This window comes from Diorhabda carinulata, chromosome 11 (assembly GCF_026250575.1).
Source record: "Diorhabda carinulata isolate Delta chromosome 11, icDioCari1.1, whole genome shotgun sequence".
Taxonomy (NCBI): domain Eukaryota; kingdom Metazoa; phylum Arthropoda; class Insecta; order Coleoptera; family Chrysomelidae; genus Diorhabda; species Diorhabda carinulata.
The window spans coordinates 2758600-3046957 of NC_079470.1; the positions used below are offsets into that span (position 1 = coordinate 2758600).

The 288358-nt window shown below is 33.0% G+C and overlaps 11 protein-coding genes and 1 long non-coding RNA gene across 16 annotated transcripts; 5 read left to right on the forward strand and 7 right to left on the reverse strand.

The window, feature by feature from the left end:
• Positions 1 to 28929: 28929 nt before the first annotated feature.
• Positions 28930 to 29588, forward strand: LOC130899686 (uncharacterized; the record flags this gene model as incomplete). Its single annotated transcript, XM_057809816.1, is given in 2 exon segments — positions 28930 to 29480; positions 29522 to 29588. Coding segments are annotated over 2 exon segments (618 nt in total), but the record flags the coding sequence as incomplete, so codon positions are not given.
• Positions 29589 to 33756: 4168 nt separating this feature from the next.
• Positions 33757 to 34669, forward strand: LOC130899684 (uncharacterized). The gene has a single exon (XM_057809813.1). The coding sequence runs from the start codon at positions 33861 to 33863 to the stop codon at positions 34389 to 34391; it is 531 nt and encodes a 176-aa protein (XP_057665796.1). The 5' UTR covers positions 33757 to 33860; the 3' UTR covers positions 34392 to 34669.
• Positions 34670 to 38469: 3800 nt separating this feature from the next.
• On the reverse strand, positions 38470 to 53674 carry LOC130899681 (xylosyltransferase oxt). 2 transcript variants are annotated; one of them, XM_057809808.1, is made up of 6 exons: positions 52913 to 53668; positions 52065 to 52207; positions 50647 to 50810; positions 45741 to 47082; positions 44732 to 44850; positions 43873 to 43972 (listed from the first exon to the last, which is right to left on the reverse strand). In XM_057809808.1, the coding sequence occupies exons 1-5, from the start codon at positions 53533 to 53535 to the stop codon at positions 44750 to 44752; spliced, it is 2373 nt and encodes a 790-aa protein (XP_057665791.1). In that variant the 5' UTR covers positions 53536 to 53668; the 3' UTR covers positions 43873 to 43972; positions 44732 to 44749. The 2 variants fall into 2 exon arrangements, with proteins under 2 accessions (XP_057665790.1, XP_057665791.1); XM_057809807.1 differs by lacking the exon at positions 44732 to 44850 and having other exon boundaries at positions 38470 to 43972; positions 52913 to 53674.
• A 405-nt stretch (positions 53675 to 54079) lies between these two features.
• On the forward strand, positions 54080 to 66987 carry LOC130899683 (ras-related protein Rac1). Its single transcript, XM_057809811.1, has 4 exons — positions 54080 to 54421; positions 58147 to 58399; positions 59306 to 59440; positions 62126 to 66987. Exons 1-4 carry the CDS (start codon positions 54387 to 54389, stop codon positions 62279 to 62281), a joined length of 579 nt encoding a protein of 192 aa, XP_057665794.1. The 5' UTR covers positions 54080 to 54386; the 3' UTR covers positions 62282 to 66987.
• A 1667-nt stretch (positions 66988 to 68654) lies between these two features.
• LOC130899682 (SET domain-containing protein 4) lies at positions 68655 to 71591 on the reverse strand. 2 transcript variants are annotated; one of them, XM_057809809.1, is made up of 2 exons: positions 70710 to 71591; positions 68655 to 68879 (listed from the first exon to the last, which is right to left on the reverse strand). In XM_057809809.1, the coding sequence occupies exons 1-2, from the start codon at positions 71456 to 71458 to the stop codon at positions 68846 to 68848; spliced, it is 783 nt and encodes a 260-aa protein (XP_057665792.1). In that variant the 5' UTR covers positions 71459 to 71591; the 3' UTR covers positions 68655 to 68845. The 2 variants fall into 2 exon arrangements, with proteins under 2 accessions (XP_057665792.1, XP_057665793.1); XM_057809810.1 differs by having other exon boundaries at positions 70775 to 71572.
• A 258-nt stretch (positions 71592 to 71849) lies between these two features.
• LOC130899685 (40S ribosomal protein S24) lies at positions 71850 to 76240 on the forward strand. Of its 2 annotated transcripts, XM_057809814.1 has the most exons (5): positions 71850 to 71938; positions 72285 to 72431; positions 74249 to 74494; positions 75661 to 75700; positions 76145 to 76240. In XM_057809814.1, exons 1-4 carry the CDS (start codon positions 71936 to 71938, stop codon positions 75670 to 75672), a joined length of 408 nt encoding a protein of 135 aa, XP_057665797.1. In that variant the 5' UTR covers positions 71850 to 71935; the 3' UTR covers positions 75673 to 75700; positions 76145 to 76240. The 2 variants fall into 2 exon arrangements, with proteins under 2 accessions (XP_057665797.1, XP_057665798.1); XM_057809815.1 differs by lacking the exon at positions 75661 to 75700.
• A 4912-nt stretch (positions 76241 to 81152) lies between these two features.
• LOC130899396 (uncharacterized) lies at positions 81153 to 87946 on the reverse strand. Its single transcript, XM_057809315.1, has 7 exons — positions 87830 to 87946; positions 83953 to 84120; positions 82836 to 82874; positions 82524 to 82656; positions 82338 to 82391; positions 82130 to 82224; positions 81153 to 81311 (listed from the first exon to the last, which is right to left on the reverse strand). The coding sequence occupies exons 1-7, from the start codon at positions 87878 to 87880 to the stop codon at positions 81288 to 81290; spliced, it is 564 nt and encodes a 187-aa protein (XP_057665298.1). The 5' UTR covers positions 87881 to 87946; the 3' UTR covers positions 81153 to 81287.
• A 2207-nt stretch (positions 87947 to 90153) lies between these two features.
• LOC130899428 (polygalacturonase-like) lies at positions 90154 to 101901 on the reverse strand. The gene is made up of 4 exons (XM_057809356.1): positions 101533 to 101901; positions 96970 to 97181; positions 94007 to 94340; positions 90154 to 90482 (listed from the first exon to the last, which is right to left on the reverse strand). Exons 1-4 carry the CDS (start codon positions 101813 to 101815, stop codon positions 90217 to 90219), a joined length of 1095 nt encoding a protein of 364 aa, XP_057665339.1. The 5' UTR covers positions 101816 to 101901; the 3' UTR covers positions 90154 to 90216.
• Positions 101902 to 106377: 4476 nt separating this feature from the next.
• Positions 106378 to 161579, reverse strand: LOC130899429 (ATP-binding cassette sub-family C member 4-like). 2 transcript variants are annotated; one of them, XM_057809357.1, is made up of 15 exons: positions 161286 to 161579; positions 158019 to 158291; positions 153919 to 154155; positions 151930 to 152133; positions 151086 to 151312; positions 143314 to 143470; positions 142026 to 143255; positions 131335 to 131671; positions 127427 to 127577; positions 121549 to 121779; positions 115774 to 116035; positions 115449 to 115648; positions 112191 to 112326; positions 109623 to 109818; positions 106378 to 106554 (listed from the first exon to the last, which is right to left on the reverse strand). In XM_057809357.1, the coding sequence occupies exons 2-15, from the start codon at positions 158093 to 158095 to the stop codon at positions 106444 to 106446; spliced, it is 3756 nt and encodes a 1251-aa protein (XP_057665340.1). In that variant the 5' UTR covers positions 158096 to 158291; positions 161286 to 161579; the 3' UTR covers positions 106378 to 106443. The 2 variants fall into 2 exon arrangements, with proteins under 2 accessions (XP_057665340.1, XP_057665341.1); XM_057809358.1 differs by lacking the exon at positions 161286 to 161579 and having other exon boundaries at positions 153919 to 154269.
• A 9354-nt stretch (positions 161580 to 170933) lies between these two features.
• LOC130899473 (uncharacterized) lies at positions 170934 to 184735 on the reverse strand. The gene is made up of 4 exons (XM_057809426.1): positions 184429 to 184735; positions 177323 to 177534; positions 176027 to 176345; positions 170934 to 171255 (listed from the first exon to the last, which is right to left on the reverse strand). The coding sequence occupies exons 1-4, from the start codon at positions 184700 to 184702 to the stop codon at positions 171005 to 171007; spliced, it is 1056 nt and encodes a 351-aa protein (XP_057665409.1). The 5' UTR covers positions 184703 to 184735; the 3' UTR covers positions 170934 to 171004.
• Positions 184736 to 193471: 8736 nt separating this feature from the next.
• LOC130899405 (O-acyltransferase like protein-like) lies at positions 193472 to 282347 on the reverse strand. The gene is made up of 11 exons (XM_057809329.1): positions 282036 to 282347; positions 225682 to 225843; positions 221606 to 221826; positions 218243 to 218451; positions 217747 to 217820; positions 214492 to 214676; positions 210340 to 210669; positions 208742 to 208935; positions 206118 to 206244; positions 199011 to 199200; positions 193472 to 197912 (listed from the first exon to the last, which is right to left on the reverse strand). Exons 1-11 carry the CDS (start codon positions 282262 to 282264, stop codon positions 197602 to 197604), a joined length of 2232 nt encoding a protein of 743 aa, XP_057665312.1. The 5' UTR covers positions 282265 to 282347; the 3' UTR covers positions 193472 to 197601.
• On the forward strand, positions 272027 to 273773 carry LOC130899406 (uncharacterized). Its single transcript, XR_009060021.1, has 2 exons — positions 272027 to 272192; positions 272443 to 273773. It is a non-coding gene; the product is annotated as an uncharacterized LOC130899406 (long non-coding RNA).
• Positions 282348 to 288358: the final 6011 nt, after the last annotated feature.

Here is a 288358-nt window from a genome sequence, read left to right on the forward strand (position 1 = left end):
AGTTGTAAATTTAAGAATAAAAATGGACATGTTTAATTTTTTTTAATTGAATTTATTCCATACATATGGACCGCATTGTATATCAATGTAATAGTTACTTTTAAATTTAATTTGTTACATAGCGACGACATGAAATTATATACATTATTCCCAGCACAATTTTCGTCTCTTTTGAAGATTATTCCCAAATCGTTTGTGCTCGTTCAGTTCGTCTGGATAGTTTGCAATAAAAGACTGATTCAAATTCTGTACAGTAACCAACAACAATCTTGTTGACTTTTGTCCGCCAGATAAAGTTACCGAGTTCTCTTGAGTTTTTTTTTATTATTATTATTTTTACTTGAGACAGAAATACCCGCTATTTCAAGTATTGGGAATTTATACGAGGCAAAAAGAGTTTTCATAAAAAAGTTTTCCATATTACAAAAAGCTAGTTGTACAAAGTAGCTAGATGAGAATGGATATTTCTGTATTTTCGAAGCTGATAGCCGAAGAGCCTGTGCACTAAACTGGCGAAAAGAAGTCCGTAGAAAGAATTTTCAGATTTATGAAATGGTTGTCAGAGGTGAAACTGCCATTTTTAAAAAGTAAAAGCGATAGTAAACAATTAAATGTTACTAAAATGTATTATATTTACTTAAGTAATTCTCTTTGTCATATTTCGTTGTTGTCGAACTTTGGTAAACAGTATAAGTAGTATTTCTGTAACAGTAATAGCTACGTTATTGGCAACAGCTCCATTACTCATGTAACTTCTATCACTTCTATCAGAAGAAGTTTTAATGCTCATTTTCGATTGTACAGGGTGTTTAAAAGGTGATCCCTCTCTAAGATAGATAGAAAACTCAAAAATATTTGGGGTTTGCTTAGTAAAAAATTTTTACACGTTTTTCAACTAGTTTGCCGCAACTACTGGCAACATTGTATTGAAATTTTATACGAACATGTTTTGGGAGCTGATACATCCAATGAATTTTGTTTATATCTGACCTCATATAGGGCGCTAGTTACACGGTTTGTACTTGGTAGTGTTGAACATAACTTTTTCAATATTAGATTTATTAAGCAAAATTTCATATGAACATAAACATCATTTAATTTTACATGAAAAAGGTACTCTCGATAAAACGCGATACTGTGTACCGTTTTCGGAATATTTTGATTTGAAAATTATGAAGTAATAACCGATACCGGTATAAAGTATTGATAAAGTTATTAATTATTATTATCAATTGGTAAGCATTACGTGAATTGGAAATTTTTTTGTCGCGTAATTGAGACGCCATCGATGAAACGGAAACATTTTAAAAAATTGGGACTGAGGACTCTCGTTTCTTGTATATGATCTTTTTTTTCAAAGTTAAATAAGAATTGGAGTCCTTAGTATGAAACAAACAACAATTTGATGATCATTTATTGCGGTTCTGAGACTCAAACTATTGTTGTTTTTATTTTCGACTCTCATAGAGAGCACTCTTGTGTTTTTCCTTATAGTTTTTGAGAAACAGTCTACTTTCAGTCTTTATGAACTAGAAAGACCTAACATCAAGACGATTTACAAACATAAACATACATAAAAGATCTAGAAATTATTATTATTATTATTTTATTAATTAGTAAGCATCATGTTAATTGAAAATTTTTTGTTTCATAAATGAGACCCCATCAATGAAACGGATACATTTAAAAAAATTGGGACCTAGGGCTTTAGTTTCTTGTAAAATCCAGTCGAATAGTATGGGCACTGAGCTATTTGAGGCCTTAGTATAAAACAAACAACAATTTGATGATTATGTATTGCGGTTTTTGGACTCAAACTGTGTTAAAAAGTGTTAACTCTAAAAATTTAAGTATTGGTAATCACGTAGCTTTCAGGATTGGTAGCTCCTGGCCCACTTAAGCACATCTATTTTTGTTAGAGAAAAAAGCATTCATTTGTCATACAAGTATATTTTCATGTATAGATTGTGAAACAATATATCGTGAATTTTATATAGCTCAATGATTGTTGTAAATTCAAATTATGAGGATGAATTTCGTCTTGAAGGATGCACTATCCTTATAAGCTCTGTTCTATAAAAATCACTTCAATTTTATTCGCTCTATTATAGAGCGTTTGTAGTCCAGGAAATGAAGGATTTTGGCTAGCAATTTTTTCGTCATGTTTGAAATTTTCACAAAAGGTAGAGATTAGCCCAAGGATCATTTCCTATATCATGCAACCACTGGCTAAAACCTTGGTGGTAATTGCCACCCATTATCGTGGGTTGGAAAACTTTTATTTCACATTTTGACTACAGAGATGGATGGAAAAAGTGATTTTGAGAAAAAAAAATGTTCTTTACGTTATCTTCATGGAACTGACTTATTTGCGGTACAAGTAATAGTTTTTCTACGAAAAAATCGACATTTTTCACTTTTTTATTGCGAATAACTCGTAAAAAAATGCTTGTTATGAAAAAATAATGCAGAGGGCAAAATTGTAGCTTTTAAGAAAACAAACAAAAACCTTTCTTTATAATGTTTTTACGAGCAGCCCGAACCGAGATACGCATTGTTAATGGTTAGTTTTTTTTTTTCGTTAATTTGAAAGATTCAAAGCCAAATAACGGAAAAGGTTTCGAGGAAAATTCATAGCATCTTTTTTAAACTATATAACTAGAGCTTCAGAATAAAGAAATGTCTCTAGCATGAAAATTAAGCAACTTATGATCAAAATAAGGTCGGTTCCAGCTTTTTTCTACCCTCTAACTACCCCCCTAATAAAAATAGATCTTCACCCTTCAGTAATTCTCTTTATATATGTATTATCAATTCACTCAAGAAGTTTGACAAACTTATAATGAGTAATTTTACAAAACTTTCAGTTTAAAGAGCAAACGATTTTTTGCAATTTCGTATTTTTCACCCTATACTTCAAAATATCTCCGAAAATATTGGGAATACGAAGAAACAATGCAATAGTAAATTATAGCTTTTTTAATGACTAAAGTTTTTCTGTGTGTAGATTTTGTAAACAGTAAATATTTGGCGAGATATAGCCGTTAAATTCTCTATTTACGAACACCAACTTATCCGATCCCTTTAAATTCACCCCATTTAAAACTTGAGGGATATTAAGCAATTTAATTCACACAATCTTCTAACTTTTGAAAAGTCGTACAAAACTGCAATTGCACCAGAAATTGAAGAAGACAAAGACGATATCGACTTCGATAAAGATGAAATTAATTATCCAGATTTTTAAATACCATTGTATGTAATGCGTGACTATGTAAATGTATGTGTTAATATATTTGTTTCTATGGAATTCTCTTTTTTTTTTCTATTTAGATCAATCAACTTATATTATAAAAATGTTATCTAGTGTGGTTTTTAAGGGTTGAAATAAAACAATCCTTATTTAACTAATCCAAGCCAAATTCTACCCGTGTTAAGTTTAAAATGTTATTTCATAATTTTTCACATTTAGAGGTGGTTTTGACCCTTAAAAAACAAAAATCGTACAACGGCGCAATATAGAAAATGAACTAGAGTGTTAAATGTGTTTGCTCTAATTTTTGTACAAATCGATGCAGGACGAATAAATTGCCTTTTTTGAGATTTATTTCCTGGACTATTGAGTACACTTTCATATTTCCATAAAAACAAACAACACGAAAATAAATACTACTAACACTTTTTTGAATTTAAAACGAACAGAGGGTGCAGCTACAAAAACAAATAAAGGCAAAGAGGCTTTAAAGTAAACCCAAAAAAAATATACATTCATTTCATAGATGTTTTTATAAAATGGCAGTAATAACGTATAGTCCGGGAAATTTCGCAAGATTAAGTAGTTTTACATTTTTCAATCTCTGAAGTAGAAAAATCAGTTTAGTTGCTCACGATATTACCCATTGGGAAAATAATCATAGATCACCCATGTAAAAATGGGTTGAATAATAGAAATAGGAGGACTAATCTATTTTCTTCGCCCATGATATACTCAGAATGAAAAATTTGCATTTAGGTAATCACTTTTTTTCTGTTTATATTAGTAATTATAAAGAAAATCGATGAGAGAATATTTCATTCTAATTTTTCAAATATTACATTCTATTGAATCAATCCATCACAGAGAACAATAAAAAATATTATATTGGTTGGCGACAAAGTAATTTCGGTTTTGTAGTATAGAATAAAATTTCTGGTTCTTATCAGCAAAAAATTGAAACTGGTGCGATTGAAGGTCATCGTCATTCGTGAAAGTTTGACCATTCAAAGAATTCTGCAAACTTCGAAATAAATGGTAATTAGATGATGCCAGATCAGAGCTGTATGGGGGATGTGACATCACTTCCCAGCCAAGCTTCAATACTTTTCCACGAGTTACCGAAGATATGTGGGGTCTTGCATTATCATTTGACAATTCTGGAAGTTTTTCTTCGATTGCTTCATCCAGCTGCATTTATTATTGACAGTAAACATCAGAATTGAACGTTTAGTACCTTGGGAACAGCTCAAAAAACACTATGTTATTGTCCAGGACCCATGTTTTATCACCAGTGATGATTCTTTTCAAGAAAGAATAGGTTTCATTTCGTTTAAAGTGCATATCACAAATGTTGATTCTTTGTGTTAAATGAGTTTCTTTCAATTCGTAAGGTACCCAAATATAAAGCTTCTTAACTAATCCAAGACATTTTAGGTATTTTTCAATTGTTGTGTGCCATACATGTAGCCTCTTCGCAATTTTTCGAGCAGTTATATGATGATCCTCTTCAATTTAGATTGGTTTAGTCATCATCAACTTCAGTATGCCGACCAGAACGTTGCTCATCTTTGAATGAAAAATTCCCTAAACGGAATTTTTTATAGCAATTCTGACACGTGCGCTATCTCAAGCAATCAGTACTATAAACTTCACATATTTCTTTGTGAGCCGCAGCAGCGAAAATGAAAAAGTAAAATATATCTAAAATCTTTGTTTCTGCACTCCATCAAAAATTAACCCACAACTAATAGCTTTAATTAAAATAATGCACTACTTGCTTCTAAAGTTACGTCAATGTGAACAGTATCACATGACAAACGGGAAAGTACAGCACTAACATAATTTATTCAAAAAATAAGGCACCCTAACTATCAATAAAAAGCGAAAGAACTTAGTTGCCACCCTTTTATTTATTTCAATTTTGATAGCGTAGTTAAGAATGTTTTTAGAGGTACAAAGCGTAGCGAAAAGCTATGTTGCGAGATTTTTTTAGGTTATGATATGTTTTGTCATTTCCTCACCGTCATTTTGTTATTTTGATTAAAAGTGAGGGGATGGGGAGTTATGAGGTAGTGAATTTCAGACTAGATCGACACAATTTTCTTACATTTTTGACCATTGACACTTTTTAATTACCTAACCTAACCTAACCTAACCTAATCTAAACTAACCTAACCTAATCTAACCCAACCTAACCTAACCCAACCTAATCTAACCTAAGCTAACCCAACCTAATTTAACCTAACCTAACCTTGCTTCATTTTATAATTTGTAAATTTACATAACCTCTTCGAATTTCAAATATATTTGAAAAATAAATAATACGATTTCATGAAAAATAAATATAATCATCATTTTCTCACCTCAACTCACTCATCATAGATAATTTCGAGATTTCATGAGAGTTAACCTTAATGCTGATGCGTTTCGAAACAAAGTTTGTTTAACTTTTGCAAAGCACTGATTTCTCGTACATATAACTTCAGTAATCGTTTACCACGCAGGTATTAACTTTAAGTTTTGGGAACAGTAGATTATCGTTAAGAGTCATGTGTAGATACTTAACTAATCCGAAGTCTGTTGGAGCTATTAAGACTATTGCATTAGCGATCTCTCACCATCGACAGGTAATCTACTAATATTACGATTTAGCACCCATTTCTGCTGAATGTTGTAGATTGCTTGCTATTAATATGCACTACTTTCTATCACATTTTAACTCACGACACCACCTTTTTACTATATAATGTGATACTGAAATTTTCTCCTAATTTATCCACAAAATATTTATGATCAATTCTTTTAAACGCAAGTACTTAATCACCGCACGTAGTTTGTCACAATTTATACTTGTCAGTATGTTGTGACTATATACATAATGACATGCTACGCCAAATCTGCCTCTCCGTTGATATACGTTGCCGAAAATGCATTAATCAAGATGGGCATCAATTTGAACACTTACAATAACTATTTTTCGAATCCTTTTTGTAATTTCTTTCGATAATTTCATTTTGACGCTGCATTTTTTCTTTTAATGAAATTTTTTGCTTAACTTATGCCAACCACTGTATATAAGATCAACAATGACGTCGCAAATTGAAGCTACGTAATTAATAAAGTGATTTCTTATACCCGTACTGTAAGGTCTCGTGAAGCATAGACCGAATTTTTTTTATGAGAAGACCTTTCAACATTCAGTTTCTATTGCATATTTTTAAATTCAGTACTTATCGGCCGAAACTCGCAAGGTTTAAAAGTTTTCAAAATCTCTATGAACAAGTCTTCTAAACGCATGTGTTTAATCAACACGCGTAGCTTGTCATAATCCATTTTGATACTGAACTGCGACACTCGAATTCGGGCTTCCACTGTAGGCATAGTTCAATAGACTTATAATTGTCAGTTTGTTGTGATTTCATACATAGTAGGTAGAAATTATGATGATTGTTATAATATTAAGTAAATTTTACAGTAAATTGTAAACAGATCCCGAATATCTACCCTCGATTTAATGAAACTTTGTTTTCAAAGAGAACTGTTAATTCCTTAGTATTGCTAGAGACTGCTCATTATGATCAGTATAATTTCAGGATAATCTCTCCTTTCAGTCTACTGAGATGTAACTTTGCGAACAACGATGGGTACATACCCTTAGGTCACTTTTAAGAAGAGACGCTCAGCTTCTTAGAATCGCTTTTCATCATGTGATATATACAAGATCTCCGAATAATCCTTATACAATACTATCAAGTCTTTATTGTTTAATATCTTTTTTTTGGATATGGAAAAACTTATGGTTCTAAAATGCAAGGGTCAGATTTTAGTTTTGTAATTGTGGCATTGAGAGTAATCTCTTCATTATTTTATATATGTGACATTAAGACAGGATTCAGACGAGCGTTAGGTATTTTACCCTCTACATTTATATCTATGAGGGAGGCTAGGGCGCAACATTGCGGTTATTGGGGTTATCCTTAACAAAATATTAACTCCCAACCAATTGCCACACTTTTAAAAGCCGCATTGATTTAAGTGTAGCATTACTAGTTCAGTTAGTCTGATGGTTTCTTCGTTATATATCGGCAAAACGACAACTTCTTTACTGTGGTGTGAAACTTTGCATTCCACAAGAATGGCATAGCAAGCTTCGCATAGATATACGTCAATTGAAGCGATTTCAGAAGTTATTGCTGTAGCACTTCCATCTGGACATAATTTCTCGATAGTAACTCTTCACATGCATAGTTTCGTCTTAGAAGAGTAAAAAGAAATTACATAACATCTTTACTTCCTGTAACTTGAATCTTATTATTACTTGAAATTGCTGTTTCAGCTTACTCCAATAGACTTAGATTGCCAACCCCTAGCTGGAGATTCCAATATTGGTAATTACTTTAGCTTCCTAGTATTTCTTCAGTCATTTCAGTTTGCTCCAACGAGTTACATTTATTTCTAGAATTTTTTCAAGCTCTTTCCAGATTGTTTCATCCACTAACCCTTAAATTAATAGGAGATCTTATTTTTTTATTTTAGTATAATTGTTTTGTGCATAATTCAAATATCTACCCTGGAAATGAAGAAACTATTTTTTCCAAAAGCTTAGTAGCTGGATAACTGTTTCATTGAGTTCCATTGCTAGAAAGTGCTCTTTCCAGTTTGCTCCAATTAGATTGAATTCAGATATCTCTTCTGATATTTATGGCTTCTCGTCTTATGTTTCATTGAATCCCGATAAATTTGTTTCAGTAAGCAGACTTTGGATCAAGTCACAGTCACAAATTTAAACTGTGTATTTCATTAGATAGTAGTATTCCCTCAATCCAACTTGTTCAATTTATTCAATTTTTGAGTGGAAAATTCATTATCAAGTGAATAATTCTGTATACCAGGGTTAAGTTGACTTAAGTTTTAGATATGATAACACTGTTGTGAATATGTCAAATCTGACATCGTTATTATAAAGTTCGACATTTTTAATGATGAACTTACTCGGAACGTGTTCTCATACGAGTGCTATTTCAGCTATTTACAAATATTTCAACATTGATCTTGGTCAAAACATAGAATTAAATGGCAAACCCTCCCCAAACATTATTGCGTGTGATTTTGCATCCAATAAGAATTTTTTGTTCCCCACTATCAACATTTATGCCAATTATCAAAAAAAGGGCATTTTTTTTGGTTTAATTATTATCTATTTAATTATGTCAGAGCTTTCGACATTTTTAATGGTGAACTTGAAACATTAATCATAGTTTAAACGTGGATTTGAATCACGAACATTTTCATATGTTGATTTTCTATAAATTTCGACGTGGATTAAACCGACAGCAATGTGCCGATCAACTCGCTCCGACATTTTGTGATGAAACTCCATCTCGAGCCGCTGATTTTCCGAAATCAATGGTGATCGCACTTCGCTATTGGATGAATTCCGTGTAGGTCATCAAAAATCTGCACTTGCGCCCGTAAACATCGATGCTGTCCGAAAACTGATATTGCAATATATCATGTGACATATCGTAAGATTGAAGCATACTTGGGCATTAGTTCCACTCGCATTCCTTCAATATTGCATGAGCATGTGGTTGTGAAAAAGATTTGCTCTTGTTGAATACCGCATAATTTGGCAATCACCCAAAAAAAGCTCGTGTCCACAACAAAAGTTGTTAGCGGCCGAAGTACTTCGAAGCAAATTGTCGCCTGGGTTTTAGAAATAACTGGACATGTCGTTAACGTTCCCTTAGAGCACATATGGGCAACCACCGGTCCGCGGGCCGGATCCGGCCCCGTGTAAGATATGATCCGGCCCGCGAGACATTTTGGAAAAACCCAATTAAAAAAATATTACACTAAACTAAGTACTTATATTTAGTACTAGTACATATACTTATACTATTACATATCTTTAAAAGAAAACACATGTTTGTGCTTTTTATCTTATCCGGTACCGGATATGATATGAATAGACTATAAAAATGTGGAGTCATCAATAGACTAATGAATCCCATAGCCTACACAAGTTTCCTTGTGTTTCCTTAGCTTACTCACGGGAGTGACGGTGAGGCGGCAAACATCAAAACCTTCGATGTTTGCCGCCTCACTCTTTGATAATCACTGCCACTCGGCTTGCTCGATCAAATTCTTTGAAGTTTGCCGCCTCACGGGCTACACACCAAAAGATTTTATTTATTGCTTCTCGATTATTCTAAACTAGTTTATTCCAGATTATTCCTTCATTTTGTCTATATAAGAGGGTGGATGGCCCGAAAGTTAGTTCAGTTCTATTTGAGCTACCGAGGTGATAACTCAGACAAACGATATCCTAGCGAACGGCTAGAGCCGTCAACTTGCTTTGTGAATTTGTGTGCATCTTGAGTGGTTACTAACTATAGTTTGTTATTAAGTTTATTGAACGAAAAGTAAAAAAAAATGATGTCTGGTGGAAAGAAACGAAAAGTAGATACAGAGGGTCGCCAGTTTCAAGAAAAATGGACTGAAGAATTCTTTTTTATCTTGCACAATAATAAGCCTATTTGTTTGCTTTGTAATGAATCCATTTCAATGAAAGAATTCAATATAAAGAGGCATTACTCAACTAAGCATGCTACACAGCACTCACTGACAGGACAATTAAGAACAGACAAAATCCAGAAGCTTAGAGCAAATATTGAAAAACAGCAACAAATGTTTCATAAACAAAGAACACAACTTGATAATGTTGTGAAAGCTAGTTTTATAGTTAGCTCAAAATTGGTTCGCAAAGGCATTAAAACCATTTGCCGAAGGAGAATTTATCAAGGAGTGTATGTTAGAAGTTTGCGGTGTTTTGTGTCCTGAAAAGAAAAATGAATTTGAAAAAATTAGTTTGTCAAGACGAACTGCTGTTCGACGTATAGAAATGATGGCTAATGATATAAAAACAACATTGACTGACCGTATGGCTGGTTTTGAATCATTTTCCATAGCATTAGACGAGAGCACCGATTTGCCTGACACAGCTCAACTGGCTATATTTATTCGAGGTATTGATAAGGAGTTCACTGTTACTGAGGAATTGCTAGCTTTACAGCTGCTAATAGCAACCACTACAGGAGAGGATATTTTTAATGAAGTTCAAAAGATATTCACAAGTTTTGGCCTGCCAAATTAATTGGAGTATGCACTGATGGTGCACCTTCTATGGTCGGCTTACGAAAAGGTTTCATCGGAATTTTGAATGAAAAAGCAACAGAATTAAATGTGCAAAAAGATGATTTGATAGTCCTTCATTGCATTATCCACCAACAGAACTTATGTTCTAAGTCCATTCGACTCCACAATGTTATGAATGTGGTAGTAAAAACCATCAATTTTATTCGATCCCGAGGGCTTAACCATCGTCAGTTCAAGACGTTTTTGGATGAAATATCAGCTGAATATAACGACGTAACATATTATTGTGAAGTCAGATGGATGAGCAAAGGAAAAATGTTGAAACGGTTTTACGAGCTTAGAAATGAAATAGCAGACTTTATGAAAATAAAAGATAAGCCACTATCTGAATTGAGTGACCCAAAATGGATATGTGATGATTTAGCATTTCTGGTCGATCTTACAGGCTATTTGAATGATTTAAATTTGAAACTTCAAAAACAAGGACAGTTAGTAAATGATTTGTACAGCCATTTGAAAGCGTTTCAGATCAAACTACGCTTGTGGGAGTCACAGATACAGTCTGGTAACAGTTAACATTTCAACACGCTCTCTGCGTATGAAAATATTGCTTATGCTCAATATGCTGAAGAACTCAAGTTACTGTCGGAACAATTTTCGAACAGATTTAGCGACTTCAAAAACATGGAAGAATGTTTCAATTTATTTGCTACTCCTACAAAATGTAATATACAAAATGCTCCAATACACTTACAAATGGAGTTAATCGAGATTCAAGAAAACTCCTAAAATCCAAATTTGAAGACGTAGAGTTGTGCGATTTCTACAAAAAATACCTAGAAGAAGACAATTTTCCGCAGCTTAGAAAATTCGCAAGAAGATTGATTTCTGCGTTTGGCAGTACTTATAAATGCGAACAGTTCTTTTCATTGATGAAAGTTAATAAATCAACACATCGTACAAGACTGACTGACGTTAATTTGGAAAATTCTTTACGTCTTTGTATCAGTGAAATTCATCCAAATATAGATGGATTAGTTTCCCAAATTCAAGCTCAAGTGTCTCATTGATTTCAGTGTATTTAACTTTTATAGTTTGTAACAATTGCAAATGTAACTATTTAATTATAATGTTGTACCATTTTTTAAAATTTCATTTTGTTATTTTAATAAATACAATAATCACATTGTCAATATACACATACATGTCAATAATAAATACATAATACAATAATAACATTGTCGTATTATTTCATGTCTAATATCTATCGCAAAAAAATATTATCACTACTTTAAAATGCACTAAGTACTTTTAAACGCGGCCCGCGAACGTTTTGCACCCTAAAGTTTGGCCCTCAGCATGTCAAAGGTTGCCCATACCTGCCTTAGAGCATCGAAGAATGGTCAATTCTTAATGGTACACTAGCATTGTTTGTCAACATTGTTCGTGAAAATCAGGGAAACTAATCGCAGAAGAAGGATCAATCTCCACCATGAAAATGCGAGCACTCACACATCATTTCAAACGAAAACGTTTTTGAGTTGTCAAAACATCGAATTGGTATGTACAGTCTGTCAACTAATGATTTCTTCTTATTCGCGTAGAGGAAAAATAAAATCGATCAACGTTTCTCTACACCTGAAATTGCGGTTGAAGTGTTCAAATCACATGTTTTGAAGGTAGCTCAATCGGAATGAGAAAAATACTTCGACAATTGGCTCAGACGTATGTATTCAGCTCAAAAGAATAGATTAGAGAGTATTTTGGAAAACAATAAAGCCATATCTAATTATAAATATTTATTACTTGTTCATCTAAAAACTTAAGTAGCATCCCTCCTATTATTACTTTCCATTAGACAGAGAAATCACGAATTCGTCTTTTAATAATATCTTCAATAGGAAACGTTCAACATTTGTTATTCGGATGTCCATTTTGTGTACCCTATATAATTTAGAACGTAGGTAAACTTAGCCCGACTCAAACTTGTTTATTTTGGATCTATGTGCTATATCGCAAACATGTTTTAGGATGGTAAACTTAACCTAGTTCCACCAATATAGAAATAAAGCAAATAATACAGGCATAATTTTATATTGGTCAATAATAGTCATGATATGATGTTTTTCTTGGTGGAAATCAAACTTCGATTTGATGTATGTATAGGAAAATTATCGATAAAACTGGAACTTCATATATAGAATGACTATAGTCTAATAAATAAAAAATGAAATTAGTCAGTTATATTAACGAGAGGAAAATGCGCCAGTTGCGGAGGGGAATTTGACAATCGTATAAGTAAGTCGTTTTACAAATTTTCCTGAAAAAAGAAAAAATCGAGTATCGAGATGTTTTTAAATGTTTTATTCCAAGTAATACGTCTAATCGATCAAAAGAAGAGTTAGAAATATGAACAAAAATAATGTACCATTATGTGTAAGCAATTTTCCAAAACAAGTATGGAAAAATCATAGAGATACTCAAAGAAACAGCAATTAATACTGAGAATCTAGTAATAATTGGGAAGGTCTACTGGAACCAATTCGCAACCCTAAGAATTAAAAAAGAACACAGAAAAAAGTGAAAATAATGAGAGGAATACATCAAGGCAGCATATTATCTCCACTCATATTCAACTTGTACTCAGAGAGAATATCATATGCAGCGAAGAGATATGAGACAGAAAAAGTTATGCTGCTAAATGGATACAGGTTAAATATTATAATATTTAGATGATATCGATATATTTGCTGATAATTCAGAAGAGTTACAATATTCAAGCAACACGCCTTGAATATTAATGTCAAAAAGACAAGACTAATGATTGTAAGTATGATTGGCGATCCAAATAGCTATTATGGCACGAGAAACCGCAGCTATGAAAATTTCTGTAGACGTCTGTTCGAGCCATCTGCGCAAGTCTTTCAGCCATGAATTTTGTCTACGGCCGACCGACCGTTTTCCTCCAATCTTCCCTTCTATTATCAGGTAGAGAATCTCATATCGCTCGCTTCTCATTATATGTCCTAGGTACTACAACTTTCTCTCCTTGATTATCGTGAGAAGTTACCCATTTGCTGTAGGACCTCTATGTTTGTCTTATGTTCCGTCCAAGATATCCGCAGCATTCGCGTGTACGCGTACATTTGGAACGCATCAATTTTCTTTCTGTGGCCGCATCCATGGTCCAACTCTCAGCACAGAAGAACAGGAAGATGTAACAGCGAAGCATTCTAGTCCGGACTTCCAGGCTGAGGTTGCGGTGTGCCAGAAGTGCTTGCTCAATTCTTGATCTGTTGACGAGCGTACCTAAGTATCTTGGAGATGACAATTGTTCAATAATCTCTCCATGGAGAATACCAAAATTTTGCTTTTTATAGTCAATAAATAATGCAAATACATAAGCGTTTATGTCTCCACATTTCTAAATCAGCATATTCAAGGAAAAAAGAGCTTCCGGAGTTCCGATTCCTCTTCTAAGCATTATAAATACCTTGGTACTATTATTAACGAATATTGGACCAATAGTCAGTGAAGAAGTTCCTGTAAATGCATTTACAGTGATAATGGAAGTAGTTCCCTAGAGTTGATGAAGATATTTAATAGTTATATCGATCAGTTAGTAAAATTGTCAATGAACGGGAGATAATTGATTGGTATTTAAGTGATAATATGGAATGGAAATTAAATCCCCCAAATTCTCGTCTTTGGGACGGTTTGTGGGAAGCTGTTTTCAGACAGGCAGCTTTTGATCTAAAAAGACTTATTGGTAGGTGTATATTAACGTTTGAAGATTTATAAACAATACTTATCCATATTAAGGCAATTATGATCCCTATCTCGTTTTCAACGACACATTTGACTTTTTCGTACTCACCCTATGTCACTTTCTCCTTGGACAATCATTATTTATCTCATTTTAAGCAGATTTCAGCAATTTACCTGACAGCCGCCTTAAGCAGCTTCAGGTCTTGGAAAAGACAATGCAGTTATTCTGGAAACAATGATCCAGATACTACCTCAACAGCTTGGGGTCCAGATGGCCAGACCAATTCCTTCGAAACCATCCAACAAAATGACGTGATTATACTTATTGATGGAAATTGCCCTCCATTTTACATTATACAGTGATGATATAGTTCGAACTGTGACATTACGTACGCAATTAGGACCCTTTAGATCCTTTTTCGTTACCTAATGGTAGGCGATCTATCATTTCAATTCCATTGAAGAAGCTCAGGAGACATCCGTGATATGGTAACGGAAGAGAGTCAACAACAAGCAGAAGTGTGTTAAGGCAAACATTTTCATTATGATTGTTAAACTGAATATAGTCTTTTTTCTAAACATTACCAACGTCAAATTACTACAAACAACAGACCGTAATTGCAGTGTCTTCTTTAAAAGTCACAATCTCTCTTTCTTGAAATAAAAATAAGAATACTGAGATGCTACATTATCTATGTCCTCTGTCCTGGACCTTGACTCAAGATCCTTTTGACCACCCAGGTAACAATGAAGAATTTCTCGTAAAAAGGAAAAAACAAAAAGTAATGATAAGCATAAAAACCTTTGCTATATAATTCGAAAAGGAATTTAGGTATGCGTTCATTTAGAATAACCCTGTAGTATTAAAAAAAATTTAATCTATAAATTTGTTGCATTAAAATTTTATTTCGACATGGGAAGTATAAACTTACCTTGATATGAGAAGTAAGCACTAGAGACTGGAGGAGAAACAGAAGGAAAATTGAACTATAAAAGGAGGTTATCCTATAACTTGTAAAAAACGCCATCTGTAACAAAACAAAAAATAAAATATTATAAGAGCATAACATAACATTCAGCAACTAAATTTATGTTTCCAGTATAATACTGCAGTATTCGCTCTATTTAATAGCATGGTGCATTGGCCTTATAAAATGTTCATGCTTTCATGTGAGTGAAAAATAAATTCCTTCATTCTACCACCATCATTATCGTTTCCATATACAAAGTGATACATAATTGATCAGCCAAATGTTGTATCAGACACTCAAGGAATAACAGAAAAAAATTGAACAGAAATTTCATTTCTTTCCAATAACTTTCAACGAAAAGGGTATAATCGAGACAGAAAACAAAGAGGCCACAGGATAAGTAGGATTAACAGAAACCCGAACAACAAAAGATGAAATGAGTGCAAAAGAAATACAACGAACAATACAGAAACTGGAACTATGGAAGGTACCAGGAATAGACCAGAGACACTTCATCAAACTGAACAAAAATATATGATAGAAGTGCCAAAATATTGGCAAATGGGTATAATTACACCAATTTTATAAGACACAAGAAACTGTAACAATGGAGAACAGATTAAGTAGAAAGATCCATAGAAGACTCACAACAAAAGACAAATTGAATAGAATATCGTGGGACATTGGAAAATGAAATATATGGTAACAACGACAGAAGATGAAAAAACCTTCAACTCAAATTCAAAAATATAAAATGACAGTCTACAATTAATAAATATGAAAATAAGCAAATAAAAAACTCGATGATAATGAGCCAAAAGGAGAAGTCACATAAGTTAAAATCAAATATAGAGCTGGTCGAAAGGTTCAAATACCTTGGCACGACCCTAACAGAAGATGGAAGAATGGAACAAAAGATAAACGAGAGAACTGATTATTCAATGTAATCAAAACACAATTTCTACCCAAAGAAAAAATACTAAAACCAAAAAAAAACAGAAATATTTGAAAAAGTAGCCACACCTATAATAACATTTGGATCCGACACATGGACCCTGACACCGAAGCAAAAAAGTAAAATACAAAGTACAGAAATGAGGTTTCTGATAATAATAGATAAAAAATCAAGATGCGACACAAAAAGAGATAACACTATAAGTAAAAATTTGGATTTAAAACCAATTAAAAAAAAATAGAAGGATAACCGAGATTGTTTTACCATGTTATTAGAATGGGTGAAAAACAAAAATTAAGGAGAATATATAAAGCACGAAGCTACAAAAAAAGAAAGGAAGACCGAGGAGGAGCTACACAGAAGAAATTAAGATAGCAGGTGAAAATCTAAGAATACGATGACATGCAATTGAATGAAAGCCACAAGATAAGAGAGTATAGAAACTGCTGTGGATAAGGGAGCCCAAGTAATGATTCAACTCCAGCATACCTTACATCTGAAATAGTAGAAAGGCTTCAGGATTAAGTCATTAAGTATGTAACTTTCAACCTTCAACATCAAAATAAACCGGACACTCAGATTTGGTCCTATTATTTCAACTAAATTGGAATTTCTGAACCCGTTGGTGATATCCACTGTTTACACTACCACTACACCAACACTCACATTCACACTGTCTAACGCGCGTTTCGATAACCGAGTTATCTTTTTCAGAGAAAAGAAATCTTCAAAAGAAACCTTCTCCAGCAAAAACTGATTCGAGCGGGAAAACCTGCTTGGCGGGAATCTTCACATTTATACCTTGATTTCTCGCTGGAATTAATATCCGTGGGAGAAGGTTCATTGGTGGGAAAACAGATAAGCCAAGTCTTTAGGTTTTAGTTTACCCTCACTCTCTGAAGAAGATATCTCGGTTATCGAAATGCGCGTCACACCTACACTGTCTGTAATGTATAGAGTTACTGTGAGTGTTGGTGAAGTGGTAGTGTAAACAGTTCTTTCAGTAGAATCAGACAGTGTAATTGTGAGTGTTGGTGTAGTGGTAGTATAAACAATGCATTCAGTAGAATCAGGCACGATTTGAATGAAACTCGCCAAGAAGCAGGCAATGATTAGCTGCAGTCATTGTGTAAAACGAACCGCCAAATTAACCTCAGAGAACCTGAAGTAATAGAATATCTGTTTCCAATGAAGAATCAAATGAAACTTTTTTTTGGAAATTTCTCATATTTGTTATTTGAGCGCTTAATTTTCATCATCTAAGAGGTTGATGTTGTCAGGCTTTTTATTTTGGATGCAGAAACCATCATATTTAGAGATTTTGCTGTACAATTAAAGCGATACAGCAGTTTTGGAGGTCGTCTTCGTTTTCTGCAACCAGCACAGCATCGTCAGCATAGCAAAGGATTGTAATATTGCGGTCAACCATTTTGTATCCGTTCAACCTGCGTACTTGCTTTATTATTTCATCCAAATTTATGTTGAAAAGGAGTGGACTCAGTGAATCGCCCTATCGTATTCCTATTTTTACAGGGATTGATTCGGTGAGCTCTCCGTCGATTTTGGCCTGGATTTTGTTCGCGCTGTATAGACTCTTTATGACTTTGATTAAGGTATGGGGTACTTGTCTGTCGTAGTACGTAAATGTACAACATCCTCTAAGTAAACCCGGTCAAATACTTTTTGCAGATCTATGAAACAAATGTAGGCTGGTTTGTTGTATTCGATCGACTTCTCTGCCATGTCTTATAACAAACACTGCATCAGTGCATGATCTTCCCGTTCTTAATTCTTGTTGTTCATCCGACAGGGATATAATACTATTTATTTTGTTTGTTATTATTTTTGTTGTTAGTTTTATTTTGTACTCAGTAGGCTTATGCCTCTGTAATTCTGCGGCTGTTCTTCTTGAAGCCAATTTTTGCACAGGTTTTATATCTAATGATTTGAACTCTGCGAGTCAGTTTAATTCCTGTTCTTCAACTTCAATCAATTATAACTAAATCCTAGAAGAAAGTGCTTCAACAAAAAACAAGGTAATCCTTGCAGCACTTTCACCAATGCGTCATACTCTATTAAAGGAATATCTGGAAAAGGTACCAAGAGAAAACAGAAATATCAACACTAATGAAATTCATTTTCGAGAAGAAGAAATGAAAAAAGCATAACATAGTTTTACAGGGTAAAAATATTGTAGCGAAAGTTCTATTACATAAAAAAAACTGAAAATAAAAGAAAAATCTCGTTTACATGACACACGAGAAAGATTGATGCTTTTTGTGTGAGACAGTTGGAAGAGATAGGGATGGAAAATTTCCAATGTAGTATTTTCAATAAACACGATTATTTGCGTATTATTGCTCGACAAAATGCGTATCATCAACCACCATTAGGTTAATGGAACGCAAATCACAAATCTCGGGTTTACCTACTTTATGCCAATCTTTTTTATTAAATGTGAAATTTGAAATAGCTTCGGTAAATCTGAGTTATAACAAATATTGCTTAGGTGCATATCATTACCGTTCTTTTCCCTACTTTGACCCTTATTCAGTCTTCATCTAATGATATCGATGTCCATGATTCGGACCATCTCTTTGAAGGTCTGCCTACTAATCTTCTGGTGGTTGGTTTCTTCTTGAATTCTTGTTTCAATAGCCGATCCTCCCCCATTCTCTCGACGTATGTCTTCCACTCTCATCTTCTTATTCATCTGACTTAACCTATTATCTAGTCGTAGTCCTGTCGTTCCTGCGTTTTGCATTATGCTTCAGTAGAACATGAATTTATCAATAACGCGCACAAACTTCTGGAAATTCTTGCGGGCTTGTTGGATAATTAAAGCTCATAACTTTACTTATAGTTATAAACTTTGTCTTGGCGATAGATATCTTTATATTGAACTGTTCTGCCATTTGCTTGAATCTGAAAAGCATCCGTCGAAGATTGTCTTCGTCTTCTGTAAGGAGGACAATATCATCTGCGTAGCAAACCATTCCGAACTCGTTGCTTTCCATCGTGTATACCTTTCCTGCAGTTTTGACTTTTATTATGCGGTATAGGACAAGGTTGGAACGCAATTAACTTAGAATGTCACCTTGTCTAATTCCTGTTGCTATTGGAATTTCATCAGTGAGTTGTCGTTCTGTATTCTTGTAGAGTTTAGTGAGTTAATTGAATGTGAACAAGGAAAACCATGTTTTAACCTTTCAAAAAGGTTTGACTAACACCCAATCAAATAAATTGGTGAAATGCGCAAAAGACAAATAAAGATTATTATCTGAGGGTTAGCTCACCAATTTCGAGTTTCTTACATGACCATCAGTCGGAAACTGAAGAGAAAGGGAGTTAAACATCGGAAAAGGAAGAAATGTCTAAAATATAGTTAAGAACAGTTGCAAGAATTGCAATATTCTGCCGTGCTTTAAGAAGACATCACTTCATAAAGAACAGAGTTGTGATTATGGATGGTTGAAGTATTTCACCTTATCACAATTAGAAATTGAAGGCAATGATTTATTCTACAAGTATTACATAAGAAATTCTCCTAATAAACTGGAATATAAATCATATAAATCAAAAAAGGAATTGGAAGATAATGTTTTGGTCTGGTATGCCATATCAGAAGCAGGCGTTTCATGCCTTATGTCGTACATGTGAAGGATGAGGCGTTGAAGGTATATATTTATACAAAGGGAATTGTTTGATTTTATTAATACACATTATTCCAATGACGAAATAGTATTTTGGTCCTATCTAGTCTCTTATCCCCACGCCAGGACAACCAGAGATTGGTTAGAAGCTCACGACGCACCATTTGTATTGAAAGAAGATAATACCCAAAATGTTCCTCAGGCTCGCACTATTGAAGAGTTTTGGGCCATATCGAGTAGAAAAGTGTATGATAAATGTTGGGAAGCCGAAAATGAGCAACAGTTTCAACGTAGAATATTTGAGAAAAATCACGAAATTGACAATCACACAGTCAAACATATGATGCGATGAGTTAAATAAAAATCACACGCAACTGAAGAAATTGACCCTTTGAGCACTCGTTTGATTAAACTTGTGTTTCTTGTTAACTATATGTTAAGAATAAAGTGTCGAATAAATGAATTGTTAACATTATTTTGTTGTTTCAAAATTTCCGAAAACTTGTCTTTTAGTTTTACCCTGTCAACAGCCTGGGATAGGTCAACAAAGCATAGGCTTATTAAACTTTATAAGTTTTTCTTCAATTTATCATAGTCTCAATCAATTGTTTAGTAGTTTATCATCAAATAACAATAATTTAACACACCAGAGAAATTAGTTAGACGGAATTTCATTAAAATTCAATTTTCTTAGTCATGTTTCAAAAATATTTTATGTAGTTTTACTATTTTTCGTGAAAGGATATTTTTAAATGAATGAAGACATCATCATCAATACATTAGATTGATTTTATATTCAATAAATAATTTTTTAGTGAATTAATCATAATATCAACGTACAACCTTGTATTTCCGTTCGATGTAGAGTCTAATCTTCCCTATAAATAACTTATACTTAACAAGAAATTGTTTTTATAACACGCAATAAAACCAATATTCAAACGTCAACATTAGCTTCCACTAACTTCGAGTCATAATTTTTTATCAAAATAATACACAGCTCTGGAAAACCCATTATAATTTATAGAGCTAAAATTAAATTAGGAAGCTTTGAACGATTTCAAATAATTTAGTAGAAATATTACAGTCGAATAAATCAGTTTATTAAATTTATTGCGTGTGTTAAAAGTTAAAAGCACATGCACTAACAAATTTGTGTGCCAGTAATAAGCATGAAACTCCATCAACTCAACAATATGAAAGCAAAAAATAAAAATCGACTCACTTCTTTTAGATATTCAGAGTATAAATGCAGTTCAAGAAAACATGATAGGACCCGAAGAAATAGATCGCTAAAACGGCGCTCCTATAGCTTGACGTCGCGGCGACCAACTATTTTCCGAACATTTTAGGGGTTTGCGCCATGCTTAATTTCCAGAATTGCAGCCGTGGAGAGGGATGGTGCGCGAGCGCATGCTTAAAGTGGACGTCAATAATTTGATTGTCACTTCAATGTAACCACTGACCTATTATTTTTAGATTATACGCCTTGTATAAATATTCATGAATGATAACTTTTATTATTATAGTCTTTCAAGTCTTGTTGAAGAGTTTTTTCCCCTTAGATGTCGGTTGAAAGTTTGGGGACGAACGTAATACAATTTGAAAACAGTTTGAAAAACTCTGACAAACTAATAAATCAAATCAACCAAATATAACCGTAAACGTTGACTTAATACACCATGACCCTGGGCGTGTCAGATACCTTTCTGAGTGAAGATAATAATAAAAATAATAATATTGATAATTTTTTAAAAATAATAAGAATACAGGAACAATACAAAAAAGAATAAAATCACCTATGAAATCCGAACTAAATACAGGCAACTTAGTCTTAGGCCAGGGCACTTACGAAAAAAAAAGGTTTTTGGTGACAAAATTGATAGTAGAAAAAAACCTAACCAAAAAATCGGTACAAATTTTGTACCGCTGAACTTATTCAATACTCGTCTTTGTTACTATGAGCAATATTGTAGAGAATTGAAAAATCTTCAAAATTAGCTTTTATACATTAAATTTCGATAATTGGTTGCTTAAATAATTTAACCGAAAGGAGAAACTTTTCAATTTTTTAAATTGTTTATAATTTTATATATAAAAGTTTCTTATTCTAAAGATGGGACCTGTGACCCCAATAGTTTTTGCAAAATGGCAATTAAACCAAAGGAGACCCTTTTTTTCAAAGGGCTATTCTTGCTCACCGAATGGTCCTATCATTATTTGGATAGTCGCGTCGGAAAGAAGAAGAGTTGAACTAAAAATCCCCCATCTCAGTTTTTAGAATTTTTTTTGACATTAAAAAAGTGTTCAATTTATTGTTTTTTGAACATTTTATATAAATATCGTATTATCAATGTCATATTCGGAAAGCTGGCGGTTTCAGTTACATTAAGAAAAAAAATATTTTGGTCAATTTGAGGCGAAGCTAGAAATTTTTGTTAAATTCACTGCGGCTTTGTTTTTCAATATTAAGGAATGTTTTTTGCGTCATTTTGTAGGGGAAGCTTGAAATTTTTATCAATCAAAGTTTCAATAATCTATTATGGAAAATGTTCATTTCGTAGCAGTATAAGTGACACTGTTTTTCTCCGCTGCTCCGCGAGGCCGCGACAGCGGAGAAGTGGGGATAACGAAAAGAAGCAAAGACGGCGCGCTCAAAAATGTTCCGACATACTTCACATCTGCGGAGTGAATTTTGAAAAAAAAAGTTTAACTTCGCCCCAAATTAAACTGCCAGCTTTATAAATTTTTTTACCCCTTATTTGAACACTAAAAAAATTCCAAGAGCTGAGATGAGAGATTTTTAGTTCAACTATTCTTCTTTCCAGCGCAACTTTCCAAATGATGATAGGACCATCCAGTGAGCAAGTATGGCCCTTTGAAAAAGAAGGTCTCCTATGGTTTAATTACCATTCACAAAAACTATTAGGGCCATAGTGCCCATCTTTCGGCATTGATCAAGAACATCGAGATCTCGGTTTTCAGTGAATGAGAAACCTTTATATTTAAAATTAAACAAATTATAAACAATTTGAAAAATTAAAAATTTTCTCCTTCCGGTCAAATTATCTAAGCGACAAATTATCGATTTGTTAGTGTTCTTATTGTTTAAAAAAATAACGCATAGACAGAAAATACTGAATTTTATGCATATAACTTTTATTTAACCCCTAGAACACGATGGCGTTGTTTTTTTTTTTTTCTAATATTAATTTTGTCACGTAATTTCGTAAATGACCTGGCTTATATAGACATACAGTACCTGCTCTAACGTACTCTTTTGGTATCCTGAAATGGACGAAAACAGAGCTGGAAGGTATTCAGAGGTTAACACGAAAAATGATGACGAAGTCATCCACTATTACCCCATAAAGAAGGTGGAAGGAACTTGATGGACCTTCACTCCCGACAAGTGATAAAACTACGTGAATTATCTTACAGAAAATCTGTAACCTCAAACCTACATCGCATTATATACAGGGAGCATGAAGATCACTCACTAATCAACCTCGCATTGCTAGTCTATCTTTATTTAGTTATTTTTATTTTCCCTTTTTATGTTTTTATAAGATTTTGTACACAAATTATAAATATTTTTTGACAATAAAGCTTTTCTCTCTCTCTCAATAAGCTTCAAACAGATAGTGGTACTCTCTTCCCAGAGACTGAAGGCTTCTTGATGGCTAACCAGGATCAAGTTAAAGATCCGAAAACTCACTCCTTGTAGTGTACTAGCTTATACTAACTGTCTACACCGGCATAAATAAATTTGAAACATCATCCAACTGAAACTGTCCAACAAGTTCGATGTTCTGAATACTTTTACACCGTATTACAAGTGCCAGCCGTAGAAGGTGCTTGAAAATGATAGTTTCAGACTTTACTACTATAGATTCAGTCCTTCTCGTCGAATACTGAATACCCATAACGTTCTCAATCATATCTTCTCTTGTCATGGGCCTCTTGGTATAAAAGAGATATTTCATTTGGCCCCCAATATCTGAGCATTTTTTTATAGCCAGGTTTTCTTTACTTTAATAGATAGACTAAATTTTTCTCTGAAGCTGTAATATAATCCGTTACTGACATATGGCCGATGGTCGTTCTTAATTGCCCATTCGGTACAATGCAGAATTGAAAACGGGCTGTTTCTCATTTCTATGGAAAGCATAAATCATACCAATCACTAAACCGGGGAAAACTACTGAAGAGGCTACAACTTACATAAATTACTGATAATTGACTAATACACAATTATAAATTTGGATTTAAAACGCAACATGCCCCCCTAGAACGAGTCCATCAAGTCAAGAATATAAAGAATATTGTTCGGCTGTCTTCTTAGATATCGCCCAGGCTCTCGACAAAGTCTGGTATGACGGAATAATATACAAAATGAAAAAAAGCCTTCCGTATAACCTTTTCTTAATGCTAAGATCATCCCAACGTATTGGCTCAACCTCTAATGAGACCTCTCACCCAGCCAATGCTGAAGAGGCATCTTCCGTGTGATCCGCCTGGAAGATTCATTGTCATAGTGTTTGTATGTTATGCCTCAATCAAACTATATTTTTTTATTAAAAAGAAATTATTACTAGGCAATTTTCCTAATTTATATATTGCTATTAACCATTTGCCTATTGGGAATTTTACATATGACAAATAAAAAGAAATGAAAAAACGTATTCTAAGTAAAAGTAATCCCTCGCAACGATCACAGGCTTCAGGTCACAAATTCATTTTATAGATTTCAAATGGTTACCTAGAACAAATAACATTATCGAAAATCAAATAAATATAATTGATCTGTGATTAAAGCTTGATATATGCTACAACGCGCGTGATTATAGTCCAAGAGATGGTTGCAAAAAACTTGGCTTATCGAGTCATCAGGATCATCATTACCACTATCATCATGATCATCGTCATTTTCATAATGATTATCAATATTATTTTAACCAGCGAATACTTGTTGAAATTATGGATTTTATAATAATTCTTTGAAAAATTTAACTTACTTACCTTTATGAGAAAGTCGTCTAATTAAATAACTCAATTCTCAACTATGTAAAAACTATTTATCAATCAAAACAAATTAATAAAACTTGATTTCAATAATCCAGCTAGCGTATCCGTGTACAAGCTGACTATCGTATACAAAAAGCTATAATTAATTATAGAAATGAATATTTATGGTCACTTAGAGTCACTCTAATATAAAATAAAAGTAAGTAATTTCATACGTTAATGGAATTTCAAGTGTCCAAGGTACACTTGGAATCACTTAACTATGAGGTTGGTTCCCATTAGGAGTGATCAGTGTACAACCTGGCTTAAGAACTAAATCTTATCGTATATAATAAAAACTATAAATTCTGTCTTTCACTTTCATTATATCAATTAAGAGTTTAATGAGTTGGTATTTTTGTTGAATGACACTTGTAGATAGTACCTCTTAATAAAGGAAGGGTGGCTAACCCGAGATAAAACGACAAGCTATCAGCAGTGGCTGGAGAGACGGGGTTTAGGATTGACCGGTCATAAACTTATAATTCATAATTCAATTGAACATAGTATAAATAAAACTAAAGCAAAACTGAGACGTTGGATTCATTAATTGAGTAACCAACAAACGTACAGATCGACCAACATAACTTTGCCTCTGAGAATTGCATGCGCAATAGACTAGTCGGCGGAGTGGGACGAGAGCTCATTAATGTCGAGGATCTCGTGCAGTCAACATCGGTTAGAACAGTCAGTGTCGAAATTATTTATTGAACTGTTGTGAGAATTTTGTGTTCGTTACTTTGAAAATGCCTTTGAACAGTAAAGTGAAAAACAAGGTTGTGAGTGGACAAAGCAGAGAAATTGTCAACAATGTTTTAAGATTTATGCAGGCAGATGGAATAAGGATTCCTCTTGCGAAGATAAGAAGTAATGGTAGAAAGAAGTCAAAATGTACTGATAATTATCTCAAGAACGAGTAGAAGAGGCTACAGGTGTATGCGTAAGAACTGTAAGGAAAATTAAATCAGAGATGAAAAAATAGAAGAAGGTCAAAGGGAAACGTTTTCAGCTCCAAATAAAAAGAGAGTGAAACATTCAAACCTCTCAATGGATGATGCAGACTTGGCTATTTTACGAAGGTGCATAGTTAATTTCCATATCACAGAAAAAAGAATTCCTACGCTCAGGGTAATTCATAGAAATATCATTCGCGAAATGGCATATCAGGGTTGCAAGAGACTTTGATTTCGATGGGGGAAAGTGAAAACGAATAGAAAAATATTAATAGAGCGCCAGCCCATTCGATTACTGAGAAAAGATTTCTTAAAAAAATGCGGACCTACAGAAGAGGGTCGACCTATTATTTACATGGATGAAACTAATATTCATGCTACACACACGCACCAAAAAGGCTGGAGTTATAATACCGAGGATGGTCTTAAAAAAACTGTTAGTAAAGGGCAACGTTTAATCATAATACATACAGGTGGAGAAAATGGATTTGTGCCTAATGCTTATACAAGATGGAAATCGAATTGCAATACAGATGATTATCATAATGAGATGGATTTTGATAATTATAAGAAATGGGTGTCTAAACAGTTGATTCCGAATTTGCCGCCAAAGAGCGTTGTGTTTATCTATAATGCACTTCATCATAATAAACAAATCGACAAAATGCCAACGACATTGACCAAAAAGCCGAGATGCAATTATGGTTCTCAGAGAGAAATATTCCATTTAATAAAACGATGCTGAAACCTGAATTATGTGCCCTAATAAAGAACTATAAGCCAAGATATAAGCGGTATGAAATAGATCAGCTTTTTCTAGCAGCAAATCATAACCTTGTGCAACTACCACCATATCTTCCGGATTTAAATCTAATCGAATCGGATGTATCTTTTAAGTTCAACGATGTTATGCAACATTGCGACGATTTTTTCAAAGAATTTTCTTCAGAGCAGAGGAAATCTCTTAGCAAAAGAGCAAAGAAATTTGAGGACGATTTCATGACGAATGAACCCATAATAGGCATTATCGTAGATGCTTTGGTTATTGATTTAAATGATGAGGATAGCGAAACTGAATTAGAACAGGAATATGAAGATTGTAATCTAACCGTAAACGAAGAACTACCTGCCGAAATCCAATCTGAGAATGTGTCAACAGTGGGTGAAAAGTCATATTATAATCTATAGGCAGTAGTATTCAAAAAATTCTTAAAAATTGTTAAATAATTTAAAGGTTATCCATTTTTCCCAATTACTTGCTCAAAATCGGATATGTTTTAATACTCAACTTTTATTTAAATGAATTTTGACTGGGATTACAATATAGAACATTCAAATTTGTTTCGACGTTGATTCAGGTACTGCATTCAATCAACGGTTTGGACTAAAATTCTTCTCTCGGTAGTACTTCCCGGTGAAAGGGTGAAGTCGGTCTTTGTCGCACACAAACTTTATCGTTTGCGCATCTCAGAGGCAAAGCTATGCTAGTCAATCTGTAACAGGGTACTTAAGGAAATTACAGAATTTTCAGCACTTTGTGATCAAGTTAATTCAGACCAATTTCAAGCGCATCATCCAGCTTCAGGCAAAAAAGGAGGCATTTTCACATTAACCCAAGCAGTTAGCACTAGATGGATCTCGTTATTAGATTTACTGAATCGGTTTGTTAAATTGTCGGGAACTGTATAGCCACCAAAAGCCAAACTAACGAAAATATGCCTGTTTTGGTGGGAGCGTAGAGTAATTCGAGACCTGACTACTCTTCTTTTAAAGGAAATAATTAAGAGATCTCTAGAGAATATTATGTTACGTCAAGCATAACAATTCCTGTTTTTACTTTACTTTATCAGCTTATTGATCAATTAACGCCATTGAAAGAGCCCATTGAAAATAATTTTAGTATTCCAACGGCATAATGGAGGATTAGATAGATCTATGAAATGCCGTGTTGTAAAATCTATTCGCGTTATTATGAAAGGAGTCAAACAAATTTGAAAGAAAGTGCATTAAAACCTTTAACTACGCTCTAACACAAGGTCACCTAATGATGCAATTTTTTACATTGTATTCCAAGTGTAGCTCTAATCTTCTCCCATAATAAACTTTTGTACGATACAAATTTCGTACTTTGTGTATTGTAAACACATTAATAATTACGCGAAAATTCAAATTTTTCTTTATTATCGCTATTAATTACAAAAACAAACAAAAACATCACTACGCTACGTGACATTTTGTGTAAAAACTGACTGTAGTTTAGCAAAGCGCACATTGAGACATATGCGACGCGATTCACCTTAAAGAGACATGCTGAAGAAAATTATCATAAATTGTAGTTATTTATAAAACTTACAGGATGTATTAAAAAACAAACAAACATTTCTTAATAAATAAACGGTTCTATTACCTAAACCATAAAATTTATCGAATTGAACAATAGTATTTTTTTGTTAAAATAGTTATTCTGCTATCTTTAGAGTGTACAGGTTGTCCCTATAAAAGTTACGGATTGTTAAGCATTGGACATGTACCGCCCCTGGCCATCAGATAGTAGTGTAGAATTATTTATTCCGTCAGAACAATACATAGACATACGTAATCCTTTTAAAATTCCTAATGTTCGAGTATACAGGGTGATTCATTAAGAATGTCCAATCTATGAACTGTAGATTCTAGACCTCAAAATATGATGATTCTCCTCAACATGCCTTATGCAAATATTGCTAGTTTCCGAGATACGGGGTGTTCAAAGTTTAAATTTAAATTTTGATTTTCACAATAATTTTTTATATTTTCCCAATTTATCTTTGAAAATTGGCAATTTTACGTTTTTTGGCATGAGGAATCATAATTTGCACTCTAATTTAACATTGCTAATAGAGGGCGCTAGTTACACTTGTTTGTGTAAATTAAATCAAAGTAAACTTTTTTTGAGCTAAACTTACAACTAAAATAATAAAAAAATATTAAAAAGTGTTAAATTCTACAAAAAAAAAGTTACTCTTCTTTGATTCGTGTAACTCAATCGGTTATCGAGTTAATTGCTTCTAAAAAGTTCAATAAATTTTAATTTTTTTAAAAAAAATTTTATTATTCTTTACTTCAATACACTTCATGATCCGCTTTCGTAAAGATCTCTTAATACCCAAATCGAAGGCAACCCAATTACAAACTGTACCGAAATCTTTACAACCGCTTAGGTGAAACGAGGTCTTTACGCTCTAAAACTGAGCACAGTACTACAAAAAAAATCACTGCCGATGAATAAGATGAAATTTGAATTTGTGTTACGGAGAATCCAGATATCAGTACTTGCCGATTAAGTCTGCAAACAGGTATAAGCCAATCAGCTATTTTTAGAATACTGAAGAAGAAAAAATTGCATCCATATCATTACACTCCTGTTCAGAATTTATTACCTCAAGATTTACCTAAGCGTCTACAATTTGCCCATTTTTTGCAAGATAAACAAAATGTTAACCCAGATTTTCTGGATACAATTCTTTTTACTGATGAGGCAACATTTACCAGACGAGGAATATTTAATTATAAAAATAATCATTTGTGGTATACTGAAAATCCACATGCTATGAGGGAAACACATGTTCAGCACGAGTTTAAGGTTAACATTTGGTGTGGTGTAATATGTGGGTATTTAATAGGTCCTTTTGAACTGCCAACCAATTTAAATGGACCTCTTTATTTAGATTTTCTTCAAGAACATTTACACGAATTACTAGAGGATATACCTCTCGCTTTAAGACAAAATATGTGGTTTTTGCACGACGGAGCACCACCACATTATTCTTTACAAGTTCGTCAATACTTAAACGACAGTTTCCGCATCGATGGTTTGGTCGTGGAAGTGAGTTTACTTGGCCACCAAGAGGCCCTGATTTAAATCCTTTGAATTTTTCAATTTGGTCGCAAATGAGGGCATTAGTTTACAAAGAAAAAATTACTTCTCTTCCATAACTGCGACGGAAAATAGAAGAAGCCGCGTATGTAATTAAAAATAATAGACAAGGATTATTTGATATTAAGAGATCTTTACGAAAGCGGATCATAAAGTGTATTGAAGTAAATGGTGAGCATTTTGAGCATTTGCTTTGAAATTTGTTATTGTTACATATTTAAGAAATAATAAAATTTTTTATGAATAAACGCAAAATTGCCAATTTTCAGAGAGAAATTGTGAAAACATAAAAAATTATTGTGAAAATCAAAATTTAATTTTAAACTTTGAACACCCCGTATCTCGGAAACTAGCAATATTTGCATAAGGCATGTTGAGGAGAATCATCATATTTTGAGGTCTAGAATCTACAGTTCATAGATTAGACATTCTTAATGAATCGCCCGTATAATTTAGAAAATATACTCGAATATAAGTTATGATTTCGCAGCTTAAATGCCTATAACTCATAAACTAGGGGTCGTATAAGGAATTTTTTTATATCATAGCATTATTTTAACGTCATCGACTCTCTCCAGAAATTTTTGGCATTAATTCTCAAAATACCCTGTATATGATACAAATAATCCCTGTATGTGAAATTCAAACCGAAAGATGACATTTGAAATACGATTGCCAAGCTTGTTAAGTTAAAAAACGGTCCAGGAGGGAATAACTAATAAACCTTATTCCTCCTTGAAAAATAAATTAAAAGAGAATTGTTAAAATATTCTAGTAAATAATGGAAAAAATCAGCTAGCTGTAAGTCAAGGGAAAAGTCGTCAACTGATAAGATTTAGTAGGTGATAGATGTTGTTGTGTTACACCCTTCAAGGTACCAGCTACCAAAATTTCCACTAACATCAATTTTCATTTACAGTAGTATATGAACGATCACCACGTAAATTTTTAGATGAGAGGATATCACTAAAAATATAAATTTTTTTCCATGATCAAGCGCTAGCTGACGTATAATCCACTGTGTTATGGTCAGCTGACTTTGTTTTTCTTTCAAAATACTAGATAAAATATTGACAAATTTGAAATTACTGAAAAAACTTTTTTTCCTCCATGCGAGGGAGGCTGCCACTGTCCGCACCACACTCGGAGTCACAGCTGACGGTCGCGAGTGATCATAGAATAAATCCCTGATGCATTTTACGAAGTTTCGATTGGGATTGAAAATCTGTCACTGGCTCCTGGACTATTAGCTTCTATGTACCATAAAATTTTTCTAATTTAAAAATAGAACATCGTAAACTCGTCTGACTTGTTTTTATTTGTATATTGTATTTATGTATTCACCGTTTTTTAACTTTACATGCTTGCCAATCGTTTTTCAAATGTCACCTTTCAGTTTGGATTTCATATATAAGCGATCATTTGTATCATATACAGGATATTTCGAGACTTAATGCGTAAAAATTCTGGAATGAGTAGATGACACTAAAATAATGCTGTAGTATAAAAAAATTTCCTCATACAAACCCAACTTTCTGAGTCATAAGCATTTAAGTTGCGAAATCAGAACTTATATTGGAGAATATTTTCTAAATTTTCAAAGGATGATTACGTATGTCCATGAGGTCTTGAATAAGAACACATATGCGGAAAAACTCGCCAAGGTGCCGCACTGGATGTGCTGCTGAATCTGAAACCACTGAATCTGCACATAAAACTATGGGCATACCAGGATATTAAGGGAGATAGAGAATATGGCGGATACAGTAGACAAAGGTATGTTGAAACAACGCACCGACTACACTACCGCCAGACTGACTTTTGACATAGACTTGAACATCCTCCTACCAACGAGAGAGGACTGGGAAGAGAACCCAGGAACAGTAAGTAACCCGATCTTCACGAACTGGTCCGTAAAGGATGAACGGAGGGGAGCGGGATTATACTCTGAAGTTCTGGGAATAAGGGAATCTTTGAAGCTTAGAAATGGCTGCAACATACTGCAGGCCGAGCTGCGGGCAATAGAACAAGCCGCGGAACTAATCCGATGCAGAGATGAAACGTGTCATCACAATCTACACGGATAGCCGAGCGGCTCTGAGATCACTATCGTCTACGTCAGTGAGATCTTGGTCAGTGGTGAGCTGTCGCGAAGCCCTATCATGGATTCGTGACCATAAGGTAAGACTCTACTGGATACCTGGACACAGCAATGTAGAAGGGAATCAAATGGCAGACAAACTAGCCAAATTGGGAACGACCAGGAGCGGGGAAGAAGCAGTGGGCTTGCCACTACCACCGATCAAATTGCTGAGAGACACGATAGATAGAACATTAGAGAGAGAGCAAGGCAAGAAATAGAGTAATAGAGATGACTGTGTCATCTCACGCTTCTTGTGGCTGGTGCAACAGAAGAGGGAGACAACAGAACTGCTAGTCTGTGGGAAGGGTCGTAGCAGTGGTTACCGGTTACTGCACAGTACCCTCTAGAGTCAGGAAAATGGGTATCAGAACCGACGATCTCTGTGCAGAATGCAATGAAGAGGAAGAGACAATAGAACACCTAATGTGTCACTGCACAGCATTGGCGTCGAAACTACTACAATGCATGGGGAGTGAAACATTGGAACGTCTGGAAGAAGCAGCGGAGTTGGGTGTTAATGACCTGAATCACTTCATTGCAATCTGGAAAAGATGGGAAGGGAGCAAGGACCTGGCAACGGAAGAGATAGGGAAGGGGAGTGAAACGGTGCTGACTGAAAGGTCAGCAAGGGCATCACAATAGGCCTAAGGCCTCCGAGAGGATCTCGGCTGAAAAGTGGAGATCACCCTGTTAACCTAACCTAGTCTACGTATGTCCATGTATTGTTTTTGACGGAATAGATACACTAGTATCTGATGGCCAGGGGCGGTTCATGCCGTAGGTTAACAATCCGTAGCTTCAACAGGGACAACCGGTACAAACTAAAGATAGTAAAATAACTTAAAATATATATATATATGTATATATATATATATATATATATATATATATATATATATAGCTAAAAAACCCCTCTGAAGAAGCAGTAAAGCCTCAACGTGGTTATGTACTTCAAAATTTTTTTTGGCCCTCTATGAAATAGCAAAAGAAATGCCTGCTTTATACCAACATGTCATAAGATATAGAGTATATCAAGCAGAAGTAGAAGCTGCATATATACAGATAGTCCCTTCTTCAAGACGAAATTTTTCACAAAGTGGTCCCCAGACTCCAATTTTGCACCAACAGCAACCAATACCTTAAAGAGCTTACATCCCTTCAGGATCATACTCCCATGCTTCCTACTTATCCTCTACTATCACACCCCTACAGTCTCCTGGTACAGAGGCACCAGAGACAGTCAGTGCGCAGTCCGAAGACACCGCATAATTTATTCATAACTCTTCAGTTGGACGAAAATGCGTTCTAGTGTTGTTGTTTTTTAATAAAGAAATTCGGTGCACTCGTCATTTGCCTTGCCCTGCGTATATTGCGTCACATATGTCTCAATGTGCTCCTTGTCTTAGGCGCGTAGGGTCACGCACAACAAAGGTACGTGCGTGTTAGATCTTAATCGCTGTGACGTCCAATACACCATTGAATACAATTTCATCAAAGTCACGTTGCCGTTCAGCCGTACGTAAGGTACGGCGTAGTCACGCAGTCTGTTTGTATCTTGTGACTACATTGCGTAGCGCTATGCATTACGTCGACACGCACGTCTACATCACGCAAGCGGTATATCCTTTCTACGCTTACGTCTACGTATACGCATCAAGTCTGCGCTAGGCTTTAGTTGGAACAATACAAAGGGTTTTATAATCGTGGTGGGCGTGAAGTGGAACGTACCCATAGAATATCTGGAAGCACAAATTGTTCATTTGTTGTTACCTCAAAAATATAGAAAAATGAATCAAATATTCTCAGAATTATTAGACGCACTAGTTTAATTCGATTAATGCAGTCATTTTTCAAAAAACGTTTCGTACAGGCTAATTTATCATTCAATTTAAGTGACAAATGACTACATAAGGCCACACAATATGATATTACTGAAAAAGAAGATATAGGTTAATAGTGTTTATTAATTTATCAAAGTTTGTTTCGAGTTAAGTGTTAAATATTTACTAGAAATTGAAACATGATGCCTGTACAAACTATTAATAACCAATCAGGAATTCCTGATAAAATGTGGCAACCTCCTTTCGTTCAATTTGAAACGACAATGGGGGAATTCGTTGTTGAATTATATTGGAAACATGCGCCGAATACCTGTAGAAATTTTGCAGAATTAGCTCGAAGAGGTTACTACAACAATGTTATTTTCCATAGAATAATACGCGACTTTATGATACAAGGAGGAGACCCCACCGGAACTGGAAAAGGAGGTACATCTATATATGGACAAACTTTTAGAGATGAAATCCATCCAGAATTAAAACATAGTGGTGCTGGGATTCTCTCTATGGCTAATTCTGGGCCTGATACTAATGGTTCGCAATTTTTTATTACACTGGCCCCAACCCAGTGGTTAGATGGAAAACATGCCATTTTTGGGAGAATATATTCAGGGATGAATATTATTAATAGAATAGGACTTGTAGCTACTGATAGAAACGATAGACCTGTAGAAGAAATTAAGATAATAAAAGGAAAAGTACTGAAAAGCTGAATATTGTGAGAATTGAAATGTTTAATCTATTGAACGTGTCTTACTAAAAACTGAAATAATGTACCTAATTGTAAGCTTTTTAAGTTTAATCTGTTTTTCAATTTGGTAAGTCAATGATTTATTTTTTACTTTTATATGTAATTTGAACATCCTAGACTTTCCTAGGTGCGCTGAATTTAGCTAACTATAAATGTAGTGTGACAATGAATTTATGAAGCATTTTTTCCAAATAAAAATGACTGTAACAACTGTACTGTATTCTGTAAGTTTGGTATGAATTTAAAGGGAAAAATTAATAACAAAACATCTCTTTAGCTTCCGTTTTATGTCCTTATTCCTAGCATAAATATATTTATGTTCATTGCCTATTTTGTACTATAATATCTATGATTTGTTTTTTATTTTTGTTTGAAATTTGTAGAGTGACAATGAATTTATCAAGTATTTTATATGTGTGTGGAATTTGAAGGGAAAAATTAAAGTTAGTATATATTAATAATTAAAATACATACATATATATATATATATATATATATATATATATATATATATATATATAAAACATATATATTTCTATTTTGATTTTATTTTAATTTTGATATCAAAATTTAGGTAATATAAATATGCAAATTGTCAGTGTGAAATCATATTTTAATAAAGACTGAAAGTAGTTGAAACGTTAATATTATATGCTTTTAAACAAAATTTATCAAAAAATTATATATATATATATATATATATATATATATATATATATATATATATATATAAAATTAATTTTTCCTTATTTTTTCACATCTCAAAAATATGTAGCAGGCATCTATCACATTACTCGTAGTTGTATTTGAATTTATAAAATAGAACTATAGAATTATTTAGGTCTTTTTTATCATTTATAGCGTTTTCATTCTTATGAATGTAAACTGTTTCTAAAAATTCTCTTTTTTGTTTGTATTTCATTCTGTTCCAATCTTTATAATTAAATTTATGGTTTTTTGATATTTTGTGGTTTTATTTTTTTTATCATAATTACCTTTTAGTCTATTTTCTAAATACTGAGATATCTGCCCTAAATAGACAGTGTCACAGTTAATGCAAGGCACTTGATATACAATATTACTTCTTTTGTTTTTGGGTTCTTTTTACTTTTGTCTGTATTTGAACATCCTAGACTCTCCTAGGTATACTGAACTTAGGTAACTGTAAATGTAGTGTTTTTTTTTCAAACAAAAATTACTGTAATAACTGTACCGTTTTTTGTAAGTTTACTATAAATTTAAAGGTGAAAATTAAAGATAAAACATCTGTTTAGCTTTCGTTTCATGTCCTTACCCCTTATCTACATATTGTTATTATATTCATTTCCTATTTTTCACTATAATAAATGGCCATATTGCTTAATTGTTCCAGTTAATTAGTGCTCTAAATGGAGAATTTAATTATGTATCTGCATCTTAGGTCTTAAGTTCAAATTGAAGCTGGAACTGTTATTTTGTCTCTTCCCTCCATAACAGAATCAAATTTCACCTTTCAAATAGTGGGATTGGTAAAATATTGAAAAAATTTTAAAATTAGACTGAATTTATAAATTTTTTTAATCGTTATAACTGATTAAGGGCAGGATAATAGCACAAGATATTGAAAAATGACCTTTTTTGGGAAACATTAAAAATGAAAATTCTCTCAATACAATGGTAGAAATTATATGTTATTTGAGAAGAAAGCCTCTAAAAAATCTTGAATAAGTATATGGGAAAGCATGTCTTAACCCTCCAGTACCCGCATCCGGTCTGTGGGACCGTCGTGGCATTATGTGCATTTGCTTTAAGCTATCAAATGTCGGTTTCGGCCTTCCACCAGGGTACCTTCCTAGGTCGACCCGTTCGACGTTAGTTCAGTGGGATAGCTAGATCTGTATAATCGTTTGGCATATAGAGGCGATTTCGGTCTGCGAGACCGAAACGGGTATCGGAGTTGGATTTTTTCGTGCATTCGCTTGTAAAAATTCTGAAAGGTATGTATTTTATTTGGTAAATTCTGGCACTATTTGGTACTTTATGATAGCTTTTGTGTTATTTTTTGATATATTGTTCAAATAATCCTTCTGTCACAATTCGACGTAGAAAATTTCTAAGAAGTCTATCTATGGAGAAGGTTCGTCCACATTTACTTATCCGATCGACGGTGCAGCAAGTTTCTCGGCCACTAAAGCTTCGCATCAGAGAAATTTTTGGTATTGAAGATAGCCAAGAAGGAACGAGTGCAAAACCACTACCTGAAAGAGGAAGGTGGCACTTTTGCGATAGTAAAAGAAATAGAAAAACCCGCTTTCATTGTGTAAAATGTAAAAAATTTATGTGCCTCGAACATGTTACCATCGTATGTGAAACATGTTTCGAGAAGTTTTCGGAATGAAAATGTAAAATTAGTTGCTGTGTTTTTTCGATCATATATTTTGCACATTGTGATTCAGTTTATATTTATTTAGAATAAGTTTTCAGCTTATTCGTTACCTCTTCTATCTGTATCTGTGTTTTATTTAATAAAGAACAAACATATTTTAGTATAACATTATTTTGTTTTAATACCTCTATATAAAATAAATAGAAAAAGCTAACAAAACGGTCTAAGAGACAGAAACGGATAACCGTTTCCAGATTTTCAAGCGGGTACCGGAGGGTTAACAAAGAAGAAACGACTGGGTTTTAATTTAGAGAAATGAACTGACTAATTGGCAGAAGCTTACAACTAAACATTCAAAATAAGTTGCTACCCTATAAGATACTCTTAAAATCCATTTGGACCTATGAGATTCAACTCTGGGGTACTCTAACATTGAAATCCTCCAAAAGTTTCAGAACATATCCCTTAGAACTATTCTACCCTCCTTAGTTAAAACGTCCTAACTATATAAAAAGCATCAGTTTGGTCCTTCTAGCCCTCCATATATCATCCATATCCAGCTCGAAGAACCAGGCAATGTTATTGTAATAAACAGCATTCGATACCATCTGTTGAGACTTTATTATATTTTAGGTTATCTTTCTTTAACCTTAAAACCAGCATCCAATTAAAACCAACAGCACTTGTATGCAGAAACTACTACTTTTAATAAATAAATCCGTAGGTAGCAACAGATAACCATCAATATTGATTTTGAAAACATTCTTGTCTGGGGTAGAATTAATTTGAATGATGAAGCAGCAACACCCAGGCTACTGTTTTTACAAAGAATGCTGGCACCTCGGCTCAAGATTTGATCCTGTCCTGGACATAAATTATCACCATATCCGCAAATTCGCTTGCTGGGTGTTGAGGTTGGGAGCAATGTGTTCTGGCATAGTCTCCGAATTAGTTAAGGCAGCTTCACAAAGAACTTTGAGTCCTCTTAAAAACATGTTGGGATTACGGATAAGGAACGGTGTATTTATGAAAAATAATTGGAAGATTATTTTATTTCTATTACAGTTTCGGCAGTATGTCTTTATAATGTTAAGGATCAAAGAGAACTACTTACAATAATTATTGTACTATGGTTGCCCCTTAACTTAATATATTATGGGTTTTTATCATCGATTTTATATTTAAACTTATGTTTTACGAAATGCTGATCGAAAACCTTTATATCTATTTTTAGGAAATACTAAAATATTAACGGTTTAAAATATGTTTGTCGGATATTATTAAAATAGAAAAATTCACTTCCAAAATTAAATTAAGCTCGAAAATGTAAAAGTATATCTTAAAAGAGAAGAATTTTTGCACTCAATATTCCCACAAGACCAAAAAGCTATATACTCCGCAACAGCTTCTAATCTTCTACTTGACCCAGATTCCGTCCATCTTTGGAGTATTGTTTGCACATTTGGAGCTCGGTTTCAAATCATACCCTGAGGATACTGAGGAGTTCGCCTGCAGACGCCCAGAACGGGATTCCTTTCTTTGGAGAAGGAAAAAATTCCTAAGAAGTAATTTCCGGCAAGAGACATCAGATTAGAAAACTTTTTTAAAATTTCATCTAACTACAAGAATATTTTCTGGAAACTTGGAGTGAGAAGAAATAAAAAAAGTGATATGGTTGTTTTTATTGGTCAAATTTTTATTATCATACTGTATATACAACAATTTTTGCTATAAAAATTCTATCATTTTCACTTTTATCACTTTTTCCGTGTTTTAAAAAAATATTTCCAAAGGGTGTATCATTAAGAATGATAGTAAACAAAAAACACACATTAGGGTTGTTATCAAGTGTACTTTTTGTACATTCCTTGGAAACTTATCCACATGATGTTTTGCCAAACCTAGCGAATGAAAAGTAGAAGTAAGAAAGGGTTCTAATCGTAATTTTTAAAAAATTATTTTTACTGTAAAATATGACACTTACAGCTAAAGAAAGGTCATAGGTGCCAAATATTAAGTTGTAATGGGGTTCAATAGATGGAGACATCATTTTCTCACAAAAGTCCCAACTGTTATACTGGCGAACCTAGTGTTTATAGCTGATCTGTTGATGTCACTTCTTTTAGAAAGGTCAGAATGTGGGATGGATGTAGCTGCCGGAGATCTTCGTCTTCTATTTCATACGCTTCCAGGTGTAGTACTTTAAAGGTCTGAAGTAAGAGAGAATGTGGTTTGAGGTTTCATCCTCTGTTAAACAGACACTGCACGCCGTAGTATCTGCTAAGTCTAGTGTTTTCAGGTGTCTGTGTCTGTAGATCTACTCTGGTAATAGATTCCCAGGACAGTCTTTGTCTGTATCGACCCCTGTAGGTTGTCCCAATAATTGGTTTTGCTCCTATCTACCTTCTTTTACAATGCTGTTGCTATTGTTCTGTAGCTGATACCACAGAAGGGTTTAGGTCCTATGAAGATCTTGTCTGCCCCTGCTTTAGCGAGCAGGTTAGCTTTCATTTCCCTTCACTCCAATGTGTCCCATAATCCATTGTAGGGTAATTTTTTTGCCTGGCTCGTTTAATTTTTCTAGGCAATACCAAACGAGCTTGGATTTTATGATATTGGAGCTTAAAGCTCTAATGGCTGCATGGCTATTGCGGTAGGCTTTCAGAATGTTTGGTACACTCCTATTGCAGTTCTGTTTGCTGCTTTAGATCCCTCCGTATACTATTTAATGGCATTTCTGTTTATTTCTTATATGGTGTTTTAATTCCACTTATAAAGCTTAGAGCTCAAGTAATTCTTTTTTTCAAGCTAAATTTTTTTGATGTATCTTGAGTTATGTCCCAGGTTTGGTAATTATATAGGTACGATTATTCTTTGGTGATTACTTCTCTTAACCTTCTAAGTGATGTTTTTTCTGCTACGCTTTCCAGTACTATATGGAGAGGTGGAAGATGTAGAATCACCTTTAGTGCAGCTGTTGGGAACGATTTCATGACCCCGGTTGCACACATGCAAGATAGTATTTGTACCTTAGAGAGATTGTTCCTAATTCTAATAATCCAGATGATTCAAATGTTGACGAGATACTTTACGAAACACACAATGATGCCAAAAATAAGCAACAAGAAAGCAAAGGACTGAGTAAACCATCGTGAGCTTTTAGTGAAACCAAAATCTTGTCAACAGAAAGGAACTTTTGATTCATTTTCACAGCAATGGGGACCACTAAGTGAAAAACAAATGTGATTTCCCATTTCCTGACGTAGTAAAGATGAATTCATCTAATAATAAGCAAGCACCTATTACGACTTAGAAAGGTACGAGGTTCAGGAATGCAATCCTAGAAGAAAACATGAAAAGTCCGGTGCACAAAGAATGTCTCAAAGCTTACATGCAATCAAAATTAAAAAGTTTTGATATATTAGAAAAGACTCCCATCGGTCGTTGCATACCTGAAGCTAATTCTTTATAAGCTAAAAAAAATTGGAAATGTACATATTAAATCATTTCACTAACTATAAATACATTGAAAAAAACGTTGATACTTTTTAGATCTGAATTATCCTGGGGCTTAACAACTAAAACTGTACTTGAGATAGGAAAGATGATCAAATAATCATCGTGGATCGCTTCTTTCTTTCACGTAAGTGTCTTACGCACGAAAGAATTGAGAGATATGGCAAAGGCAAATGGTCTCTAGTTGGTAAGTCTACCTGAGTATCATGATATTCGTTGGACTAAATTCACCAATCTATTAGTGGTAGCTATTTTACAGTCATAGAATGTTTTAACTATGTAATGGCGAAGAAAAGGAAGCTCAAGGATATTTTATTATCATATTCAGCTGACATATTAGAAGTATACTCAAGATATCAGCAAAATCTTTAAAGAGATACGACCTCGTTATTAGATATAACGAAGTACACGAATAAATTGTGTAAGAAGTTGAAAGAATTGGAAACGAAACCTCTTACCGGTGGTTGGGTAGCAGCTTTGAATGAGCAAAATATAAACACTAACGAAGTTTTTACTGTAAAAGAAGTGCAGTTAACAGAGATGAAATGTCGTTCAGTTAAACATAATTTGTACGTGTTTGAGAGAAAAAATATTGTAGCTATATGTTTTAAAGCTTTAGAATCGTTGATAAACTATACATAGCAAAGGTTCGTTCGTTTTGTAAATAGTTTGGAATGTGTTAAACGGTAACTCGAATAGTAAAGAAATAAATCAATAAAAATAACGATTGTTAACAAACAACCTATGATAATAAAATTTGTAAATGGATCTCCTATAAAAAGAAGAAATTCCGAAGGACTCAAGAGTTCGTTTAGAGACCTAGAGAAGAGTCGTTTTGGAATCAGTTCTCACGATTGCAAGTAAATTAATCCGGGGTCCAGAGCGTTTTAGTGTATTTTTGGACCTTTCTTATTCCTACTCTTATAATTTTTTGAAAAAGCTCAACTTGGTCACTCATTTTTTATAAAATTCCCTCAAATTATTTTTGGCCACAACAATTCAATTAATTCAGTACTGACAGATCCACCAGACCAAATCTTATTTCACTCCAGTCCAGCTCTGACATTTTCGATAAATTTTGAGATGCAATGTGAATACCTGAGCTGGAGAAATGTCACATTTTTATTTTTTATTAATTACATAAGTTTATATGAAAAAGTTTCACCCTTTTAATGGAAAAAGTGACAAATGTGGAAAATTTTTTGTAATCAGTCGATATCGAATTAAAAAATAATTGAGCACCAAATGTTATCACATTCATATAAGGCGAAAAGTTAGATCAATATGCACAAATCAAAAACAAAACCTGTCTCTACAATTTTTTTTGACACATTATATTGAATACAAATTATTCCCTTATAACATGGCCATTGTTATTGCAGAATCGGGACAGTTTGATCAAAGACCAAACCACGAGAAAGAACAGTTCAAAAATAAAAAAAGAACGGCCATTCTGTAGAATACTAACAGGGGTCTAGGATGGGAACCACAAAAATGTTGGGCGTTAAAAAGGAGGATGTTAGGGGTTTGTACAAGTATAGTTCAGCCCCACGTATGACCACTGATGATGTGTATGCGCACTTTACGGATAAAGGGAAAAACTTTGCCCATTGCCTTTATAATTATTTTTTATATATTAATTTATATTTAGCGTTTGTCTAAATAGTTTTCAAAGTTTCTGAAGTGTTTTGGAATTACTTGTAACGAGACTCAATGGGTTAATCTTTTTTTCTCTATAACTGGGTCGTTGTCCTTATGGTTATGTAGTTATAGAATATTCTGGAGTGTTCCTGACTGTTCTAAAACTTCACAAAGCAAAGTCCGATAGGTTATTCGTTGTTTCTCTATAAGTTGCCCTTTTCTCATATTACTAAGCAGTGTTTACATATTCTGAAGTGTTCTAGACTGTTCTGGAATTACTTGTAACGAGGGTCAATAGGTTAATTTTCTTTTTCATGTAACTAGCAGAGGATGTTTATATTGACCACAGTCAATATGTTATTTCTTCTTACCGCCATAAGGCAATGACACATAAAGTAATTTAGTTTTCATATAATTTTTTAAAAACAGTTTTTTGTGTCAGTTTGCTCCCAAAATAACGGCGACGGTTTCTCCATCGTTAGTGCTCACAGAAATTTACCCGAAATTTTTGGAGATTTAAATGCAAAACCTATTGGCAAATTAGGAGAAACTTAGTCCAATATTCTGACTATGTCTTATTTTAAAAAGAAAACTCTAAAAAGAATCAGGAATCCCTCGAAATGGTAAAAGAATGCATCCAAATTGTTAAGAAATAGTTGGAAAAGTCAATAAAGGAAACTAGAAAAGTCGATGGAACGGTCAAAAAAGAATTGGTTACAAGAAGCCAACGAAAATTGTTACCTCTCTGTGGTGAAAAGTGTAGATTGAAGTGTTTTGAAAAATTTTCAAGACTTGCAAGATAAATTTGACTCATTTTGGAGCATGGCAGACTTTATTGGTGAAAATACCGAGACTGTTAGACCGAAATGTCGATATGAAACAAAAATTTATTTCCTTCGTGGTACCGAAAGAACTAGGTTCTGCAAATAACTCTTTGTGGCTACACTAGGTATCAGTGACAGGAAGAACAAAGAAATAATGATGGACATGATTTTATTTTTGGCGACATAAGAGGAAAGCACGATAATCACTCAGACGTCTCGCAAGCGATTAAAGAAAAAATCCGAAAGCATATTGCATAGCACGAACCTTGAAAGAAAGATGGAGATAAAAATCTAATGAACCTCTACAAAGAAGAAACCATTGAATATAGTAAATATAAAAAAGATCAATGAGATGCATCAAGTTTAAAAATTCAAGTGACAAGGAAAAGGAAAACCTCAGTATGAGAGCCACATGAATGAAAAAGTGGTATCCAGGATTGAGATGGATAATAAAACTAATAACATGGTTGCTGTATTCGACCTGCAGGTGGTTTTGCCGTGTCCTAGAGGCTACGTCTCGACATTTTATTACATTTAATTCAACAATCTCGAATGTGAAAGAAAGCATGCTGACTGCTATGTGTGGCATGATGGCCAAACCAACCGTGGCTCTAATGAAATAGCCTCATGAGATTGGAAATATTTGGAGCATTTACATGAAACTAATGTCAGAATGATGTTTTGGAATGATTAGGTATGATCTTAGAGAATCGGTTTTGCTATTTCATATTTATGCGTACTGAATAAACATTTACCAAATATCAAAAGCTCTGGTGGTCAAATTTATTGTTCCTATGGCACTCTTAGGATCAAGAGCAAAAGAACTCCAATTACTCTTATGGCAACTATCTACTAGTATACTGCACGTTTTTTCGTATTCCGTCAAATTCGCACTCTCGCACATTTTCTTAATTCTATAAAATTCGAAAAACAGTTCGTCTACCCATTTGGTAAGTTCCGATCCGGTCTTTTTCGAATTCGTCACACTTTTAGCTTCGAAATTTTGTTTTTGTTGAGCAACCGGTAGAAACTTTTCGAAAGAATTTTTAAATTCCTTCTTCTCTTTGGAACCACCATGCAGATATGTGATTTGATTGGTTTTAATTGGTGATCCATTGAAATATTCTAAAGGAAACACTGGAAATTTTGTTTCCGCAAGCTGGGTATTTTTGTAGAGAATTTTCACAGTCCAAATTCCTATATAAAAATAAATATTAGTCTCTAATATAAATTTATATGAAAATAAATAGTTTCATTGCTAGATTCTAATGATAATTTTTAATTTTTTTGTATCGAGTCACTGACAACACTGCAATTAATTTTCCCCCAACCCTTTCCTCAGACAAACATAGGTCAGTATCAATTAGAAACTCATTATATTCATTATCGAAATTAAGCCTTCAGAAATACAAGGTAGGTGAAATTGTTGAAAGTTAAAATTATTTTTCTCATTAAGTGAAATATTGATCGCGTACTCGAACATGGAAAGGGGCAGGAATATATGTTTCAAGAACCAAGCTCGCTATCCTAATGGGCTCAGATCCGTCCATTTTTCAATTACACTATTTGTACATCTGCAGCTCATTGCGCATAACGCAACTACCGCAATGCAAATATAGGCAAGCAGCTTAGGAAATTGAGTCGAAGCTATCATAGGAAAGTAGACAATTTATGAACTCATTGGAAACAGGTCACACTAGAGTGCACAGCAATGGTCAAGCAGATCACCTAGAGGAGAAAGACTGGACAACTCCTTTCATAGGGACACAACCTTTTAAAGGTTTTCATAAAGCCATGGTAGTCAAAAATGGAAAAACAAAAAGAAAGCAGAATTATGTCGTAAGACCCCAGGTCGTAAACAATCGAAGAGATTTCTTCCTTATTCTAACAACTGGTCCAAAAAAGTTCCCTGCATAACACAAAGATGAGCTAAAAAGAGTAAAAGGTAAAACTCACTGGGCACTGTCCGGTGAATTACCATCTGGACAGCTCTTGTCGTTTGTGTACGGAGCCAAAAGAAACCGCCGAAAACTTCCTTATCGAGTGAGGCTGACCACAGACATAGGCTACAGTACCTAATACATCACTCAATAAATCGTGTGACAGATTAAACTAACAAATAACTAAGAAAAATGGTGGAAAGATTTAACGAAGGAATTGTTACAATAAATGTATATGTTAAAACCACGATGAACTCATAAGACGTATGAACTACTCGGTATATTTAGATGCAAAATTACTATAGATACTCTAGATAGAAGAAATTTGGTAGATCATTTGAACTCTGCTGCATATTGTAATAGAAAGGCAACCACAAATGATAAAGATTTAAAGGAAACTCTCTCCAAGTAGAGAACCAAGAAGAATAGTGCAAATATTTGAGGAAGGCATTATTACAATAAATTGATGCGACAAAACAACGATGAACCATGAGACGTATGAACTACTCGGTATATTTGGATGCAAAATCACTATAGATACTCTAGGTAGAAGAAACTTGGTAGGTCATTTAAGCTCTGCTGCATATTGTAACAGAAATGCAACCACAAATGATAGAGATTTAAAGGAAACTCTCTCCAAGTGGAGGACCAAAAAGAATGGTGGACAGATTTGAGGAAAGCATTATAACAATAAATTGATGCGATAAAACAACGATGAACCATGAGACGTATGAACTACTCCGTATGTTTATACAAAAAAATGACTGTTCCTAAAATATTGAGCCTATTTTTTATAAATGGCATACTTTAACAACAAAAATTATTACTCTAGATGAAAAGAAACACGTAGTTCATCAGATTAATTACAACATTTGACTCATTCAATGTTATAAACAAACAAAATCATTTTAACTTGTTTTCAAAACTTTGGTACACCAATTATTATCAACACCAGACTTTTAGAAATTGAGATAACCGTCCCCGGTCCCACTATATTTATTAATTTGAAAATTTTTCGAACTCACCGGGTAAAATGGGTTGTTTAATACCAGACTTGACAAAATTTGTTAAAGAAGAACCATCGACGGAGAATTCGACAACTCCATAGAGATTCCCGTCCGGTGCTATCCATATTGATGTGAGATTATAAAATTTGGATCCAGGTGTTTTGAAGAAACTATAGATCAGTACAGGTTCGGATAGCGGTGTAATTATCCTGAGGAAATTTCTAGAAAGTTGTTCTTTTTGATCGTAATCCGTAGATACCATTAGAACTTCTAAATATGTCATTAACGTAGAATTTTTAGATAAAACATTTTTATCGACGGGTTTAACGGCTATTTCCAAATTAAGTGAATTAGAACTATCGTATTTGAATAGAGTATACCGATAACTATCATTATAATGATACGAAGTTATTTCTATTAGAGCTTCTAAATCGCAAGAATTATTGAGCGTCTTCGAAACTAGTCTTCTGATCGTATTGCTCAAAGTTAATAAACCGTCATCGTGTGGCATCCCCAAATCTTTGGAATGGTAGATATTTTGCCAATAGGCATGTAAATTCGGTACGTTCTTGGTGGGTACTTCCACACCGTGTAGCCACAATTCCAATTGTAAAATAACGGCTTGGTTTACTATAGGCTCGAATTTTCTGGCAAAGTATAACTGTTTCGGGAAGGTGCTTGTTATTCTAGACCAATCATCCGGTCTAAAATTATTAGGACTACATCCGCACCAATCCACTATGTGTTTATATTGACATTTGCATCCTAATTTTCTCTTCCAGTTGGTTACGTGTAAATTATTATCGATGTAAGTGTCGCAGAATTTCGAATTTCTTAAAGATGTGTGGAAAAATGATTCAGCGGGGAGTAATGTATAATTGAATATCTTCAACAGACCGTCGATGAGTTCGTCCGTTTCGGGATCTGCAACGTACTGTACGAAATTTCTCGATAAAGCTATCCAGTCACTACCCCCGTCTAATTGCACCCCCGATGGTAGTACTCTATCTCCTATCCGCCACATTCTGTATTCGCACTCGACGAATGTTTTATCTAATCCTTGTTTTTGTATAAAACGTTGTACTTCTCTACCGTGCGACTTGACGAAATTTTTATTTTTGTTTAAACTTAGAAATTCCGTGAGTTTTTGTACTGGTTTCACCGGGAAATCGCTTTCGCTCAAATTTATCACGAAATCCCATTTCCAATCTTCTATATTTAATAATTCCCACATACAGGATCTTAGCATTTTCAATAGAGAAGCACCACCCCATATTGTTGCAAATCTTTTTCTGGTCAGGCGAACGTTTGGCAAAATTTTTTCCAATGGCAACAGTTGACGGTAAAGATAATCTTGTCTCTAAAAATAATAATTAGTCTAGTCAACGAGTTCAAAAACGAGAAAAATAGAGATAAAGGTACATAAAAATATCTGCGATAACTCATTCCATTCGGAATCACCTCATAAAAAATGTTTTTGCAGAATTTATAGAAGTGAAAGCTTAACCGGAGATCAAATATTTAATTTCGATGAAACGGGCCTTAATTATAAAATGTTACCATGTAAGAGCCTCGCAGCTAAAACTGAAGCAGCAGCCCCAGGTTACAAACGTATCAAAGAAAGAGTCACGATTTTGGCCTGCAGTAATCATCAAACCACAAAATGAAACTGGTAATGATTGGAAAGACGAAAAATCCTAGGGCGTTTAAGGGAATTGCAAAACATGCTCTGCTGGTAAAATATTTTAACCAAAAAAGTGCGTGGATGAGCAGTGACATTTGTACAGACTGGTTTTTCAAAGAATTTGTACCATCGACTAAGAAGTATTTAAAAGATAATAATCTTCCTCAAAAAGCAGTTTTACTGATAGATAATGCCCCAACTCATCCTGATGCAGGAGAGCTTACAGATGAGAATATAAGAGCCATGTTTCTCTAAGTGTTCCTAAAGTGTCTGCGATTTGTCAACCAACGGACCAAGGTGTTTTGGAAACACTCGAAAAGAAAGTATCGGAGAATGCTTCTCTCGACCCTCATACAAGAATTGAGGATGGCCAAGACTTAATCAAGAAGTTGAAAACCATAAATCTGAAAGATATTCTATTGAAAGTGCATGGGACACAAACTTTTGCGAGGTCTTGGAATAAGCTGTTGGGCGAGGACGAAAAAACAGATGAAAGCATACCAGATGAAATACAAGAAAATATTTTGCCCTTAATGCAACGTATCCCTGGATGTGAGGAAGCATCTTTGGTTAGAAGTAAGAGAGTGGCTTTTTGGAGATGACCAGTATGAAATTGTCACACTTGTTAACAGTGATGATGCTGAAGATGTTGAAGAACCTGGACTGTTGAGCCCCAAAAAGTAGCACATAAAGGGGTAAAAATGTTTGAAGCAGCCATTAGATACGCTAAACAGCCAGAAGAAGTCAGAGTTGTGGACATTATGATGCTCCACATAAGGCGAAACTTGGCAACAAAGAAGCGGGATACATCAGGACGGCAGAAAAAAATCAATAGTTTTTTCCACTCATCCTGAACTCTCCCTTCCTAATTGTCTCTACAGTACATAAATCAATAAAATTAAATTGGTTCGAAAGGTTATTTTAGTATTTTATATTCCATAATTGATATTTACATTACTGTATGTAATTTCTAAATCTGTAGAATTAGCGTATACGGTAATGTATACTTTCTTTTTTTAAAATTGCTTCAGGAACAGTACCTTTTATGTACAACTGTATATTTTCCTTGTACTTTATTTGTTATTTTTCTTTTCTATTGTATTGTATTGCTGCATATCATGTTTACTCAATAAATGTACAAGAAAAATATTACAGTAACAGTGCAATACATTAAATCTATTTTTTATTGAACCCTCCCTATTATTCGCCATTTTAGCTTATCCGCCCTTCCGCCGACCCGTTTATGGCGGATAATCGAGACTCTACTATATGATAAACAATTTGCAGTGAAACATATTTATTGAACTTTTTTCCACACTGAGCTACTGACAAATATCACGGCAGTGCGTCGAACGATGAATGAACGTTGCTGGGTACCCAGTCTCACCCGCTACCCTACTCCACTATTTATTAAAATATTAATAATTTAGGCAACACTCAATGTTATTCGAAATTAAATCTGTTGTGCATTTTATTGATAGCGCCTCAAAATTAACAGAAAAATCTCAGTTTCTGTCATTCACGTCTAAAACCGTTTCAATAGTTTTTTTTTTAACCAAATTGTCACTTTTTCGTTTAATTAAATGTATTATGTATTAATGTATTATCAATTATCATCAATTATTTTGGACGGAGTCTTGCAAGTTGGAATTTCTGGAACCGTTGGTGATATTCATACTGACCACTCTGTTTACACTACCACTACACCAACACTCACAATTACATTGTCTGACGCGCGTTTCGATAACCAAGTTATCGTCTTCAGAGACTGAAGGTTAATTAAAATTTTAGTTTACCTTCCGTCTCTGAAGACGATCACTTGGTTATCGAAACGAGCGTTAGACAGTGTAATTGTGAGTGTTGGTGTAGAGGTAGTGTAAACAGTGTATTCGGTGCAAAGTCTTGTGTTCAGAAACGTCTTGATTCTTTGTTAGGTCCGAAAGTTTTCAAATAACCCTCGTAAAAAGAAATGCGAAGAAGAATGAATTCAAATCAAATGAAATAACAATATTTTTCTGAATCTGAAGACGTTCAGACTTGTTATTCCACTGGGGTGATTATTGAAGAAAATGATTGCAAATATTGGGATAGAATAAAGAACAAAAAGTGAATAAACAAGAAATAGACGGATTGATGTGGGGAAGATGAGAATAAAGACAGGTATATTATTAACGAGCAAAATAATGAATGATAGAAAACGCTATGAGAAAAAGAAAAAAGGAAAAAATTGATATACACAATTAAAGAACTTTGAATAAAAAGAAAGGAATCTTAGACGAATTGGGAACAGTAGAAGAAAAAGTACAGAGGAGAAAATAGGTACAAGTGGGACATCAAATAATTGGGTTTAAAAAAAATAGTTGAGAAAGAAATAAGAAGAAAGAATACAAGTCAAATAAAATCACAGCCTTGTGCCTAATAAAACTAAGTGGGTACCAAAAAAGTGATGAAAATTAACCATTCAAGAAGAACGATAGGCAAAACTAAGTGAGGCAGAATAAAGAACAGAAACATTAGAGAAGTAAGAAAACAAAAACTTATAATTGATAAAAAATGACAGCCCAATTAGTATAACAGATCATCAAATTATGCCAGATAGATTAATTAGAAAACTAATGGAAACAGAAAACATAATTAAAAATGAAGGACAACCAATGAAGAAACAAATAGACCAAATAAAGGAGCAAAAAAGAAAATAATTTTGGAGGAATTTGAAATATGGTAAAAGATAGAATATAGTGGTAGAAATGGGTACAAGTAGGATTAGACCTTCATAGGATACTTGACAAGACAAAAAGAAAAAATTACATAAAGAGAAATTCAAGTCAATCGAAACTATTCTGATTGTGAAGACTTTCTGTACTTGGACTTGTTGTTCCATTGATTTGTTGACAATAACAAAATGAGTGTCAAGTCTAAAAAAATAGGGAGATTTTAAGCTCATTCGAACACTATCAACAAGGCACAACCAAAAATACGTATAATTTCAACTTTATTAACAAAGTTGATTTTTTTATAATATAAAAACTATATAAGGATATTAAAGACAGAAAAGTTTTATAAAAATTGTTCTCCTCTGCTTATTTCCCGAAAAAATTAACAGGTTAGCATACAAGACAAAAAAGTGTCTTTCTGCAGATATAAAAGAAATAATATCATCTCAATAATATAATTTTTTTCCAATAAAAATTTACAATAACATTAAATTGATTTAAGAAAGTACAAATAAAGTAAACTTACCACATCTACATGTATGTAATAGTAATGGTCAGTACTGTACAATATTTTCAACAATCTTTTTACTTGCCTTAATGCTCTACCATTCAGAGTTAAAAGAAAAACTATTTTTACCATTTTCATTTGTCTGTTGGTAGATTCCGTATTAGCAGTTTGGGCAATAAATCCTGAAAATTACAAATATCTCGTATTTTTTTGAAGAGATAAATAAAATGTGAATCATACACATAAATTCCAGTGAACTGTCATTAGATCATTCCCTAAGTACAGCTATAGAGGAAACTTTGGAAAGGTATCTAGATAGAGGAAAATCAGTTAATGCAGATTCTATTAAGTAGAAGAGGAAACCTCTATTTCAAACTACTGAACTCCAGAGCATCATACCTAGGAGCGTATGTAATAGAAGACGAAGATCTCTGACAGCTAGAACCTTCTCACATTCTGAACTTCCTAAGAGAAGTGGGATTGAGACATCAGCTGTAAGCAGTGAGTATCTCCATTTCTGCTGAACACGCTATTTACACTACCATTACATCAAGATTCGAAATTTCACTATCAGGATCTATTGAACACAATGTTTACACTACCACCAAATTAACATTCACAATTACACTCTGGTTCTAGTGAACACAAGGTTCACAATACCACTACATCAACACTCAAAATAACAGTCTGATGTATGTTTCGATAACCAAGTTATCGTCTTTAGAGACTAAAGGTGAACAATGCACGGTCAAAGCAACTTTAAACTACTGGAATAAAAAGCTTCAAGACCTTGATAAGAAACTGTTGACCAGACCATAACCGAATTCGCCAGTCAGTCAAAAAACTAAATGGATCAAGCCATTTGAGTTAGTTAACTAATTTAAATGTTGGTGTTAATTGTGCGAATATTGCATAACACAGTAGTATTAAAAAAATTATGAGACAAAAAAGTATACTAATGAGTAGGACATTAGAATCTAAAAATTTCCACATTAGTTAAATTAGGTTAGAAAAAATTGCCCATTGATCTCCATGATCAGATTGTAACAATAATAAAATACTCTAAGTGTGTGTTTTCTTCATAAAAAATTGTATCTTTGTTTGTTCAACTTTGCTCCTTAGAGCATTGAATATAAGTAATATCTTTTAAGCATTTTTTCTCCTTTTATAATAAAAATAAGCTCAAATGCTCAAGAAGTCTCTAAAGACAATTAAAACAGCGCTAAATTAGAATAAAGACTTTCCAATTATTTTTAGAATGAAGTGAGACCATGAAAGATACATTGATCCATGAGTGGAAGTTATTTAGTTAGAAAATGAGGCATGTTTTTGAACATTTTGGTTCAATTAATTTTGCACACAGAAAACATAAAAATTCACTCATGAAAACCATAATTCATCCTAAAATAAACTTTTATATAATAAGATAAACTCACTTTTAATACCGGTGTGATATATATTGGTGGTATAATATCCACCACATGTTGCATGTGGATCTCCTGGACATTTCAAGTTGCAAGATGAATCTGGAATTTTTGATGTTAGAGGTGGTTCATCTATTCCGCAAAAACATTCATTCCTACAAAAATCAAGAGTAAAATTGCTACCAGGTATAAGTACTGACAAACATATAAAAGCTAAGATGTTTTTAACCCTTCAAATTGAACATCAATCTGTCTGGCAGATATAGTTTACAGATTTGGTACAAAATCACACTAGAGAGTAAGTGAAGGGGTAGTCTAACCCTATTCTTCACTGATACCAAATGTTCACTGCCTTCACCTGGCTACCTCAGAGAATATATCCAATGAAGATTATTCATTCAACATTCATATGAGTGTGGGAGATCTGTTGTATCTACAGTTATTGTAGCAGCCCTGATTCTAACCAGGCTTATAAATCTTCATTCATTCTGTCATATTATTATTTGATCTATTTTCACAAATACAAGCTGTTCACATAACCAGCATCTTTTCCAATCAATTTGTTATTACAACATTCTATTTATAGAATAATTAATTTTATAATTTATAAGGTTCGGTTATTGATACATTAATTACCTATTAACTGCCTAATATGGTAATTAAAAAAAATAAGATGAGATAAATAAATGCCTTGAAATATTGAGTGAGTTCACAAAAAAGAGGCTAAATTCCCATATTCGTCTGTGAGATTGATGCTTCTCATATTGCAAAAAAAACAGAAATCATGTTCTATCTGAAGAGTTAAAAAAAATAAAAAACCATTGATTAGATGATTAGATACTATGTAGACTTATACTTACGAGTACTGTACTCCAGCATAGGGAAATCCAGATTGTAAGCACAATTTCATACAATACTTGGGAGAATTTTCATTTTTACTAACTCCATAGTAACCAGTCAATAATCTAAAATTCTTTTCGTCTTTAAAACAGCCTAACTCTTTACCAGCCACAAATTTTCCAGTAGGACACGATCCTTTAAGTTCTTTGGGGTAGAAATCGTTTTTAATGATTTGGCAAGTAATGTTTGATATGAGTTGTTTACATAACTGAGTTTTAGCTCTGTTTATTGCAGAAACTGCTTCTTTTGATGATATTTGACAAACAGGCACAAAATTTAAATCTTCGGATTTTAATGAATAAGTATGATTGGTTTTATTTTTAAGTTTTTGTTTTTTAATAACTGAGCTGGCTTCATAATCTTGGTTTGCTTTCAATCTATTTGCAGAGTTAATTTGAATTTCAGATTCATCATCAAAGTTTATAGATAGCCATTTGTTATCAATAGGTTCAACTATAGTTTTATTAAGGGCTAAAAATTTAAGGGCCAGGAATATCTGGAAGGCTAGAATCACTGTTCCAATGATGAAAAATGTTCTGTACCTTCTAATACACTTAGTATTTTTTGAGTTACCTTTGATCATGACAAAACCTTTCAACAATTGACTCCGACAGTTTTAATAGTTACATTTTTGTGTATTTTTCACTTACATATTATAAACAAACATTATTTACATAGTTTTTTGATAGCTCATATTCTGTGATTAATCTCAGATCACCTAACCTATAAACAAATAAATTGTTCTATGTCACAATCAAAAGTTGACCTATAGTTGATATGTGGTCATTGTTTCATGTTAATGGAAAAACATATTTTTTGACTATTCATTAATATCAAAAATATAATTTTTAGGTTTATTCTGTGAGTCCTCTTACTAAAATTTTTCATTCAATAATGTTACTCAAAAAGTCTTCTGTCTCAAATAATTTATTTTCTTTCACATTATCGTATTTGGTATATTTCTATAAATCCAATCTGGTATTTGTTTGATTCTTAATATCTCAAAATATTATGAAATTTTACAAAATTGAGATGTGACAGCAATAATCGTAATGATAGAGAAATATAATCGAAAGAAGAAAACCGAAACGACGTTTTCGATGGTTTGGAAGAATAAATTTTTCCTTGACATATGATGTTTGTTTGACAGTAGGCGCAGTTTTTACCATAGGTTTGTGTGTGGTCGTGTTTAGGAATTCGATAGAAAAAATAATTATAGTTTCTTATAACTATCCAAATAAAGAGTAACATGAGATTGTGATGTGTGGAAATTAAGAGGAAGATTCATTTTTTTATGATCCCAGATATATCAAGTAACGAAGTTACAAGGTGGCCTAATATTTGACACATCACACACCCAGATACAGTATAATATTGCTTTAATTAATATATCCTTAATTGATAGAAACATTCGTTATCAATAAAGATAACGAAATGCAGGCCATCAAGTGTGTGGTGGTTGGAGACGGGTAAGCAGTATTTATTTTTTTAATTTGTATTCTACCTGTTGTAGTAACCTTGTTTATATTGAACATCCTTGATATTTATTCCATAAAATATTAAGTATTTCAGCAAAACTGTTCAGTCAATTTTAGAATGTTAATTAATTGAACGCGTCTATCTTTTCAAATCACTTATTTAGATATATTTATGTTCTTCACATTCAGTAACTTATTTGATTCGAAATCGGAAATATACATATTCAAATAAAGTTTAATCAGTATTGACTCATAGTTCATGGGTATGATAAGGAAGGCTGATAACTTACTGGGAATTACATATATGCAATGTTCACATCAGTAGATAACTTATAAGTGGAAGTTTTCTCAACTCACATCTCATCTTCAGCCTTGTAATTTAATAGCATAATAAATTTTTAGAAACATAAAGGAAATTTATGTCTATTTTCAAGGTATCTTATGATTATTTTTCAGTTACATAAAAGGTAATAGTACTTATTAGTTATAAGTATATAAAACAAATACTTGCCCTTGATTAGGTTGAATTTATTTTTTAATTTTAAGAATCACAGAAATGGTTGACTCATTTCTACTCAATCACATTACTTCTAACAAAATCTTAAATAAATTGAAAAAAATTCTCTTTCAAAAGCAACTAAAATGAAATAAACTTTTTGATGTTTCACACATAACAATGAATATAAAACTGGTCATTTGGACGTAGACTTAAATTCAATAATTGTACAACAAATTACCGACCTACCTACATTCACATGACAATTTGTCATGTGAATTTTTTATATATTTATTTATAAATTTAAAATAAATTATACATAATGTGTTGAATCATCATATTAAAAAAAAATCAAGAAAATTGAAATTGAATTTTTTTTTAAATTTCGCTTTAAGAGTGCACAACTTATTTTCAATTCCCTAATTTTCAATATACTCTCAGATCTATATTTGCCAGGTAGAGCTGGTTTTCCTCTTTTTCGGGGGGTTCTTATTTTAATATATTTTTTTGTCGTCTCTAATAGGCATACTTTGAGCTGACTATACAATTTTAAAGTCCCGTTATCTACTGTATTTTTCTAGAGTATTCAACTTACATTCTCTGCTATATTTCTTCTGTTCTAATTCTGTTTTTTGTAAGTAGTGAACATCTTAAGTAGTCTAGCTCAATAGTTCTTATTTCAAATTACATTTTGAAAGATTCTTTTTTTATTTTTCCTTGGTAATTGTATTATTATATCAAAGTATAGACTTATTTAAACAAATTTTTTTGCAACAGATAACAGTGAAACAATAGATGAGTTACCAACAAAATTATACATTTGTTTGGGAAAGATTCTATCTTTACTTTCATAAAATTTTGGAGTATAATAATTTTTTTTAATTTTTTTAAAACAGCATCATTTAAAACATTTTGACAAGAATATTGTAAATAGTTCTGCTAATGTAAATGGAGTTTACTAACAATGTCATATACGGTTTTTAATTTATGCCAATTAAAATTTATTATTCTCAAGTTTTCTTTCCAGATTGAAAAGCTGCTAACTAGAGCATAACGTTTATAACACTATAGTAATAATATTAATTTATGGCACTTAATTAAATATTGTATTTTAATTTAGTTTATTTTATAAAAGTAGCGAATACTGCTTACATAATTTCCAAATTATATTTCGTCCTCCATAGTCCATTTTTATGAATGAGAGAGTAATAAAATAAGGAAATAACATTTGTACAAATGTAATAAATCTTATTTTGGGTGTATTCTTATATTTTCACCTAATTAACCTGCTTCTAACTTCTATATAGCTGAAGATAAAAAAGTGTTTTATTTTTTTATATATATTCATTGTGTCATACTGCTTTATAGGTAAAAGGTCTTAAACTTTGATTTTTAAACAATCTCTCTTTCATAAAGGATGATTTTAATATAAAAACTCACCTGTTTAAGTAGAGCTACTTCTAACAAATCCAAATTAAAATGAGAATCAGATGAACTGTCGCAATATTCACAATGAGTGGCTCAATCATTTCATCTGTAATACTGTCCTACTTCCACATTTTCTCTTCTTCGTAATTGTATGATTAACTGCCTTTTCCCAGTTTTTAGGCTTCACATCATCTACAAACTCCAAAAACAACTGTTTAATATCACTTATCTTGAAAGAATTATTTTCCCTTGAAACTTCTCTTTTTATCTGTACTCACTAACCAGTTCTATCTGGTTTAGTTCGCAATGATATGGTGGAGATCTAACCACCGTCATTTGCCGATTTTCTGCAATTTCATACTTTTTGAATTTTTATTTATGAAAGGAAGATAGAACTAGTATGGGACTTAATAAATCCAATCATTTGGTTGTGGGCATCTCCACATTTGATATCGATTAAAACCTTTAATGTCTACTACGCGAAAGTAACAATCAACCAAATTATTCGTAGGCTCTATCCAAATCATAGGAATACCAAAGTCTAATCCAGAACATTCTACCGTTTTTCATTAGCTTAATGAGTCATAACAGGAACCCATGGTTTACCTATTTTGTCCATTTTGAAAACGGAATACTCAACATTAGTCTCTCTGACAAAGTCTGTGATATTTCTTTTTTGTTTTTTTTGGTATATAAACACCGCAAATATAAATGAACAGATCTTGAAACTTCTGGAAACTCCGTACACAAAGCAGTAATGGTGAATCTGCGGTTTTCTTTAACCATTCTGTCAATTCGTTGAACCAGGTCATCTGAAACGATAGATTTACATCCTTGACCCGTTCATCATGCACATCATTATATCAATCACTTCACTCCGGAATCAAAACGATCATCATCTGAGTGGACTGCAGCTGGTGAAACACGTCCAAAGCGTCCAAAAGCACAACAGTCAACTGGGAACGTTATGGCGCCATTATGTTGGGATGCGCATGGAATATTGTTCATCGACTATCTTCAAAAAGGAGAGACAATCAATAGCGAATGCTACATAAAGTTGTTGGATCATTTGAATGCAAAAATAGACGAAAAACGACCTCATATGTCGAAGAAAAAACCACTGTTTTACCAAGACAATGCATCGGTTCAAAATTATATGGCAATGATGGTTGAATTGAACGAATTACACTTCGAATAGCTTTCTCATCCACCATGTAGTACAGATCTGGCTCCCAGTGACAACTGGCTGTTTGCCGATCTCAAAAAAATGTTCACCGGTGAAAAATTCAGCTCAAATGAAGAAGCAATTGTCGAAACTGAAGCCTACTTTGAAGCAAAAGACAAATTCTTTTACAAGCACGGCATCTAGAAGTTAGAGAAGCGTTGGAATAATTGTATTGCTCTTGAAGGAGATTATATTGATGAATTAAATCTATTTTTGTTGTTATTTCTGCGGCAGTCCTTCTGGTGTAAATTTCCTTAAAAGAAAATCCATAACTCATACTTGAACGTATATTTTAAGTGTATGTAGTTTATACAGAAGACTTCTGTGTCTGAAAAATTCATGTTAAGGAATACTACAGTTCTATCTTCCATCAACTTTATTGGTTTCTGAATTTGACTTGATACTTATGCATTTGGTTTTCAGTGAAATATGCTTAGAAAACTTGAATAAAATCTAGAAAATTACAAATCTAATTATGTATGGATCCAGTCTTGACATTTGTTGTTGACCTTATCCTTCCAATTCATAGAATAACATTTCAAGTATCATATTTAAGATTTGTTTCAGAGCTGTTGGTAAGACATGTCTGCTGATCAGTTATACTACCAATGCGTTTCCCGGTGAATATATTCCCACAGTTTTTGATAACTACTCTGCTAATGTAATGGTAGATGGAAAACCCATTAATCTAGGTCTATGGGATACAGCAGGACAAGAAGATTACGACAGATTGAGACCTTTATCGTATCCTCAAACAGATGTATTTTTAATTTGCTTCTCTCTTGTTAATCCAGCTTCATTTGAGAATGTAAGAGCTAAGGTATGTATACCTCTAAAAATTTTTGACTACTGGTTACATATCTCTATGAATTTAGTTACATATTGTTCTCGGGCAAAAATTACTTTCGATTTGTCTTTCTATTACTGAACGCACATTATCAACGTTACTTTGTGTAAGACGATTAAATATTTATGAGATACAGTGAAACCTGATTAAGTGGGACCTGGATAAGTGAGAAACCTCTATTATTCAGAGTTGCAATGAGGTCCCGGTTCTTTTTCATTAAATTACCTCTGTTAATGGGACTTTTTGAACCTTGTTCAATGATATTTGAATTATGAGACATCAATTTTTTATGGAAAAATATTTATTGACATACCATAATGTGGAGATGTTAGTTTTACTGCAAACTAAAAATATACAGCATAACGAAATATTGAAGAAACAATTAACGATTTGTTGGAATAAACAATATATTTGAATGAATATAATAAATCAAATGTCATTTTTTTTTCTTACATGATTTTTTGGGCAATAGCTATGTAAAAGTTCTAGACTGATAAAGAAATTTCTTATTTCTGTCTTTCACCTGTTCCTTGAATTTGAGGAGTTGATAAAATTCTCAATATTGCTTTGTTATGGATGAAAGAAATGTCTCATTAAAGATAAAAATCTTTTTGTCTCTAACTGATTTCATGCACATAACTTCAACTTCTCAAACATATCTTGAACTTAATACAAAACCAAAATTACTTTGTCGCCAACCCAATAATGTTACACTTGTTGAACAGTATCACTCTTTTTATAACTAGTTACGTAAATAATTATTGTGTCCCTAGGTATTTGTGTGATCAGAATTGCTCTGACATTGAGTCAACATCAAGCTCAAATCTATAAGATTTCTAATGTCGCTTTATAATAATTATATTTTTTAAATGATTTCAGTGGTATCCAGAGGTACGACATCATTGTCCAAATACGCCTATCATATTAGTAGGCACAAAACTGGATCTTCGGGATGACAGGAATACAATTGAAAAATTAAAGGATAAAAAACTTTCACCTATAACATATCCACAAGTGAGTATAATCTATATAAATGAATTGTGGGTAATTTGGACTTTATATCATATAAAAATGAAATTTTTGGAAATAGCAGTGGATCTTGTTCAAGTGCATGCTTAATAAAACGTACCTCAATATAACGACTCAACCCAAAACCTTTACATGAAGAACGACAGAAAACACTTTTGAAGTATTGAATTTCGAAATTATTTCAGAGGTGAATAGTAGAAATCTTTTATTTTTATACATTTTACACCCCTCACTTATCATCGGAATCTATTTTATCGGCGACTACGGTAGATTTCTACCTGACCGGCGGTTCGTAGTTGGAAAGGAGGATGGTGCCACTCAGCGTTCGCAGGGGAATGTTTAATTACATGTACGGCATTAGCAGGAAAGTAGTTGCTTTCTCCCTTGAAGAATGACAGGAAACATATCTTCCAATTTCTAACCAGCGTCTATACCTATCCTGCCATAGGTCTTCTCTCCAACTTATTCGTGGTCTTCCTCTTCTTTTCTCTTGGGTTTCCACTTTAGGATCTGTTTTGGTATTTTTTGTAAATTAATTTCGCTACTATATGTTATAATGCTTTTGAGGATCGTGTTATATATTCGTTGTTTGTTAACTTTAGATATTGTGTGGTCCCATCATATTTCATTCATCATAGATATAGCTTCTCGGTCCTGTATATTTCTCTTTTTGATAACTTTGTCGAGTGTTCAGTTTTGTGTTATTTTCCTAAATACTTGTATTCCTCTCAGTATTTTATTTGTGATCCATCCTCCAGGTGGATGCACTTACATTTAGTTTTTTACGTATAATTCGAGACCTCCATTTTATTTCCGCATCCTGAGTGCCTACTCCAAATAGATCTTAAATAGTAATGGTGAGATGCAACACCCTTGTTTTAGACCTTTCTTGACAGTAAAACCGGTTTGCTTAAATTTTTGTTATGTTTTTTAGGCTGCTTTTATTAACCCATTTATGTTTGTTCCAGCGTTGACTACAGCTTGCTAAGTGGTACACTGTCATATGTCATTTTTTGTCACATCACATTATAGATGGTCTACTGTGGATTTGCTGGCTCTGAATCCAACCAGCTCTTCCGCTTCAAGGTCTTTAAATATTCTTTCAATTTTGGGTTTCAATATTTTGCTGTTAATTGTACTAGTCACTGCAATACCTCTATAGTTTTGGCATTGGTATCTGGGGCCTTGCTTGTGGATTGTCGACATTAAAGAGAATCTCATTCCCTTGCTCTGCGCCTTCATATGTTTCTGGAACATTATTTTTATATGTTCTTATAATGTGTCTGTTCCTGCTTTAATAAGCTTAGTGGAAATATTGCCTGATCCTGGAGATTTTCCGTTTTTCAGGGACCTACATACATGCTCGATTTCTATTTGACTGCTCCTTCGTTGAGACAAAATTATATTTATTCAAGTATTCTCTTCTATTTCAAATTCTGGTCTGTTCTCAGTTATTTTGCATTGTTTTATCTCAATCTTTCTAAAAAATTTTTCCTCCCAAATAGTTGTTTAGATTTTGACAGTTTTTCTCTCTAGCTCATTTTTCTTTTGGGTTATTCTTTATCTTACCATCACTTGTACTTTGTTTTATCACTCTTAGTATTTGTTCTTAAATATCTATGATATCTACTTTTATATTCTATGATTTCCTCTTCAATTTCATTACCCCACCGGTGCGGTTTCTGTTTTACCTATTTCAATTGAATCTTTCCAATGCTGCTTCCGCAGTTCCAAGTATGCATTTTTTAGATATTCATAATGATCTATGTTTTAAAAGTTATATATTTCTTAGTTTTTCGTCTAGGTGTTCTTTGTATAGTTTTTTCACGCTGTCATGTTCCAAACTGTTTAAATTGTAGCATATTTGTTTAATGTTTTGTTTCTTTTTGTTTTTGGAAAATAGTGAATACAAATTATTATATAAACAATTTAAAACCAAACAGTTGAGTACTATAATCGAGAAATATGCCTGGTTATAATTACCTTCTGCAGGCATCTTTCAGCTGTTAAAAAAATTTATAGTCATCCCTTAGATTTTAAGTTGTTTTATTCGTAACTGGCAAGTATGGTTGTCAATTAGTTACAGATAAGTGGATACATAATTCTACTTATTTGATATAGTTTGTTTAACCTATTCTTGATTGCTTGATAATTTACATCAGTCTCAGAAAGATACATGGCAATGAAATTAGAAAGAAACTATCAAAAATGTGACGGCAATTAATTCTGATAGTCAAACAGCTACACATGAACCCTCATGTCAACAAATCTAAGCTGAGATGAGAGTGCCGAAGAAAACTTTATGGAATAGGCAAGAATAAAATAACTATTGAATATAGTTTCTAGAGGCTGAAAATCCAAAAAGTATTTGGATCTACTTTCTCATTGGATCCCTTACAGAAACGTCTCAGCAATCACCAGATGAGACTAGATCTGGCCCAAACTAACATGTGGAGACTTTGTGAAAAGGAGGAGCCAACCCAGATACTGAAGCTCTTCAAAATTCTGGATTTTTCCATGTCAAAAATAGTTCATGTTGAAGTGTCCTGTAACTTCTAGTTAAATCTATTTATCTATAGATTTGTACCCTTAATTTTTTCAAGTCAGTTCAATCTGATTTAGTTACTTCACTGTATGTATAGAAAAATTAAAATTAAATTACGATTTTAGGGCTTGGCGATGGCGAAAGAAATCAGTGCAGTAAAATACCTCGAATGTTCTGCTTTAACGCAAAAAGGATTAAAGACAGTATTCGACGAAGCCATTCGAGCTGTCCTTTGTCCAGTAATGCAAGTAAAACCAAAACGCAAATGTGTCATCTTGTAATTATATTAATATTAAACAAAAAAAAAAGAAATAAATTTGTTGTGTTAATTTTGAACCAGATCGCATTGTAATATTTGATAGAAAAAATAACGATTTTTCGAGAAATGTTTTTGTACTTACATTTCAAAAAACCAGATGCGAATGGGTTCAAAATTATTGGGAAATGTCCAAGTGCCACAAATCTTTTTGGTACTACTTTCTGTGGAATTTTATTTTGATATTAAACAATCCTTATTGCTTCAGTTCAGTGTATATAAAATTATCTGAGACTAGTTTGTATCAGTAACTTCTTCATTATCTTTATTTTATGCACCTATTTTGAGTACAGGCCTCTCTTAATTCGTCTAAATATTTCTATATTGCGTCTCTACCACTAATTGTTCCACCAACCATGGTTTCCATTTTTGTTCTTCATTTTTGGAAGTCTAGGTGACAAGTAGTTCTAATGTCCCAAGTAATCTGATAAAATTCGTGTTTATATGAATCTGCAGTAGCTAATTTTCACCATGCAATTTTTATAAAAAATGAGACCTAGATTTTAAAAATAATGAATTTCTGCAGCATAGTTCAGATGACCTACAAGTATATTTAAAGTGTCTATGTAAGTCTGGTGTTGATAATAATTGGCGCACCAAGGTTTTAACATCCAGTTAAAATGATTTTGTTTGTTTATAAACTTGATTGAGTGAAATGTTGGAAATAATCTGATAAACTACGTGTTTCTATTCCTCAAGGGTAATAAATATTCTTGTTAAAGCCTATCATTTATAAAAAATAGTCACCTTGTTTTAGAAACAGTTATTTTTTATATAAATATACCGGGTAGTTCATATGTCTTATGAGTTCATTGTTGTTTTATCTTATCCATTTATTGTAACAATGCTTTCCTCAAATATTTCCCCTATTTTTGTTGGAACTTTACTTGGAGAGAGTTTTCTTCAAATCTTTCATTTGTGGTTGCATTTTTATTACAATATACAGCAGAGTTCAAATGACCTACCAAGTTTCTTCTACCTAGAGTGTCTAAAGTAATTTTGTATATAAACATACCAAGTAGTTCACATGTCTTATGAATTCATCATTGTTTTATCCAATATTATTTATTGTAACCATACCTCCCGCAAGTTTTCCACCATACTTCTTGGTCCTTCACATGTACAGAGTTTCCTTTAAATCTCTCCATCACCTTGTGGGAAGTCTGCTTCTGAGAGCATCTGAACTTTAACGCCATTCCATTATTCCTTTGGTTCATTTATGATCCATGCTTTTAGCAACATCTCGAGACCAATTCAGTCAATTTGCTGTGAGGCCTGTCTTAAACCGTTTTATAATGTCAAATTATTATTTTACGATCTCTTTTTATTAGAAATAGAATTGTTAAAATATGTATTTGACCAAATAGCTTTAACGGAAATGTAGATACATTTATTAAAAACTCAATATTTTTAATGGAACTATTGTGTTATATATTTCCATTTCACAAACTTAGTTCTCAATAATTGTTCTAGTTGCTTCAATAGGGGATATTATTTTTTGGCTGCTATTTTTTAATTTCAACAAACGTGAACATATTTATCTACTATCAATATTTAATGTCCAGGTTACAATGACCTATTTTACACCAAGAGAAGTGTCAAGAAGCCTAGGAAAAAAAATACAGTAATCCCCGTATTTCCCTTTTAACTTGGGTTTTGTTTCCTTTTCACTTGTCATGGCTTAAAACTAGAAATGTCGATGTACCATGTCCTGAATCATTTGTTTAACTGTTAAGCTGCTCAAAACCATAGTAATTGTTGCTACATTACCAATAAAATTGGAAGATGGTCAGTTAATGGGTATGGGGCAATTATTGGTGTGTTTACCTTACAAGGAAAACGATCCTTTTTTAGGCCAACGCAATTTTTGTTACATCCATAAACATCTTTATCAAATTGTTGATTATCTTATTGATAAATCTTGATAGTAGATAAAATTTTATACAATATTTGTATCGTAAATTCATATTACGATAGGTGAGAGGTATCATAATAAGATTTTACGACATTTACTTATATTGTAAATAAAAGTTGTGATTAATTATTATTATTAATAATGGAAAATATTACAAAAAGGTTTGTGTCGTATCTGAGAAGCACAAAATAACATTAAAAACCTGTGCATAAATGTGATTGTTTTTGAATGGTTTTTAAGTATATAGCAATTATGCAGAAAGTTGTTTATAATTCTTTCTTATATTGATACATTTGAACTACTTTTCGTATTTCCTCTTCTAGACACATAATAAATATTTTTTTTAATGAAATTATCTTATATTTATGGCATTATTATATGGATTTTACTATGAAATTGAAAAATTATAGCCAATGATTAAATTGTAATATTTTTTTTTTGTTCCTGATAGAGGAGATATGAGAAGTTATTAGAGTGTATAGAGTATTGTATATCTAATTCTTAAGTGGATATTGATATCGACGTCAATATAAAATACTAAGATTGTTAACTTGCCTGGCTAAAATTTAGGTAAAAAAAATGTGTTCAGTAAAATTAACGAGCAAACAGGTGTATACAGTTGGATCAAACATAAAAATATTGAGAAAAAAAAATTATTTTTTCGTTTAAGCTGTATATTTCGTTGATTTCTTTATTTGTATGTACAAAAAGTAGTCATATTTCAGTATAACATACACCAATAATGTTATTCTCATGATAAAAACAACAAAATGAATGAATTTATGTTGGACATTGCATTAAAAATTTTTAGTTTCTTGCTCTTTATTAGTTAGTTTTTATCTCTTATCATTTTTAATCATAAACATTTTTCGTTCTCTGCTTCTTGTGAAAACTTTGTTCAAGATTTTTCTGTTTTAAAAATTCTGTCTTTTTAGGTTTTTTTGAATAAAAGCGATCAGGTCAATTAATTTGTCAACTTTCCTTAAGATGTTTGGTAGCTTTCCAAAGAATTGTGTAACTTTATTGGAAAGTGGACAGCCTCATCTATTAATTTATACGCAATATCTTCACTGAGCAGCTTCAGTCAAATTTGCTGACATTTTGCTAAAGAAGTTCGACTTCGTGAATGGACCGAATGTGCCTAATAGATTGTTTAAGTAGTCTAAAATCATCTATAACTATCTCAATCGAGTGTACTTGACAGCTTCACAGAAAGTGAAAAAAATTGAAATCAACTGAATATGTTTATTACATTGTTTCAGGAGTCTAAAAGTATCTTCCTAGAATTGCATTTCTCATAAAACCACTTTAGATCACATTGGTTGGTTATTGACAACTTGTTTAGCAGAAGAGTAAAGAAAAGTCGAAAATCGACTTCATGAATTGAGTGAATGTACCTGATGCAATGTTTTAGTAGTCTAAAACCATCTTTGGGACACATTGGTTATTGTTGTCCACAGGTTCCTCGTCTATAACTGTGTTGATTGATGTGTACTTACAGCTTCACAGAAAAGTGAAAAAAATTGTAATCGACTTCATGAATGGATCGAATATATTCAATACATTGTTTTAGGTGTGTAAAATCATCTTCCCAGTAGTGCATTTCTAATAAAACCACTTTAGGTCATATTGGTTAGTTATTGACAAATTGTTTGGCAGAAAGAATAAAAAAAAAATGGAAAATCGACTTCGTGAATGGTCTGAATGTACCTAATGTATTGTTTAAGTAGTCTAAAACTATCTTTAGGTCATATTGGTCAGTTGTTAACAGCTTGTTGGCCAGAAGAAATAAAAAAGGCGAAAATCGACTTCCTGAATGGGCTGATTGTACCTAATGCAATGTTTAAGTTCAAGTGGTCTAAAAGGAAAGTGAAAAGAAAATGAAATCGACTCCATGAATAATAAAACCGGTTTTGAACACATTGATTGGTTGTTACCTGCTCGTTCCTCATCTACAAGCGATGCCAATATAATTTGTACAATATGGAAAATGACATTTTTTATTATGTATCTAATTGCTTACGTTGGAAAAGTTGTTAGTTATACGGTTTTATTGAAACCATATTTGTTTTTTGAATTGCCTCTTGATTAGGGTAAAAATTTCATTGTCCTGGTATAAATGGATATTACAGTCCTTAAAATTACAGCTTAAACTGGAAATTACTCAGTTATTTTAGAAACAATTTGGATCTGACGCGATAAAAACTTTAGATCGTCACTACAACAAATTTAGAGGTTCCCTTAATTTGTGAACTTTGGTTATTGTTATTAAAAATATTTGATTTTGGAGGAAATGGAGAACATTATTTTGTAAAATGGCTTTTTTATATACATAATCATGTAAACTCTTGTGATTTCTAATTTTAGATGAAAATATATAAAACAAAGATTTTCCGGGAAAAAAACATTTAAGGTAATTATGACAGACAGAGAAATTTGATAATTTTTAATACTCTGTGGAAATAGAATGGTATGTTCGATGACGTTTCAGTATTATCAGACTTTCAGTAGTTCATAAGGATTTACTCTGTCAAAGTTTCATAGTCCTTAAATTATTTTATATATTATAAATTATAGGATATGTATACAATTGACGTTCTCCATTTTTTGTAGCCAAACTACTTTTAAACTTAAACTTTAAGGTTATAAATTATGTTACGTTTTTTAGTGGTGAATTTGGATTCTACAGAAAAAGTATTTTTTATAGAACACTGAAATATGTTAAATTTTAATTAACAATAACATTATTAATTGTACTTTTCGTTTTATTTCAAATGTAACCACTGGTGGATTTACATACTTTGGGGCCCGACCTTCTCTTTTTCCCATTGTTAATCAAATCTTGATGACATAAAAAAAGCAGTTTTAACAAAGGCTTTTGTACCTCCAGGGCGAAGTATTGTCTCCAACTCTGCGGTGTCTGGTCGTAAACGACTTGATCACTGATATAAATGAGGTAGGGTTGTATACACAAACTTACACTGATGGCTTGGCTATCCTTTAACTTGTTAAAGACGCCGTCACTTCGCGGAGCTCCATCTCAAGAACCCCGCGACTGGTGGACAGCTACTGCCAGTCCGAAAGGCTAAGGATTAACCCAAGGAAAACCGAGCTCTTCAAATTATGTATTTGCTCCCTTAGGGTTTACCACCATATTTTATAACTTCTATTAGAATCCCATTCCTACCGTCATATTTGCCATTCGTCTTTTCACTGGGAAGCGCAACAATGGCACGTTCCCAAATATAACTTGGGAGACGTGCCTTACGTACTTTGAAGCCATAAAATATTTGGGGTTAACTCTGAATACAAAACTGCTCTGGTACGAACACGTACACAAAAAAATAAAAAAGGCTACCTGCGACCTCTGGTCCTGCAGAAGGGATTGCGGCTGTAATTGGGGTCTTTCATGTATGATTCTTCATTGGATTTATACCTCTGTGGTCAAACATCTTCTCACATAAGGGGCCCTGTAGGGAAAAAGTGAAAAAAAGAGTGTGACTGGACAGAGTCCAGCGCCTGGCGTCTCTGTATAACACAGGGTCCATGCGTATGGTCCCAACTAGGTCCCTTGTTGTATCGGGCTTCCCACGCTTGGATCTAGCGATACAATTCGACGCCATGAGGACAGCATGCAGGCTGAGCATCCAAAAAGAACTGCAGGTTGGATCAACTAGCCATCCAAAAATTTGGACGCAGGTTATATGTGAATGTCCAAAATTTCGATGAACACCGACTAAATGACGCCTACGACCGTTAATAATAAGGGTTTGGAGGCACACATCACTGAGCGGGAGCAGTGGATCAACGACTTCAAGCCCGCTATATTGAATAATGACACACACCAAGAGTTTGGTTGGAGCCGACTGTTGCGTAGACTACCCTAAAATAAGCGAATCTTGTTCGCTTTCCACTGCCAGTGACACTTTTCTCATCTCCTAGATTACCATTAGACAGTAACTTTCGTCTAAACCAAAGAAGAAACGTAACTCCATTTCAGCTGCTAGCGACAGCTCATGAAGAATTCCTTACCTCAGCTACCTGAAAATTTCTAGTTACCAGGTGAAGCATGATCCTGAATCCCGTCTCATAGATCATAGGGTTTTGCCGTTTTCCTTTAACCTGGTGTATCCGTTCATCAGCCAAATGGCGATAGAGAATACAGCCGCAGCTGTAACCGCCCCCGCTCCTACTTAGCAACGAACATTCATCTAATTAACTCACCTATTAACTGCAAACGTCGTTTGGTTCTTTATCCCATTTTCAGTTTTCACTTAGTGGTAGGCGTACACACAATGAGTTGATACCACACTAAACAAACCCCTCCTAAAAACTACCACAACCCCAGACCTACAGAAAATGAGTTTTTCTCTAGACGCTGTTTTTAAGTGCCAGAAAGGGTGTTTTGAGAAAAATAACACACTCAACTACTCACTAATATTTATGTACAAACTTAACATCTAATTTATTCAAATACATTTCTTAGTTCACTTGTCACTGTCCGTAGTATGACGCTTTATATATCAAAATGCTTTCTAGATCCTTCGGATTCTTGAGATCTTTGGAATGCCGTTAACAAACACAGTGGCTAGGCGTCGAGGGCGATCGCGCGGATCAATACGCATCACCATACTGTTTCTGATGTCTGCTATAAATACATACATTTGATATAAATGTGTAAATAAAAATAAACACGAAACACCAGTGTCCCATTTGAAGTTTGTAAGATTAGTCGATACACTCATAGATGAGTTTCGCGAAGATCGATGATGACATGAAATAAGGCTGTACAAAAGACTGCACATATTGTGGAATGGCAAGAAAAGAGATTATCTTGTGTGTTCTAATACATTGAAAAAAGGATAAGACGCGAAATTTCGGTATATTGTGATACTTGCCCCGGTAAACCGCGAAAGATATGACATTTAAAAAAAAAAATGATTATTTTTTCATAATATAAGTTAGGATATGTTTCTTGATAAAATAGCTGATAAATGTTTTGTTTTATTGCAACGGCACAACATTTTTCTTCCCATCACAGCTATGTATTTGTAACTAATATAGTGCTGGGATCTTCCATGTGTTAAAAGGCTGAAGTGCAAAGATTTAAACCATAAAAATCTGAAGGAGCTAGATGAGGAGTGGGTAAATCTAAGCGCGGACCATAATGAGATTTTGAAGATGTCTCCTGGGTCGGAGACTGTATGCTATGGACACACCAATGTTTTGGGTGAGTTTTTTCCTTGTCTAAGAAATTGTTTTGATAAAAACATTACAAGTGTCATTTTGAAACATTAGGACAAAGAAATTTGACAATTAATAATTTTGGTAATTTTATACTTTCGCCGTCCCCTCGTTTTTTGGCTCTAGGAAATCGAAAAATCATCATTCGTTTTTACGGCGGATTTACGAAAAAAAATTATAGGAATAAAAAAATGAAAACTTACATCATCAGTTGTACATCATTTTTTTTGTAAATATTTTGTATTTTGTAAATATTCATTTTGTGTAGACCAAAGAAACAAGTATAATTTGACTATGTACATAAATTTTATGTACGTATTAAATTGATTTTGTAAAAAATTAATAAACACTATTATATCATTTTTAGTTTTCAAAATATTCGTTTCTTTTTTGTAGATTAACAAAAAAAACTTATGAACTTCGTTTGATGCTTTGTAAAAAAGTTATGAACGATTATATCTCATGAAGCACATTTATTACCACATTTAAAGTCATAAAACCATGTAAAATCTTTAAGTGAGGTATTTCCTAATTTTTTTCCCATAAATTCGCCGTAAAAACGAAGATTTTTAAGAAAATTCATCGAAATCGGATGAATCTTCGATTTTCTAGAGCGTTTATGACAACACTTAAAGCCATAAATCCATATGAAATCTCCAGGTGAGGTATTTCCCATATTTTTTTTATAAATCCGCCGTAAAAACGAAGATTTTGAAAAAAATTCAAAAAGAATATACATAAATGTCACCTATATTCCAAAATAACTTCACTAATAAAATCAATCCTAAATTTGACAAATTCCAAAACCATTTGAGCACTCTCAGTAACTATTCTTCCACTCATAATTTGTCTTAAATCATTAGTAAACTCATTTTTCTTAATTACTAATAGCCCCTTGATTAAATCTGGTAATTTTTTTTCCAAAAATAAACTAGGATAGTTACTACTGAATATAATAGAATCTAAACGATTTATAACCCCACACCATCCTATAAAAAGCACAGCTTTAAGGTTGTAAGAAACACCATCATACCCAATATATAAATTGTTATGTAAATCATGTTCTTTAATAAACTTATATTTGTTATTATCCAAATTAAACTTTAATATTTTTAAGACTTCATCAAGTGTGAATTTTATATTATCGTAGCAATTGTCATGTAAGAAAAATCCATATTCTGTTAGCAGTTTAACATTATCATGATTCCCATATGAAATAAAAATTTGTTCGTACTTTTTACATGAACTTAAGGTCCTCAATTCATAAAATAAACATCCCCCTTCATTGATAATACTAACTTCTGTATTGGCCAAATAATTATGGTTAAACATATCTAAAAAGGGACATAGTCCCATAGAAGGTTCATCCTTTAACAAATTTAGAGAGGACTCTTCACAAATTATGTGTGGATCAACATATACTGCTCTGGTATTAACCATTACATAAGCCCATTTTAACAAACTGTCAGCCAAAGTGGAGTTATTTGGTATAAAATCTCTAGTTTTATTGAGAAAGTTTTTGAAATTTGTGGTTGTATATTCAACGTTCAACTTTATATCTGATGGAAATAACTCAATTTCCTCTTCATTAGCCAGCCATGTTAAGGGAGGAAGTTTTTCTGGTAAGCTGTTAATATAATCTGTCCAGTACGAATTAATTCCTTTTTCTTTTTCATTTATTAAAAATAAGGCAAGACTTTCGTGAATCGTGAATATGTTTTTAACAGGTATGTCTAACTTCACAGTAGTGTAAGTAATCATAATGTTCATGGGTATTGAAAGTAAAACTTCATTTGCACCCACTGTTATTTTTGAACTAATTCCTCTTCCTGTTTCTGGAAATAGTTTTAGAGACAGTTTCTTGTGATTTTTCCATCCTTTATTTGACATCCATTTCTGCAAACTCACCAAATGTTCTTCATGACATAAATTTACAGAATTTTGTTCATATTTCTTTAAACGTTTTCGTTTAGTCCTTCCCATATATATAGAATGTGCAAGATGCTTGTATAAAGATTATTGTTAATCTTAAAAATAAAATTTTCTGATATAAACGGAATAATTTAGTATAACAGTAAATTTTAAACACGTAGGTTATATTTACAATTCAAAAATCACTAGACAGATTGTCTGATCGGATGTCTATTGATAATGTTGATCGTTGACAGGAGTGTGTTCCAGTTTCATTCACAGTAATATTTAAGAATTTCGTCCTTAGAATTCAAATTGTCCACTATGTAGACTTAAATTACCTTCAAAAATATATACTTCTAATATTATGAGCTTTGTTTTTATGATTTTCAAGCTATCACAATAAAAAATTGTTTTTCTTTACAAAGTTAAATGTCATTTTTGGAACTCGGCTTTTACAGCATAAAGCGCACGTGTTTGTGTTTATAGTTCCACTAATTCTCACCTAGGTTGAAGCGCTCTTTTCGGAAAGTGAATTCTGTATCCAAAATGGTAGGTACAAATAAATCCGTAAAAAATGCAATCATCTTAAAGTGTAAAATGAATATTGAGGCATTAATGTATCTCAAAAATTCCGTAGATGTCGGTTGTACTAAAATTTTACCGTGTTTTAACGAATTTTATTATTATTTTTTAATAGTTGTTAGTGTCACTAAGTGCAGTTTAATTTTATGTGAATGAGTGTATTTATACTATGGATTGTTAAAGTTTTGCTTATTTCGATTGTTAAATGAAGCTATGGGTTAACAAAATGGAATGCGAACAATTTTTTTAATATTTTTAAGTTACTTCTTAATTCTAACCTCAAACGTGTTTAAGAGTATATTTTTTATTTTAGACGGAAGGTACTGCTACCATTAGGACCAGAAAATTCATGACCAACAGGTTGTTGGCCAGAAAACAAATGGTTGTTGATGTTTTACATCCAGGTCAACCCTCAGTAAAAAAAACTGAAATCAGGGAAAAGTTAGCAAAAATGTACAAAGTAAGTACAATACTTTTATTATTTTCATAGTTAATTACAATTATTATCTTCTGAATTTCACATATTATTTCACTGGAGAAGACTGCTTGACATAAAATAGTGTAAACCATTCCTTAGCTATAAAAAATTAGGTAAAGTAATTGCTGCCATATAAAAGTTATCCGTTATTTTTTCTTATCACCAATTGCTTTGTGTTACATGTTATATCTACCTTTCTTACTCTTGTAGTCAAGGATACTCAAGTTAGAAGTTCCAAGGCTTCTTTTATGAAAAGCCTAACTACAAGACAGACTAGGTGATGGCAAACATTGTGGAACGTCAAATGTTACCATTAATAAAGAATTATCTATGTCAGTCAGTTGATTATCTGCATCCTTTGAATCATAAGCTCTTTTTGCTGCTTCCTGGTGCTCCGTTAGTATTTTTCCTCATTCATTTTCTTCTGAAGATTGTTTTGTGGGGTTTTGGGGTTTAAACAAAAGATTTGAGCATTGAAAAATTTTTGTGTATTTCTTTATTCATTACTACAAAGCTGAAAATAAATACAATTGTTTCGTTATGTACTTGCAATGTTATTAAGGTATAAAGGGTCAATCTATTTGAAGTGATCCAATGAGGGTTGCTTGACCAATTTTTATTCTGACAAAGTTTTTGTTATTGCCCATATAATTAGGACTACAAAATAATTTTTTTATTCAGCTTAATAATACTAATGATTTTCACGTACATTTTTATTATTTGGCTGGCCCTTGTACATCTTTTTATCAATCTGCTAATGACAATGTTTGGGCTCCAATATAAAAAATTTAAAAAAAAAATATCAGTGCTTGAACTAAGTCCAGTAACAGGAGGATTTCATGGTATCTCAGAAAAACTTTCAGAGGAGATAAGTATGATTTTGAATGGACACTTTTGACACATTAAGAATAACCAGAGATATTGAGCTTCAAACTTTGGAAAAATGAAAAAAATTTGATTTGCAAAAATTTATAAAAAATTAAGAAGACCTCATATTCTGACATATATGAGTATATTACTATATTTAGTAGTATAAAAATCATTATCTATGGTATTTGATTCATTCATTGTAAAACCAGACCTTAAAAGGGCACTTTGCTCAATTTTTTTTTAAATAAAATGACAATTTTAAGGCATTAGTGCTTGTTTTAGAAATAATTTTGTAGGGAATTTATAGAAAATAACGGTATAAGTTTTATTGTGTAAGCTCTGGTCTGTACAAAGGTATCCAATTTACAAATGATGCCTGCAAAGGAGCTACTTAAAAAACATTTAAAAAATTGTTTTTGGGTCCTAATTATAAGTGTAATACTACTCGAAAAAATTATCACTATAAAAAATGGTCAAGCAACTAAAAAATTTTTCATTGGATCACTTCAGACTTAAGTGAAATTAGTGCTTTTCACATCATATAGAACATCATCCCTAGTAACACAATTGAGCTATTTTATGAGTATAGTTATGACTCTAAGGTATCTAAAAAGTCTAATTTACCGCATTTTATGCCTTTGTGCACAACTCATTTCTAGATAAATAATATTTAGGACTTGAGTTATGCCCTTAATGTTTTTGGAAAATACTATTTAGGGGTAAATAGTTATAACTTTTTGCTAGGGTATAGAGCTGGACCTGTCAGTGGTAAAAAATTAATAAAATCATGACATGACTCAACCTGTTCTTGTTTTCACTAGAGGCAGTGATTCCCAAGTCTGTTTTTGACTTACAACATATATTCAATATATTCTTATTTACTTTTTTTACACTATTGAATAGTTGTTTCAAAAATTGTGGGCTTATAGGTTCTCCCGGATGTAGTATTTGTCTTTGGATTTAGGACAAACTTTGGAGGTGGGAAATCCACTGGTTTTGCTTTAATCTATGATACATTAGATTTTGCCAAGAAATTTGAACCTAAACATAGGTTAGCAAGGCATGGTTTATACGAAAAGAAACAACAGACTCGTAAACAACGTAAAGAAAGGAAGAACAGAATGAAAAAAGTCAGAGGTACCAAAAAGAGCAAAGTTGGAGCAGCTGCCAAAAAGGTAAATAAATAATAATTGTATGATGAATGAGCATGTTGCGACATGATTATTTTAAAATCTGATTTTTGATACTATTTTTTAGTTTGAAACTATGTAATTATGTGAGAATCTTTAATGATTTATTCATATCTTCTCCACAGTTTTGAATTATGCAAAACATTTTATTTATTGGGTATCCCATTAAGTATGTGCAATTTAAAAATAAAACACTTTATAAAGTAGACATTTTTAAATTATGTACAAAACAAAATATACAGCATCTGGTCTTCATTGTTCCCTCATAAAGCATTAGTCTTTTCTTCTGTGTTTTATAAGATCATTTTACTACAAGACGGAAAGGCTCAGTGCCAATAAAAGGTGTTTGTCCTCCTTGTTCAGGGAGAATATTGTCCTCTGTTAATCTCATCAACTCAGAAGACTTCTTTAAATATTGACACAAAGCTATCAGACAACTCCATATGGAAACTAATTGAATCAGCAAAGAACCCAGTCGATCAAAGCTCCCCAATATGTAATTAGGTAAATCCAAATGATGTATGGGATCAAAGAGACCAAGAAAAATCGAAGTTGGTTGCAAAATATCTTGCTGTTTTGATTCACATCTAGATGATGACACAGGAAGAGAAATCTCTTCTATTCCAAGAAACATTGTAATAATGAAGGTTTTTACTTTATAAGAAGTCTTAAAAGAACTTAAATTATTGCACATTAACAAACATCCAGATATAGATGAGATGTCACTCCAAAATTCTCCGAGTGCTGTCAAGAAAAAGTGTAGTGTTACTTATGTACAAGTATCATCTTATCACCCAATCAATGTATTACCCATAATATCAAAAACCTTCGAAAGACTGACTCAAGTCATCATATCAACTCATAGAAAATTGCAATTCTAATTGAACTAAATAAAGAAAAAAAAAATAAATTTTGGTTTGTTACCTATTCAACGAATCGCCATTGGTCTTAGCTCATAACCGATCTAAATCTTCTATTATGAAAGTCTTTTGTCAAACCTTGCTATGTGAAATTTATTGTTGTGAATAATGCTCAAAGTTTTCAATAGCTATGTCGTTTTCAAATTTTTGATATAATGATTTATACCGTATTTTTTTATTTCATAATAAAATAGTCAGCGAAAGTATATATACAATATATTGAATTTACAGGGGAAAAAATAAAATGTACTATGGAATTGAAAGGTTCAATGTATGTAAGATTTTTCCCCTTGATATTTGAAATTATCCTTTGTGTCTATTTTAACTTTTTGTTTACTAATAGTAGTTTGAGACTCTACTTTATAAAAAATAGCTTTGTGTGATGTTGAAACATGTGCCATGTGTAATTTGCTTTTGGCATTTAAAATATCTAAGAATTTCTGGAACTGTTGGTGATATTCATACTAAACACACTGTTTACACCAACACTCGCTATTACACTATCTGACATGCGTTTTGATAACCTAGGGATCGTCTTCAGAGACAGAAGGTAAACAGTAAAACTTTTACACACTGTGTATATGTGTACATGTTTATTTTGTTGATTTGTTTTGAGTCTGAGTATTTTACGTCCTTAAAAATGTATACAGTGGTAGTAGTGTGAAGACTCAATGTATGGAAAAAATGTGATAATTATATTTTTATTTTGTTTCAGTAACCTTGACACTTGGGTGGAGTTTATTGTATGGCACTTATCTATCATCTTTATGGGTTTTATATATGTGTAATACAAGTAAACAGTTGATGCGCAGGTGCGTTTTTAATGTTAAAACTCCCTTTCCATAAATATATGTTTATATGATAAAAAATATTCTTTTATTTTAATCTCCCTGCCTCTATGTTATTAGTTAATTTTTACCTTAATTGAAGTCGAACTTTTTTTTAAATTGAAAAGTGAATTCACAAATGCACCTAGATGTTTTTTATCGTGAACCCTTTTTGAAATGAAAAAATTAGTAGCAGGCAACGGTCGGTTGGAATATATAGTTAAGGTCATAAATAATGAAAAAAAATGAAGGCAAGTAGTTAAAAGGGGTGCTATTTAAGGGATGAAAACTGTTTTTGTTTCGTTTTTTGTAGCGAAACGAGACCTAAAGAAAAGTGTTCCATTCAAAAGTTGTACATAATGAAGACATTTAAAACTTTCAAAACTACAAAGTTTGCGAGAAAAAGACGAAAAACCGATTTTTTTTGTTTTTAATTTTTTTTCTGTGTGAAAATTATTAAAATCCAATGGAACTTTGTGAAAGTACGTAAATACTTCCATGTTGATGTACTGGTGCTAATTTTTTTCGTCAAAATGTCTACTTTCAAATGGTGATTGAGAAAAACTGAAAAAACATTTTTTAAACTAACCCTAAGTATTCTAAACTATTCACTTGGACTTAATACTACACTGATCTAAGACAACATTAATTTATTCGAGTACGTTTGTCTATCCCGATATATTCGGAATGACATTAGATTATTTACTGATTTCTCATTCTTAAACAAGAACGTATTTGTACCGAAAAGAATTTCTCCAATGTTTCTAGAAAGTAAACAAAAAGCCTTTCCTAGAAATTGGTGTTAAAAACAACAAACAAATCGCCGCTGTATATATAAAAACGTGTGAAAAACAGTATTAAATGGTTTCTGCGAACCGCGCACTTGCCAAAATTTACACTCTTTCATCATAACAGGATAAGACCGGCTTCACATTGTGGACGAGTTCGTTATGAAAATTAGGGCACGTAAGAGTCACATTTGAACAGCGTTACCAGAAGTTTTAAATGGTAAGGTATCTGAGAAAATGTAACCTGGAGTTATGTTGATAATTTAATATAACAGATTCTGCTATTGCAACAAATTTATATGTACCGGGTGAGCAATTAACAATTGCTGTTGGTCATATCGGATTATATTACAGCTTCAAGAAAAAAAATTATTAGAAAAGTTGCCACGAGAAACCGTAGAAATTTTTTAATTTTTTAAAAATGAAAAAACAACATTAATTGAAATTTACCTAATTAAGAGGCATTTGAGAGAGAGAGAGAGAGAGAGAGAGAGAGAGAGAAAATACAAAATTAAAAAAGTGAAATTTTTTAAAATTCACCCAATTAAGAGGCATGTGAGAGAGAGAGAGAGAAAATACGAAATTAAAAAAGTGAAATTTTTTAAAATTCACCCAATTAAGAGGCATTTGAGAGAGAGAGAAAATACGAAATTAAAAAAGTGAAATTTTTTAAAATTCACCCAATTAAGAGGCATTTGAGAGAGAGAGAGAGAATACAAAATGAAAAAAACAACATTAATTGAAATTTACCTAATTGAGAGGCATTTGAGAGAGAGAGAGAAAATACAAAATTAAAAAAGTGAAACTTTTTAAAATTCACCCAATTAAGAGGCATTTGAGAGAGAGAGAGAATACAAAATGAAAAAACAACATTAATTGAAATTTACCTAATTAAGAGGCATTTGAGAGAGAGAGAGAAAATACAAAATTAAAAAAGTGAAATTTTTTAAAATTCACCCAATTAAGAGGCATTTGAGAGAGAGAGAGAGAGAGAGAGAGAGAGAGAGAGAGAGAGAAAGAGAAAATACGAAATTATAAAAGTGAAATTTTTTAAAATTCACCCAATTAAGAGGCATTTGAGAGAGAGAGAGAATACAAAATGAAAAAACAACATTAATTGAAATTTACCTAATTAAGAGGCATTTGAGAGAGAGAGAGAATACAAAATGAAAAAACAACATTAATTGAAATTTACCTAATTGAGAGACATTTGAGAGAGAGAGAGAAAATACAAAATTAAAAAAGTGAAACTTTTTAAAATTCACCTAATTAAGAGGCATTTGAGAGAGAGAGAGAATACAAAATGAAAAAACAACATTAATTGAAATTTACCTAATTGAGAGACATTTGAGAGAGAGAGAAAATACAAAATTAAAAAAGTGAAACTTTTTAAAATTCACCCAATTAAGAGGCATTTGAGAGAGAGAGAGAATACAAAATGAAAAAACAACATTAATTGAAATTTACCTAATTAAGAGGCATTTGAGAGAGAGAGAGAAAATACAAAATTAAAAAAGTGAAATTTTTTAAAATTCACCCAATTAAGAGGCATTTGAGAGAGAGAGAGAGAGAGAGAGAGAGAGAGAGAGAGAGAGAGAGAGAAAGAGAAAATACGAAATTATAAAAGTGAAATTTTTTAAAATTCACCCAATTAAGAGGCATTTGAGAGAGAGAGAGAATACAAAATGAAAAAACAACATTATTTGAAATTTACCTAATTAAGAGGCATTAGAGAGAGAGAGAAAATACAAAATTAAAAAAGTGAAATTTTTTTAAAATTCACCCAATTAACAGACATTTGAGAGAGAGAGAGAAAATACGAAATTAAAAAAGTGAAATTTTTTAAAATTCACCCAATTAAGAGGCATTTGAGAGAGAGAGAGAGAGAATACAAAATTAAAAAAGTGAAATTTTCTAAAATTCACCCAATTAAGAGGAACTTTAGATAGAGAGGGGTGTTTCTGAGAATACGAAATTGAAAATCCACATTTCTTAAGATTGAGCAGACATTTGACAGAGAGAAAAAGAAAAAATATGAAATTAAAAAAGTGAAATTTTTTAAAATCCACCCAATTAAGACGCATTTGAGAGAGAGAGAGAAACTACGAAATAAAAAAAGTAAGAGAGAGAAGGGGCCGTTTTTGAAAATATGAAATTGAAAAATCAAATATGATCCATATCATCTCCATCTTGTAAAACGTGATAGATGGTAGAATATGGAAAAAATGTTGATATTTAAAATAACCTTTTGATATTGGACTTGAAATCTTTATGTCCAAACGTTCGATTGACTAGCGTACTAACACTTTTTTCACTATTCGATATTGTGTTGTTTATATCAAAAGATCTTGAAAATGAATGTAAAAAGTTAGTAACAATAAGAAAGACATAAAAGTTATATAATTAACTATAACTTGCCTGACCAGTCTAAATTAGTGAAAAATTCATAATACAACAATGAAAAACGCCACTGCCTACAGTCGAAACAAAAGAAAACATTTCATTTAATGCAAATAACTGGAAAATTTCTCACCGGGTTTGTTGGTTAGTGGACTATTTTTGTCTTTATAAGCTCGGTATATTAATTTTGCGGTCGGAATTCTTTGATACTTCTTATAGTTTATAAGTAATAGCCGGTATACAACTGCGCAAATGAACTGTGCAGTTCATTTGCGCAGTTTTATCGAATGTATGTACAAAAATCAGCGCAGATTTTTTGGTTGGTATAAGCCATCCGAGCAAGGTTCAAAATCTATTCTATAAATCGTCGATCGCGCTTGCGGTTGGCAATTCATTCAGTTCGTTCGCAAGGATTGATGTATGCGGACGCGTCCGCGTACGTTAAACATGTCGATGCTGCTTGTGGAATAAGAAAAGTAAAGATTATCACGACCTCAACTAGAAAAACGCTGCGCGCAATAAGCTAATTATTAGGTATAAACCCATTGATCCTAATGTTAATAGGGTGACAGAGATTTCTATATTATTTGTAATATTTTTATATACAGGGTGTTCCACGACGAGTTACAACTATCTTTATATGGCAAAATACTTATAGTAGAATCATGAAAATTTCTACGTTTGGGTTTTCGGATACGATTTTTTTAAATAAAATATTTTCAAAGATGGCCGACTTCCGGTTCTACTGGTTCATCTTAAAAAAAATAATTTATAAAGGTTTGCAACAGTCGAATTTTTTACATCTTTGAAAATATTTTAGTTAAAAAGATCGTATCCGAAAACCCAAACGTAGAAATTTTTATGATTTTACTATAAGTATTTTGCCATATACAGATAGTTTAAACTCGTCTTGTGACACCCTGTATTATGCAAAACTTACTTTTAAGTAATCTTTCTGTAGAACTTTGTACAAAGCCTCACAAGTTTCAGTAATAATTTGAATGAGAGCCTGTTTTAATATCAACGTAGAAAACTTCATACATTCGTACGAGCGACCTGTAGCTAAAAAACTCGAGAGTTGCAGACAATCTTTCATGACTTATTGCTTCTCTCATCACGGTATTGCTTTTTTGTGTTAGCGATATAACTGAAAACTGGAGATGTAAGTCTCTTCATTAATCTTCAAATAATTGGCCAGTCTTTCGGGAAAAATTTCAACTCGTTTAATAAATTTATGTGAGAGTATGACTTTCTTTTAAGAAGCTAATATTTACACCACACACTACGTGATTTTCTTTTCGTTTTGCATAAAACAAGCCAGGATAGCGCAAGCGCTTCATCGTCTTCCATCACTATTGACGTGTTTTTATTCAAAGTTTCTGCCGAGAAGTGACGATCTTCGCATATATCGTGGATATATCGACGCACTACCAACACTCGATAAACTGCGCAAATGAACTGTGCAGTTTGTTTGCGCAGTTTTATTTTTGCCATGTATACTGGCCATAAGACTAGACAAAGTCGTATTTTTGATAATGAAAGTTAGAGGAAGCTAGGTGGGTAACGCGAAGCATAATTTGAATAGTTTCAGAAAGTACTAATAATAGCGTCGAGAGTTGATTGGTCCTAAAGATGTGAAAGATTTCAAAACCAATACGTTCGGTAACCCGAATACACTGATCGTTATGAATTCGGATTTAACCTACTCCAGAGATAAAATCATTTTATTTGCCATTTCACACTTTATTATCTTATCTTACATGTTAATTAATGACTAATAACAGTGATTCCAATCTAATTCCTCTATACTTTCTATTAATACTATGCCATGCTTACTTGATTATCAAGGATATATAAAAATAGGACACTGAAACAAAGAAAAAAATTAAATCTTTATAGGTACTAATTTATTTTTTAATAATAATTATTATCTAAATTTGAATTGTTCACACCCTGTATAGAATTTTTTTTGAACATTTGGTATACGCCTGGTTATCTTATCTGCATTTATCTAAGGGGAGAAACCATAGACGTATTAAAGATTATGGACCCGCCTTACCTATTCACAAGTAGTTCCGTGATGCCAACATTAGAAAGTGAAGATCGAGATAGAGATAGAGCTAAAGAGGGCAAAAAATCCAAGCTTAGTAACCCATCAATAATGCTGCTCATGTTAATTAATCAGCAAACTAACGAATTATCAAAACAGTTAATACGGTCAAGCTTCAATTCAGCTGTCATGATGATGGGGCAGAGTGTCTAGCTCCTCACCAATTTACGTAGTTCTATTGTAATTTAAAAATACTTATACGATTGTCAAATAGTCAAACAGAATCTTCAAGATTTCTAATATTCACCTCTGAAATAATTTCGGAGTTTAATAATTCGAAAATGTATTCTGCCAATCTTCAAAGGGGAAAACAACTACTTTCCTGGCTAATGCTTCGATGAATATTGAATTACAGCTCCTCTGAAGAGGATCATGGCAATCGACCGATATTAACACCCCCAATGGCTCGCAATTGCAAGAAGTTTATAACCACTAACTAGTTTCGACGTTATTAAATCTAATCAGAGTGGTATAACAACTCTCGTTCGGGCTTAAGACCATATATATATATATATATATATATATATATATATATATATATATATATATATATTGCAAACTAATTTGATACTCACATCATGATCTTTCTCAGCCGCTGCTAAACATTTCATGTATTCCTTAGATATGTCACATTTCGATTGTTCTTCTCCAGTATTTTCTAATATTTTATCTACAATTTAATTTCTATTAAAGTCGAGTAGTTCCTATTTAATAATAGTTTCTACATTATTTATGAACAATATTTTTTTAAAACTTTTATTTTGTTTTAACAAACCTACTAACCGGCTTGTGGTTTATCGACATTGTCGGCATAGAAATAGAAACCATTTCCGGACACTGAAATTCATTAAATCAAATTATAGATTAATAGCTTTTCTACAGGAGATCTTTGTACTCTTTGACTATAATGATGAGTACGATATTTCAATCTCGGTATAAAAAGTCACACCTCTTTATCTTTATACTTACTTGTAACATTCGCTAACTCCCCCGTACACATTTTTATTCTTTCCAATAACTCAAGGGCTTCATTATAAACCACATTCTTCTTTACCCAAGTTGATGTTCTATCTATGCAAGGAACATCATACTGAGGATTCAACTAAAAATTAGAGAGAGGTTCTTGTTGAGTTTGATGTTTTTTATTTGGTTAACAATGTTTAATGCTGAGTTGATTTTATATAATTATGATTTATTCACTCTGTTGTGCTTTTAAGTGTAGTTGTTTCACGTTGGGTCCTACGAGTATAGTATAAATGAGTGATCTTTATACAAACTTACCAGCTTAAGTTCTTGGAACACACAATAGTAATAGTCACACTAAAAAATAAATAATTAATGAATTTGCTTATAAAACTTAGGGTGCGATACAACTAGTGACGACTTTTAATCCATTAAGATAAGGATACACCAACTCAAGACAGGGATATTTCAGGTAAACGAAAAGGTAGTCCGAGTAGATAATACAACTCGTCACAGATTCATTAGAGTATTACCTGGAATTTAGTATCTAATCTACTTTGTTAATTTATAGTTGGTTAAGGAAAATAGAAACATTGAGATTAGTTTTTAACTATAAAAAGTCGGATCTCTTTTCGTTTTCTCTTCCCTGAAAAAGTCAGTTAATGCTTTGCGGATAATTTCATGGCAGATAGGCCCCCTATTCAAAAATGGTCGATTATTTGGTAGAAAATCACATAGCCGGGAATGCAGTTTTACCAACCTCGTGCAAATATTGTGAATTATATAAAACTATTATTAGAGTAAGAAACTGCTTCATATATAAAAATAAAAACAATAAAATAACAGAATATGAATTTGTGAGACAGGTCTGCCATAGATACAAAATATAATATTTTTTATTGTTTCTTTATATATTTTGTTATGTGTTTTAAATAATTTTTAATGAAATGCACTGTAAATAGTCATATTTTATTTTTGTTTTTCATTTCATAATTGAAGCCCAAGCAGCATAATTTTCCGTCACGAGTTGTCTAATCTTCATGACAACCACTATCACGCGTTGGCACATTGTATCATAGTTGAGGTTTTATGGCGAATATTAAAATTACATGTTGACGCAAGTCCAATACTTGGAATTTAAAGATGAAGATTTCCACCTGCACTTCTGGCATTATATTACAAGTTTATTATTAGTAATTAGAAGAAGCTCTCATCTTTGCAGCGAAATATGTTAAATGGATCTTCTGAATATAACTTCTCGTATGATGATTTATCAGATGGTTTTAATGTTGGCGAATTAACATAAACTGATATAAGTTAAAACTGGAAAAAATCTTTTTCCACTAATATCTTAATTGTCTTATCAATGTAACGAATTCAGTTATTTTTATATATAACATATCGGTGAGGTTGATATATTTCATCAAAAACTTACTTTTTGTGGAACTTTGGGTTCGTTAACGTCCATCCCTAACTTTTTACGAGCGAAATTAGCTGCTTTCACTTCTATTTCATGAATTTTCTCGCGCATTTCCACTTTAGTAGACCAACAGTAATCTTCTACTCCTCTTATTTCTAGAGGTGTTTCGCAGTTTGCTGTAACCTATTTTGAAAACATTAGATATAAAATTTGCAATAATTTGAGTATCATAAGAGAATTTGATAACACCAAAGAGGTTATTGAGCCTTGCCCAACCTACAAGAAAAAAAACAGAGAAGGCAACGATACATCAGGGGTACTACTATCATATTATAGAAAATATACAGTCTGTTGAAGGCTGTTCTTCATGTTTAAAAGTACAAAATTCCCGACTTATTTAAAGAACAATAGATTTTCTAGAAGTATGATGCTCCTTATCATCCTGCCATGAATGATCTCACCGAGGAAAAAATTTAATTTGAGGAAATGCGTCTCAATCATGATTCTGATAATACGATCCGTCTGTCAACTGAGCTGCAGGAAAAAATGATCTATTGTCGTAGTTATGCAACTAGCCTGGAGTCAATCTTCTGAAAAATTATGCCTGAAAGCAAGGAAAATTCGTTTGGTTGCTCGATTGTCCATTTGCAAATACCATGTTTCATCAAGTGATAGATTAGGGTCATCGTTTCGAGCACCATACTAACCAGTAGATCACTGCGTTAGAGCTCATATGAATTTTATGCCACAGCAAGTGTCCCGTGGTATTCCACTAGATGCTGACCATTATCAGCTGCAGTCGATGTCCCCCACTGCCTTCTATGTACGCCAGGATTTCGTAGTTATATGAAGACAGTAAGGTCAGTGGACTCCAAATGACAAATCTGCTTCGACAAAAGGCAAAGACAGTTTCAAAAATGAAGGTGATTGTCTTTTGGAATAAAATAATATTACATATTATGTATAACTGCTTGATAAGATAAAGGAATAATTTACAAAAAACCATCGCTTTGGAAGGAACAGAAAGTATCTTTCCATGAGGACAACGGAGCTTCTCACACTTCGGTAATCACTTTAGTTGAAATTTGAGAATTGCATTTGTTGTCGTGAATCTGGTGAATTGTTGGTTGTCAACAATTCACCAGATCTGCTCTAGAGAGTTTTATCTGTTTCCAAACCATAAAGTTTCACTTGTAGGAGAGATATTTTCATCAAACGAGGACGTTATCATATACGAAAAGGCCTATTTTGAGGCAAATATTATTAGAAAAGATTTAAAAAGCTGGAGCAGCGTTGGACTGAGTGTATAAATTCAAAAGGAGACGGTATTGAAAAATGATTATGGAAAAAATTGTCTTTTTTCTTTGTTAGTTTGAAAAAGTTTTCGACAACCCTCTTACTTTAAGTAATATGACGAAGATGTTTCTCTACAAACATTTCAATTAAAAAATTCAAACCCAATTATCAGCACAGAGAAATTATACATATTCCAAAGAAGATCAACACAGAGAAGAATATATAAAACAAAGAAGGTGAAGAAAAAAGTAAGAGAAACGGAATAGAAAAGTTGGGAAAAGAACTGAACAAAGAATATGATAATAACAGTAAATTCTGTCATAGCCAAAAAGCGTTGGAAGGAAAGGAAAAGATATGATAAGAATTTAAGGTATATAAAACAAACCTAGCGAAATATTAGATAAATAACTCCTTTTATCTAAAGAAATTCAAGGAAGGCGCAGACTAAACATACATCATAGCAGGAGACGAAGGAAGTGAAGAAACCAATGTGGAAGAAATCAGCTATAAAGAAGTCATAGAGAAAATACGGAAAATCAAAAACAATAAAGGAAGCGGAATAGATAAGAAATTGTTAAATATCTTGAAGAAGGCAAGACATGGAGATGATGAACCATGGAGGTCAGAAATAATATCACAAATATAGGAGGAAAATATTCAAATTCCATTCCGCAAGAAAGGGGAACAAACAATGTGCAAAACAACAGATCAATACGCGATTTTATTGAAAAATTTGTCTTGTTTTTTTGATATTCTGAAAACGTTCCAGACAACCTGGTAGTTTATAGACTTTGACGAAGATGCTCTTTTACAGACATTCCATCTAAAAAATTCAAACTCAATTATTAGCATGAAGAAATTATATAAAATCCAACAAAGTGAGAAGGTGATTAAATGTGTGGGAGAAGAGGGCAAAAAAAACACGTTACAGGAAATGTTTAAGGAAGCATGGAGGTTAAAAACAATAGCTCAAGTATTGGAGAGGAATATGCTATTTTCAATCCACAAGAAAGAAGAACAAACAAATTTCGAAAACAACAGATCAATATACCTAGCTCCAGTGTTCTATAATATATATATATATATATATATATATATATATATATATATATATATATATATATATATATATATATACATATATATATACTAGGATAACAGAAGGAAAACTAAGAGAAGAAGTAGTCAAGAAATTAGAAGAAAAACAAGCATCATTGAGAAAAGGAAAATAAGCAGTGGTTAATATTTTTATACTAAAAAATATAATAGAAAAACGTTTCGAAAAAGGAGAAACACTGTATTTAAATTTCATAGATCCGAGAGCATAATACGACTCAAGATTTCAAAGAAATAACGCGTGGAAAATATTAAACAAACTAGAAATACCAAAAAAGTATACATAATTATTATAAGAAGCGAATATAAGAGAGGTCTGTCTAGCAAACTATTGTGGAAGATATAAGAACTAACAAAAATCTGGATAAAACAAATAGAAAAACATTCTAACGGAAATTTACACAGAAAAGCGCAAAACAATGATAATACACGAGAGAAAACTTTAGAGAAACCATTAGTGAAAGGAAAAGCAATGAAACCGCGATGTTTCAATGGAGTGAAATCGTTTCCTACTGATTATCGTGCTCACAAAAAATCTTGGATAACGACAGAACTTTTTAACAATTGACTTTTAACAGTTAATCGAGACATGAAACGACAAAAGCGAAGATTTTCCTCTTTTTAGATAATTGCACTGTCCACAATAGTCCTCATTGTGCAACGTAGAAATTCTTTCCATTGAAACGACTTCCAAATTGCAACCATTGGACCAAGGGATCATCCACAATTTTAAGACGTTCTATCGTGAAGAAATTACTAAGAAAGTTTTAGAATATCTCGACTGCGAAGGTCACTGTTCTAACGGCTATTTTACCGATTGACAAGGCATGGACAAACTGTAACACTCCAAACAATTTTCAAATGCTTCAAAAAATCTCGTTTCATAAAAGATAATCGGGTTCACTAACCGATGGGGAAATTTTATTTGCTTCTGTCTACAAAACGAGAGTGATGAAAAAGCATTCCATACACTTTTTCTCTTGGAAAAAGTTATTGAGCAGACTGAGCAGCACTGTGCTTTGGAGCAAAAAATAAAAATATGAGAAAGAACAGATAAATAATAAACTGGTTTGGATATGAAAAGCAAGAACTATGGGAAGAAGGAAAAGGGGCAGACCAAGAAAAACATGGAAAGTACAAATAGCAGATATCGAGAAACAAATAGACAATAAAGAAAATGATGATACTGGTACAGGATGGGACAAAACAGGTGAATAGATAATAAATACCTTTCCGATGCCCTAGGGAGAGCAAAAGGAAAAATAAGGAGGAAAAATTCCGTCCTGTACTATGGCGTGAAATTGTGGAAAATATTAAAGAACGGCAGCAAGTGATTTCCATTAATTACCTCCATTATAGAAAACTATAGCGATTCCATTAATCGGGGTAGTTTAACCATCAATTATATCTTTGAAAAAACGTTAATTTTAAATGAAAAATCATACTGAAATGGTACAATTTTTTTTATATTCATACGTACCTGAACAATAACTGAACATAACACTAAAATATACAATCTTAATTTATTCATGATTTCGATCTGATTTTTACGCACTCACAGAACTATTCCCAATAAATAGCATTATAATTAATTGCCCCTACTTCACGGTACAACGGGACACTATCATTAATCTTCATCCGGCAAGGTAATAGCTGTATAATTATAAATAGTTTATCGTTAATAGAATGTCGCATGCACAAATCATTAACCAATACTTTTCAATATGAGATTCAATTCTGTAGCTATTTGAGGACGTATAACAACCATAATTCCACGTAACTACAGATATCCTGTCAACAAACAAATCTAGGTCGAATAATTTTTGAAGGATGCCTATTCCAGAATTGATTATTATTGTCTGTTAGTTGATCACCTTAAACGATATTAACAAGACTAGCAGCTTTTCGTACTCATCTTTGTACCATAAGAAGTGAAAAACCTTTAGAGTTTAGGTTGAGATTGAACAGTTGGTTGAAGCCGTTGTCTGGCAGTTGATTCAACCGTAACCTAAGTTCAGTTTGAAGTATCAAAATTTTGTTTACTTTGGCTTAGTTTCGTGAACTTAACTTATATATTGATTTAACTTGAAATTAATCGAACAATTTGAACGATCTTCTTCATCTTATCCAGAAATTTTACGAATCAGACTTCTTTGGAAAAATAGAAATGTTTATAATTCATCCGATTCCGCTTTTGAAACTCAAATATTCAAGCCAAGAGTACCTTGAAACTCCTAACCACAAGGAGATTATTTAGAATAAGATTTAGTCTCTGCAAAGAAACAGTTATGTCCCGGCGCAAGAGTTTTATTATGTTATCACTCCAAAAACTGCAAGGTATGTTATTATTTATAATTATAAGAGTACACCTATAGATATTGGGTTGTTTTTTTTAGGAACTACGCTACACGATGGTTGCTACTGAAGTTTCTAGTAGGACAAATGAAAACAAATATTCATGATACAATATGGTTTTATTGTTTTCCAAAATATTCTCTATTGAGATCAATACAATTTTGCATGCACTTGAACCAATTGTCGAAGCATGTGATTTGAACGCATCAACCGCTTCTTCGGGTGTAGTTGATCTGGCAGTTTATTCTTGATTTGCGGGAATATTTGGCACATTATGGGCCAAACAAGAACTGAATTCTCGTGTTGTAGTGGTGGAGAATGATTCGTTTTCTGCGATTGGTTTCCTTTATTTTTTCGAACACTTTTGACAAACAACTACTAGTATTTCCATTCCGAATTGACCGTTCTACGTTACTCCAATGGAGCGGTTATGTCCAGTTATTCCAAAAAAACAGGCGACCATTTGCTTGGAAGTGCTTTGTGCGCGAACAACTTCTATTGGATTTGGCTCGTCCTTGACACACCCATACAATCTATTGTTGTTAAGTTTCGGGTTCATAAGCATAGATACAGGATTCGTCGCCTGTTTTTATCTCGTAGACGTCTTTTAAAGCATCGCGATTGAATTCCTTCAGCATTTATCTGCACCAATCAATTGAGCGATTGTGAAATTATACAGTATCCACCACGAACAAATTTTTTTGACAGCCGAATGTTCATGCATTATCAAATGTATGCGAGTAGAACTAATGCCCAATTATATCTCAATCTCATGGTATGTCATATGAAGATATTGTAATATCAGTTTTCTGGCACAACAGCTGATTTTGGACGACCTTCATGACCTGTAGCGAAGTGCGAGTACGATTGAAAGTTTCAAGTATCTGTAAAGGTGATATCAGACGGTTCACTTTTCGGTTCATTCATATGAATGATCACTCAAGTGAATGTTCTCTTTTTTTTATTCCACGCGCACAAGACACACACAAAATGACAAAAAAATGAACTTTATTCGCTCATTTTCTCGAATATGTCGTATAACGAACTTCGTGTTCATACGTTTCAATTTTCGTTTATTCATAGTGCGGGAGTGCGATTGATAAATTCATTTATCACTTTTGATTCATTTAATGCCTAAACGTTTCATTCTTAATGAAAGATGCTGAATGAAAGACAGAAATGAATAAAAAGTGAACCGTCTGATATCACCTTTAACAGCACTCGCAAGACACTACGTTCTAAGTACGTTCCCCATTAAAAAATGTCAAACTTTATGACGGAATTTCGGCTTTGGCATATTCACGTCAGTGTTGCCATATCTCAGAACATAAGTAGCAACCTTCGTAACAGCAATGCAGCAATAGTTTCTTATAACTTGTATCTTTACACTATGTTATAATCCATGGTCAAAAGCTGATGAAGATGTTAACCAATAACAGTCAAGTAAAATTTAGTTGTGAAAAATTTTATTTCTCATTCTTTTTCATATAACTGATAATGCATAATCTTTTTCTAGCATTCATATCCCGCTGGAATGTAATTGCAAACGCTGGAACGAGCACCGCCAGTGATATTGACATTTGACCATTCCCAACCTTCACAACCTTTATTTCCACATAATATATATACTTTCATGGCGTTATTACTTTCTGTACTTAGAACATTTCCGTGTATATTTATCAATTTGAGATTGTGAATTGGAATGTTGTTGTTAGGAACACCACTGGCACTACCATTGATATAATCTTGTTGAACGTTTACACCGAAATTGGTTATACCTAGAAATACAAGTATATATGAGTGAAAGCTATGGCTCTTGTCCTATTGATGCTTAAAATTTTTTAAGAACATGTTTTTTAATTGATATTGTTACAAAATGGCTTTGAATGAATAAATGATCATCGCCCAAGGAACTAAAGCTGCTTCTGATCATTTAAGGAGTAATTTCTACCAAGCAATTCAGGATTTATATTAGAATAATGACATCAAATAGTTAAGAAGTTAGTTTTAGAAAGCGTCTCTCCAAACGTCAACAATTTATATTTTATAGTTAATGGTAGCCTTAAAAACATTTCGGGTGGAGTGAAACATTGAATTTCTTACATAAGTAAATTGTTAGATTCTAACTTGAAACACACATTTTATATTTAAATTCGCTTTTTAGAATTATGTGATCTAGCCAATCCAAACCAAGCTCATTTCTACCTGTACAGGCTAGGTGAGTTTAAAGACCATCATTCTTAAGAATGTACAGAACACATTCCCTCTGGAATTGCAAAAGGTTTATGTTAGAACCTAACCGCCTATGCAAAAGCAATCCTTTGATTACTTTTTTTCTACTTTATTCCAATCCTATATGTTTGTATGAATTAGTCGATCAAATCGATTCCTATATGAACTAGATCATTTGTTTTAAGATTCTTTTTGTAATGCTGATTCACGGATTTTGGAGCCCTAGAACACAATTTATCAAAAATGTAACGACATTATTGTCATTTAATCAGACCATATTTAATTTCTCATTAGAAATCATAATAAATTTTACCCATACTTCACAAGAAAATAGATGTTCATATTCTGTAAAGGTAGCTTTTTATAATTCACTCTATTTCCACATAACGATCCTATTTCTGCAGGACTTTTTATCAAGTTTTTCAGTTTTTCTGAAACTTTAGCTGTATCAAAATTTGAGCATAATATTTTCCTCAATTCAATTTTTTAAACAAAAATTACACGAATATGAAAAAAAAGCTTTGTTAGAAATAAAATAAATTCCATTTTTCCACAATAAAGTCAAGCAGGTAACTGATAAAAAAGGGCTACCCGAAATAACTCCCTTTCACTATGGGTCTCATAGTATTGTCAAGAAAACCACATGTTCATTTTTTCACCTTTACCATATCATCTCTAAAAACTGAAATTTTTTTATTCCTTGAAAATTCTGAAATGACATGACTTTAGTTGCAGTTGATCACTAAAAAGCGTTCTACACGGTCAGGATCGACCACCCAATCGAGGTGACCTTCGTCGGGTTGACGTGAAAATGTACAATGTAGAAACCGGTTGATCGACCAATATTTGGTTGGGTTGTACATGATCTTGATAGTGAGCGCATCCCTTCTGACGCGAAACTGCGTGTGCAATGGAGTTTGTTGACGGAGCGTGCGAGCGTAAAATTCTCATCAAATTTTGATCCCTGTATAAGGCTCTACCATGCTTGTGGGACAAATAAAGTGAATATATAAAAAGATTAAAATAAAAAAAATAAGTATGGTAGATCTTAAAAAGAAAATTACAAAAGTAATATGGTACAAAGCAATTCAATCCTTTAGCCACAGTTTCATCCACATCCTTTTTATTCTTTGTTTCTTTTCTTCACTCAGTCTACGAATGATGAAGAGAAATGAGTAACGGTCGACCAGATCAAGGTTACCTCAGTTGCGTGGTCGATCTCATCCGTGTAGAACGCCTTCAATGAGTTAATAACAATGTGGAATCAACCTTTTAAAACATATAAAAACTCTTTAATTTTGGGCTTCCAGTAGTTGGGTTATTGATTCATGTGATAGAAGATGTTTGACTGAATACAGCAGAGAACAATCGATTGTACCTTTGCCATGCACAAAATTTGAGTATATGGGAATGTTCTTGACGTTATGGTTACTCAAATATAGTCAAGAACTTAGTTTCTAAAAATAACCACCCTTGCTATACCAAGAAAATCAAACAACACAGAAGATGGCGATGTCCACTACCAGCATATTGATCTTCGCAAGCACTTTTTAAAATTGGCGCTTCACATTCACGCGTGATTCGTGCTTTATACGTAGAGCATTATAATCATGACTCAAAAATAAAGGAAAGGAGGAAACGAAGATGGTTGCTGACCAGTTTCATTGTAATAGAACAACCAAATTGACTTATATACGCCATAGGCATTTGCTCCCAATTTTTTTATTCCACTTTTATGATTTCTGTTGCTTGAGAAGAAATGAATTATTTTTATTTTCAATTTCGTCACAGGTATTTCCTTGATAGTACTAATAAGCATCCTTTTCTATTCCTTCAAACTCTTGCTCCACAAAATTGGTTCAATTTGAGTACATCATAAAAAAACTTTTTCTATTGTAATTATCCAATTTATGGCCATTTTGAAAACTGGGATTCCATTCTTCGACCGTTTTGCACAGTGGGATACCTTTTGATCGTTTTGCACAGTGGGATTCCTTTTGATCGTTTTGCACAGTGAGATTCCATTCTTCGACCGTTTCTATTCTACCTACATTTTTTCACGACCACAAGGGTGACGATTTCGATCCGAGAGTTGACCGGATCAATCGTTCTCTCAGCATTGATGCGATAACACTTTGACTTGATACCTAACTCATCTCTAATCATTTCGGCTTCTTAGTCACTCATCTATATCTAAAAAATATTTTGTACAAGACTCTATAAAGCAATGACAAATCAATGGACCAAATGCTAAGCATGATAGACACAGGAATCCTATTTTTAGTCTAAAGATCTTCCACCATCTCGAAATGCATATATCTACTGCAAAAGCTGGCTGAGGAATTTCAGGACCAAAAGAAAACCCTCCAAGCCACTAGGATAACTCACTATATTTCAGGTAAAGCTGCAAGTAATAAACATATTCACTCAGAAGTATTTGAAAAGTTTGATTAAACAGTACATTTATATTCTTTCCGATAGCCAAGCGGGCTTGTAGCCCACGAAGGCTCTCAAGCGAGCCTAGGAGTAGAAAAAAGTCTAAAGGCACTAGGAAACAAAAAATAGTACTGTTATAAAGCTAGCAAGCCACCGGATTATACCAGGCATTGAGGAAGCAGAGAGCTTGGTTACAAAAAAACAATAATCCCATATTTGGCCTCATGAGACGTCACATCAACAAAGATCTGAATGGATTGCTAAAAGATGAAATGGAGTCTTACTGAAGAAATACTTCGGGCCTGAGACTATTCAAAAGATTCATAAGCACATCAACTAAGAACTCTAAGGAACTGTCCAGAAACAACATTTAGTTGGTGACATAGACCTAGAGAAGATAGGCATGGTGTAAGACAAGTGCAGATTCTGCAAACAAAGCATAGAGATATCGGAGCTTGTACTCTGCGATATCAGCAAAAGGCTCAAGTACCTGGAGAGAGTAGTACTTGACTTGGGAAGTAGGACAAGATAGCCCAGAAAATTAGACTACGTAGTTTGGAGGCAGAAAAATGAGATTCTAACATATTTAAGACCTTAATTTCCACTTATAAACTCTTTCTCATTATGCACTTACCCGATAGATAAATATTTTCATACGTCACATCTTCTATGAGACCTTTATACGCATCGGCATGCGTTTTTACGTGTATACCATTTGCTGATCTAACAATGACCGAATCTCTGATTGTCACATTTTTGACTGTGTTTTCTGTGTAAGATGTATAGTTAAAACCTGCCGATAGACTGAGACCATGACCTCCAGCGCAATACATATTTCTTACTAGGATGTTGGAACCATACCTGATAGCCACACAATCGTCTTGATTTATTACTGAAGTATTTTCTATGATTAAGTTTGTAGCTGCGGAAACGTCGAAACCGTCAGTATTATGTCCAGTGAAGTTATTCTGAAATATTAACAAATGTTAACCAAAAAATATCAATGATATTAGTTCATACGAGTTTCTATTCTCACTTCATCATGGGAAACGAAATAACGCAACTAAAATTTCTTTTCTCTCGTTTAGTATTCCAAATTTGCTCTTTTCTATCTTCCATTCTATGTTATGTTTACTCAATGGCGATGCTTGAGAATATACTTTGTGGCATAGTTCGAAGAGGACATAAATTTACAAGAAGGTGATATCGATTGCTGGGACTCAATATCAACCCGAACAAGACCTACCTAATCACACACAACAACTCAATTCGAAGCCCATGAAGCTCGACGAGTATACCATTGATAAGGGAAATCTCTGGGACTCACACTAGAGAGTAAACACTTCTGTAACAAACACGATAAGGAAATAACCGCTAAAGTCACGAAAGACATGGTGATATGTAGGAATTTTGCAGGAAAGAATTAGGGTTGTAACTCAAAGATCCACCGTGGATCAACACAGCGATCGTGAGATCAATCATCGTAGGCAGTAACTTGGGGTCTGAACACTACGAGAAACAATCTATCGAAAGTACAAAGACGCTTGTATAAGACATAAAATCAATCCCAACACCTGCACTAGAGGTCTTATTTCATCTCTCCATATAGTATTGGAAACCGTGGCAGAAGAAGCTTTAGTCGAAATGTTCAGAGTAGGAGTCAATACAGATGAACCGAATTCAAAAAATGATCAAATCTGGGATATGCCTTAGAATGAAATAGATATAAAAAAAGTTAAGCCTTTACCTAGATAGCAATGAGATCAAAGCACCATACAAGAAATCCCTCCAAATGGTACAAGGTCAGCTCTAAACCAGCAGACAGAACTGAAATAGGGCCCAAAACCAAACACTCTTAAAACCTAGGCGATACACCAAGTATTTTTCAAGTAGAAATATTTGCAATTGAAAATGTATCCAAGTCAACCTAGGAAAGAATTATTGCAAACAGGAGATCATCATCTTGTTTGATAGCCATCAGAGCTCTGAGTTCCAATATCATGGAATCCACTCTGGTCACTGGATGCCTGGACAAGCTAAATCAGTTAGGTAAGAAGAAATATAAAACTCACTGTATCAATTCAAAATTAATAATAAACGAATTATATGGATAAAATGACAGTGCGGCTTTATAGGTAGTAATGAGAAGGGAGATCATGAGGCAAGCTAGAAGAGTATTTGAACTGGTTCTGACAAGCTCGCAATAACCTCAGCAAAACATCAGAAAGTCTCTATTTCCAGCCTTATCCAAATTCACCAATAACTATTCACCTTCATAAATTGGGCATTCTTCAGTCGCCATTTTGTAGCTACGACAACGTATCCCTCCTGGCATGCACAAATAGAGCTACTTTAAATACTACAATAAACATTTCATTAAGGAAGCAAGAATAGTTCTTTGAATCATGCATATCCATTAGGCACAATGTAAGAAAAGATCTGTCACCTCTATCCACACACACAAGAAGAATTAAGTCACTCTCCAATGGATTCTGGAACACATTGGAGTGTACAAAATAGCTGAGAGACTCGCTAAAATAGGGGTTAATAAACTCTTCGTAGAACCTGAACCCTTTTAAGGTATCAGATACAGAAAATAGAGAAAACACTGAAAATGAAAGTAGATGGGGGGTAACACCATATATTGGAATAATTTGCAGGGATCGAGGATAGACTAGGATACAGAGAAGAATGTATCAACTTATGCAAAAGGAACCTTCGAAGGCTAACAGGAGTCTTGTCGGGGAACTGCCACCTTAATGGATACCTAAAGATTCTGTTAGGTAAAGGACGAAACTTCTATCCACATTCTCTCAGAGCGTGAGAGAATAAGCAACTCCAGAGTGTTATACCCGGGAGCCTATGGAATAGAAGACGAGGATCTCTGATAGATAGAACCATCTGAAATTCTGAATTTTTCAAGAGAGGTAAGATTAATAGATCAATTGTAAATAATGAAGGTCCTCCATGTCACAGCAAGAAAAGGGGATACAATATATTCTTTGATAAAATTGCATGATGAAGAAGAGTTTGACTACAAAGAGTTTCAAATACGGTTGGGTATGTATTTTGAAATTGGTTCAAATGAATCGCTTTTTTCTAATATTCCATCACAGTCAGTCATCGTTATTAACAACGCATCTTATCAGTCACATTGACTTCGAAGATGTGAAATACAAGCTGTTGAAAAGCTAAAACCGTTGCATTAGTACATCATTCTCTTTTCTCTGATTAGTCGTGTCAAAAAAACCATTGGCTATCTGTTAAAAATTTTGGGGTAAATACATTGTGGAAATGTGAAAAGAACAAGGAATTTCTCTTTCTAAGACTACCACTATACTACTTAGTATAGATGGGTAAATGTGAAATCAAAATTAAAAAGATGTAATTAATCTCCAAAACCAACGACTTCATATTTGGAAAAATATTGGGTCAAAAATGTTACTAAGAAGGAAGATGCCTTTATCGTTTGGTATTATATAAATTGTGTGGGTTTTGACCCTAGTATCGTTAAAAAAACTTGATATACTTAAAACTATAATCGGTAATATTTAACTATGCCAGCTAAAAAAATAGAAATATACTGAGTAATCTTACTTGATCCCCAAGTGAGTTATCTATGACCCATCCACTAATGGTCAGCCCATCTGATCTTCCAATGTAAATGCAATGGTGTGGACAATTGAGTATATTCAAATTTTTGATAACAGACCCATCAAAAGCTTCAATTTTCATAAATTGTGGTTTCTTTGGTCCTTTATCACCTATATGATCCCAGTAAAGTTCACCTTGTCCATTTAATAGAGACCCTAAAAATAGTAAATCAAGAGAGATCAAATATAAACTGAACAAATTCTTGCCTAAACAATATGCAGAATTGTCAAAGTTGTATAAAGAAGAACGAGTCCTTAGAATAAAGCAAAACGATGCTTAATAAAGAATCAACGCCGTCCTTTCCATCTTATAGTGATATCCCCCAATTAGAAAACGATACTGTGGCCACATTTACTGACGACACAGCTATTCTTTCTGTACGCGACAGTCAGAAGAAGCAATAAACCTATAGATATCAATTAATAAAATGGAAAACAATCTTGAACCAAAATATCTCGGCACATGTCAATATCACAAAAAGGAGTAATATGTACCAATCAAAATAGATGACGAACAGATGTGGCTAGCACTAGGTTCGAAGGTACGTACGAAATGTATTGGTTGCTGGAAAGAGACCCCACTCTAGTAATATATGATAAATTACTTTTTGGTTTGGTTTTGACCTACCGAATTCAACTAGAAGGTTGTACTACAGAAAGCAGCACTTGAATAATCCATAGGATTCAAACAAAGGGATAAGGGGTGTCGTTGACGCATCATGGTACTTTTGAAATAGAGATCTCTTCCCTGATGCTCGTGTAAAGTAAGCAAAGAGTTGATTATTTTTTTTCGCCTCCCACTTCAATAAATTTTGAATAAGTATCAATCCGGTCATTAACAAAAAGTGGTAACAATTGTCAGATATAAAGACTTCCTTTTTACATTAAACTGATTATCTCATTCATCTTTGATAATTGGTTACAAATAGAAGAAACGATATAACTCGTATTTTTTTCAGAAATATGGTAGTTTCATCACTTTCTGGCACCGACTTTAATAAATCACTTTATTGGAAAACATTTTTTCGACGGCCTTACATCTTGTCAATAGGTTATGAGTTATTTTATATACTTTTCAAATCTTCAAATAATCTCTTCAAGATGAGAGACCGATATACAAATAAATTTCCAATAGGCAAAACACTGCACTGCATCTTTTAGATAGAAACAATTTTTGAAAAGCGTTTGAAACAATTCAAAATTTAAATCTCGTTCTGTCATATCTATGTCACCATCAGAATTAAATAATAAAATAACAATATTGTGGTTGTAGACCTGTTTTTTTTATAAACTGCAGTTGATTCTTCACGTCGTTGGTACTCCATCATCTAATGGTTGTATCATAAATACGAGTACATGAACTTAATTATCTTTTCTAGAAGATTGAAAGTATTCCCTAATTTGAGACTTCAATGTGACTGGATATGATTTTCGACTTGGTGAACCATTTACTAATAGTAAAGTAAAACCTACAGCTCTGTCTGTTTATTATGCACGCTGCATCTTCTGCTACTCACACAAACTTTGGCAAATGGACAAGAAGCTTGAAAGACCTTCGAACTAAAAAATGGCTTCCTCACATTGAGCACTTTTATTCAAATATCTAGAGTAATAATACTTGGCAATATGTTCAAAATGTTGTAATGGAGCGTCTCATACAATAAGTTTTCTCCAGCTTAGTACAAATAAAGGCTAAACTTTCTAATAACTTTCTCATATTTGTTTTTTTCAAGAAGAAATTCAATTATTTCGTTAAAATAGAATAGTCAAGGTTTTAGGCACACAACAAAGGTTGTGCTCTATAAAGGCTTTGGCAAAAAATAGGAAAATTAATCTGACGATTATCAAAGCTATCACTCTTGTGAAATCATTATGGATTATCTATTATTAACTGTTCAAACTTACATACCTCTCCTTTATCATTTGATATTCATTAAATTTTTTTACTTACACTAACACTAATGCACTAATACACTAAATTCTAGAATAAGACCAAAAAGCTATATACCCCTCAACAGCTTCCAATCCTCTACAAAGCCCAGATTAGTCCATCTTTGGAATATTGCTCGTACATTTAGAGCTTGGCCTCTAGAGTTGATCATAAAATTGGACAGCTTAGAGTATAACCCCGCAAAGAGCAGTTTTTGCAAGAACTGCTCGACGAGTACGCTTGCAGACCCCCAGAACTTCAATTTATCGGGAATCCTTTCTTTGGAAAAGTGCAAGTCCGTGAAATCCGCTATCAGGCAAGGTTGATCATAAAATTGGACAGCTTAGAGCATAACCCCGCTAAGAGCAGTTCGTGCAAGAGCTGCTACGATTACGCCAGCAGACCTCCAGAACTTCAATTTATCGGGACTCATTTCTTTGGAAAAATGCAAATCCGTGGAATCTGCTATCAAGGCACTTCTTTTCCGAGCACTACAACCTACAGAAGCTCAAGATCAATTTCCAGAGGCAAGCACCTATCAAATTACTTGAGTTTAAAAGGGTTCACTCTCTTGTTCTTGATTTTTACATAAAAAAAATCGATAACCGCAAAATTGACTAGAAACAATTAATTATATACAAGACTTGTACGCCAAATAAAGATAAAATATATGTAACCTTTTGTGTATTGCCTCGTAATTTCCCATATTGCCCTATACAGGAGAACCTCTCTGATCCGGCACTGCGCTTGCCGGCACTCCAGTAATCTGGCGCTCTCAGACGGGCGAGGTGGGGTAATCACATTGAAACATGATACTTAATAATAGTATAAACAAACAACTGCCGATCGGCCCAAAAGCCTGATATTTTGTGTCGCGAAGATCTATTGTTTTAGTGTTATTTTGAACGCTGCTGTTTAGTAGTGTATTAAATTATTAACCTCGCAAATGAATACGGAGTCGGCCGTGCTACGATACACGACTTATGAAAAAACAGTGACAAAATTAAATCTTTTGGCAAATACATTGAGTTTCCTCAGTTGCCACAGAAGGCCCTGATGTCCTTGCCCCCAAACGTAACTCCTGTTTTACAACCAATGGATAAGCATGTCATCCAAGTAGTAAAAATGCAATACAAAAATACTTTGCTGTACAAGGTTTTGTCAAAGGAAGATAGTGTCCTGAATTTGTTAAAATGAACGATCTCGAAAGATGTGGTTTTTTCACTTGCGAGCGCTTGGGAAAAACTACCCGAAAAGTCCTTATTTGTTCATGTAGCAACGTATGGCTGTATATGTCAGAGCAATACATATAAAAGAAAGATAGAAAAAAAGATGCTCAAGATGTAGAAAAGCAAGTTTTCCTTGCTACTGAAGAACCTGAGGAAAATATTAAACGTGATTTGATAGAGCTAAGAGAGCGTATTACTAGCCGGCGAGAAAGAAAAAAACGGCCACTTTATGATAGACAGCGTAATAATCGAAGATGTGTTGAGTAGGGAAGAAGAAGAAGATGGGGAAAATCGAGATGAAGCGTCTGTTATTCATTTAGTTAGGCATGATCCTGCAATGGGTGTCTTTGCTACTTCCATAAAGTGGGCAGAAGAAAATTATGTTTCCGTAAATAATATTCTTGTTTTATTTAAAAAGCTTTCAAGGAAATGTGCTTATAGTGTTGTTTCAAGCCAAGAAGCAAAAGAAAATTGATAGTTTCTTCAATCCAATGGAATAGTCCATATAACTGTGAGTCTTGGTATGTTTACTTTTTTGTTTACAACAGGCAGAGCCTAAGACGATTACTTTTAAAACATCATTTTTTAAAAGAGACCATTATACCCCTTTTGTCTGTAATATGTACTTTTTTCTTAAAATTCAAAAATAAAACTTGACTTCTTCTATATTTTTTGTAAAATATTACATTTTCCAGTAATCCGGAGTTTTCACTAATCTGGCACCACTCTAGTCTGATATCTGCCGGATTAGCGAGAGTCTACTGTACTTCCCCATACTGCCTCGCACTTCCCTATACTGCCTTGTACATCTAAAGTGCTTCCTTGTAATTCCTCAAGAAATCTACAATTACTGCCTCAGCGGTGCGCCTCTCGGTTATAAGTTGGTTATCTAAAAGCTTAGTTCAAATAGTGAAAAATCTTATACATTGTTATTTTTTGATACAATCCAAGAAACGTCTACTTAGTGAGACCGTTATTTTTCAGACGGAATACTATTTTTTACGAAGTAGACTAATAGCAAGTTGGGTTTCATTAAAGAAAATTAATTTCCATCAATTATTAATTGAACATTGTACATTCGGAATTTTCTTCTAGGCAAAACGTATAATCGCATAATATAGATAAGAGTATAGCGTAAATTCGTTTTCTCTGGACAGGGCTTTAATATGAAGAATTACTCCTGTTGTTTTTTCAATTTTCCATAAAATTGGTGAATTCTGTCAAGAGCATCATCCGCCCCATTTCTTCTTTCAAGAAAATCATATCCTCACTTTTACATTTCTCTTTTCGCTAAATTATTGACGTAAGCACCTGGTTATTCATGATATATATATTCAAGTCGACTTACCTGGAGTTCCTTGGACAGTAATTTTACTTCCTCTTAATCTAATAAGTGGTCCTGACCAAGGAGTATGTTCGAAAGTTGTCACACCCGTAAAAGTAAGAGTGGTACCTTCTTTTAAATCAAGTTCAAGGGTTATTCCAGCAGGTACAACCAGATTCTTTATTGTTATATCTGTACAACTCTTCACTATCGATTCTACTTGATCGAAGTTTTCTATTTCACAATCATTGCCAGCCGTAGCTGAAATTATTGCAAATATTATATTGAATAATAGAAAAAACAACATTTTGATAGAAGATTCTTTTTTCAAATATACACTCAATGAGGTAATACGTATTTAAATGATTGTTTAAAGTGATTGCGTAATTATTCTTGATAACGTATCAATATCAAATTATTTTATTTGCGTAATTGCGAGACTGAACATCAGTAAATACTTGAGATATAATATAGAAAAGGTAGGTCATTAATTAAATCATACAGTTATGGTTACAAAAACCATATATTATAACTAATAAATAGTAAGAAGGCGATAGGCACATATATAGTTGTAGAAGTTGAATACAAATATACGCAAAAACGAGAAACTTTCTTAGCATATAGGCTGCTACAAACACCAGAAGCTTAAGCTTTGAGAATCAAGTCAAATATCAGAAGACAAGTGGATAGACTACCAAACAGAGCTATTTGAAGGAGAAGGTGATACTAAGGAAGCCAACATACCACACATAAGGAATAACGTGGAGACAACCATTCAAAAAGTCCGACCCTGAAGACCTTAATAAACAGAAACTCTTCAAATCAGGATGAAGTTCATGATGAGCTACTAAAGTACGGTGGCCATCATCTCACACAAGAAATTACAAATCTTATCAAAAAAATCCTCCTACATTATGAAATACCAGACAGATGACGAACTTTAACAATTATACTCATGTTTAATTACAGAGGGATGAATTTGTTAGGTATAAAATTGAAATATGTTACAAAAATTATCACCAACGATAGTAACTCAAACACAAAAATTAGAAGATGAGCAGCAAGGATTCAGATCAGGAATATTCTGCATATTCATCCAACAAAAACTGGTTGAGAAATCCATATAATAACAAAAACTAGCATTTCTTTGCTTCATTGACCTCAAAAAAAGCCTTTGACTGTATTATAGTGGAAGATGTTATTCACCTATAATACAATAGAAACTTATCAATATAATCAAGACCATCGAAAACATATACTCAGGTTAGCACCAGTGGTAAACAAATAAAAACCAAAGGTGCGGCTAGGCAAAGGAGTGACAGAGAAACCAAGATCCTGTGCTAGGCTGATACGTCATAATATGTGCCGAAAATGATGATGATCTTGAAATATTATTAAATACCTTTAATCTCACAGGAAACCAGTAGATGCAAATTAGAAATAGAATGTCAAATAATATATGAGAGAATGAAATACAAGTACCTTGGAATTGATACAACCAGTTCATAGGTCATAGTTACGTTGTGGGCGCCTAAGGGGTCGTTAAGCATATACGCCTTCAGATAGGCCGGTCGTGCCCCTCATCACGTTACCAAAGTCCAATTCCCTTTGAGAAGTCGATGAGGTACTTTGGCTTGTAATCACACACATTAGTTATCAGATTTTGTAGTATTTTCTTGAACTCCAGCACTAACCTAGAGCACACCTTTTCGACTGTTATGGCTTGTTTGGTAGTTCACATAACCAGTTATAGATACATAGAAGACAAGGTAAGAGAACAAGTAGTTGAAGCAAATAAGGTCGCGAAATATCTGCAGAACGTAATATGGTGGAACAAACACCTAACACAAGAAACAATGACAAGAATTCAAAAAGCGACAATAAGACCTATAAATCAACAACAAGACCAGAAACATCAAAAACGAAAGAGCTCTTGGAGACCCCGAAAATGGAAATTGTCAAGACTTGTGATAAACACTACTAGACTGAGAACAAAGCGAAAACAACTGACATTGACGAATGGGTATAAAACAGTAAAAAACAATGGAACCAAGTCGAATGACAGACGATAGACTGGTAAAAATAGCAAGGGGTAAATTTCAATTTGAACACGGAGCAGAGGTCGATCAAAAAATGGTGGAATGCATTTATGTAATAACTAATAAATTTTTTCACTTACTTAATTCTTCTACCCCGTATCTTTATAAGTGTGGATTCTTTTGCAAAGTCCAGTTTGTTAATATTCCTCATAACCTCTCTCTCACTCACTTCTGTACTTGATAAGCATTCTCAAAGTTTCTTTGCTGTCAGCTCACATTCTTCAACCTTGCTCTTCTTGGCCTTTCCTCTGAACTTCTTCAATATTCTAGCTTCTAATATCTGTTTTAATAATATTTCTTCTGCAATTTGTTGTAAGTAGTTTATATCAGTTGCTGTTTCACATTTTGCTTTCTTCTTCGTCTTTCTTATGCTCTGTCTCTGTCTTTTTTGACCGAGCACCCTCCTAGAGATTCTTCTAATTGTTTCGTCAAACTTCCTGTCCATCATGTCCATCAGTGACTCTACTCATTATTTCCCAGCACTCGTTTCTCTTATTTTCCAAAGTTGAGTCCAAAGATCATACCAATAAATCTTCTAATGTCTTAGTCCAGTTAGCAGAATAAGAGACAAATCTCTTTCACAGACTGTATCCTGCGATGGCTGGCTTCGTTAGTAATTTATCGACTACTCATGCCTTTAGAGGATTTGCAGTTATTGCTTTGTAACTTATGTTGAATCCAATGCTTCGACTCCTTGTCTTGCCATTATCTGATTAATGAAGTATATTGGCCCATTGGACAGGGCACCTACAATATCTATAGAAACTCATAACTCTATCTTTGTAGACTTTTTAGCTGATTAGACTATACAGATCAGAAGCAGTTAATAAGCAGTTCTGCTCTAATCTGAGACTCGATAGTTTTTTTTCGTAGTTTTTAAAAAGAAAAACAAACACTGATGATTCGATAGTATATAGCTTCTGAGCAGCGTATTGTCCGCGCCTTAGTACTAACTCTTAGGTCTGTCAAAGGCTTAGCGATGTAGTTCCACTAGAATCTAGCGCGAAAAAGAATTATAAGTCCGCTCATAAGTATTGTTTTTCCCTTGTGGAAAAGGATCGGGTAGATTCCCTCGTTTTCTGGAGATTCCAAAGTCTAAGGATTTGACTCTTCCTGTCCTAAAGATTCGAAAAGCGAGAAAGATTACTCAACTTTTGCAAACCATAGATTCAATGTAAGTACATATAACTTCATTATCCGAAGAAAATCGTTTACCACGTAAGTGTCTTTTAGGTTTTGGAAAAGTTGCTGAAGATAATTAGTCCAGGCGAGATAGCCTAAAAATCATCATTCTAGTTTTCCAAGATATGTGTGAAACTTTGTATTTCGGTGATGGAAAGTGTGTACAAAGACATATCTTTATCCGTGGTCTGAAATAATTTTTTATCATTGTCAAAAACACGTATATGTGTCGAATTTTAAGGCAATTTCTCAATTTTTGCATATAGCTTCGTTGCTGGTGATTTTACTTAAAAAAGTTAAATCATTTTTTTTGTCATTAAAATACTTACAAAAGTAGACGCTGCACGTTGAAAAATATTAATTAGTTCAAGAGATAAATGAAAATGACAATGACTATTGTTGTTTCTAGATAAACAATTATAAAGGAGTTTAGTTATTGTCATTGAGTTTTGTAATTGTGCTAAAATATTCTGAACTATCGAAAAATGGCATGTGCAAAAGCTGGAGATTGGAAGTTTAATGGTTCATGACTTATGACCATATAAATAAATTAACAGCAATAACAAAAAACTAAGAAGTCGACGTTTATTTAGAAAAAAAAATAGAATTTTGCAATCAAGGGAATTTTTTTTCGAAATCCCCTTAGTTGCAAAATGAATTCTCGTGCGAATACGTCTTTTTTTCATAACTTTTTGTTTTTTGTTACGTAAATCGAAAGTGCATAAAAATAGCTTGCATTAAAAAAAAATTCAGTTTCGTTGAAAAACCACGGAGATATAGACCGGGAAAGTGAAAAATTAACTATGTACAACAAATTTAGCAAGGTGACGAAAAAAAAATACCCAATAACTTTTTATTTATAGTACTATCATTACATGAAAAACGTTTAGCCGTACTTCTCTGGGGGTCTAATTTCAACAAAGGGATGATTTTTTTTAATTTGATATCTCGCCACGAGAGGAATCAATTTGCATAGTTAAACACTATTTAATATGAGAACCTAATTGATCACAGATATGTAGAAAAAATAAAGAAATTTACTCATCAAAAAATCAGCACAACCACATTCAACGCATTGACAATGTTTATTATTATTGATAATAATTTGTTTAAAGGTCATAAACCATAAAACTTACAATCTCCAGCTTTTGCACACGCCAGATTTCGATAGTTCAGAATATTTTGGCACAATTACAAGACTCAATGATAATAAATAAGCTCCTTTATAATTGTTTATGTATAAACAACAATAGTTATTGTTATTTTCGTTTATCTTTTGAACTAATTAATATTTTTCAACGTACAACATCTACTTTTATAGGTCTATGACAAGTAAAAAATGATTTAACTTTTTTTAAGTAAAGTCACCAGCAACGAAGCTATAAGGAAAAAATGAGAAATTAACTTAAAGACATTTAGGTGTTTCTAAGAATGACAAAAAATTATTTCAGACCACGGATAAAGATATGTCTTTGTACACACTTTCCATCACCGAAATACAAAGTTTCACACATATCGTGGAGAACTAAGCGATTTTTCCTAAATTGCCTGAACAAAATTATGTTAATGCAGTTAAGAAAAAACACCCATATAATATATTATAAATTATTTTATTTACACAAATCTTTTGAATAGGCACGTTTATCAAATGTTATTATTCTAGTCCTGAGTGTTTTATCATGTTATAAAAGAATCCATCTTCTTTACTTCTAAGAACTTGAGGGTCATCGAATTCAACAATTTCGCCATGATCCACCACCATTACCTAAAAAAATGTTGTTACTGATAAGAATTATTGAAACATACAAGATGAGTCGATAACTACTAGTATTCCCCACAATATTTTTGTTTGCTTTTGAGACAAGACTCGAGACGATACTCTGAATTTTCCTTTCTAGACCAAACGGGATTTTCAAATATCGTACGGAGAGTCTCGTAGAAGTCTCGAAGTGTCGCAGATAAGAATTGTGAATATTGATTATTTATTTTAATTATCGCGTATATTACACTGGTCTGCATGAAAACCGGCCCTGACACCATTCTTGACGATTCTTATGTAAAATGTCGTCCTGAATTCACATATGACCTCAGTTTTTCCCCATCACCCTCCGCTTTTGGGGAACATTCGAAACCAAGTAAAAAATTCATAGCATAGGGTATGAAGATGTTGTTTTACTGGAGTAAACACCTAAAAATACTTTTTGCGTCTAGTGCTCTGCCCTAATGCCAATTCATTGATTATAGAGCTAAAGATGCCATGTGAACCACACTAATGGAAATTGTTCATAAATTCGCCGAAAATAAGCTCAAAAATTATCCTGTTGGCAAATTTCTGAATTTCTAGATAAAAAAACGTGCTTGGCTTACATTCCAAAACAGTAAGAACTTGTTGGGAAATCACAAAAGTGATCGCGGGGAACTCTTCCATCAAGATCTCTTAGAAGTGGAATGAAAGCATGTTGGTGCAGTTTTTGGAACAAGACGGCTGTACCTCAGTGTATAAAAAGAAAGCACCAAATGTTTTCATTACAGTTACATTTAATAATCTAGATCTTTTGGATCTACTTTCAATATTACACCAGATCCTAATTTATCTGAATTATCTCTTTGATCGCCAGATTCTAGTGGGGTACAAAACGGATTAGTCATAATTTGCCTTTTGTTTGATTTTCTCATTATCAAAAATTTTGATAACATTACTGGTATTATAACGCGAAAATTTCGATACTTGGCAAAATACTATCCAACCCGAGACACTACGCTATTCTAATAATGATAAGTACATATCCTTATTATCTTTTAGAGCTTTTTTCAATGTCCTTTTCACTGTTTGTACATGTCTTTCAATGAATTGGCTAGATTGCGGATACCTGGGTGAACTAGTTTTATCTGCCACTTTCCAATTTTTTAAAAATTGCCGAGACTGCTTGTTAGTAAACTGAGGACCATTATCTGTATATATCTGGTCTCCCATAATGAATTGATGTGTAGTATTTGTTTTCAAGCAACATACCTCTGGATATTTAGAGAAGAGATCTACAATCAAAAGGTATTGATTTTCGTTGAATTGCAAAATAAAACTGCAGGTATGTGTTGCCAAGGCTTATTAGGTAATTCTTTTAAAATAAGACTCTCTTTTTGGTTCATATTATGGAAACTAAAGCTATTGGAACAATTTTTCACTTTGACAGTTATTTCTTTATTTATATAGGGCCAATAACATGCTCTCAATATACTTTTCTGTATACAAAGATGATTGAAATGTATTTTTTCTAATATCTCATCTCTCTTTGATTTCGGAATTACCTACAAACGTTGCTCCGTAACAGACTAAGTTAATTTCTAATCTTCAAATATGGTTTTAGAAGCATATTAACTTTTTTCCTTTTCCTTAGGTCAACTATCCATGAGGATTCTCTTCAACTCTTCATCCCTTTCTGTTTACAACTCTTCAAATTATTGTGGACTAATACTGCTATACTGTATTATATCTAAATGAGCTTTTATTTCTTATTCTATGATCGAGAAGTTTTTGTTATCATAATTCGCTCCTGATAAAGCATCTCCAAAGTACAGTTGGGTTCCTGACTTATATTCACTTCAAAATAAATATTTTACAAATTAATTCTTAGTCTCTGTAACGTTTATAGAATATTGCCTACTGACTGCGCCATGTCAATTTGGTATTAAATATTGTGATACTTCAAACAACGTTTTATTAAAATATAAAATACATTATTCTTACAAGAGGACATTACGCATGCTTTCCGGTTCAGAATCGAATGACAGATGACATAGATTGGTTGTGTCTAACGTAAAACGTATATACAGGGTGGGCTAGAAAGGCGTTCGATTTTACAAACTGCTGCGTCGGTGGTGGGGATTAGTAGCTCGGTTCTCGGACATTTAGTCGCAATGGATCACTCCATCGGAGCTCAATGTGCATTCTGCATTACAAAAATAGCGATTGGTGCTCTATTGTTTGGCGTTTTTTTCGACACGAGTTTGGATTACATGACATAAATCAGTGTACAGAGGGAATGTGTGATTCGATCGTGGTTCAGAAAGTTCGAAGCTACTGGTTCGACTCTCAATCAGCTCACAGAACGCCCAAGATCAACAAGAACAGAAGACATAATTCAACGAGTTAGAGATCAGCCGACCTTATGGCTTGTGCAGAAAATCCACGTGCAAAACATCAAAAGCCTCTGCATTTGCTTAAACTAATCGTTTGAGTGGCCATATCAGCGCACGGAAGCTATTTCTTTCAAAATAAACAGGGGCAATCTGTCACTGTAAATTCTGAACGATACATAGCCATGTTAAGGGATTTTTTTCCTAAACTGGAACAATTTGAAACCAATAATCGTACGACATGATTTCAACAAAATGACGCGACATGTCATACTTCTAATGCTTCTTTGGCGGTCGTTAACATATTGTTTGCTGGGAAATTAATATCTTGCTGAGGTGACATTGCATTTCCGGATACCAGAGTCTACTCCAATAACCTAGCCACGCTTAATCAGTTGAATGACCTACATCCGAGAACAAATAGCAGCGCAATGTGCCAGCGAGTTTTTACCAATTTGAGATCTAGATTCGAGGAATGTTTGCAGCGCGATAGTGCACACCTGGATGATGTTCTTTTTAAAAAATGAATTTCCCAGATGTATATTTCAAATAAAATAAAATTTGTATGTGAATTATATTTAGTTTTTTTATTATAATTTTCTTAAATACGCAAAACTATCTGGCCCACCCTATGTAACACATATAACATTGCTAACATCCGGATGCGGATAGACATTACCAGAAGAAAAATAAACTTACCCTATCGCAGTCCATTACCGTATTTATCTTGTGAGCTATCGTCAATACAGTACAATCGGAAAAACTGGTTTTCATCGTCTTCTGAAGTACAGAACATGTTTCAATATCCATATTAGAAGTTGCTTCATCCATGACGATGATTTTATTTTTACTTATTAACGCTCTTGCTAAGCAAATTAATTGTCGCTGGCCTGAGCTGTCAAAAGGAATAATTGTTATGGAATTCTAAGACGTGACGTTCATTTGCAGTTTTTTTTTTGTTAGTTTTATTTATATATTCCAAATTTTCTGGTTATCCAGCAGAAATGAACTTAAAGAATTATGTTGTGGTGTTTATAATGTTTAACTACTATTTATTTTTATTAACTTTTCACTCCTTAGACTTTTTTATATGTTTTTCGTGATTATTTGTCTTGATTTTAAGTAGTTTTTTATGGAGAATCAGTTTAAAAAATAGCTTGTAGTGGAGCGGGGGGAACGTTTTTGTAGGGGTAAGAAGTTATTTGCCTTTTTTACCGAGACATTTAACTCATTTGTTTTCTTATATAATACATAAAAACAATAAAGTAAGTGAAAGAAATTTGGATTTATGATGCCTTTTTTTATTTTCTTAAAATTTTCTACCTTAAATGTTCATATTGTTTTTTTCTACTATCGATATCCATTAATTGTGACTCTAATTTTTATTGAAAAACGTGCCATGGGGTAAGTAGTTACAATTTTTCGAGGTAAGTAGTTACAATTTTTCGGGGTAAGTTGTTATACCGAATGAGTTTTATGTATGGAACGCCTAAATTATCTCGGAAACGGCTTGTACGCTTTCTATCAATTTTTCCTTTTGTTTTTTTTTGTTTTTCAAATGAATCACCCTGTATATTTCTCGTTTTTAGAAATCCTTAAGAAATACTTGTTATTTTTCATCTAATCTTTCCTATACCTAAATGCCATAATTTAGAAATTATAGCTACATTTAAATTATCTCTGCCGAAGTTATAATAATATATTTGACGTTTCAATAAATTATTTTAATCATATTAGGATAAGGTGATGGGCGTAGAAGTCAACAAGAAACGTGTAATATCTTCAATAATTTATATCCTAAACGAAATCCTATAAAAAAATCTATTGTCAGCGAATTAGTGAAAAGGTTTAACGAAACTGGTTCAGCAGAAGAATCAGGGCGCAGAAAAACTGCATTTCGAAAAAATAACATTGATTTTGATAACTTTTAAATCATATTTTAATAGGTGAATGAACATACTAACTATAGAAGTGATCAAATGTATTGGATTGTTTGACAACTATTTTCATTTTGATAATAATCTAAAAATTGTAACAACGTGCCCCCCGCTGCTCTAAAAATTTAACACTTTGACATATTTTTATCTCTTTCTGTAATTTTTTTCGATATTTTTGTACCCTACTGTAACTCTCCAGAGATGCAACTTGGTATAGAGGTAAACTGCCCACAATAGTAATATTTTAACTCCACTGGGTTATTCTGTAGGCCGCCGTCTATATTTTTTCACCTCATATTCCTTTTGCTCTAAAAATATTATTTGGTGTACAAACCCTTGCTATTCGATTTTCTAGCTTTTTTCATCATTCGTATTCAATATCAGTACTCTAGATACTCTTGAACTTCAAAATTATATTCCTCGTTTTAAACTCTGAAAGGTTTGTTTTGCATCTGCTTCTGACTCAACTTTGCATTTCCGTACATTTAGCCATAACTGTGCAAAGAGGTTATAGAACTCGTAGAGAAAGTTCTAGCAGCAGATTGGCAAGAGTTTCGGAACATGTTATCAAAGAAGAAGATGACTATGTTGTATCACCCTCTTTCCACCCTCCATAATTCAATCAAATGAGGACTCTAGTACAGACGATTATGACTACCATTAATATTTATAAAGATACTTTGGAATTGAAATATTTTTTTTTATTTTATTCGCAAAGAATTTATTTTCCTTAATGGTTTTTCCAGAAAAAAACCAATGGAGTACAAAAAGAGCTCAGATTACGTCTGGTACCCTGTATAAACCAAACGCCTTTACAGGTAGGTACATTTTAGCGAATACTTTCTCGCATAAGATACATATTTTTAAAAGTAGTATTTATAAATATATAAAATGAGGTATCTACGCCTATGGTATATCAAACAAAATTGTCGGCAAATTTTTTTATAACCTGCAATTGATATTGAAAGAACTATACTATAAACGTCGGTTGTATTCGAAATAAGTTTTATGTTTTGATCGAATTCGCCAAATTCCCCTTTTTAAAAAGAATCTTAAATATTGAAACTTGTAATTACTCCCATTTTGGTTGTATCAAATGTCTCTTATTAAACACTATTTCTGGATATACATCTGCTTTAGCTCTCTCTTAATTTACTCTTAGACTTTTACTAACTATCTTTTTTGTCTGTCACCGATGTGTAATTCTAATTCTGTATGTAGTGTTCTTCATATCAATTTTTAGAAATTCAACATGTCTCTCTGTATACACTGGAGACATCCTGTTTAAAGTCTATTAATAGAAAATTCTGCCAAATACTAAGTTAGTTACCTATAGTTGCTACCGCCTTCAACAATTTGGTCATCTAGATTGGTGAATAGCTTTTTAATATTGACTTGACCCATTGCTCTCCATATTTCGTCATCAGAATGATTTCCTTTGGGATCTAAGTTTGTTCTAATTGAACCTATAACATAATTAACGCCGTTAGTAGAATAGCAATTTCTTAGGATTATTTTTCTACTTAATTACTTCACTAAGATGCTCTTGGAATTTAACAAACAATAAAAATATCAGAAGAAGATAACTATCTCTAGTACTAGCTCTACTTCTGTCAATAGTTATGGAAATAAAGAATAAGAGATAAATATTTTAGAAAATATTGAATGAGTTCTGAGAACTGCTCCAGAGAAAATAAAAATTGGTTAAAAAAACAGTCGTAATATCCATCGTAAAGACTTGATCATTCCTCCGATTTGGCGTAACTAGTACCAATCTCTACTATGGGTTCAGTTTTATAGCCAATTCTAGTCTCATTGGTCGTATATGGGGCCTCACTAGCTATTGTAAGAGAGCAAGTAAGAAGCTGTAGCATATTTATACTTTTCCAATTGATCCAGTCCCAGATCATGTTCTGAAAGTCTTCTTGAAGATCTGGTTTCTTAGATCGGTAAAATTATCTTAACATTCCCTTTGATTCCCAGAATTAAAATGTTCTTTTCTGATTCATTTAGTTTCCCATAGCATTTCCAGAACACTTTTTAATTAGTAATTCGGCAGTTGGAGTCTTTAGTGGCAGTCTAAATGGCAGTTTGGATTCCCGTATTGTACTCATTTCTAGATTTATTTCCACACCACTTTCAATGGCAAGTATTTATGTGTAGGTCGTGCAGGATATCTAGAACAGAGAATGTACGGAATGACGAAGAACAGGTCGAGTATACAACACTTCAATGAGAATACAGGCTTAGCAATTGCTCTGGTACCGACATGTGATGAGGATAGAGCAGAACAGGTGGCCGAAAAAAGCTATATATATGCGGTTGATATATCAACCGCAGAATAGAGCAAAATGATCCTCAAAGACCTGGAAGAAGGGGATTGAACAGATCATGAAAGACAGAGGATTTCCAGGATAACGATTGGATAAATAGAAATTGTGACGTACGAAATGCGTGAAGTGGCAAAGAAAGAAAGAGTTATCACTTTTCAACGACCTTCTGGTTTAACAACCCTTCCAGAATCTTTGTTTCATTCAACAATCATTTCTTCAGCATTAAGAGTTGATCTTCACATTTATCAGTGGGTATATTAATTGAATTTACTCAAGTTTTTCATAATTTTTGTTTCAGAGTTATTGGACGTAGGAATGAATCTAGGAATATATATTAACTTAGAAATATGTACAAAATGGGGGGCTGTAAATACGCATAGGAGTTAGTACATCAATAAGAACTGATACTCGTTATTCAGTCTTCTATTCACTATTCTAGATTTGGCAGTTATATTCAATTTACAAGTAAAACGTATTGTAACAACATTTTTCTGGTTTGGTAGAGGTGCTGGTTCAAAAATGAAAGGGTGTTTCATTTCAAATTGAAATGTTACTTCGAAAACGGGTAGTTCCATTATAATCCAGGGACTAAGGGTTTTAACCTGACATTAAAATCAATAGGAATGATTTTTGGTATACGAGTAATTCTCGAACACCAAGAAGAAAAATTATTCCACGCGCGAGCGGCTATGGAAACTGGGGAAAACACCTGGAGAACCCCGGAAAATTGTTATTTTGTGAATAACGTGGAAGGGATTGAAAATTTCAATACTATGTATATGAATAAACATATAGAACGTGAAAATCTGTGCACAAAGGAGGTCTCTATATAGTTCACCGAAAAATGCTTCCATTACAAGATTACAAATCTACGCGTCAACAACTCCGAATTCTTAAAGACTTGCCGTCACGCTCGACTAAAATCTTTATAACTCTGTTCTTTTTGGGTGAAAAATCCCAAAGTAAACAAATTTTAGAAAAAAACCTTCACCAAGTGTTGTCAAAAGTATTTGTGATCCAAAGCTTAAATAATTTAGTTTAATAAATGAACAATGTAATTTTACGGGATTATTTGGACAAACAGAGTATGGCTCAAGATTCAGTAGGTCAGAATTGAACAAATGAGATAACATTCATTCATACCATTGTATTTAGCTAAATTCAATCACATTTTTCTGAGCAAGTATCAAAGTGCAGATTCCTGAAAAATGCTACTTGTCATTCCAGTCCTAAGACACTGTCCTTTCAGGATATGCGCCCAAAAACGTGGGATAAGAAAATTTCTATTAATCTTTCTTTAAACAATCCGGAAATTGTCCAAAACACATTTCATCAACTCTTTTGATACGGATAGTAAGTCTATCTCATTTATTTTAGCTTCATCATTGTGAGAATCTGTATTTCAGAACCTACTTTTTCTTGTAATGTCCCTCATTTTTTGGGTAATCTCAGGCCAGTTTTATTTTGAAATAATCGACGATTTCTCACACGGTAAACGAGTCGACACGCAAGTTCGAAAGGATCGCTTTCAATAATTGAATAAAGACGATGCTTGGGTAATTACTTACCATAATATAATAAATTAAAACTTCGATTGATGTGAAGTTACAGACAATAAAATATCATGGTGCAATTTTTTGGAATACTGTTAAGTCATAAATAAATAATTCGTACTGTGAAAGCTGTTTTCAGATTATAAATATCAATTGTGTATAACCAGCAAATCAAATTTATAAAAATTTTTAGAAAATGTGATTTCAGTCTATTCAAATCACGAATCCACACAGCTACAGCCTAATTAACTTGAGCATACGTATAACAAATCTTGCACCAGGGGGTCCAAAACAGCACTTCAGGGCAACGTATCTTCAAAATCCTTTATTTTTCGAAAAAACATGCAGAAACTTTTTTTTTGAAAATTTTCACGCTTGAAATACTTGTTTCTATACATTGTAGCGAAATTTTCTCAACTTTTATTTAACTATTTTCTTTAAGTACTCTCCAAAAACCACTGGTATGCCAAAAATCATTACTATCGGATTTAATGTCAGGTTTTTGTAAAATTTTGGCTTTAGCGCTTGGACTACTATTATTCATAGATTTTATTGCATTAAACTATAGAGTACAGTTATCCGCATCTAAGATGGAGAAACGTACGAGCTATCAGATATTAGCTTAAAATATTTACAATGAAAAAAAAAACAGTTAAGAACCGAAGCAAATTTACTACAAGCAAAAACAAATTTCTTTCCTACCTGAAAATAGTATGGGATCTTGAGGGATGATGGCGATGTTAGATCTCAAAAATTGCAACGATAAAGTACTGGTTTCCTCATTATCGATAAAAATTTTTCCTTCAATATCGTATAGTCTGAATAATGTGGAGATAATGGATGATTTTCCAGCTCCAGTTCTTCCTACTATACCAACTTTTTCTTTCGATTTTATTGTAAAACTGGAAATAATTAGACGTTTGATCCATGTAATTAAATTTCAATGTTCATAGAACATTATTTTGCGTGATACATTTTGATTATTTTATAAATGTAAATGGAATATTCTTCCATGACGAATACCCACCTTATATCTTTCAATACTTTGTTTTCCGTATTATTATAGGTTAGAGACACGTTTTCATATCTTATCTCTCCTAAAGACGGCCAGTTATCCAAAATTTGACCTTTAGTTTTATTTTCTATTGGAGTATCTGCGTATTCAAGAATTCTCTCTATTCCTGTCATATTATTTTCTAATTCTGTGTACTGCCTAATTACCCACTGTAGAAGACCGGTTAGCATCATCGCTTGGGTTATAGCTAAACCCACATCACCAGCCTTGGAATCTGTCAACACAAGAATAAATACAATGAACGGTGTCTTGGCGGTTACAACAGGAAATATAAGAAAATTATGAAAATCAAGCTAGAAATAGTCATTCATAACATGAGGTTTAGTTAGAAATAGAAATTAGAAGAAAAGAACAACAACTAACTATACGGAGTACGAAAATAGGGATGGGGAATGCTAAGACAAGAAATAATAGAATACACACAGACACAACAGATTGACGAATCCCACTGGAAAATCTATTTCGAACAACTGTACGCAGATACTCTCGATGAGGAGGTAAACAAAGAAAACAGTGAAGAAGAAGATGAAGAAGATGAAGAAAAAAGATCAAAAACAGGAAAGTACCTGGATAAGATAACATACCATGAGTAATTGAAATACGGAGGACAACAGCTAATGGTAGAACTTACAAAGCTTTACAACAGAGTACTATCAACCAAATAAGTTCCTAACGAATGAAAAAAGAGCATAACCATTCCTACATTCAAGAAATATGGCAGGAAATATCCAGAGAATTATAGAGGTATAGCCCTACTAAAAACAACCGTGAAGCTTTTTACAAAAATCATTGAAACAACAGTAAATGAACATGTAAACACATCGGAAGCAACAAGGATTTGGAAGAAATCGATCAAAACAATCAGACAAATAGTTAAAAAGCTATAGAATACAGCAAACCTGCATACATGTGCTTCATAGATCTCACCTAAGCATTTGACAGGGTAAGGCTAAGTGACGTAGTAGACATTCTAAAAAAGAAATACTTTCCGAAAACCATAATAGACATCATAAGACATTCAAACTATAACAGATTCACTTACATATTATCAAAATCTGACAAACACCTAACCTAATCAACGGGTATCCGACAGGGAGACTCCTTAACTGTTTAACCTGATAATGGACGAAATAATAAATCATGTCAAGAATACAGCAAGAGGATATTCACTTACAACGGGCGCAATATAAATTATCTGTTATGCCGATGCCGCTGTAATTGTGGCAGAGAGCGAAGATGAAACCTTTAACATGCAAGTATTCACTGCAAAAACTAAAACTTTTGTCATCTCTAAAGAACCAATGTGGTGCAAGCTCGCCCTAGAAAATAAAACCATAGAACAGGTAATGTCATTTTACTACCTAGGCACACAAATCAACGCAGACCAAAACAGAATAAATGAAGTAAAAGGACAAGCAAACAAAGCCAGCCGAATATCAGGCGCACTCCGGGACATTACCAAGACAAACAAAAAGGCAAAAGTTAAATTATACAAAGCCTGCGTTAGACCCATATTGACTAATCAACTAAAAACATCATCGAACAACAGATATATAAATACTCAGAAACATATGCGGACACAAACTAAGAGACAGAAAGAAAGACATGGTCAGATGGGGACGTAAACGTAGAAGAGCTTGGACAAGATGACCAGAGAAAGATTAGCAAAGAGCGTACGAAACTGTAAACCATTGACTCGACGACCTTTAGGAAGACCTCCAAAAAGATGGATGGATTCATGGACATCAACATCTCAGGGATGACAAGTTGGAAACTGCAGATCTAAGGCCTACAATGCGTTAAAGAAGAAGAGAAGAAGAAGTAATGTTCTAATGAGTGGAATAGTTTGTGAAATGAGCGGAGCGAAACGAAAAAATCACGAAAAAAAAAACAAAATCACTTGTAACACAAATATCGTACAATATTTTTGTTTAACTGCCTTGTTTTGATAATGAAGTAGTGGAATTTGGGATGACATTGAACTTCCAAATGCTTTTTGATATTCAAATAATAACAAAACTATGTTAAAAATATTTTTAATACGCTTAATAGCTATGTTTGTAACTTACATGAGTCGAAAAAACGTCTTTAGGCAGGAATTGAATACAATATATCTTATACTAGCGGAAATTCTATCAAAACACAGAAGTTTAATGATAATTCTCCTTATAAAATATATTATATCTATATTAATTAATATTTTTAACATTTTAATCAAGATTTAAACAAAATAACAGACGAATTTGTGCAGCTATTAAATTTGTCAATTTTTTTCTTCGGCGTGTATAAATACCAATTAATAATTATTACCACATAAGTAGTAAAATACAAAATAACATAAGCGTGACTTGAACCTGGGACCATGTGAGCCTCGTACTCTATGGAGAACTCAATAATCTTTTTTACTCACTACTGTATGTTTCTTCACACACTAGTGGATAAAGTAAAGTTTCACGCACTCGAAAGTGTGTGTAAAGTACGTACTTTACGCACGGTAGTAGAAAAAATACTTTTAACATTTGTCCACGTAATCAATCACTTTTAACAGTGTTGACTCTCATTAAAAAGTATAACTTTTAATGGCAGTTGTACACAAAAGATCCTATCAAATCCTATCTTCAAGACTAAATTCTATTCACGTATTTTGAATATTTATAATTTATACATGATTTCTTCATCTCAAGATATTGAGTTACAGGTCATTTAGTAGTTTGGAGCCCGGCAACAGAGAGGAATTGGGGCTACAACCCAAGTATACTAAAGTAAATGTATATCGCCATTATGAAATCTATCATCGTAACCTCTTCATAATGCGAAAACTGGTCTGCATATGTATAACCATGTGAATGTGAAAGAATTCTGCGAAGAGAGAAGAAACTCCCCCCTCGATGGTCAGTGGAGAGGAGTTTTTTAGACAGATGAATATAATGATATAAAGGAAGCATCTAAGATAGAAGTGTATGGACTCAGTTCCAGAATGGTTTTCGATTGCTTAGGCATACTTAACAGACCCGGCAGGAATAACATAGCTACTACCTGCTTTGGGTCAAGTCAGGCAAACGAAGAAGCTCAAGCATTCTTCTGAGACTAGACCCATTTTGTGAAATCGCCACCAATACAAAATACTAAACACATTTTTACTGTTAAAATTATACCAACTACATCACAATTACGCGTACTTAGATCATCAAGTTTAGTACAATCTGTAGAGGAACTATCGCAAACAAAAGATCATCATCCTGTCTAAAAGTCAAGCAGCTAATAGAGCTTTAAGCTGAAATATCTTGAAATCGAAACTCGTTTGGGATGACCTAGACAAATTAACTGAGCTAGGCAAGAAAAATAAACAATAACAAACACCTGAAGACGCTAGACCTAGCAGATAATGTGGCGTGCAAATTCTGTTGCACAGAAGACCAAACCTCTATCCACATTCTCTCTAAGTGTGAAATACTAAGGAACTCCAAAGCACTACATCTGGATGCGTATAAAATAGAAGACGAAGATCTTTGGTATATAAAGTCATCCACTATTCTAGACTGCGTAAAAGCTGAGTTCCCCAGTATCGCAGCAAGGAAGGGGGGGAGAATAGATCCTTTGGATCGCAGTGTATACGATATTTCAAATCTATACATACATACATAGGTAATGAAGAAGAGAAAAGGTAAAGTGAAACTAATCAACTTGACCTATCAATATATTCCAAATTTTCATATCAATAAACCTTTTCTCGCGAAAAATAATTACATAAAAATCAATTCGGTAAATATTTTTACAATCAATCCCCTAAATAATAAACTTTGACGCTGATATAGCAGCTGGAGAGATAAATAACTGGATCAAATAATAATACTCATGGTAACCATAAATTGATAAACAAGCAAAAACAATAAGCGATAAGAGACGTATGAACATCTAGAAGAACAAAAATGAAAATGATGAATGTACAAACAAAGAAGATGAACATAATAGAATATGAGAAAGTTATTAGATGAAAACAAAAGAGAAGAATACGCGAAGCAAGTAGAGGATCTTCTATATTAACACGAAGAAAATAAAAACTTGGAAGAGATATGGGAGAATAAAGGATAACAAGATTGTAAGAAAACACGATGAAGAATATACTAAAACAATATCTAATAAAAACAAAAAGTGGATTGATGACAAAAAAAGAAATATCGATATAAAAAATAACATGAAAGATTTTATGGTAAATCAATAAAGGATAACAAGATATATGAAGTTAGAATAAAAGTGATGGAAAGTAAAAGCGTAATAGAAGAGTGAAACCAGTTTAAAGAAATCTGGAAAGAAAATTTTCAAAACGGTAATGGAAAATATAAATTGTATAAATAAAAGCCAGAAAATGAGGAAAAATTAACAAAAAAACCACTGACATTTGAAGCAATAGAAATCATTGTGAAGAGTAAGAATTGGTGAATACTTGGAACGATGAAATAAATATGAAACTAATGAAGTACGGAGGGAATAACTGTACGTACGATTATATATTATATTGATAAGGAATATATGGAGAGATGAAGGGATGCCAGGAGAATGTGAAAATTAACAAAGCATCACAATACATATAAAAAAATAACATAAATACAAAGGAACAACGCAAAACAGATACAATATATTCAATTAAACAGTTAGTGGAAAGCACATGAACACCAGACCAAGACCAAGAGATAGAAACGAATAGAAAATATATTGAAATGACTATGAAGGCATCAAAAGTAAGTGTACTGACCAGCAAAAGGAAACTCAATAAGCAGCTGGGGTCAGATAATAGCATACGCAGACGATATAGTCCTGAGAACAAAAAAGTGTGTTGAAAGAACGGATGGAATAAGGGAAAAAAATTAAAATAGAACGAAAATTATGAGATATGGCGAGCAAGAAGTAGGAAACCTCAAATCCATATAATAACTGTTAAAAATAAAGGGGCAAAAAGATCAGAAGCTAATGAGCCATATGATGAAAATAAGAGAAAGTTGATAAGCAAAATGACCAAATTGCATATTCACAAAACAATGACAATAACGAAAATACAAAAGAAAAGGAGCATAATAAAAAGATAATGAGAACAATATTAAGACCGATGAAGATTGATGAAAATGAGTACAATATACATGAACCAGAAAATTAAAGGTAGATATAAACAAATAAAAAAAACTAACAAACAAAAATTAAGATGAAAAAAGACGAGGACTCAGTAGGTGCTTAATACTACAATGGGATCTAAGAGGTAAAAGTGGTTAAAAGAAGTAGATGGAAATAAAAAACAAGGAACAGGACAGCAAGGAGAATAATTAGTGACAGAGTGGAATGAATAGACGATGAACGAGGATTCACCTCACAAAAAGAATCTAGAAGTTTTATTCGGTCCAATACCACCACCAAGAGTGAGCATTTGATATATCCAGTGAGCTTAGGAGCAGTGTGATAAAAATTAAAACTCCCACACTTTATGGTACTTATAGGTTCACTTACTCTCCAACTTTTATTGTACAATTTCAACTTCATCACATTGTACGTCAGTATCTTCCAGATATTATTAGAAAAATCCTATATTCCTTAACATTTCTGTTTTCATGTGCTCCCAATTACTTTTCTAACTCTATCATCACCAGTATTATTGATATTATTTAAAGCATTGTAAAAGATATAAACACAAAAAGTTTTTTTGTATACATATCAAAGACTTGTTATGAATCCACCTACCTGTATCAAAAATAACGAACTTTAGAATAACAGCAGCTGAAAATGTTGCTGAAGCTATATCGAGAATAAAAGCATAAAATCTTGATGAACACATTAACATAAACGATGCCGAAGTAAAATGATTTTGATGAATATCGAACTCGGATATGAGTAAAGATTGTTTCTCGTATGCTCTCACAGTTTGAAGACCTTCTAATGTTGCATTCAAATAACCAATCATTGGACTTCTTGCTAAAAAGAAACAAGTATGATTGCACTAAGAGGCTGCCTATATCTAACATTATTGAAGCTGTAGTAATCGGCAAAACAGTAAGGTCGACCGCCCACGATGCAACTGTTTTGAAACAAACTTGCAAACCAGTTGAGCTTTTCTCAATATGAGAATTGAACCACGAATTTGTGGGGTAAGTGAGAAAACAGCTTTTTATCTACATTCAATGGAAATTCGATGGAAATCTATAAAAGTTCTATCTGTCTGAGACAGTTCTTGTGCTGCTACGAACAATCTAGAGTTCACATTTTGACTTAGGTATGGATAGATCCAATATTTTCTCTGTATCCTGCGTTGCCTGCGGTATTGATAATAATCAATGTCGTCTTCCTCAACTGAGTCTGAATACATAGAAAAATTACGTTTTTCTGCTGCACCAAATGATTTAATGCTGATTACGATTCGTATCCGCACTCAAAAGTTTTATTGTGATTGCGAAACTGTTACAAGATCAACTGGTTTACAAGCTTTGTTCAAAACAGTTATAACGTGGACGGTCGGCCTGATAAAACTAATATTTTTGTGAGTTCTGACGTTGATAAAAGTTTCAAAAAGGTCCTTGTATATCACATCGCTTACTAACTGTCGGAATTAGTCGTAAAATATACAGAGCGCAGCTAAATCATGTAACAAATGCATTACTTTGCAAACAATTTAATTTTTATAAAAATCCTAATATAGGCCGATTTTCAATTTCGTATGGTGACTCTTTATAGAGTGTAAAGTCGAATGGAATAAATTCGTTGATGGATAGATGAGGGCGGGTTGGGAAAACACGTCGGCTAATATCAACTTCTTTATTTTAAATGCAGCTCCCTGTATATTATTCATCTTTTTATTCTTCTAATATGTTCTAAATGAAACTTTCCGCTTATTACGTTTTTCTTCAAATATTTGGAGTATTCCTTTGTTCACGTATTGTGGCACAGTAGTCACTTCTGACTTATTTATTCCGGCATTCGAGTTTGTGAAGAAACTCTATCCAAATTCTACAACTAAAGCTTGAATTAAAAGTGAATTTATTGACTTTATGGTGATAATGTTCTTTGTAATCGATGTTCTACAGCTGCTAGGTTTGAGTTTGACCACTCAACCACTGCACCATCATAAGAAAACACAAATTCAACTCCAACAACTGGGAATTTAGTTGAGGGCTGCAACCAACTCGGATTTCCATAGATAAGTCCAGTCTTATATATATTTGTTTGTTGCTGAAAGTTTTTTTAATGTATATTATTATAATTTGGAGAATCGTATCCTTGTATCGTTTGTTTGGTTTTTATTAATTCAATTCATAAGGCTTATTCAAATCCAAACATAATTCATGTCCTACGCCTTTCTTAAATTGTTTTAGAAACATCGAGTGTTTTTAGATTTATTTCCAATATTAACATTAAGAAAAAATGATTTTTTCACAAATTCGCTGCATTACAATCAAAATTTATGTCCCATTTAGCTCTTGATATTGAGAAAGAAGTCAAAATCTATTCCAGTGCTCCTTTGCTGATATGAAATATAAAAAATCCAAGAAAGCTTTTTGTACAACTGGCATTAAAAGTGACACTTTTAATGACAGCCACAGTGTTAAAAGTAATTGTGATAGTGTTAATAGTTATTTATGATACAAATGTGCATGGATATCATACAATATTTTATCTACGACCACATTAAAAAATACTTTTGTTGAAAACATGATTGTAATTTAAATTTATGGTAGTTTGCAACTTTGAATATTGGGACCATAACGTAGATGATTTCCATTGTCATTGGTTTGACTTTTCCAAGAAATATGCAATGACATTTGAAAAACATTACTATTTTTCGCGCGTTTTTAGACGTATGCACAATATGTACCTAATTTCATTTATTTTACATGTTTAATTTTAATATTTTTTCTACGCCCATGTCTGTAAACGTCAAAAATTGCACTGTCAACATTCCTTGTAAATGACATTTAACAATAACATGCACGTAATAAGATCCCATAAGATACACGTGCGTTTTGAGAAGAAAACTTAAACTTCTAATTTTTAATTAAATCACAATCAAATTTTTATTTACGTAAGACTTTATTTGGTCTATTCACACAAATTTAGTCAATTAAAGAACATAAAAACTATCAGCATTAGCGAGATATATTCAGGATTGAATGAGTGATGCCGCTAAATGTAGGCAGCACATTATGCAGTTTGTTTAAAAATAGGACACGCTTTCTTAAGTAGCATGCTATGAATGGGCGTAGAAAAAGTATAGTACGTTTAACGATTTGTAAGCCCATTACCGACTCGTGAAATTTTTCACTTCGTGCTTAATGGGTTACTTACAACTCTTGTTACATAATATACTATCAAACACTACTTGTCACAATAAAATCGGATAAAATTATAATAGTAATTGTAGGAACTGTAAATTTTCATCATCAACATTTAGGAATTATTACTTATGAATATTAGTATTAATCTTATAACTAGAACAAGTGCTAACATCAATACCTTTCGACGTTAGGGAACAATATTGGACGATAACATTCCAAAATATTTGAGTTGTTAATAAAAATTAATAATCTTTTTCAAGTACCATACACTTTGCAGCGTGTAGGTGCCCAAAACTTCTAATCTATTATCTGAAGGCACCCCTCTTCACCACGACTAAAAATTGTTGCCGTACCGTGAATGCCACACCAGTCTCTTATACTCTGTAGCAAGGAATGTTCTACGTTCTGTCCTCTCCTTCCGTCGATCTTTCCAATCAGTATGAGCTTGAGAGCTGAATATCTCGGTCCTAGCAGGATGGCCCCAAATAAGATACTTTTCGTTGTTTAATCACCGCGATCAGTTTTCTTTCCACACCCGTTCCCCTCAGTACTTATTCATTCGTCATGTCTTAGGTCCATGGGTTCCGCAGAAATCTGCGCAACAGCCACATTTCCATTGCATCTATTCTGTTTAAGAATCTCACTTTCAGGGACCACGTTTCGACACCATACAAAAGAATTGGCCAAATATAACATTTTATCACCATCAATCTAAGGTTTAGGGGGACTTCTTGGCGGATTAGGAACTTTGTAAAAGATATTTTTGCAATTGATATTCGAGTTTTAACATCTTCGTCCAAATCCCATTTTTCATTTAACATACATCCAAGGTATTTAAATTTATTGACTCTCTCTATGTTACTTCCATTGACAAGTAATTGAGCTTCGCCGTGCTGTTGTCTGCTTATGACCATTAATTTGGTTCCATGTGCGTTTGTGAGTTCGTAATTGGCTCCAATTTCGTTGATAGAATTGACTAGCTCTTGTAGGTCTTCTACGTTGTCGGCTAGTATCGCAGTATCGTCGGCATACCTAATATTATTTATGAAAGTTCCATTTACTTTAATGCCTTTTTTATGGTCTTTTAATGCCAGCTGAAAAATTCGTTCTACGTATATTTTAAATAGCATGCATCCGTGACGGACTCCTTTAAGTATCTGAAGGTGTTCCGTAGTTAGAGAGCCGCGGGTTTGCAGTTTTGCAGTTTGATCTGCATACAGCTTTTGTATGATCCTGATGTCCTTACTATCCATATCAACATCCTGTTATATTAGCTTTGCCAAATGGTTCCAAACAGCAGCAATCGTAACTAACCAAATAATTGTATCTATTATTTGTATATAAATAATATTATTTGTAAATAAATAATAGTAATAATATAGATTGAGAACTATTACGTTTGCATGTGATATTATCGTGTTTGCAAATCAGTATTGTCCTGGATTGACAGAGAAAGACCAATAGAGTGTCTCCAAGATCTCCAGACCCTACACCTCTTATTTTTTCAATTGTTTTTTTAAACGAAAGGTTTGTGCAGGTGTTTAGAAATGTAAATCGTTTGTAAAGTGTTTCGAATTTAATTTTAGTTTTATTTTATTTTAGAAAGTTATACTTATGAATCCAATGCGCAACTCGAGACCGTCATTTTGATTAAATCTAACTTTACTTTGAGTTAGTTTACTCGCACTGGTTTTCATCAATTATTTTTTCGAAAACGACAACTGGTCATTATTCCAATCCATTATTCTCTATTAGAAAAAATCAGGTCAAGTCTTCATTCTACTTTTCTCATTATTAAGTTTTTTGTGTAACTTTTGAAGCTCTCGCAACTCAAGCTGACGATATCTTAAGTATTTAAACCCACTGACCGGAATATCCGTCATTTGACGGATATGGTTTACTTCAATCACTGCTGAAGGCGTTATAGTCGGTATCACCGAGCTGTACTTCTTCTGTGACAGCTTCAGTTGGTTCAATGCGTCGAAGTAGGTAGCTTCGGGTATAGGGTGCTGTCACTCGTTATTCAGCGGCGAGTAATTGGGTCATGACCGATATTTCATTTGAAACATAATTCAGAAGCAGGTCAAAAGAGGCAACTAAATTAAAAAAAAATCAGACGTATGCGAACAAATAATGACAGTAGTGCTTCAAACCCACGTCAAGAAACATCTTCCATCACTCCTCCGCAGGGAAATTGCCAATTTTGCCCTTACCAAAAGAATAGGAATAAATGCATAAAGTGGTTTTTCGTACTAACCTATGTGATTTTATTGCTTTACTGTTTTTTTCTTGATGTTTTGTTCTCAGATATCTGTGGTGCCTCACCAAACGAAATGTAATACTGTAACTACTAGTCGCGTAACTAGAAAGATGCCCACTTTTGTGAGAAAGTTTCTTTTCTCGAATGAAGTGATTTGTTCATGAGACAATAATGTTTATTGGAGATGATAAGACTAAGTTTTATAAGTCTGTTGTTTTCCTAATTTGAAATATAAATTCATTTTGACGCTCTATTTTTGTTCCAAAATATCATAAGTAGTTGCTGAAGAGGAAACATCGATTAACAAAGATAAAATTTTCCAGAAAAAGAAAACAAACAATTAATAAATCGTCTTTTCAGACATAGCGGTCATTAAGACTGACAGGGTATAGAATGATGTCCCAGTCAAAGGGCTAATTAAAAATTGGAGCTTGAACTGCAATGAGATACGTACCTATTCAATTTTCAATTTATGACTTAATCTGCTTAGGACTTTTTAATCCCTTTCTAGAAAATCTTAGTTTGCAAATATATTCATTTAATAGCTTTATTACCTTGTTTTTCACAGGTAAATAAATATTTTAAAAGGTGCTCGTTGAACTTGATTCATTGTTCTAATAACCACTCTTCTTTTTCTAAACGAAACATAACGTAAAAATGATAACTTTTGTTATCTTCGACAAACAGTGATTCTAGTAACCATCAACATAATCTTTAACCACAAATACCGTTTAAATAATCAATACTGTTCAAGTTAAATATTTCTAACTATCTTAATTGATTAATTCAGCTGATTTCGTAGATTTTAAAATGAGTTGATTATTAAAAATGGTAGATAATTTGCAAAAAACCGACCTATTTCCGAATTTTCATCTAAAATAAATTGTTGGCAGAATAATGAGTTTTTTCCATAATTTAGCTACACTCCGGTTCTCAAATATAAAGCCTGAGTAAGGCCAAGTAAACATCGAGTTGTTACAGATAATATGATAGTTAATTTATTATTTTCAATTGAATAATAATCGATTCTTACTTGCTGCATCCAATCTTTTCGTACCTCTACCAGTTGGTAAGTAAAATCGTTGAATGAAGTACAGTTTGATCAATAGGAAGATTGATGGTATAATAAAAAGTGTATTCACCGATATAATCAAATATAATATACCAAGAATCGCTAATGTTTGCTAAAATTAGGAGAAAAATTTCTATTATTAGTGTAATAATATATAATAATAAAAAAACGACTGCAAGACATACAATCATAATCAACTTAGAGCAAATATACGAGAGTTTTCTGAAATATTTCCGATCTAACAAAGGAACACGTTATTTGTTCCATAATCCTTTTCAGTTTAGTCTATACAGTTAGTGCAGTGTTGTCTCTCCTCAAAATAGGTAAAAAAAGAAAGTGCCGCTTAAGCTAAATCGTATGAATACAGAGGATGACCAACGAGAACAAAGTTAAATTTAGTCAAGGCGATCACAAAAATCTGTTTCTGCATTACACGAATGTATGAGGGATCCAGTTTTTACCTATTGTTATAAATCGACCCAAAAAATTCGACTCATTTTACTTAAACCGCGTCCTTAAGGCCTGGGAAAAGTACATGCGAATGCGATTTTCGTCTAAAGTTTTAACTCCATGCGTACGGCCTCAACAAATGCCTTTGAGGTCTTACTGAGCCTTTGGATCTTACGATATAGATAAGGGGATATATAAATATAGATTATATATCCTATATATAAACGAATTGAAGACTAGAATAACTGGTAAAGTGGAATGAATGTCCCAGGCAGTGATCTCGCTACCTCATTGTTCTCAGGTTATCGAATGAGTCGAGAGAGTTCAGCTCTTAAGATTGTCTCAATGTTGGTCACGCAGGGTTGTAATCACAGAATATCCGCTCAAAAGGTTATCCACAACGAAAAACGCACGCTCCTCACTGTTCAAACGTATGCTGGCGACTGAGTTGTGCCGAGACAAAATTAAATAGCCTCACTTCTCGAACGAAATCACTAACGATCCGCTACATCATAATAATAATCCACAACGAACAACGCACGCTATTCACTGTTCAAACGTATGCTGGCGACTGAGTTGTGCCTAGTCAAAATTAAATAGCCTCACTTCTCGAACGAAATCACTAACGATCCGCTACAACATAATAATAATCCACAACGAACAACCCACGCTATTCACTGTTCAAACGTATGCTGGCGACTGAGTTGTGCCGAGACAAAATTAAATAGCCTCACTTCTCGAACGAAATCACTAACGATCCGCTACAACATAATAATAATCCACAACGAACAACCCACGCTATTCACTGTTGAAACGTATGCTGGCGACTGAGTTGTGCCGAGACAAAATTAAATAGCCTCACTTCTCGAACGAAATCACTAACGATCCGCTACATCATAATAATAATCCACAACGAACAACGCACGCTATTCACTGTTCAAACGTATGCTGGCGACTGAGTTGTGCCTAGACAAAATTAAATAGCCTCACTTCTCGAACGAAATCACTAACGATCCGCTACAACATAATAATAATCCACAACGAACAACCCACGCTATTCACTGTTGAAACGTATGCTGGCGACTGAGTTGTGCCGAGACAAAATTAAATAGCCTCACTTCTCGAACGAAATCACTAACGATCCGCTACATCATAATAATAATCCACAACGAACAACGCACGCTATTCACTGTTCAAACGTATGCTGGCGACTGAGTTGTGCCGAGACAAAATTAAATAGCCTCACTTCTCGAACGAAATCACTAACGATCCGCTACATCATAATAATAATCCACAACGAACAACGCACGCTATTCACTGTTCAAACGTATGCTGGCGACTGAGTTGTGCCTAGACAAAATTAAATAGCCTCACTTCTCGAACGAAATCACTAACGATCCGCTACAACATAATAATAATCCACAATGAACAACCCACGCTATTCACTGTTGAAACGTATGCTGGCGACTGAGTTGTGCCGAGACAAAATTAAATAGCCTCACTTCTCGAACGAAATCACTAACGATCCGCTACATCATAATAATAATCCACAACGAACAACGCACGCTATTCACTGTTGAAACGTATGCTGGCGACTGAGTTGTGCCGAGACAAAATTAAATAGCCTCACTTCTCGAACGAAATCACTAACGATCCGCTACATCATAATAATAATCCACAACGAACAACCCACGCTATTCACTGTTGAAACGTATGCTGGCGACTGAGTTGTGCCGAGACAAAATTAAATAGCCTCACTTCTCGAACGAAATCACTAACGATCCGCTACATCATAATAATAATCCACAACGAACAACGCACGCTATTCACTGTTCAAACGTATGCTGGCGACTGAGTTGTGCCTAGACAAAATTAAATAGCCTCACTTCTCGAACGAAATCACTAACGATCCGCTACAACATAATAATAATCCACAACGAACAACCCACGCTATTCACTGTTGAAACGTATGCTGGCGACTGAGTTGTGCCGAGACAAAATTAAATAGCCTCACTTCTCGAACGAAATCACTAACGATCCGCTACATCATAATAATAATCCACAACGAACAACGCACGCTATTCACTATTAAAACGTATGCTGGGGACTGAGTTGTGCCTAGACAAAATTAAATAGCCTCACTTCTCGAGCGAAACCACTAGCGAACCGCTACAGCATAATAATTATAATCCACAACGAAAAACGCACGCTTCTCACTGTTCAAATCCGCTACAACATCAATGGTGCGCGTTTAAAAACACTTATGCTGCCGTATCCTGTATGATAGTCAGTTTTTGAGTAAATAACTTTTGAACATAAATTGATATTGCTATTTTAGAATTACATTAGTAGAAACGTAACTTTAATATTTAGGTTTATTCACTCAAACCTTCGAGTAAGCTGTCTTTCGTATTTTTAATGCCGTCTCTACTATAATCATTCAAGGTTTGAATGAGGAATTGTCCCTGTCCTAAGGTATGTCGGTTATCTATACTTAAAAGGAGTGTGAGGTTTAAGGTAGAGAGTAGTTTTGTTTAACAATTGCTGCATAGAAAAAATTTGATTGAGATCTTTACAAGAATTATCACAGGTTTTCTGCCAAGATACGTACATTATATCTTTCAATGAATTGATTGCATCTTTTCCTGTATATAAGTTACAAAAATCTCCATTAAGTAATAGATCTTTTACTAATCCAAAAGCTTTCTCATTACCATGTATTCCAATATGTCTTTAATCCAAATAAATATCACATTCAACTTTAGTTATATAGTTTTGATGTCACGTAAAATTAGATTGCTTTTTATTTTGAATGTATACTGCACATCCAACTCCATCCCTCGTCTTAGATCTATTAGTGTATATTATTTTCTTATCAGCAAGCTCTACTAGTATGGATTTCAACAAGATTGAGTTAATGCGTCTAGATTCCGTATTATTAGAGATTAGGACATTATGGACTTCAAATAGTATATATAACTGAATTCATTGGTTTGAAATAAGGCTTCCGCTAGTAGAGGTGTGTTCTTAATCATCCGATATGGATTTGTGAAATATGGATATCGGATGATATGGAGATGCTACATAAATTATTGGTCGTTGAGGGTTTTTAGTTTAATTAAATATCTCTGACCATATCATATACCTTCTATGTTTGGACCATAGTAATTTACTTTCTACTATCTATGATACCCAAGTATTTATAACAGTTTAGTACCGATGTGCGAAGTCTTTGTCTAGTAGAAAACATTTGTCTAGAAGAACATGTTGGTTCGAATTGAAAAAAATTTCCAAGTGTTTTTTAATCGAAAAGATGCTTCTTAGGGGGCGTCGCAAAAAATTTTATTTCCAACGGCCACACTAGTATTTAATAATTCGTTGAATCTCTTAAAATTTAAATTAGTGAATATAATACTTACTCGAAAAATTTCATAAATATTCAGAGGTATTACTTCATCCATAGTCAAAAGATCCTTAGAAAATCTGTTGATGATGTTTCCCATTAAATGTTTGTCGAAGAAACTCATAAAAGCATTAACGACGGATCGTGACATTTTCTTGTGGAGCTTAAAAGATGCTCGTAAAGCAAAAAATATATTCAAGTAAATTCTTGCTGAAATTAGAATAAATCCAACTATGATGAGGATATAATATAAAGTGAGGTAAAAATTCCTTTTTTGAATCACGTCATAATATTCTTTAGTGTCTGTCTTATTGGAATATACAAGATTTGATACATTAGGTTCATTATTTACCCTGAAACAAGAAATTATATTTATAACAATCTTTCACTGATACGTTGTAGATGAAAGAAGATAAAAATGGAATAATATCATGAAAAATGTTGTTTGTCAATCCTAACAAATAACAAATTAATCATCAATTAAAATTTTTCAGTGAAATTGCATACTATAAAAAATTCACTCAGTTACAATTGAAGTTGCATAAATCGATTAATCTGTACATTATGATCAAGGAATATAAAGTTTTGTCGTTCCATTTTATGGATAGAAAGGTATTTTTTTTTATTTCAGTTTAACGTGCCTCGACAGCCTGGTCATTGGCACAGAAAAACAATCATAAGTTAAATACATTCGAATTAAATAAAAATAAAATTAAAGTTAAATACAGTTACATACAAAAAATAAAATCTGTTACAATGTATAAATTAAATTATATTTTTTTGTACAGCTTGGTGGCTTTAAGGAACTGCACGATTTTCCTTATTTCCGTCGGGCAGTTAAGTGTCTCTTGGAGGTTGGTTTTCATATCAAACTATTGATATGCGGTGGAATATTCTCTTCAGTCGGTGAGGATGTACTTAACAGTCACAGGAACTTGACAAGTTCGGCAGACAGGACGACTTTCTGACGACATCAAATAGCCGTGAGTAAGTTTCGTGTGGTTGATACGAAGTCTTCTTATTGACACAGCTTCTCTCCTATTCAGAAAGTTTAGGGAAATGTGAGAAGTAGTTGGGCGGATTTGATGTAGTGCTGTAGTGCTCTTGCTCCATGTATCGTGCCAAGATTTTTTAGTGAGGTGTTTGAAAGTAATCTTCAGATCATTGTCCAGCTGTACTGGGATTTCGCACCAGTGTGCGATAGAAGCCATATGAGAGAGACTGTTATATCAAGAGCAATGAGAGTTTGGTAGATGTCATGAATGTTTTGGACTATTGGGTGGTCGGTGAATATGGTTGTCATGGTCTGTATGGTCAGTACATATGGCGATATGTTTATGGGGAGAAGAAATATATTTGAAGGCTTGAAGGATACTATATAGTTCACCAGTGTAAACACTACACGTCGAGGGTAAACGGAAAGAACTTATGAGTTCGTGGTTTGTAGTGACTGCGCAACCCACACCGGATTCAGCTTTGGAGGCATCCGTATAGAGAACTAGGTCGAAGGAATTTTTTTGCATAATTTCCAAGAATGCTTTCTCTACAAGAACGCTAGGGGATTCGTGTTTATTGTAGATGGTTAGTGATGTATCTACTATGGGAATATTTTTTATCCACGGCGGAGAAGAAGGCAGAGAAAGAGGAAAGGTCAACGAAAGGTTGGTATTTTGGAGTAGAGGTGTGAGCAATTGAGGGATTGAATTTACAGTTATTCGTGAGTTGTTAGGTAGGGAAGTGGTGGTAAATAGCGAATGGACAGGATTAGAAGGATTGGAAGATACTTTAGCAGCATATGACAGGAGAAGAGATTGCCGTCTTAGGAATAGTGGTGGCTCATTAGCTTTAACATTGACACTAGTGGCGGGGCTTGAGCGAAAGGCACCAAGACAAAGACGAAGAGCGGTGTTGTGTACAGAGTTCAACAAGTCAGTTTTAGACTTGGGAGCGGACATATAGGTAAAATAACCATAGTGAAGCTTTGAGCGTATGAGAACTCTTAGCAGTATAGTTTCATTGGAGCTCCATTGGAGGTGGCTAACGGTTTTAATTAGCCTCTTTAGACAAATACCTTTTACATCATGAATATGGTGATTCCAGTTGAATCGAGAATCAAAAGTCATACCAAGGATTTTGTATTGATTCACAATAGGTAGAGGGGAGTTATCAAGGAAAATTTGGGGTGAGTGAATAGATGTTCTTCGAGAGAATTTTATCAGCATAGATTTGTTTCGGGAAAATGATAATCCTAGGTAGGGGGATCTCTCTTGTAATAGATTTATTGCGTTTTGGAGCAGTTGGCATGTAGAGGAGACGTATTTACCGTGGCAATAAATGATTAGGTCATCAGCGTATTGGACATATTTTACGGGAGATGGGAAATTGTCACATAGCTCATTTATTGTGAGGATAAATAAAGTAGAGCTTAATACTGAACCTTGAGGGATGCCAGTATTTTGTGGATGAGGAAGGGAGAGCTTACCGATTGCGGAAACCCTGAAAATTCTATCAGCTAGGAAATTATGGATGTATGATATGTTACCATGTAGATTGTATTGAGTGAGTTTATTCATTATTGCACTTCTGGATATAGAGTCAAAAGCGCCTTCAATGTCGAGAATAGTTGCAATGACGTCCTGATGGTTATTTAATGCAGAGGAGATATCTGTTTGCAAGAGAACAAGGTTGTCGTATGTCGATCGATTACGTCGAAAACCCGATTGTGCGTCGGGAATAAGTTTGTATTTTTCAAGGAACCATAGGAGTCTTCTATTGATTATTTTTTCAAGGAGTTTACAAGTAGTGCAAGTGAGTGAGTTTGGACGGAAAGACTTAGGGGATGATGTGGATTTACCTGCTTTTTTAATTAGAATGATTATAGAGTTGCGCCATGCATCAGGGAATTGGTGAGTATTCCAAATAATGTTATAGATGTCAAGGAGCTTGGAGCTTGGAGAGGGACGAGTCGGATAGTTTTTTGAGAAATATATACAGGACATCATCGGGACCGGCAGCAGAATTTTTGCAGGACGATAGCGCGAATTTTAGTTCATTTAAACTAATAGGAGCATTGACAGACGCAATATCGAGAGGATTTAGCTGTAGTGTGGAGGAGGGCTGAATATATAAGGATGCCGGATTATGGATGCTGAAGTTTTCTTTAAAATGTTGCGCGAGTGTGTCAGATTTTTTGGCTGTCGGTGATAAGCAGATCGTTAGATATTAAAGAAAGAATTTTGATATTAGTTTTTTTGCCTTGAATTTGTACAATTTTTTTTCCAAACTTGACTGGGGTCTGTATTGTGGGTAAGGGATGAAGTATAACTTTGCCAAGCAGATTTCTTACTTTGCTTGACAATAAATGTAGCTTTAGCTTTAAGCCTTTTATGTGCAATAAGGTTTTCTTGTGTTTTGTGACGTCTAAACCTATTAAGAGCATGTTTTGATTCACGTATGGCATTCGCACAATCCGGACTCCACCATGGAACAGCCCTACATGCCGAGGAAAAGACCGTTTTACCAATGTGAACCTCGGCAGCCGTAAGTATGCTCTTAGTGAACATAACTAGCGTATCGTTTATATTCGTAGAAATGATCAAAGATGATAAGTATGCTTCGGAGAGAGAGGTAAACTCAGGCCAGTTTGCATTTTTTATTTGCCAGAAGCTTTTCTTTAGCAGTTTCTTTATTATAGGGATTGAATATAATGAAAGGAAAGGTTGCTATCATGTAGGTCATCGAAAACTTGCCAAGAGAGAGAAAGTGCAGTTTTAGGGTCACAGAAGCTGAGGTCAATAGCAGAAAAGGAACCTGAGGAGATGTTAAAGTGAGTTTTGGTTCCAGTATTTAACAGACAGATACCAGTTGAATTTATGACTTTTTCTATTGTGTTGCCTCTAGTGCGAGTTTGGTCGGAGCCCCACATAGTGTGATGTGCATTAAAGTCTCCAACAAGAATGTATGGTTGGGGAAGCTGACGGATTAGGTCTGTTAACTCTTTTTCATCAAGGGGGTGGTCCGGTGGAATGTATATACTGCAAATAGTAAGTTTATTGGGGCACCAAGTAGTTATAGCTACTACTTCAAGGTTTGTTGAGGTGGGATGAGTATATGTCGCTGGATACAAATATTGAAGTACCGCCACTGGCTCTTATGCAGTTGGTACGGATGTAATGATATCCTTCAAAGTGTCTCAAGTTGCGTTTATGATCAATTTTGAAGTTGGTTTCTTGGAGACAAAGGAAGTCAGGTTTATCGGAGGAAATGATTTTCTGAATTCTTTCTAGTCGAGGATAAAATCCATCGCAGTTCCACTGTATTAGAGAGACTGTACTTGTTTAGGAAGAAGGGAGAGAGTATTTACTGAGATAATGTCGAGGAGTCAGTAGTGACAGTAGGGTCAGCACAGGAGGTGGGGATCAGACTGACCGAATCATTTGATTTGGGAGAGGGATCTTGAGGGATGGGAGTATTGGTGCATGAGTCAGCAGTGTATCCAGCCTGTTTGCAGAGAAAGCATTCAAGTTTGTAGGTAGAAATGAATATTCATGACTGATGACAGTCGAAGTTTGCAGAAAAAAATTATTATTGGTTGTTAATACGTGAGTTACTGGGCGGAAGCTGAGCACATGTACGTATTCGTCATCAGGTGAGCCACATTTGACGTATGATATGGGAGAGGTGAGTGATAACCCTAGGTCTTGCAGTGCTTTCTCAATGACGGAATGGGGAATGGATGGACAAACATTGGAAATGAGTATTCTTTTGGTTGGAGATATAAGCCGACGTATAGGGATCAAATTGGAATTAACTAGGATACTTTGGTTGGTTTTTAGAAGTTCGTCGACTAGAGTCGTCGATGATAAATAAATGCATATGTGTCCGTGTGATATTCTGGATGCGAAAATGACATTTTTAGGAGAGACGATGCTACCTATTGATTTGATGTAGTCAAATAGTACAGTGTTGGGGATAGAAGGCATAATGATGGCCTGATTTCGTGAGGGCACAGAAGGGGGTGGGGATTTTGCTGAGGTGGCTGCAGCATATGATAAAGGTGGAGAGTTAATATTTGGATTGATTTTTGGTAGTGAGGGAAGGTTAGACATATTGCTGTGATCTTGGTTGCCAAAATCACAGTCAATAGTTGAAAAAAAAATAAGAAAAACGGATCAAATATATAAATATATCTCAGCTCGACAAAAACCAAACAGTCTGTGTCTCAGTGATTGGCCTATTGATATCCGGATACGTAAATAATTTTAAAGTATATTTACCAAATTCTATGATAAAAACGCTGCTTCGACAATTTGTGGTATCACATTTTAATTATAACAAAAAGCGAAGAATTTATTATTGTTAGGAGTTAACTTAACGATCTCAACCTAACGAGGTATACAGAAAGAATGAGAAAGGTATTTGAATATTCAATAATACCCTGTGTTTCTTATTTAACCACTGTGGAGGTAATCTGGAAGGAAAATATCTTTTCAATTATTTATGTAAGGCTGTCGTATGTAAATTGTTCTATATTTAGTTTCATTTTTATTTTATTTTAGAAAATTTAGCTTATGAATTGATTTTATAATACCCGCATAACTAAAGTATTTTCAGTAAATATTTTTTCACACCGTATAGTGATCAACGCATTATAAAGCATTTGAACAGATTGTAGAATGTCGGCAGTAATAAGAAGTGAACCTATTCAATTCAAATTCATGACTACCAAACCTAACCTAACTTTCTTTTTTTTCTAAGCACCACCCTACCCTAAAAAAAATTATAACGAAAGATATTAACTTCGAGACAGTCTTCGGAAAAACAGTCTTTGTCAACACTAGAAACATGTATAGTTTTTCCAATATCAATTACAGGAGACAGTTATTCGAGGAACAATCAATATTTCATAAATACGCAGAGCACTCATACCAAAATGTGAAATAAAAAATAATGTTTATTCCCAGTATAAAATTCGGTAAACATTTAACAAACCGTCAGTGCACGTGGACTCATCATCACTGTTCAATGAAAACATTGAATCGTAAACAAAAATGCATTTGTATTGGCCGAAACTGTCGGAAGGCGTATGTACACAATTTCTTCGAAATATTCCTGCTAGACAGCTTGTGATAAGCAATTTCTTCAAATAAATAGAAATATGGCGTTCTTCAGACCATGGGCGAATGAAGATAATTGCACAGCGAGAATAAAGACAAATATGAATTTAATAATAAAGATTCAGATAAACAAACCCAGCAAGTTTTATCAAATATATTCGAATGCTTAAAAATAGGAAAATTTCAGCCATCTGATATTGCAACCATAATAAGAATTGCTGAATTAACTATACTCGTAAAAAGTAAATTTTCCATTTATCGAGTAGACATGAAAGGGGTTGCTGTGGATTATTCACAGAACCGAAAAACATGTAAAGAAAAACTGAAATCAGTTGTCAAAGCTACTCAAGAATACAGCAAAAGGTAGCAGATTATCCAGTTCAGAAACATTGCATTAAGTTTTGTCAGCATCTAGCTTTAAACACAAAAAAATGAATAAATGGAAGGCAATAACCTAATCGTCAAAGATCGTTCGATTGCGACAAGATTGCGTCAGATAAAAGACTACCGAAGTTCTAATAGAGACATAATTTATCCAATTTATCAAGATGAAATATGGTTTGACAGTTACAATGTAGTAAATTTTGGTTGGGTTCTAATAGACGAATGGGGTACAAAAAGCTAAGTTCACGTCTGGTATCCTGTTTAAACCAAACGCCCTTACAGGCAGATACATTTTACTCGTTGTAGCAAGTTAGGTAAGGAGGTATAATTTGAAATAAATGAATGATTAAAATCATGGGTCGTTTCTTACTGGTGGTGGTGTAATGTCGAGAGACAACCGACGATAGCCGAAAAGCTAATAACTTACGTTCTTTTGCATTTCTGTACCTTAACCCGTTTTGGATCTGAAGTTGTGAGCTCACTCCACTCCATAGTCTCTTCAACATCATGGTGGCAGATACAAGAATCATTTAATGTTATAAAACAAACCACAATATCTTCTAAGATCCAAGATCTACGATTACGAATGGGCCAGAATCTATTTTTCATACCCCTAAATGTTAAGAGTGGTCCACCCTTTATTTTCTTTATTATTTAGATGACATTTTTCGTTTGTATTTTTTATCATAGAACATTCAGCAAACATCATGGAGCAGGGATGAGAACGAAGCCAACAACGGCCATCATCGTACCTGTACATATTGCACTTTTTTGCAAAACAAAACAGAAATAGGTACGTGTTTGATAGATATACGTGTCCTATTATTGTGAAAGATGAGTTAAATAATAGCATCAAATATAATACTAAGTCACTATTTCTCACAAATAAGTATTTGAACTTGATCTATTTATATGGTATATGTACAGTCTGCAAAGCCAGCAAGACGCAAAGGGACCAATTTGAGTAGTCGAACATTCAAATCTAGAGTCATGCCAGATATAAAAGCAAACAAATGCAACAAAATAATGCAGATGTGCGCGTGTTACGTAAATATCAAACGCAAAAGGCAGGAGATTAACGAAATCAATACAGACAATTAGAACGAACAAAATTGCGCTGATTTGTAGTCGACAAACGTAGAGGAATTGACCAACGATGCCAAAAAGTTCTTCGATCATTTACAGTGGTAAATACTCACTCTGGAAGGCTACCAGGAGATTAAGATCTTGCAAAACCCACCAATAAAAAACGCAGATGGGAATCGGGCTAAAAGTAATATAAAAAAGACAAACAGATATGCTGAGCATGATATGATTTTTCAGCCAAACGAAGGAGAAGACCTAGTTGATTGAGACATAAACCAAGAATACGTCGACATCAGTGCCACCACTCCGAAAGAGGAAGTTATTGAAATTAAAGAAAATATACATCCCAAGAAAGCCCCAGGGTATGATTTGATAACTAGAGAGGTTTTAAAAAAACCTCCTAAGAAAGCAATACTAAAACTTAAAAATCTTATTAATGCTTCATTTAAGTTGAAGTATGTATCTAAGATATGGAAAGTAGCTGAAGTAATTATGATTCCGAAACCAGGAAAATCACCGAATGAAGTCTCATCGTATAGAACAATCTCCCTACTTCTAGTAATATCAAAGTTATACGAAAAGAATAAAAACATAGAAGAGAAGAAAATTATCTCAACACACCAGTTTGCTGTCATTTCACAACAGATCAAGTTCACCAAGTAACGAATATAATTGAAAAAAACTGTTAAAAATAAAAAAGTTTGATCCACCGTCTTTCTGGATATAATGAAGGCATTTGACAGAGTATGGCATAACGGACTTGATTATAAATTATAAAAAATTTTGCCTAGACAATACTCTCAGCTACTAAAGTCATATATCACACACAGAGCGTTTGGAATAAAACAAGAAGACGCTTAATCTGAATTAAAAGAAAATAATGCGGGGGCACCATAACGAAGTGTACTAGGATCTGTTCTGTATCTATTTTACACTAGTGGAATCCCTGATCTAGAGAATGATATCATGGCTACTTTTGCGGATGACACTGCAATTTTGGCAGTATTTAATGATCATAATGAAGCGGTGAGTAACCTGCAAGCCTCTGTTCACAAAATTAACAAATTGACAAAACAGTCAATTCACTTAACAAATATAAGGAATCAACACATTCCCATTAGCTTAACCATATTTCAACACTTAAAAATATATGGGTATTACTTTTGATGCTGGATACTACGCTGGAGGGTCCACGTCAAGAAGAAAAGGGATAAACTGGATATAAAATTTAGAAAAATATATTGACTACTCGGACGTGACTCTGTTCTGACCATATATAATAAAGTGCTCTTGTACAAACAAATACTTGAATATTTGGGGATGAGCCAAGAGAACAACTTAGCCGTAATACAGAGATTCCAGATTATAGTGCTGAGGAGCATAGTCGCCCCTTGGTACTACAGAAACAGTGATCTGCACAGAGACTTGGGCTTAGAAACTGCTAGTGAAACCATCAAAAGATTCGAAGGAAGCCACAAACAACGACTTCTACAACGTTGAGGCAATTGTCCAGCTCCTGGACAATGTGAACTTGAACAGAAGACTCAGAAGGACCAAGCCTTTCGAGCTAGTTTAGTGTATAGTGTCAGTGAAAAAGCAAAGCATATTTTGATTAGTGTGCACGATAACATTAGTGTAAATAATTGTTAGAACCTAAAGATTGCTAAAGAGACAGCCCTTAGTTAAGTTTGCAAGTAGTAGATTAAGTAAGAATTAAATTACTCATTGATCTATTTTGTTCAGATCGTAATTGTAATAAAAATATGAATAATTTTTTTTATGTTTAGCAATCAAGAATTGTAGTTTGAAATATAGTCGTTTTTTAATAAAGAATAATAATCTAAATAAAGCATACTTCCATTATCTACGAGGATATATTGAAAAATTCTCAGCCTACTATAGAACCGATTAAAATTTCAATGTCAAAATTTTATTACTCAACATATTCTCCTCTTAATCGGATACATTTATTATAGCAGACCTGAAACGACACTAGACCTTTAACAAAAAATGTTTCTTCTTGCTCTTCAAACCAGACATCCCCAGCTTTTATCACCTCCTCGTTGGAAGAAAATTTACGACCTTTTGAACTTTTTTTCAGTTAAGGAAAGAGATGATAGTCGGACGGAGCAAAATCTGGTCAATAAAGGGGGTGTTCTAATAATTCAAACCCTAAATGGCGAATTTTTTGCATGGCAACATGAGATTTGTGTGCAGGGGCCTTGTCCTGCAAAAACAAAACACCTTTGGATAGCTTTTCGCGACTTTTCTTTTTAATTTTTTCCCGTAGAGTGGTCACTAATGACGAATAGTAATCTCCAGTTATTGTTCTACTCTTATCCAAAAAATCAATCATGAATTACTTCATGGCAATTCCAAAAAACTGAAACAAGAACTTTTCCAGTAGATTCTTGGACACGAAACTTGGAGAGGTCTTGGAGAACATTCAAAAATCTTGGGATCCATTTTGCAGCAAATTGACGTGAACTATATGATAAACACGATCGTATGAAATATTCAGTGCTTCAGATCAGATCCGTTTTAGCCCAATTCGACGGTCTGATAAAATAATCGATATTTGCGGGGACTGACCCAGAAACTGGCCTTTCTGATCGGTCATTATCTTCAATGGAAAATTTACCTCTTTTGAAGCTTGCAGTTCAATTTTTAACGGTCACATACGAAGGACATTGATCACTAAGGGTATTAAGCATATCTTCGTAAATCTGCTTACCTCTTAACCCTTTTAAATACAGGTTCTTGATGATGGACCGATACTCCAATTTTTCGATTTTCACAATTTCTGTGGACATCTTTTTCTTTTAATTTATTGCGTAACTCTGGTTCACTTTTTTGATGTGTCAAACTTTACACTGACACTCCTAATAAGTTATTGTTCGTTGCGATGGTAACGCAATATTTTGTTTATGCATGGAACTGGTCTAGGCTAACTAGATATCCATACATTCTCGTACAATACTTTCGATTACAAGTACATTCCCACACACTTAAAATGTGTTAGTTATTTCATTAACTAGTACAATATTTCCTTGTTATTATTTATATGACAAAACAAGGTTTGTCGGGTCAGTTAGTATGAGATAATATGAAGTGTACTTACCAATAGCTAACAACTTTCTCAGAATAAGACAATGCAGCTTGAGTAACGATGAAAATGGTCAATAAAATGAAAAACATTATAACACCTCCAGCGTATTTGTAGTATCTTAGATAAACCCCGATCTTGACTTTACCACTTTTTTTAGTTTCGTGGTATAAATCACGATGTTCTTCGTTTTTTAATAATAACGGCGTATTTTCATCTTCCTCTTCCAGTATATTTTCTTCGGTAATATCGCTGTCGACATCGAAGTAATTCATTTCAACATCATCGATGTAATAAGTGATACGTTTATCGAGAGCTTCCCGTTGTTTTTCAATGGAAAGTGTACGACCATTTTCAACGTACAAAGTGTTATTACCATTTAATAATTTGATATGATTGATATTATTCGTAACCAAGATCACTATTTTATCTTTAAGAAAGTCCATTATGCATTTTTTGAATACATAAATATTAATGCGACTATCTAAGCCCGATAAAGGATCATCCAAAAGATATATATCACTTTTTCTATAAACAGCTCTAGCTAAATTAATCCTAGCCTGTTGTCCTTTGCTAAAGTTAACACCTCCGTCTCCAACTACAGTTTGATCACCGTTTTTCAGTTTTTTTAGATCGACGTGTAAAGCGCAAACTCTTAACACTTCGTTATATCTTTTTTCATCGTATTCTTCGCCGAAAAGTATATTCTGTCTGATCGTAGAAGGAAACAACCAAGGTTCTTCGGAAGCGTACGATATACTACCTTCCACTAATATTTGACCTTCACTGGGATATTCTCCTAAGAGAGCTTTGATGATAGAACTCTTACCGCTTCCCAAGTTTCCCGTTATGATATTCAATCCTTTTTCTGCCGATAAAGAAATGTCTTCTAGTATAATTTTACCATTTATATTTACGGAAACGTGTCTCATCAATATTTTGGGTGTTGTTGTTGTATCTTTTCTTCGTGTTACCTCTTCAAGTTTCAAAAATTCAGTTATTCTTTTAATAGACGCATGTAATTCAGAACATTGGGCTATACCCATTGGTATCGAGACCGTTATGTAAGATTTTAAGCTATGGTAACAAGTTTGGATGAAATATACCGTTTCGGCATCGGTGAAATGCCCGGTCCATACGTACGTCATGATCATGAAGAAAAACGAAATATTCGTGGCTATTGAACCTATTATCACGACTATAGATTTCAAATAGTAAACTGGTGATAAATGTTTCAATTCTAACCTAAAATCGAATAAAAATGTTGATTAAGTTTTAATTTCTGGTGAAAACTTGTACAAACTTTCTAAATTGATTCAGTTTCTGTTCGAAAAAGTTTTCCCACGAGTACATTTTAATTGTTTTGATATTTCTGATTGTTTCTGTGGTTATTTGGAGTCTTTGGTCAGTTTTTTTAGCAGATTTCACTCGTCTAGCACTCACGGCTCGGCCAACGTATACTGAAATTAGAAAAATAGTTCAGTTACTATATTTGTTCACCTTCTTGATTTCAAATTATGATCTTGAATTAACTATACATCATTTTTACATCTTATAAAAACTATTCTAAGAAATTATATGGTTATTTTATACTTTCGCGGTCCCCTCGTTTTTTGGCTCTAGAAAATCGAAAAATCATCCGATTTCGACAATTTTTTTTCAAAAAACTTCGTTTTTACGGTGGATAAAATATGGGAAATATGTCACCTGAAGATTTCTTATACTTTTATGACTTTAAATATGATCATAAACGCAATTTTTCGCATTATTTTTTACAAAGCATCAAACGCCGTTCATATATATAGAAAAAATGTTTGTTTTAGTCAAACTTAGTAAGGTATTCAATTTTCATTTTTCAATTGTTCAAAATTACTTTTAATATTGTACACCTGATTACAATAAGTGATTTTAAGAATGTTTTTGTTCATTTAACTTTAATGATTACTTAATAAAAAAGGTACAAATGATTATATGTGAAAAAAGATCAATTTTAAGAGAAATTGTTATTATTTTTAAATGTAAAAACATGATAAATCAACATTTTTGTATGAATTTTTTTTCAATTTGTTTGTTTTTTGTGTAGATTATGAAAAAATATATAACAACTTCATTTGATCATTTGGAAAAAGTTTATCAACAATTATACGTGAAGGAGTGCATTTTCATGTGCATTTAAAACCATTTTTTTTATTCCCATAATTTTTATCGTAAATTCAGAGCCAAAAAAACGAGGCGACAACGAAAGTATAAAATTACCAAATACAGAAATGATTGTGAAATAGCCACACTCGTCAATGCGCGTTCTTAGATGATGGTAGTAGGGATTAGTACGGTACCTCAAGCAGGTATACTTGACTACTATTATCAGTTCTATTGTGTCTGTTAGATAGTGAATAGCACTGCGTGAGTACCTACTAAACTATTTATTTGTGCAAAATAAAGATTTATTATTCTTACAGTGATATAAAATGGAATTCAAATCGAAAGTGTAAAGAAAAGTTTTAACTGAACAAAGTCGAGAAATTTTGGCAAATATAATTCATTTTATGCACCAGAAAACATCAGAAAATAAACCTATAAAGGACATTCAGAAAGTTCAAGAACGTGTTGCTGTTGCCACAGGAGGTATCGTATGTAATATTTGAAATCTTATGTGTGTATACGATTTCAAATATTGAAAAAGAGATGAGGCAAATAGAAAATGGGGAATCTTCATAATAATAGGCTTGGATAATTATGATAAAGGTGCTCTAGGAAGATATATTTTGAATTATCAAGTGACACATAAGAGAGTACCAAGCTTGCGCAATAAACATAAAATATTCCATGATGAATATGGCTACATAGGTTCAAGGAAAAGTTTAAGAAAAATTATACATAGCATGGGATTTCGGTAGGGGAAAACCAAAGCAATAGAAAACTTTCAATGGAGAAACCTGATATCAGGAAAAAAGATTAAATTTTCTAAGAAGTATAAAAAAATTTCGGGAAGAAAATCGGTCTATAATATATAAGGATGAAATGTATATTCATTCTTCACATACACATAACAAATCTTGGAGTGATGATACAAACGAAGGACAGCGTCAGCCTGAGTCGAACCAACATCGAGACCAATTTGTCCACAGGACGATGACAGTGACACTTCAGATATAGAAAGTGATGAAAGTGACTAAACAAGCGATAGTGAAATTTGACCTGTTCATCAGGTTCAGCGTTGTCGAATTTAATAATTGTGATCTTAATTTTTAAGATAAATTGCTGATTTTTTTTCATAATGCAATAGACTACATTTTGACCTACATTCATTAGTATTACTGTTATTGTCACTATACATTGAATACATTGTAACAAATATGAGTGATTGTTTATAGTTATAGTATACAGTTTATAATGTAATTAAGCTTAAATGCTACTCAATTTGATATGATTTCTTCAAAAAATTCAATAATTATTCTTACACTATACAATAAACAACTCTCAATACTAAAGGCCGCTTAACATGGTGCAACAAATTACATGCAATTTCTTGCAAGCTCAAAGTATAGGTGAATGGGGAAAATGTCGAATGACTGCATTTGATATTTGTTTCCTTTTCTTCTTAGCTTCTGGAAAATTCTGCCAGTTATGAGATCATATCCTGGTGCTTTTTCAGGATTAATCTCTTTTAGAATTGTTTCTCGGATTTCTTGGTGACCAAAATTTTTTATCCATTTGAAAAGGTGCTTTTAAATTATTATTTATTTCCACCATGTCTTCTCCATTGGTTTCACCTTCAATCGGCTTAATGTTTTTGATAAATGTTCGACAACCGTTTCAGCTTTCTCTTTGTTATTTTTGACCAATTTTCCGTCTTGGTCTCTAATAGGGGAATGAGGCTGATGTGGTCTATTAAGCTTTCTTGTTGCTAACCATAGCATTAGTAAGTTGCTTCTGTCGGGGTTAAATTGTCAAGCAATTTCTAGAGTGAGTCATTTAGTCGTAACTTTTTAAAATCTCTGTTAGTTTTGTTTAATTTTTTCTTGTTTGGTTTTTGATCTTGTCCGTTGCCATATCTTCCGAAGTCTTCTTTTTTCAGCTATTTTGTCGTTAACTATTACAGAATTGTGGCGATAATTCCCAAGCTGCTCCCTGGATAATTTTGATTAGATTTTGTAGCGCCAATTCTTCCTCATCAGAATTTATTAGTGGAATGTTGAGGTTTATCTTTTGTCAATTTTTTTTCTTGAAATAGGCTCCAATTTGAATTTGGTTCACATAAAATAAGGTTCTTTGAATCTTCCACCTTGTCGATATACATTGTTAGTTCTTGAAGATAGTCGAGTACTCTTATTATTTTTTTTTGTATTTCGGAAGGCAGTAAACTGCGGATATGTTTGTAGCTCCTCTACAGGTACTTGTTGTTGCCTATACGAGGATGGTCCCAGAAGTACCTGGCTTGACCTGGACAAGGCTAGTTGCTTGCAAAAGACCAGCATCGCAGAGGTTGACCAATGAGGTGACGAAATGTTGAAGAAAATCTATAAAGTGGTAATAGATGATTGATGACTGAAAATACTCGAGCTAGCATATATAGTAGGCATTCCAAAAAGTCCGGTACATCGCATATTAAGTGAAAATTTGGACATGAGAAAGCTGTACGCAAGATGGGTGCTGCGTTTGCTGACAATGGAGCAAAGACAGCAAAGATGTTAACCATCGAGTGTTTGTCAATGTTTAAAGAATAAAAGCCGAATTTTGCGCCGTTTCATAACCATCAAAAGAACAATCAAAACAATAGACTGAAAAAGGAGAACCGTTCCATCTGCAGGCAATGTCATGGCGTTGGTTTTTATATGCGCGTGGGATCATTTTCATTGACTATCTTAAAAAGGAAAAATATCAAGTTTATTGCAATGTTTGATCGAAGAAGACAGTGTTGTTTCATCAAGATAATGCACCAGGTCACACATTCATTATTGCAATGGCTAAAATTAATGAATTAAAGTTTGAATTGCTACCTCATGCACCCTATTCCTTAGATTTAACCTCCTCGTATTATTTTCTGTTTCCGGAATTGAAAATAATGGATCTGTGTTCAAAGATTTTCCAACAATGAAGAGGTGATGTCGACATTTTGAGGAGCTTGACGATTCTTATTATCAAAACGGCGAATTCATTTAAAATTGATGGGAAAAGTGAATGAAGCTAAAAGGACGTTACGTTGAGAAATAAATATATTTTTTTCCAATATTTTTTTGTTTCTTTGTTGGGCTAGGTACTTTTTAAACCATCCTCGTAGATGTTCTTCCGAGATTTCTGGTTGGTGATGTTTATGACGGCTCCACCATGGGACCTTCCACCTGGATGGTATGTTTGATATAAGTTATTTGGTATTTTTTAGGAAAATTTGATTGAACTAGTTAACCAAACCGGTTAACTGACGAAAATTATTTAGAGTTGGATGGATGGGGCACTATCTCATTTTAGTGTTAATGCAAAGGACTTTTTGAACGGCCCATATCTAAATAAGGGGATTGAGGAAGGAAATAGTTGCCCTTGAGATTAGTATTCAGGCTATCCGGACATCAATAAATGTAATTAATTTCTTTGGGAGACGTACTGTTTATTCTTCTCCAGTTCTCGAGAAGAATCGCATTACAGACAAAAGCAAAGTGATAAAAAATGATCCTAAGCTGCTGTCTGAATTCAATTCTCGGTTAAAGATAATGTTGTGTCTAAGATATGGTGATAATTTTCAGAAACTTCTTCGATTTATATATGTTTACATTTCTTCAATAATATTATTTTCTCACTTTTAATTTTTTTATTTTCTTCTCTTGTCTCATTATTTTCATTTATCACTACTTCACTTCTTTATACTGAATACACTGATTACACCACCACTACACCAACAATCACGATTAAACGTTTTTCTTTGGATCAGCTTGATCTGTTTATTTTAATTTTCTATTTTTCAACATAAAAATTTAGAGAAAAAGAGAAAAAGCTATGAATAGAGAAGTTATTAGAACCAAAATATTCAAAAGATCCAAGGAAATTTGTATAAAGAAATGTGAATGAATGATAATGTTGTGATAAATGAAAATAGTGGGACAAGAGAAGAGAATAAAAAAAAGTCGGGTTAAGAAAATAAATAGAAGAGGTGTGGAATGTTGATTATCTAAGAAGTAAAACAATTTATGGAACAATGAATAAGAAACTTTGTTAGAAACATAAGGAAATCACAATAAAAAAATTATAGAAAAAATAGAAGACATAATAATATGGAAACTGGAACAGAAGAAGCAATTAAGATAATTGATGATTTACAAAAATAATTGAATCCAGCTTGCTTTAAAACAAAAGAATAAAGAGAAACGGTACAGAAAAATCTTATATTGTGATAATAGATATACCAAATTAAACACAGGAACTTAATATGATTCTGTTGATGCTGGTGCTGGAAAGTATACAAAGAAAATTTAGTGAAGAAGATAATTTTGAAAAGGTGGGCTTCTATTTCTTATTCAAGCATATATCATAATACATAGGAAATCTACTTATATGTTCTAAATGATAATACTAGTGATATGATTAATATACAGTTATACAAATTTGTTTAGTGGATTGAAGAGAAAAATTGAAATTTTATAAAGGACTGATCAAGTGTAAAAAACTAAACTATAAATATGATAATTTTGGGTGGAGTAGAATGTCATAAATAGGTATCTAAAGTTCTAAGGTATGATAATGAAACTTGTTGTTTATCTAGAAACCAATGAGCGTAGGCCCGTCTTGCAGGATAATCCTCTACTTCCATGGTATGAATCCTATGAATAATTGTCGTTGATACGTTAAATTGTAGTGAAATTTTGCGTACGCTAGTTGTAGGATCAGCATCAATTAAATCTAATGTATTTTGCTCTATAGCTGGATATCGTGAAAGCTTGGTATAAGCAACACCGGTAAACACAAGTAACGAAATAATCGATAGAATAAACTTCCATTATGACGCTATAAGGCAGAATCTTGAAATGCTCTTTCAAGTTCAATGAAATATTCTCCGTAGACTTTGGAAGGTTGTAAAAGTCCAATAGGCTCTCACTTCGAACATTTATTATACAAATTTGGAATAAGCGAAAAGCTGCTAGGGAATCAAACTTATTTATTGGAGACATTTCGAGAAAACGGGTGAGAAAACCCATGCTGAAGAAATATGAAATTAGCAGTAAAGAAAACGGAAAAGAAATAACAATACTAAAATGGCAGGATAAGCTTTCTACAAAGCATGCCGTTGAGACATTAAGCATTAACAGATAATCAGGAGTGATGGTGAAGCCTCAAGCTGTGGTTGACTATAACAATGGCAAGTTACAGCACTTTTTTGAGAAAGACGTTGAAGATGTATAGGAAAATTGCTATTGAGCTGTTATTTATTACAGCAATGGTAAATGCCCATATTCTTCATAAAAGAATAACAAAAAAGGATGAAGGAATTTCTGATTCTCAAATCAGTGTAGCAAAGAAGCTACTGAAGAAAGAAACTATGCCGCCGATGTCAAAACTAAAAAAACTCATTTACCATTGAAGAAAGAAGGTCACAAGGAAAGAAGAGATTGTGTAGAATGCAGTGAGAAAACAAATATTGTCAAATCCAAAGTAAAAAAGAGATTATTTTTTGCAGTGTTTGTTTTGGAAAACTATATTTTTGTAATCCGTCTTCTGCGGAAAAACATAAATAATTGGGATTGTAACAATTTTTTAAATTCATTTTTTATACCCTTAAAAACAATATTTACCAAAAATACGTACAAGTAATGTAAAAGTAGCAGAAATTAAAAATTTTAATCAAATATTATTTGAATTATGTTGAGTAGAACAAAAAAAAATATGAGAAAGATTTTTTTGTTTTAGAATGGAGTTGAACGGTCCAACCAAACACTCAAATACGGTCTCTAGGGCCGTGGAAGAGGTTTGGAATAAAATACCTCATGCGGTTCATAGGACCGCTCTGGGCTGTGGGGAAAGTTCATTTGAGGACCTATTAGTCTAAGATCCCACCGCTTGATCTTGCAGGTATCTGTTTTTTGATGAAATTGATTTTAAAGGAATATTGAGGATGTATGGAGTGGATTAAGGATAGGTTGCCTTATAAAAATTAGCCGCAATTACCTGTAATTGATTTTAATGTCATTAATATACTAATATGATTTGCAGCTAAATGTTTTTTCAGTCAATCTTACAGCATTTGGAAGAAAATGTCACAAATCAAAATAAAAATGGTTGCCAGCCCTCAGGCGGCCGCAGCATTAGGTTTGCCAGGTGTAAACAGGTATATTATTGTTAATTAGGTGCATTCACCGATTTTTTTTTTAAATTTTATGCAAAATTTCATATACATTGAACATGAAAATCCAAAATTGGCGCAAACAGAGGTTGTCATGATTTTTGTGAGCGACTCTCGCTCCAGGTAAGTAGAAGCGCAAGAGAGAAGATGCACGCATTGTTATGTGCGATGAATAAGGACAAAGCATGGCAGCTACGACACTTATACAGCTTATGTGCAGTTAGGCATTTCTTAGTTTCATTTCATTATGCCCAAAAATTTATGTTTAATACATAATAAGTGAAAAAATAATAAAAATTAAATCACACAATTTTATACTATTGTTAACAGCACGTAACAATACGTGCATCTTCTCTGTTCCGCTTCCACTTACCTGGAGCGTTCACAAAAATCATGGCAACCTCTGTTTGCGGCCATTGTGCAGCTGGCAACCATGGATTTTCATGTTCAATGTATATAAAACTTTAATTTTGCATTAACTGTAATATTGAGCGAAAAACATATAGCTGCAAGTCATATTAGTATATTAATGACATTAAAATTTATTTCAGGTATTTGCGGCTAATTTTTCCACGCAACTTATCCTTATTCCATTCCATACATCCTCAAGATTCCTTCAAAATTAATTTTATCACAAAAAAAACAGATACCTGCAAGATCAAGCGATGGGATCCTGTACTATATGGACCCCACCGGAGCTCAATCTATTAAACCGTGTACGAAAATGATAAAAGCGAACTACTTACGTTGTATAGGTACAGTTAGTAAATAAAATCCTATTCCACCGAATACAGACCATTCAATTCGAGCAAATATTATGAAAGTGATTATTGCCGTTTGTATTACACCAATCCACATATCGTTAATGAAATTTATGGCATTATCAAATGCAAATACGTCTTTAGTTATTAGGGTTACAATTTTTCCAGCACTTACGTAGTTCCAAGCGTTCGGTCCCAATTTTACTGCCTTCCTGAAAGTAATTATAGTAGTACTTCCAACTCATGGATATCTATATATTAGAAAAATTATAAAAATCTAATGGCAGTACGTCCGGCCGTTCTAGCCTGCCAATTTCCTTCATTTTTTTGACTGCACGGTATTTATGCCTAGATTTGTCATCAAGCATTCACAGTCCTCAATTTACGCCCTCTTCAAGTTATACTCAAACATGACTCTTTTGGCCGTTTTTGTAGGTTTCTTCTTTCATATTTTCAGTTCTAAGAGCTTTTATTCGTTCTAAGAACAATGAGTAAATCAAACCGTTTCATTTGAGATATAATATGAGTGAATTGTTTAGGTTATGTGTGAAGAGAGTTAGTGTAGTGTATTCCACTAAGCACTCAAGACAATCACCTTCACGAACACGATCTTTCCCATTCCACTTAGTCCATGTCAATCGATAATTTCATTATCTGTGAGGCACGTTCAGTTAATCGCTTCTTAAATGAAATTAAAATGTCCATTTGAAATTTATAGGCAACTTGTTGAAGATTTGACAATTGATAGAAAGTGCGTGAAGGCTCTTTAATGAAGAGGGATGAAGGTGATGATGAAGAACAAATATGAAAATGTGATGAAGTAAATTACCTGTAGATAAGAGCTACAACTGCTGTACGGATCCTTATAGCTACCTCTGAAGTGAATTGCTGGTAATTGTGGTTATAAGTCACACTAAATATGTTTAAGGTTATGACTAGGAATGCGTACAAGTAGAGGTCAGTGTTCGTTACTTTAGTTTGGTTTGGTGCAAAGTACGCTACTACTTTGCTCAAGGCTTTCGGTTGGATAAAACTGGAACAAAAAAACGAATTTTTAAAAGCTAGTTACTGTATAAATCAACGAATGTTTGAAGGGATTATAGGAAAATGGCGTCAAAGCTGAGAAAATCTGAATATGAAGTAGGAAATATCGCAATCAACAGAATGACTACGACCACAGGTTAGGCAGACTTTATCACTTACATAGATGAGATTATTAAACAATAAACTGCAAAAAGTCAAAAATTATAGAAAGAACAATACACTTGAACATAGTAGAAATATCACAAGTAGCATTCACTGATGAATTGTTTCTATAGTCAGCAAAAAAAGCTGCAACAGGGCAGAACAGAAACGTGTAAACAGGCATACAAGGTAAAATAAATAAGGGAATATGGAAAATAATTAGCAATAGTAATACCAAGAGAAAATTATTCGCGAAAGCAGGCTGGAAGTTTTTGAAAAAAATACTCAGATCAATATTGATATTTGGCTCATAGTCCGTCAATTGAGAAGAATAGATGCTATAGACCTTATGTATACTCATTTAACGGAAATCATGGATTATTCCAGACATTTATAAATAAATGATAATCATAATTAACGAATTGTCAAAATCAGCAAATGCCCATTTTAAAAATGGGAAGTTTGTGCCACACATGGCTTTGTTGCTTTTTTTAAACTATGCAGTGTTGTGCTTAGAGTAGGTAATTGGAGAGTATAATCTGAAAAGCAAGTATATTGGAAACAGCACTATTGCAGTACTGATTACTGCGCTCGCATTGGGCCGATACGTAGTTTGCGAGTATTGCAGAGCATCGAAATTTTCCGGAGAAACCCCAGGATTGTGCTAAAAGAGAAATAACCATCAATAACTCCGCAACATAAGCCATTGCAATCATTGCTTTATATGACCTAATTTGGGGCAGACATTATCGAAGAACGAGTATTTGATCTGAAAATCAAGGTATTTATTCATTTGGATGTGCCTGGTTCACCAGCGCATAATTTATATCCAAAGGTTTGGTGTTTAGTAGATTGATGAACAATCTAATTTGCGTGATGATAGTCAAAGGAAAAGTCGAGGTGAAAAGGTTTTCGTTCTGAGGATCTCGATGATCCCAACCGTTTGAGTTTAAACGACTCCAATTTCCGATTCGTCTTATATTTCCCATAGCAATTAACAAATCACATGGCTAATCTTTGGAAGTTTGTGGTCTAAATCCAGAAAATCCATGGTCTTCCCGTAGTTAAATATATATGGCATGTTGACGGGTCGGAAGACCATCTAACTTAGTTGCTACTGCGCTTGATAATTGAACAAAAAAATGTCACCAAGCTCTTCAATGAAGAGTGTACCAAAATACCTGGCCAAAAAGGAATAATTGAAATACTTAGTTTTATTAAGTTCATTGAGCTTGATAAAATCCAAAATCTGCACCGTAATTGCTTCTAAAGTGGAACAAATTTCGCGGGATTTGCTAGTACTTGATAAACTTAAATGCAACAGTGGACATTTCCAAAAAAAAAACTAACTGCTTTAACAGTTACTTACTAACTAAAAACAAAAATACAGTTTCCGCTGTACTAATTTCACTGGAACAGATCTAAAAACTACCTACGAAGTTTTCTTAATGCTATGAAACGAAAAAAATAATACGAAGAAACCGAAAAAAAAAAATTAAAAACCAACATGGTTACATAGGATAAAGACGATTGTTTACCCCACGACCGACATATTGACAGAGATCAGCTGTTTTCTTAGATTGTATAGTTGACTTTTTGATAAAAAAAATAGTGACTTATTGTATATACTTACACTAAAGTTGTCTTCACCGCTAGTTGTATAAATCCTAAAAATATGAAACGTTTCCCGAAACAACTAATTAAGGCAAAAATTAAAGAAGGCTTTTCGTTCTTCTGTTTCTTTTGAATCATCCAAGCATCTTCCAGTTCGTTTCCTAGTTTTTCTGAAGCTAACCAATCAGGTATTTCATATACGTCACTGTCATCAAGATCTTTTTTTCGACTCTTTTTAAATAGGGGTAGATTGTATCTAAAATTAATATTATTCAGTTGATTCATGAACAAAGCAAAAATAAAATTTCACTTAACTCGGTAAATGGCAGCACTGCGTCACCTAGTTCACATTCTGCTTAACAAAGATGCTCTAAAATTCAGTTTTACTTCAAGTTGAAAGCATGTTCAATTTATGTTATGTGCGTAGAGCAAATTTTTTATTGGTGTCATAAGTGACTCACAATTTTCTAGTAAAATCTGATGAAAGCCCGGAATTTTTTCACTAATTGTGAATTGTGAATTAATGTATGAATGCTAAGTACGTTTGAATGGCCGAAATATTTCTCAGAACGAATTGTGAATCAGTAAAAGACAATCCACGCGAAGGAGCTTCCTCTAATGTTGCGGCATGGCAATTAAATATAGTTAGACCTAACTACTCGTGTTTTACCTTGTGAGTCCAATATCGAAAGTAGTTTCAAACAGAAGAAGATGCAGGGTCTATCCCTACTATTCGTCTTAAAAGACTAGAGAGTTCGGAAAGTCTCGAAAAAACCTATTTACTCGGCATCTACCCAATGTCACGCTGGATTGAATTTAGCGGACTGGAAAGATTGCGCTATAGATATTCATGTATCTCAGATGAATAATAATACAGCGTGAATCCGAGGGTAAGTAGACTGTACTGAGCTATATTGAAGGTATTGAAAGGCTTCTATGAAGTATTAAAAAGTTTCTCTTAAAGAAGTGATAGAGAATAAAAAATATTACCATTATTATTATTTGGATGATTTAATTATAATTTTTACAATACATTATTTTCTCGGCTTTGCAGTACTGCATAGATTATACACTAGCCACCCCTTGATGGTATCACAACCTTTTAAGTAATACTTTTGAGGTGAAGTGATACCAATTATGCTTAAAAAATCACTAGGTTATATAATGAATCATATTTAGGTAATTTTCAAACAAAGCTTAGAATTGGATTACGTTCCAAGAAAATTGAGAGTAGTGAGGTTTGTATTGCTTTTATATAACGCAGATAAACCAAATAGCACAGCACCATGACACTTTAGACACATAAGCCTCTCTTTTTCAATGTAAAGCTATGGAGAGGCTGAATTACATATGAAAGAAAATAGAACTGTAGAAACGGATTTAAGAACTTGAGAAATCATCGGAAGTAGAAGGGCCTTCCTTAATATTGAAGAAGCCTTTAACAACGTCAAACGTCATTCACGACTAGCAAAAGAACTACTGGAGGAACGCCACAAGTAGCAGTGATATCACCCCAATTGTGGTTAATAAGATTCTATAAATCCCAGAAGAAAAAGAGTCTGAATAAGTTGTATTGATATCTGGTAGAGACAAACAATCAGCAACATCATGAAAAAGGCACTAGAAGATATCACTTTGTAGGTGAAAATGACGGACTGAGGTCAATTCTAAAAAGACCGAACTAATTCGATAGACAAGAAGATAGACGAGAAGATAATTGGAGTGATCACTGTCTAAGAAAAATAGCAGAATTAGAAGTAGAAGACAAAGGAGACTTTTTTCTGTTTTAGAAATAAGCCAGAAAAGAGAAAAAGATACGAGGGTGGTTAGATAGTTGAAATTGTGGAAAATAAAGGGTAACTCGGTGAACCTCAGGTCTCTGAGAAAACCACGAACGCCAATCACCAAATACTCAATCCAGAAGATAATTGGAGTGATAACTGCCTCGGAAAATAGCAGAATTAGAAGTAGAAGACAAAGAAGACTTTTTCTGTTTTAAAAATAAGCCTGAAAAGAAAAAAAGATACCAGGGTGGTTAGATTGTTGAAATCGTGGAAAATAAAGGGTAACTCGGTGAACCTCAGGTCTCTGAGAAAACCACGAACGCCAATCACCAAATACTCAATCCAGAAGATAATTGGAGTGATAACTGCCTCGGAAAATAGCAGAATTAGAAGTAGAAGACAAATAAGACTTTTTCTGTTTTAAAAATAAGCCAGAAAAGAAAAAAAAATACGAGGGTGGTTAGATTGTTGAAATCGTGGAAAATAAAGTGAACCTCAGGTCTCCGGAAAAACCACGAACGCCAATCACAAAATACTCAATCCAGAAGATAATTGGAGTGATCAATGTCTTAGAAAAATAGCAGAATTAGAAGTAGAAGACAAAGGAGACTTTTTTCTGTTTTAGAAATAAGCCAGAAAAGAGAAATAGATACGAGGGTGTTTAGCTAGTTGAAATCGTGTTAAATAAAGGGTAACTCAGTGAACCTCAAGTCTCCGGGAAAACCACGAACGCCAATCACTAAATACTCAATCCAGAAGACAATTGGAGTGATCACTGTCTCAGAAAAATAGCAGAATTAGAAGTAGAAGAAAGAGAAAACTTTTTTCTGTTTTGAAAATAAGCTATAAGAGAGAAAATGATATGAGGGTTATTAGCTAGTTGAAATCGTGGTGAATAAAGGGTAACTCGGTGAACCTCAGGTCTCCGAGGGAACTACGAAGGCCTATCACATTTTATGGCTTAGTAGTATGGTGGAAATCTAGGAACAAAGAAATAATCAAAAAGAAGGTACTGCACAATCAGCGTTAGAAGCGATCCTAAGCCTAAAGTGATCTCAAGCCTACATCCTATAGATTTTTTCATAAAAGGTGCAGCATCAAAAGGCGCTCCCTTGGAACAGAATAACTTTTGTAGGCAAAAAATTTACGAACAAAGGAATGGGGGAAGTAATAAAGGATCTATTATCATAATGGTATTATCTATCATAAATGGTAATGAAAGAAAATGACATTTAAAAATCGTATCGTTTAAAAATTGGATGCAATATCCTTCAATTGGAAATCTACGCAATAGAGAAGGCTATCAAACTGTTAAGGACGAATTAAACTATAGCCTTGTTTGACATTAAAAGCGACACAAACAATAGTGGTAATGAGCTGCCTCGAGGCACTCTCCTGGATTCGTCTGGAGTGGGGATCTGCTAGGTATCTAGACACTACGAAGTAGAAGGTAACTCTAAACCAAGTAAGCTCACAAAAGGTGGAACGAGGGGGAAGAATGCCGAAAAGACGATAACAATGCTACTACAGTTGGAATTGTCAAAAAATGAAATGCTATTGAAACAGGAATCAGAGTTAATCCAGAGTGATTTTGCCAAGGATCAAGGAAGAAGATTCTCGAAACCCTTCATCCAAAAGACCATTGGAGTGATCACTGTATATTGTACTGTTGGTACAAGACTAAAAAAATGGGTAGTGATAGCTGACAAGTATTGCAAAGAAACGATCGAAAATCTGCTTTACAGGTGCCCCGATGTCTTAACGGAGGAACGACATCAAATGCTGAGTGATGAGATGTTATATTGCCCTGGGAAAAATAGCAGAGCTAGAAATAGAAGAAGAAGAAAACTGGTTTGTAAATGCTTAAAAATAAGCTATAAAAGAAGAATTTAGATCGAGATTGTCCATGGTAACTTAACCTACTCTAAAGATTATGATAATGAATATTTTGAATATCCAGATCGAGCTATCAGAATTATCAGAAAGTTACCTTGAGATTATGCAATTAGAATGGAAACGGTGGAGGATAAAGAAATTGAAGTGAAATTGATCAAAATAATTTTAAGTATTTTTGGCGTATATTATGAAGATTTAAAATAGTATATTTAATCAGTACAAGTGTAAATAAGTGAGTTTGCACTCTAAATAGTTTAATTCTCTAATTTAAAGATCTGAAGATCAACGGCTTCGAATATTAAAGTTATAAGTGAGAAAAAAATTTTCAATGCAATGCTATCTAATCTTTATTTACCTAAATACTCAATATTTAATATTTTATGAAAAACATGATGAGCAATATTGTTTTTAACGAATAGTACCATAAAAAACTACTTACAAGAACGTCAGCACACGGAAAACGGATGATGTTACCCTAGGGTTAATTTCTTTGGTATTACGTTTCGATGGGTCCATTATTTCGAATTATAAGTACCGTTCTTTGTAGAAATACATCGACTCAGGTACTAGCTACTTTTTACTCTGTCTACGTACCACTTCCATTTATCTATTATCAGTCTTATCGATAGTGATCCACTTATGAATAGGTATCTCGATGGAACGAATAATCAACTTATTCTTACGATACTGTCGCCTACGAGGGGTTTGACTTCTAAAAAAAAAGTATTGTGTATAACTGAAAAACGTTTTAATGGGCAAAAGGTATGCATTTAAATTCTTCCAACGAAAGAATGTGCTTCGGGCGAAATTATTCTGCAGTGTTGTCATATGTTTTGAATGCAGAACTACATTGCATTGCATAATAAAGTTATTTCTTGTATAATAATTGTAGTGTGATAGGAGGAAAGAGAACAATTAATTTTATTACGATGTTTATTAATTTAAAATTATAAACGTTTTTAGGTTATTACCATACAACTTTTGATTTGGCACGTCTTGAAAGACCCATACAGTCGATTGTTGTTTAGTTCATAGGAACTAATTCATGATTCGTCGCCTGTTACAATCTAATAGACGTTTTTTGAAACACTGTGATTGAATTTTTTCAACATTTATCTGCATCAATCGATATGAGTTTTTTTTAACGATTGTCAAATTATACAGTATCCAAAACGAACAAATCTTTTTGACAACCAAATTCTCGTGCAATATTGAATGTATGGGTCTATAACTTAATTCGTGCGGTTTGATAAGAAATGGCGTAACTTGTATAATATTACATCGTTCCAATATTAAGAACCTGCGTTGGAAAGCTACTGTTATTGTACGTCTTTTCAGGATATGTCATTCATTTGAAGCGTTAACGACAATAATTTTTTTTCACTCAAATATGTCGAACTTTGTTCCCGAAAAAGTGTTTTTGCGGGGAGTTCTTCTTCATTACTTTAATATGAAGAAAAATGCTGCCAAAAGTCATCGTATTTTGGTGGAAGTTTATGGAGAACATGCTCTAGCTGAGCGAACGTGCCAAAAGTGGTTTGCACGATTTAAAAGTGGTGATTTTGGCTTGGAAGACGATAAACGTCCTGGGCGGCCAAGAAAGTTTGAGAAGAAGAAGTGGAAGCATTACTCGATGAAGATTGAAGAAGAGCTCGTAGAACCTTTGGGTGTCACTCAAGTAGCCATTTCAAAACATTTCAAAGCAGTTGGATATATTTCAAAGCAAGGAAATTGGGCTCCACATGAACTAAAGCCGAGAGACGTCAGAAGGCGGTTTTGCATAACCGAAATGCTGCTGAAATGCCACAGAAGGAAGTTATTTTTGCATCGGATTGTTACTGGTGTTGAAAAATGGATCCATTACGACCTCAAGCGCAAAAAATCATATGTGAAATCCGGCCAACCAGCCAATTCAAAGGCCAAAGCGAATATACATGGCGCGAAGGTAATGCTCTCTATTTGGTGGGATCAGAAGGGTGTGCTGTATTATGAGCTGCTAAATCAGGCCGAAACCATCAATGGAGAACTCTACCGAACACAATTAATCCTTTTGAAGAGAGCAGTAGCCGGAAAACGTCCGGAATATGTGACCAGACACGTGTCAATACGTTACTATTCCGGTTAAGAACTATTTGGAAAACAAGTCATGAATTATTTCAATTATTTGTTTCAACACAATTAACATGGTAATATACGTATAATGAGTACGAATATGTATATGAAGTATATGAATACGAATACAAAAATAACGGCCCTCCTCGTAACTTATATCTGAGAAATAAATTTTTAACACAGTTGTCGAATTTGATGTGACACAAAGGTGGAGGACTATTAAGATCAAAAGATATTTCAATAGCCGCCAAGTTACGCATTTACAAGACAGTTATACAATCAACGGTGCTGTAAGGTAAACAAAATAAACATATGGGAGAGAAAGGTACTAAGGGGGATCTTCGGAGGAGTGCGGGAGCAAAACGAGTGGAGAAGAAGAACGAACACAGAGATCAAAGTACTGTATGGTCAAGCTGAGATAGGATGGTCATGATTTATGAAGAATAGGAATAGAGAACTGGCGTGAAGCAGCCATGAACAAAAATAGATGGAGGAAAGCAATAGAGCGACTCTAAGCCTATATACTATTCAAGTGCCATCAAATGATTTAGCATGACACATTTCCAAAGTAAAAATAATTTATTATATGCACACAAAATGACTAACAATACTATAGCTGGTTTATGACGTGTAGTAGATGCCTATATTAGCAACACAATGAAGAGATGCCGACAAAACTTACCGTTTTTGCTTTTAATACGATTTCAAGAACTGGTATATGATAAACAATAACACTTTCTCGCTTATCTCTAGTTATTTTGTATTCAACATCTTAACACACTTTCGCACTATCTGCAACTCGAAATCGATTGATGCATTATGAATTTAAAGGATAGTTTCCTTGAACACAGCTGTGGTAAATGAGCGATATAATAATTATGATTAAATAAAAAAATTGTGTTCAAATTCCAATAAAATTATCACTGCAATTTCCAAATACCGCCAATATTATTAGTAGAATCTATTGAATAAAATTTTTATAGGTCAATCTAAAATATTCTTTATTTTTTAATAACAAATAACTTATTATTGTTATATTAAAATGGGTGAAAACGTGGCGGGTGAATGAAAAATATCACGAAAATGATTGTCAATTAATTTCAAAAATAGTTGCTAGTTCATTTATATCTTCACAAGGAAATAACTCATCATCAGCATGCGGTATATTGAAAGAGTGAACATAGAAATTTGTAAAATAAGAAGAGAGTCATTTGATTTACGTTAAATTATGAAATCCTGGACAACTGTGCAGAAACACACACAGGAAAAATAGGCAACTAACAAGATAAAAGAAGATCCCTTTTAAAAAAAATTGTTAATAGATAGAGATATTAAAATCTTAGTTATGTATATTGGAAGATCGGAAAATCTTCAAAAGTCATCTCGGCTGCTGGAATTGCGAGGAAATGAGGGATTTTCACACATTAAAAACCCACCCTCATTGCTTCGCAACAGGCAGTATAAAGAAATCACCAGAAGGTATTACTTCAACATATTGCTTGGACTTATTTTGGATCTTTATGTTTTTCTAGATAATACTCAATTAATGTGAGGTTACACTAAATGAGATAAGAAATCTTTTTATATACTTTACCTTCGAAAAACTGCCAATAAATAAATTTAAACAGACAATAACGTTCTAAATTTAAACATTAGTGAAATACACACACTTATATACATAAACGAAAATGGAAAGGTATTTCGCGAGCTAGGTATATGTTGAATGAATCTGAATTTGCATTTTCTTTTACGGTTTAAACTTTTTCGAAGACAAAGATCAAAGCAGCAAATCACAATACACCTTATTGAAATTCAACAATTAACCACTAACTCGTCAGTATATATGCACTGTTAACGCCCTAATATTACAATACTGCTGACATAATTGAGATAATTGATATCGGGTTCGTTTTTCCGGTTTAATAATTTTGGTTTTGTTTTTTCCATTGTATGTGATGTTCAGTTGTGTTAAATATTATCGTCATAACTTTCATTAAATGTATACACTGACCAACAAGTAGAAAGAAAAGAGAGGAAGAGAAAAATGCTTTATTGTCAAAAAATTGTTACAATTTGTAGACAAAAGTTTGTAAAAACTAAAATACCAACATGAATTAACTAAATAAAGATACGAATAAAATGAAATTTCAATATACAGGAAGGAAGGAAAATACAATGAGTAACAAAATCGTAGGTAATAATTATATGTTATAATTAGTATATAAATCCATAGTAAAATTAAACCAGTTTACAGCGGAATTAAAGGTCATTATTAGAATAGAAGTCGTTTACAGAGTAGAAGGTAAATATGCCCTCAAATTATTGGGGAATGCGATAAAAGGTGATATCGATTTGATTTTGAATTGCAAGTGATTGTGCATTTTTTGGCATTGTAAAATATTGAGCCCTTAACTAATTCTTAACTTGGAGTAGGTAAGTAAAGGTCGTGATCCGCGTTCCTAAGTGGATAGCCGTGCAATGACCGTTCTAAAATTGGAGAAGCGTGCTGACGAATTAGGTAAACGGATTCAAAGATGAATAAGGAAAGAAGTGTCAGAATTTTTGGCAGTGAGCCCTGCTATTTAGTCCAACTAAATATCTAACAGCTTTTATTTATAATTAGAAAGATTCCCTCAAAATGAGTCGCACCACACGTACCTCAGAAGGGAAGGGCATGTCGGATGCGACTCAATAAGGGCATAATAAACTGTTGAGGAGATGGATAAGTTAAGTTCTTTGGAAACTGATGTCATCAGAAAGCAAGAGGAGCTTAATTTTTTAGTTAAGGCAGCAATATGTAAATCCCACTTCGAGGAATTGTCCACAATAAGCGCCAAGAATTTTACAGATTCCACGACGTCAATGGTGGTGTTATTGGGGACTTGTCTGCCCCTCTTCAGCTAGCTTATCAGCTATTTTATTCTCTTTCACTCCAGTGTATCCCAAAATCCATTGTAGTGTAAATTTATTTTTCTTGTCAATTTTGTTTAATTTTTCTAGGCAATCCTAATCGACTTTGGGTTTTATGATATTGGAGCTTAAAGCACTAATGACTGTTTGCCTATCGGACAGGATGATGATCTCCTGTTTGCGATAGTTCCTCTCTAGATTGAACTGGATAGATGCCTATGTACAAAATTATACCTACTCAGAGTTAATGCATGATTAATTCCATAGTAGAACTTATTTTAGTGAGCGTATAACGATCATAATGGAAAGTAACATCATCCAATTAGAAGACGTTATGTTTTCTGACGAGTGCACTCTTTCACTTGATAGTCCTTCTAATCGGCGAAATTACCGCTACCCGCAATACCCTCAAAAAATACATGCTTGGGTAAGAATGATTGAAAATCATATTATTGGTTCCTTTTTCATTGAGGGCAATTTGAATAGCGATACTAATTACGAAATATTTTCAAATTATGTCATACCAACTTTGACAGAGACATATTCTGATTAAGGAATATCTCAAGGTTCCAGGGAATGCTGTATGGTTTAGCAAGATGGAGCATCAATGTTTATGAATGTAATGTCCAGCAAAATATGCAGTGCGATATTAAGACCATAACGTATATAGAACTGTAGCGTTTTTCTTATTTATTCAAACAACTTCTATATGGTGTTTCTTACCTACTTAAATTATTCATACACTTACAAAAGATACACTAAACTATCCACTAAAACTCAACTATTCACTAAACTCTGCACTAACTTATTACTAAACACTTATATTTATTTACCTTCACCGTAGGGTTTATGTACTATTCCGATAAGTTCCGGGCGACATTAGACCATGTATTGATTACTACGGCTGTGAGAGACTCGTTTATATACACTTTAATCATGTGTTTAGAATCTCAAATTTGTCGTGAACAATTAAAAAGCCTTCTTAGAAATTGATTTTATAAAATTGGTTATAACATAATGTGAACAAGTTATAAAAACAATATAAAGAAATTGTCGCTGTAGGTATATACAAAACATAATCTAAATGATCTTTCAGGGATTGTACCATCGCATCCGCCAAATTGTATCCGACTTCACGGATTTAAAAGAACGAATAAAACTTTTAATTAGGACGATAACGCCTGATGTATAGAATAGGGTGAAAAGAAAATTTTTATTTGAATTCATAATGCTGCTATGAAATTCGCGATTAAAAGTTTGAACATCTATTGCATTGAAATTCATAGTTCTTCTAGGCGTTCCATATTTAATCAAATTTTTGATTGCATTGTGGCGATTTTCCCTAATTATATAACTTTATTCTATTCCATTCATTAATTTTCACAATAAATTCGAAATATAACTGATATAGCATCTATTCCATTTGCCTTTTAAACATTGTATGAAATTTTTCAAAAGTTACGATTATTGAATTCTATTGCCGAGCAGTGTTACTATTTTATTTTCAAGGTTGATTATTTATTTTTTATCACAAAAAATAACCACATCACACGTCTTCCATTATATCATCAATAACGCAATCAAATTATTTTCTGTGGACAAACATGATGCAATTGTCTTAATGTAATCGGGATTCCCAGAACTATATATTTACCACATAAGATTAAGGACAAATGAATGAAAAACACATACTCTCGTAGCCACAATAAACGAAAAAATACTAAATATAAATTGTATATAAATGATATACACTCGTGAGCAAAAAAATCGAGACAGCTAACACACTTGAAACGCAAGTCACTGGCTAAAAACTGAACACAAATTATATTTTTATTAGGGAAATCTTGAAGTTAATGGTATTAACTTCAAAATAATATAAAATATTGTTCTCATAATCCAGCAATATTTTATGATAGGTAACCTTTCTATTTATACTTTTTTACACTTGTGGCAATTAGGGGTAACTGACCCTCATAAAAGGTGTTCTATCTGACCTACCACTATCAGTTAACCGTCAACCGATACATATCTCCGTTAATAACAAATAAGAATTTTACCTAAAAATGGACACAGCAAGACAGAAGCTACTCCAGCGGTCACTTTATTACGACAAGGCCAGAGTCAGTGAGAAATGGCCACTACGCTATGTACTACTGACATGAGTCAGTCTGCAGCTTCCAAAGTTTACCATTCTTACCAAAATACTGGAAACGGTGCACATCCCAAAAAGATGATCGATTAATTGTCAGCACATAGCTGACCGTCACCGTACCGTCACTGGTATTCAAGTCCAACTAAGCTCAGAGAAATGCGAGGTATAGCTGGACAGCCAAAAGGAGACTTGAGGCAGCTAATTAACGCAGAGAGTGCCTGCATTATAGGGGATTACGTCAGTTATGCAGTAAAACGCCTGTCCATATCCTGCAGGTTCCGTATGGCAGTATTTACAAAATGACGAACTTGCCGCTATGGATAACATTTTTTAAGGATAACTAGATTTGAAAAAATAAATAAATAGCCCCCTCTAACATATACGTTACTCATTAGGTTGCTTCGAAATTACAACTCTTACATTGGTAGAAAGGAGCTCTCTTCAAAAAGACCAAGTTTGCATAGATAGGTTAAGTAGAACTGGACTTACAGGCGTTTTTTCATAATAAAGTTCCCACTTCCCCCTACCACTTATTTGAAGAGATAGACTAAAACTTAAATCAAATATACGCTGAATTTCTTGAAGAATACGATAATCATACTTTAAATGCATCGTAATGAGGCAAAATTTTTAAATTATTCATTTTATAATTTTTGGATACCGGACACCCGGTACATTTTTTGTATTTTCACTATTAAACAAAAAATAAGTTTTTGCAAACTATCACTATCCCGGTTTTTTAATTCTAATTATTGTCAAAAAGTGTTTTATTCGATTATTTAATAGTTTATTTAATTTTCCCACTTTAATTAAAGTGTTATCAAACATTTTCGCCAGCATTGTATGTAACGTTATTAAAAATTGCAATATTTAATTGCAATTATTTGAAAATATGATAGATATTGAAGTTTATGTATTGAGAAAACTATTGTCTATTATTTAACATTTTTGAATATATAACCACCGGTAAAAATATTAATAAACTCATAAAAAACTTACGGCCTACTTCATATATATAGGTAATTTATGAATATAAATAACACATTCACATATTTGAATAAAATGTCACAGGCTCGTACTAATTGGTGTAGATTACTACAACTAATTGACTTGCATAACCAAAATCAATATTTACTAAAACCAATACTTAACTGTAGAGATTTACTATGAATGTTGGAATTATCCAATGTCATTATCGTACAAAACGATTCGAAGATTTGCATTTAAGTTTTTCAATGGCTTGTTGTTACTAATTAGCCCGTTATTGCATAAAACTAAATACTTATGTATTTACTTTTCCAATGTAAGATCAACCAATTTCTTATTAACCACTGAAGTACATCATACTGAATAATAAAAAAAATCATACCAAATTTCGACTCGCACCCATAAAAGGGCTTTCTACTCAAAATTTCCATATTTTTAAATATAAAATAGATAACAGAATCCATAACTTGCATATCTTCCAAGCTCCATCCACCTAGCATACAATTTGTCTTTTCCCTCTTAAAGTGTTAACTTTGTAGATGATATCGTCACGTTGGAAGAAACTTTGAACTCGGAGGAATATTCTGTATTCCAGTAAATCGGGTCTGCATGTCAGTACATCATTTGCAAGCCTTAATATAACAATTAGCCCTGACCTATCGTCTGTAGATATAAAATGAAATGGATTCATGGTACAAAATGGATACCAATAATCAGCTTACTGGGGAATTATCGAAATAATGGCGATTCCACTTGCTTTAACTTTCGATATAGTCTACTTTGAGAATAGAGTTATCGGAAAGTTGTAGCATTCGATACATAGCTGATATTTCTAGCCTAAAATTATATCTTTTTTATACAGTGATGGTAGTTATGAAGTATAACTATGGGGTATCGTATAAAAATCAACTAAAATATACAGCAAACATCAGGAATTTGGTTATGTGTTGAAACACATATTCTTTTGTCTTCATTTCTGAAAACACTTGAATCATATCGCTACCTCAGAGCAACAGTAGGATATTTACAAAACATGCAGCTTTACGTAATCAGCAATTGAAGCTTTTCACTTCAGATAATCAAAAATTGCTTCTTAAGTATACCCTAATTAAAAATGGAAAAAATACTACTATGCTGTCTGATAGTTCCTGAAACAGCGTTTTGACATATTTTCCTATTTTATTATTAATTATAGCTATAAAAAAATTAATAATAAGGCTTGACAGGTATGTCTCACTGTAACACTGAAAAATCTAAGTTTTCTAAGATTATGTCTCAGCAAATGAAATACATTATTAGCTTATTTGAAACTAACTGTGTACTGGTAATAAATAAATAAAATAATGTAGTCATTGGTACAAAAATTATTTCACAACGCTTATTTTCTCAAATTAAATAAAAAATAGTATTATTATAATTATGCCTTGCTCTTTGTCTTTTTCAATGTTTCTTCATCACTCTTGGCAGCTGGTAAGACCTTCTTTGAGCTTTTTAAATTAAAAAAGAATTGGTGGTAAAATGAAATTAGATCTTATCTTTTATTTTCTGTGATAGAAGGTGCTTCGGTGTAAGCTTTCTTCAAAACTAACTCCTTGGTGCCTTTCCTTGTTTTTTTTCTTATATCAATTTCTTTGAAACATTCATCTTTATAAGATGTCTTATAAAAATAGAATATTCATTTTGTTTTCTTAGTTCAACTATCTTTACATCGTTCCAGGTACATTTCTCATCATCTGTGTTTAGAGAAAAATTTTTACCAAAATCCTCAGATAACTTCTTCCAATCATAAAAAAGTCCGATGTTTCCATTTCTTTTAAATTGTAGGGCTCCCCTGTCTTCCTGAAGGTCTTAACAATCATAGATATTTCACTAAGAATGAAAATGGGCCCACTTTTCAAAACTCTCTGTCAATACAAGAATGAATATTGCCTGCTTCATTTTCTGTGTGGCCGACTATTAGGTATTTAAAATAGTTTCAATTTACATGATTTAAATACAAAATACGAGTAAGTACATAGCACAAACATACCTATTCTTATTTTGTGACACAGTATTATCACTATAACATATCAAATCAAATGAAGATATCTCACTGTTGCTCTGAGATAGCGATATAGGCAATTAGCTATCGATTAAATACAAAGAACCAAATAGCTGGATATGTTACAAATGAAGTCGATTCCACCAAAATCGCCATTCCGATAATTTCCTATCAACCCATTCAATACGGCAGTCATTTTGACAGATTATCACTGAGTACGGGGCTATTTGAGATAAGCCTTTGGCACTGACGGAAAGGTTTTTTTATACAAATTATTTGATCTAACATTAATTTGAATTAAAAAAATGATTAAAAAAATCCCAAGGTCTTATTTCCAATAATCAAGAGGGTACGTCTCGGCCACGCTCACCATCATTTCACCTGTGTAGCGGGTAGTCTAACTTCATGACTTAGCTTGTAACTAATTCGTTGTTGGTTCCAAGACTGAGAAAAAAACTTACTGATTTACTAAAATTAACATAAGAAAATTTATATAAATTCAATTAAAATTATATTTACAAACAATACACTTATGTACTACAATTACAACTCCATATTTTTATGATAGTTTACGAAGCAGCCAACTAAGCACAAGGGGGGTTTATTTGGACAGGCCGTGCCGGGGTTTTTCTCTGAGGAATGTCCATGATTATATCGTATTCTAACTTCTAAAAGTCGATTAAAAAAATGAACAAAAATACACTGTGAGAAATATAGAAACGATAATGTTTTTAAAAGTTAGAATGGGATAAAGTGAAATCAGAAAAAATAAAAAAAGAATGTTCTATGGACAAATATATCCCAAAACTTGAAAAATAACTATAAAAAACAAAACAAAAGATTTAAAAATGAATTCTAAAAATGGTCTCAAAAATGTTATGTTAACGATTTAGTTATTTAGTTGTCATATTTGTTTTTCAACATGATTTTACTTATATACAGATGGAATTTAAAAATTAATAGCTATAACAAAAGTAAAATCTACGAAAAATGTGTTTCACTTACCTCAAATTCAATTTAAAAAAAGGCACACGTCCACTTGTCCGATTTTAAAACGGTAAACGGTGTATTGTATTGTATTGTACACTGTCTCTTGGAGAATCACGGGAGTACAAAGCCGAGTCTTTTGGTTGTAACGGATAGTTTGGTGTCGAGTTGTAAAAGGAAGGGAAACGAGCGCGCCGGCACGCTCTCAGTCATTGGTGAAGGGAAAGGAGAGCTTGTCGTACGCGTACCGTCTGTGGGTAAGGAATCGAAGAGCGCGCTGGCACGCTCTCCGTATTGAATGGGTTAACTCTGATTCTTAGGATTGGGTAAAACTTCCGTGAGACGCCGGTGTCGGAAGTGGTTGAGATTTGGTATGTAGGTTGGGTTGAATTTGAGGACTGATAATATGCAACAATTCCTTACGGAAAATGGGCGCAATCTACAGACAAAAATGGTATTGAAACGAAAAAATCGCACGAATAGCGTCTAATTTGAAAGAAAAAGTGCATAAAATAACTCAGAGAGTTTGAAACGAAACTTAGAACTTAGCCCAACTTTACCTTAAATTTTTATCACAATCCCACAATTTATACAAGTCTACAATTCCAGCTAACAAGTTTCGAAACTTATCTATTTCATTTTTCGTGCAACAACGCTATTAGTAATCAACTAAATGGTCGGTGTCTGTTTTGAATTCTTTGAGTGCTTACACCTTCTTAAGACACAAACTATCGATAATGTCACAGTGTCTAATGGGAATAACCGTGTTCTGCTAAGTAGTTGTAAGCACGCCACTCATCTGTGAGTATATTTGTACCGTTTTTACATGTTTTGGGATAAGCGGGATCAATGTCTTCCTATCTCGCCAATTTTTGGGACAAGTTTCGGATCTGAAATCTTATAAGCCATCCTCGATCATTTTCAACAACCAGTAGTCCTCAACAACTCGGATTTTAGGAAACATGCACTAGCCAAATTTAGCCTTACCTATCAGCATCCAGTTCTCCAATCTTTCCTTTCTCACTCTGCTGATTCAGGTAGCTTTCTGTTGTGACTTCTTTGCGGTAACTTTTCCAATCAGTCACTGCTCTATTATCTATGCCTAGTATATGCTCAGGAACCAGGAACCTGACGCTGATTTCCATTAGTCTTAAATGACTCCAACTCAAATTTTTGGACTAAGTTTGAATTAAGAACGATTACTTATCAATGCCGAATTTTATATTGGTTTCTTCATGTGAAAAGCAAACACAAGAGGGTGAACTCTTTTACACTCGAGTAGTTCGAGCGGTGTTTGCTATGTGGAGATTCCTGTGGTTATTGATCTTGAACTTTTACTGATTGTAGTGTATGCGAAAAAGTTCCTTTGGTAGCTGATTCCACAGGCTTACACTTCTCCAAAGAAATGAGTCCCGATCTAGGCGTCTGCAGGCGAACTCGGTGTTCATGAACCACGTCTGCCCGTCGAGTAGGTCTTGCAGACCTAGAAACTGCTCTAGGTGATATTATGCTTGACATTTACCATGGTAATATCAGTAAAACAGAGTCAGGCTGGCGATCTTTCTTTTATGCTTTGAGCAGTACAAGTTTCTGGTCAACATAGGATTGTCTGTAGGTCGAATTACTCTCTTCTGTATGGAGTCGAGCATCCTCAGTGTATGCTTGGGAGCCGAGCTCCAAATATGCGAGCAATACTCTAAACGGATGGACGTCTTGTAGAGGATAACGCATTGAAAGAATCTTTATAAATTTGACTAAGTACGCGTTAGGTCATATTGCATGATCAAAAACTCGTTATAATTTGAATTGAAGATATTTTTTGGCATTTTCGTACTTTTAAAAATGATTATGACGGTCAATAATATCATGACCCAGCTGTTTTCGTAATTTCATATTTCATATTTCCTCCCCAGCTGAGCTTGAAATTGCCTTCTCAAATTATTGGAATGTTTTTTATTATGATTTAAATGTTTGCGCTACTTCTTACAGTTTAAGTTTTATTGTTTATAAAAAACACAAAGAAAAACGCTACTTTAGATAAAAAAACAAATAAAAGACGATACGCTTATCGTTTGGTCTATTTCCTTTAAGTAAAATCTTTTGGGGAAAAAAGTTGAAATGATTTAAAGAGTAAGTTGTGAGAGTTAGAACAAATTCATGAGTGGTAGGTGTAGTAAAAGATTCAATTTATTAGTTCACAATCTATTTTCCTTATACAACATTAGATGAATTTTTTCTACCAACAAGACCAGCCCATGGGTATACAATTACAAGCGTTTTCCACTTGTGCGTTTCGTATTTCTATGTCTGACCAAGTCCAGTCAGCACAAGCATCAGTTCCGCACCAAATGTAAACCGATCTTACATATTTGGTTGTCATAGTACCGTTGACCCTAGAAATGTTGAGTTTACTTATTTCTACATTATCGGATGGATGTCCGTCGTCATCGAGATCTTGACGTACTTCAATACCTCTAAAAAGTATACCTGAAAATATGTTTAAAAATTACATACGGTTAGTATATTTAATCAGAGGTCTGGAAATGAGGATTTCTTATTATACTTAAAAAATGATGAGAATTAAATTAAGAACATTTGAGACCGCAAGCGCAGTGGTCTAAACTAGAAGATAATGATGTGGAAAAATTAATATTCACAAAATAGCATCCTCTCAAACTTATTGGTCAGATTTAAATTTCAATGGATTCAATTCAATTTCAACTTATTTTTTTTTTAGTTTTTTATTGTTTTAACTAATTTACTTTTAAGATAGAATTATTTTAAAAACAAAAAGTGTTATATTTATTTACTTATTGTGAGTTAGGCCATTTTAGCCAAGAATAAAAATTGATATTATCATTAATATCTTTATTTTTATTACACCATACAACATTAAAAACCAATTAATCATTTTGGTTATCGAGGTTTTCAATGAAACTCTCATCAATAGCTGTTGAAGATGTTTTCAAATTGCTGTAGAAATTATGATGAATTGGGGTGTGTAAGACAATAACTCTATTAAAGCGTTCAAAGTTAAGGATTTTCAATGATAACAGAATTCCTCTTTTTAAGGTCAACTTCACGAAAAAGAACATCATTATTATTAGAATATTTAAAATAAAATGTAAAAGGATCCACTCTACAAAATATTAGCCAATACATCTTTAACCATTCAACTTTGCCTTTATCTCCACATAGTTTACGATTCTTGATATTTTTTTCTAGTGATTTGCAAGAAAAAAATAAATTTTCTGTCATAGAAAATATTTTGAACGGTTTACTTCTTTACAGCCGCTAAAATAACTTGCTTCTAGTTTTCAGGCACAAAGATGTTTTTGAAAAACCGTTTCTGTTTTTTCACTTAACCAAAATCCTAATCGCATGACATGTATGAATGTCCGCCTACAAAAAATTTGTGGTCTATTTTATAAATACCATATTCAATAGAACTGGAAACAATAAACTGACAGAAAAGAGCCGTCTTGATATTCCTATTTTTCCCTCCACCATTGATTAGAGTACATTATAAGATTTATCCATTTTAAAATATTTTTTAAGAAATACAATAGATAGGAAATTTTTTTTGGGGACCTCTGGATACAGGGCCGATCCGTGCCGGGGGTGCAAGGAGTGCATGATACTAACACGGGACGGTAAAAGGCAAAATGTCTTTAAAAAAAATAACAGAACCCCATAAAGCAAAAAATATTTAGTCGCAAAGCGCAAAGTGCCTTTTTTTGATATCGGCATTTCTCCGAAATATTCTTTTCTTATTATTACAACAATACCAAAATAGTGCGTTGAGCGTTCGGGCGAATCGGGCGGCGTAAAAAAGATGATAAATAGGTAATAATAAAGAATACCCGCTGCGGCAAAAACGCCAGAATATATTAATAGAATACTCTTTACCGACTTTAAGAATGTGGGATTTTTTTTATTTTTCTAAAGCCGTATTTTCATGTTCATCTAAGTTTGCGTGGCCTTTTTTTAACTTTTATTTAAGTTGATTAGTAGAAAACCAAAGAGTAAAGAGTAAAGATTGCGATATTACGAATTAGGGAACGAGATCAGAGTCTATTTGATTTATTTTTGTTTAGTGATTGTGAACGGACTGAACGGTAGGTTTTAATTATTTTATATTAGTTCAATTTGAAAATTCTTATGAAATTTTTTAACGAAAAAAAAATAAAGTTTCAAATTTTTACCAAAATTTTTAATCATAGTTTAATTATTTAGATATCTGAAGACAAAAAACGATTAGCTGTAGTCACCGAGTCAGAGAGCAATAAAGAACCACAACCTTCATGTAGCCATGATCAATATTTTGAGTCAAACGAGGACAAAGAAGAACGACTGGAAAAATTGCAAGAAAATTATAGGGCGGCATATAATGTTTTTGCACCCGGGCGGCGGATACCCTAGGCTGGATATTATAGTTTTATTCCACAAAAACATGTACACTTCTTCATTTTTCATATTATGAACACCTAAGTAGAATGTCCAGAGTTGACACTTGTAATAACATATTCCTGTACTAATAACAGGGGCTGGAAGTGATTTCAAAAGATCGAAGCAAATTACATATACGTCTTCATTATTTTTATATATTTCTATATCTTTTTGTAAGCCTTTTCTTACAGCATTTGCCTTTGAGCAAATGCAAGTTTCTTTCTTTTTCAAGTCTTGTTTTTTCATTATAATCTGCCGCTTTGATTTTAATACTAAATGCATCACACTTTTTGTATGAATCTGTTAGGCCGCTTTTGCGTTTTTGTCACAAGATGTTACTGCTATGGAAAAAAATATTTAGTGGTGCTATCTCTTAGTTACACGAAAAACTGAGATTGGGCCATTTTTCCATCGAAATATTGACACTACTTAATTAGTTTAAGTACTGAACTTCAATTTAGGGAAATTGTTGGTGTTGGTTAGGCCAATTTTGCGCTGACGGCCTCATTTTATCTTCAAAGTAATCATTTTACATCGTAATAGTATCAAACATGATTAGCAGCGATTAGCTGCGATATGTTTATTATCGGTGTTATTCCATTTTCTGTCAGCTTAATGTTAATTTTGAGAAATGTACTCAAGAGAAAATCCAGGTATTTTTAAAAATATATTAGAGCTAGCTGCATAAGCCAGTACTGCTTTGTTATCAATAAAATACAGGTCACCAGAGTATCCAGCTCATATGTATGAGGTGTTCAATAGGGTGGGCCGAAAAAAAAAACGAATTTTTCTTTTTCACAATGCGATACCGCAGAAAACTTATCTTTGGGATAGGTAAGTAGAATGCAAGTTTAAAAAAGGAAAAAATATTTAATCTCCAGCTAGTGCATTGTCCTCAAAATTTCAATTTTTTTCGAAAATCAAGTCATTTTGCAGCTTTTTTCGCAGTACTTAGTTAACGATATGTTAAACTGCTATAGTGAAAATCCTTCATCAAATTTGATGGAATTAACAAAAAAAAATCAAAACCGTTAAAATCTTCCACATTGGGATAGCGCAAATGACTCAAACATCAATAAATTTTTGCATTTCATAAGCGCGGCATTACAAGTTACGCGCGTCATGAATGAAACAATAACTTTTTTTTTCTCCCTCCCATCTCCCACAATGCATTGCGGATGCGTTCTCCTCATCACGTGACCTCTCTCCACGTGTGAGTTTGTATTTAGACGCACATTCGTACAGTGGCTTCAATGCTTTATTTTGCTGTGCTGTGTTTTGTGCTATTTTTTATTGTAGTAATATAGATTGCTCTACGTCATAAATATTTCCAAAAAGCTAACTCGAAGTGAGTTTGAGAGTCCGCTATTCGGCCCCCGAAAGATTTTCCAGTAAATAAACTTCCAACGTATGAGGATGTTTTAATGAACAGTATAATATCGCCTTGAAGAATAGTAAGACTGTTAGTTTTTCCAATGCTGCGAATATTGTAGCATCTAAAGTGAAAGCTTTGTATGATAAAGCTTCTACTACAAGTGTGACAACCTACAGAATAGTTAAACTAATATGTGAATTGTGAAATACCAGATATTGATCTCAATATTTTAAGCAAAGATCAACAGTACCTGCTTGACCTAAGTCATGCAATAAAGTCAGGTAACTGCCCTGTGAACTTATTTGTTCGTGAACCAGGCCCTCTTTCCCACTCAAGGTGATTGACAACAGCTAATAGAGTTTTGAGACTATATATAAGTGAGGAACACCCTTCAGATGAACAGAAAATATTAGTTTCGTTCATTCTTAAATCATACATGCCTGTATGGTTTGAAATAAAGAATAGCAACTACTTTACAGATGGCCCTGAATACATTTTGGAAGTTATCAAATCTACTAGATTTCTACCAGAAAATTTGGTTCAAATAGTTGATAATGTGATCGAAAGAAACGCATATTTCGCCCATCCGGAAAACTTGCTCATTAGGATGAAAGTAGATCAAAGGAAGCATATCAGAGAGTTAGGGTTCAAAACAATCCAAAAAGCAAGAAAGTTAGCTTTTGAAGCAGAACCAATAAGGTATTTTCGCCGAAAATTAACTTTACGGCAAAAGATTATACTGAATTAAATGATTGGAGTACGAGGGCGCTTACACCACCTCCATTGTTGCGCAAATTATCTGATGATGAAATTTGGATTAAAATTACCGCCGGTGAAATGGCTGACGAATGGAATTTTGGTAAATTTCCATGCCATATGCAAGCAGTTAAACGCTGCGTAAAATTAGTGATTCAAGCATCAAAAAGAGTGGTCGGTGCCAACAACCGAGATGGTTTCTTAAGATCCACCCTAGCATCAAGAGCTTCAACGCCAACATTTGCTAGCAAGAGCAGCTTCAAGTTACCTTACTAAAAACAGTGAGTGAATTTCAAAATTAAGTGCAATTCTATTTCTTTTCTTTTTCTTTTTTTTTTGGATTAGTAAGTATATTAGCATAATAAAATGTGAACTTTAATTTTCTCATTTATTTGTACTCTACACATCGCCATTCTAGTAGAATTAATGTAGTTATAAGTAAAATAAAAGTAATGGGCTATTAATTTTTATTTATTATCAATTAGAATTGAAAAATGTGAAGTATAATGATACGAGCCAGACCTAATGATGAATGACAAAAATTTGTAGTTAATTTTATTTTATTTATATTGTGCTTCTGGCGACATATTTTCACATATTCATCATTGCATCAAATAAAACAATCTCATACCCAATTTCCAAGTCACAATATCGAAAAATTGATTGATTTTCAGTTACCTTCGACTTGTATATCTTCATATATGACGTTCGAAATGACTCCACTAGCCTGATGAGGGGATGTTACCACTTTTATACCAGTTTGACTTTCTTTGATTGTACAATTTGTGAAATTGACGTTATTGATATAATTAGCTAATTCCCATTCAGGACGTACTGTAAGTCCTAGAGATCCGTTACAAGTGACTTCGCCGACATCAATTTTATATCCTTGGTTTACTACAACGCAATCACCTTGATTATTGATATCTGCAGATCTGACGGTAACATATGACGAATTCGCTATTGCAATACCATGAGTATCTACACCCAAATCTTCCTGAAATAATATTAGTTGATTGGTAAATAAGAATATTGATTACGTAAATATGATTTAGCTATGCGTACAAACCAGATCAAGCATTGAAGTCTGCTCTTTTTAACTGGCAACTAAAAACCCTGATTATAGCTGTAAATATTTTGTTTTTTATGAATTACGTATAGAACATCATTCAATAAGTCGAATGACTAACTAAGGAAAACACATTTTTTGACAAAAATCGATTTTTTTCATGAATGTAATCTCCTTCAAGAGCAATACAATTAATCGAAAGCTTCTCTAACTTCTCGATGCCGTGCTTGTAGAAGGATTTGTCTTTTTCCTCAAAATAGGCTTTAGCTTCTTCATTTGTGCTGAATTTCTCACCGACGAATATTTATTGAACTCAGTAAATAGCCAGTCGTCACTGGGAGCCAGATTTGGACTACACGGTGTATGAGAAAGTGTAATTCATTCAATTTAATCATCGTTGTCATCGAATTGTGAATCGATGAATTGTCTTGGTGAAACAGTGGTTTTTTCTTTGACATTATGAGGCCGTTTTACCTTGATTGTTACATTCAAACGATCCAACAACTTTATCTGCCATTCGCTATTGATTGTCTCTCCCTTTTGGAGATATTCGATGAACAATATTTCATGGGCATTCCAAAATACTGAATCCAGAACCTTTCCAGCTGACTGTTGTGCCTTTGGATGCTTCGGACGTGGTTCACCGGCTGCAGTTCACTCAGATGTTTTGATTCCGGAGTGAAGTGATGGATTCACATATCACATATCGATGCTAAACATCCTATTCATTACTTGTAAACATGGCCAAACATTGCTCTAAGTCATGTTTGTTTTTGATCGACTATGAGTAAATGCGGCACCCACGTTGAAATGGGGTGCAACTGATGCAATTGATGATTCTTCGCAGCAACACGAAGAATCATCAATTGCAAAGTCAAAATTATATTGTAACGAAATGTACTTACATAATTTCCATCTGAAACATCAATGGTGGTGTTTTTAATGTAAATGTTCCTACTTTTGAAAACTCTAATACAAGTTTGTGGACAATTTGATATATTCAAATCTAGGATTGTTGCGGACTCCCCTTGAATTTCTAATAAAACGGGTTTTCTCTTCTCACTATTTATGCCTTTTCCATCCCAATATTTTCCACCCTGTCCATCGAGCACATGACCTAAATAAAAAATAGATCAATATGGAAGTATAAGATGTAATAGCTAGCGAACTGGACTTCATAATACTGACAGTATACTTAGAAAACAAAATCTGTTAATCGGGATTATATGAGTTAAAAATAACATACTCGAATTAACAGTTTTCTGTAACAAATTTGGATACTGTCCAATAGAAGATGACATTTTGATCATTTAATAAAGAGAGGTTGATAAGTTATTTGGTCCTAACTAACTATTTGTGTAAGAAGATCTTTCCGGAGAAAAATGTTATTCAAGGGGCACATAGCGTTGCCATCTCCTAAGCGCTCACAGAAATGTTTGAACGCATCATATTAGTCAGTCAACCGCTGACGCTCTACAAGTCGCCACGTGTTTAAAATGCGACCAACTAAAAGAAGTATTTTCCTTGTATTTGTACCATCTTGTGAGGATCTACATACACCAAAGATAAGTATTATTTTATTCAAGAAAATTTAGTTATTTTCTTTTGTATTATTTGCAATTTTTTTTCATACTATACTGTAAAGTCGACTTTACAGTAATAATTTGAGTACGGAAAATGGCAATTCACGGTATCCTTGTATTTTACAGTACATCGCATATTCTTTCTCGTACCTTTTCGAAGACTTAATTAGAATAATTTGCCCTACTGCTATCGCTCTTTTCTCAGCAATTTCATTTGATTTATCAGCCATTCTTTCGTTAAATATTTTTTGTATTGCAAAAAATTCAATATGTCTGCCTTAGTGACTTCTGTTAAGAGAATGATCAAAAGAGCTATTATTCAGTAAAATTGTAAAATATGACATTTCATATTTTAATATAATTATACTTTTTACGAGGATGTATTGATATCTAGTTAGCCTAGACCAGTTCCATGCATAAACAAAATATTGCGTTACCATAGCAACGAACAATAACTTAAAACTGTCAGTGTAAACTGTAAAGAAAATCGAAAAATTGGAGTATCGAGCCATCATCAAGTACCTGAATTTAAAAGGGTTAAGAGGTAAGCAGATTTACGAAGATACGCTTAAAACCCTTGGTGATCAATGTCCTTCGTATGCGACCGTGAAAAATTGGACTGCAAGCTTCAAAAGAGGTAAATTTTCCATTGAAGATGATGACTGATCGGAAAGGCCAGTTTCTGTGTCAGTCCCCGAAAATATCGATGCAGTTCATGACATGATTTAATCAAACCGTCGAATTGGGCTAAATCGGATATCTGAAGCACTGAATATTTCATACGAACGCAAAAGCGAGCAAGGGTAGAAGCATCGCGTTCGATCTGTGCTCGATTTTAAAACAATGTAGACTTCTTAAACCGAATTGTTACTATGCATGAGACGATTCAAAACAAAGCAACAATCGATGGAATGGCGACACTCTGGTTCTCTAAGACTTAAGAAGTTTCGTGTCTAAAAATAAGCTGGAAAAGTTCTTGCTTCAGTTTTTTGGGATTGCCATGGTGTAATCATGATCGATTTTTTGGATAAGGTTAGAACAATAACTGGAGATTACTATTCGACATTACTGACCACTCTACGAGAAAAACCTAAAGAGAAAATACGCGGAAAGTTATCCAAAGGTGTTTTGTTTTTGAAGGACAACGCCCCTGCACACAAATCTCATGTTGCCATACAAAAAAATCGTGATTTAGGGTTTGAATTACTAGAACACCCCCCTTATTCACCAGATTTGGCTCCGTCCGACTATCATCTCTTTCCTCAACTGAAAAAAAGTTTAAAAGGTCATAAATTTTCTTCCAACGAGGAGATGATAATAGCTGTGGAGGACTGGTTTGCAGAGCAAGAAGAAACATTTTTATGAGACGTTGGAGGTTCGCTATAATTAATGTATCCAGTTAAGAGGAGAATATGTTGAGTGACAAAATATTTTGACATTTAAATTTTGTTTGGTTCTATAGTAGGCTAAGAATTTTACAATATATCCTCGTATTTAAAACCGCAAATAGTATGAAAAAAAAACAAAGAAGTTATTACTTCGGTACTCGATTGAATATTCTTGACTCGGCTTCTCCGCCGCCTCGTTCATAAACATCTATCTCGTATCGTACTGAATCACTTCCCGGACTTATAACGTAAATAACAATTGGTACAGCAAAGTACGGAGCACATTGATATGTATCAATGAGTTCTCATATAAATTGTGGAATATTTTGAATCAAAATTTTATAGATATTTCATTTTTACATCAGAAATTGGTACGCACATTCAAGATTAAGACTGAAGACGTAGTTAAGATGAGGAGAGCTTCAAGATCGTCGTATCTGGAGTTTAGAAAAGCTTCTATGGAAAACCAATTATCATCATCCAATTTGTATGCAGCAAAGTATCATCATCATCATCAAGCCTTTCAATTCCATGTGGATTATGGCTATCGCTTCTGACACTTTAAATCCTGTTCTTTTAGGAGTTTTCCAATTTTCATTTTAATTATAGTTTGTCGTTTGTTTTGAGTGATTTTGTTATTATTTTTCATTCCTTTCGGTTCCGGCATTTTGCCCTCCTCTATATTGAGTGCTCTTATGTCTTCTTCTATTTCGTTTCTCCAAGTTTTTCTCGGCCTTCCTCTCCACATTTTCTACAATGGGATCCATTGTGTTATTCTTTTGATCATTTCAATTGGTTTTCTTCTCATTATATGCCCAGCCCAGTTGAGTCTTTGTGCTTATATGTATCTCACTATTTTCTCCTTCTCCAGTTCTCACACTATTTTTTCGTTTTTCTATGTTCTTTTTTCTTCCTGTGTTATGTTTGAGTCTGTTATAGTTCTCATTATCTTTCAAAGGGGCAGAGTATACTGTTTGTTTATTTGCAGCTTCTTTCAGCATTAGCTTACGAAGATGCAGAATATTTGGGATGCATTTATCGTACAAGTTAAATTTTGTAATAATAAATCTAAGATAATTTATACATTTCTATTGATTTTCATTATAAATCATTTCTTCTGTTGATAGTTTCTAGCTAATTTTTATTCACCATTCCATGAATAATAGGACTCTACAGAAACTGTGATCGGGTTAACTCGATCATAATCTGATTGCTCGGAAACTAACCCGGATCACGTTAATGGTTGTTCGAGTTAATCGGGTCGTAGTCACATAATAGGGTCCTTTCTACCCTGATGGACCAGTGGTAAAATGCGATGAGTTGTGTCATTTGTCTATGGTTATTCGAAATTAATAAATTTATTCCTCTTAAAAGTCTCATAGGTAGGTTACTAAAGTTTGTGATTTTCATACTTTGTGGTATTTTAGCATGAAAGTAGCTTATTAGTTTTGAAATTCAATGTAAAATCCGTGTGAGTGGTTGAATATCATATAAGAATTAATGCATCAAAAAGTGATGCAAAACAGAAGTTTGTATAGATCAAATTTCAACTTTGACATTTCCACTAAAAATTGAATACGACGTCCGGAAACTGTGACCTAAATCTCGTTCTGGGCTAAGATCCGCAATCAGCTGATAAACCTGGAATATAAGGGGTTTTCCAATAAGGACTTGACAACTTTTTTTCAAAATAAACCATTTGAGATATTTCGAAAACTTTATTATCGGGTTGAAGTACATTCAAGACATTTATGAATGGAACTCGACTTCGCTCATATGGCCACCGCGGGCACGTTTGCAGCGGTTGATTCATTGGACCCAATTTATGTCTACTGAATAAACTGAAAGTAACAGTTCGTTATTAAGTGAAAAGGTGCGTTAACAAACTAAATTCAAAATTGTCAGGTCCCTATTGGAAAACCCTATAATGTCCGAAAAGTCCTAATAACCTGTTTTATCAAGAGTACCTTTTTGGTGTACAATCAAATGACACTCGAAATTTTGATATGTAAATTTATCCTAAAATGTTCATTATTACTTGATAATGAATCATTTGACCAGGGCCCTCTATGAGAGTAAGACATAAAAACAAACTCATGGGAAGTATCAGCATTTAAAACATATATTTTTTTTCTACACTCTTTACCTTGGATACGAAAATTTTTCACCAAGTAAACTCCAACTATCTTCCAGTTTTCCATAAATCCTAGAGATTGCGCCACAAGTACATATAAAACATTTTTTTCCTAAATCTATGGTGGTATTGACCATGGAAAAAAATTGAGCAACGAGTTCGCTTGAAATCTGTGTCTCTAATGAAATCACGGATAAACATTCGATATGTACTGTAGTAGAGGGGAGTATACATTAACCCGAACGCAGTATAAGAGTCGCACAAAGCATTCAGTGGAGGTAATCTAAAACTTGTCTCATGCAAGTCACACATCCACTTCAGTTAACGACGATAATATGTTAATATAATAGAAGCATCCGGGAGACAGCAGATGCTCTCAACATCTCTTATAAATCGACTCTACATATTTTGGTTGATGTCTTGGGTATGAAACATATCAATGCTTCAACACCTGATGTTTTGCAAAAGCAACGTTGAATAGAAGTGACAAAATAGATGTTTAACTCTGTAGCTGACGCCCTATATTAATCAAACGCATCAATGCTGGTGACGAGACTTGAGTTTATGAATATAACCTCCAAACTTCCGAACAATCCAGCTAATGGAGCTCCAAACATCAGGCGAAACTGAAAAAATCACGTCACATTCAGTCAAAAATGAACCTTTCAGAAGGTTAATCAGTCAATACTTGATCGTTGCAAACCAATTCGTCGTAAAAGACTGGATTTGTGGGCAGATAACTAATAGATTAAAGATGTCCTCTTTTCAAAACTGAGAAGTCCGCTTCTGAGAAAACGACAGAATTAATTGAAGCCGTAAAAATGAATTTGATTGAGTTATTGAGTCCCAGCCAAAGCTTACAAGTGTATGGAATATTAAATTAGATATTGGCATGATTGAATTGACTGTAGAAGCTCATTTGAAGGTGATAGTGAGGATTTGTATTAAAGTATGTATTTTTTAGTCAGTCTGGGTCAAATCTGATCAAATATAGAGTATCTTACATTATATTTCTCATACACTTCTTTCTGAAGGTTAGGGGCGGCTCATGCCGAATGGATAACTTCTAAAGGGACGACCTGTACATTCTAAAGATAGCAAACATGATTTTTTCAATCATTTTTTTAACAAAAAGTTATTTTTCAACTTGATGAAATTTATGGTTCATGAGATATGTAGATTTAAAGAAACCGTTTGCCATATTCTGAAGAAAATTATCATAAATTGTATCAGATCAGTATAGATCATATTACTAGCATAAGGAAAAACTTGGAAGAGATTAATAATAATTATTTTTTATCTAGTAGAATACTCTCAAATAAGCTACTACATGATATTCGATCGAAAGTTGCAAGTGACTTAATTTGTTAATGTCAGTTTGCCATTCTTTTCAAAACCGCTCATCACATCAGATTTAAAGTTTGAATATGGTAGAATTTACCTTCAGTGAATAAACCATTTGATGTATGGTTTGTTTTCTGGTAACTTGTTAGACTCCAGAGAATCCAAGTTTTATACTAAACAATTTCCGGGCAGAAGTATTCCCGATTCTACAAATTCTGTTAGGGATGATCGAGCAAAAAGCATTGGATGCAGTTGATACTGATTCCACAACTAGCGTACGCAAAATTTCATTACAATTGAATCAATTGTATCAACGACAACTATTCATAGAATTCTTCAGGAGCAACTTCTCTACCTCTTTTACATCCAGAAAGTGCATGCCATAAAACTAAAAGCTTATCCAACGCTTGTTGGTTTCGAGATTAGCGACGAGTTGATAATTTGAACTGTTTACTGATGAAGCTGGTTTCACCCGAGATGGTTTTATTAATTCCCATAATTAACATTTATGGGCAGGTGAAAATCCTCATGGTGCAATTCAAACAAATTCCTCTGAACATTCGCAAAGACATGTGATGTGGATTGGTCGAGGAAGTCCATTTGCACGGCCACTACGTTCCCCTGAATTAAATACAATGGATTCATTTTTTTGGGGATATTGAGATTGGGATATCTTAGAAGCTTCGAATATGCAACACCGGTAAGCACAAGGAACGAAATGATCGATGGAATAAACTTCCATTGGGAAGCTATAAGTCAGAATCTTGGAATGCTCTCCACGTTCAAAGAAATATCCTCTTAAGGACATTAGTCGATGGTAATTAGAAGGCGATTAATATGTGAAAATCTTACTTTGTGAGGAACCACGCGATTGGGAAACCTCTTTATATAGATTTTTCAACGCTTTTTCTAGAGTTTTCTTTGCAAAAACGTGAGACCAATGATTCACTTATTAGCTAAATGAGAATTTTTCACTTATTTGAAAAATATATAACAATTTAATCACCAGAAGAATTGCAAATTATCAAATTTGATGTATGAATTCATACTCAATTGCTGAATTTTTGGTAACTTTCTAAATAGCATTGTTGAAAACAGGTCTTTGATTATTCGACATAGTTTTATGAAAGCATTAACAGTAATAAACTGCACCTTCCAATTAGCATTACATAATATTCTTAAGCCTCGTAAAATTTGGTATTGTTAAGCTAAAGGGTTGTCCCTTGACTCGTAAGGGATGCAATCGTCATATTTTGGGCTTCTCTATCTGTCTTCGCATGGTGTCGGTTTTTGGGTAGGCGTGATCCTCTATAAGTTTCCGCTCTGTGTCGGTTATATTAACACACTATATAACAAGTTTTATCTGTTGTTTATCTTTTGAAATATTCAGTTTAATACAAAAAGAAATATGAAGGTAATAAGAGAGAATGATTTTTACATTAATTATAATGATCCAAGACAGTAATGATGAACTAATCATTCAAAATAAATATAATAATCACGTAAATTTAGTGAGAAATCTCAAGTGAGAACTGAAATCTGATTATTAATCTAATACTTACCCGAGCCGCCAATAATTGCAATATCAGTTCCAGTTACCCTCAACAAAGGAGTTTGATCCTGATAGGATACTCCAAATTTAACATGCCCCACGAAATTAATCTCAGAATTCATCTTTAAGTTGAATTCCAGGACTTGACCATCTGGAACCTCAAGATTACCAATAGTTATATTCGTACATTGTTCTACAACCGAAGATATGTCATTGACTGAGCTTATTGTACAATTCAAAGCTTGCGAAGATGCAACAGTAAGAAGTAATAATAGAAAATACATAATTGAAGTTTCTAGATCACAATATGAAATACTTCATCTATTCTATTGAATCCTCTTATTTATATATTGGAATGTTTCATAGATAAATGTAATCAATGATATTTCAAGTGACTAGATAGTATCAGATACTCATTATAAAAGATTTGGGGCTCATTTAAGGTTGTGTTGCTAAAACTATAATACAAATACGAGGTGTATTCAAAAATATTATGAATTACTCATTATAACAGCAATTGATTACGCTAATATGTCTTGAACACTCATATACAATAAGCATTAATAATTTGGAACCAGTTCCGGCTTATCAATTTGCTACTATAACCGTTTTAGAGAGATTGTACTTGCAATAGCTCAAGAAACGTAGAATTTTCTCTATTCTGATAATGTAGTAACTTTAAGAATGATATAAGTGATTCAAAAGATAACGATCAGGAAAAGATCGTATGTTTTAACATGCGATTGAAGCGGTTGCAATAGTATTGTTAAAATACCAGTCTAAAAGTGGATAAAGGCATCTTGACGAAGCGTCTTGCTCTAAAACGACATTCACCAGATTTAGCAGCATTCTGGCTCTCTTTCGAAATATAAAAATAAGGAAGCTATGACGTTGGTAATGAAATGGATCTCTAGCCAATACCAGATTTGAATTTAAATCAAAATTTGATTTTTTCTTGTTAGAGGCGGATAAAGTCTCTAACCCTTTCACTGCGGGTGTCATTTCTGGGATATGGAATCTCTTATATAGACATTTTAATTTATTTTTGATTATTCTAATAGTTATCCAACAAAAAAATATGAGTATCCATTTGGAGGTGTTGGATTCCACCTCCACCACCAAATAGTCACTTTATGCTATATATAACTATATCAATGGTGGCATTTCAAGGCCTCACAAGAATCCTTCCAATAGACCTCATTATAGAAGATAGGAGACAAGAGGAAATAACAAAACAAAACATTTGACACTAACAAAATGGCGAAAAAGGTGAAACAGTAATAAAACTAAACGCCAGTGGACTAAGGAACTCAATTTTAGAATACAAGTAAGCTCAACTACCCTTACCGTAGTCTGGATTATTTCTTGACTCAAGTACTGACAGGACACAGATCTTTTGCCACATATACTGAAAAAATTGGAAAGACAGAGGAAACCTGCACCTATTGTGGAAGTAGAGACACACCAGAGCACACTTTATTGTCAGTGTCACGAATGGAATAACATCAGAAATATAACAGAAACAGAGGAAAAAACCCGACAACAAATTAAGTAGGAAACGAAGGGAAAACAAGGATTGACAGCAGCTGAAGGAGATGTCTACGAGGACGGTTCTAGTTTCTGCAGAGAAGAGAAAAGGGCGAGTCTTTAGGTGGTAGACGTTTGAGTATCCGAAGATTTTCCCACCCACAAAAAAGGCACCTCATGCTAAACCCGGTACACCTATACCTGATTTAAGCCGAATTGAAAATAGAAAGCACATTTCGAAAGATCAATCTGCCACTAACTGGAGATAAGTAACTGTATCACATCCATATACAGATCTTATCAATGTTAAGAGAAAAGCACAGCCCTTCGAACCGCTTCTGTCCCTCCCGCAGGTGCAATTTACCTCTATGTCAATTTGCCTCGGACTTATGAGGTAACCCTTTAACTCAGAAATATCAATTTCATTTACTGTATGTGACTTTTAACGGCATATGGTGATGGTAAGTAGAAGGCTATCAATATGTTAAATTGTGACGAACAACGCGATTAGGAAACCTCTTCTAATATTCTTCCACGCTTTTTCTACAGTTTATCAAATTTGATGTTCGAATTAATTGTCAATTTTTGATTATTGACTTTGATTATTCGATGAAGTAAAAGTGTTAATAATAGTAGTTTACGTAACAAGTCCGGAAAGTGGTCTTTTACTGGACGAGTGGGCAAAAGCCTGCGAGTCCAGTAAAAAACCACTTCCGGGTCGTATCACGTACAATATTTTTGGAGTTTACTCCTTAAGAATCGATTTGCATATAAAAGGGGCCCGGTATGAGAAAAATGTGAGGAGTAAAATCTATCCATGAATGACCTGGTTACGTTTTTGGTGCGCACCCTATGATGCGCAACTTTCTAATTTGTCAGTGTCAACATACTTATATTGCTGACATTGTGAAGTTTTATTATCATTGTGTTCCGCTAAAGTGAACTGAAAGTATTTTCAAATAACTATGACAGAAAGAGGTGTAGATGATATTGCCGGAACATCTAACAAACACGTGGTTGCAAGGTACGTTATAATTCATGTATTATATGTATGAGCATGTGCAATTTGTATTTATTAAATATTTTAATAATTACCGATGTAGTTCATATAAATATATATTTGAAAACAACACATAAAATTAGATAATCAACCCAATATGAATTATAGAGCGCATCCACATAAAATAGAAAATTTCTAACCTAACCAAAAATTAATTTTTTTGTCGATGTCTATAAATTCTTCCACGTTATTATGATTTATTTTATAAATAATTTTCAAATATTAACAACTGTAGTTAATAATTCGATAATATTATCAGAAAAATCGACAATATTTTTTCATTATAATAATGTTTTTATATAATTTTCTTTCGAAAAGTTATTTTTTAGCTTATTTAAATAATTTTCATGTACTATTTATTATTGTATGTAAAAGATTTAGTGACATAATTATCTTTTTATAACCATTTTTGTTAATTATTAAGATAATATTATATTTTAAATAAAAAATTAATTATAATAATTTAAAAAAAATGTTTATAAAAACCTTTTTTTATCAATTTTCTTAAAGTCGGTTAAAATTTTTATAATTATGCATTTATAAATTTTCTAATTTTTTTTTATATTTTCTGATTAGGAAAAAATCTAAACCTCCAAAAACTCCAGCCGAGAGACAATGAGCTTACAGATTAAAAAAAAATTAATGAAGGAAGCCCAAAATATTCTGGCAATCAACCAATCTTTTTTAAGTTGAATAAACTGTTTTTGCGTCTGGTTAGACTATCGAACTTAAGGAGTAAACTCCAGTCGTGCGTCGGAGCTGACACACACAATTTTTTTTTTAAAACGGGCATTATTGTACCATAAACTTCATATTACGAGTATTCAGTTTACATTTTTATAACAAAAACTCTTTATTAATTAGTTTTAACAATTTTTTCAACAATCGTTAATTTTTGGTTTACAAATATAAACATTATGTTTGAATAATTAAACGTACAATTATTAGCATTACTTATCTGTAAGCACGGAATTTCAAAATTATTAGTTGACGTGAGATTTACCTTCTTTCTCAAACACCACTTTTCAAAAATTTGGTATTTTTGTTCATATCGTGTCCGGGAATTCGACGATAATAAATCAAACGTTGCTTGGGTGGCCGCATTAACAAATGCATCATTTTGAATATCCATTTTATAATAAAAGTCAAGTTTTCAACTAAACGTCAAAATATGTCAAGTTATTTTATGGTTTTAAATAATACAAAACTCGGTTACAATAGAAACCAATTGACCACTATCTTAAACTAATTATTTTATTATTTTTTTTAAATGGGCTAGTAATTAGTACTTTTCGGTTTATCTTTAGGTCAGAAAATCTCATTTTGTCGGACCGAGCCAGAAAATTATTGTGATAGTCCGGTAAAAGCTTTTACCTGACTCATTTTTATTTACTTTCTGGCCTATAGTGACCCAGTTTTGTATTAATTAAAACTATAAAATAACTTGATATATTTTGACGTTTATTTGGAAACGTGACATTTATTATAAACTGGATATATAAAATGATGCATTTGATTGTGTTTATGGTACAACAATACGTTTTAAAAAAATATTGTACGTAATACGTCCCGAAAATGGTTTTTTACTGGACTCGCAGGCTTTTGCCCACTCGTCCAGTAAAAGACCACTTTCGGGACTTGTTACGTAAATTACTATTTCATTAAAGATAGGCCGAAAAGTAAATAAAAATGAGTCCGGTAAAAGCTTTTATCGGACTATCACAATAATTTTCTGGCTTGGTCCGACAAAATGAGATTTTCTGACCTGAAAATAAACCCGAAAATACTAATTTCTAGCCCTTTTTAAAAAAAATATTTTACCATATTTATCGATAAAGGAAATGCATCAAGTGACGATCGTCTTTTTTGATAAGTTTCAAGTACCCTCGGATAAATGTCTAGTTTCCAGGATGCCTCTATTGGCAATCTCAAATTGCCATTAATGTGTATGTGATATTTTTGACGGGTGATTCGCTTGTACTTATACGGGATGTACCAATTTCACGACATAGTTCGGTTTATATTTTAACTTAAGAGATATCAATATATGTTTTTTATTAAGGTCTATGTTTTGAAAGGCTGTTCGTTATATAAATTCATGTCTCGAATCTATAAAGACCATGTACAACAATGTTTAACTGCCTACCTTCACATATATAACAGGCATTTGGACAATATTATACTTAGAACAAACAGAGAAAGTGACGATAGTTCCTGCAGGAATTAGAACTAATGTTGGTCTCTATAAAATAAGCTACTTCATAAAGCTACTTCATCTTTTCCAAACCATGTCAAAAATTTACTGATTGAATTGACCAATTATAGTGACATATCATAATTATAATCTGGATATGATTAAATTTAACCCAAAACATATCAATCAATTTGATCACAATACTACCAAAAAAACCTGTTATAAGAATTTGAATAAAATATTTATGAAACAAGAAAATATCTATAAGGAGGTTCGTCATTATACAGGATGTTCAGGGAAGTGAAAAATTTTATATCGAGTAGATGACGTGTAAATAAAGCTGTGACATTTTTTCATATGACTCCTAGTTTTTGAGTTATAGGACTTTGCGGAATCAGAACTTATATTCAAGTATATTTTCCGAAATATATATTCGAACATGAATTTTTAGTGCATGAACACGTTTTTGACGGAATAAATAATTTTGCACTTTAATTGACACTGAGAAAAAAGAAATTAAACCAGACACATTGATCATTTTGGGCAATATACGAACAATAACTTATTAGAAGTGTCAGTGTAAAGTTTGACACATCAAAAAAGTGAACCAGAGTTACGCAATAAATTAAAAGAAAAAAGATGTCCTCCGAAATTGTGGAAATTGAAAAATTGGAGTATCGAGCCATCATCAAGTACCTGTATTTAAAAGGGTAAAGAGGTAAGCACATTTACGAAGATATGCTAAATACCTTGGTGATCAATGTCCTTCGTATGCGACTGTGAAAAATTGGACTGCAAGCTTCAAAAGAGGTAAATCGGTAAGGCCAGTTTCTGTGTCAATCCCCGAAAATATCGATGCAGTTCATAACATGATTTTATCAGACCGTCGAATTGAGCTAAAACGGATATCTGAAGCACTGAATATTTCATACGAACGCGTTCATCATATAGTTCACGTCAATTTGGACATAAGAAAAATTGCTCCCCAAATGTTCGAATGTTGACCAAAAGCGTGCAAGGGTAGAAGCATCGCGTTCGATCTGTACTCGATTTTAAATCGAAGTAGACTTCTTAAACCGAATTGTTACTCTGGATGAGACTTGAGTACATTTCTACGATTAAGAAACAATGCAACAATCGATGGAATGGCGACACTCTGGTTCTCCAAGACCTAAGTAGTTTCGTGGCTACAAATCAGCGTGAAAAGTTCTTGCTTCAGTTTTTTGGGATTGCCATGGAGTAATCATGATTGATTTTTTGGATAAGGGTAGAACAATAACTGGAGATTACTATTCGACATTACTCACCAATTTACGGGAAAAAATTAGAGAGAAAAGACGCGGAAAGCTATCGAAAGTTGTTTTGTGTTTTCAGGACAACGCCCCTACACACAAATCTCATGTTGCCAAGCAAAAAATTCGTGATTTATAGTTTGAATTACTAGAACACCCCCCTTATTCACCAGATTTGGCTCCGTCTGATTATCATCTCTTTCCTTAACTGACAAAAAAATTAAAAGGTCGTAAATTTTCTTACAGCGAGAAAGTAATAAAAGCTGTGGAGGTCTAGAGACGTTGCAGGTTCTTTGTAATAAATGTATCCAATCAAGAGGAGAATATGTTGAGTAATAAAACATTTTGACATTGAAATTTTGTTTAGTTTAAACGTTTAAAAAAGGCTGTAAATCGGACTGAAGTCCGCAAAACGGCAACACTCCATATTATTAATTTTCCTGTCATTATCTGTATATTCTAGATTAGTCGTAGAGTACGAGCCATGAGGAGTAACGTGACACGACATCTTGTGTACACAAGCGGAAATAGGTAGTACCTTCTATCGGTAACAGATGGCGCTAATAGAATAATCTCGTTGGTTCGAGAAAGTTCTGGTGTCTTCCACTCACTTCTAGATGGCAGTAATTGGAATATATAAGAAGGCTAGTGGCGCAACCACAAGTCAGTTCCTATGATATTGTTGTGAAATAAAATAGTGCGTACCTCCTTAAAACGTGTTTGTGCGTGTTTAAGCTTAAGACATCTTTGTAACAGTATTTTGATTTGAATTGTTGCTTTTGTGTGTGATTTAGTAGTATGGAAAAGAAGCGAAAAATTGATAGTGAATGCAGAAAATTCAACGATCAATGGAACATGTTAAAAATATGCGCATATCATAAACCTTTTATTATTCTACTAACCTTGATACTAACCCAGCAATAAAATAAAGTTATGGTTTATAAAAATTGAATTTATAACCATGGTTAGTTAATGATTACCGTTGTCTTTCTTGCAGCTTTCCCTATATTTAACGTATGCCATATTCATCACAACATCACAGTCTTTATATTGTTGATTTTTGCCTTTCAAAATTTGATTAATAATACCTATGTAATGAAAGATGCATATGTTAAAGCTAATATTTGTTTCTTTATGCCTAACGAATTGGTTAACTGGGGCAATTTTCGAAAATTTTATTAGAAAAACTTATAAAAATATCACAGAACACAGGCGCACATAAAACATTTTTTTATCTTCCCTAGAATATATTAATGAATTTACCTTAATTAATTCGTCTGACGATATTATATTTTTACACAAGTGGCATTTGAGACTTTTAAATAATTTCTTCGCTACTGATCCTGCCACATAAGGAGTGACAAGATCTAATCCTTTATATTTTGAGCTACTATTGCATGGTTTATAAATTAGCACATTGACTATTGGAGGAAATAGAAATTCTTTTCCTCTGCATAACTTTTCACTATGATTCATAAGAGGTTTAGTGTCACAGTAAATATAAGTACTTACTAGGTAAATGTAGTTGGCAGTAAAAGTTTTTTTAACCTGCCATTGGTTCAAAATGAATATCACATATTCTATGTGATGATAATACTGTATCTGCAAGCATTAACTTGGGGTTATTTATTCTTTGCAACCAAATTCTGCAAACGTCTTCATTCGTAGGAATGGAATGTCTATAAAAAAGTAAAATAAGGATAAAATTATTCAACATGTTTAACCATTCAACAAAATGATTTCCTAAATACAAATTAATGAAGTTACGAAGAAAAGAGTTATTCTCGTATAGATATGAACTTAATTTCAATTTAAATATTTTTATGTTGATAAATAGTAAATTATTACTCTCACCTTATCGCTTGCTTGTGTGTCGGTTCCGTGTCCGTTCCGTATTATAAAGTTTCCGGACAGAAAAAAAAAACAGTGTACATCATTATGAGACTGTTTATACACTAACCTTTCCCGGACGGGGCCCGTCAGTGCCAGGACAGAAATTCATCCAAAGCGATATTTTCGCTGGGGGAATTTTCGTGTAATTTTGTTTCATTGTCCACCAATTCTTTGTATTTTCTGAATTCTCCTTCGCTCAATCTTTTTTTCCATACAGGAGGAACACTCCATCTTCTTTGCTAACGCCTTTTCTGCTTTCGCTTTTCCTCTTCGTCTAGTAATAACGCCAATACGGCGAGATCTTGTATCCAAGCCACCATAGCTAAATTCTCAGACCCAGTCACTGATCACACACGATTTGAGACACTGACACTGCCACAACTCGGTATTTTATAAATATGTCATCAAAAATACCCGGACATGGCACTGACACGGAACGGACACGCCACTGTTATATATAAATCGACCTTTATTCGTGCATCCTGGTACACAGCAGGCCTTTACTCGTGTACTCATATTGAGTAAGTAAACACTACAGCACAATTCTCAACAAATAATAACTTTTAAATGAACAAAAATGCAAATAGCTAATAAACAAACAATATCAAACACCTTTGCAAATATTTTATACACCTTTGCAAGATGGACGGTATTCATTCAATAATCTTGGTTTTTTCTCGATGTATGATTGCAACTTAGTTTCAGAATCCAAATTGACAAACATTTAAAAATAAAACAACCAAAAAGTATGTGAGCCAGTAACAGACATGGCGTTGAAAATCGTCCTGAACTTCTCCTATTCCAGTGCACTGGCTCTTGTTAAAAGCTAGTGAATCATAAATTCTACTTTTTACTAAACCTTTCAGGATGGCCAATTGTATGTGAACAAAACAAAATGGTTGATAAACACAAATTCATATTGGGTAAGTGAAGAATAAGTTGATGAAAACCATTATATAGATGTGTCTAAGGTATTTAAGCACAGTAATGTACTGGTATGATTTGAAGATAATTATTTTTTCTAAATATGATTCTAGGAAAAGCGAGGGAAACTTGAAATAAAAATTCGAAATTATTTATTATAAGTTTTAATTTTTAAATAATAACATCATAACTGAAGTGATGTTCTTGTTGACCAAATAATTTCACTATGATATAAAACATTTAATGCAAAAACCTCATAGACCACTCTGACGTCATTTTCAGTATTGTTCGATCGTCAGAAAAGGTAAAGATTGCAAGAAATTTTCAAATTATAAGATTATTTTTTGTTATTCTGTTAGTACCAATTTTTTTTCTATCCCGGATTCTATCGTTTAATTTTTTTTTGAGTCACTAGTCCGCCTCTACTATGGGGTTAATGTAATTAACTTGAAAATTTTTTTGTTCCAATGAAATCAATTTATTTGAAGTAACTCGATTAAAGACAACCAATCAGTACATCATTATCCTGAAAACAGATCCCATGGGCTTACTTTGCGATGAATACATATTGATTTATCTGTATATTGACGTTTTAAATATTTAATATTTCAAAATGTCACGATTTGGATGTATACCGACGATGATATTAATGAAATCATAGAACCAAACATACGAAAAAGTACTGTATACAGTGAAAAATTTGTATGGAAAGCATTTATGGAATTTTGCAATGATAGAAAGTATCAATTAGATGCAAATCGGACGGCGGAAGAATTGGCGTTAATTTTAAAAGATTGGGCTGTGAACATGACAAGAAAACATGGTACAGAGTATTAACAAAACCATGTGGAACCTAACCAATAGGCAAAATTATGAAGAAATTCAAGTTATTATTCACCCATTAAAACGTGTTGTATTTCAACAAGTACGAGTTGGCCACGAATCTATACTATGTAATTTGTAATCAGACATTTATGGAATGATAAACCCCTGAAGAGCTGCAACTGAAAATGTATCACATATCCGCGGTAGAATTAGCTTGGCGATGTGGGAAAGCTCCAGTTTGCTTAAATGACTTTTTTTGTATCGAATTGAACAATGATGGTTCTGTAACAAATCGACTAACCAAGGTGGTTCAAAAATGTGTACTGAAAGCAAGTTTTTAATAAAAAATAACAACAGCAACGTTTGTCCTCTCAGATTATTCAAACAATTGATGTCAAAAAGGGGTCCAAATATTGAAATCAACAGATTATTTATGATAATGAATAGTCACTGGAAATCCGAAAATGTTCACTGGTATGATAGCGATTGGTTTGAATATCAAGGAAAAAAATTACCAATAACACAAATAGATCGATCGCGGCTAGTCGATTGGCCAAAGTAAGGTAAAACAGCAAGAGCTTACAAAAATTACGGTTCACAACAATGCCAACTCAATAAAACCTTAGTTGAATATTGACGAAAAACATCATAATCAAATTATTCACAGCATACGTATTTGGAAACATATCTTCATCAGTTATAGAAACTAAAACGTCTGGATCTTCATCTTGTCCAATTGTTCTTATGTTAACGTATATGTATGTATATTTTCCTATAATTAGAAATTTTTTTTTGTCTAAAAAGCCCTCGAACTTTGATAGATACACAAACAACTTTCTTAAGCTTATAGGAGGTAAGCTGTCGAAATCTGTTTTAAATTTTTTTTGAACAATTATCAATATCTACTAAAAACTAACCTATGAAATACGCTGTTTAAAACTTCCAGTTTACTGATAAATTCTTCTGTAGGTAACAGCAATACCCGGTTTTTTTATAGTTCAATGTTTCATTATAACTAAGTTTACTTATGCCATTCGAGTTCACGTTCATGGAGTACTATTATGTTAGAATGTAAGTCAAAAAAATGAAACTATGAAATGAAATATTGAAACATCGAAGAAATCATGAACTACATATAAAAATGTATTATAAGAATATAGACAAAGAATAGAGTATCTGTTATATAATAACAATCACTTGAGATTGAAAGAACAGCGAGAATTGAAAAAAAAAGAGCAGGCAAGATATGGTATAACAAAAATAAATAGAACATTGAAACAGACAGCATCTTGGAATGTAAAAATAAGACAATAAAGGAACTTAAGGAAGATACCTACTTGATAAAAACAACAATAGATACCAAGAATGTAAAGTAGAATGTAGCAAAGTTAAACTTTCAATAAGAGAGGTTGAAAGAAAATCATGGAAAGGCTTTGAAGGTCAACTAGGTAATAATAATAATTATAATACCATTAGGAGTGAACTAGGACCCTTAACGGAGTACAAGAATTGTGCACAACCCTCTAAACGCTTGAGAGACCACATCAGAGAAATATTAACTATTAGGACTGTCTAAGTACAAACTCTACATATCGAGAAAGGCATTGTCATGAACGGAAATGTGCAACTTCCCAACGAAGATATCGATGGAAAACGGAGAAACCTACAAATACTTTGGATTTCAACACCAAAGGAGTGAAGTCACTTATGAAATCCGAATTAAATGCAGGAAACAATGATGACGAAGAATAACAACCACCACCAGAAGTCCTCCACTATTAGAACAACATTACCCCGAGGTAATAGGTGGAAGAGGCTTAATCGACCTTCTTAATTTGCACTCTTGACAATTAATGAAGCTACGTGAATTCTTTCATAGGAAACCAGAAACCTCAACTCTACACCGGATTATATCCAAGGCTGATAAGGATTATTCATCCCTCAACCTCGCATCAAGAGAATCTGTGCGTGAATAGTGCATAAGTCTTTCGCATAATAATGACAAGCGAAAACTAATAATACAGGATAAGAAAAAAAGACAATGCATATTGATTTCTGAAATATAAGGACCTGCAGATCAAAACACAGAGAATGTGGAATCTTGAACGAAAGTGATACCTATTATAATTGGAGCAACTGGGTTTGTAACTAATGTTAGTTTCAACACCATCAAAGAAGTTCCGGGAACACACAACCTCCTCCAAATACAGTAATCAGTGATACTGAGTACGATACACATAGAAGGAATCGGGTAACACCCTAGGTGCACGGTGTGTACTCGGTGTTACAAGACTAAAGCACAAGCGATAAGTGCAGAAAAATGACAATAAGGGAAACAATGGAAAACCTACAATCACAAAACTAGCAATAAATATTCGAATAAATCAAATATGAATATGGAAACATTCCTCCAAAAAATGTTATACTAGACAAATTGATAACGTATTTTCAAAACTATATTGAGTGTACAGACGAACAAAGGAAGTATAGGCTGAGAACAAATGAGACATAAGAGAATGAAATAAAATCAGAGGGTATTTTGAAATGTAGGAAAATATGGGAGAGCAGTTAACTACCGCATTATACAGTAGAGCGTAAATGCCGAAAAGATACCAGAAGATTGGGAAATAAGTATTATTATTCCCATTCTGAGAAAAAAAAAGATGAAGATTGCAAAATTACTGAATTATAATTTTGCTGAGTATTTTTCCAAAAATGTATGAATTTATCTAAGCACTATATTGAAAACATTTAAATTATAGCAGAATTGGTAGCACCAGGCAAGTTATTTTCGAGTTAATGAAAGAGTTTTCAGTCAATATTATGTCAAAATTATAAAGGATAATGTAATAAAGAATGCAAATATAAAATCAACATTTTTCATTGGATATAGCAACCTTAAACCACTCTCTCCGAAATTGTGCTTTTACTAAAGGTATCTTGCTGTTTGGAAGAAGGAAATAAATTTACTGAAAACCTTCGAATACGAAACAAAAAAAGAAAATGAAGAAAGAGGATTATACTACTGCCAATAGATTAATTGTCGACAACATTTCGAACACTCTCTAAATTATAATTTTTATTATTTATTATGTAATCTATTTATAGCCGGTTATCAATTTCGGTTCTATTGATAAAAACCTGTTCATAATCTAGGTACTTTAAACTATTTCTCCAGTTTTTTCACGTTTTATACCAATAACCAAAAATTTTCTTACATGAAATATACTAAAATAAGAATCAGTATTTTAATATCTAATCATAATTGTCAATTAAAATAATTATAATTCATATTTATATTAATAATTAAGAACAAGTTTAGTGAAATTATTTGGTCGATGATTTGCATTATATCAAAAAAAATACTTAAAAACGATTATACCTTAAACATTAATTCGTTATCAAAGTCTTAGATGGCAGTCATACATATTCACGCACATATTTACACAAAGGCAAGTTCGCACAAAATTACATGCTTTTAACTTTTTCTTCAGTCACTTGAACGTCTTCACTTCGTTTCTTCATATTTTTATTTCCAATATAAATGTGTCTAATATTTTGGAAAGGTATTTCGATGGTTAACGACAATAAGATAGACAGTCCTATCACCCAAGCGTACTCCCTTAAATTCAATATTGACCAGAAGAAATTCGTTTCGTTCGAAGATCGAGTCGTACCAACGTTATAGAAAAACACTGGAAATTGTGTCAAGTATACCGTATACGAAATTTTAGTCCAAAGTAGGAATAATTTATTCGAAAATAAATATCCGGCAGCAACTGAAAATTAAAAATAAAGTTAAATATTTGAAGTATATAAAGTGAGCTTTTAGTATTATATGGAAATAATAAATTGATTTGACACTAAGATAACATCATATCACAATGTTAATTAAATTTTTTTTATAATATGTTACACCATATAAATCTGGTCATGTGCGATTGAATGTCGTAGCGTCTTCGTTCGTGATCGTGTGTAAAACAGAAAGAGATAATGAAACATCAAAATCAAGTCAATCATTCACATCGAAAATCATGATCATAAGTTGATATAAGATGAGAAAATCCCATTTTGGAGAAAACTACGGGAAATATTTAACAAGTCTCTTGTAAAATCCACTCTATGGATTTTATCTCCAAGATGAAGTCGCTGAACCATTTGAATATGATATGGCTACAAACTCTACATACTTTTGGTTGAGTAACATCAAATTCTCGACTTACTTGTCTAGTACTTTTTGTAGGGTTCATAGTAACAGCGTCAATAATGTCATCTTCCTGCGCTCCATTTATATGTCGTTCTGTTTTTCCACGAGGAAAAGTGCCATTTTATCGCAAATAATTTACTCTACCATTACCATTACAGAATTATTAAACAAAGAATATGTCGGCGTATTCTGTGGTGGAAAACGGGCGGCTTTTTAAACGAAATTAACAATAGGTCTACTAAAGCTAACACACAGGACGAATATGTATTCTTGTATGAGTACATAAATAACGATTGATAATGACAATTATGACAGATAAAATATCAAGAAAGGTCAATTGTCAATTTGTTTTACTAGAGATTAAGACTATTTTAATGGAGAATGAAAAATTAATCGAATGTATAGTTTTTCCAATACCTGGCGACAGGAAAAGAAAATGTAGTCGTTATCTAAGGATGTCTTCCGCAGTCGTGAGTTCAGGATTTTAACAAGGATGTTAAGTTCTGTCGGGGGTACTGCGATTATGAATTATCTTTTAACTGTACGTTAAAATGATAAGTCCAGCATAAGTGCTGGATAATTTACGAGTAGCAGCAAAGATACAGCCAAATAAAGCAACACAAATCAATCATCTTTAACTAGAATATCAATTATGTTAGTGGAAACTTACTTTTATATCCTAATTGCCATATGAATATTACCCAAGCAAATGAGAAACACCATAAGATGGGCGAAACTGCTGCATACCATGCTGCATCCTTAGGATCGTATACGTAATCTATGGTTCCCATAAATGCTGCTCCAAAAAATGAAACGAGGAAAGTAAAGAGTGCCATAGTGTTTCCGACATTTAGTTGAGTCTGTGTAAATACATAAATTTCAACCAAATATTTCTAGCTTATGACATAAAAATTGGAGAATTTGATAATGATGGACGAATTATTTGCTTATCACTCAAAAATAAAAAAAATCATGATTCTGAAGGTTTTATTTATTCATTTAATTTTTTAAGTTACGTATTGGTCTGTTTCTTGACATTTTTGTAAGCTTTACAATAAACTAATCCTCTAGTTTCTACGATGTTTGGGTATTTTATCAACAATCCTAGAGTACCAGACCATTATAATATCTACGAACGCGCGCACAATTTTACCTCTCCCCGGTAATTTATTTGGTTTAAGCAGCTTCTTTGCGCCCGGGAAACTATATGTTGTTGTGGTTCCACAATTTATTATTGACTATTCGTCACAAATATTATGACGGTCTGGTGTACTATTTTTTCAATTTTGTTAGTAAAAGGTGAGTGTTTCTTTTGCATTTTGGCGTCAGGAGTATAATATTTTCATTTTCCAAGTGAGACCCACATCAAAATATAGAGATAATCGACTTCTTACTGATGCAGAAATTGCGGCTGAAGTCGAAAAAGGAAAAATAATGAATGGTAGAGATGATGATATTCAATAAATGATTCTGAGTGGAGTAATAATTTAGAAGACGATAATATTGGATCAAATCTTATTCAATATGAAGATTCAAATAATGAAATTGTAGAGTCGAATGGAGATATCGAGATGTCGATAATATTCCACTGTCTCGCCCAAGAAATGATAATACAACCTGGCAAAACACAAATTAAGGGTAAAAATTAGCATAAATGGTCAACAACACCAATACAATCAAAAAGGGTATCTAAAAGAAATATAATTCATTTTATCCTAGTGCCAAAGGTTGCAGCCAAGAAACTTTTGCATCTTAAATTTTTTTGCATTTTATAATTAATGGGATAGTTGAAAAAATAAAAGAATTTAAGATATTTCGGGTAAAGCAGCCAAATACAAAATAGAAGATTCAATGACTCTTTTGGGTTTATTGATTCTTACAGATATATTACATCTTTCGGGAAGTTTGTACAGGGTAACAATGAGTAGCTCTCGTTTTCGATTTCTTCCAGATTGCTTACGGTTTGACAACAAACTTACTCGCACAGAGAGATTACAAAGCGATCCATTTGCGCTAGTTAGAGAAATTTGGAATAGTTTGATATTTACTTGCAAAGCAATTGATGAATACTTGCGTCGATATGCATTTAGAATGTATATTCCTAACAAACCGTCTAAGTAATGCCCGATGCGGGTAATGACTTCTGATTCCTCAACAAAATATACGATAATTGCCGAGCCATATTTAGGAAAGAAGATTTATCATCATTAGCCTTTAGCTAATTACTATTTGAAACATTTAACAGCAACTATTCGTGGTACCAACAGAAATATAACCATGGACAAAAAGTGTACGTATCTTAAGGCACTATAAGGAAAAACAAAAGGCAGATACCTCCGGAAATGTTGAATACAAAAAATCGTAAAATTAGTACATCAATGTTTTGTTTTGACAAAAGCAAAACGCTTCAACAGTCGTAAGATAAATGGGTGATTCCGTTCTAACTGTGATTTTTTGTATTCAAAATTTCAAGATTTTAAAATTTAACTTTTCTAACTTTTTTATGCATATTATTCATCTATTTTACTGTAAAAATAAAACTCTAAGAGGAATTTACTACAACTTCAAAGTATCACGAGTTCCACGGTACTGACTCATTTATCCACGGTACTGACATGGTAACTTAAGATATTAAACAACAAGTGCATCAATTTTCCTCAGTTTGATCATAAACATTAGAATTTATAAGGTAATTAGTTTAAATCATTTGTTACGACAAAAAAAATTAATAATTTATCGGCAAATTCTAGGAATGGACATGACACGGTACTGACATTCAAGTGATGTAGTATAAGTTTTCTTTAAGTGGCAAGTTATATTGTATAAAAATAATGTTTAAATATCTTAAGAATTATTCAATTAACACAAAATTTTTATTAATTGATTATTAATTAATGACTAGTACAAAAAAACAATACAGGACATTGAATATCACAGTTATAATGGAATCACCCAAATATCAAACCAATTTCGCGCAGAAATTTTATTTTATTTTATGCTAGAAATGAGTAAAGAACTTATAAAGCTCGGGTTGAAAGTGATAAAAAAATGCAATTCTTTGAGGCGACCAATACCACAAGAAATTTATTTTATTTTGAAGTAAAAGATGTGCCAGAAGATACACCAACTCAAGTAGAAATGAAGCGTAGTACTTGCATTTATTGACCTAGTAAAAAAAGAAGAATGACAACTAATTATCGCATTGACTTCAAAAACCAATATGCACAATACACTGATTTTTTTTCTCTATAAATATATCAATTTAACATCTGCATGTCTAAGCGAATAAAACTCATTATACTATTTTAAACTGAAAAAATATTTTCAATATTAGTTATAGTAACATTTACAACGGTATGGTAATCACTACACTCGCAGAGAGGTCTAGTACTCTAAGGTTAATGGTAGATGCTACTATTATAGTCCATCTATACAATGCGCCGCATATGTATGGAATAAATTCAATTTTAGCTTTATTAAGTACTATGTAAAAAAAACCTGAAACAGGTCGATTTTTATTTTTAAATTGACAACTTTAAGTATGAATATATCATCCCCCTCCAGCAATTCTTCTGAATTATAAACAACCCCTTGAGAATTTTAATTAAGAAAGGAGGTCATTTTTCTAATTTGGTGCAATAATAACTGAGGAAATGAATTTTTGAATGTAAAATTTCAATAATGTCTCTATCCCAAAACTTCACATAGAATGAAGATAATAATGTTGCGTAATATTTAGAATGCATTGTTCAATGTGCTTTACAATTCAATTAAATATTCAATCAACACAATAACCCAGGTGATTTTGGAATTCTCGTAAAACATTTTGTATCACCTCAGCTGTAATTTCCTTAATTTCTTCCGTTATCCTAACTTTCAAATCAGTAATATTTTTTAGTCTATTGAAATATACTTTAGATATTAAATAACCAGATAAAAGGTAATCGAGAGGAGTCAAATTATGGGATTTAGCCGGCCATTAGTTCGTTCTACGTTTTCGAGTCCACCTATTGGGAAAAAACTCGTTTAAATAATTTCTAACTGAACGTACAAAATGCGGTGGAGCTTCGTCTTATTGATAATGAATAAATCAATCTCATTTGGATTATTAACATCAGGAAAAAGCCTTAAGGCACTGAAAAGTTGATCAAAAAATCTAGATAAACCTCACCATTAACTGCGTCTTCAAAGAATTAGGGCTAATAACTTTATTGAATGTGAGTCTCACACACTCGGTGAGGGTTTTCTCTGCTCCAATATCTACAGTTCTGTTAGTTAACCGTTCCGTTGAAATGAAATTTTGCTTCACCAGAAAAAACTATTTTGTTTATGAACTGCAAATCTGCGTTTATTCTGTCCATCATCAATTCACAGAAGTGTTGCCTTCTATCAGAATCATCTTCATTTAACTCCTGAACCAACTGAATGTTGTAAGGGTCGTATTCTTCTTATACAAAACTCTCAAAACGCGGATTTTCCTCAATCTGTACGAACACATCTAACGAATTTTTCATCAGTAAAGTGAAAATTTCTATCTGGTTTTTCAATAATTTGTACATGTCTAGTTTCACGAATTCTTGTTAAATTCATCGCAGATCATATTTTTGCAGCTCAATTTTGCAGAATTAACTCACAATCACATCTGACGTTATCGTCTTCAGGAACAGTATAATTGTGTTCAAACTGAATATCATCAACGGTACAAGAAATTCTAGGTTGGCAGAGTACATTACCATATTATATCACTTGGAAATGTGATCAAATATATCAATTCTTCTTTTTTCCTTGAAGTAACATCTTTCAAATGACAACTGTCCAATTTTTAGCTACTTTCCCTCAATAGTTTTTTTTCCGGAATTTTTAATTGCCTCTTTTTATGCCGTAATGATTGTTGTTGCGTCATAAAATAGGAATACCGTGATGGAACATCGCAAAGAGCAATTGAAGTAGATAGTGGACAAAATGAAGATATATTATTTTACTATTTTATTATTTTACATGAGTATCTGAACATGGGCATGAATAAAATGAAGATAACAATGAAGTAATGACACAAAGTGTTTGGACAAAGTATAAAATGTTTTTTCTACGACCGTGCATTTTAACCCACTTTCCCGCACGCATTTTAGTTTTGAAAGTGTCACTAGTGCGGGAAACTGAAATTATGCAAATTTTGAACTTATTAGATAGTTTTTCACTTTGGAGGTTATAACTATTGTTATAAATAAATAAATAAAATTTTTTGAAAATATAAAATGATAAAGATATTTTTTATATAACCATGTACATTCTTCAAATTAGTGTCACAAAACAACTATCAAACCACTTGGGTTTGATATTAGTTGTTATGACAACCCAGGCGTGTAATTGTTACTAAAGCGTCAAAGTTGTTCAAAACGTCTTGGAAGTGACCGAATAAGTACAATCTTCTTCTAAATTAAACCACATTAAACCTAATCCGATACAATAATATTAATGGATTCAACCGACGAAGAACTTCCCGAAGCCATTTTGAAGGCTGCAAATGAAGCTAATTCCGAGCTGTTATCTGCCAAATCCACTTTCGTTTCTTAAACAAAAAAATATTGGTTTTCGAGCACAGAAAGCGCAAGTTTCTACCAAAGAAGATATATCCAGGGTTATGCTAGCTCCCGATGAGGTATACCTGATAATTAAAGTGAGAACCATTTTTGCACTGGCTGGCGCTCTCCGCAGATCCGATCTTGTAAATATCACTGTCGACGACATTCAAGATAAATTGTGATAATTGTTGTGAAAATTTCTGATTCCAAAAATCATTCGTCAAGATCATTTGTTTTATCTGAAGAAATAAATGATGGAACCTATTTGACGCTGTACAGAAAGTACGCAGATATACCTACCACTCCACACCGCCGATTTTTTATTCATTATGGAAAAGAATGGAAAATGCTCAGTTCAATGCGTTGGCGTAAACACTTTTGGTAAGATGCCAGCAGAGATTGCTGCATATTTACTACTACTCTACTACTGTCGCTGAGAGCTATTTGGAGGACTCCGAAAATCAGAAGAAAAAAATATCAACAAAATTCTCTGTACTACAAATGACTTAAAACCGTTGCCGTCACCGTCATCGTCATCTTTATACGACCTGCAGCCGATGCCATCCTCATCGACGTCATCTACCTTCCAGTTGAAACCAAATAACTCTACTGGACCGGCAATTCTTACTAGTCTACAAATTGTTTTTTCAATATTAATATTTATAATAATTAGTAGTTTTCAGTTGAATTTTTTTATATTATTAAGTTTGTTGGAATAAAATAATTTTTGAAAAATGGGTTGGTATACTTTTTTATATATATGTATGTATATATATATATGGTCGTAGAAAAAATAATGTTCGTAACTCATGCGTAGTGTCTTTACCGAATCGCTCCGCGTTATTCGGGCCAACTGCAGTCGCGTGCGGGAAAGTATCACTTTCCGCACTTGTTAGGAAAATAACAATTTTGTTCCAATTTTTAATTAAGTATGAAACTTGAATTCGCTACTAGACTGGGAATATGTACGCTACATTTCATTACAATACGACATTCTTCTTCTTAAGTAATTGGTCTAAAAACTAAGGGAAATATCTTAGATGATAGGCTCCGAATATATGTATAACAAAGTACGTTACGCTGATATTTCGCAACTAAAAAATTCTCCAATTTTTATCTGAATTGGTATTTCCTTGATTCAAAACTAACACCGGAGTAAACATCGCCATATTATGGCCCCTCCACACTCTTGCAAGAATCTCCGCGAGATTAAAGAGAAAACAATGATTAAAAAGAAGTAAAGAAAAAGAAAATGGTGGATGACAACAATTCATCGTAATAGAACAAAGTAAGTAGATACTTTTTGAAAGGCAAGGCTGTTATATTATTTTTAGTTTATTTCTGTAGTATTTAAAATTTGTATTCCATAAAACCGGTTCCCCTTGAAAATATTCTGAAAACTTCAATTCAAATTCGTTTGTCCAAGTTACGCTCATATTGATGCCTTGTGGTACACAACACAATCATTCAAATCGGCGACTCGCTCGTTACTGATAAACATGTGTGAGTCGATAAACCTTCTCGCCTGTTCTCACTATGGAGGGTAGAAGTAAGGAGAACCATACCTGTGCTACAGATGTGTCCATCAAATCCTTTACGTTAGGGATGCGGTACTATAGCATGAGTTTAAAGAATGATAATGACTTCGGCGTACTACTTGAGTTACTTTTCATTTTACGTCCACTCGGACAACTTTTTACTGAGCAAATTTGATGATTCTATTGTGAATTAAAGTTTTGTGATAATTGACTTTATAATTACTTCTTACAAATTCACAATAACTAATTACTAATAACTAAAATAACTAAGTTCATATGATATCTCGACCGACAAGAGCGCCATTATGGTTAAATTTTGAATTATAATTTACCGTCTACAAGCGGACAATTTTTAAGGTAAGCCTCCATATGAGATGGTCCTCCTTACCTCTATCCTCCATAGTTCTCACATTCTCCGGCAAAGATGGAGAACAGCGCGAGAGCTTGAGCAAAATACGCGAATCGGTTCCACATTCGCATTTCTCACATGTTTCTTGCGTTCCCGGGAAAGTGTAGAGGGGCCTTTAGCATTCAGTCACTAAGACATCACATTGTGAAGATCGGCAATCAGATTTTCTATGATTTGTACAAAACATTTTAGCTACGTGGAACTAAATATACGAGTATTACCTGTCATTAACTCAAAAATTATTTTACCTTGGTGAAACTGAGATTAGAGAAATTTCTCAAAATGTATCCCAAAAATATACCCATGATATAGACAGTAGCTCGGTGGGCTGGCAGAATATACATGTGATCAGCTGTATCAAATAATTGTTGGATCCTACAAAAAAAACGTTTGGTAAGAAGAATTAATGTATTAAATTTGTTTAAAAGTCATCTTTTCATAATATACTATAATAAACTGCTCGAATAAAACGTCTTAACAATCAATCGGCTTTTGGATCCAGAGATTCAAATGTAATTCTCGAGCTCTTACGAACACCCGTACGTAGGTTATGAGAAGGATGTTTTGTGTTCTTGCGTATAAGGATTTTATCAGACCATCGAATTGGGCTAAAACGGATATCTGAAGCACTGAATATTTCATTCGAACGCGTTCACGTCAATTTGGACATGAGAAAAATTACTGCAAATTGGATCCCCAAATGTTTGAATGTTGACCAAAAGCGTGCAAGGGTAGAAGCACCGTGTTTGATCTGTGCTCGATTTGAAAACGATGTAGACTTCTTAAATCGAATTGTTACTATGGATGAGACTTGGGTATATTTCTACGATACAAAAACGAAGTAACAATCGATGGAATGGCGGCACTCTCGTTCTCTAAGACCTAAGAAGTTTCGTGTCCAAAAATCTGCTGGAGTAATCATGATTGATTTTTTGGATAAGGTGTTTTGTTTTTGCGGGACAACGCCCCTGCACACAAATCTCATGTTGCCATGCAAAAAATTCATGATTTAGGGTTTGAATTACTAGAACACCCCCCTTATTAACCAGATTTGGCTCCGTCTGATTATCATCTCTTTCCTCAACAGATAAAAAGTTTAAATGGTCGTAAATTTTCTTCCACCGAGGAGTTAATAAAAGCCGTGGAAGTCTGGTTTGCAGAGCAAGAAGAAACATTTTTTTTGAAAGGTCTAGAGATGTTGCAGGTCCGCTGTAATAAATGAATATATCCTCGTACATAAGTGTGTATCAAAAATTGAAATAATCTTATCAGGGAATTTCGCTTTCAAACTTCTCCACTCAATTTTATTATATTTATGAATCAAGTGAAATTTTAATCCATCAAACCACATTTGAGCCCTTTATTCTAAAATTTTCTGTTATCGCTTCTTTTTTGCAAGTGTTTCGGGCAGAAATTAATCTTTCAATTTCAATTGACAATTAAAGTTTTTTCCATAGTTTTAAGGATTCTTTTACGTAGAAACTAACTGCCCTGGCGATCTGTGATAATTTGTTTGCGCGTAACGTATTCCTACGTTGGTTCTCACAAAAGTATTTATATATCGTTGAAAAGCTTACACTGTTCGTGTTCCCTTTGCTTGAAAAAGAGATTGAGTCCTAGCTCGGAATGGGGGATGGGGAATCATTCCACTCAAATTTCCCGAGAAGCTCCTACTCCCGGCGTGGGGTCGAGCGTTGTCGTGAAGAAGCTCTACTCTCATTGTCAGTAGACCTCTCCGGCAATTTTGGATTGCTTTTTGGACAATATTTCACAATATCTGTCTGAGTTAATCGATGGAAAGTCCCCCTTTTGATGCCAGAGCACAGTGACCATAACCTTTCCTGCCGATTGCGTTTGTTGGAATTTCCTTGGTGGTTGTGAATCAGAGTGACGCCACTTATAAGATTGTTGTTTTATTTTAGAGAAGTAATTATTCATCTATGCTCCATTTTCTGCAACGATAGGGTCCAGTAACTTCTCCTTGTTGCCTCCCACTTACAATGTTGAAGTAACTTGAGAGCACAGCCAAGGCGTTGAAACTTCCGGAATGCGTTCCACAAGTTCCGATCTTTGAGCAGCTCAATGTAGATCTACTATACATTCGCATTCGAATCTGACGGTGTTTCAGTCTGTTCATTATCGTAAACTTCCGTGTTACACTCAATAAAAGTCCGACACCATTTGTAGAGGTGTTCACTGGACATGCACTCTTCATCATAAACTTCAGTCAGTTGCATATGAATATTTACGGGCGGTAACTTCTTCTTGTTTTTCTTCGTCGCACGTTAGGACTTAGTCCTATATTTGCATCAATGGTTGCCTAGCTGCTTCTGGGATGATAAAGAACAGCTTTCATACCATTCTGATAGTCGGGATATATTCGGTTTTTCTTCCTTAGCAATCTTTGCCAGCCTTTCATTTGACATTTTGTCCACGGCGTCTCTCCATTCCCTTCGTCGATTTCTATGCATGAATAAATTGGACAACTGCTCAAACTTTGCACTTGGCGATCATCAAATCCATCTCTCACTGTTGCCCAGCGAACACTTAGTGACGTGAGGGATCGCGTATGGGTGACCCACTGCATCTTCCCTTGATACTGTATGTCATTGGGAACCTTACTTTTGCTAAAACCTTCGTAAAAGATCACTAGGTGTGACTGCAAGGAGCTCAACTGATACATAAATAACAAAAGGCAATTATTATTGAATCCAGATGTTTTATTGCAGAACATTATTTCTCAACCTCTTTACATATCAACAAAGGCAGCTTTGGTTTTTTTAATTGTGTGCACTTTGAAATTTGTAGAGCTCAAACTTTTGGCAAAAACTTTATGGCTGGTACTTGAAAAAAACAAACAAATACTACTTACGATGTTCCGAAGTGTACATAATTTGACAATCTCATCGTGTAGGAAACGTAATATCTCATAATCGTTGAGATAGCAGCTAAGGCTATTAATATGATTGATCCTCTCTTCGGCCATCTCCAGATCAAATATATCAAAAGTGGAGACACGAAGAATAGTTGAGTGTCGATTCCAAGGTGATGAGTATGAGTTAGGCACTGAAAACAATATACGTTTATCATTTTGAATTGTTTATAAAGTAAAATAAATAAGAAATATGCGAAATATTCACTGAAATGTGTGATATGCATAGAGAAAATATTAAAGATAGAGAGAGTGGCATGTAAGTGAAATTATATTATCGGAGAAGACAGAAACAGCATTGGTTTACAATTATCCATCTTTCCCTACTCGCCATTAAATTCAGATCTAGTTATTCTCCTCTTTTGCCATTCCTAACACTTGAAACTTCGACATCATTTCGATCAATTGAGAATGGATTAGAGAGAAATGGGGAGTGGCATACCGATATTCTTTATCTCTTTGCCAGCCGTTTGAGCTCACTTGAACAAGTTCCCACACCACGATTTCTTTTTCTCTACTATTTTCTCTAGGGTAATATGAAATATTTGGCTATGCAAGTCTACGACCACTATACATTTTGTGATGCGGTTGCTCTTCGGTAACTTTCCTTGATTTGTCAATTTTAGAGAAGGTATTACGTTTATATCTCATGCAGGACCTTGTGGTTGTCTTCTTTCAAGAACAAAGCATCTTCTATTTCGACTATTTCACGGTGTTTTTCAATGTTGGCTAGGTTTATGAATATTTCGCAGTTCAAGTGAATTTTCAATAGTACATCCAATCCGTAACAAATCGAAATTAAGGTAATCTGAATAGTGTGGCGAGTTGCATGTGTGATATAGGTGGTTGGCGCCATCTCTCGGCGATGTGTGAAGCTATTATTTTTTAGGTGAGACATTTGGTCAAAGAATAATTCGCAATATCTATTTAGCAGTTACAGTCGAGAACAATGATCAATATTGTTCTTAACGGAAATTCCAGATGTAGATTTTAGATCGTTTTGGGAAGTCGTTTCAGCACCTCCACCTAGAAGATATTTTCTTCAAGATATTTTCGTATGCCGGAATTATTATTTGATTAGTTTCTGTGGCTAGTTTTTTAAGCTATGTTTTCGCTTCACGCACCGCTTAGCAGCCGATTGTGCCTCACTTTGCAGTTATGAAGTAGTAACCCCAGCTATTGTTTTTTTATGGATATATCTTCATGTATAGTTTATTCTTATTTCAGTTTTAAATAAATCAAATTGTGTTTAACCGTTGCTTCGTTCTCTTATATAACTCCGTGCCTCAAAAGCTTCATAAGGAGCATTAGCAGCAAATACCCAGGTTGCAAGGCAGGTATGGAAGAGAAGTCCAAGGATATGCACAAAAATACGCTAAGTAATTTAGAGCGGCAGCGACACTAAGAAGATTGATTTAAATAACATTATATATGACTTATGAATCAACTTGTAGTTCAACATTTGAAATTAATTGGAGCATGTAAAAAACATTCCAGGTTTTTAGCTCTTTTATACCTACTTATAATTACCCACTTACCATATCTTTAAATCCAAAATAGTTGTGTATGAAAAATAAATTTCTCCACCAATACTTTTTACATATATCCGAATGATGCGTTACCACTAAATTCCACAAAGGCCCACTGTCAATGTGAGGTAATATGAAAGTACAAAAGGCTATCAAAGCCATGAATGTTGGTAGTATCCTGAATAGTCGAGTTGTGTACTCTTCGATAATATTGATCTTCTGAGTTTTTTGTAGACGTCCCAGTAACGAATACGTGGTTAACATGCCGGATATCATGATGAAAGGATCCGTATAAAGACTAGCCGCTCTGCCTATTACAGAAAACGGTCTGGAGATAAACTGTAAATATGAAATTTAATAAATATTTTGACCACCATCAATTCTAATTTAGTTCGTGTTCGTCAAGGGTGTTATTTAGAATGGAACAGTCGGTCAGATGAAAAGTTTATATCAACAAAAATGGTTACTACATAGAGTTTAAAACAAAAGAAATATAAACGAAAAGAAATAAAATAATGATTCATCCACACGTCTATCTCTGAGATTGAAGCGATACGTCGCCTTTACGTCTTTTAAGTCTTTAAATAAAATAATACGTCTTTTTTGGAATTCGTACGTCTTTTGTATTCACAGAATATCTTTAATCGTCACTTTTTGTCTAATTATTATATTATATGACCTTCTAGATGGGATCGTCCGCTTCGTCGCGATGTTGTCGGCTGACACAAAAAATTACTTGGGTACTTAGTAAAAGTTGAATGAATAGAGATGGCAGAACACGAAAAATGATAACTAAGTGGAAAAGAAACGTAATTTGGAAAGTTGAGTCCCTACAATAGTGATACCTAGCACTAGTTCTTATTTGACGATTAGTGTTAATATGTTAAGAAAAAACTGCTGCCACTGAATTTTTGACAACTAAATTGGTTTTGGAAATCAAGATCAGGTTGACACGATCAAAATGTTTGAAAATTATCGAGCTTTTTACGAGCGATTTTTGCACTTGTTTGGCTTCCCAATATAAAAGTAGCTCGTTTGTATAGAGATTTGTTCAAGATGTTTGTGGTTCAGTAAATCACTGATGACTGTTCAATAAGAATTATTAAAAGAACTGAAATCTGTTACACAATGGTCTATGAACAAACATTACAAATGTCTTAAACAAAAGTAGTAAAAATTTTTGCATGGTCAGTTTTAAATTTAGAATAAACACTGAAAATTTGACATTCAGTAACACGGATCGAAATCACGGTCTAGGTGGTTAGGATCAATTGTTAAATTAACTTCCTGATCTAGTATGATAGTTTCCGGAAAGTTCTAAAGTGATTTTAAATTGAATTACATCAAACTTCTATCAGACATAACACCTAAAATCTCTCACGAATGAAGGTTTTTATCGATATTTTTGTTTGAAGGTTACTCCAGTACCTTTTAGAAAATAGAAAATTCTGGATATTTTTTTTAGGTATTTCTGTAGACATCAAAAAGATATAATTAGATCTTTTATCTATTGAAAGTGTTGCAATGAAAGATAAATAGCAATAAATTTTGTCCTCAAACGCTTCTCTAATATTTACAAAATTTTCTTCTCAAACAATGAGATGGAATTTAGAAGCGTTTTCTTTGTGGCTTTCCTATCACTCTTTTTTGGTCAATCCATTTACTAGTATTATTTATCTATTGCGTAACTGGAAAATAGAGCTCCTTTAGTAGAATTTTCCTTAGTTAATAGTAAGAGTATTCTCAAGAATACCAGAACAAACGATCAATTCTAACTTGAGCTTAAGCTTAAGACAATTGTTAGCATCATGCAATCTTGTCCAGATGTAGTGTGTTAGCAAGATCAACTTTTTTAATAGTGCTAAAAAGAAAAGTGACGAAAATAAAAACTTAAAGAGAAAACTAGGTTAACTTTGGGATTTTTTTCTGTCATTCAGTGTATGATATAAGTTGATTTTCCACAACAAAAAAGATTAATTAGTCAATTTCAATCCAGGAGGAATAATGAATTGCTCGATGTTGTCCATTCGAAAGGAGTGGTTACGATCAAGCTTTTTGATTTGGTATAGTTATGCAAAAATTGATTTTTGTTAAATTTAAAATCATCTTCGCTTTCTCTACCTAGTTTCCATTTCACATTTTTCTTAATAAAATTGCTTGAGATATACGGGTTTTAAGTGTTAAAATAATGGAATTAACCATAGTTAGTCTGGTCAATTCGGACATTCGAAGTTACATAAATTCCCATCAAGATGAAAATCAGTAGAATCAGTTTAATATACAATTGAAAGTGAAATTTGAATATTCCCCATCATTTCCATGTATGGAAAAAATTCCATTCAAAGTTAAAGGTCAAAAAAATGTAATTATCATGCGATTATCAGCAAAACGGTAAGTGTTATCATAAAAATACTTTAAATAAAAATTGTAGATCATAAAATTATCTACAAAAAACGTATTAATATTTTTTTCCTACGAGCTACCGTTTCTGAGATATAACGATTCAAAAAGTTGTAAAAGTTGTCGTATTTAATGGTTTCACCAATATATTTTCAGCAGTAAACTTTTACAACATTGAAATGAACCGAGACTTGATTTAAGTATTTGTAAGAAATTATTGATTGACAAAGATGTTGCTAAAGTTCGACGATGTTCTTCTGCAGATTTGGCATTTTTCGTGCAATCATAGCCCTTGAATACTACAGTAAATCTGAAACATAACTTTTACAACTTTTTGAATCGTTATATCTCAGAAACGGTGGCTCGTAAGAGAAAAAGTATTAATACATTTTTTGTAGATAATTCTATGATCTACAATTTTTGTCAAAGGTATTTTGATGATAATATATATTGATTCAACATTGAACACATAACGAGAACGATGGAATAGTTGCTTTAAATGGAAAACGGAAGAAAAGAAGCAGACGCAGTGTTAAATGGAATAAGAGGGTAGCAAATAACCTGGTGAAAAGAGAACTCAATTGAAGATGGGCTAGACAGGAAACAAAGGAGAGACTCGTATGCAGAAAAAATATGGTAGTATAGGATTCAGGTAAAAGAGATTTTAAATCACTAATTTTTCACTACTAATATCAACAAAGATTGATTTTTACTACGTTTAATATATTCTTAATTTCTGCTCTGTTCCAGGTACCAACATTTTATAATATTTTGAAAATATATTAGTTTCAAAATCAAGAAAAACGGTTTTCATTGTTGGGAAAAGAAGAATAATTTCGGGTATTGATTAAACAATAAATACCTAACAAAACAATAAAATGAACCGAGAAAAATTTCATCTGGACCCGGAAGTTTCTCATCAAATGAAATTATCTGTGAATAGCTATTTGCTCTTAAAAGAGGGCATATTAACACAGGACATGCTGAACTTCTTGAACTGACTCTACTCTACTCTAGAAATGTTCAATAAAATCGAATATACAATATTTTACATATACATATAAAAAAGTTGTCCACAATGTGGATCTCGCGATTTTTTAATGCTGAATAAAAGCACAGTTGCAGTGTAAAATCCAAACGAAAGTTAAAATATCTTTGTTATACAAATAAGTTTTTGTTTCCAGAGAAATTAACCGAATTACGTTAAAATTTATTGCTACAAGTGCCATATTTACCTTATCTGACTCCCTCTTATTTGTTTCTGTTCTCAAACTTGAAAAATGGTTTAATGTCAATCCTTCCAAACACAAGAAGAGACAATGACAAAGACAAATGCGTATTTTGTGGAGCAAAAAGGTTAGTTTTTGAAAGATAAAATCACATAAAGATATAAAATGGACGTGATAAAGATGATTGTGACTGTGATCTTTTTAGAATCATTACATAGTAGTTTCTTCTTTGCTTAAACGATTTTTAAATCCACTCGTAATTTCTTTGAATGTATTTTTTGTTATTTCTTCAATTAGATTCAGTAAGAAGTCCACACAAATATAGGTGTAAGGAATATTGTTTTAAAACCACGTAAACAAGTACTTCAAATTTGAATTTTTAAATATCACAAGCATTTAAGATTTTGAAAACCACAGTCCAAGGCGTTAGTAAATGGAGAAAAAAACTGGTAATTATGATAATGGGAGATTTTTAACTTCAAGATTCCACTACAAACTTCTTAAAAAGCCTTTTGGTCGGTTTAATACTAACCTCAACATATGCTGTTCGATTAGGTGCTGGTTGGAAGAAAGCCGCCATTGATTTATGTGAGGCTAATAGAAAAAGGGCATTCAAACATCGAATTCCATGTACAGCTTCTATATCTCCTGGTGGTCTTGTTAAAGTTATACTAGATAAGAAATTATTCTTCAAAGAGAAAGCCATGATCCATTTATCTGAGAACATTAATGATTAGTTTATTTCCCAATAAATGAACTTGTTTTTCAAATAATGTTTGTTTGATTCGAATTTGGTATCAAAAACATGCTAAAAAATATTGAAGGGGCATTTTTATGAATAATAATGATTGACAACACAGATCTAAACAAATAATTCTATTCGGGATACAAATGATGTGACCAAATCTGACCAAACAAAACATATCTAATCACAATTATATTGTGAACCATAAAATCCCTAAATAGTTGTCGTTTTCACGGCCTTATTGAACAGTACATAAAATTCTCATAATAGTTTGAACTAGGCACAAATAAATAATTAATTGTCAAATAGAATACCCAGTAACTGAGTGAGGGGTCATATATTATCCAAGTACCCTGTATATTTACTTCGTTTAAATGAATACGATTTGTTTATTTTTCTTGTGAAAGATGTAATAAAAAATAATTTGTAAAGGGATTTCTTATCGCTGTTTCTTACTATCAATGATAGTCTCAAAAATTTTGTAGAATAATCTTAGAATAACCAAATATGGTGCGAGGATGTTCCCAGAAGTACCTGACCTGACCTTTAGATGGCGTTAGTACTTGTATTAGAAAGTACATAATCTATACGGCATATATTTCAAATTTGAAGACGTTACATTACTCAATATTTGTTTGGCAGCCATTAATAATGAACATTTTCAGAGAATTTGTGAACATGGAAAAAATTAGTCATCGTTATGTGATGCAATACTTTTATTGGAAAGTGAGCTAAACCAATATAAAAGCTGAACTAGATTCTACTCTGGGTGAGACTTTCAACGGCGAGTATCATGTAAACTTATTGCAACGTTTGAGCGAAACAATCAAACAAAACGTCCGCATTTGGCTAAGATGAAAGTGATGTTCCATGAAGACGACGCACCAGCTCACACATCCGTTATTGCAATGGCCAAAATTATAGAAATAAAGTTTAAATTGCTACCAGACTTGAGAAAATGACTCGGTGTCAAATATTTTCCAACAATGAGTCGGCAGTTAATGGCTACTTTGAGAAGCTTATCGATTCTTATTATAAAAAGGCTGTCGAACTCATTAAATATTACTGTGAGAAGTATATGGAGCTAAAAGGAGATTAAGTTGAAAAAAATAAATTTTTTTCCAAAATTTTCTTATTTCCTTTGTTGGGCCAGGTACTTATAGAACCGTCTTCGTGACGCCGTTTTGTTTAGAGCGGTTTCAGCTTTAGCTCTCTTTTATTCCAATCCGGGGATTCCCCGAAATTGTGCGCAGCGCTACGTTTCCAAATATGTACATAACATATCCGAAACAATGTAGTTGTGTCTCTTGTTTGGTGCGATGCTGTACGGACGCATTTTTATAATTTGAAATATTCGTTGACATTTATTAATACTATAACGATTAATGCAGTATAATATAATGAGAAAGTAACCTGAAAAAGCATTTTACCGGAAACTATAATGCAAGTGATTAGAATACTAGAATCTGGTGAACGGCAATCTCAGATTAATGCTGCAATGAATAGGGCAACTTCAATAATAAAGAAAAGATACTGTCATCTCTGATGGCAATTATTTCAAGCTCTGCAGCTTGAATTATCTATTCTAGAAATAATATGGAGGAAATGGAGAAACGACTGTCTAAATGGATTGCCGACAAAATTGGACGCAATATGCCATTGAGTCAATCCATTATCATGGAAAAAAGAATTTTTAATCACATTCAGGCTGAGGTAAGTGACTTAGGTGCAATTTTCATTACTAGTCGAGAATTGTTTAATAGATTTAAATATCGAAATAATTGTCACAATATGAAGATTATAGAAGAAACAGTGTTCATAAAAAAGCAACGGCTGAAATCTTAACGATATTAAAAACAATAATTGAACAAGGAAACTATCCTCCAGAATTGGTTTTTAATGCTGATGAAATAGACTAAAACGAATATTTCTATCACTTTTAGAGAGACAAGTACCACTACTAGTTTACGCAACGGCGATGAGTGGCATAACTGCAATTTGGGGATCTAATAAAAAATCATAAAAATTTTCAGAATCTGTTCACTCAACATTTCCACCCGTCTGCTGAACATTATCGTCAAATTGAAACACTTAAACAAAGAGCACTACTATTAACTTATAATGCTTCAAGCCATTCAACAAATTTACTTGCGGTGAACATTTAAGCAAAGGAGAAAAAAACAAACGGAGAAGAGAAACAATCAATAGGGAATTTAGGAAAAACTACAATATCATGAATGCTATAGAAAATATAAATCGTCTTCCTTGGAATAAGATAACAGAAAGATCTTTGGAAGAAGTATGGACGAATATTTGGTCAGATTAAAGAAGGACCGAAGATACATAAATAAAATAAGGAAATTAACGAAGCAAACCGGTTTAGATGAGGTGAATGTGGAAGACGTCGAACAAATAGTTCAAGAAAGCTAGTCTTTATAATTATGAGTTAAAGGAGTTAATTGTGCAGGAAGAAATCAAAACTATTGATAGTAGATAGATAGAAGATCCTTTGGATAGCATATAACTGAAATTGTGGACCAATTCGTTAAAAATGATCAAAATTTGATAAAAATGATGAAAATTTTGACAGAATTTCAAAAGCAAGACGGGGTCTTTTAGATGCATTATTAACTTATCAACAACTATTAACAAAACGTAACGAGATAAATGCAAACTACATTAGATGCCTTCTTGACAAAAAGGTAGAAAATTGAAAACAAAGAATAGACTGAATGATCTGACTGACTTGGAATTTTATTTGTTTCTATAAGTATATTCGTTTATATTGTTCTTATTTTCAAAAGTATTAAACTTTTCACTTTATGTTCATTAGGAAAAAATAATTTCTAGTTCTATCACCAAATCAATTTTCTATCTATCTTCCCCTAACCCCATTATTCACATGTGAATCCTTTTTTAGCGCTATTTCACCGTACGCTCTACTTTGATGGAACATATCGGTTGCGTTGAGCGGAGTTTTACTGTATTTTTATTTATTTGCCAGGAAACGAAATCTCAACATTCATAATTCACGAAAATTACCTTTTTCTCCAAAAGATAAAATATCATATAAAGTTGCTATACATTCCCATACTATGATGAATCCAAAGATAGCTCTGAAAACAACAAATTTCAAATTGTGGCATCAAAACAAATACGAAAAAGTACAAATTACGAGAATGTATTGATATCTAGTTAGCCTAGACCAGTTCCATGCATAAACAAAATATTGCGTTACCATAGTAACGAACAATAACTTATTAGAAGTGTCAGTGTAAAGTTTGACGTCAAAAAAGTGAACCAGAGTTACGCAATAAATTGAAAGAAAAAAGATGTCCACCGAAATTGTGGAAATCGAAAAATTGGAGTATCGAGCCTCCATCAAGTACCTGAATTTAAAAGGGTTAAGAGGTAAGCACATTTACGGAGATATGTTGAGTAATGAAATATTTTGACATTGAAATTTTGTTTGGTTCTATAGTAGGCTAAGAATTTTTCAATATATCCTCGTATATGGAGTATACAATGTTAAACTTACATGGTTATGTACAAAGAAGTAGGATATTTCACGACGGTTTTCTTTTGACACATACTAGGATCTACTTCGTATCGGATTTCAAATTCGGTACCATTTAATATATTCTGCACGGTTTTCTTCAAACCCAATTCTACATCTTTCGCAGTACAGCTATCAGGAACACATAAAGCCCAATTTATTGATGAAAAACGAGGTACACGATGACCAGGCTAAAATATATGTTCTATTATAGAGAATATTCTAATATATAATAATGATTATCACATTTACAAATGATACGGAAAAGCAAATTAACTCGTTGAGCTCCGGTGCGGTCCATAGGTCCGCAAATGAGCTTTCCCCGCAGCTCTAAGCAGTCCTACGAACCCCATGAGGTACTTTATTTCAAACTGCCTCCACGGCCTCCGCCACGATCGTATTTAAACGTGTGAAAGAAAATAGCTTGGAAGCAAGGCCATCAAATTTTTCAATGATATTATATAAATATTAATTTTATTATCCTTGACAAAATTTACTAATAGATCTAAAGTATGTCGATTGTCAATGTTTAAAAGGTGTTTGAGGTTCAGAGGTAGGGAGTAGTTTTGTTTAACAAGTAACTGCACCAAATTGTTTGTTTTATGAATGTGATTGCTGTATCTAGAAAAATGTGATTGTGATCAGCAAAAGAATTATTATCGCAGGTACAGGTTGATGATTGTATAATACCCAGCTTGGCAAGAGAGGCGGGATATCTCCCATGACCAGTCTTCTAAGTATAGATGCTGTGTAAAATTTCGGGGTTTTTTTATATAAAAAGATAGTTTAGGGGTGAGAGGGGGTGAGAGTATGGTAGGATGAATTTGAAAAGTCCAAGAAAGTCTTGAGTCCTTGAAATATTAACCTACACTTGGTCCATTTTGTTTTTTTTCATGATTTTCATGTTTTTCATACTTTTTAGTTCTCCTCAATATAATTAAAATAAAATTTTATTGAATTTTAATTTCCGGTACTTTTAGATTACCTGTACCTATTTTTGGTAAGTATTGTTTTTACGGGTATAAGAAATGACGATTTTAAAAAATTGTTATTACAATCACAATTGTTGGTTTTTCCGCAAAACATGGATTACTGGAGTATGGTTTTCCAAAGCAAACACTGCAAAAAGTAAGCCCTTCTTCTACTTTGGAATTTCCAATAATCTATTTTTCAATATTTCCCACTGCACCCTATAGAACCTCTTCTCTTCTTTTTACTTGGACCTTCTTTCTTCAAATGTCAATGGGTTTTTTTGGTTTTGGCGTTAACGGCGTAGTTTCTTTCTTCAGTAACTTTGCTACATTTATTTTTGAAAACCAGAAATTTCTTCATCCTTTTTTTCTTTTATGAAGAATATGGGCATTTACCATTGCTGTAACAAATAACAGCTCAATAGCAATTTTCCTATACATCTTCAACGTCCTTCTTAAAGAAGTGTTCTAAGTTGTCATTTGTTAGAGAAATCTACAGAAAATTTTCCTTTGTTCACAAACACTCCTGATCTTCTGTTAATGCTTGCTGTCTCAACAGCATGCTTTGTAGAAAGCTTATGCTGTCATTTTAATATTGTTATACCTTTTTCTTTTTCTTAGCTTGTAATTTTCCTCAATTAGTACTGTCACGCGTATTTCTGAATGTTTTAACATAAAATAAGTTAATATTACCTCACTCACAAGCATTATCTTTGAACTCATATATTTTCCAAAACACATTTTTGTACACTTTATATAAAAACAGAAATCATCGTTCAAAAGATAAAAATAACAAACAAAAATTTGTTCTTATTTTTCTATACTGCACGTAGTTTGTAGCTTTTCAAAGAAATATGATGAAAAGATCTATTTCGATTAAAAAGTACAAAAAATGATGTTTCTTGTGTGCCGTCCATAGGATCGCTCTGGGACCCGGGGAAACTTTCCCTCATGTCCAAAGAGAGCATAAGGACCGCACAGAAAAACATTGTTCTCTCGCACTTTTTGAAATAAATTTTCTCTTAATTTTTCCTTGGTTACAAACCCCATAGGAAGTTTAAAAACATAAAAATATTTTTTGGCCTAGGGGAAAGTTTATCATTTCTGGTTGGGGCTCAACGTGTTGAGCAGATTCCCTTAAAGTACTCAACACACTGCTTACTAATACTACTAGAACAGCACTAAGGTATTCGCTCGTTACCTTTCAGGGCTGATCTATTTATTCATGAGTCAATTGAGGAGCAGATTAGCCAACTGTTTAAGTATTTTCCAAAAGCACAGTAAAGATTTGTATCCATCCTTACACAAGTTTATGCGGTTATGCGATTATATCGAGAAAGCAGTTGGCTTACTGAAAAAAGACTTGAAGTCTGGAAGAATGGAAAAATGGTCTAAAAAGTTAGTATAATTGATGATGAAGACGATACTGATTCCATCAAAAAATATTTTCATATTAACCAACGTATTTTTCCCAATAGATGGGTTTGGTATCCCAGTAGCTTTTCTGCTTACTCCAAACTTGTACAATTATTGTCTGTTACAATTATTCTTCTTTGGCCAAGAAGACTCATCCAGTTGTGGATACAGATACTTCATCTTCTCTTCCTTTCAATATTCCATGTGAGTCCCACTACACAGCAAACTTTGAATACTTTTATGTCGTATTTGTTTGTTTTGTTTGAAATGAATTGACATAATATTAAGGTATCATAGTCTCCTAAAATACCACTTCTCCCGGGACACATATTTGTTGGAAACTGCTCACAAACGTTTCTCTTACAACTATTGTCTATCACGCATATTCCTAGATGTTTTAACATAAAATAAAAGCGTGTTTTGTTAGATATATGGCTTCAAGGAAAATATGTAAAATTAAAGATAGTGCATTAGCGAACAGAATAATTATATCGAGAAAGCAGTTACTGAAAAGAGACTTGAAGATGCTAAGAAAACATAATCATTCAGAGAAAGAGATACGAAAATAATGGAAAAAGTTGGTCGCATCCACCTAAAAACAATTTTATGTGAAATTTTGCTTAAAAATCATCAGATCTTATGAGGATTCAACTTGTAACTCTATTCTATCATTTTTGATACGGTTATGGTCTCGATTTGGCAACATTTTCAATTAGAATTTGAATTTTTACTTATAGTATCTTGAGGTATTTGAAGAATACCTAAATAATGACTATTGATCCCACATCTCAAGTTTATTTAGTTATATAGATGTAAAAAACGACTAAGACATAGTTTGTGCCATTGTGCGTCATATTGATAATAGCTCTAACGCATATATGAATTATTCACATGTGGCAATCTCTAAATTATTAAGACTAAAACAGCTTTCCTAATAAATATTCTAGGAGTTACTTACGTCTTCAAGTTTACTTTTGAAATGATTATGTGAGTGGATGAGTTGATACAGACCAGCCAAATAAGAGCTTTTCGGACTTTCAACTTCTATAGAAGCTAAACAATATTGACCTTGGATACCATGCTTTTGCGAAAAAGCGTCAAGGCACATATCGAAGTCTCCGAATTGATTGATGTTACCATTCAAAATACCAGATGGTAACTTAGCTGTTGAGTCGTACACTGAAAATAGAATAAAAGATATTTGTAAACTACAATTTAACCATTAACCATAACAAAACGATTGAGCTTTATTAATATATACGGGTGTTCAAAGTTTAAATTGAAATTTTGATCTTCGCAATAATTTTTTGTTTCCACAATTTCTCTTTAAAAATTGGCAATTTCACGTTTTTTGGCATGAGAAATCATAATTTGCACTCTAATTTAACATTGCTAATAGAGGGCGCTAGTTACACTTGTTTGTGTTAATTAAATCAAAGTAAACTTTTTTTGGGCTAAACTTACAACTAAAATAATAAAAAAATATTAAAAAGCGTTAAATTCTTCAAAAAAAAGTTACTCTTCTTTGATTAGTGTAACTCAATCGGTTATCGAGTTATTTGCTTCTAAAAAGTTCAATAAATTTTAATTTTTTTGCAAGATGAACAAAATGTTAACCCCGATTTTTTAAATACAATTCTTTTTACTGATGAGGCAACATTTACCAAACGAGGAATATTTAATTATAAAAATAATCATTTGTGGAAACACATTTTCAGCAAGAGTTTAAGGTTAAAATTTGGTGTGGTGTAATATGTGGGTATTTAATAGGTCCTTTTGAACTGCCAACCAATTTAAATGGACCTCTTTATTAAGATTTTCTTCAAGAACATTTACACGAATTACTAGAGGATATACCTCTCGCTTTAAGACGAAATATGTGGTTTTTGCACGACGGAGCACCACCACATTATTCTTTACGTCAATACCTAAACGAACAGTTTCCGCATAGATGGATTGGTCGTGGAAGTGAGTTTGCTTGGCCACCAAGAGGCCATGATTTAAATCCTTTAAATTTTTTAATTTGGTCGCAAATGGAGGCATTAGTTTACAATGAAAAAATTACTTCTCTTCCACGACGAAAAATAGAAGAAGCCGCAGATGTATTTAAAAATACTAGACAAGGATTATTTGATATTAAGAGATCTTAACGAAAGCGGATCATGGTGGGTATTTTGAGCATTTGCTTTGAAGTTTTTTATTTTTGCTTGCAAATTTGTTATTGTTACATATTTAAGGAATAATAAAATTTTTTTATGAAAAAATTTAAATTTATTGATCTTTTTAGAAGCAAATAACTCGATAACCGATTGAGTTACACTAATCAAAGAAGAGTAACTCTTTTTTTTATTATTTTAGTTGTAAGTTTAGCCCAAAAAAAACTAGCGCCCTCTATTAGCAAAGAGAAATTGTAAAAACATAAAAATTATTGCGAAAATCAATATTTAAATTTAAACTTTGATCACTCCGTATCTCGGAAACTAGCAATATTTGCATAAGGCATGTTGAGCAGAATCATCATATTTTGAGGTCCAGAATCTACAGTTCAGAGATTGGACATTCTTAATGAATCACCCTGTATATTCGAACGACAACGCTCTACCAAAAAGAGATCTCAATAAATGATTCATTTTGATATAGGAATAAGAGCCCCTATGTGGCCTAGTTGCTGAGATATAGAGTATTCAAAATTTTAAATCAAAATAAAAAATTTACCATAAATCAGGAACGCCGTCAAATTTTTTCTCAAATTTGGTGAGCAATATGCTTCTTACTAAAGAGGGTTAGTTGTCACCTTCATCCCCCTATTTTTTACGCCATTGGAGCAAATTTTGTTTTAAATTGCCTGATTATTTTTACTTAAAAACCAATGACCTTTTAGCATCTAAACAAAAGTCTGCAGGTAATTATATACTACACAATATTTCTAAATTATAATCTAGTAGGCACGTGTCATATTTTTGATAATTCGAGACACTTTGTTTATTTGACACGATTTTCCAAAATATGTGTTGTATACCGATGAGGCTAGATTTACTAGGGAAAGAATTTTCAACTCTAGAAATAGTCACGTTTGGGATATAGAAAATCCGCACTTTGTTCGTGAAAGGGGATTTCAGCATAAATATTCGGTTAATGTGTGGGTGGGTATGGTTGGAGATTGCTTAATCGGGCCTTACATGAATTCTTGGAGAATATACCGTTAAATATACATATATATATATATATATACGTGTGATTTTAACACGATGGGGTATCTATTCATTTTGCTGCAGCGGCAAGAAATTGAACGACGTTTTAGAGAAATATGGATTGGTTGGGGTGGACCAAATTTTGGCCTTCAAGATCACCTGACTTAAATCCTATCGATTTTTTTATATGGAGCTATATTAATTCCTTAGAGTAAGAAACAATAATCGAATCTGAACAAGATCTAATAGCTAGAATTCAAGCTGCGGCAGAAAACATTGACAAAACGGTATAATAAATGTATTGAAGTAAGCGACTAACAGTTTGAACAATTGAGATTATGAATGATTTTCATTTGTTTTGAACTAATTACGCTTAGTCATTATTAGAAATTAAATGTTTAATTAATTAATTTGTAATTTACTTACGTGCTTGCAGACTTTTGTTTAGAGGCAAATTTCTACATCACTGTTCATTTTAGTTCCAATTTAGCAATTTTAAACAAAATTAAAAAAAATAATTTGCTCCTGTGGCGTAACAAATAGAGGGATAAAAGTGATAACCAACCCTGACGGCACGCCACTGGTTAAATTTTTCCAAAGTTTGTTTACGTCAAACTATTACATTAAAAAGTATATTAGTGACCAATTTCGAAAAAAAATTTAAAGGCGTTCTTGATTTATGGCAAATTTTTGATTTTGATTTAAAATTTTGAACACCCTATATATCAGCAACTAGGCCCCGTGGAGGTTCATATTCTTATGTCAAAATTAATCATTTATTGAGATCTATCTGTGGTAGAGCGTTGTCGTTCGAATATAGAAACATCCTGTATATAACTAATGCGTCGCGATTAAATTGTCTGTCAAATTGACCGATTCGGTAACTAAAACTTACGTTTAAGTGCATGCAAAGTTAACAAGTACTCAGAATTATATTTTAGACCTCACAGTGATTTTGCTGAGATCATAAAAATTTTGTCTACGTGCTCCGCAATTTTTTCACAAGATTTGTGAATCTCAAATGCTTTCACCTTTTTATTTTGAGAGTCGGAGAAAAATAGTTTTCGTCGACTCTATAACTAAACTAATTTGAGGTTCATACCTCCTATAACTGAAGTTACTGATAGTTTTAGATACCAATTTGTATCGTGTCGTGAACTATTTGTGAAAGATTTTGTGCAAGAGACCTGTGAGAATCAAAATTAATCCATCCATTATGAATTCATGGCATACTGATAAAGTTTCAACTTACTTCAACATAATTTAGTTCTAATACGAATTCAAACACTCCATTGACAAAATTCATCTGTTAACTATAGTTTGGTTCCATTCATGATGATACCAGTTGCACAATATTGAGATAAATATCTTTTGAGGAAATTAACGTAAATGTGTCATTGAAATATGGAATTGCAAATTCAGAATACATAGCATGAAAAAACGTGATTATTTCCAATATATTCTCCCTTCTTATCTTCTAATAATTCTCATTTCCAGAAAGGCAACCAAATTTTGATTGTTGAATAAAAGGGACCCGAGTCACCGTAAACAGCCTCCATGCTTTTTTTGATTTGTGTTGGAGTGAAACTCAGTTTAAGATATTTTTCAAAACCACTTGATTGAGTAAGCGTTCGTGCTCTACTATAAAATGGATGGAAGCGGCAAGTTGAAACTTTGTGTGAACCTTGTTTAGACTTGTCACTGACACGTACATAAAGATTTTTGAAAACGCACTCTATTTAATCTACTATATGAGGCTAAGAGCTCAGGGACTGCACGTATATATATAGTTTGATAGTTTAAAATGAAGTGTATGATAAATACTTTGTATCTTAGTACTTACTTTTTAAGGCCCATATGTGAAAGTTGCGTAGCCCTTGTATGAACTGTTTACTTTGTTTCCTACACTGTGGAGAGATTTCTTCGAAATTACTCAAATCGAATGGGGGCAATCTGGAGAATAAGAAGCTTCCGAGACTGTTTGATGTAGCAAAATGTTCGGAATCTGCAACAAACAGTGAAATATGTTTATTTTGAAAAATAATTTTTTTCTTCAGCTATAACACAAAACTGGTGTGTCTTTAGTGTTAGATCAATGAGGTACATTGTATATCTTCAACTTCATTTTCTTACCTGATAAAACAATGATTGTGTTATATTGTAGTTGTTATTACACAATAAAACAGGTCTTTAATGTAATGTCAAATTTCAAGAAATGACAGCTCTATTCACTTATAATTGTAAAGATGTGAAACGTTTCACAAGATCCTACAATGAGCAACCAAAAAATTTGTTTAAAACGTTCTGAAAACAATGAAAATATCCTTTCTGTGTTATTCAATGTGTAATTGATATTTTTATTTTACCTAAATGTAAATATTGAATGACATAAAATTTGAAGTTCATTTTATTTGTTATATTATTTGGGTATTATCTTTCAAAGCCGTAGTAAAAGTATTGTGTATAACTGTATAGCATGGAATGCTAATTTCCTTCTTGACTCATGCTGCAAACTTCATACTCGTGAGAAAAGAATATAATTCCATGCTCGTTAAACAATATACTATTATTTAATATTCTTAATTATTTGTGCCTCTAGCCAGTTTACCTTTTTTATACTCATACTTCAGCTAAACAACAAAAATTTCATGTATGACAGAGATTGGTCTCCACTGAATGTAAGTGTTTACCTAAGAGTAAATCTCGAGACTAGTTTCAAGCTATTGTCCATCTGCGATCACTTTCAGTCTCGAGACCGCTTCCGGAGACTCATTGCAGTCTCGAGAACTCAAATATTTCATGTCCACCCGAGACTAAGTCTCGAGATAAAAAGTGAGATGCTCACAGTGACAAGTTCATTATAAAAAATTATTTTATTCATATAAATGCTGAGGTTAGAAGATGTACAACAATTTAGAAATTTTATCCGGATATCTTTAGTGCTATTTAAACTCCTTCTGGATTTAGTTAAGTACCGGATTGCAAAGGAAGACATGAAATTTCAAAATGCGATTCCTCCTAAAGACAGATAAAGGATCACATTTCGATTTTTGGCTTCAGATAAGCATGATAATTATTATTATTACTCCACTCTATACATACTTTGATCTCTAAACCTCTTTTCTTTTTTATTTTGATTGAAAATCACAACACTCAAGTCACCGCGATATCTGAACCTCTTCCAACATGAACAGAAGGCTGGAGACTCCAGAAGTCTCGAAAACGAGGATATTCGTGTTCACCTGTGATCGGTACGCTCTCGGGGACACTGCTCTCAGTCCTCAAGTCTCTACTAGTTTCTACTACTGTCTCTAAGCTACTTTCGAGACTGTTTTGTCCATAAGTTTATAAATGGATGCTTCTCCAGCTCATATATTAGAAAATTATTACATTTAATAATGAAGTGCGAAACTTCAAATTGCAAAAATTTCAATGGAATATAATAAAAAGTTTGTGTCGTTTTTATTGTTAGTTTCAACAGGCTGCTCCGATCCATTTTATTATAGTAGAACTCGAAAGACCACTCACACTCACACAGTTAAGTTGTATTGAAAAATTTCTGACTAGAGGAAGCCTCTTCACAGGTAACAGAGTGGAAGTAGAAATCACAGGACATATCTTGAAACAAAGAAACAACCGATGGAATGAGATATTGATACTGGATATCGTGAAACTACAAGAAGAAAGGAGAAAGATCGCAATTGCGTTAGTCGGTCGATTTGGAATAAGCTCGAAATATAATAGAAAAAACAATCAGTATCATGGAAAAAATTAATATCAAGGATCAAATGACAGACAAGAAAGAAACAATTGTAAATGATGGCTCTTAACAAGTGGCAGAGTGGAAGTGGAAATCACGAAATATATTTGAAGAAAAAAAAAACAATCGATGGAATGATATTAGAATACTGGATACCGTGAAACTACATGAATGAAAGGGTGAGACGATTTAAAAAAAGCTTGCTTGCCAAAATGGATGCAACTCTTCCAAGGTAGAGAAGCATGGAGAAAGGAAAGTGAGATATATGTTGAAATCGTACGTATGAGACTGATAAGAAAAATGATAGAACAGGAAGGCTAGACTGGTATATGTATATGTTTGTTTATGTTTCTAAATCTTCTTGATTTTAGGTCTCTTCTGTTTCAAAATTAGTTTTTTTTTATAATTTTTGAAAGATAGATAAAACTGACGTTCCGACTTTTCTTTAAGTCTTTATCAAAATACGATATTGAAACTAACAATGTGCGTATTTATATTGATCAATAGATCACCTTCATCATGAATATCAAATTATTTGTAGTTTTATGATAATTTATAAAATTGAGCTATAAATTTGACTCAAATTATTTTGGTTTTTTCAACTTTTGTAGCTTTTTCTCTTTCGTGTATTAGATTCCGTTTGAAGAATTTTTGAATCTTATAATTGAATTTCAGTTTTTTTGATATTTCATTGTTCGTTAATGCAGTTCTATTTTATTTATCATATTGATAATCTTTCTATTTTCTAAATACTGAGATGTCTGCCCTATGTAGACAGCGTCACAATCATTACAAAGTAATTTATATATAATATTACTTCTTTTGTTTTTTGGTGTTTTAGATTTTAATTTAGTGAATTGTTTGGATAACGTATTATCTCCTATATGACTTATAGTTGTTGAGAAAGTCCTTGTACATATGGTAAGGAAAAATGTTTTATGTTTTGTTTTTTAATTGATTGTATTATCGGCTTATCTTTCTTCTTGAATATGCTATTTATCATTTTTCGGATAATTATTTTCTTTCAATTTTTTTTACTTTTAGAATAGCTAAGCATCTAAATTCAGAATCTGATAGTTGGATAGATCTATCAGCCAAACTTATTATCACCGATCTTTTTTGTGACATGAATTGAATTTAAATATTTTGAGGACCAAGTTGGTTTCGTATACCATTCTGTTATTTTATTGTTAATTTTATATAATGTAACATCAAGAAAATTTATTTTATTATTTTGCTCAACCTCGGTTGTGAATTGAAGTTTTTTATGATAAGAATTGAATTTTCAATTTATGTTTTCATATCGGAAAGAGAATGGAATATTTATATCCAGTTTGCTTAGGACAATATCCTCAAGAACTTCCACTACCAATCGTGCTGTAACACTTGAAATGGAAGTTCCCATACCACAACCATCAATTTGTTTGTATATTTCATATTAAAGTACGTTGTTGTAAGTGTGAGTTCTATAGCTTTTATAAATTCGTCCTGAGGTATTTCTGTATACTCTTCAATTTTTTTATCAATATATCATCCAAGAAATAAGAAATTGAAGATATATTTATGTATGTATACATACAGTTGGAAACGAAACACATTTCTTCTCAGTGAGTACATAATAGACTACTATCGCATTTACTTGTTACACTTTCTCTGTTCTTTGTTTCTATTTGTCACAGTAAAGTGACATTAGACAAACTGTATGTATACAGTTCAATAGTACTTGCATCGTATCCACATACTACGACTACAACGTTTTTTTTTATAAAACTGAAACATTTTTTGATGTCGAAGGTTTTTTTGGCTATTATTTCCTTGGATTAAAAAGGCGGGAGCGCTAATAGTTTATAAATTTAAGAGAAAAATATACTGAAAAAAAATAATTATGGAAAAAAATGTCTTTTCAGACAACTTCCGTATGTGTCTAATTAAAATTGTGCGTACGGCCCAAATTACAAGTGAAATTTTAGCAATTATTTGTAATTATTGTACAAACCTCTTCCATTTCACCTTTATTAGTAAATATTCCAAATTATAATTATATATAATTATAATTCCAAATTATAATTGATATAATTATAATGAATTGATTTTAAGTGGCTTGTTATTAATTCATTCCCCCAATTCTAATCCATAATATTCTTGTGAAAGAGAAAGTTGTCGAAATTTTTTGTGTTATACTAAATACTGTACTCCACAATCCATATTTCATCAAAAACTAGTTCATTTCACAAATTTGATTTCATTATCAGTTCTATTCATTATTTTTTATTAGTGCATTGACTAATCTCTCTAGATTGTGTCATATCTGTCATTCTTTTCACTTTAATTTTAAAAATTCGTTGTAATTATGATAGTTATATTTAAGCAACTTTTCTAGTGTTTTCTAAAGTTAATAATAACACTAATTTACAAAATTTTTAATTCTCGAATTTGGTCACTTATGACTTTTTTTCGTCATATATTGACAGAGTATGGAAATTTAGGGGTAGACCTAAGAAATGAGGGTTAGTGTTTCTTCAAACCTCCCATGGCCTGTGAATAAAGATGCGTGATTATACAAAAAAGATTTTATTACAGAAATAAAGCTACAATGCAGCTTATTCATCTACATAATCACCTTGACGATTGAAGCATTTGTCATCTGTGATAAAGCTTTGCAATATTCCTTGTATAAAATGGAGCCGTAAATGATTGGGAGTGTGTTGTGATGGTTTATATGAGCTCCACGTCAATTTGGAAACGCCGCCTTCCAAGCCACTGTTTCAATTAAGGGAAAAGATGAAAATTACCCAGTGTTGATTGGGACTGTATGGTGGGGGTCTAAAAATGTCCCAATAAATTGCTGAATTGTTGTCGTCAATCAAAACACTTCTGGAGGCCAACATGCCTCCGTAAGTGTCAAAAAGTTTCACAAAACTCGTATGAATCTGCATTATTTGTTGTTTCATATTGCAGTAACTCCACAAACAACACCCACAAACAGTTGGATGATTTGCATTCATTGTTGTGATTTTTGTTTCGTTTCGGGCGTCTCATACAGAATCCATGTTTCATCACTTGTCACAATGGATTTCAAAGAATTGTATCGATCAGTATTGTTACGGAAAAGAAGCCCCCAGTACCAAGCATTCGGCGAATTTTTTGGTTATCAGTCATCTGAAAAAACCACGTGTGACAGAAATGTGTGGATAACAAACTCTTTCATAACATATGACAGTAGTAAGTTAAATTTAAATGACAGAGAATATGAGTCCCTTTTTGAGATCAGTGCAGATATTATGTTAAAAGCTAGTTTTTTTCAGCAATAGATAAATTTTGGATCAAATTGAAAAATAAATATCCATGTCTATACCAGAAAGCAATGAAAGTGTCAATCCCCTTCGCAACTACATATTTATGTGAATCGGGATTTTCATCTATGTCGGTAAAAAAAAATAAATGTAGAAATCGGCTTTTGTTTATTTCACCGCTCTGATTTAGCTCGTCTAATTTGGAACCAACAATTGACAAGTTGATTGAAGAAGAGTAGCAGCAATCTTCTCATTAACAATATATTCATATGCAATGAGTTTTTGATTATTTTTATAATTTCTGAATTTTTGTTCTAATTTTTTTTAAGAGTTTGTTGATGAATGATATTTTTGTTGTGTTCCTACATACATGAGTTTGTGATTTTTTTATAATTTTCTGTCATTTTTGTTAAAGTTTTATATACTTACTTATTATTTATATATGTATAATTATACAGTGCAACCTTAATATAACGTACCTCAATATAACGACTTCCTCGATTTAAGAAATTCTTCGTAATCCCCTTGAATTGTTCATAAGAGTCGATGTAAAATATACCTTTACATCACGAACATTTTTTGCGAACAACCTCTTTATAACGAATTTTCAACTATCAAGAAAAAGTATAAATACCTCTAATTAACTGATTTTGTCAACCCAAAACCTTTATATAAAGTTCCCACCAATGTATAACTCTTAATCTCATAGTATGAGATTCATGTCGCGACAGGTTTCGACACACTTTTCTTCGTAAAACCTCTTTATAACGAATTTTAGACCAACCTAACCTCAACATAACAAACCTCAGTTCAACGAATTACTTGATATAACGAATATTTACTTATTCCCTTCCGATTTTTTATATCAAGGTTGCACTGTATATCTTTATATTTCAAATATTACTGTAGGCAAATGATGATAAAAATGTTACAACTAATTTACGTAGTAGTTCCTAGTAAAAATGTTTTGTTAAGAAAATATCACTGGTCCGCAATTTTTTTTAACAAATCTACTGGTCCGCTGGCCAAAAAAGGTTGAGAAACGAGAGAGTAGAGGACAAATATCGAAACTTCCGGAAATTGCGTCGATAATTGATTAATCCAATCTACCCTAACCTACCATTCAAGTTTCACTAACCGCTGGTCAACAATATCGTCTGTGGCAACTTGTGTTCTGGATCCCCTTCATAATGAAAATCAGTTAGGCCATCTTAGACTTTTTGACACCATTCACGAACAACGCCATCACTTATAATGGTGATTCTGCCTGAAAGGATCGAATAAAAACTTTGGCATTTGGCAGGACAATAAATAGCGACAGCCATATTTAAGTGCCTGCAACTCTAATTGCCAGTGATAAAGCATTTGAGCAGAAAACATACGTAGTCTAATCACCTGTTGAATTCCTGGCCACCATACTGCGTGATGGGAGGTTTAAAAAAACAACAACCCTCGTACTATACACTAAACAAGACCTTGTTGCAATATAGAGATGGAAGTGAAAATGAAGATAGAAAAAACAATAACGATACCCATAATAACATATGAAATTAGAAAATAAAATAGAAAATGTAGAAATAAAGAGATTAAACAAATCCTTAATAAGAAAATGAAGAGAAACCAGTTAAAGAGATCCGGAATTTTCCTCCTATCTGTGAAAAGTAGAAAAGAAGAAAAAAGTTTTCTAAATTTATCGCAAAACAATTCAATGCTTCACCACCAATTTCTTAATTACTTAATATGTAATTTATTAATCTGAATTACAATTGAATTTTTTTTATTGGAATATTGATTGTAGAATACAATTTACAGTTTTATTGATTAATACAAAAAAAGATTCTCAAAATATATATTTGTATACATCATATTTGTAGACATTTAAAATATATTTAATGATGTGGTTAGATTATTATCTATGATTTATTGAAATATCGTACCACATATTCACCAAATTATAACGAGTCGGTCAAAATGTAATAGATATTTTTGAATAGTCAGTCCTTGACACCGATGTAATCGCAAAAGATCCAATTTTTTATTTATGTAATGTGTTCAATTTCATGCTAGAAAATTGTTGCAATATTTTTCTGAATTAAGTCACTTCAAAATTTTCAACTGGTTTGTGCTACTATAATTGATCCAATTATTTATATACAAGGTGTAACAGAAAATAATTTGATTGAACTTGTTACAAATTCAAGACATGGGTGATTGCCGTTTAGTACTTATTTATCGATTTCTCATTTATTTCGATATAACATCGATAAATTTTGAATGTTAAGATTACATACTTACATATCTTAAGACAACAAAACGAACAATGGAATAAGATATCAATACGCTGGAAACTACATGGAATTACGAAAGGAAACCAGGTAGATAAGAAATGCGTTGGTCAGACGATCTGAAAAAAGCTCGACCTAACCAAAAGGAACGCGACCCAAGGTCGAGAACCATTGTGACAATAAAGCGAAACCTTCTTAAAAAACGGATGTATGAGGCTGATTACAGAGTACTAATATTATGAAGCATTCGTAAACCATGGGCGTATCGCTTTTTTTAGTAGACAGTTGAAATATTTTTTCTAGTTATACCTGGAGGATTTTCGTATGAAATAAAATTTATATAAATAGAATAGAATATATTGGGTTCATCTAATTATCTGCTGAAGGTAAAAATGAGTAATTTTTCTTGTTTTATGTTTTATTTTTCCACAAGGTGTGTTAGGAAAATGTATTTTTGACACATGGGCTCAAACTTTTACTTTCATTAAACAACGTTTTGTCCAAAACTAATAAATTTAATTTAAAAATTAACCAGTATAATCTTCAATCGTATAACTTACTGCTTTTCTGCAATTTTTGAGCTTCATTTTATCTACAGCCTCCCTAACATCATTCAATTTCAAAGAATTATTTTTTTTGAACTTCTCCCTTTATCTGTTCCCATACCAGCTTAATCGAGTTTAGTTGGCAATGATATCCACAACAAGAACTAAGAATTTTACAGATTCAACGACGTCAATGATGGTGTTAGTTTTAAAAACGTTGAGACAGACAGAAGATTAGAATCGCACCATGATTTAAGGGTGATTAGGTCACTATATATGGTTCTATGAAGTACCGTGAAATCAGGATTGCTCCAAGAGAAATCAAAAAGATATATTTCTCTACTGATGACTAGATAGTCGTTTATAAACAGAAGAAACAAAATAGGGACTAGTACTAACCCTTGGGACATTCCCCATTCTGTTGGCTTGAAAGAAGACATCATTATATCAACCCTTACAAGCTGATTTCTGTTGGTAAGGTATGACTTAAGACATGTGAGAGGTGTTTTCCTGAAACCATAGTACGAGGATGTATCGATATCTAGTTAGCCTAGACCAGTTCCATACATAAACAAAATTATGCGTTACCATAGCAACTAACAATAACTTTCTGTGTGTTTCTGTGTCAGTCCATGAAAATATCGATGCAGTTCATGACATGATTTTATCAGACCGTCGAATTGAGCTAAAACGGATATCTGAAGCACTGAATATTTCATACGAATGCGTTTATCGTATAGTTCACGTCAATTTGGACATGGTTCTCCAAGACCTAAGAAGTTTTGTGACCAAGAATCTGCTGGAATCTTGCTTCCGTTTTTTGGTATTGCCATGGAGTAATCATGATTGATTTTTTGAAAAAGGGTAGAACAACAACTGGAGATTACTATTCGACATTACTGACCACTTTACGGGAATAAATTAAAGAAAAAAGACGCGGAAAGCTATCCAAAGATGTTTTTTGCAGAACAACGCCCCTGCACAAAAATCTCATGTTGCCATGCAAAAAATTCGTGATTTAGGGTTTGAATTACTAGAACCTCTCCCTTATCTACCTAATTTAGCTCCGTCTGACTATCATTTCTCTCCTCAACTGAAAAAAAGTTTAAAAGGTCGTAAATTTTCTTCCAACGAGGAGGTAACAAAAGCTGTTGAGGTCTGGTTTGCAGAGCAAGAAGAAACATTTTTTTTTAAAGGTCTAGAGACGTTGCAGGTTCGCTGTAATAAATGTATTCAATTAAGAGGAGAATATGTTGAGTAATAAAATATTTCGACATTGAAATTTTGTTTGGTTCTATAGTAGGCTAAGAATTTTTCAATATATCATCGTACTGCAATTTGTTAATTAACATATTATGATTAAAACAATCAAAAGTAAAAAAATTAACAAAAAGTTGTTGCACTGAAGTGATGGCTTCATCATTTAGGTGGGAGAATATAGCGTCATTTGTGCATTTATTACTCCAAAATCCAAATTGACGGGTAGGAAGTATTTTACTTTTAAACAGATATGATAAAATGTGAACATTTCGTGTACTTCCGAACTAACTGCATTTGCGAATCCTCCTGCTAAAGGTAAATACATTTTCTTGCATCTGAAGATTTGGATCATAATGATGGAATGACCGATGATCAAAATTTTGCATATCCATTCCTCAAATCTCTGTTTTCATATCAATTTCAAAAATACGATTGCTAAAATTCACATGTAGCCGTTTAAACCAAAGGAATGAAATCACAACTTAAAAAGCCGTTTCAAAATTTGTGTTTGACATTATGCTACGCTGTATAAAAACTGTATAGATCGGAATGAACTAGCAAAACAACATAAGTGCAATCGAATCTGAATCATTTTATAATGATTCCCAAAAACAAAAGTGTTTTCAATTTTATATGATATGTATTTCTAAAACATAATTACTTCAGGATCAGGATCATATTGCCGATTGGAAGCTGCAATTCAACAAATTTTCCCATAAATAATGCGATCAAAGTAGAATATACCATTATAAAAACAACGATTTGCGATGTATTTTGATGTCAAAGACCTTGACATGATAAAAATCTTTAAGAGTTTTGGGTAATATTGCTAGACGGAATTCTTATACTATTCCTAATTACTTAATTGGTCAATTTCCTTTAAGAAATTTATTAGATCATCAAATTTAAACTATTACCTTATTGTAGTGGAATTAGGTGAATAGTATTACATAGAATTGCTTATTTAAAGTTTATAAACTAGAACAATACATCGGCAAAAATTATTGAATATCAACTATAAAAGATGCTAAGCCGAATTAACCGAGAGCTAGAAGTCGAGTAGATGTATGTAAACAGTTCTTTGCCATACCGAAAAGATTTATCTGAGCAACCTGAACATGACAAATTAATGGTCGATTTAAGCAGAAAATCTTGTTGTGTGTCTGATGGAATTATGAAGATTTAGTATACCTCAAAATCATTTCAAAGGATCGAGCTATCAATGCCGATGTTTATAGTAGACAGCTGATATGATGTATATGATTTTAACGGAAAAATATCCAGGTTTACTTAACCAAAAGCTGTTTCTCTTATAATGAGACAGCTCTCAACCACATACTGAGAAAGAAATAATTATCTCACCAATTCTCATGGGATTTGCAAACTCATTTTCAATTTTTGCCAATCATATCATTTCCCACTATAACTGTTTTTATGTCTTAATTGTTCACTTCTAATTCAAGCCAATTAGGAAAATAATATGATTAAAAAAATACTTTTTGAGTTCACGAAACATTCCTGGCGCAGTCAGTAGGATTTCCAAATTGTTGCATATCGAACGTGACGATTTCGTGATCACGGTAGAGTAGCTCCTAAAAAATCTAGAATTTCATACAGGAAAGAGCTCTACGACTTTTCACAACGTCTAGCGTCAACAGTTGAGACAAACATGAAACAGTTTTACTTAACAGAAAGCGGTTTCTTTTATAACAAGACAATACTTGACCACATATTGTAAAAGAAAGAATTATCTCACCACTTTTTATATGAATCGAAAACTCTGCAACCTCATTTCCAAGATTTGCTAATCATATCTTTTTCCACAGTGTTTTTATGTCTGAATTGTTCACTTCTAACTGATGCTTTGTAGATCGTAGGTGGATTTCTATTGTAATAATTAGTTTAGAAAATAAAATAATTTTTTGAAAAATGAATTGAGATTTCGATACTTTACTGGCGCAGTCAGTAGGATTTTTAAATTATGGCATTTCGAAAGTGACAATTTTGTTCAATGCTTGATTGGAAATCGAGCCGAGTATCACGACTCGTAAGTGGAGGTGTTCGCGGTAGAGTAGTTTCCAAACAATCTAGACTTCCATCCATAAAGGACCTCTACGACTTTTCACAACGTCTAGCGTCGACAGTTGAGACAAACATTAAGCAGGTTTACTTAACCGAAAGAGGTTTATTTTATAACAAGACAATACTTAACCACATACTGCGAAAGAAAGAATTATCTCACCACTTTTATGGGGATCGCAAACTCAGCAACCTCATTTCTTTTGCTAATCATATCAGTTTTCGCTTTTTAACTGTTTTGTGTCTGTATTATCCACTTTTAATTCAAGCTTTGTAGATACTAGGTGGATTTCTATTGTAATAATTAATTTGGACAATAAAATGATTTTTAAACAAAGAATTTTGAAATTTCAAAACTTTTCTGGCACAGTCAGTAGGATTTTTAAATTATCGCATATCGAACGTGACAATTTCGTCTAATGCTTGAATGGAAATCGAGCCCGGTATCACGCCTCGTGAGTGGAGGTGTTTTTACGGTAGAGTAGCTTCATAAAAATATAGAATTTCATCCATGAAAGCCCTCTACGACTATTCACGTCTAGCGTCGACAGTTGAGACAAATATTGAACAGGTTTACTTAACCGAAAGCGGTTTCTTTTATAACAAGACAATACTTATCCACATACTGCGAAAGAAAGAATTATCTTACAACTTTTATGGGGATCGCAAACTCAGCAACCTCATTTCTTTTGCTAATCATATTATTTTCTGCTTTAACTGTTTTATTGTTTGTTTAATTTTACTTCAAGCTTTGTGGATAGTAGGTGGATTTCTATTGTTATAATTAATTTAAGAAATAAGATAACTTTAAAAAAAATTAATTTTGAGATTTAGAAGCTTTTCTGGCGCAGTCAGCAGGATTTCCAAAATTTTCTCATAAGGAATCCTTATAGGATCACTGTGTTGTCTGCTTATCTGTCACCACGTCTTATTTCGGATACGCGTAAAATTATCAAATTGTGAAAATAAACCTGCTCATGGTATACCTGATTTATTGAAAAAACCTCAGATTAAGTGAACGGCTTTTATTTGTTGGAAACAGATCGAATTATAGTAATATGACAGTGACAGAATAAATGAATGTTTGATAAGCTTGATTAGAGTCAGGACTGCCACAATAAATGTAGATTTCCTCAACTAATATCAAGGTTGAACGAAAGATCTTCATGGGATATAGTCTTTGAGGTAGCCCTGGATTTTTTTGGTGCAGGGATAATGGAGCACAGGAGTACCTTGTGGTTCTTGTGGCGTAGAAAGTAGCTGCTCTTTTTGAGGTTGTTCTTCTTGGGTTGCTGGAACGACAATTCAACCGGACCATAATTCACAAGAGTAGGGCTTTGACGAGTACTAAACACTAATGGGGGTGGACTACTGTCGCTTCTAGTTTCACTATGTAATCGCGCGAACCAAGGCATGTGAATGAGCAGCAGTTTTCCGGTTTCAGATGCTCTCTCAAAGGTCTTTTGGTTGCACATATCCCATCATCGTCGCCAATTTGTTTGTTAGAGCAAATCAAATAATAATAATAATAATAATAATAATAATAAGGCACTGACAGAATGAATGGATGATTGCTTGGTTAGACTCATGATTACTACAATAACTTTAGATTCAACACATGTCAGTAACTGTTTTCATATTTATTATTTATAAAGGATGAGGAGATGGATTCATACTAAAAACAAAATCGGAAATGCCATTTGTGTTAGAAACTTTCAATGTTGTCGAGAGTAAAATTAAAATTAACAATCCTCGTATTTATATATTCATCTGACATGGCGTTTATGATGTCATCCATTATCCAGGGCAGTTTAATTTGCAGTCAACTTAAAGAAATTACTTTTATTATTATCATTATTACTTTGTATGACATCACAATTATAATATACTTTATTGGTTTCTTGATTAGAAAATGGACTTTAGTTTTACACTCGTAATTTTTTTATGTCAGGGCCGCTTAATCCGGTTGCTTCCGATCAATAACCTACCTTATATATAAAATTATTATGGTAACTTCTAATGGTCTCCGATGTCGAGGTCGTCAGAAGGATCGTTTTATATTTGAATATTTCACGGAGAAATTTTTATTCAATAAAATTATACAGGGTGCTTTAAAAAAATGATGCATTCATCTCTAGGATAAGTAGAGAGCTAGTGAATAATTGAGGTTTGCCAAGTTAAAAATTTCCGTTATGCTATCCGTATTGAACATTAAAAAAAGGTACATTTTTTTAAAATGTTTCCACGCAATAACAGACAACACTTTTTTAAATCAACTAACTGATAAAAAACTGTGAATTTTAAGGTTGTTTCACCCCTTATTAACCCCCCAGAATGGTTCGATCGCCTTCTAATTACAAAATCATACTCTGCAACAAATTTAGTATTTTTAAGTTGAAGGGCTGCAAAGATATTGATTATTTACAAAATTTTGGGCCCTTTAACTCCTCATGGTATAGAGGTAAATTACCCCCGATCGTTATATTTTGGCCGCTCATATATACTTCTTCTCTTTTTCAGTTCTCATAATGAACAGATTCTTGCTAGCACCATTTGGAAGAAGACTTTTTTGCAGATATTCTATGAATATCGGAGATGGCATAGTTTTCTCAGCTGATCAATTAACACTCATTTCAGAAATTCAGGATATGTGATGGCTCTAGGTGTAAAAAATCTTCATTAGTCTCCGTACGTCGAGACAATATGTTTCGTCCACCACGTTGCTTTGTCTGCTAAGCCCAGCATTTTCAAGTTTCCATTGAGACAGCAGTGCTTCTAGAAGAAATCTGTTAGTATTCGTAGATTGTTCTTTCTCCAGTTAATACATGGTTATAGTTTCCTAGGAGTATCTTGGCCTGTTTCAACCGCAGTATCTTTTATTGTTATCTACTTTCATTTTTAGTATTATCTATATTATCCTGTGGTCAATTATACAATAGATTTCAAGTTCTATGAAGGGTTTATCAACCCCTCTTTTAGCTAGTCTGTTTATCAGTGTAACGCAGAGCTCATTGAAAGGTAATTTTTTGTCCTAGCCTTTTTAGTTCTGACCCATTCATAGCATTTCTAATTAATTTGGAATTTCTGGAGCCATTGGTGATATTCATACTTAATACACTGTTTACACCACCACTACACCAACACTCACAATTACACTGTATGACACGCGTTTCGATAACCAAGCTATCGTCTTCAGAGACTGGTGTAGTGTAAACAGTGTATTCAGAATAGTATCAAAAATACCGACTTTAGTTTCTCCTTAGTGAACTGACATACTCAGTTTTAAATGAAATGGTAGAAGGAGAAATGAGACAATATTCTTCGTTTAACTTTGTACTTTGGGCATTAGGTACCCCAGCGTATTTATTTCCATTGCATTAAAGAATAATTTCTAGACTAGAGGATTTCAAGCCCATTTTTTGATATCTGAATAAAACGTAATACCGTTACGTCATAATTAATTTTAGTGTCTGTCTTGCAATCTTGATGCTAAGAATTCTGAAGCTGGTTTAGAAAGATTTAAGTCGCTTATCAGGTCATTTAACTCATTTTGAGAAAAGCATTTTAGCCGACAAAAATTTTATTCACAAGTTTCAATACAGTAAAATACGACTGTTATCGATTAACACGCTTAAATGATTAAAATTAAAAGCAAGATAACTCGAGCTCTTCAAAAAAATTTTAAGGTAGATTTGATAGAAACAAGTCATATCAGCCACAAAATTCCTGGCAACAGACAAAAGTTTTTCTCAACAAGTGGTATTGCTCATAGTACATAATTGTTAAAAAAATATTTGAACTATTTTAAACTTAATCAATATGAAATACGTAGGTGAGAGATAACTGATAATTTCAAACTATTTTTACGTTTTCCATTTTTTAATTTTTAACTCGAACACAACCATACTTCGTGAACAGTTATTCAAAAAAATAAAAATAAACATGGAATAAAACTATTCTTAAACTTCTTCTTAACATTTATAAGTTTATGCCCTGTATAAAATTCGGTAAACAACTAAAAACCGTCAGTCCACGTGAACTTATCATTTTCACAAACATCGAATATTAAAAATAAAAGCATTTCTATTGGCCGCAGCTGTCGGAAGGCGTATGTATACAATTTCTTGGAAATATTCCTGTTAGACAGTCTGCGATAAGCATTGGGGTCGCTTGGTGAGATTGATTTAATTCATAAATTTCATTAAATAAATAGAATTATGACGTTCTTTAGTATCGGCGAATAAAGACAATAAAATTGCACAGTATAGTGAGAATAAAGACAGGTATGAATTTAATAATATAGACTTATATATACATAGTAATTATTTTAAATATATTGGAATGTTTAAAAAAGGAAAATATTCAGCAATCTGATAATGGAAACATAATAAGAATTGCTGAATTAACTAGAGTAAATAAATTTTCCATTTATCGAGTAGTCACGATTGAGGATTATTCACAGAACCAAAAAAGAAAAATTATATCAGTTGACAAAGCTACTCAAGATTTCATATGTAGGACAATTTTTAGCTTATATAAGGAGAACAGGGTTGCGGGATTATAAGTAATACAGCAAAAGGTAGCAGATTATCCACACTACACTTGTACCAGTTCAGAAACATTGCGATAAGTTTTGTTAGCATATGGTTTTAAACACAAACAACTGAAAAAACGAATGGCAATAACCGAATCGTCAAGGATAGTTGGCGATAAGATTATTTGCCTCAGATAAAAGATTACCAAAGTTTTAATAGATGAATGGGGTACAAAAAGGGTTCAATTAACGTCTGATACTCTGTTTAAACCAGGCAGATACATTTTACTCGTCTATTTACGTTTTATAATTTAATATTCGGTTGTAACAATTTAACAAGATATAATAATGATTTTTTTCTAAGCTGCAAGTAGGACTACAATTGCCCTTTAACTAATACTTTCTCGCATAAGATATATATATATATATATATATATATATATATATATATATATATATATATATATAAATATATATATATATATATATATATATATATATATATATATATATTATAAAATGAGATATCTACGCATATGGTAGATCAAACAAAATAGTCGGCAAAGGTTTCGAACTAGTTTTTATTATCTGCAATTGATATTGGAAGAAGTAAACACAAAGTGATTCAGCTGTCTTCACCAGTAGATGTACATGAAAGATTCACCATTGATTAAATTTGCTCGTTTACCCCATGCTAAACACACTGGTGTTACTATTAGTCGAAGGGATGTGCATATCTTGCGGAAAACCGACTGTGGTCCTTTCTTATAAACAAGTTTAAGCGTATCTAGGACAGATGGAATGTATGAGTGAAACTCAATCTGGCCTTAGAAAATGTTTAAATAAAAAAAATTAGGCCTCTTGTGAGGTCCGGTACATCTGTCCCCATTGCCTTTCTTGCGCGGCGGATCTATTCCAAATCATACGAATACCGGTAAAATCAGATTGGTGATGTTACGCTCACTCTATATTCAATAGATAAATAATTATTGAGACGGAAGCATTAATGATAACATAATAATATAATTAACTACGAAAATTGTCAGGCTCTTACAAGTAGTTTTTGTTTAATTATTACCGTCTAGCTGAACTAATGAAAATGCTTCAGATGATAACAGTGACTATTCAAAAACGCAATCAAATTGTATTAAAAAGTTGAGTGGTATATGCTAAAACAAACGAAATAATCTGTTTTTTTGTATTGTTTAGTAACAAAGAGTAATTGTTTAATTCATTTTGTCCATCACGTATTAAATTAGCCTTTAATGATACGTCTAATGACAATCAAAATATATTACGTAGTCATTCGACAGTATGCATTACTCAAGTTGAATTTCCCAATTTTTTTTATGTTGAACTCTAATTTAATTGAATCAAAATTAACTAAAAATATGAATAAAACGAGTTTCAAACTAGTATTAAGTATATTCACGAAAAACCGCTGACGGTAGATGTTACACAACATGTTATTAATTTAGATACGATAAAAAAATGTCAGTAAACATATTTAAAACTTATTTACAATTGAATTATCATTTTTTTTGGTAATTGACATAAGTACGTTAACTTCTTAGACTAAGGTTAAAATAAGTATTTGAAATTACATAAAAATTCCATTTAGGTAATATACAGAGTGAGTTTCATGAATGGAATGCCCCAATTATCTCAGAACGGCTTGTACGATTTTTATAAATTTTTGTGTATAAGGGTCTTGTGATACCGCCGGTATTATGGTGGTATCTACATTGTTGTCAGATCTTTCCCTTTACCGGAAAAATAATGAAATTTGTTATTTCCAAACCAAATGGAATAAATTCGTTGATAAATAAATGACGACAAGCTTGATCACGATTATATTTTTAAATTTAAAAAAAATATTATACAATGTGTGTCTTGTGACATTTACCAATGCTATTCAATATTATGAAGGTAGTCACTGTATATTATTTGTTTTTTGAATGATTTCATAAATATTAAGTGTTTTCAGATGCATTACAAAAATTAACATTAAAAAATTATTCCATCCAAAAATTCAATACAAATAAAAACGAATATGACTCTATTGTTTTTCAAAATATTTTCCATTAAGATCAGTACACTTTTTTGGTGCGGGGAGAACGGAGCAAAAGAGTACCTTGTAGTTCTTGCGTCGTAGGCAGTGGCTGCTCTTCTTGGGTTGCTGGATGTTGCTGGAACGAAAATTCAACTGGACCATGATTTTCAGGAGTAGGTATTTAAGGAAGACTTCGAAGAATGCCACGTTCTAATTGCAGCGCTAGAAAGTGGCACACTGGACGAACAAAGTTGATTGATTTGTCGCTTGTACAGGTCTAGCATCAAGTTCCACCATGTAATGGCGCGAACCAAGGCGCTCAGTTACAACGCTAAATTTCCAAGTCTCTCTATTATTGGGGTAAAGTCTGACTGACAAGGAACGTTCAGGCATTGTAGCTGATTAGGATTCTGACTTCTTTAGCGGAAAACTAATATCCAATTCGGTCTGTAATTTCCTTTCTAGGTAGTATTTGGCTGGAGAAATTCGTAATGCAGTAGGGGTGGCTCTATAACGGAATACTCTCAACCAGTCACAGTTTTTCTTTAGACATCGCCTTCAACTTTTGTCTGATCAAGGATAAAGAAAAACCGAGTGAATATTCGTTTATTTCAGTCATTAGTGAGTTATAAACCAAACCGGTTTGCCACATTTTATTGGTTGCCCCATTTTCATGCATACCAATTGTCGAAGCATTTATTGATAATAGATAATAAGCAGAATCATTGAGTGGACGACCCTTCAATTCGATGGTTTAACTGTTTAGTAACTAACAGTAATTTCGAAAAAACTGGCATTTGCTTCGAATTGCTTCGTGCGTGAACAACTTTCGTTGGATTTGGCTGGCCTTGAAAGATCCTTACAGTCGATTGTTGTTTTGTTTCGGGTTCATATGCATAGATCTATGATTCATCACCTGTCATGATTTTATAGACGTCTTATGAAGCATATCGATTGGATTTTTTCACCATTTATTTGGATCAATTGAAACGAGCTTTTGTTGAGCGATGCTTATGCAATATTGAATCTATGCTAGTGGAACTAATGCCTAAGTATGCCCCAATCTCATAGTTTGGGACATGATGATCTCGCAGCATCAGTTTACGCTAAACGCCGATTTTAGAAAAACTTCACGAAATTTAGCGACCACAAGTGATTTCATGACACCAGCAAAGTACAGTGGCTTGAGACGCTTCGTCACCAAAAGTCGAAAATTAAACCAAAAGCGCAATGGTGTTGATCCAACGTAATAGAAAATAATCGCATCAAAATATTGGTGATTCAATTCCACTTTTTGACCAATATGGATGTTACAAATAACAATCATACGACAACAAGTTCTGTGTACGTTCACCATTAAAAATGTCAAACTTTATGATGTCAATATCAGATTTGACATTATTTGACATCATAGTGTTGCCATACATCAACACTTAAATACCAGCCCTCGTATTTTCTTTATAGGAAACTATTTCCTGTGAACTTTAAGTCTTTATTCGAGAAATTGGTTCTCTCCAGTTTTCTCGGAAATTCTCGATTTGATTTTATTTAAAACCTTTTGAAGAGTAGCTTCGGAATATATCTTAACATAGCCTTTGTTTAATTTTGCCTTTGGCATCCGAAAATAGAAAGGCATAATCTTTCCTACATCCCTAGGGAGGTATGAGAAATTTCCAAAGAATCTAAATTTTTTAAATTTTCCGTTAGTGTCAGTATATGAAAAAAATTAGCATATGTGTAATTACCCTGGAAAATAGTTGGAAGCAGTCAATTTCAAAACACTATTAGTCTTTGAAAATAGATCGTATATCTCACTTATTGCTGTAGTTCTTCACAATGAAAAACACATTTAGTTTACATTTACGGACGAATCAACTAATTGATACTATTTGATCATTTTCTGAGGACGGACATGCGCATTAGGCTTAAACGGTGCTAAGGTGCCAGATTGCATCAAAAATCATTCGAATAGTTGGAAGACGATATAATTTCGTAATTCTAGAAAAATATCGAAGAAGCTCACATCAATAGCAGAGTGCTACAGCTCGAAGGTTTTACCCTATATTTAATTGGATGCACCAATTGGTTCAAACCCTAATTTTCTAAACAAAGATGGTATCCCTCAATATTTTTCAAACGAGAATGTGAAAACATGTGATATTTTCTCTACCTGTACGATTCCCTTGAGCCAAATTGTATGTTCTTTCCGAATCCATAATTATTAATAGTATAAAGTACAACGTTCAATGTTAAAATTTGGGATTATATCATTATCACGGCATCTCTACTTTGTGATTTATGTGAAATACACTGTAATTATCGTTATTCTAATCTTGAAATTAATTTTGGATTTGATGTAATCTTCACTTTACAAGCGTTTTCGTTCCAAATATATATAGGATATATACAGGATGATTTATTAGTGTATTAAAGTTCATTTGAAAAAATGTAACTTTGATATGGTAAAGCATCATAAAACACCTTGTAAAATTTCCAATTTTTTGACTTCATTCAATAGAAATGATGCGAATAGATTATTTAACAATTAAGGCTTATAAGAAAAGCAACTAATTATAGTGACGTTCCTTCTTAAAAATTCAATTCACTTTGCAGATATGAAGCTGAGCATTTTTGTTGTAGAAATTGTTAACATTAGAACCTTATATCGATTTATAGGAGCACGACTCACCCCCAATTATATTTTGTAGTACCCGGCAAACGTACAAAGACCCATGATATTTTGATGCATTGAACACAAGGGATCCCCTCATCAAGTAAATACAAGAATAGCTCATTTTTCAATTGTCTTTGTTCACTTCGTATAGTTGGTATAGTCAAGTTGAAAATATTTTATTATGTATATTATTCAAATTGATTTTATCAGAACAAAAACGGTTGAAAAGACAAGTGACAGAATAATCAATATATTCTATATTCTCATAAATCTATATATTCAGCTCAACAAATACGAGGTCTGGCTATTAAGTAACGAAAATACGAAAAAGGGTTTTATTGTGAAAATTATTCTAAATTCGAACGCTGCCCTTCAATATACTCCCCTTTCCTCGCCACACATCTTTCCATACGTTTTTTCATTGATCGAAGCAGTGCTGGAAGTCTTCTTTGGTGAGTGCCTTAAGGATCTCTGCTGTTTTTTTATTTACCGCTTCCATCGACTCAATTAGGGTCCCTTTCAAAGCAGATCTTTTTCTAACCTTACTAACCATTCAAGGAAATCTGGGCAGACCCGTTGACGCAAGAGCTTTAGATCAGGAGGCAGATTTTTTAGCACCAACTTCGCACAGACTTTTGTCATATGTAATTCCTCGTGTGAACTTTTCCTTTATCGGCGTTGACAATCTCGGCAATCATTTGGACGCTCATTCGATGATCTGTATGCACAATTTGGTTGATTTTGGTCACTGTTACCGGAGTTAAAACAGTCTCAGAACGACCTGGGCGCTGGTCATCTTCAGTGCTCTCTCGGTCCTTACTAAACTATTTAAAGCACTCAAAAACCCTCGCACGAGATAGAGAATTGTCCCCATAGGTCTCTAGCAACAATTTATAGCAACACAATCGGAGTTTTTTTCAATTTAACGAGAAATTTGAGATTGATACGTTGTTTTTGTTTTTCGTCACACATGGTTTTCGGCGCGAGAAAAAACTTCAAACAGCTATTGCACAAATACTATCATAGTGACGGAAACGTATTTTGGGACGTGCCTAGATAAGATATCTAGATACCTAACACACTACTCGTTTTTTACCCCACCCGTTTAGGGCGCCATCTAGGCGCGCAGTCTCGTTATTTAATGGCCAGACCTTGTATTACATATCTAATATAAAATGAGGTATTTATTCATAGTTTGCCAGTTCAAAAAAAGGTTAATATTTCATATTATATATTATACTTCGAATTTTCAGGCAATTTCAGCAACTTCCTTAATTTCTGTTGGTGTTAAAGAAAATTTTGTATTCTCTTTATCCATTTTTAGTTAGTTTCCAACACAATGTAACACAAAATATCGAATATCTACGCACACAAACAATAATGTTTAAAGGTTTGAATCAAATTTATTCTGTTTCAAAAGTTACTTTGATTTAAAAATTGTTTCGAAAAACATTATATGTCGGCTTGCTTTCAAAACCTCCTAAGTTCGATTTTTACGATTTAACACCTTAAAAAACTCTGTACTTTTAAATTGGTTATAATGACATCTATCGGACAGTCGCAAAACCTATGTCGTTGCATTCCATGGAATTAATAAAAAGTTTCTGAGTCTACATTGTGCATTCGATCGTCATTGTTCTAGTGATTTTGAACCATTTTAAGTTGCTAGATTTGACTCGTTTGTTGGAAAACGAGTTTAGTTTTTTTGTTCTCAAGATTTACGACTTTTACGAGGGTATGAGAAGAAATGAATTCATAGTATCTCTAGTTCCAAATTTTCCAAATTCAAATGGAACTAATGGTAGATCATCTTTCTAATCTAATGGTAGATAGTACCTCAATTTTACCATTATTGGAAATGAATAAATTAATTACTAATAATGATTATATGGAAAAAAATTAAATCTATAGGAATGGAAGAGAAAATTATGCGTTGAACTTAATTAAGGAAGTTTTTGATGGAATTATCAATTATTGTAGAGTTTCATCAATGCAAAGCTGCATAATATAGGAATTATGTTAAGTATTGCGTACATAAGAACATTAAGTCTTTGTCCTCAATAACTTTTTATGAAGATTTTGTTTCAAATAATCTATGCTTAAATTCTCCAAGTAAAAAGATCAATGTGACCTTTGTGTGGAAACGAAGGTGAGCAGTTATATAATCGACACATTACTAAAAAAAATAAAGCATGTGATGAAAAGTCTTTAGACAAAAGTAATGCCCGGCTTGTTTTCACAATGGATCTTCAATCAATACTTCTTTGTACAATACTTATGGCATCAACAATTTATTACAAATGAAAATTGGGGGTCCAAAACTTTACTTTGTATAATTTGATAACAAATGATATATATTGCTTTCTATGACGCGAAGCTAAAGGAAAAGTGACTTCAAATTATTTTGCAGCAATCTTGTACAATGTCATCGAATACAATATATCAGAAGGCGAAGAAATTATTTTGTATAGTGATGGATGCGTCGAGCAAATTATAAACGTAGGAAGGAAGTAATACCTGTGGACTAACATCTTTTTTATGATACCCTACCGTTTGAACAAGATTAATTTTGCGAAGTGTTTTATACTATCATTTTACATATTTAATCTTCTTATTATAGGTATTTATATTTTATTCTTCTAATTTTCTTCGTTATTCAATTATGATTAGAATGTAATCAGAATTGGAAACAAATAAAACCTAATAAGTCTTTAGAATGTCTTGTTATTTTGGTTCAAAACCTTGTATGTCTGAGCTTCATAATTATATTTTTTAGTAGAAATTGTTGTAAACAAATCATAAACAACTGTAATTATTGGTTAATCAAAGATCAGTTTACATAATTGGTATATAGCACTTCATACAAGTTTGTCATCCCTCCTGAAAAATTAGCCAAAACTGACTTAAAAGGTTTTGAATGTAAGCCGACGATATTCGACACGCACATTCAAAATCCTTGATGATTCAATGTAGATGCTTCGCGCTTTCTGGATTCATGTCTTCTCTTGGGAAAAACACGTTTCTGAATTTTTTATATGTACAGAACTGAATTAAAAATATTAACTGATTCACATGGTAAGATTTTGAAAACAATAACAATATTATTGGTATAGCTAAATCAAAGAAGCACCTGATTAAAGGATTAATTAATTGCTGCCGTGATTATTATTTAATAACAATACAATAAAACGATATACGACAGAAGCTTGCAATGAAGATGGCTAAAATTAGATACTTCACCTCGTTGAGAATCACAAAATATATAGGGTGATCTATTTGAAATAACAGAGTTCATCATTTCTCCGGAAAAAGGAAAGATCTCACAAAAATTGTACACAGAAATTTATAAAAATCGTACAAGCCGTGTCCGAGATAATTGAGGTGTTCCTCACTCATTTTTAAAGAAGGTATTTGTATAATATTTTTGTCGATTCAACAAGGTCATATGAAGCACTAGACATCACTGGATTATTTTCGATGTAGACAATAAATTATAGTATATATTTAGATTCTTAATATATTTCTGGTTTATTATACAGGAACTTTTTCCAAATTAAATTAGAAAAAAAAAACATATTTCACGATGAATATCGAAATAAGTGTCAAAATTTTAGGCATAGAAAATAAGCAGTTATATTTAGCCCTCTCATAATTCATTTATAGACGGAGAGCTGACTACAAAAAACACGGTCGATAAAGTGCACGTCATTCAGCTTGTAAACTAGCAGCCCCAAATTAGTATATCATCAAACGCCACTTCTTAAGGTTAGCAAAAGTCGGATATGAAAATGCCAGCCGGTGTATCCGAACGGAAAAATTGGCTGAAAAACCTCATAACGTGCGCACTTGAAACCTTTTGTAAGTGGAGTTTAAGCCTCAAATAAGAGCGGTATAATAGTGCAAGAAGTTTTGCAAGCCGGAAAATCCTCGTAAGAAGTGATTGAAAGTGCCGGAAAGCTCATCTGAAAAACCTCATAGAATGTGCGCGCGAAACCTTATGTAACGTGTGGTTTAAGCCTCAAATAAGAGCGGTGCAATAGAGCGCAAGACGATTTACAGGCTTGAAAACCATCGTAAGAAGTGATCGAAAGTGTCGGAAAACTCATCTGAGCAACCTCATAACGTACGCGCAGAGAAGACTCCAAAAATTATTTTCCATTAAGCCTAATACGAAAAATTTTCATTTAAAATATACGCCGATTTTCTTCAATTTTGCTCAGAGGTTTTCCAGCCTGCAAAGTTTCTTGCGCTATCATACTGCTCTTAGTTGAGACTCAAAAAACCTAATAAAAAAGTGTCAATCACTTCTTACGAGGGTTTTTCGGCCTGCAAAACTTGTTGCACTATTACACCGTTCTTATTTGAGGGTTAAACCGCCCGTTACGAAAGATTTTACGCACGCGCACTTTATGAGGTTTTTCAGCCAATTTTTCCGTTCGGATACACTGTCTGGCATTTTCATATCCGATCTGTGCTGACCTTAAGAAGTAGCATTTGATGATATACTAATTTGGGGATACCAGTTTACTAGCTGAAATTGCGCGTACATCATCGACCCTGTTATTTGTAGCCAGCTCTGGGACTATTATGTCACAACTAGATTATATTTAAATCGTATATGATGCCTTCTCAAAATATTGCTTACCATACTTTGGTTTCCAATATAAAAAAAGATCGTAATGGTGATGTACAAAATCCGCATATTTTTTTAGACATGTTCGGAATAAATTTAAATTAAATATTTGTCTTGATATTATGGGCGACTAGTCGTAGGAATGACCACATTTACTTCTTCAGAATTTAAATATAGATGTTCTTCATTGTCTACAGAGATTAAATACTCCTTAAGTAACGAATAAATACAATTTCATTATAATGAAACTCATGTTGATGCCATGGGTACAAGATTTCTTATGCAAAGCAAAGTTCACAAAAATTATTTTCTGGAGCTTTGAGCTAACTCTAAATAAATGAGCTAACTAATTCTAATCTGTGAAATACATACCTGGTGGAACTATTTCCTATCAGTTACATAAACAATTAAGTATCTATCAACTAAATTCATATCTTTTCGAGTCTAACAGCTCTCAAATTGATTACGTAATATCTAGTAAGTCTTCGCCGATTGAGTGAATCTTTGCCAGATTGTTATGGTGATTACTAAACCTTAAAGGGATAGCAAATACATTATTAGGTACATGCCAAAGGCGTTTACATTACTAAAAAGAACTTTGGACACAAACTTGTCCAGAATTTCTCTGAGCATTAATGTTCTTTGGAAAAACTCTGTTGAACATGTTATCAAATATGAATTTGAGTATGTGGTATCACCCTCCTTACAACCCTTCTTAATTCAATCAAATTATGACTTTAGTTCAGACTCTGACTACCATTATTATTTATAAAGATACTTTGGAATGGAACTTTTTTCTCTTGTTTCATATACAAAGAATTTATTTTCCCACATAGTTCTTGCTTCGAAATTTTGTTTTGCAGAAAAAAAAACGGATGGATATGGTACAAAAAGGACTCAGTTCGTGTCTGGTACCCTGTTTAAAACAAACTCCCTCATAGGCAGGTACATTTCATTCGTCCATTTATGTTTTATAATTTAATATTCAGTTGTAGCAAATAATGAGTTCAAGTAAGACTACAATTAAGTGGATCTGTCAAAACAACGGTGTATAGTGCCGTCCAATTTATAATGATTCGATTGCCTTTTAACAAACACTTTCTTCCATATGATATACATATTTTTGAAAGCATTTATAAAAATAATAAATTTATAAGATGAGGTATCCACGCCCATGGTAAATCAAACCATTTATTGTTGACAAGGGTTTTTATAATGAACTTCCTTTAAATATTAGATATGTGTCTGAGTATAGAAAACCCTCTCTAGCTATTTTTCATGTGTTATGGTCATGAAACTGTGAGATTTTCCCAGAAAATTAGATTACTCCCGAAAAATGTATGTGATTCGATGTAATTATATTAATTGGTTTCAAAAATGAACCACGTTATTTAATTTTACGAACAATACGACAAATACATTACCCAATTGCATTAAAACAATACAAAAGAATTCTGGGTCATTACCAGTTTGCTGACACTTCTACTATTTTTGATAAACAAACTGATTACAAGAACGTTTGTTTACTTGTAATTCGTTTTAAATAAAACAATTGGATATTATACAATTCAGTTTTTAAGTTTCACTGGTTTTCTTAAAAAAAAATTTCATTTGAACAACTCGGAATAATGACAAAGAAAATTGTCTAACGACTATTTTAAAAACATTTGTTCATAATTTTAATTTTTAGAACTTATTTTCATAATCTCAGTCAAAATGAAACAAGATTAAAAAAAAACGATTCAAACTATTGATAATTTTCTGAAGAATCTTGACTCTCTAATTAATTTTATTTATTTATATATTTGAAAACAATTTAGGGAGCTATATTTTTTCTGAAGTCTGCAACAAAACTTTGTTTTCAATTGCTGTAACTCGTTAAGAAATACCGAAGTGGTATTTTGCGCAGTAACTAAAACAAATACCCGAATCTTCTGGTCCAAGAAGAAAGAACAAATTCCCTGTCGTCAGTATAATTTGTACCTCCGCTCAAATAGTGTCATAAGTCAAAAAATCATCGAGTATTAAGCGTTTAAAATAAATTTTTCACTTTTAGGATTGTAATTCAAAGACTGACAAGTTCCTACAATAGTAATCATTTACATGACATTATTTGAGATAAGGTTTTCTAGCACGAAGAGTAAATTAAAATTTTTTGACTTATGACACTATTTGAGCGTATTTTTATTGATTTTTTTTCTTGTACACATATTCATATAATACGAGTTTTTCTAGAAGATATTAACTAATAAATGAATAATTATAATGATAAAACTGAACTTCTTCTTAAATTTCAATAATACAGATGTGAAACATTCATTATTCAACTCAAGCTTCAGCATTACTTATTATCAACAGGTGCGCTCTTTATATGTGCACCACGTAAAAATTTCTTATCCATCTATATTAAGTCTCAAGGATTGTTGCGAATTCAACACAAAAAAGTTTGAAGAGCCCTTTATCCATATGGAGGTTGTCTGGGTCACGTTCTTATTAAATGAAGTGTAAAATATTAAATAGGACTTGTCACCTTCATTATCAATTAAAAAAAATGTTATACCAATATATATATATATATATATATATATATATATATATATATATATATATATGACTCAAAATTTCTAGGATTCTGGTTATTTTTGTTTTTTATTGCGAAAGAATAACCCAAACAAATTAAGAGTTGCAAAAAACGAATGATAATTATATTGTGTGACGCATATCATTCCTATTACGTTTCTTCTAATTAGATGTGGATTCCCGTATCCGTATTTGGAAGTTTTAAGGACGCCCACATAATTCATAATTCCATATATTTGGCTATCAATTTATTATACAATACAGATTATAAATTAAAGCTATTTGAAGTTTATAGAGAATGAGTTTTATGTATGAAACTTTGGTATTTCAAACGGATTACCCTATATATTTTGTGTTTTTAGAAAAACTGATTATTTTCATGGAATATTCTCTATATCTTGTACATTTAGGATAGCTACGATTTAATAAACTAGTTTAATTCGAATATTCTCTAATAATTTATGTGCTAATACAAATCTCGTAACAAGGTCTAGTCTCAGTAAGTTAGTAAAAAGTTTAACGAATTTGGTGCAGTAAAATATTTATCCAAATCCTACAACAACTGAAGACAAATCTTTAAATATTTGTTTCATGTTAGAAGTAGATCCAGATTTGTGAAGTAGAAACATCAAGAATTTTATAAAACATACACTAAAGGTGATTACAGCAGAGGCTCAAAATGTTGTCCATTTACTTTACAACAAGCCATACGATTTTCAAAACTTTGCAATATCCCTAACTGTTTAATTCTGTTTATCTCTGTGGAAGTCCTATCTTTTAATTCCTGACTTTTGGCAGGTTTTGATTTCTAAACGATGTTTCTTAAGTGACCCCAACAGAAATAGTCCAAAGGATTCAAGTCCCAATCTTCCATTTTCTGGGAAACACGTTATTTAGGTATTGCCTCACTACACACGCACAGTGAGGTGGAGTACCATCTTGTTGTGGCAAAATATTGTCGTTTGGAATATTGTTACTGTCTGAACATTTCTAATAATGAAGTTTTTTTAAATGTGATTGAAAATACTTACTTGGATATGGAAATTGTCAAACCAATTCAGGTATTACACTATTTTCCAATAAATCTAAATACGCCGGACCATTCAAGTGACTCTCAATGGAAAAGGGACCAATTATTTTGACGCCTATTATTCCAGCCCATATATCGTACAAGCCGTTTCCGAAATAATTGTGGCGTTCCATACATAAAACTCACTTTGTATTTGTCAAACAACAGCAAGTAATTATAATTCTTGGGGACAGATGAGGCTACATTCCCTAGTAATGGTAAATGTGTAACTACTGGTTCGAAATAGAACCCGTTGGATCCTATTATTTTCAGAGGGCTGTAAATAACTTTGACACAAAACATATGATACAGAGATAGGTATTTTTGTAGATTTGGTACACTTTGGAAACTAACTTCTCAATTGTAAACAGTTAGACTGATCAACAGTCGGTTTATCAAAATAAATGGAAAAGCTCAAGTTTAAATTTCTTGTTTATGTAGTTTAATAAATTGAAAAACAATTTTATTCTGTTTTTCTATAATTTTTTTAGCTTTTTCTTATAAGATATGTTTTTACATTTTTATAAACAATCCTTGTACGCTTTTTGAATTTCGTGCATAACTCTTCGAAGCGTGAATTGAATAGAATTTCGAATTATCTTGATAATATTTCCTTAAGTATTTAGCCTAGTTCAAGTCTAAGACTGTCAAGCTTAATAACCTAAATGAACAAAAAATATACTGCAAGGATATCTCTGAAGTCGTCGTTGCATCGTGCTGCATCAACGTAGACTAAATTGATTGAAAGTGAAGTGTCGACATTAAAATGTCCAAACACCTGATCGTTCAAGACATCACATCATACTGACCATCGACACTGAGGTCGAACCTCTTCCATCTAGTGTAAATTGATGTATGATTATTAACGCATCACCGTACCATCACTACTAGATGTAGCTTCACCTGACGACAAAATCCTTTACAGAATTGAGGGTCATCAGATATTGATTACCATTCTATCGCAATCAATCGTATTCTATCGTCTTCTTCCATGTCTATCATCTTAAGGTGGTAGTTGAAGACGCAGTAACTTGTCAGCAGACAAACCATCAGTTAAATGTTGTTTCAGACTTCTTAGCTGAGTAATCTTTTGGATTGTGATAGACTCTATTTGATTATTTTGTCATCCTTTCAGTTGATGACATGTCATGAGGTCACACTAGGGCTCTGGGTCGAAATATAGAATAATCGCCCCTGTTTTGAAAATGCTTTCTACTTCTTCTTGCCTGGTATACCCTATTGCTCTAGCTACCTCACTATTTTCTATTTCTGTTGGTATTTTTAGTACACTCCTATGCAAGCTTGGACGTGCACTTATTAGCCTCTAGTACCATCATGTCCGCTTGACTGTAGGAGAGAATGTAGACTGGTTTCTATCCAAAAACACTTGAGCACATATATTTATTGCTATCAATTTTCCCATTGGTATAGAGACCTAGCATTTTAGTGCAAAAATACCAAATCCAGCTCCTTGTGCTAACTTCAAACCATCTGTAAACTAGAGAAATTTATTTCGAGCTTGTGGAAGATCTTTATTGACCTACGATTGGCGGTTATTGATTACCTCACAAGAGGTGTCTCTCATGTTTTGCATTTGTTCCTTCAGTTCATCACGCCTCTCTAGATTTATCAATTCTAGAATCGTCAGATGACCTGTCAAATTTTTTGTCTGGGTTAGCATGTAGTTAGCCTACATGCATCTTTTCTCACTACAAAATGAAGAGAAAGCAGTTTCAGCAGCGCATATAAGGCTGTAGCAGGACATGTGGACATTTATATTTCAATTTGGTTTTCAAAAAACTGTTGTTTGTATAGTTTTCAACCAAAAAACAAGCGATTCGTATGTGATCATGAGTTTAATGATTGTTTGGTGTACCAACTAAGGCTTAAGTTCCCGATCCTTGCCTACGAGCTTGCAACTATGTAGCTATTTCAGTGTGCACTAAGTTGCATTTATTCTTCTTACACATTGAACTAGTATTATTTTACCGGGGTTGATTGACAGTTGCTCTACATCAGCCTAATTTTTAATTACTTCATTTCGTTCATTCGTTTATTCGTTCATACTTGCAACTTACTATTACTTCTAGATCATTGTTGTGGATTTTAAATCCACTGCTGCTCAGTCTAGTAAGAATTTTGTCCACTACCAGATTAATAAGTAGGGGTGAACTCTGTCAGCCCTTCACTTTAATAATAATGAATATGTTTCTATTGGTGCAAAAAAAAGTTCGATCTCCTTTAATGAAGTTCATTATTTATAGCATATCGATCCTAAAGGGTATTTTTATGAACTTGTGGGGCAGAATATTTCCAACGAAGTATAACCTCGGTTTCAGAAGACGATTGCTTGGTTATCAAAACGCGTGTCAGACATTGTGATTGTGAGCGTTGGAGTAGTGATAACATTAAACAGAGTTCTGAATATGAATATCGACAGCGGTCGTAGAAATTCCAATTTAGTTTAGGTTCCATTTTTTCATTTCCATGAAAAAATTCCAACATTCCAAACTGTTACATTTTTGTGATGATGTATATTCCATTTTGGTAGTTTATATTAGTTTATTCATCAACTAATGGAGTAGATATAGAAACAAAACAAAATCCCCAACGAATGGAGCACAGACATAATCACACCAATATTTAAGAAAGGTAATAAAGAAATAGGTGAGGGAATATAGAGCCATCACCCTGCTTAATATCGGCTACAAAATACTGGTAAATTTAATAAATGAGAGATTGAAGGAATTGGCAAAGAGAGACCTAGGGGATTATCAAAACGGCTTTAGACCATGAAGATCAACTATAGACGCAATCCACACTATAGACCAAATGATATAAAAGACGGCGGAATATAAAAGAGAAATACATATAGTTTTTATTGACTTCAGAAGTGCTTTCGACTCAACAAAAAAGAGAAAACAACAGAGGACTTAGAAAGACAAGGATATCCAAAAAAATTGAGAAAACTGTGACATTAAACTGAGTCTTCAAGTTACAACATCAGGTAAAAAGCACACAAATAAGTGCGTTAAGCAGGGAGACCCAATGTCACCAACGCTATTCAATATAATTCTGTAAGGCATTGTGAGAAACGCAGGACTACAAAATAAGAGCATTATAACAGATTGTAGCATACGCTGATGATGTAACGATAGAGGGAATTAATAAAATCGATCAACAAATTAGAAGAAGCAAGAAATTACAGACTGGAAATAAATGCAGAAAAAACAAAATATATGAAAACAGGAGAAAAACCAGAACAGAGAATAAACCAACTGAAAACTAGCAAATACAATTTTGAAACAGTATCGATCTTTAACTATCTAGGAATAACGTTGAGACAAACAATCAGAGAGAGGATAAAGGATAGGATACAAAAGGGCTATCAAGCCAATGGAAGAAACAAAAACCTACTAAAAAACAAAAACATAACTAAACAAAACGTATCCGATGGAAACAACAGTAATAAACAAAAGAGAAGAAAAACTACTTGAAACAACTAATTGAAATGAACAAAAGAATAACGCAATGGATCCCATTGTGGCCAAGGAGAAGGGGAAAGCCGAGAAAACTTGGAGAAACGAAACAGAGGAAGACATAAGAGCACTCATTATAGAAAACTGGAAAGCAAAATGCCGGAACCGAAAAGAATGGAAAATAATAACAAAAGCAGCCAAAACCAACGACAAACTATGAAAAAAATGAAAATTAGATAAGAGGAGTAATCCACCTCAACAAAAAAGGATTTAAAGCGCCAAAAGCAATAGTCATAATCCACATGGGATTGAAAGACTTAATGATGATAATATTATTTTATGAATTTTAAAGACATTCAGTATATTATTTCCTCCGTTATAAAACCCGTACCTATTTCAAAGTAATTTATTTTTTTAACAATATAGATAAATCCGTAGTAAATGCGTTGTTTGGTATAATCAAATATCTGATAAATTGTTGTAATGTATAACAACTGGCAATCCTTTTTCTAATGATAACAAATACTTTCTCTGTTCTTCAGTTACGCAATAATTATTAACAGACACATCAACAATGCAAGTGAAGTAGCATGAGACCTTCATACACCGTTTGACAACGTATAAAGGAAGTAAAACAATACAATTTGTTGCACTTGAGCTACATAAAATGATATTAATGGGATCATAATAATGACAATTTTTATTAACCTACATGGGTGATCGTTCGAATGCTTACACATTCGATGGGGAATTGACTCAATATAGATACAGGTTCAATTATTTTTCTCAAATTTCTATTATTGTATTGTAGTAGTACGGCCCATGAGCTCTTAGACTAACATAGAAAGAAAGGCCATAATTTAAAAAAAAACGTGATTAATTTCCAACATACTTTCCTCTTATTTCCACACACTTTTCAGAACTTCTGAATAAAGATTCAATGTCACTTTAACAATATGATGCATCTTTAAACAAAATGTTTATACACCGCCCGTTTAAAATTATAATCGTTGTCGAATCTTTCACCCCGCAGCTCGTATTTCAGCTTTAGCATCAAAAAATAGTTAAACGGGGCCAGATCTGAGATATATGGCGGGTACTGAATCTCTGTAAGCCACATTCGTGTACAGTAACCTTGACAAGCGAATCAGTGTGGACTGATGCATTTTCATGAAGCAAACGCACACCTCGGTTGATTTTGCTGCGCTTTTTATCGATAATATATTGACGCTACTGTCAGAGTAAAATGTCGTGTTCATGGTTGTATTAGACTCCTTAACTCTTCCGCGACGAACAGCAATAACTCATAATTTATCTCCTGACGATAGTCTCCAAATGGTTGTCGTTTAAGTCCGACAGCATTTGGAATTTACTGTGTCGCTGGGACTCTCATCGACTCACTCCTTCCTTGTTTGGCTTGGCTACGAAACGATTGTCGACAGTAGTCGAGCGTAATTCGATAGGTTGGTACCAGGGTATGGGAACTCGCTGGTGAAGAAAGAGAAAATGAACCGTAGCGTCCTTTATTGGTTCATGAGCACAACTAATACGTTTATATATTTGTCGGTAGGTAGCACTAAGGGCTGTGTTTTCAAACCAATCACAGAAAATCGTTGACATTTGACATAATGTAGTAGATGCGTAGTTGATCTGGGGCGAATGGCTACCAACAACAACTTGTTAATTTCATTGTAGCACGTGTTCAGCCGTAGGAAGCGTTATGTTTTTATTCACCTACAGACTTATTTTAATACCTACAATTGGTGTGTGACAGTGTTTGCAAATAATGAACGCAGCCTGCAGGTTATATTGAGCAAAGCTCGAAACATCTATCCACAAAATGTGAAACACTGCGAAGTTCCAGAGCACTATGCTTGTGATCATATAAAATAGAAAACGAAGATATCTGGCAACTACACTCACTCCACATTATATGAAGAGTGGATTAATTGATCTCCAGTATCGCAACAATCATCAAATACCTGTATTTAAAAGGGTTAAGATGTAGGCACATTTACGAAGATAAGCTTAATATCCTTGGTGATCAATGTCCTTCGTATGCGACCGTGAAAAATTGGACTGCAAGCTTCAAAAGAGGTAAATTTTCCATTGAAGATGATGACCGATCGGGAAGGACAGTTTCTGTGCTAGTCCCCGAAAATATCGATGTAGTTCATGACATGATTTTATCAAACCGTCGAATGGGGCTAAAACGGATATCTGAAGCACTGATTATTTCATACGAACGCCTTCATCATATAGTTCACGTCAATTTGTATATGAGAAAAATTGCTGCAAAATGGATCCCCAAATGTTTGACAAAACATTCTTGATTTGGGGTTTGAATTACTAGAACATTCCCCTTATTCACCATATTTGGCTCCATCCGACTATCATCCCTTTCCTCAACTGAAAAAAAGTTTAAAAAGTCGTAAATTTCCTTCCAACGAGGGCAATAGTTCGTTTGTTGAGTAATGAAATATTTTGACATTGAAATTTTATTTGGTCCTAAAGTAGGCTAAGAATTTTCTAATATATCCACGTATACGTGTACGTACATGTATTTATCTCTATGTTTTTTTGTATTTTTTCGAATGCATTAAATAACTGTTGTTTGATTGTTGTTTGTTCAATTTCTGAAGCCCCATCCTTTCCATATTTAAAAATGGAAGTATATTTAAGACCAACTTTCGTCCAGATACTTTTCCAAACAATTTAATGGAGTTGTATCATCCAATAACGATGAAAGATTGGAATTTGAAATATGCCGCCAAAAGCAGAACGGAAACTGTTGTTTTCATGTACGTTTAATACTGCTAATGAACCAAGAAATTGCATTGAAACGGAAACTTGAGTTGGGTACCCAAAGGATGTGGTTGATCTATGTTACATGTGAGTTTATGCATAGTCCCTTGCTTTGAGACAAACCACACTATTAAAATTTTTTGAGTTGTATGTATTATTAATAATTTCCAGAATATTGTATATTTATGTTTTAATTTAGATAGAAAATACTCTTTTCGCTAAAACCAATTATTTTCACATAGTGATTGATTTTTTTGTCTATATGTTCACAGAATTCAAATACTCGATAATATAATATAATCATAGTAGACATCCAAGAGTTTTAAATTAATTTTGTACATGTATACTCGACTCTTATTGATTTCACAGGTAGTTGCAACTTGAAATGTAGAATTTACCATTAATTCTGACCGGGTCGATAGGGAATAGAAATACATTTCTATATATTGCATGAATATTCTCTCTAGTTTCTTCAATAAAGTATTATCATTTAAAACACGTACCCTTACGCTTTTTGAAGCACGTAATAGTTTGTCTTGCAACAGTTCAATAAATTATTCAACTTACAAAAATTTTAAAATTATGAAAAGCTACTTAGACAGTTAATGAACATATATTTAGGCGCCTTCATTAACTACGTTGAGCATTCAATGAACAATACATATATTAAGTATTTAATTATTGAATGAATCAGTTTATAACTTTTCTAGTTTCAAGTTTTACTACTTCATCTTACCGCTTCTGAAAAAAAATATATTTTATATATTTCAAATGTTCAATCCTAAATAAAAATTCATCTTTCAATGGCACATTTACTTGTTCGTTTCCTCAATAGATTGTGACCTGGATCTTGTTCAAATGGTATCATACCGCATTTCATTTACTTATAGGTTTATGTAAGAAATTAATAGTGACGGAGAATCGATTTGTTGTAATGAATATGTTCGATGTTTAAAAACTAAGATGACTTTTTCTAATAAAACCAAATTTTACCTGTGACTATCAAGTGAGAGAAGGTGCATTGTGATGATAAAAATGTACTTCTTTTCTTTCCAAATGCGATTGCTTTATGCAATTTCTCACTTGAGCTCTCACAGAGCTGCAATTTTTTAGTCTCCGTTATACTGTACACAGGCTCTTTTTACATTTCAGGAGTTTAGTGGTGTATGCAGGATTCAGTTATGCAATTATGAGTTCAGGTCAAAAATCTGACTCATTTTGCTGAAATCTCGTCAATAAGGACTATAATCTGGCCGGTCGGTAGTGAGAGTAGTAAAAACGCGTGGGATGCTAGTGGTACCTTTTATAACGATTCGTATTGGCTGAAGCAATGTCTGAGAAACTCAGGTTCACACAGCTGCACGTTAAATTTATATTATTATTATTATTATTATTATTATTATTATTATATTCTAAAAATTTTATATTAATAATTATTTTAAGCTTTTGTTTTATTATGTTATTTATTTACTTTGATAAAAATTAAAAATTAAACTACATTTCTAACATGCGCTTTTACAGTAAGAATTATGTGACTGTATAATAGCGCATGTTAAACATGTACTTTAATTTTTATTATTCTTTAATATGTGGTATTATAGTTATGTGGGTAAAAAAATATTCCACAAATCAAGGGTTAGGTGGCAAGGAAAAACACGACATTTAAAATTAGTGATGTCCAAACTTTATTTACTAAAGCTTTAAATAATGTTACCCAAACCAATTGGAGTAAGGCAATCCAACATGTCCGCTTTTTTCGAAATAAAATGTGGGACATTGATAATTTAATGGAAAAACAAGTGGAACCTCTAATAATAAATTTAAGAGCTGATTCGTCCTCGTCGGAATCAGATTCCGATTTAGATTAAAATAAAAATTCATCCGCCCTTATATCCCTCTCAACCACCTTTTTTGAAAACAAAGAATTTATTCAGGAAAGGACCTTGTGTTGTTTATAAAGATTATTATTATTAATATTATTATTATTATTTATATCGTTTTGTATGATACGTATTTGAATAAAACATATAGCACGACATTTCTTTCTTAGATATTACTTTACAGTATTAGGTACCCTTACATTTTTATTTAATATACCATAAATTTGAAAAACCGTCTAGCTTTTTAAGGTTAGGGAAAACAAAATTACGATTAAAATAATAATTATATATATTTATAGATACTTTTAAAAAAATCAAGGCAACTTGTGAAATATGTAGGTATAACATTTAGTAGTTAACTAAGTGAACGAAGATTTTAATGTATGAATGCTATGCAATTGATAAATAAAAGTATTATTTATATGATATGATATTAAAATAAAGTATTTAAAATTCAAATAAAAATGTTAGTTTGAAAAAAGCATTTAAAATTCAATTCAAATTTGCCACTAAATACCTTTTAGTGTTGTGTATGGTGTGATTCAGGCTTACAATTTCTGTCTCACGCACTATGCACGTGATTACTCTCTGTAATTAGCGGCCAGATTATAGGAAATATTCATTTGATTGCGCTTTTGGGCCAAAGTGAAGAAGCGTGTTGCCAAAAGCGCGGATAGTTCACGCTTATATATAACTCCAGTCAATATATGCAAATGCGTTCTATTGATATACCTATAGCCACTTCTGTCTCTTTAACTTCTATTTTGCGGTCTTCTAATCGTGTTTGGCGTTTTATTTTTTTCGATATCGCTAGATGCGGTAGTTTTTGACCATTCCGAAAGCTCTTAGTCAGTCAGCTGATACAACCACATATTAATTCAGTTGCCCAAACTTTTACTGCCTCAGTAATTCAGTAGTATTCAAAGTAGACTCCGAGATTTCGACGAGTACACAGGTGTGACAGTGAAGTGAAGTGAAAGCGGACTCAGGTAGTCAGGTGAGACACTGATAAAACTTTCCTTTTTCTTTTCAGCAGGTAGCTGTGCTTTGACACAGCCTTATTTATAATGAATTAAAACACTTCTGCATGAAAGAATTGTGTTTATCAACACAAATTTAATTGTGCGGAATTTCTCCGTTTTAAAAACAGCCGTACTTCTCAGTACGGCTTAACATTTCATTCTTAGATAATTTCCAGGTACTCCAGAAAAATTGGAAAACCAAAACAGAAATTAACAGGCATGGAGCCTGAGAACTCCAAGAATAGGGAAAAACCCTACGACAGAGGATCGTCTGCCGAAAAACCGAGACAAAGCAAAGACACCAAAATTAAACGACTAGAAGAAGAGAAAATCATTGAGTGTTCAAAAATGATAACTGAATATCAATTATTGACAAAGACGTTGACACAACAAATTAAATCCCTCGAAGAGAGAATTAAAGACTATGAAGAGAGAGAGACTAAAAAAAATCAGCTTATTGTGAACTTAAAGGATTATACTTACGAACTGAAAGTCGAGAACGAAACATTTGCAAAAAAAATAGAAGAGATGGAAAGGAACCAAACTACAGGAGGAGTGTTTCTTACATTTCAGTAATGGTAAAAATCTGAAATTTTGCAAAGGACTAACCACGGGTATTTTTCCAATTTCCCTGTTACATTATAATGGAATGAAATTAGCAACTCTTGAGTAATTTATTTCACATCAAAACTTTTTTTCAAGAGTTTTATGAAATAAAATTATGACGTGAAATCCTTGTTTCACTTATAAATATTTTTTATTTCTCAATTTTGTTCCCGAAAGCTGCAGAACAAAAAGGAAAAATATAAACCCCATAATTTATAATTTTTTCAATAAATTCAGTAGAAACAGTAAAGGTGTGAAATGTATTACGATTCATAATAAAAACAAGATTTTGGAAAGAATCCTCATGGGCTTTGCCGATAATCCATGGCTTGATAAAAACTGCACTAGAGCATTCAACAACAAAAGTGCTGCTTATTGCAATCGGCTCTCAAATCCTAGTGTCAAAAATCATATAAACTCTGTTACCAGCAAGCAGACCCCAGATGCTGGCAAGGAGCTATATAATAAGAGAGTGAAACACAAACTTCTAGATTGTCCAAATGGATAAATGTCTTCTGGTCGATCTAGCCTACATTTAGGTATATCTATGCCAGCTGAACTAACAAGTCCGCTACGCAAACTCTTTTCTCTATCATATAAAAGGGGTCTCTTCTCTGCAGATTAAAAAATTGGGTTCAACCCATACAAAAAAAAGAGACAAATACGGTTGTTAACCAGGAAATCTTGAATCTGCTAACATCATCAGCTGCTGAAATATGGGGAATACTGAGGAATTGTACTGGACATATCGAAGTCTTTTGACAGGGTTTGGTATCACATCACAATCAATTAAGATCGTCCGGTTTGTCGACCTCACTTATCGACTGGCTTAGTAGTTTTCAGAAAGACCGATCTATCCAGGTCTCTATCGATATACACACCTCAGAAGGAATTGAGGTGGTTCTGGTGTTCATCATGCATATTGTCATCTACTCTTTTCTTCCTGTACATCAATGATTTACTCGAGAAGACTGCAAACCCAATCTTAAGCATCGCCGACGATAGCACACTGGTGTCCCAATATACTCGGCCAAGACCCAAATCTGTAGGTAGCAGCTGACCACCACCATCAATACCGATCTTAAAAATATTCCGGATTGAGGTAGAAGCCATCTGATTGAATCTAATGTAGCGAAGAATAAGGCTGATATTTTTATAAACAAGCTGTCTGGACATAAAATATCATCATCATCGTAATTTCGCTTGTTAGGGGTGGGTAGCAATATGTTCTGGCATAGTCATTCATTCAGCACAATCGCTGGAAAAAAAATCGTGTCGATTGGTGCAAAGAAATGCTGAAAAAATTCAATTGCGGTGCTTCAAAAGAAGTCTATAAGATGGTGAAAAGCGACGAAAGATGAATAAATTCATATGAACCCGAAATTAAACAACAATCGACCGTGTGGGTCTTATAAGACGAGTGATATTCAACAAAAGCTGTTCGCGCTAGAAACACTTCGAAACAAAAGGTCGCCTGTTTTTTTCGGAACAGCTGGACATGTCTCCACGTTTCCATTAGAGCATCGTAGAACGGTCAATCCTGAATAGTAGAGCAGAATTTTTTCACCAGAAGTGTTCGTGCAAATCAGGTAAACCAATCACAGAAGACGAAATATTATCCATCATGACAATGTGAACTCTCACACATCAGTTCATTCAAAAACGTTTTTGAATAATCAAAACATCGAATTGATAGGTAATTAGCCGTACAGTCCTTGATTCGTACTCAATGATTCCTTCTTATTCCCGCAGATCAAAAATAAATTGCAAGGTCAGCATTTTTCTATATTTGAGGAAGCGTTTGATGCGTTCAAATCACATGTCTTAAAGTTTTTTCATAATATATTAATTATTAGATTGCAATCCAGAATACTAATAACATTCAATAAACATATTATCTATAAAAAAATCTGATATTAATAAGAAATAGATTTTTTAGTTTTACCTAATAAACATGTTGTTTATTAATTCAACGATGACAACTTGGCAATAGAATAACTCATCAATATAATGACAGCTGATTTGATTTTAAAATGAACTATAATCTTGAAAATAATTCTATGAATTATGAAGAATTAATTAAATGAAATCATCAAAATGTGCTTTCAAGAATTTGACATTGAATTAGAAGAAATCTACAAACCGCAGATATTTATATGAAAATTACATTTTTGTTTACTTCAAAGATTTGTCAAAAGTTAACATTGTGGAGAAAATATGAATATAAGAAGCGGAATAACATACTAATCATAATAATTTGTAAGAAATGTGTAAAGTAACCTTTTCTCGTCGAATGTGAATCAAATGATTCGAAGAAAGGCCTTTACCCACGAATTGCACACAAAATTTTTTTACCATCGAAAATTTTATCAAAATATAGATGTCTTATAGTAATTATAAAATATATTATATATAAACTACTTCGTAATGTGAAGTTTTATACACTAGAATGTGTGTCTTTCCTTTTAGGATATTAGACTGTTTCCGTAATGGGATTGTGGCAAAATTTAGTTTACTAATATATTATTCTAGGAACCAGTGAGGTCAGGACCTCGAGAAATTCACATTTCGAAAAAGTTTTTGGGAATAATCAAGCTCCAGGAAGATTATGAAAGGTTTTATCACATTGATGCAATATTAATTAGAAAATCGTGTGTTATAATATAAATAAATGGATAATCCAGAAGTCATAAATATTTAATGTTATAGTGTAATACTGAAAATAATAAATAAAAAATAGAATTTTTCACACATTGATTGGAGTTTATTTGGGTTTGATGTTTGGTAACCTAATACATTAAGGAGGTTATGACATTTTTTCGACGCTTTCTTGGCGAGTTTGAGAAGCGTATTAAAGTTTATTTGTAAAAAGAAAATGTTACATTTTGGAAAAGATAGTTTGGAAGAACCAAAAGTTGAAGTAAATAACTTAATACCGTCCAATGTAAGGGAATCAAAATCAACAATATGGAAACAATTTTGGACATTGTGTGAAAGTATGAATAATATTTCTTGTGAAATAATTCCCTTCTTCAATCTTAAATCTAATGTTGAGACAAATAAAGTCATAAAGAAGTATTACTTTTATTTGATGAAGCATAGATATTTAGTCAAGAAAACCCTGGGCTTACTTTATTCGCCGTCAATTAAAAAAATCAAATTTCAAATAAAAATTTTCAATCGATGTTACCAGTAGATAACATGTACCTATATTTCAGATAAAAATAATCATGTATACAAATAATTTCGTTCGCACGTGTCAGCTATGACGCCAGGGAAATTATCACTTATTAGTAATATTGCATGTCGAGGCATCTGATTGACTTGAAATGACAAGTATAACATTTTTTTATTTATATATTTATTTATTTTTAACTTTCCAATGTATATTGTCAATTTATTTACTTAAAAATATCGTTTGTGTTAATTCATTTGTTTGAATTGATGTTTCCGCTACAATCTCAAGAATAGGTATCGGCTTACGTCAACTAATAAATTAAATAACAGTACTGCTTAAGCAGTTAAATGTTGATGACGTTCTGCGGTTAGGATGATTAAATAGTGATGAATTTACATTTACACGTGTGTACTGAAAAAATAATATCTTGAAAATATGCGTGTGAATAACCTGATGTGATTAAATTTAATTACAAGATATTGGCAAAGGTCACTCGAAAAGCATTTTTCCGACTACAGTTTTACGAAATCAATTTCAAGTTCCAGTTTCTGAAGGAAATTAACTCCTCCTACTTGATATTCCACCAACTCGTGCGGTTGACATCTTTAGAAATTTACTGTTACATTGACTGCTTCAGAATCTATCAGAAATTTGGTCTGCCTACAATATATGGAAGTTTTCATCGCGACGACAGAAATATTTGGAAGTATATTTTGAAGAAATTCAACATCGAGATAGTGTTGATTGTTTTCCATTTTATTTTTTAGGAAAACCTTGACGTTGATGCAGCAATATAACAAAACCTCGATTTTAACCAATCGGTTTTCTGTAATTATATCATAACACAATATCTGTGTTCTCTTAAACGGAAAGAATGTTTTTGTGATTTTATTGTTTTCATCGTAATTTCTTAAAGACCTTAAAGACCTCCACAAATATTCCACTTACAGAAAAAGAATTCTTGGAAATTGTAAAGTAGATTGTAGTACACAAAAAAATATGAAATAACTAATAAGTACTATCAAAGGTACATATTCTGAAAGGATATTTATAAACTCAGGTAAATAAATTTACACAGGAACCAGAATTTTGAAGCAACATAGGTACCCAATGCACATACACTCCTAAGAGTGGGATTAGTGTCAGAATTATGAAGACCATCACCTTGTTTGAACTAATTTATTTGATAGCTTGATTATGAAATTTGGAGACACGAGTTTTTAGGAAGGTTGCATCAATTTGAGGAAGTTATTGACATCTTGACATCATTAGGAATGCATAATCTACCGAAAGATCCCAGAGCCCTGTTTCAATGTTGTTACGAACTGTAGGAGTTGTAAGAGATTAACAAAATCACCCTCACTATTTGGTATAACTCATGCTACTCACAGTATAGATTTTTTTTAGTGTCCAAATATATCGTATTGTTATAAAATAATTTGTGGGCTTGGTCAAGACAAGTACAGCTTATTCTATTTACCGGATGACTCCATTTTGAACTAGATATTATACAGCAATCGCATTTTTCAGTTAATGGAGATATTTAGATTTATTGAGAAACGAATTTCCACCTCTTTAAGAAGACTTACCCTTAACCAATCGTGAAGATATGTTCTTATAATATGATGTTTGTTCGAAACATAATTCCATATATTTTTGGATTTTTTGGATCGAACAAACCCTGATAGGTAGATAGCACATTGAATTGAGGTTTATTCAATTGGCCACTTAGATGTGCATGTCTAGCTCGCTCATATTTTAATGTAGTCAAATAAAAGATTTCGTCCACATAAATAGACCCACGACAAGAAAGGATATGATTGAAAGAATACGACAGGTAATACGAAGTATTTCAACGGCAGAAAATGTAACTGCTGTGCCATCCACCCGTCAGTGACTTGTTAGCAATCTATGAACTTTCCATCTAGAAAAAATTTCCAATTTCGGTTTGAGCAAACTCGTATAATAGATTTTTGAAGAAAAATTCTCGCAGTTAACACATTTCTTAAGATATCTCTGGAGAAAGAAAGATATCAACATGCGGTTTTCGCTGATTTAATGATGATTCAATTCACTCTCATAAGGCTCAGTCAAACTTCTATGCTTATGTTTCAATTTGGAAACAGAAATCACAATATCTAAAATATGTGAAACACGCCCTATAGCATTTAAGTTGCTAATAAAATTGCTTAGAATTCGTATATTTTGTATTAATGGACTAAATCTCCTTCAAACAACGTCAACTTTATGAAAATCGACTGAGCAGAACCGGACTTATAGGGATTATTCACTAACAAGGTTCCCACTCGCCCCTCTTCTAATTTGAAGAGATAGACTGATCCTTGTAAAATGAAAAATGCGCGGAATTTCTTGAAGAACTTATTATCGTGTATAAAGTTCCACTTAATTTGGTAGATTTTAAAAAAATTAGTTTTTTTAAATCTTATATTAACAAATATCTCTAATGGTGGCCCTAAAAATAATATCCACGTGTTTCTTGGGGCTACGTTTGTTATATTTTTTTTATCTGAAGGTCCAAGTTACCCACCCGGTACATTTATCTATGTCAAGACACTTTTCTGTTTTATCTGGTGGATTAGCGTATATATATACCAACACACTTTTTGTTTATTATTAAATATAGTTCGAAAGAAATAAGAAGTTAAAAATAATTTTCAAAATAAGTTTAAAACAATAATGAATGAAAAATAAACAAAGTTCCCCACGATTTTTTCACACTAATACTAGTTTTAAAAAGTAAAAGCGTGTTCATTAGTTTATAGTTCGATTTCTCATCAAAAATGAAATTTTTGTTCCAGTCATTTGTATTGTAAATCTTCAGCAGAGGGTCACGGATGCAAAATTTTTTTCGAATAACACAATAAAATTTGAGTTGTTGAGCTCTAAAGTAATACTAATACAGGTAGTATAGTAAATTTCCAACAGAAGGCAGATAGTTATAAAATTTAATTTGATTAATGAGAGAATTTGCAGTGAGGATTTCTAGAAAAAAATAGCCGAAGAAACAAATTTTTTTCTAGCGTGAACGGGATTTGAATTAACGACCGGCGAATCCGGAGGTTGTTGCCTTAACCCGATCGGGTAACGAACGTAATTAAAATGGTGGGATATACTAACAGTTATAAGCCATAAAGGAGAGTTACAGACAAGCTCACAAACAAACCCTATACAGGTGAAGCTGATAAAATCGTGTTTAAAATAGATGATTTAGTACGTTTTCATCTTTATCTCTTTTTATGACTCATCTAGTTTAATTTTAAGCAATCTGAAGAAGTTTAAATGGTCGAGTTTTTTTTCTTTGACACTCTTCACACTTCACTCTACACACACAGATACAGAGATCTGTGTGTGAAATAAATTTTGTATATAGCTTATGAAATTTGACTAATTAGTTGATTTATGACTAAAATCAAATATTTTCATAGAGATAGTACCTCATTTTTATATCCACCAAAAGACTATTAAATATCATAAATAGATATAGACTATAAATGCTACTAGAGAAGCAAATATATACAGAAAGGTGCCAAATGACCTCGGTGTCGATGCACCTTTTAACATTTCCTTCCAAGGTAATTTCATTACTTAAATTACTTCATTAATTAGTATGAATGTTTTTGGTTCATAGGTAAAACTTCGTCCATTTGATAATTATGTATTGATTCAATCAAATTATGTTTATTGAATCATACATTAGTTAACAACAGTTATTTATTGTGTGTCTCAGAACGTTTAAAAGCAAAAATATACTTCATCTAATAGAGAATAAAACTTCAGATATATGCTAGACGGATATAACAAAAATTGATAAAGAATAAACCTATAGTCCAAAAAAAAGAATGAATATTATAATAAATGTTAAATTTGTCTTTAGCATTTTTCAGTATAGTAGATGTGATGTTCAAAAATTTCTCCATGATTTGGACTTTTATTTCACGGACATCATTTGGTCCTTTAGTGGAGACTTAAGAAAATAATGAGATCTAACGGGCCAACGACACCGCTAACACTTTTACCTGTACCCGGAGCTATTTATTAGACATGTTGCAACGACTCTACAAAGTGAGTTGTCTGTCTAGAAGATGTGGCTTACTTCTTTTCCAAGAATAGTGAATAAGACTACCGTAACATTTGTCTATGAACAATCTCGCACTCACAGAGAAGGTTCTCAGCTGTTGCTTTTGTTTTCTCGCAGAAAGACCAGAGTTTTCTGAAGTTACTGTTTGCAGATGGTAATTTACCAGACAGAGTCTAATCAGCATACCAGTAACTTTCCTTAGCCTAATGAAAAGCGTTGTTGGGTTTAGTTGGTAGAATAAGAGAATTGCTGATTAAGTTTCGAGATATGGCAACACTGCGTGAATGAGTATTTTACACACTTGAAACCTTGATCTTGGTATAAAAATGGAATTAAATGGCTATTTTCGACGTTGATTCAATCAACAGTGTTCAATCACCGTGTTTTGCTGGTGTTCAATCGTAGTCGCATGTCGCTGCAGAATGATTTTTAATAATCTCCTTGTGATCAGCGTGTTCATTGTTGGGTTCCTAAACCAGAGTAACATTGTTATTTGCTCCCAGAGTTCAGGGAATTTCAGGTAAGTTCAGGGAATTCATTCTGTGGTTAGCTATTCAAAATTATACCTTTTTTGATATTTTTATAGCCAAATCAAGTTATTTAAAACTGTTTCCTCAATATTTCTACGATTATCAACGAGTCTTCCTATACATATTCATGTTTATTTTATGTGTAAATATAAATTTTAGTTAATGTCATTAGAGTTATATAATTTAGTGATCAAATATTATATTACCTTCAAATCATGGTCAGAAAATTTTGTTTTCCAGATTTAGACACATCCTTAATCACTTCCCGACAAATAGATGAAGAAATTAAAACTCAGTTGTTACAAGGTGACCCATAAGTAATGGTCACTTCATGAAAATATTGATGACAGAAAATATATAGGATAAGAAAACTCATATGCAAAATATAAACTGCTGTAGAAGAAAAAATGAACCACCATAATTTTTTTACCGCATTTTTACAGAAACATGCGCTATAACTAGCGTTTTATCCGTTCGTCCGTTTATCTATAGCAGCGTTATCTCCTCACAGGAAGTATGTAGCAAGTTTATTAGATTTTGTATTTAATTCCTCTATAAGTTTAGATGTGCCGAAACAAAAGAAATTGATGAAATGATCCAATTGATTTTCCAAAAACGACCAAATCGATTTGATTAAAAATTGTTAGGGAGGTAGTTTTGAACCAAAAGAAGGAAACAGTATACTTCTCATCCCGTATCCGTGGAACGTGACTTGAAACGTGGTATAATATCACGCAACAAAGAGAAAAATCGAAAATTCATTAGTCAAAACATCAGTCTAGCCGTTCATTTTTTTAAATTGATATAACACAACGCAAATCACAAGGAATAAGAAAACTCTAGTTAGCAGCGTCATATAATGTTATCTATGGTTAAGTTTGATCGAAAATTTGACAAAGTTTTGAAGTTGGCAGATTGATGTCTTTGTTTCTAGTATCTTTAAACTTATCGTGCTGATATCATCTTTAACAATGCTTCGTCCAAGAAGATCGAATCTTTCCAGACAAAGTCGTAGGATTCGAAACATTGTGAATGAAAGGACTGAAGAAGAACGAGAAATTGCACGTGCTTCTCAATCACAAAAGCAAAAAAACAACCCGCGAAACGCCTCGGTACTGATTTGAATCGAGTAGCATTTCGATACGATTGCAGCAGCAGTTTTCCAATATTAATTCCGCAGTATGAGCCATTGCATCCATTGCTGGGTGGCAAAACACATAATTTGGGACAGACATTACTGAAGAACAATGATTTAATCTGACAATGAAGATACCTATCTACTTGGAAGTGTTTGGATTAACAGTGCACACTTTAGGAGTAAAAGTTAGCTCTGTAGTAAACTTGCTTCGAAACATAAGCCAACTAAAACTATGCAACGAAACGCGTTTGATGGTGAGTAAATTGATGAACAATATGATTTACATTCAGTCTCTGAAGACGATAACTTGGTCATTGAAATGCGCGTCAGACAGTGTAATTGTGGGTGTTGGTGTAGTGGTGTTCAGTATCAATACGTCTGTTGAATAATTGATTTTATAAATAGGATGAAGGTTCACACAACTTTCAAGAAATAGTCAATTAAATTTATCCAACCCTCCCAACCCTCTCCACAGGACAGTATCTATAGTAGAAAAGAAAACCAAAGTCAATATTGAAAAAAGATAGCTCAAATAATGTGATTCGTTAAACCCAACAAATATCCTACACACTAAGCCTTCTACTATTACTTTATAATGTGTTTGAGAAGGAAAATAACAAAAAAAATCAAAGTTCAGGTAGAAAAGTATTTGTAGGTCATTCAAGAAATCGATGCATCTAAAGAAATGCAAAACTATTACCGAGGACGTAATTTTGGCTTATCAGGTACAGAAATGAGAAATCGTTAGAACTTCTATTCTGTGGAGCATCTACTGGATACTGAAAAATACAATTTTGGTTAAAAATAATGTCAGCATAGCCAGGTTCCAGAAGTTTATGGTATTTCTTGAAAAGAAGAACGTTGGATAGAAAACAATGAAGTAAATAATCATTAACAGAAAAGAAATCAATAAATTTATTTGGGAATCCGAAAAATCATAATCGGATGAAAAAAGTGTTAACAAAAAAACTAAAAAAAAAAACTACCAGATTCAAAAACTCACGTTGAAAGAATATTTGTTGTATTTGAACAAGAAAATTTGATATTATACAGGCAATATTTGTCATTACGACCATTCTATACTCCAAAGACTATAAATTATAAATTTTCGATTCGACTTGTTGGTATATACTAGTTCTAGAAATTTGGGGCTAAATTGCAGATTTTTTGCTGGTAATGCTGAGTATATCACACATTTAAAGAGACGTAGTGGCTGGATGTCTATTAATGTCGACCATTATCTTACGAACAAAATTAAAATTTTCAAGACCATACAAACTTTTTCATTTCTCATGAATAATATAAGCAATAACTAGAATGTTTCTGATTTTATTCCATATATAAATAACATGGAAATAACATAAAATGTGCCTCACTTATTTTTATAATTAAATCAGGCAGTTTCTGAAAAAATAATGTACTTAACACGACCAGAAGTTGATTTTTTGGACTTGCAGACTTCCAGTACTCTCCTGTGGCTCGCTATAAAATCTTGTTTACTTGTTCGAAAAAAACAGTACTTTCCAGTTATGTAAATTACTATAACGTAGTTGAGAGGAAATTAGTTAAATTCAGTGGAGAAGAAAAAGTATCTAGGTTCATGCATTTTCATGTAAAAATTATGTATAATGTTTATTTCAATCAATTATCGTTAACTGAATTTTTATTACTCTTCTTTGTGGCTCATTGCTGTTAGTATATCCCACCACATTAATTGTGTTCATTAGCAGAGCGTTCACGCCATAAAATTTAAATTTGGTTTCTTTTCGGAAAATTATCAATGTAAGTGTTTTGGTACATCGAAACGAATTTAACAAGTGTCTGCCCTCTGTTGAGGATTTACTATACTACCTGCATCAGTATTACTTTATAATTTATTATCTTGTTCGAGAAACTAGAAAATAAGTATTTTTTGAAAAAGCTAAAAAATCAGAAGTAATTTTTTTAAAATAAGATTATAACAATAATAAATGAAAAATACAAGAGTTAAGTAATCTAAAACAACCCTCTTCACAGCGGCTCATCATCATCCATTAATTATTTATTATTATGAACTCTCACTTCATTAAGTTATCGTTGCTATAAATTTGTCTATGTATAGTCTGTCTGTCAGTTTTATAGATTTCACTTCAACCCCATTAAAGTATCATCTTCAATTATTTATTATTAATGTGTCTATAATGAACCATAAATATATTCATCTAATTTTATAATTATTTTTGTATAAGATAAGATCTAATATATAAAGAAGTCTGTAAAACTAATACATAATTCATTCAATTTGATATTCGTCTAGTACGCCAGTCAGATTAGTGTAACTATTTGTAACTTTTATTGATTATTATTTTTAATATTATTTTTATATTTATATTATTTTTAATTATTAAATCCTCAGTTTGCTAAATAAATTGTTTTTAAAAAGGAAGTTGGTGAGTTGAGATATTTTATTCTAGTTTTATTATGAAAAAAGTGTGGGTTTCATGTGTTCTAGAAGCGTGGGTTTAAGTGCTTTAAGTGCTACTCAGTAGTTTCCAAATTCAAATCAAAATCTGCAAAATTGCGTATTTATTCAGAAACAAAAAAAAAACAACAACATATTCGTATGCATCTGGTCTAATCTCATTTCTTCTTTGAGTTTTGTATGCACGTTCGTCACACGTGCCTACAGTTGTAACATCTACCATTTGTAAACAGAACGCCGAAGAATAAACATCGCTTTTCAAAACATTAGTACACTTTATGAAAGAATTTTTATTACGAAATTCAAATCGCATGTTAAGCATGATACTTCATGCTCACAAACTCTTGGAAAAGTGCATAATGTATTTAAATTTACGGCGACAGAGGCACAACGTAGTTAGACACAAATTTTTTTGCAAAAATAGAGAAAAGAGTAATACAATCACTTTATATCTACTTGTTATTAAGCACTACTATATTATTTATTTATATATGTTTAAAAATGTGTGATATTATTGGAAAAATAGATGATAGTGATAAAGAAGAGTTAGTGAAATAGCAAATACAACTTCATTAAACTTATTAACTAGTAAATCGAGGAAATCATGTGAAATTCTTTTTAAAGAATGATGCTTCGATAAAGAAGTTGTAAATCTTACAAAAAATGTGCTTCTTGCATATTTTTCAAAAAGATTTATGAAGCATAACTCTGTAGGATCCTGGTCAAAATAGTCAAAAGTATTTAATAGGGGACACATTCATCAATTTCTAAAAGAAGCTCCGAATTCCTAATATTTGATGAAAGAAGTAAGTCAGTAATTATTGTTTAGCTTTTGAAAGATATTCTAAAATTACTTGACGTAGGTCACTGCAATATTTGGCATCGCATGGACATGTCGTGGAGATGAGCTCCAAAAATTGAGTATTGAAGACATAGAAGAAGTAGGTTCAATATTTATTGTAAAAGTACCACGTTCAAAATATGACAGGGAACGAAGTTTTGTTATTAGAGGTAGGGTTGAAGAAGGATTAAATTTGATCGATATCTAGCGTAAATATACGAAATTACGTGTCAGTCATATTCCACATGAACGTTTTTTTATCAATTACCGAAATGAAAAGTGCTATGTCCAAGCATTGGTGTGATTACAAAATTTCTGAATTTGGAGAATCATAAGCTATACACAGGTCACTACTCTAGGAGATTATCCTCAACAATACTGGACCAGATATACTAGAGCTCAAACGATACAGCGAATGGAAATCGTCGACACTAGGATACGTGAAGCAATCACTTGTTAACAAACTCAATGTTGCAAAACAAATATTTCAAGCTAAAGAAAATGACAATATACTGATTGCAAGTACTAGTCACAAATCAAGAAGTAGAATTAAAAAAATGATTCACTAAGAAATATTAATATTGAAAATTGCAAACATTGTACATTTACTTTTAATATTAATGGTACAAATAATGTTGAATAAGTTGAATTATTCCTAATTACTAGTTCCCAACTTTCTCAATGTTAACCGCGTTAATTAGTTATTAAATATTCTGCTCTTAAATTGGGCTTCTTATTTTTCTACATCTAAAAAACATTTTTTTCATGAACGTAGAAAAAACATTGTATGCAACTTGTGCAAAAAGTGTTTATTGTACTCGACTTGTGGTCAAAATAAATACTTTTTGCACTTGTTGCATACATAATTATTATTTTGTTCATGAAATTTTTCAATCCACTCCATTCATTTCACAAACTTTTCCACTCACAAAATAAATCATCACTTTCAACACACACATCATAAATAACTATTAATTATCACAAATTTCAGTAATTGAAATAAAATTAACAAATAAATTTATGTGTTTTTTAATTTTTAGATGCATTTATTTAGCACATTCCTCTGCACGATCATTTCTAATATCTCCTAATGACTTGTGTTGAGTTAACCTTCAAAGATGAATATGGATTAATTTTAAGTATTAAAAATTAGACACCATTAAATGTACAATTCAATATCATCCTATGTTTTACTTAGAATTTAAATGATAGTTTGAATATAATTTCGTAATAGTGATTTTTTGCTGGTATCTTTTTGGCAACATTATTTTTGACAGATCACGCGTGAATCGTGTCTTGAATAGTTGTCAAACTCAAATTATTGAATTTTACTCTCAAAATTCATACTGAGGGAACTATTCGGAAGTTTAAGACTAAATTTCGAACCCAGTTCACACTATTGGACAATAAACCACTAACACGCAAATGTACAGTGAGGACCGAAGAAAATATTGCAGCTGTATCCTCCGGTGTTATTCATGACCGTGAAATGTCGATTTGCCGCCGTTCGCAGCAATTGGGCCTCTGTTACTCCACTACGTAGAAAATTTTGCGAAAGGATTTGGATGTAAAATCTTATAAAATACGGCTGGTGTAAGAATTGAAGCCACACATGTTTAGCGACGAGGCTCATTTCTGGTTGAATGGATGAGTTAACAAGCAAAATTGCCGCATCTGGAGTGAAGACCAGCCAGAAGCATTGCAAGAGCTACCAATGCATCCCGAAAGAATCACTGTTTGGTGTGAATTATTGGCCGGTGGCATCATCGGGCCGTACTTCTTCAAAAGCGACGATGGTCGGAACATTACTGTGAATGGCGAGCTCTGCTGTGTGATGAATATGACGATTTATTTTGCCCAAAATGGAAGAATTGGACATGTCTGAAATGTGGTTTCGACAAGATGGTGTCACATGCCAAACAGCACGCGAAACAATGGCCAAATTGAGAACCGCCTTCGGTGAACAGTTCACCTCACGTTTATGGCCCGTCAACTGGCCGCCTAGATCGTGTGATTTAACGCATTTGGACTATTTCTTGTGGGGCCGTGTTAAGGGTTAAGGTTAATGCCTACAGGGATAAACTAGCAACGATTGATGCACTGGAAGCCAATATTGAAGCATTTATTCGTGAAATACCGGCCGATATGTTGGAGAGAGTGTGCCAGCATTGGAGGGGTATCTAAGCGGAGCCGCGGACAACATTTGCATGAAATCATTTTCAAACATTAAATGATACTGATCGTTCTATCGATTCCAATAAAGGTTTCATCAATTTTTTCGAATTTTTTGTTTTTTTTATAAATCAAATCCTATACCTACCGATTAGTATTATAACAATCGATTTAAATTGAGTGGTGAGAAGGGTGAATTTGTTTTCTAAAGCATTCTCATGTACAAATGTCAATTAATATTTTAACCTTCTACCTTATATGGAATATGTTTTTATTTATTAAGTTCTGAAAATATAGTTATGAAAATCAATATAATTTATCCATCTTAATTGTTATAAAAAAATATTATACAAGAACAAAGCAGTAATTGAAATGGGCATGAAAATAAACAAGAATAAGACAAAAGTAATGGTGATTAGAAAAGAAGAGACCAAGATAAATATAAGAATTGATACAGAAAAACTCAAACAAGTTGAATACTATCAATATTAAGGACGGGAACAATATTAAACGGAAACGGGACATAAGATGCAAATATAAATAACATGATTGAAAAAACCAATGAACCATAAATAAAAAAAAACAGAAACAGTTTACTAAGGATATTCGAAATAATATATAGACCAATTTCAAGATTCACATCGGAATGTTGGATTTTGCCAGGACGACAGAAAAATAAAATTGTGGTTATAGAAATAAAATACCTAAGAAGAGTAAAAGAAGTGATGAAAAAAAAATATAATGAAAAACGTGGATATATTAAAATACCTAAATATTATATGATAAACAGGATAGACAAATGAAATGTTGGTAACACTTACAGCGGATGAATGAACAACGACCCATTAAAATAATATGGAAAGCGAAAATTGGAAAAACAGGGAAAGAAGTGGAGCAGGAATCATGGAATAGAGTACCGAATGAACGAGGAGAGAAACAAAGGACCTAACTCATAATAAGAATGAATAGAGGATAATTGCGCAAACATAACCATCAACACCCTACACCACTAAGTAGTAAAGATTATATGTACTACTATATATTATTGAAACTGTGGACTTCAATATAACATTTACGTATAGTAAATATATTTGAATCCCTTGATAGTTAATAACTGTACGGTTTTAGAAAGAATCTCTGTTTTTTTAAACAAGATTCGATTATTTTTATATATAAATGTAATTAATTGAAGATGCATTTTTGAAGTGTTTCGAAATCTTAATAGGTCGCTGCCAAAGACATGAAATTAATTTATTATTTCATTGCAATAATCATAATTTCTTAAAATTATATATTGTATTGTTTTATATTAATACAAATCATCTTCAGGGTGGTCCAACGAAAAGTTTGCATCTAGCTTTTCTCTTTTTTTTTGTAATCAAATTCTAAAATGCTCGGACACATTGATTTTGCTTTTAGGAGGATATATTTTGAACATATTTGATCTGCGCCTTTAACCCACTAGCGGGGGTGAGTAACAACCTGAAAATTTTGACTAGAAAGAGGAGTCGACTGATATATCATTTGAAAGGGCACAAAATTATCTTTTTAATAATACCCTATTTGTTGAATTCCACTAAAACAGTTAATGCGAAAACGACGTTTAAAGTCATTAAGCCGAAAATTTTGGTATTAATGAAAAATACAAATTACGAGTGAAAGCTCCATTCGATTCCATACAATAATACAGATTTTGTTCAAATCTATTTCTAACATTTTGTAGCATATCAGGTGTTATGTTTCTGCACACTGGTGTAATCCGTTGGCGGATCTTCTATGGACTCGGGCTTCGTGGCAAAACATTTATTTTTTAAGTGTTCCCAAAGAAAAAAGTCTAAAGGCCATAAATTCGGTAACCTGGCAGGCCATTCAATTGGGCCCCTCCTTCCAATCCACCGTCCAGGAAACCGGTCATCTAAGAACTGTCTTATAGGAGCCACATATTGCGGAGGTGCTCCATCTTGCTGAAAATGAAGCCGATCAGCAGTATGATTTTGGTCATCTTCAATTATTTGTGTTACTAAAGGATCAATTGTATCTTCAAACATGTTTAGGTAGACTTCGCCAGTTGAATTTCCAGGAATAAAAAGTGGTCTTTGATATGATGTCCCAATATGCCACACCAGACGTTTATTTTTTGAGGATATTGGGTATGAACGTCACGGAATAAATGTAACGTAACGGCAATTGTGCCTATTTACAGCTCCATTCAAATAAAATGTGCATTTGTCGAAAAAACAAATGTTAAATAATAATTGCGGATCTTCAATTAAACGCTGGCTCATTGTTTCACAAAATTGCAGCCTTCTATCAGTTTCATCCTCATTTAGTTCCTGTACTAGTTTGATTTTGTACGGATGAAATTTGTACGCTTTTAAAATTTGTATTATGGACGAACGGGAGACACCTGAGGTTTCAGCTAGTTGACGAGTACTTTGAGTATGATCCAATTCAACATAACCTAACACAACTTCTTTTCTGATCGGTTTCTGCGGCTGGTGTTTTACATTACAGACAGATCCGGTATCTACAAACTTGCCAACGTATACATCATTCACATTTTTATCGGGATGACTCTCATTAAATAAGCGAGCCGTAAGTCTAGCACAACTATTATTTTTAAAATATAGCTTAACTATTTCAACTCGTTCAGGAATGGAATAAATCATATTGTACCGTGAAATTAAAATAACTTCAAAAAGCAATCAAACTGAATCAATGAAGAGACATAAATAAACTGTGTAAATTCTTTTTCTACACGTATCTGCAGTTTTTATTTCAACAAAAAAACGAAAACCATCAATGAGGAATTTTTGTCGTGTTTTCGAAATTCCATTTTCCTTTAACATAAATAATTTAGAAAAGATTGTAGTTGTTTTCACTCGTAATAATTAAAACAACAAATTAAAATTTGTATTTTTCGTTAACACCAAAATTATCGGTTTAATGACTTTAACGCCGTTTTCGCATTAAATGTTTTAGTGAAATTCAACAGATGAGGTATCGTTAAAAAGACAATTTTGTGCCCTTTCAAATGATATATCAGTCGACTCACCCCCGCTAAGGGGTTAAAGGTGCAGATCAAATATGTTCAAAATGTATCCCCCTAAAAGCAAAATCAATGTGTCCGAGCATTTTTGAATTTAATTACAAAAAAAAGAGAAAAACTAGGTGCAAACTTTTCGTCGTATACCTGTAAATAAATGTCAATAAAATATTACCTTGTTCCATACACTTCGTTAAATTTTTAACGCAAAGTCTTCCCCTTTCTTCATAATTGTCCTGGTTGCTACCATTAACACCAAAATTCAAATCGTTATTAACATTCGTTTTCACAACACTGAAGTTGGTTATATTTTTGAAAATGTTTTGAAATCTATAAGATTGATTTTCAGAATTGTTCGTTAAAAGAAAACACCCCGCTAAAACGATCGCTAATAATAGATTCATTTCAGCGTTTTTAATTTTTCACGTTTATCGTTAAAGTTCGGCGTCAGCATTAGCTTTACAACCACATAATGCGAGATTTACAAGCTTTGCACGTGTATTAATGAATGGATGTGATGTTAGGTACCGCAAAGGATTGTTCACCCCACTTTTTTAACATTAGGTACTACTACTTTTGAAGAGTGTAGGTAAACACGCGGTAACTAATTCAGCGCAATTTTTAATCAGACGAACGTTATTCTTCTTGCTGAATTCAAATAATGTGAGATTCATAGTAATTGGTATTACGCAACATTGGAACAACACTAACAATTGGAAATAATCTATTTACATGTTCTTATTTTAGAAAAAAATAACATTAAATTCTAATTAGATTAAGTATACCGGGCTTTTCATTATAAATTGACCTTCTCATCAAATTTACCACAGAACTTAATATAAATGATTTGGAATAAAAACGAAATCTACTCAGTATTAAAAGAATAAATTAAAATTTGAAATAAACTAAATAACACGTTTTTAGCAATAATCAAACTAATAAATAAAAAATAATTCTTGGCATAATATAGAATTGTTGATGATCAAATTGTATGACATTTTTAAAACTTTACTTTCGTAATCAATAGATTCTTAGTCCGAGTACTGTTTCTCGGTGGGTCTATTATGTGGGTGACTGAAATACATTTCATATATGTTCGGTATTTTTTGAATCAAACATATCCTAATAGGAGGATAGGACGTGGGACTTTATTGAGTTGGCCGCTTAGATCTCCAGATCTAACTGGCTCAGATTTTTATTTGCAGATCCGAATCAAATATCTCGTTTACAGGAATAAACCCTTAACAACAGATGATATGATTGAAAGCGGCTGATTTCATGTATAGAAAATAATGGACGACATTTTGAACACCTAGGGCGCCACTTATTACGTAGTTAGTTATGTAAGTTAATTTGCTACCTAACAGCAATAATAAGTTCATTAAGAAAACAATTAAAATATTACGGGAAACTCAATGTAATATCTCATATTTAAATTTGTCTAGAGACGTTACAATTTCTGAAATATATTAAGCAACGCCCTCTAGCATTCACGTTGCTAATCCTATTGCTTAGAATTTATACATTTTGTATTGCTAGTCAAAAGCTCTTTCAAAAAACATCAAGTTTACAGAAAATAGCTGGCATTTGTGCATAAAAAGGTTCCCACTTCCACCCACCTCTTATTTAAAGGGATTAACTAAGCCGGTGAAGTTGAAAATGCACATAATTTGTTATAGAACTTGATTATCGTATATAAAGTGCCGTTTAAATGAGGAAATTTCCAAAAATGTCAATTGTATAATCTCATATTTTGAAATACGCCTCTTAGTGATTGACGTCAAATTCTTGAAATAATTTGTTTGTTATAATCTTTTTTCTAAAGCTGTTTTTTAGCCTTCTATAGAACCGAACAAAATTTCAATGTAAAAGTATTTTATTACTTAACATATTCTCTTATTAATTGGATAAATTTATTATAGCGAACCTGGAACGTCTCTAGACGTTTTAAAAAAATTTTTTCTTCTTGCTCTGCAAACCAGACCTCCACAGCTTTTATTACCTCCTCGTTGGAAGAAAATTTACGACCTTTTGAACTTTTTATCACTTAAGGAAAGAGATGATAGTCGGACAGAGTCAAATCTGGTGAATGAGAGGGGTATTTCAGTAATTCAAATCCTAAATCACGGATTTTTTGCATGGCAACATGAAATTTGTGAGCAGGGGCGTTGTCCTGCAAATGCAAAACACTTTGGATAAATTTCCGCGTCTTCTTTCTTCAATTTTTTTCCCGTAGAGTGGTCAGTAATATCGAATAGTAATCTCCAGTTATTGTTCTACCCTTATCCAAAAAATCAATCATGATTACTCCATAGCAATCCCAAAAAACTAAAGCAAGAACTTTTCCAGCAGATCTGGAAACATCTTAGGTCTTGGAGAACCAGAGTGTCGCCATTCCATCAATTGTTGCTTTGTTTCTGGATCGTAGAAATGTACCCAAGTCTCAACCATAGTAACAATTTGGTTTAAGAATTCCACATCGTTTTCAAATTGATCACAGATCGAATGCGATGTCTCTACCCTTGCACGCTTTAGTCAACATTCAAACATTTGGATTTCCATTTTGCAGCAATTTTTCTCATATCTAAATTGACGTAAACTATATGATGAACGCGTTCTTATGAAATATTTAGTGCTTCAGATATCTGCTTTAGCCTAATTCGACGGTCTGATAAAATCATGTCGTGAACTGCATCGATATTTTCGGGGACTGACACAGAAACTGGCCTTCCCAATCGGTCATCATCTTCAATGGAAAATTTACCTCTTTCGAAGCTTGCAGTTCAATTTTTCACGGTCGCTTACGAAGGACATTCACCAAGGGTATTAAGCATATCTTCGTAAATCTGCTTACCCCTTAACTCTTTTCAAACAGGTACTTGATGATGGCTCGACACTCGACACGATTTTCACAATTTCGGTCTATCCTTTTTTCTCTCATGCAAAGAATACATAAAGAAATTCGTGAATCCTGACGAATGTAATCGGAGTAATCATAGCATTGTCTTTGACAAGTGTGCAAAGTTCCAATTGATTCTGATCGCTCAAACTAAGGCAAAGTGGAAACCAAAAAGTGAGTTTCAAACATGAAAACATTAAGGTGAAAGTAATGGATAGTAATAATGGCTATAGGGGCTACTACGCAAAAACGCTTCCTAGATCCTAGATTAGTCCCCATAATCCATCTCTACACCCTATATCCCGTTACAACTTCTCTTTTCCCGTCTCTTCCTGCCAGTTTATAACTCCTACTCTGCTTAGGGTATTTTCCACCACTTTTAACCATTTTATCCTAAGCCTGCTGCGTCTTTATTCCTTTATTCCTTTTCTCTATGTATTCGCCAACCACTTAACTTGCGGAACATCGACTATTTTCACAACAACACCGCAAGTTCGTCATTTATTTCTCGGTTCTACATACCCTTTCACTAACTTCTACTGGGACTATTATTGCTTTAATAGTTACCAATAGATAAGAATGTAAGTAAAAAAAACTTAAAACAGTAATTTTCAAAATTGCAACCTGTCAACACATTATAACTAGATCAATATCACTCAAAGTAGCTTGAAAATTTGTTTCATAATTAAAGTATGCTCCGTCATAAAACAGATTCTAATTTGTAATTAATAAGCTAATTATAGAACCGGATTCGAAATGAGATTAGTAAATTTGGGTATTAAGCGATTATATTTCTGAAGTTAGCTAACATACCCAAAAATGTTGCAATATGTGATAGAATATGTTCTCAATAAATAATTTTATAACAATTGCAATACCAACCTACTTTTATGAGAAAATTATATATAAAGTAGAATTGATTAAAAATCGCGTTGGTATACCAAAATCTATAATAGATTGTGATATAAATAAATAAAGGTTTGTGAAAACATTCTACTATTGAAATGAAATAATGAAAAATTTCTAAAATTAACGTTCACAGACTTTTGTTCGCATTTTTGAGAATTTTTTAATTAATGTGTTAATTGTTCATGAAATAAAGGAATGATCAAATAAAAATACAATGGTGTTAGTAGCATGAATGAAACAAAGGTTTCTCACTTTCATGAACCTCTAATATGGAGGTTTTATATTAACTATTGAGAAAGTTGGTTATTCTAAAGTACTCACGAAGCTGTGTGTGTAACTATTGAAAACACAGAAGATTCCTTTTTAAGCTCAAAAGGATCAGAAACAATTTGAGATGCAGTAGTAGGGGTAGATATTTCCCATTTTTCTACAATATCAACACGACAGCTATCTCCAAGACGTTCAATACCAAAATGACTAGCTACCAGTGGTAACTCTAAAGCTTCAGAAAGCTATGATTCGAATCGTCAACTGTAGTACAAAGCTAAAAAGCAGAGATGACCCAAATATTTTTTTTTTCGTTAGCAATAAAAAGGTATCCGAAAACAACTTGAGCATATAGGAAGAAATAACCGAGACCAAATATCCTGGTCTAAGAACTTCTGATCAAAGATTACTGGATGGACAGATAAGTGAATTAAAATGGAATCGAATACAAAGTTCCATTTTATCGGGAAAATTCTTATTATTTATACATTTTCTCTCTTCTCGAGACTGTGTCTAGCCATTTATTAGTCGGTCACCTCATCAACCCTTAGTCCCCTGTCTCTTCAACAAGAACTATAATGACATTTCTTTCGGTTGGCATGTCTCTTTGTTACCATTATGCTTACATCTTACTCTTTATGTCTTTATATGATGGTTACTTCATTATTACTTAATTTTCTCCTTTACCAATCTTTTAGTTATTTGTATTCAAATTTTTTCTTCAATCTTCTATAAAAGTTTTCAGTATTTGCAGCCGCGAATTTGGTCTAATTAATATTCTTTGAGTAAAATGAAAAAAATGAAAATAGATTGGATAGATTCTTGAAATTACTTAAAACGCCATAGCTGTTGGCGATTAACTACTGCGACTTGAGCGGTGTTTTCCTAGCAACGCAAAACGCTGAACACTTGTTTAATGAAAATCAAATGAAGTCGTCGAACTGAACGACTGCTTCGAGAGCTAGCAGTTTGTTCAGTCGTACGAGAATGGTCCCAGAAGTACCTGGTCTGACATATAGAAGGCGACAATTTCTTAAAAACTATTGTATTAAAAAGTACACAAACTATACCGCAAATGTTTGAAGACACTACGTTGCTGAGTATTTGTTTGGCAGCCATCAATAGTGAACGTTTTCAGTGTATTCGAATATGGAAAATGGAAAAATTTGTCATCGTTATGTGATACAATACTCTTATTTGAATGGCCTTAGCTCAACCAATATAAAAGCTGAGCTAGATTCTACTCTGGGTGAGACTGCTCCTTAGTGGTGAATCGAGGTGACGACTCCAGAAATGTTAAAGAAAGCCCTTAAACTGGCACTAGTTGATCGTCGACTGAAGTGCGCGAGCTAGCAGACTTAGTAAGCATTTCAAAAATTGCCGTACCACGCATATTAATGAAAATTTGGACATGACAAAACTGTGCGCAAGATGGGTTCCGTGTTAGCTCACAATGGAACAAAAACACCGTCGTGAAGATGTTTCCGTCGAATGTTTGGCAATGTTTCACGAAAATAAAGCCGATTTTGTACTATTCCATAACCATGGAGGAAACTTGAATTAATCAATTCACACCCGAAATATAAGAACAATCCAAACAAAATAAAAAAAACAAAATCGGCGAACACCGTTCCATCTGCAGACATGGTCATGGCGTCATTTTTTTGTTGAATACGAGTGAGATAATTTTCATTAATTATCTTGTAAAGGAAAAAACTATCAACAGCGAGTATGATGCGAGCTTATTACACCGTTTGAGCGGGGAAAACAAGCAAAAATGGCGGCATTTGGCTAAAAAGAGAGTGTATTTTCATCAAAACATCGCTCACACATCCGTTATTGCAATTGCCAAAATTAATGAATTAAAGTTTCAATTGCTACTTCATGCACCAATATAGCTGGAAAAAGTGTATGGAGCTAAAAGGAGATTACGTTAAACAATAATTATATTTTTTTCCAAAATTTTTGTGTTTGTTTAAGTTATGACAAGTAGTTCTAAAATGAAATTTCCTTTCGTTGTCGAGGAGATGTTTATGCACAAGTAATTTAAATATTCCTCCACTGCTTCTATTTTCAAATAATCGACTAGTAGAATTTCTAGTGCTACTATGAATCTTTGTTAATATGTCAACCTCTTCTTGAAAAATTTCGTCTTGTAATAATAATAAAGCCAAATCTTTTCTTTCATTATTTGATAAACTCATCGCGACGGTGTAGATATGACGCTTGTCATACAATTGACAACGTTCATAATTCCGAAAATAATACGACAGATACCAAAAATAAAATCTACAGTTCTATTACAACTGAACGAGTTAGTACATCAACAACATTTATGCAACAAATACGGAAGGAAACAAAAAAATTGTCCTAATTCAGTCTCACATATTCAGTTTTCTCATTGTTCAAACTTTACAGTTACT

Coding starts and splice junctions, on each gene's coding strand:
- LOC130899684 (XM_057809813.1), top strand. CDS start 33,861: ATGATGCCTGTACAAACTATTAATAACCAATCAGGAATTCCTGATAAA.
- LOC130899681 (XM_057809807.1), bottom strand. CDS start 53,535: ATGATCAAAGGTAACTCAAAAAATACTAAGTGTATTAGAAGGTACAGA. Junction 47,083..50,646: donor ATTACATACATGTAGATGTG/GTAAGTTTACTT, acceptor TATTATTTTTAG/AGACAAGATTATCTTTACCG. Junction 43,973..45,740: donor TAAACAACCCATTTTACCCG/GTGAGTTCGAAA, acceptor ATTTTTATATAG/GAATTTGGACTGTGAAAATT.
- LOC130899683 (XM_057809811.1), top strand. CDS start 54,387: ATGCAGGCCATCAAGTGTGTGGTGGTTGGAGACGG. Junction 54,422..58,146: donor TGTGTGGTGGTTGGAGACGG/GTAAGCAGTATT, acceptor GATTTGTTTCAG/AGCTGTTGGTAAGACATGTC. Junction 59,441..62,125: donor CACCTATAACATATCCACAA/GTGAGTATAATC, acceptor TTACGATTTTAG/GGCTTGGCGATGGCGAAAGA.
- LOC130899682 (XM_057809809.1), bottom strand. CDS start 71,458: ATGGGAAGGACTAAACGAAAACGTTTAAAGAAATATGAACAAAATTCT. Junction 68,880..70,709: donor ACCTTAAGTTCATGTAAAAA/GTACGAACAAAT, acceptor ATGTATTTATAG/CAGACATCAGAAACAGTATG.
- LOC130899685 (XM_057809814.1), top strand. Junction 72,432..74,248: donor AGTTAGCAAAAATGTACAAA/GTAAGTACAATA, acceptor GTGGGCTTATAG/GTTCTCCCGGATGTAGTATT.
- LOC130899396 (XM_057809315.1), bottom strand. CDS start 87,880: ATGAATAAATTAAGATTGTATATTTTAGTGTTATGTTCAGTTATTGTT. Junction 84,121..87,829: donor TATGTTCAGTTATTGTTCAG/GTACGTATGAAT, acceptor TTTTCAAAATAG/GTTACAGCAAACTGCGAAAC. Junction 82,657..82,835: donor TGTTCCAAGAACTTAAGCTG/GTAAGTTTGTAT, acceptor TCTAATTTTTAG/TTGAATCCTCAGTATGATGT.
- LOC130899428 (XM_057809356.1), bottom strand. CDS start 101,815: ATGTTGTTTTTTCTATTATTCAATATAATATTTGCAATAATTTCAGCT. Junction 94,341..96,969: donor ATAACTCACTTGGGGATCAA/GTAAGATTACTC, acceptor TTAATATTTCAG/AATAACTTCACTGGACATAA. Junction 90,483..94,006: donor TGAAAATATTTATCTATCGG/GTAAGTGCATAA, acceptor TTGTATTTCTAG/GTATAACCAATTTCGGTGTA.
- LOC130899429 (XM_057809357.1), bottom strand. CDS start 158,095: ATGGACCCATCGAAACGTAATACCAAAGAAATTAACCCTAGGGTAACA. Junction 154,156..158,018: donor TTCCGTGTGCTGACGTTCTT/GTAAGTAGTTTT, acceptor TATTAATTTTAG/ATACAATCTACCCCTATTTA. Junction 151,313..151,929: donor GTTGTAGCTCTTATCTACAG/GTAATTTACTTC, acceptor AATTACTTTCAG/GAAGGCAGTAAAATTGGGAC.
- LOC130899473 (XM_057809426.1), bottom strand. CDS start 184,702: ATGTATTTTCTATTATTACTTCTTACTGTTGCATCTTCGCAAGCTTTG. Junction 177,535..184,428: donor TGCAATTATTGGCGGCTCGG/GTAAGTATTAGA, acceptor TTTTTTATTTAG/GTCATGTGCTCGATGGACAG. Junction 171,256..176,026: donor TGAAGATATACAAGTCGAAG/GTAACTGAAAAT, acceptor ACATATTTTCAG/GTATACTTTTTAGAGGTATT.
- LOC130899405 (XM_057809329.1), bottom strand. CDS start 282,264: ATGAATCTATTATTAGCGATCGTTTTAGCGGGGTGTTTTCTTTTAACG. Junction 225,844..282,035: donor AACGAAGTGTATGGAACAAG/GTAATATTTTAT, acceptor TGTTTGTTGCAG/ATTCCGAACATTTTGCTACA. Junction 210,670..214,491: donor ATCGAACAGCATATGTTGAG/GTTAGTATTAAA, acceptor TCATATTTACAG/TTTATCTCCAGACCGTTTTC.